We start from the raw sequence: 215,844 nt of genomic DNA, 5'->3' as shown, positions 1-215,844 counted from the left end.
GTCCAGAAATAGGAAACATCAGGCCCATAATTAGAGTCCAAATGAGCACTAGATATGAAGTTGTGGTTCCCCACCTTTCTCGAGTGAGGCCATCCTGCAGAAGAAAGGGCAGGTCAACGGCCCTCCTCTTCCCTCACTATCCCCCAACCCATATCCTCCTCCTTTGCCAGCCTGTTCAGCCATGCTGGCTTCATGCATTTTGTCCTGATGACTGGGTGACAGTTTTTGTCACTGGTGCTTTTGTAGGTGTTTTGGCAGTGTGCCCCATCACTGTGGACCTTCTCTGAAATTCTCTGGGCCTGGGCATATGCATCTCTATCTGCTGGCTGCTTGAAGCTCCTAGGACTCGAGGGCCATCTTCAGTTTCTCTGTGTTGAGCTGAAATGGCTCTTCCAGGTGGTCTGAGACAAGACCTGAGGCAAGCCCATCTGCATCTGCCTCTTGCTTGCACCTGGATCTCATCCAGGAGAAAAGTCAGGACAAACTCTAGAAGGTTGGGCTCCTCTGGAGCCCAGAGTATCTCATTCAACAGCCACCCAGCTGGTCTCTGGGCCATTGGATTTCTCAGGAGAAATCTTTCTTCAGTTGGCTCTGACGCTGTGATTCTAGGAAACACGTATCTAGCTCTCTGGAATGGTATTGTTAAAGTCCCTCCTGCAGGCCTTGAAGAGAGAGCAAGCACCCTCAACCCTCCTCCTTGGCAGGTGCTGGTGGCAAGTCCCCATCCTCTGCTCTTCCGGCACTTTCCACCCTTGGTGTGGGAACAAGGTTTGGAATTCATCATCCAGCTCCAAGGACTACCTCTTCGCAGGTTCTCCAAAGGAGGATACTCTCTCTCCCAACTTCCTTCCATGTTAATCTTCTTATGCTCTCAGACAAAGATTTCAGTTACTGTCCCGTGTCACCAGGTCAAAAGCAAGGAAACTAGACAGGTGTTTGGAGTAATTGGGAAAATACAAGAACAGAAATGACAGAATAAGAGAATCCAAGCAGGATGTGGTCTGGGCAGTGGTGTTTCAAGGAAGAGCATTGCAGGTGTCCGTGCAAAACTGAGTCAATACCTAGGAAATTTTAACTGTAGACACAGGTGGGAGGAGTAGGTGGATTCGAAGGACTAGGATTTCACAACTGGCAGAACAAGAAAATGAATAAATAAAATATAAATAAACCTGGAGCAGAATACTTAGTTTGTGACCATCCCTCTATTATTTCTCAATGAAGGGGTCTGCTCTGGTTTCTGGTTTTATAAATGTTATCTGTTTCACAGGTAAAGTGATCAGTTTAGTTGTGAGCAGTGACCAAAGAGGAGAGTTACTCACTCAGCCAAGCAGGCACAGAGGCTCTGCTGTGCTAGATTCTGAGGAAAGGAAACAATGACATACAGTCTCTGCTCACAGGCAGATCATTTCTTAGTTGGGGGACCCTAGCAGGGAGGGCTAGACAGGAGCTCGTGAGCCTAAGCTGTGATGGGTGATTGCACCACAACGGGGCACTATGACAGAAAGGTCACTCAGCCAGAGGAGCTGCACCAACAGAGACTTCTCAGAAGGTCAACAGTGCCCACAGCAGAAGCTGAGAGGTGGGCAGGGCACAGCTGCCTCATCCTCTGATATGGTGGCTTCAATCCTGCAGGTGCTCCTGTCTCTCCCATAGCACAAAGAACAAGTAAGGATGATCTAGGGCAAGCGTCAGCAGACTACTGTCTGGGGGCCCAAGCAAAATTATACCAAATCATTACCAGCATCATTCCCAACCCTTACAAGAACCCTGTGTCATAAGCTCTGTGACTTCACAACGCAGTTGCAGAATCCAGACTCACAGTCTTGAGGTAGCTGAGGAAATTCTTCAGGTCTCACGTTGTCACCCTAGCCAATAAAATCTTTTCTAGATCCTCCCATAACACCCTCTATATCTCCCTCGCAGCTCTTCTGCAGTTACATTCTAACAATGTGATGCCCAGATTCCATGACGGCAGGGCTCCTGCACAGTCGCCATCAGCTACAGTGTGCGGCAATGCCCAGCATGTGACAGGAACCCAGAAAACAGCAGCCGAGTGACTGGCAAACTCCAGCAGTGTCATGAGGAGCTAAGTCCCAGTTTGAAACCAGGCAGACTGGTCAGACTGCTACTGGCCCAACTAGCTCACCTAGCGGATGGCTGTTGCTTTGCTACCACTATTTCTCCCCCTCTTGTAGCCCCTCATCACTGAGACCCTTTCAAGTTCTTCTGTCCTTTCCTTCACACTTCTTCCTCCACCCCCCCATCATTCTTCTTTGCTTCTGTAGCCTTTTCTTCATATACTGCTTCATCTCCCCTTACAAATAGCCCAAAGTCAGGTATAGGTCCTGGGGAAAGAAAGAAAGCAAGAAGGAAGGAAGGAAGGAAAGAAGGAAGGAAGGAAGAAAAAAGAAAAAGAGAGAGAGGAAGGAAGGAAGGAAGGAGGTGGGGAGAGAAGGAGGGAGGGAGGAAGGAAGAGAGAGAGAGAGAGGGAGAGAAGAAGGGAGGGAGGAAGGAAGGAAGAGAGAAAAGAAGGAAGGAAGGAAGGAGGAAAAAGAGGAAGGAAGGAAGAGAAAGGGAGGGAAAGAAAGAAAGGAAGGAAGGGGGGGGAGCGAGGGAGGACCATCAAAATAGAATAAAACAAAAGACCCAAACCATTTAAAATAGACTATTGCTTAAGTTTGAGAGATGTATTCCCAAAGATTCATATACTTCAAAGCTCACATAATTCCACTTTAGTTTTTCCATAGACATAAATTTAAATTAAGGAGACGTGTTCCCAGAGAGTATACACACACAAGCACTGTAAACTCAGGGCCTCATGATGATGGGAGTCATATTTCAGCCATGTCTCCAACATTTTTCCATTATTCTTTCTAGTTAGTAAGATTTTTTTTGATGCGTTAAAAGTGGACCTATTTTACTATTGCCTCCTATTTTCTAAGCACCAGTGCTAATATTTTGCAGAGAATTTCCTCCTGTGAAGACATTACTTCACAATGTCTTATTATATCTTCTGTTCTGAATTTTGATTAGGAGGTCTATCTTCCAGCACCAGCAGCAGTATGTAATAAACGCTTGCATAACGTTGTTCTAGGATGTTTAAAAAACATGCGAACTTTCCTTACAGGGAAAGTCCTTGGAGAAGTCCTGATGCTCAAAAACAGCAGTGTGGTTCACATGATTGCGATGAGAAGAGTAGCTATTTCTGTTTACGAGATAACTTTTGCCATGAAATGAAAAGAGCACAAATTTAGTCTACAATTTACTCTGCTAGCAGGCTTTTTTGGATGGGGCTAGGGGGTGATTAGAATTGTTCCCTTTTTTGTGTGCAGAAAATGAGACTTAATTTCATGTGGTATTGTTTGAAATGCACACAAAATATAACCATATATATTTGATGAAAATAACAGGGGCCATGCCTTTTAAAACCTTTTAGTGGAGGAAAAAACAATCACTGCTTTATTTCTCCTGGTGTTTCTCTAGCTGCATGCTGAACCTATACACTGATTTGGTATTTTTTAAGTTGATGATAGAGAAACAGAGACGGCAGGAAACCAAGGAAATATGAGATGGTGCAACAACTTGCCATTTTGTAAATTTACTTTTTAAATATTCTCAAAGAAAAAGTAAAAGAACCCAACCTCTCCAGCCCTTTGATTGACTAAACCATTAATAACAAAATGTATCACCAGTGGTTGAGTCCTGATTTAAGAGGTAGAAGATGGGGAAGGTTTTCACTGGACTAGAAATTAGACTATATAACAACCAGAAGGAGGGAAGGGGGGGAATATATATATATATACATACATGTATGTGTGTGTGTGTGTGTATATATATGGCAAATCTCTATGGAAATATATATGTATATACATACATACATATATATATGTAGATATATGTATATACATACATACATATATATATGTAGATACATACATGCATATATATTTAAGGCAAATCTCTATGGAAATATATATATATACACATACATACATAAATCTCTATGAAAATATATATACATACATATATATACGTATGTATGTATATATATGTATTTCCATAGAGATTTGCCTTAAGTTGTCTTCTGGAATCAGGATGGTACTCAATAAGTCAATGATTCAAATGTCTCCTCATAAGATACAATAAATATGAAAAAAAAAGTGAGTTAAAAAATTGAGTCCCAGAGGAGAAATTATTTAATATTGTACAAATTCTCAGAAAATACCCACCCAGACCATTGAAGCAGGTGAGTGTCTGCTGAATGCTCACCCTAGAATCCCGTGCTGCCACCCCCCTCCTCACCCTGAGCTGATTTTCACTGAAGGGAACTGCCTTGCTCAAGCTTATGCATCCTACAGGAGCCTACCTTGTGCTTCATTTAGGCTCCCAAATATTCATTTGAGGTGGGGTTGCTGAAGCCTCTGTTGCCACTGCATTGCTGCTCAGCTCCTCCCAAGGCCCTGTCCTGCCTCCTTCACTCCCTTAGCACTGTTGCTTCTGAGAGCACTCCCCAGCAAACCCCCTAAAAGCTCATCTCCAGCTCAGGGTCAATTTCCAGGGGACTCTCAACAGTAAAGTAAACAAAAGAAGGAAAGTGTTTTTTTTAGTACACCTTCATATAGAAATCAGGAAACTATCATTTTCCTATTTCCCAAAGATTGTAGAGACAATATTTCAGACAGAAGAAGGCAGAGCAACAAGCAGCCACAAGAATAGAAACAGTGCCTCTAACCTCCAGTTTTCAGAAGAGGGGCTGAGCTGAGACTCTGGAAGTTAACAGGTGAGTTGATCTCAGCCATAGTTCTGGAAAATCCTCAATTTCTTAGACCGACTCTGTCCTTTTCTTTTTTTTTTTAAGATTTTATTTATTTATTTGTCAGAGAGAGACGAACACAAGCAGGGGCAGAGGGAAAGGGAGAGGGAGAAGCAGGCTTTCTGCTGAGCAGGGAGCCCAATGCTGGGCTTAATCACAGGACCCTGGGGTCACGTCCTGAGTCAAAGGCACACGCTTAACAACTGAGCCCCCCAGGGGCCCCAGACCAACTCTATTCTGCCTGACGTGCTGTCGACCTGAGAAGCAGGCAGAAGTCTCCAGCGATTAACTCGACACAACATGTAAATATAAAAGAGAAACTTGGTCCAACAGGTTGTCACATGGCAGGAAAAATAGAGCTCTCCACTGAGAATAGCCCAGTTTGGGTGAGGCTTTTCCCCTGACTCTTTAATAGGGAAGAGAAAACCCACATGTGATTCTTATTCCATGATGGTAGATTATCTTTCCTCCGAAAGTACACTAGGTACTATGAAACCCTGTATCTGCTCCAAAAGTTCATAAAAGTCCTGTCAGTTATGCAGATTTCCTTCCTCTTTTGTAATCATCCTCTTTACCTCCCTACATGTCCTACTTCCAAACCCAGTCTCCTCTGGTCACCATGCCTTTCTCACCCAGTCAACACTCACAAACACTCCCTACATCTCACTTTGCCCTCCCTTCCTCCCCCGCCCCCCAAACACAACTTCCTACCAGTTGACTATACTCTAGATGCTAATAAACCTGTAAGAGGCTTCCCAGAGGCTTTGTTTCCCCTCCCCCATTTTCATTTGATTTGACTTCTTCCTCTGTAGTCCCTGCCACAGCTAACTGGGCCCAGGGAGACTAACTTGGTAGAACCCATCAGGAGGCTGGACTGGACCAGAGCAGCTTATACTTCTGTGTCTCTCAGTCTCTCTGCATCACCGCCCCATTTGGGATTTGACCTGAAAAGTTTCACAAATATTAGAGCTGAGATTGCTTTTGGAAGTGACCACTGAAAGAATTAAACCAACCTGGTTCAAGCACAAGACCTACCACTGTGAGCAAGTAAATTATCTGACTTTGGCCTCAGTTTCCTCATCGTTCATATATGGATAATGCCACCAAGCTCATAGTGTTGTGAGAATTCAGACTGAATGGGACTTGTGTCTGTTCTGCAGCCTGGACAGTGCCTGACCCATGCCAGCAGTCATCTGGCAAAGGAGAGCTAGTATCTCTTCCTCTCATACTGATGATAAAGCCGGATGATTTCCCTTGAGTGTGGGTTGAGTCTAGTGACTCATTTCTAACCACAGAGTACAGAAAGAGAACATTGGAAAAAGCACATTGCAACTTTACAGTGCAAAAGACTGGTTCTGTCTTAGATCCTTGCAGAAAATTCACCTGGCTTTTAACTTTGGTTTTGCTCTTAGGTTTGTCCTAAATCCACTGCAGGTACATGTGTTTCAACCTGATGACCCATCTCCCCTGATTTTGACCCAGCACAGGTGCCTAGGAATTGAACTTGGGACCAAGATCTTTTGCTGTAGGAGCACAGTGTTGAGGTTCCAGAATGGAGACAGATTATGGAATCTGCACCATAAAGAGGAAGGATGGGATCCCCTAGGGAAAACATAATTAGGAACAGAAAGCTAGAGGCTGGAGGCAGAACACTGGGGAATACAAAACATTCTAGGGACCAAGGAGGGTGGTAAGAGATGTATAAGGAGAAGCAGAGTAGAGTGTCAGGGAAACCAAAAACATAAGTTTTCAAGCCATTTGTGAGTCATGAAATCAATTTACTTAGTTATAACTAGCACAGAAAAAGAATGGAACTGGAAATATCAGAGTTTCTTGAGCACTCGACTGGGAAACTTTAGTTCACCTGTGTATCTGTATGTGTTTACTGGGTTGCTATGTAAAAAGTTCTTTCTCAAATTGAGTTGCAGTCAAAGAAATTGGAAAAGCACTGAGGTAGGAGTTCCAAGGGGGAGGAGCTGTCCACAGACCCAAATGCAGTAGACAGGTCTAGAAAGGCAAGAGCTGAATCAAAATATCCACGGGATGTGAGCTCATGCTACAGTGGTAATGATTTCACAATATATAAAGTATCAAATCAACACTTTGCACACCTTAAACTTATGCTATGTCAATTATCTCAATAAAGCTCAATAAAGCTAGGGGGAACATGTCCATCAGATATGGTAACCTGGAGGCCAGGTGACCTGGTCATAGTAGTTTCCATGGTGCACTGGAGAAGGAGTGCCCATAGCACTGGGTGGAGATGTGTGTGGGAACTTAGACGGGGTGAGAACAAGAATAGGTCTCCTTGTCAAAAATCTTGACAGAGAAAGGAAGAATCGGGCAGCTGTGGAGGGTGGGTGAAGACCAAGGTGTGTTGCTTACTAAGGACAGAACTTAAAACTTAAATCTATAGAAGTGCCTGAAGACATGGGGCCAAGTGGATCATTGATGAAGTGAGCTCTTGGAGAGAAAGGCTGCAAGAGCTAGTTGTGGTCGGGGGGAAGCAAGCAGTCTAACGTGGATGACATGTGGGTGCACATTAGTGGAGAGTGGAAACTGTGGCAGTTCACATGTGAAAGCCTGAATTTCCTCCATAAAATAAAGCTGACATTCAAACAGTAGCTCAATGTGCTATTTCATGGGGCAGCCAGTGACTCAGTCAATTGAGTGTCTGACTGTCGATTTCAGCTCAGGTTATGATCTCAGGGTCATGAGACCAAGCCTTGCATCAGGCTCCATGCTGGGTGTGAAGCCTGCTTGGGATTCTCCCTCTCCTTCTACCCCTACCCTCCAGCCACTCTCTCTCTCATAAATAATCTTAAAAAAAAAAAAAAAAAAAGCACTGTCTTAACAATTTTTATAATATTGTAGCTCTACCTACAAGATACTAAGGAATTTCAACTTTGGAAGTTACCAGTCACATAATGATGTTGCCCAGCTAAGCCTAGGACGGTAAGGGCCCCAGGATGGGTGCTGAGGATGGGCTCCAGTCCCTGAGCAGCCAAGAAGAGGTGTGCCCAGGCATGTGTTGCACAGCATCTCAATGTTGGCAGAGCACGAGATGGGACAGGTTATGCTGTTGGTGGCAGCGACCAAGGTACAGACTCTCTGAGTTCAGCTCAGGTGGGAAGCCAGGGTGTCCAGGCAGATGCCTGGGTATGATAAACTAGTGGTGCATCTAGCGCCCCCTAGTGGCAAAAGGTACCATGTGGTTCTCATTGACTAGAACCAGAAACTCCTGTTAACATTTTTTGTACACGGGCCAAATACTTAGTATTTTCGGCTTTGAGGGCCATTTGATCGTTGCACATTAAGAAATGAGCATGGTCGTGTGCCAACAAAATTTTGTTTACAAAAACGGACAGTGAGCCATGGTTTAAGGACCTCTGCACTTGACTATTTTAATAGGAATATTATCAAAACAGCCTGATATTGTTCCCAAATGAAATCATGGCTCAGAGAAGGCTATCATTTAGATAGCGATCATACATTAAACAAGGCTTAAAAAATACACAACTTATTTGGAAATTATGTGCTAATGATTGGCACTACCACCCAGATCTTTAGGAAAATAACTTTGCTTTAGTCAATGAAAATCGATGTCATATAAAGTTGAGGCATTGACTTGTATATTACTGCATGTTTCCATACTGGTTACCTATTTTGAGGATCATCCTTGAGATGATAGGGAGGAGGATAATGGATTTGGGGACAGTAATGAAAACCTGGAACAATTGAAATAAAGCATTTTGATTTCCATTTCCTAAGGACACTACAATGACTGTAGCACTGCATGAAGAATACAACTGAGGTCTAGGATCCTGAAATTTTCAGAGATGTCGAGATTGGGAGATTTCTTCTGAGGACCCATGTGTATCAGCAGATTGTGGGTTGGGGATTTTTGGATCTATGTCAGGCACAGACACAAATGAGTAAGGCATGGTTCCTCCATCGGGCAAGTCAGGAAGTGTTAAGTAATTTCTAACCTCATCTAACCATCAGCATTTCCGGGATTCCCCTAGGGCACTCACCCACAGGTAAGCATAGTTTCTACTTCTGTTCCCATTCCCTCTACTCCCAGTAGCTTGTGTATGTTAACAAGAGGATCCCTGACGTCCAGAACTTGGCTCCAGAAGCCAAAGTGCTCTTCTGCTTCCATAGGGAACACGGCATGCATATTTCCAGACAGCAGAAAGAGCTGGTAAGTCTGGAATCATCTGATTCCAGATTCAGAGAATCATCTGATTCTCTAAAACATCTTTGAGTAGTTGTTATTCCCATTGTAGAGATAGATTGACTGAGACTTGAGGAAATGAAAAAAGAAAAAACTTTTCACAAAAAGTAAGCGGCATAGTTAGATTTAAATCCAGCTCTGCTTTACTATAGGCTTTTGCTCCTTCCCATACCCTAGAGCAGTGGTTCTCTGTGTATAGTCCCTGAGCTAGCAACAGCAGCACCTGAGAGCTTATTCGAAAGGAAAATTCTCTCATCTGAACACAGACCTACCAAATCAGAGCTGCGGGGGTTGGGACCAGCCATCCATTTTAGCATGACCCCAAGGGGCTCTGACACATGCTGAAGTTTGAAACCACTGCACACACAGCCTCCAGGAAAGAGGGGGACTGCAGTAGATTATAGGATGGTGAGCAAGACTAGGCTTGGGTACACTGAGCAGCCCTGAACAAAATACTAAGGCGCTAAGGGAGGAGGTCAGGCAGCCGGACTGCTGATTCTTCTGGCCACCTGATGTCCAGCTCTTTAAAGAGCAAAGCACTCCTACCACACATTGCTGTGAATAAAAGGAAAGAAACATACAAGAGCTTTGTCTTACTTTGTTGATATCATCTCTTCTAACAACCTACGTGCTACAAAGCATCACTATACCAGAGATGGGGAACAAGCTAGGTAAAGGACCCAGGGCCAAGCTACCACCAGTGACAAATCCTGGGCTTCCAAAGGGCAGCTCTGACCCAGTCCTGGGGGCATAACACCTCTGCCCGCTGGTGGACAGCAGAAAGAGGGGCCGGGAAGGTGAGGGGAATGAAGATCGGCAGTCACTCATGTGGAGGGAGTCGACATGAAGCAGGTGTCATCGAACTAGTGATGTTTTTGCACGGCACACCTTCCAGGTGTCCAGGTGAGAACACAAGGTGGACGGAGGACACAGCATCTGTCAGGACTGTGCGAAGTGCCGCCCCAGGTGAATCTGCCCTGCTGTGAGAAAGAGGCACAGCCAGAACATAACTCCCAGAGCCATCTATGGCAATGCTCTCTGACCCTCAGACGTTCCAAGATGATTAAAACCAAGAGCAACCCCAACCTAACAACCCAACCCATAGCCTCGTTCTCGAAACTTCCCAAACCAACGCCGAAACCCGCCCCACCCATTATGCCTCCAGGCCAATGGGCAGGATGAAAATTCAGGAAGAACACCCAATGCCCAGACAAGTAAGTGTGTTGTTTTGTTTTTCTAAGCAGCAGTGACGAAGGTTTAAACAAACAAGCACTCATACCTCCAGCCAAGGAAGGGCGGGAAGGGGCAGTCAGGTGTGTGGACCTGATGAACACAGGACGCTCAGGTTCCAGACAGGAACCGACCAAGCCCCTGGAAGACCCATGTCCTTTACGTGCTCAGCCAGTGCTTTCCCACAGGGTTCTTGGGCAACTTTGTACAAGCAATGAGAGAGGTGACTCAGGAAAAGGACCTCAAGAGAAGCATTTGCAGATTCTATTTGCAGGGCATCGGGTATGGGTTGTCACTCATTATCCCCCGGTGCTAGCAGGCCTTCCTGCAGGGTGGAGACTGCAAGGTCTTTCTACAACCAGGGTGGTAGAGCCTGTTTCAAATAAAATGAAAGACTGCTGAGTCACACAAGTTTTCCATTCTTCCTGTTTTCTGCCTCTTTGATTAGATGAGAGTTCCTAACTGGGAGCAATCGTTATTTGTCAAATCTTTCACAACGCTTTTTAAAAGAAGGATCTGAAATAATAAATGAGTCACACCCCTCTTATTTCCCCCAAAGGGCATTAAGGTCAAGTTGCAGCGCTATTGATTTCCAAGTGTTCATTATCTGTCTTTTCTCCAAGGGTAGGCTATTAAAGGTAGTGAGGATAAAAACCATTCCTAACTAATTAGCTCATTCTAGAGCTAACTGCCAATTTTTGGAACATGTTAAAGCTCTCTCAGAGAGCTGGTTACCAAACTGTCACTTCAGTCACTGTTAGAAAACATACCAATTTTTTTTTTTCTGGCCTCCCACTAACCAAATAATTTATCTCCTGTCTCTTGAGATTTGCACACAGTTTGTGACGCTAGAACAAATATCCCCTGAACATTTTCATGGCACTTCCCAAGGAACAACATAATATGGAGTGGGCGGGGGGGGGCAGTGGGGAGGGGACAAGAGCAGGGGGCGGGGGAGGGGGTAGTGGGAGGGCTAGAGATGTAAAGTCACAGCTTTGGCTACCACAAATGAAACAAATGAAGGCTCCAGTCTATATAAATGGTAGCTAAATTTCATTTGGTTCTGTGCCAGGCTTTGACGATAACCTAGGCTTAAATAATCTCAAATTAAAACAGAACCATCAGGGCAATGATAAATACAACTCCAAATATAATTACAGGTTCACTGTAATTTTCACTGAGGGGGACAAAGCAAAATAAAGTAATAAATCGAGACCACAGACTCCAGTCAACAGAGATGTGAATTTTAATTCCAACTCTGTTGTGTGCTATTTGATCATGGAAAAGTTATTAAAACTATCTGAATATTAATTCCCCCCTTTGTGAAATGAGGACGCCATGACTGACTTCAGGGGATTGTTCTGGAAAACTGTGTTCGGTTAGCTTGGTGTGCGGCACACAGTGAGTGCTCAGTGAGCACAGCAACTGTCACTACCATGTCGCTCCCCTAAGGAGACAGCTCATTATTGGTTTTAGAAATTAGATGTTGATGCTTCAAAAGGTCATTGGAAGATCAGCCCAATCAAATTCGTACCCGGTCAGAACTCCAGAGCCCTGTCCTGTCAGACTGACTGCCCACTCTCGCAGTTTAAAGTGACACCGTCCTTCTGGCGGACTGTGAGGCACAAACATCCTTCTCCAACCTTCCACACAACCTGCTGAACAAAAGTAACCCAATCAGGTTCTTCTGGTTGGTTTCCCTTTCCCGCCAGCTGTCAGCTTTTCAAAAGAAAAAGCTCCAGCAAGGTGGAGGTGTCCTCTACACTCCCCAAATCAGGCTGCATTTATTTATCGTATCCTGGGTTTTCTCCATGGATGACCTATTTCTTAATTCCGCCTGCCCCTCCTGATACATAAAAGCCTCATTGGTCTCCCTTTGAGAGGAGACAGAAAAGGAGGAAGTAATGAAAATCAAAGTGAAATAAAGTAGACCTAAGATAGTAAATGAGCACAAGAGACCCGGACCTTAGAAACCCGAGGACCTTAGAGACTCTTTTCTCAGGCAGAGGTTGAATGCTTTCTTGTAGAAACTAGCTTCATTTCGAAGCTAGCTAGCTAGTAAGTCCAGTTACAATGAGGGGGCTGCTGTGAGACCATGGCTAAGCTCACCATTAAGTGAGCTGACAGGACAATTTAAGATTTCCCTCCCCAATTATGTAACTCAGGGGTCTCTATGCAACATCACAGTTGAGAAAGTGTTCTTGGCCAGAGAACCAGCATGGTGTCCTCATTTCTGAGGAACACTGCTTCCTGACCACATACTCTGGCCCCATGGTAGGGACTGCAGAGCAGCTCATAACCTGCTAACAGCAGCAAGACCCGTAATAGTGGCAGCCACAAACTTCCTGAGAGCTGATGTTTCATGTCTCCCACTTAATCCTCACTCTAAGACTGCGAGAGGTCTTGCCGCCCCATTTTAGAGATGAAGGACCTGAGGCCCCCTGACGTTAAGTAGCTCATCCAAATCCACGTGGTAGGGCTGGGATTCAAATCTTTATGATGTAATCTTTACGATGCCAGTACTGGACTACGCTCTCAAAATCTTGAACTCCAAAGTGCGCCGTTAAAGGGCATATCTGTGCCCTGCCTTTTATTTTTAAATTATTTCACTGCGCAGTCTTCTTACAGATGTATTTTTTTATTTTTAAAGATTTGATTTGAGAGTAAGCACAAGGAGGGGGAAGAACAGAGGAGGAGGGAGAAGCAGACTCCTGATGCGGGGCTTGATGCAGGACCCTGAGATCGTGACCTGAGCTGAAGGCAGATGCTTAACTGACGGAGCCACCCAGGCATCCCTCATGGATGTACTTTAAAACATAATTTGGTTCCTTCAAAACAGCTTAGTGTTGGTCTTGGGTTGATAACTGTTGAAGCTGAGTGATAGGTATACGGAGGTTCATTATATAATTCTACTTTTGTTATGTTTTTGACTATCTCTAATAAAAAGTTTGGGTGGTTTTTGTTTTGTTTGTAATTTTTGAATTCACTCTTTGGAAATTTGTGGGAGTCAATACGAATTGCTGGAGTGAGATTTCAACTCTCCTTGATCTCACTGAGCTACAATAACCCTAACCACCTTCTACGAACAAGCAACTCCAGGACTGTCCCTCCTACGTGTTTGCCCGGCCTTGTCACACTGCTGCCGGTGCACCCACGGCGGGGGTGTCGGTCCCCAGGTCCCCAGGCAAGACCTGGCTGTTCAGAGTGACTTTCAGATGAAGGCAGAATTTTTCCCAGCCTCCACCCCACCCATGAAGCATGTGTACTGGGGTGTGGTAGATTTCTCAAGAGGCGGCAGGCTGCTGAGGAAGGCGGCGCCTGGCACCTCCACTGGGCTTCCTTACCTGTGACAGCTACCTAAGAAGTTTTTAGATAGAAAGATCGGGTTGGTCAGGACCACACCTCTGAACTTGCCAGATTAAAAAAAAAACAAAAAAACAAAAAAACCCAAGTAACAACCAAACAAAAAACCCACAACATCCAGGCGAATAGTTCTAGTTTTCTTACCTGTACCTCTTTTCCATCAATGACTTTCATTATTTCAATCCCTCTATTATTATTTTTTTATGATGTTATCCACTTAGGCATAATTCCCTGGCTAAAAACAGGAAATAAGGGGCCACAGGGAAAAAAAAAAAAAGGAGGTGAACAGGTCATAATAATCCTTCCTGCTTTTACCTGTCACTCCCACAAGACAAACAGGCAGGCAGCACGTCGAACTCCTCCCTTTCCTGAAGGAAGGGCCAGACTGCGGGATGGGGGCCACCCCTGCTCCGCTAGGAAAAGATCAGGAAATTTTGGCACTAGCTTCACAATGGACAGGTATCCTTTTGCATAATGAAGTTTTCCTTCTTATGACAAGAGAAGCTTCACTGGAAAAGGCTGGCATGTTCCTGAGTTGGGTCTCCTTGGTTAATGTTTCCGTTGTGAGGTCTAAGCCTGGTCCCGGAACCCTGAAGGTAAAGGGCACAGCAGTGTCACCCAGCACAAACAAGTAAAATGAAAGTAATTTTTCCCTTCACAAGTAAGGGGGAAACAAAATACTAAAAGCTGAAAATAAAGCAACAAACAAAACGGGTGAATGCATAGTAAAGAAAATAAGCCAAAGGAAACAGATAATTACCTACATAACATATCCTAGAAAAATTTAAGCACACCCTCTCTTCTGTCTACCACATTCCCCCAAAGCTAGGATGAATTGAGTGGTAAAGGGTGGGCTTTATATGAAAACGAACAAAAAATACCATTCGAGTTCTATTGTTCTTTAGTATCAAGATTACTCTTCTTAAATAAAGCCAATTTGCTTATCCATCAGTTCATGAGTTTAGTGGTATCATCTTCATAGGCCTAAAGCCTAAAGTATGCCAAAATGTTAAAATGGAAAAAAACTAAACCGGGATTCACAAATTGGGGAGCAAGGTATAAAACTGACTAGCCAAAAACCAATTCCATGCCATGGTACTTCCAACTCAATAAATAGATTTTAAAATATACACATATATACAAATAACTTAAAAAGCAAAGTGAACACAGTAAATTAATGCATAACAGTAATAGAAAGGTGTATTTGGGTGGTTGAAAACAGGTTTCTACAGAGTCCAACTGGCCAGAAAGCCAGGATCCAAAGTTATTAGCAAGAGGAAGGCAGTTCTGGGGTCTGTGCTATGCGGCACAACGGCAAGCAATTAACTCAAAACTCACTAGTAGTTTAGATATTTAATGGGTGGGAGCACATCGTCAAAAAACGCAGCTACATCTGAACACAGAAGGTGATAATTACTTTTAAAAAGTTGTATGGTTAATTCCAGGGTGATTTTATTTCATGGAGAGAAAACAAAAAACCAACAGTATCATGATTTTCCTAGATACCACATAGTGACTAGTACTTTCATTCCTTTTTATGACATTATACCCCCCCCCAAAAAGGGAAAGAAATCAATAGAAACATACCAAAGCATACCCCCATGCCCCTTAAATTAGCAGATTTAAAATTAAAACTGGAAGCAAGTATTTGTTATACTCTATTTACAAATTAAATTGCACTTACAAAGATAGCAACATTTCTAATATGGTTATTTTGCTTTATTGTGGTTTTATATCCAATATAAAACTTTTAAAGCTTTCTTCCATAAAAATCATACTTTCTTTTGCAGTACATAGTTAATTTATCCACTGAATTTCTGAACCAGTTTTCTCCTTTTGTGCTTTTCTGCTCTATTTTATTTTACAAATGGCATATACCTTCCCAACAGGTACAATCAAATGCTGCACTCATTACAAAAGACTCATTCATAAAAAGTTAAAGTGTAAGACATGAAATATTAGCAGTCTAATCCTTTGGTTCCTCTTTTTAAAAAAAATCTACTGATAAAATTTACAAATTGGTGGTAACTCTTCTTTTTGGTTAAAAACAAATCCACCGGGTAGATTACTGATTAAAATCCAACACTGCTTTAAAAGTACCACACTCCTAGTCTCATCTCACTGCTCAACGATGCCCCTGCGTACAATTGGTTTGACATGATTCGGGATACAGTAAGGCACAAGTGGGTGGTACAAATGAAAACAAATACTTTAGGACTGTTTTGTTTTGTTTTGTTTTGTTTTTCCTGCACAAATGCTAAAATATGTACCGTTTCCAAGATAAAATAACAAAGAAGAAATACACATTTTTTGTTACGAAATACCTATACAAAATTTTTAAATTTACACCATCTGAGCTGCCAAAAAGTTTTTTAAAAAAGGATCAATTATGCGCCGTACATAAAACTATCTCTCATCAGTAGGTCCAAGAGAACTTGGGCTCAAAATGTCCCAGCACTTTATGGGAGGGAGGAGGATCAACAAAATTTCCCTTCCTGCGCTCCCTTACCCCAACATAAGACAGAAACAAAGATCAGGTGTTTACAGTAGTGTATTCTACTTATGACAAATGACTGGAAGTCAGGGGAGAGGCGACATACCGGGGGCGCACTGGTGCCCTGGCTGGCTGAGGAGCCGGAGTAAGGCACTTCCATGGGGAGAGCAGCAGCCCAGCGTGCGACCTGGACCGTGATGCGCACGCGCCAACGTTCTGGGGCCGTGATGCGCACGCGCCCACGTTCCGGGGCGGTGACATGCACGCACACACGTTCCAGGGCGGTGATGTGCACGCACACACGTTCCGGGGCGGTGACGTGCACGCACACACGTTCCGGGGCGGTGACGGGCACGCACAACGTTCCGGTGAAGCCCCAGGGCCACGCGCGCGGCTCCTGAGGAGGAGACAGGATCTCAACAGCAGGGGAAGACACGGGAGGTAAAACTCGGAGGTGAAGTTCTATACAGAAGTGGTCACTCGGTCAATGGCGTGATTGACCTCGTTTTTGTTTGAATCCAGTCCTTTAGCAGCATTCATGTCATTCCGTAAATTCTCCACTGTCTTTTTCATGTTCTTTAGCTCCCCTGGGTGTGGAGTGGCTCGCCGCAGAAGTGTTCTCTGAAAGCAAGCAGGGGAGTGAGTGTGTGGGTTTTATGTCATTACTCTTTCAACGGGCAGCTTCAAGGTGGGGGCACTCGGGGACAAAGCCTCCCTTCTCGGGATGCAGGCGCTCGGAGGGGGCAGAAGCGCCTCCTCGGGAGCCCCGCGTGCTGCTTATCAGCTGCTCACTGGCAGTTCAGGGAGATGAAGGTGTCACGGGCACCTTATCTGGTCCACCTAGAAGGGTTACCTTCAGAATACAAGAATACTCTGTAAAATGTAAGATTAGTGTAAGATAAAAATTAAGTTCCATGAAGGGCAAGGAAACAAAGATTTTTAAGATGTTGGTGTGGGGTGTGAAGAAAGAAAAAGATAAAGGGGTAAACAAATTCTAACTTACAATCATTGCCGTGGTCTATCAACTATCTGAAGTGGATCTGGCTTCCTTCAACATGGAGGCATGGGAGTGGAAGGAAAAGGGAAGCCAGAGAGAGAAGAGCTTCTTTTCTTGGCTGCTATGTGTGTTATTTTTATTTACTAAAGAGAGTTCACATTTTTCTAGTAAAGGCCACAGTGCTGGGAGTGAAGTGTTCGGGAAGGGACAATCTTTAAAAAAAAAAAAACTCTTATTTGACCTATCAGGTGCTCTCTGGCTCCTAAGACAGCATTTCTGTCTTATAAATGGCCTGTCCAAGGAGTTTCAGGAGGAGGAGCCTAAAGCGCGGTGACACAACAGTCAAGAGCACTACTGAGACAGTGAAGGAACCGGTGAATTCCTCGTCCTCCAGCAAACCACCAGGTAAGCACTGAGGGCTCCTTTCTGCTGAAGTCACTTTGTTGTGCCTAATTCCCATTCTGTGCTCCATTACTGTAAACATAAAATCCCATTTGGTGACAGCTGGAATAACAGACACCACAGCAGTCATTTAAAAGCCACCTTTGCTTTGGGGGCTGTAGGTACTCCCTCTTAGTTCTGCTTATGAAAATCTCAATTAGCACAAGGCGTTTAAGAAGCCAAAGTCAACCTGTAGTAATATTTCAAGAGTTGTCACAGACTCCTGAAGATGTCAGCTGGCCGATAGACATTTTTAAAGTGTGGATAGAGTAAGGCTAAGTAATACCTTCAAATCTATTCCTGATTTTTTTAATGAAAACTTGTAAATAAACCCAACTAAGATCACAAGCACTTCGCTTGAGGGTGAAGAGAAGAATGATTAATTACATAAAGGACAGAGAGAAGCACAGCTCCATAGAAGGCAAGCCAAGTAGCACTCTGAAGTGTGAATGGAGTCATTGCTGTACACCTCTAAATGGTGGTGGGGAGGAGACTTCATTCACCAAGAACAACAAAAACAGAAAACAAATTCCTGGCACGTGGGTGGCTCAGTTGGTTAAGCATCTGCCTTGGCCTCAGGTCATGATCCCAGGGTCCCAGCACTGAGTCCCGCCTGTGGCTCCTTGCTCAGTGAGGAGTCTGCTCCTCCCTCTGCCCCTCCTAGTGCTTATACACTGTCTCTCTCTCTTGCAAAAATAATTAAAATCTTAAAAAAAAAAAAAACAATAAAAAAGGGGGAAAAAACCCAGAGCAAATTCCCAGTTCACCGGAGGCGAGAAAGGTTGCTATCAAAAATAAGGAACAAGAGTATAAGCTATTCCAAGAAAAAAATCCCAAAAGGTCCATTTGCTTTATATACATTTGGTAAATCAGTACCTAGAAATACCTGATTTTGTCTTCTAAAAAATTCTTACATGCTGAAGACTAAGCAGAGAACAGACAATTTGGAATTAAAAGAAATCGTTATTAGGTGCCACTATTGGTCTTAGAAAGCTTTTAAATTTTGCATTTTCAGGGAGGCCAACAACCTCCATTTCCATACCGTTTCATTGTCTTCTTCATCTCTCTCATCTTCCAAAAATCGGATTGCACTGACTCTGTTCACTGCACGCTCATTCCAGGCATCATCCGGAACATCATTCACCAAGCTCTCCAGTGCCCCACAGCGAGGCAGGTTCTCTGTCATGACAAATACCACATCAGCTGGGAACTTGAGTTTGTGTGACTGGTAACTGCTATGTAGTATTTCAAAAAAATTAAAAAGAAAAGAATCTAGGACAGGGTTACCCTTTTTTTTTCAATGTTGCATAATTCTATTTGAGATCATATAAAATATCTGCCAAACTAATGTTTAGTATATCATCACAGAATGTCATCATAATTTATAGACTCCTTTTCCACAGTTCTTTTCTATATGCTAACTTTAAAAACTTTATTGTGGTGAGGGGGTGCCTGGGTGGCTCAGTCAGTTAAACATCCAACTCATGATCTCAGCTCAGGTTTTGATCTCAGGGTTTTGAGTTCAAGCCCCCCGTTGGGCTCCATGTTGAGTATGGAGCCTACTTAAAAAGAAAAAACAAAAAACCAAAAAACCTTTCTCATGACACTGATGTAGTTGTACTTGTTGGACTACAGTACTTTCCTTAGTAACACTTCTGCTTAAAAGCTCCTCTAACAAGGTTGGGATTGGCAAAATTGCTTTGGGGCTTTTCCACCTAGGGGATTCCTGTTCTCCCAGTGCACTCTAGTTCTCTTTTATCAAACCAATAATGGCAATTTCATGTTAGTGTGAATATTTTTTAAAACCACACATAATTTCTAAAACAAAGATATAATGACTTAAAATAACAGACTGGTTTAAAAACTTTTTGTTTGGAGGCACCTGGGTGGCTCATTCGGTTAAACACTGACTCCTCATTTCAGTTCAGGTCATGATTTCAGGGCAGTAAGATCAAGTGCCAGTCAGGTTCCACACTCAGTGTGAAGTTAGCTTGAGATCCCACTCCTTCTCCCTTTGCCCCTCCCACTCCTGCTCTATCTCTGTAAAATAAATAAATAAATCTTTAAAAAAAAAAAATAAAAAGCCTGTTTGTCAGTGGTGTTCAATACTAATCCTCTAAACCATCAGTTTGGATTTTAAGGGACTCTGTCAACTTTTTTAAGAGTACTTGTGTTTTCAGTCTTAGCGATAATTCAAATACAAAAGGCTATTTAAGAAATTTCAGATATGATAAGCAGGTGTGAGGGGTACTTTTTTTTTGAAGGTACTGAGGAAAGAACCTTCCCAGAGGACATCCACAGTGACCTCACCCAGGCTGGCTCTAGGGGCACATTAGACAAATTACAGACGCACATGGGAGTAAGAGGTCTTATGGGTAGGTATTAGCTGCTACTTATTCTCATAGCCATATGAGTATTGTTCTTAATTTCACCTTGGCAAGTAGGTTCAGAAGGCAGCTGAGGAAGCAAGACACAGGTCAAAATCTTCTCTCCTGTGGTGTGGTCTGTGTCCGTCTGGAATGTGAGTAGGGGCTGCGACTGGTTGTCAGACAACCACAAAGCCTTCAGCTTCAAGGCAGTCAGGGATAAAGGCAGATGTAACAGCCTAATTTAAAGCAAAAGAAGACATCAAGGTCTCAGATTTTATAATTACATCAATTCCTATCAACACAGAAAGAAAATAAAAACATTACAAAGAACCTCCTGGGATTGGATTCAACATGGAACAAGATACTGTGTTTATAATAAAAACCTTCAGTGTACTCTTTGTGAGCACACTCAGTTTGTCACTGTGCTTCTGCTGTCCTCTCTCTCATCAGCACCTCTGGCCACAGGGCAAAACATTAGGAGGTTTCGATTTAAAGAGAAAAAAAGCCAGTGTGACCATGGAAGGACACAGTAGCAGGAGTTCTTACTGAGTCAATGGCAACAGCTTCCCTGACGAAGACCTGTTTTCAGTAGCACCTGGCAAAAATGAGGAAGAGTGGAAGGAGATTCCTGGGGTGCTGAAGAGTTTAAGTGGCATAATAAAGATGAAAACATTTTCTTCCTACGCTGCATTTTCTTTGTCTAAGGAGATTATTTTAGGTATCCATCTTAAGCTTGTATCTTCTAGTTTCTAGAAACTTCCACTTCCCTAGACTCCTATGGGATAGTTAATGTCCACTTCACATTGTTTCAGTTTCAAGTGAGATCATATGTATTAAAGCACTTTAAAAACTGTAATGTGGGGGCGCCTGGGTGGCTCAGTGGGTTGAGCCACTGCCTTCGGCTCAGGTCATGATCTCAGTGTCCTGGGATCGAGTCCCGCATCGGGATCTCTGCTCAGCAGGGAGCCTGCTTCCTCCTCTCTCTCTCTGCCTGCCTCTCTGCCTACTTGTAATCTTTCTCTGTCAAATAAATAAATAAAATCTTAAAAAAAAAAAAACTATAATGTGACATCTAAAGATTAATTCTATATTAATGTTTGCACACATGTCTGACAAAGTGACTGTACCCAGTTAACTCTATTTAGCAAAAACCAGCACCAGGAGTCACATACATTTGTATTCACCAAAAGACTACTTTAGTGCGGTGGTTCTTAACCAGGGACGCTTCTGCCTCAGGGCCATCTGGCAATGTCTGTAGACATTTCTGGGTGGTACTCTTGGCATCTAGTAGGTAGAGGCCAGGGATATTGCTAAATATCCTATAATGCTTAGGAGAGCCGCCACATCAAAGAATTATCTGGCTCAAAATGCTAACAACGGCTGGGGGTGAAAAGACTGCTTTAGTAAAAACCAATGCCTTATACAAGTCTACTAATGCACTATGAAAACAACCAAACCTCTGCAGATACCAGGAATTTATGGTTTAATGAATCTAAGGTTGTATTTGATCAAGTATTTTTACTCTAAAGATGGCTCCATGTGCATTAAATTATAATCTCAGCAGTGACTTTACAAGCTGGACAGGAATGAGCTGACTGCATTCTGTGAGCCACAAGATAAGACACATTTTCTTAAAGAAATCCTTGGCCCATGAACTCCATGAAGAAATCATATGGCAGCAGGTATTGCTGGAGCTGTTTTATGAACTTGGACATCTGTCTCCAGTTTAACACATGTGGGAGGTCTACATATACATCTTACTTACTGAGAGATCAATCAATACTGCATTATCAGACATAGATGCCACCCTGAATGGGCAGGCTTAAGGAAAATTAATTCGAACTCTATGTAGGGATATGAAAAGAAGTTGTACTCCAATATTATTAAACTAATCTAAATAAAATGTAAGCACAGAATGTTGTTACTTTAACAAATGAAGTAAAAATTATATCAAAGAGTACGTGGAGAGTGTTAACAACAAATGCATTATTAACAAACTTCCAAAGAACAAATTAATATCATTTACAACATACTTCCAATATATGTTATAGAGAAGACAAAATATTTTCTTTTTCTAACAATTAGTCCAGCAAAGGTTGGCCCATCCCACGCATATGTATTGGGTGCAGTACTGAGTCAGTGGAATTGTACCTTACATGGGAGTTAGGTTCTAGAGTTAATGCATCCATGAGACCTGCATATGTTAAAGTACCCTTGAGAAGTCTCTGTGTATCGTATACTCTAGTACTTTGCTAATAAGGGTCAAACAGTGAGAAATACATATTTTTAAATCCTAGAATCTACCGAGTTCAGTGACAGGGTCATACCATGAAGGATGCCCAAGGGATGTGAGGAAGCAGGCCTTTACAGCTCCACTTCCTATTTTGAGATGTTGGGTCTTTGAGTGAGATAGAAAGTGAAATCTCATGCTTCTACAACAAATTATTCCTGCCTCTGCCTAAAGGCTGTCACACATTTACTCAAATGCAAGGAAGTTAAAGACAGACGTGTATTTGCCAGATCTGATGACAGGGATTTTTTTAAAACAATATCCTAGCACATTGTGAAAGCTTTAAGTACTTTAAACTCTTTTTCACTTTATTGAATAAAAGGATGATTCTTTTGGAAGTTTCAGGGTCTTACACAAGAAATTTACAGTCAATATCTCTAGATTTCTTAATCATAAAAGCATAAAGAAAAAAAACAGTTGAGATTTGAAAACGCACAAAACACAAATACTCAAATATGGTCACTGTACCTTCTCAGAATAACTGGCTTTGCAGCTAAGTGCTAAAGCAAAGGCATAAATAAAACGCTAAACAGAGCAACAATAATAAGTAACAGCTTCTAAGGATAGCAAATCATATGATAAAAGTTAAAATAAACTACTAGTCTCTACAACAACAGATCTTATAATCATATTCAACCAAGCCATATAATATTAGTGACTTGTCTGGAACACCATTTTCCCCGTCAAGAATCAGAGTGCCAGCTTGAACATGGCTGCTGCCAACTGAGCACATACCTCTGGTACCTTCTGTATACTGCAGACTCAACACAAGACACCACAGCCCTATTTGTACACATCTCATAGCTCCCTGTTTTATTAAGGACCACATTCCCTCAAAATAAAAAGCCTTTGGTTACTATTTACATCATGGTACAAGGACTAAAGCAAACGAGTAATCATACCATGAGCTATGTCTCTCATTTCCAGTTAAATCCCTGACCAACTAACCTGAGGTGACCTTCTCCACCTCCGCACTACTATAGCAATTGTGCTGTCAAATTTACTTAACAACTACACATGGCCTACTGACTTGACCTATAGTTGCATGCTTCTTACAAGTGAATGTTTCATCTTTTACCTCCTACCAGAATTTTTAGGTCTCAGCAAGTTTTCAAAACTGCTTAAAGATATGTAGAGAAAACATATCAGTGGGAAAATTTAACTAGTACCAAAATATCTAAAGGGAAAGCCCCCGTAACCTCAGGCCTCCACTCTGCCACTAGGGGAACTATTATTAATGTTTCGTTATAATACATAGATAGGTTGTTTTAAAAGCAAAAACAAAAATGAGAATGCTGTGTTATGTCCAATAGCTATTCTTCTTACTTGGTACCATGGGCATCCTGTGTTACTACACAGAGAAATTATCTCACTCTTCTAACTACTTACTATTCCACAGTACAAGTACACTGCTATGTTGCATTTTGCCTTTTAATAGTTTTTCTCTATTTTACTGAGCTATAATTGCCATGTAACATTGTGTAATTTTAAGGTGCACCTGAGATGATTTGATACATTTATATATTTCCAACTGACTACCGCAGTGGAGTTAGTTAACATCTCCAACCAGTCACATAATCACCACTTTTCATGCATGTGCGTGCATGTGTGTGTGTGTGCGTATGTATGTGTGTTGAGCCCATTCAAAGACCTATTCTCTCAGCAAATTTCAAGGATATAAGGCAGTATTAAGTATAGTCACCATGCTATTATACATTAGGTCCCCAGAACTTATTCATCTTGTAACTGGCAATTTGTACCCACTGATCAATACCTCCCTACCTCCCCTACTCTTAGTCCATGGTGACCATCATTCTACTCTCTATTTCTAGGAGTTTGGCTTTTTTAGATTTCATATGTAAGATCATACATGATTGTCTTTTTTTGTGTGACTTATTTCACTTAGCATAATGCCCTCAAGGTCTATCTATATTGTCATAAATAATGATTTTCTTCTTTCTTATGGCCAAATAATATTCCATTATATGTATGATACCACATCTTCTTTATCTGTTTATCTGCTGATGTTGTTTAGGTTGTTTCCATATCTTGGCTACTGTGAACAAGGGAGCACAGATCTCTTTTCAATATCCTGTTTTCCTTTCATTTTGCTATATGCCAGAAGTGGGCTTGCTACAGCATATGATAGTTAAATTTTTAATTTTTTGAGGAACCTCCATACTGTTTTCTCTAATGGCTACACCAATTTACATGCCCACCAGCAGCAGGGAACAAAGGTTCCCTTGTCTCCACATCCTTGTTAATGCTGTTATCTTGTGTTTTTTGTTGTTGTTGTTGTTTTGGTTTTTTTTTTTTAATAACATCCACTCTAACAGCTGTGAAGTAATATGTTTTAATATTTTTAAATTTAATTTTTGGGATTATAGAATGCAAAGGTACAAACTATTTCCCCATTGACAGCCACCGTTTCTAGTATTTGGTATTACTCTTCCTCAAAGATTCTCAAATACTAGAGATTGTGTAAGGGGATAGTCCTATGGGAAAGAGTAAGAATTAAGGAAATGGATTCCATGTCCATGGGTAGCTGATGACAAAAGACATCTTCTCTGTTACTGTACCAAAAGATTTGATATTTGGTTTCCAAGTGGCATTTTATAGTTACCCCATCAAATTTGTCAAAGAAAATTTGTGGAAACTAACATATAGTCTGTCTGTTTTCTTTGCTATTTTTATATGCTTGAGAGAAGAGGCAAAACTTCTGCTGTATGTGGTAGGATTTCCCATGGTGTAACATTTCTGTAAGCTAAAAAGCTGACATTGTAGCCTTTTTTTATTAGTTTCTATACTAATACTTTAAGTAAGTAGTAATTAAATATTTTAATAGGTTTAAAATTTGGTTATGAATCTGTATATACATGTGACACATTAAACTGACTCAGATGACAGCTATGTAACTCTACTTTTTAATGGGGTTTTCTCCACCCTAGCCCAAGCATAATAAAAATTTAACTTTCCCTTCTGAGAACTAGAGATTAGAGCCTTCACTCATGTGAAAAACAGTTTTCAGGCATCAGAGCCATCTTCTGCTCAGGAATTAAGGATGCAATTTCATGCTCAGAGGTGTGGCAAGAGTCTGGGAAGTTTGGGAGTTACTGAGTTTCTACTGCTGGAGATTAGGAAAGAACAGTCCTTCCCAAGCTTTATGTTGCATGCGAGACTCCATTCAGCAGAAAATTAACACTCAACTCAAATTAACCCTGAGTTTCTAGTAACCAGTCAGTGGTTTAAGAATCTATCAAGATGTCCTAAAAGCCTTCACTTGAAAATGGTGGGCCCCCCCTAAGGTTCACTGAGTCCTGCTATTTATTAGCACCACAACCTACAATCCATTGGCCAGAATGAGAAATGGTGGCTTGTGTCTGCCTAAGTGACCAGTTAAACAGCACTTAGCACACAATCCCTCAAACACTCTTCCGACTGCTGTTGCTATCTCTCATTTAAAATCATTGATCATTTTCCCCTGGCTGGGCACTTTTTCTCCTAACTAACTATGTAACACTCGAAAGCATTTTTTAAATTCCTTTGGTGATGCAGCCTGTGATACAAGGCATTTCGCAGTGGCCACCTATTCACTCTACAAAACTAACATTTTTAACCTTTTCATTTGGGTGACAAATATTTACCAGGTTCTATCATGTACCAGACACTGTGCAGGGATAAAAGGCACAGTGGCACAGATACCACATCTGACGTCATACAACTTTAGGTTTAGACATTCACACACGCATAGGCTGGCAATTATCATATGGTGCTGTGAGTCCTATGTTAGGGGTAATTCAAAGAAGCAGGCTCCATACAAAGAAGGCTCCCTGGAGAAAATGAAAACAGCAGTGGGAATCAGAGAAGGGGGTCTCAGGCAGAAGGAGTAGCTGGGCTAGGCTCGGGGGAAAGAAAGGGCACATGCAATCTGAGGTGACAAAGTTAGTTCAGACTGGCTGAAACAAATCTATATTCTACACAGGTGAACAGAAGGCATATTCCAAAACCAGGAAGTGGTCTACCATGACCTCTCAAGCAGAATTTGAAAAATGGTACTGCTGTGACCTTGGGGAATACAAGTTGGGTAGCTCTTCACTTTGATTATGACCACTTGGTGATTCTGACATTAGCCAGGGATCCTTTGGCCAGAAATGTGTCCCCAAATACAATTTTGTTTACAATTTCAGGGGGTTCAGAATCACCAGCAGAGTGTATCAAGATCCCTGGTTAAAATACAGTTCAAACTCATTCAAGCTCATTCTTCAGATAAGGAAACCCAGAGGCGCACGATGACTTACAAAAACTATAAAGTTAAGGTAAAACCTAAGTATTCCAGTTCTCAGGCAGCACTGTTTCCCTTACATCACTGTACTGCTGTTCTGGGAAGCATTTCTACAGAAGAGTCTACTTAAATGTCAAAGTGCCTCCCACTCAGGTCATCCCTGAGTCATCACTTCTGCTTTCAGATGAATAATTTTCTGGGTCCTAGGTCATTCAACTAATTGGTACATATTCTATAAGATGGAGCAAAGGCAAGATGGCAAAGACACATGACAAAGGTTGGGGTGAATGAACATTTGGTTCTTTTTCTCAAAAAAAGCAAACCAGAACATGCTTACCTGTTCCCTGCCACATCCAGGACATGAAGCTCTGTGGCCTGCGACACCTCTGAAGGTATCCGAGTTAGTCTGTTGTCACGCACACAGAATACAGTGAGGCTGCAGCACCCTCCAATCTACAATGAGAAAGAAAATATATCTTTTTTCCAGGTTTTTTGTGAAAGATGGTGGTGGGACTGGAGTATCTTGTTTGTCAAATGGCATGAAAAGGACACATAAAATGATACCACATGATTTTAAGCTTCACTGAGACCAACTATGATTAATTTAAATCATACAAAACACTAAGTAGTCCAGTAAGTTCATAAAAATCTTGGCAATGCATTAAATGTATATGTTCTAAATTAAATCAAGAAAATAGTATAGTTCAAAAAAATCTCATTCTGAAAAGCAAGTCATTTTCCGTTGCTATCTAATGCAACTGTATTTTTAAAATATGTTAACTAAGTTACCCAGGTCCAGACAAATATTATTTGGTAATATAGGTAATATTCAGTAAATATTATTTGGTATATTAAGAATTCTAAGTTTCAAAAATAAGGCCAACAATGATACATACACACCCCTTCGAAGACCTGCCCATTATATTAAATCCAGTGTTCCCAGTGTCCCAGTTCATTTCAAAAAACAAAAAAACAAAACAAAACAAAAAAAGAAAAAAGGAGGAAAAAAAGGATACTGGATAGACAATACAGTACATTAATTTTCTATTATACATCTTTTAACTACTTTTGGTCACTCACAGCTTAATTTAGTAAATACGTTATTCCTTTCCCTTTCACAAAATCAACAATATTTTAGCAAGACCTGAATGTGGTAAATACACATATTAATCTGGTAAATTTAATGCTTGTAGAAACATCAATATCTACATCCACAACAAATTTGATTACTATTTTTTTATTTATTTTTAAAGTCAGCGATTCAAAGATAATTGAGCTTTGTATGAGCCTGGTTTTCAAAAAAAGAACATAAGCACAAAAGAACTGAATCAGTCTCTTGAGCAAACTGGCTAGTGTTTCTACGGTCAGGAAAGCTGACCCAAAGGGGTGGAAAAATAACTCAATCTCAGACACAACATTCTGCAGGACTCCATACAGTACTACATTCTTCCTGTACTCACTATCCTGACCCAGAGCGATTGCAAGCAAAGGCTCATGAAGGAACCTATTGATGTCTCTCTGACACATGGAAAAATACTCCACAGCTTCCCACTTGAGGAGAGGCAGAAGACTTGCATCTTCAATTATATCTGAGTACATCTTATACCCTTTTCTATGTATACATATGTTTAATACATGTATATATCTTAAAAAAGCAGAATGCATATTTATAAAATTGCTACATAATTACCTTCATGAACAATCTTACTATGTCTTCCCCTAAGAGTTAATATAAAGACTTGAGATCATGTATTTAAACACAGTATTTAACCATAATGGATGTAAAAGAAAAATAACATGGAAGAAAACATGAACTAACATTTGTCTAAAATGGGTTACACCCAGATATGTAGAAAGGCTTTTAGATTGTCTCCATGATCTCTCAGTGTTCACATTTCCCATCCCATCAACTGGTGCATTCACTACCCTCTAAAACATAACATTTTGATTCCACTGTGTCTCATAGAAATGCTTTTTCTGTCCTTCTAAATCTTATCAACTGTCCAGAAGTAGCTAAACATCCTCTACACCATCGAGTCTTCCCCAAACCCCACAGTCCACACTGATATACTGTTCTGTGTTTCATTTGCAGTTATGGTCTATACAAACCCTCTGACAGATTGTTTCACTGAGTTAACTTGCACATGTCCATATAACCACAGTACTTGGTAAGTACAGTACCCATCCTACCCACCCCTCAACTTTTCTCATTTAGGTATGTTTATATGCTTATGTTTATTTACTTACTAGTAAAAGGCTGCTATTTGAAGTTAATATCTCCTTCTATGTGTAGAAATGAAAACCACAAAACTCTTTTCTTTTAAGAATCATTAGAGAGGGCTCTCTTAGGTTTTATAAATGCAGGGCCCCAATATCGTGCCCTGAAAAAGATCAGTAAGATCTTTAAGGGGCTTGGCATTCTTCCCTCTTGAGGAAGGGAATCATTAGTTTTACTCAGATGCCCAGGAATATTAGGGAAGGAATCTAAGCTCTGAATGAAGATAGAGGATAGATATGATTAGACTTTCTCTGATAAACTGAGATGATCCCAACAAAGATCTATTCATGGGAAGAAATCCCCAAGTTCCTCATGGAGGGAATCCCCTGTGACCCTGCTCCCCATGCACTGGCTCTGGGTTCAGAGGTGGGTCTGTGTGCCATGTGGGAGGTCTTCCAAGTCAGCATGGGGCTGAGGCTGGACCTCACCTTAACCTTATCATCCTGGCCTGGCTTTAACACAATAAGATTTATCTGTACTCCAGGGAGACAAAGCAGTTATGCACATAGACATCCCTCACAATGGCAAAATAAACTACTGGAGCGCGTACAGAACTGAGATTGCATCATAATTGTGGGCACTTTGTCATGAAGCTGTCCACTGCTCCAGCCACCTGTGGGATATCTATTCGGGGCCCTAATACTATAGCATGTGAACATTTTCAATCTGTATCATGTACATATACTACCTATTAAAAAATTAACTCATTAAAATGGGTCAGAGAGGGCTCTAATAGCTGTTGAAGCAATAAAAGTTCTGAACAAGTAAATACCTCTTAAGACTCTGGGAGGGGGATAATGTGAATTCCCAGTGGGGTGTGTGAACTATCTACTGTGTTTACATCTCATTTATTTATTTTTTCTTTTTCTTTTCCCATTGTAATCTCAAATCCATTTGAGACCTCAAGGAGTGGCAAACAATTGTATTCAAGAGCCTGCTAGGCACTCTGGGTTGTCACAGCAGGCAGAGTGACCTCCTGATCTCCATTGTTGAAGGGTTTCAGAAAACAATGAAACAATGCCCACAAAGAGAGAGTGTTATTGCCAGTGTGCCGGGACGCCTTCATCACCCTCAGATGCACGCGCTGTCCCAGGCAAAACAGTACACAAACAGAGACCTTTTCCCAAATCATCCAGGAAGGGATGGCAGAAGCCTTTGGCTTTGAGAAAAGACTATTAAGCAGTAAAAACCATAATTCAAAAGGTACAGTTTTCATAGACATCAGAGGGGAACATGGAGCCCTGGAATGGATACTCTGGGATCACACAGACCTGGGCTGGACCTGAGGCTCAATCCTGTGTTTTGTGTGTTTGACTATGTTACTTTAACCAAAAGTAACAATCAGGATTCAATTAAATGAAACCACAAACACAATTTAGCACCTATCATAGAACCTGGTCTAGTAAATGTGGCTGGCAAACCAATATGATGGTTTTTGTCTTTTCAAGAAATCAAAGTCCTGGATCCAAAGAACGGGGTCAGTCAACACTTGTGTGTCTGCTGTGTTGTTGGAAGTGTGCTGAGGTTGATGAGTTCCTCCCAGAACATCCCTGACCTTCTTAAAAATCTCTCCCTTGCAAGGCATCACAGTGACAAAATGACAAAATGTCACTATGTTAAATACTAGAGATAAATACATTGAGACTTGACTGCTAGTGAAGCACCGGTGTGATCTCAGTACTGTAGGATACATATGGCTCATGTGTGTTTCTGCTTTCTCTCTCAGGTCCAGGAGGTAGTTTACCAGGTCCTTAGTGATCGTCAGAATAAAATGCCTATATCATTTAGAAATTCTGGGAAGCAGAGTCACTATTTAAATAACTTATTACCATCTATGTAGGAAGCTGATATTTTTGTACTTCCTAAAACCACATAATAGTACCTTCCCAGAATACAAGGGGTTGGACTTGGAGAACTACAGAATGTAGCTGAGAATCTTTGTTTTGCTGGTTTGTATATCTTAATTCCAGATGATACCTTCCTTCACTGTTTGGACCTGATGTAACCCATCCGGTCATTGAGCAAACACCTAGTTGGGTCAGCTGCACTACATGTTAATTGCCTGGAGGTGACATTATTCAAGAGGAAATAATCAGTCAGTGATCCAAAGAGAAAGCCTGTACTAGTCATCATAGCCTACCTATATTCCATTTTCTGAACACCTGCCCCAAGTGTGAAGAAACTTTCATTTTTCCTTCAGTATTGGCCTTTTAATATTCTGTATAACAGAATGAAACCCTTATTTCACTGGCAGAAAGAGAAATGAACAATAAGCGAAATCTGGTGAAAATACAATTTGAACTGTAATAATATGGTGAGTAATTTTAGAAACCAAAGACTGTTTTTTTGCTTTTCCCATCATCATCTGTGGCATCTTATTCAAATGTTCCTATTTAATAAATATTTTGGAAACCATGTGGCTTTGGGAATTCCTGAATTGTTGGGCTACTGACATCAAAATATCCACTAATAATTATAGCATTTTTCATTTCTAATTATAAAACAGTAAGTTACGTTGATTGGAAAATAAAAACCATAAATACGCACATGTAAAGGCACAAGGAAAAAACTAAGACCAAATCCTACCCCAAAGGGATAATCGTATTAACATTCTAAAGTACAATCTTTCAGTATTATTGCCACGCATTTGTGATTTCATATATATATATAGTGATTTCATATATATTGTGATTTCATATATATATAGATATAGATATTTTACATATAAATTTTATATATGTGCACACACACACACATACACACACACACACGCTTTGATGAAATTAGGAGCAACACTATGATCTTCAGCACTTCTGTACAGATATAACATCAGGAATGGCCTCCCACATCAGTCTGTTTCTACAAGGACTTTTAATGACCCATAACTATTTCATTCTATAGATGTCTTACAAATCACAAATCTCCCATGTAAGACGCTGCTAGTTAGTTCTGCCATTTTGTGTAATCTTGGGCGAGTTACTGTAGCTGAGTCTGGGTTTCTGGGTCTTTTGGATGTTGATAACGACCTACCTATACCTCACAGGACTGTTGTGAAGATTAGACATGGATATGCAGGAAAGCACAGTGCCGGCCATATGTGAGTTGCCCCTACATCTACTTGAGAAATAGCCTTTTGCCTGGTTTTCCTGTGTACCACAACTGTGTTCCTAGGACAAAGCCCTAGAAGTGGCATTACAGAATCAAAGGGTATGAACACTTTCAAAGATTTCAATATTACTGTGTTCCCTTCCAGAGAAGATGTAATAATTTATACTTCCCTATCATTTATGCATTTTCCCATACCCTCGCCAACATTTGGCATCATTTTTTTTTTTAATCTTGACAAATTCATAGGTCAAAAAGTTTCCATTAACATTTTTGTGAATGCTGATGGTGCTAAAATTTTTTCACATCAATAATCATTTCTACTTGTTCTTCTCTGAATCACTTACTGCTTATTGTGATGGGTTCTTTGCTTCAATTTTTGTCTACTTTTCTCCAGTGGAAACCTCTTTTTCTTCATCATTGGGAAGTATTTCAAGTAGAGTGAGGCGAGACCTCCTTAATCTGTAATGTTCTAAGTGTCCTCTGGCCCTCAGGGTGTCTCTACCTTCTTGAAGATCAGAAATCTAATCAAATCTATCAACTGGGTTTTTTTTATTTTGTTTTTGTTTTTTTTAAGACTTCTTTCCACTTTCAAGTTTGGAAATGCCTTCTCCATTTTGAAATCCAATGGCCAACTATGTTTTATTCTTGTATTTTTACAATACAAAGGGTTTTACCTTACCCCTTTTAGCAATAATCCATTTTAGAATATGATGGAAGTTTACACTAAATTGTAATAAGAAGACAGAAAGCTATCCATAAAACGAATTCTCTCTCTGAAAATCAAAATACTTATGGGTAATTAACATTTACAGAGTGCCTGTTTAAAAACAAAAACAGGATTTGATGAATAATCTGTAAATCCTATCTTTTGACTGCGTTAAGTGTGATGAAGTCAAGATCACTTTCATTTTGACTTAATGGAGATAAAAGACTAGACTCTAAACTTGGACACATGCTCAATTTCTTCCAGCCAGAAACTCTTTAAATGGTGCAGATTGTTCAAAGGTAAGATTTGGCTGGGGAATGTTATGAAGTTGCTGGCTCTCCTTCCTCATACCCACAATCACATATAAACCAACTCCCTGTCTGTCCACGCATCACACAACACGATCTATTTTTAATTCTTCCCTCCACCAAAAACATGCGTTTTTTAGGGAGCCTTCTTTCCCCCAGAAGCATACACACTTACACAATTAGGATGAGAAATAAAAGACACAATTAAGTTGCTTGAAAAATCAGAAGCATGCCACATGTAGCAAATAAAGCAAATCTAGCTTTTCCATTAGAGAGAGAATTATGCTGACAAACTGGAATTCACTGAAGACAGATGAGCTGCCACGTTATGCCTTTTGGAATTTCTGAATAACTTAAAATGTAATTCACAGAAAAGCATTCTTTTGGGAGAGAACAATCTGAACAAATCTGACAACTGACAAACACATAACAAAATAAGGTTCCAGGCCATGCGGTCGTTTAAAAGAAAACAAAAACAAAACTGTGTTTAAAGAAAAATGTCCAATATTTTACAATGAGGAACACACAAAGCAGTCAGTTGATTTGAAATCTTCATGCATTTAAGAAGCAAAATGGAAGTTAGAGATGCAACTATGGTCTGAACAATACTTACAAGATAACAAGTTTACCCGACTTTCCTAAATTTCCAAGCAGCTAACAATTAAGAAAACAAGAGACATTCATTGATTTGCAAATGTTTACTACAAATAACACCACAAAACACAAACAGAATCTATAATTGTGACCCACACAGTACATTTTCCCTCATTTGGGAAAAACAAACAAACAAAAAAAAACAAATAAATGTTGCCAGAGATTAAGGGGCCGTGCTCTAAAACACGATATACACTAGTATCAAATTAAAAAAAGACAAAAAATAGAAAGAACTACATGGCATACAGGACCAATCACAACTAATACAACTGTGGGTTTGGGGCATATATATTGAATCGGTCAGCATTTTGGTTTAGATATGTCATGCATGCAACTTGATTGTTCAAGAGAGAGTAGTAGAGTTTTCCAATTGCAGAATCTAATCATGGAAAGTACAGGATATGATCAAATGGTATCAAGCTTGGAGGCAGAGCAAGTGCACACACACGTAGTCCCTAGGCCCAGCCCCGCTCCCTGATTCCACACACATGCACACACATGCACGCGTGCACGTGGTTACGGGGCCTATCACACTCACACACTGCACAGAGACTCATGGCACAGCTGTGCTCTGCAGACCAACATGACACACTTCACGGTCAGGTGGCCTGCAGTGGTCCAGCTGCTCAGCCCCGATGGTCAACCGCAAGCACTCAGCAGCTGTTTCTACGGGTTCACCAGTGTAACCCACAGCAGAATTAGGGGCATGGGCTCAGTGCATTTTCCTACACCTGGGAGGTGAATGTGCATGAGTAGCAATGAAGGTATGCTAGAAGAGAGCCAGTTCCTAAAAACCTCAACTCTCTCTGCTTCCTCTCCCAGCTACAGGAAAGGGCACAGACTTTATTCACTTATCAGACTCTACGTGCCAGAAAACTAATCACAATTTCAAGGAGAGCAGATAATACGTGACAGCGAACTAAAATGCATTAAAGCTAGAACTACTTTCATACCATGTCCACTTCCCACATCATGAAATGCCATTCTAATAAATTTACACAGACACACAACACATGGTGGGTATATCCCTCCAAAGCCTGAATACAAGTTTCATTCTCTTAAAATGTGAAGAGGACAGATGCTCACATGAGGACAGATGCTAACACGATGGCAGTAATTTTACACAAAATGTTAAAGTTGTGCTTAGGATGTCCTTTGCAAGAGAATCGGAAGAGGGGGATGGGGAACTGGGTGGGGAAACTTCCTGGGAGATGGACATTCAACTCCCAAGTGCTCTCTTCAGCACTAACCTTGAAAATGTTCCTGAAATGTATTAATTTTCTAACATGTCCAAACGAAAGACTGTCTGACCTCTCTTTACCATCTTAAGGTCCTGTCTTACCTCAGGGCCACATGTGGAAAGGCTGAACTGCGTCCGTATGCCCTGAGTGGCCATGCTTTCCTTGGCCTGTGGAACAACAGTGAGCAGGCTGTCGGGGGACACATCTCTGCGGCCCATTCTACCGACTGCTAGCTATGTGAGGCCTGCTAAGGAAGGCTTTCCACCAGCCTTTGCTTCATCTGGAAAATGAGGAACTCTCGCTTACAACCTCAAAAGCTGTTGTGAGGATTCATGGAGTTAACAAACATGACAGCACCGAGTACGGGACGTGGCATCTAGAAAAAAAGTAAGAAATCTTTTCTACTTCTCTGTGCATGTGTCTACCTGTCCAGTCTGCTACCCATTCAACAAGAATAAAATCAATATTCAGAGTATCAGCCCTATGTTTTGGTTTATCACTGTGAGACCAGAACCACAATATTCTGATTCGCAGAATCTCTTACTTGTGTCCCATTTTAGCAGAGGTGTACTGAAGTCTTTCTGTGGGGAACAGTTTTATTTAAGTGCCAGAGCTCAGAGTAAGGGTGGGTCAGAATATGGTCACATTTATGATAAATACCCTCCCTTGCTTCCTTTCGGGAACAGTGGCTGTCTTACCCGGGCAGAAGACTAGAAGACGGTGGGTGTAGTGCCACGATGAGGGGAGAGAAAGAGAAGCCAAGCAAAGCTCAGACACCCTGGGAAGGGCCCTAGGAAAACAAGAACCCGCAAGTTCTGGCTGGTGGGATGGTAGATTTGAAATTATCCCAAGAAAAATAAAACAAAATAATAAAAAAATAAACAAATAAAATTATCCCAAGAGAAACATTGGAAAGGGTCAAAACAGAGAAAGGAAGGACACTGAGCCTGGCCAGAGATCCCATCACACTATATCACACCTTTTCATGTGAGGCCTAACAAAGGGGACGGGGCTCACCAACATTCGATGGGGGTAAGAAAGGCAGCTGAACTGAGTTTCAGGCTAATGGTTAACAAAAAAATCAACTACCTATCTCCCGGTTCCCCTAGTTATAAATAGAAGGTAAGCCTTTTGTTAAATATCACACATGAGTCTTTGTTTCATCTGCTCTGGATCCCCTTGTTCTCAGCAATTCCCTTGCCAGGACTGAAGTGCCTCTACATCTGTACAACTAGTCCCCACAATGCCTGGTGATGGGCTCTTCTCTTAGTTGGATCGTTGACAGGGAAAAAAAAATCCTAAGAATCTGGCTATAGCTTCCCATTCACCTCCCTCCACGTGAATGCCTTGTGAAGAGTTCGTTCGCTCTCTCCCGGAAATGAACACTGCTCGCTATCAATCTCTGTCCAAGAAAAGGGTTGCATCAAGATCCACTTTTATAATTCCAGTGGCTAAGGAAGCAGTTTAATTTCACATTAAACTCAGTTAGACCCAACGTTATCCACTTCGTCTGCTAAACCCCCAAGTTACCTATTTCTTTCGATGGTTCTCTGTATGGCAAAGCCAGAAATGTCAAATATCTCCCATCTCCCACTTCAAATCCTATCAACTCACCTTTCTCAAATGCTCATAGTCATCTGGACTCATCTACCCTTTTTTAAAGTCACTGCTGATGGTTCTTTGATATAATTCCTCCAACCATCTATATGCTCACAAATGAGAGTACATAACATTTAAAAAGCACCACATTAAGTCTTTTAAAACGTGTGACACTTTTGATCCCCTGTTTGCTATTATTTCTTTATAATCATTATTGTTTTTTTAAAGCACATACCTCTTTTGGTAAAGACACTAATTTATTTCTGTCTGCATTCAAGTTGCTCAACTTCTTAAGTTTTCCAATGCTCTTAGGTAAAGTCTGTTAAAACAACATTTTAATTATTAATTTAATACATTTTTTAACATGACTCACAGTAAAACAGATCTTTTCAAGGATTTAAAGAATATAATCTCATCCACTAAGAGACATAATTGTTCTTTCTGAATATCGGATAGGTCAAAGCTCACTTGGCAGATGTAAAATTAAATATTCTATATTTTTGTTAAAACTAGAGTATGTTTCAATGAAATGGAGTCAAAGGCATGGGCCTGGAAAGAGAGAAACACCTAGTAAAGAGGTAATGCTCTTCAACCTAAGTAAGAATTTGCACCTCAAGATTCATTATTCATTGCCTGCATCTTTGAGAACCACACTGGGAGAATGGCTTGGATGACCTGAAAGCCAGAGGCCTGGGGGAACCGGAATCCAAAGCGGGGTGCTGTGAAGCTGGCAGAAGGGTAGGTGGCATGGAGACAGGAGCAAGGCAAGCAGGGCTGAGGGGTCGGGTACGCAAAGCACTCTAGGAATCAGGTCGGACCGTGGTAGAGGGGAGAGTTTCAACACTCTGCTAGAAGCCAGGGGTGAATGTTAGTTTACCTCTGTAGTGATAAATATCTGTAAGCCTAAAACCATAAACTAGCATCAGAAGATTTGGGTACTTCCACAATACCGACCAGAGGAGGATGCCCACGCTGCCCCAGGAGAGATGTGGCTCCTGCACCATCTGTGTCCTACCCACTCGTGCTATTTTTCTGCTCTTTCCACCTAAAGAGCCTTGCTTATTGTTTTTATAAAGAAATAAGAGAAGAGGAAAAGGAGCAGGGAGAGTAAGGTAGGAAACAGAGTGACAAAATGAAAGAGCAAGGTAGGAACGTAAGCTGAAGCAAACATAGCTGCTACAAGACAAGGAAGAGAGGAGGAAGAGAGGATACAGTGACCAGTGAGGGCCTGAGGAAAGCAGAGAAAGCAGCAGGAAGGGAGGAACAACAGAGATCCACTGTCATCCTGCTCATCCGGATCCTCCCAGCACCACGACCAGGTGGCTGACACCAAAGCTTTGCCCTTGGGAGGATGGGGAAGTCCAGCCCAAGTGTGGACACCTGCAGCCACTGCCACCCCCAATTTCCAGGGTGGGGTAAGATCTCAGTTCCATGCTCGGCCCCCAAAGAGTACTCATTCCCCTGCCCCTATTCCCACCAAGGCTTTGGTGGGAAAACACCAAACACCACTTTCTCCCCTTCTCTCTCTTTCCATCTACTCAAAGAACCCTGAGAGAAGGTTGCCCCCGGTGGACCTCAGACACCATGGTGGAGGCATCAACACAACCACTGATGGGCTCATCCCTACCCCTCACTGGACACCTCTGTTAGTGGAGCCTAACTACCATTCTCTTCACTGAAGCAGGTTAAAAGCCAGTTGTCTTTATGCCCTGCATTTGCTTTGAAGTCCCTTTTTAGATGTAAGAAAATTTCCACACAGTCCACCCCAATTATGAGTAAGTAGAACCTACCCTGATAAGTCTTTCTGATACAGAAACCACACAACACATATCCATTTGAATGTGCACCCCACACTCACCAGGAGCCGGTTTTCTGTAAGAACTAATTCAGTGAGGCTTTCACAGTCCCCAACTGCTTCAGGCAGCTGTGTGAGTCTGTTCTGATCCACCTTCAAGATCGACAATTTCTTTAGTTTTCCTGTAAAAGCGTTATTTCAGCTCATTAGTTACAACTGTCTTCCTAATCATTATTTGGTATCTCTTATCTGCTGTTCTTTTTGTTTTAAATAGTTACTTTTTTTCCCCCTCACCCAGCTTTTCACATTATGAAACCACATCTTTCTCATTTAGATCACTAAAGGTGGAGAGTTAGTTTTATCGGAACATCAAAAACAGCTAGCAATCAGAAACAAATCATTTTAAAAGTCACTACATAAAAAATTGTATCAAAGCCAGAAACTTGATAGAAAAACAAATAATTAGCTCTTGACAGATCTTTAAGGACAGGAAATGTTTCATGTACAAAGGAGAGAGACTTTCATCTTACTCCAAGAAGCATCCTCACTAAAAACAAAAAATAAAGTGTGGTTTATTTTATCACCTGGAGTGAAAGTGGCTTGGTGAAGACTTCTGAAATGAATGGCTCTAGAGATACAGAATAAAATCGAAACCTTTGAAATGCCACATGAAGAACTGAGTGTATTTCACTCAGGGCAGAAAGGGTGGATTTTCTGGTGGTGCCCGCAGGCCATGGAAAACAGGAATGGGGTGAGCACAGCTTCCTCAATGTCCCCACTGAGTGAAGAAAATCTCCAGTCTTTTGGATTCTCATTTCCAACCATAATTCAAGGAATAATCCTACAAAACAGATCGCCTTCAATATCTACTGAGAGAGGCTGGCATGGGGACACTGTCCCTAGGAAAAATCAGAAAATGGCCTCTATCTTAAAGGAAATGTAAAGCTGAAGAAAAAATGTTGAAAAAATTAACTTGCCTTGTGTGTTTTCACACAGCAGGGCAGGAGAACTAACAGAGTCATAAGTTCTTTGTTTAGCATAGTCAATAACCTACTAACACTGTCTCCAGAGAGCTTCCACCTGTCCTCACCGGCAGGAGAGGCCTTCTCCACAGGGCAGGGCACACTGAATTGAATCGAAAGATCTCCGTGCAACTGAGGAGTCTCCTTAACAGTATTACTGGAAGGGCACCCGGGTGGCTCAGTGGGTTAAGCCTCTGCCTTCGGCTCAGGTCATGATCTCAGGGTCCTGGCACTGTGCCCCGCATGGGGCTCTCTGCTCAGCAGGGAGCCTGCTTCCCCCTCTCTCTCTCTCTCTGCTGCTCTGCCTACTTGTGATCTCTCTCTGTCAAATGAATAAATAAAATCTTAAAAACAAAACAAAAACAAAATAGTATTACTGGCAAGTGGGTGTTGCCACCTCTCCCTGAACACTTCAAGTTACAGGGAGCTCATCCCTTCACTAAGCAGCCCAGACTAATTTGTAACCAACATTTCATTTATATCCTTCCCCTATAGCTGTCTGAACTAGAAGATGCAGTAACAAATCGACTTCTCTTCTATAGGACGGCCTCTCAAATGCTTGAGGTCAGCCATTTCACACTTCCTACTTCCTATGCCTAGCAACAAAACGTCCCCAGTTGCTACAACTGTTTTTGGATACCAAGTATCATTCTCACCGACCATTTCTACCTGGACTCAAAATCCTCATCAATTTTCCACCCAGGCCAAACCAAAAGATGTCTGTGTTCCTCCCCGGTTGTTATGATCAGATACTGCTTTCATCTTGACCAAACACCAGAAAGGAAGTGGTTCTCTGTCCTAGAGCTTCTTCAGCTACTGAAAATCCTTCAGAAACCTGCTTTGATATTTTGAATAAAAGCTAAACAAAGGTCAAAGACAGCAACACTTTGTTAACTATGTGGTTAAACATAGTTTCTTACAACCTCTAAGTGGCTTCACAATGGTGGAGCTCTCGGTCCACGTCTGTTTATACCTTCGGAGTTTATTTTCTCACACAGGACTGAATGCCTTTAGGATAAAGGAAATGTCTGAACTAACTGATTTTAAAGGAAATGACAGACAATGGTTAAAGGAAAAGACTATTCTCGACGTATGAGAAAAGGATCAACTCAAACACACCATTCTTCCCTAGGTCATGTGGTGAGGTCAGAGTCACTTTCTCATTAACTACTTAGGATGCTCACATAAAAATTTCAGAGTTTTATTTTTGAGACTGCTCCCATGCCTGAAACTTATCTATTATTCAGACTAATCTCTACTGAAAACAATGGAGACAAGATATGGAAGAGACAGAGGAGTCAACACTTAGAAGTAATCATACCTATAACTGCTACCGGAACCAGGATGACAGAAATACTTGCCTATCAAGAAACTTCAAGTGCATTAAATGTTCTCTGCATTCCTTCTTTAAGAACAAATAAATGAGACTAAAGGAGCCACATCGCCAGCCTCTGAGAGTGGTGACCAAAGGATCAGAGTGATCCCCAAAGGCCTGTGACAACAGCCAGCACCTTTAGTAGGGAATTACTTTCCGTACTTACCGATGCCATCTGGAATCACTTCTAGTAAGTTCTGGGAAATGACTAAATCCGTTAATGAAGTCAGGCCACTGATTTCTTCAGGAAGTCTTTCCAACCTATTTTCAGAGACATCTAAGCACAGTAGGTTCTTCAGATTTCCTATTTCCTACATCAGTGACACAAAAAAGAGATTCATGCTTCAACCTGCCACAGTACAGAGGAATTTCTTTTTTTTTTTTTTTTTTAAGATTTTATTTATTTATTTGACAGAGAGAGATCACAAGTTGGCAGAGAAGCAGGCAGAGAGAGAGAGAGGAGGAAGCAGGCTCCCTGCTGAGCAGAGAGCCCGATGTGGGACTCGATCCCAGGATCCCGAGATCATGACTTGAGCTGAAGGCAGCGGCTTAACCCACTGAGCCACCCAGGTGCCCCCAGTACAGAGGAATTTCTTACAGTGATTTTTCACAGTCATATCCCAAAGTTGTCCCGAGGATGTTTCTTTAGCGTTTATCTATATGAGAAGGCTGGAGTAAATTTCCAGACCCCTTTCCAATGAAAACGGGAAGCTGTAAAAATCACAGGCACGGCTCTGGGAGGGATGCCAAGCCCTCCAACTTCAGGCAGGCAAGGAATCATTCTCACGTAACAGAGGAAGAGACTGGCACCAAGGGAGAACAAATGACTCTATGGTTACATAATTTTAAAAAAGGGAGTCTCGAATCCAGTTCCTCAAGTTTTGGAATCAATCACTTCAATAAAGAACTCATACTTCAGGGTGACCCTGAGATTTTCTGTTAAGAAACCATCTGTAGGGCGCCTGGGTGGCTCAGTGGGTTAATCCTCTGCCTTCGGCTCAGATCATGATCTCAGAGTCCTGGGATTGAGTCCTGCATGGGACTCTCTGCTTGGCAGGGAGGCTGCTTCCTCCTCTCTCTCTCTGCCTGCCTCTCTGCCTACTTGTGATCTCTGTCTGTCAAATAAATAAATAAAATCTTAAAAAAAAAAAAAAAAGAAACCATCTGTACGTATACACACACACACACACACACACACACACACTCTCTCTCTCTCTCTCTCTCTCTCTCTTCTCCCATCATGCCACAGAGCTGGTGTATCACTTTCCTGATAACCCCGTGGTATTTTTATTCCCCATCCTGTGACTCCGAAAATAATGAGAATTCTCCCAACCAGGATTTCTCCTAATTTCCCAGAGAAATCTAGGTATTAATCAAACCTTCACCACATCAGTTGCTAATCTGTCTCCCTTCCCCAAATGCAGCCAAGACCTCAGAAAGAGACTGCAATTATCCCCTTCCTTCCCTTGGCTGTGAGTGAGGCCCTCCTACCTTCAGCGCTGTAACTACACCCAGAACATGCTACGAGTGCTTCCTCCTGGAGTTCGACCTCCTGCATCAACACGGCCTTCCTCACCTACAGCACACGGCACCATCACACCGGCTTCAGCCCACTGAGCAGACGCCTGACCATCTGATCTGCTTTAAACTAGGGGCACCTAGGCCATCAGGAAATACACCCAGACTTTAAAGACCGGCTATAAGGTATATCAAAGAATGAAATTCAGGAATAGTTAGACAAAAATTGAGTAAGAGGAAAACGCTTGTTTTTTAATTGTTGGGTTTGTTGGCTTATGTTTCTCTGTCATTTTACCAGAAGGCAAGCCTGCTTACAAAAGGACTCCACGAGATGACTATGTACCTAGAAGTCTGTGCAGACTCTAATTCATTTGGAACACGGTTCTCACATTTGATAGGAGTCGGAAAAACCTTAACACTATGACAAAACAGCTAAAACATAAGCAGTATTTGCAAAAATTGTGAAATAAAAGCTTTTAACATTTCTTTTACATCAACTATTACAGAACAGAATGTGGTCACAACCATCCCAAAGCACTTGGCACATCACAGACTGTCAGAAATGGACACCATCTAAGACTCAGGAGTCCTCGCAATTTACAAAGTTGCTGGGCTTGAAGTAAGCCACATGGGGAGCAAGGATGAAATAAAATACAGACTTCACCAACTAAAGGATGTATTTTCTATCTTTAGAAATGGTGGGTTGAGGCTTTCAATTTTTCTGTGGCAATGTAGCATGATGAATGCTTAATATATGTTACCAAATGTGCTTTTACAACCAATGTTTTTGGTTTCAAGATCCCCGTTATAGAAAATTTTACACAGAAGCAGGGAATTCATGAGTGGTGCCTGTGGTTGTTTTATAATTTGGGGGAAACAATGTAAAATCACCACTTACCTGAGGTAATTCTGATAGCTGATTTCCATCCAACCAGAGATCCTTTAGATGTAAGAGAGCTCCAATTGATTCTGGCTAAAACAACAAAAAACAATGCTATGGTAACAAAGTTCCAATGTTGAGTCTTCCAGTAAGAAAGAATCCCAATTCAACAGTTAATAAATGGGTACTATAGAGGATGTCTGTTGGGACTTTTCCAATACAAGTCCCCCATCCTAAAAGCACTCCCAGTGCTCTCCAAGAATGCTGGTGATTTCCATTTATGCCCGTCATCTCTAGTCCTGACCCCCCCACACCCCTACATCATAATTCTTAACATGTATGAACTGAAGCACATTCTCTCATGTTGCCAAGCTATATCTGTGAAAATACACCCCTATAGATCTCCCCTAAAATACATTTTGATGACACATAGGGACAAAATTAAATCTAAATCTCTTCGGTACAGACTTACCAAATTATATATTTCATTGTTTCCTAAATCAAGTTCTTCTAGTCTCCGCAGCTGAGTAAGAGAACTATTAAAAAAAAGAAGAAGGAACTCTTAGAGAGTACTTAGAAATGCTGAGCAACATGGTATTCCTCAGTTGGATTCATTTCCAAAAACATTCGAACTGCATGGTTCTAAGAATTACCAAGGAAAAACTATTAAGGGAAGGCTGGCATCTCCCAAACTTTCCAAAAGACACAGAATCTCTTTTTGACAAAGTACTGTAGTACTTATTTTTTTTAAAATACTTGAAGAAATTCATGTAGTACAAAATCCCCTCTTGTTTTGCCCAGAGACTCACTCAGGAAGATATGTAAGAAGATTCTCTCTCAGTTCCAGGGAAGCCAGGTTATAAAGACTAGAAATGAACAAGAGGAAAAAAATATAAGGAAAATTCCTGAGATTCTTCTTCCCATTCTCCCCTTCATAATATACTCCAAAAATAGCAATTCTTAATAAAACCTCATCACTTCCTCCCAGGAGAAAAATATGTATAACCACTACCCCTATCCTCATTAAAAACAACATACTATCTACCTCCTCAGTTTTAATATTAAAATAAAAAGAGAAGCATCATCAATGTAAGGCACCCTTATTTAAATTCTTGTACAGTTGATATGTGAAAATAAGTCAGTAGTCCTTAAAGACAAACCACTGCTTGGAACCAAGATAGAAGCCAACTGTATGCTTCCAGACTTTAGAATGTCAAATATGTGCAGGTACCATAAAAAACAGTAATGCCTTTAATCTCACAAAGATCAGAGCTCTTCTTCCAAACACCAGTGAGAGACCAACCATGTTTGAAAGTAGTAGGCATCTCAGTCCAGAGGGCCCACATGCTGTACCTAAGATCACAAATTCTAGGGATGCCTGGGTGGCTCAGTCGTTAAGTGTCTGCCTTCAGCTCAGGTCATGATCCCAGAGTCCTGGGATGGAGTCCTGCATCAGACTCCCTGCTCAGTGGGGCTTCTGCTTCTCCCTCTGCCTCTGTCCCCCTCTGCTCCTTGCTCATGCTCCCTGGCTCTCTCTCGCTCTCTCTCTCTCCCAAAAACACGTAAAATCTTTAAAAAAAGACCACAAATTCGCAGAGTACCTGGAAGCAACAGTATGAAAATAATGGCCATTTAAATGCATCAAGGACACCTCACGTGGTGCCCAGAACACAAGACCGATTCAATAAATGGGAGCGGTAATGTTTGTTTCATTCCTATGGAACACCACAGTAGCATGCTTTTCTGCAGATTCTGTTGCCTCTCGGGTGTAATCCATGCCTACCAGGAGCACAATGAAAGGAGACAGATGTTTTCCCAGGACACTAATGATCTGGGTGGAAGCTTCATATGCAGTGGCGGTTCTGCCTCACCAGAAACCTCACATGCCCAGGGGACGTCAGCACGGGCACGCATTACTGATTCGGAAGGTAACAGATTCATCTATTACTCCACCAGGTGCTGTTCTAAGCTCTGCACCAATCCAAAACTCAAGTTTTTGCTTGTATCACCACAGTAATGTTCAAATTTGGAGGACTTTTACCATGTAAGCACACAGAACACAAGGAGTCAAACATTATCCCAACACTCTAATCTGCCTTAATCTTCCATTCTCCTTCCAACATAAAAGCCAGAACCAAAGCTGGTTTCATAACATTAGAAAATGTAAATCTGATTTGCACAAACAATATATATACATATGTGAAGACTGTTTTCTGGAAAATGTATCTTAACTTGATGAAATGCACAAATTCTGCATCTCCTCCAATTTTAGAAAACAATACTTTTCACAATTAAGGCAGAAGCAAACAAAACTCTTCAGAACATATTTTTTTAAAAAAATCAAAATCCCTGCTAACAATTATGAATTTAATGCTGACATTCTTAAGAAAAAAGGAAGGCCAAAGTTGCAGCAATGTAGCTCTACCTTGGGTGGGTCATGCATTCACACAGAAGACAGAAGAATGGGAAGGAGAGGGAGGTGAGAAGGAATTACCTGGTGTCTATTTCAAAAAGCAACCTGTACACGAGGGTGACAAGTAAACACTGCACTGCTTTGCTTTCAGCTTTGGTGTAAACCCTGGCCAGTTTCACTGGGGAGGTAGTAACCTTTAGCTATTTTCACATTCATATTTTAACAATCACTGATGAAATTGTAATTTTATCTGTTCAACATTCATTGCTTTCACATCAATTTTGACGCATGAAAGGCACACACTAATAAAAGAAGGAAAAAGTCCTTGCTTCACAAACCTTACTGGCAGGCATCACTGAATGCCCTCTTTAAAAGTGGTTTTCCTGGGGTGCCTGGGTGGCTCAGTCATTAAGCGTCTGCCTTTTGCTCAGGTCATGATCCCAGGGTGCTGGAAAGGAGTCCTGCATGGGGTTCCCTGCTTAAAGAGGAGCTTGCTTCTCCCTCTGCCTCTTCCCCTTCCCTGCTCATGCTCTCTCTATCTAACAAATAAACAAAATCTTTAAAAAATAAAATAAAATAGGGGCACCTGGGTGGTTCAGTGGGTTAAGCCTCTGCCTTCGGCTCAGGTCATGATCCCAGGGTCCTGGGATCGAGCCCTGAATCGGGCTCTCTGCTCAGCGGGAAGCCTGCTTCCTCCTCTCTCTGCCTGCCTCTCTGCCTACTTGTGATCTCTCTGTCAAATAAATAAATAAAATCTTAAAAAATAAAATAAAATAACAATAAAAGCAGTTTTCTGCAGGCCTTGATGCGGAGCATCGTCCTGAGGCCTCCCACCTGACCTGGACCACCTGCCCACTCTCTCTGGCACAGCATACAGCTCCTCACACACATCACACTCTCTCATACTCTTGAGTAGTAATGACCCAGCTGGGTGATGACAGGCCAAGAACACAATTAGGAACGGGGTGCTTTGTGTAAATTCCATTAGGAAGGGCCCAAAGCACAATCCAAGTCCGGTAGGAAGCCAAAACTCCTGCCCTCACCCCACACCACCTTGAGGCATCTCAGGGGCCCTCTATTCTCTGGAATCTCTTAATAATTTCAATTTTAAAAGCAGCTATCAATCTGGGGCAAATATGTCAGTCCTACCTTCTTAACCGCACCAAGGACACTAGCACTAGCATAAACACAGGTTTATGTCATTTTAAAAACAGGGTACACATTTTCTCTTGAGGGTAAAAGGCACAGGCCACAGTTACTAAAAGCAATAATGCTTGAGCAAAAATACTGCAAAAATGCCCGCAGACTTCCAACATTCTGCAAGTTAGCAGAACTTGCTAATGACCTGTTATAGTCAATGCATGGTTCCCACCACCACCATGCTAATACCCAAGTAAGCAGAACATCCTGTTAAGCAAAAAAGTTCTGATTCCAAAACTTCTTAGTTTCTACTGTTTGGAGGCGTTGGGGGGAATGAGAATGTATGGGTGTTACAACAACAAAAAAATAGCTGATTTTTGTAACTTTTCAAAATTTAACAATTAATTTAAAACAAAGTATTTAAAATAAGAGCTTTTCTGAGACAATACTTCCCCTAACTTTAAACTATTTAAAATGAAGGAACTCAAGCATTCCATCAGGCTCTGTGGACCCAGTGGCCAAATGTTACTCTGGGAAGAGTACATGGGGTTGGGCAGGGCGCAGGGGGTAGGGCCCGGCCCTGGCTCCACTCCTGGCTTGTCCCTCACTAAGTAGCTACTGGACTGCCCAGCTCAGGGGCTACCCCAACATCCCCTAAAATAAAGATAATCGTATCTACTATGGCAATTAGGGCAAACTACATTTTCCATTTTCCCATCAAGTCAAGAGAGTGTTGCCCCTTATTTCCTTGAGACAGACCCCAGCCCTGTGCAGTCAGGTACCTTCTAAGTGGGCATGTCCTGCTACATGACACTCTACATCACAGGAGTCATCCCCGCTACGGAAGACTCCCTGAAGTGCAGCTCCCAGAGACAGTGAGCTGCTGGCCCTGGCCAACTTGTAGAAAGATACAAGTTGCACAGTCCCAGAGCAAGTACAGAATCCTGCCAGCCCTCTCCAAATATTCTACTAACAGCTTACATAAAAGGAGATCTGCCTGAATGCAGATTTAGACCAGAGAAATTAATATAAAATGGAATGACTAAATGAATGAACAAATGATCTCCCTTAGTCTTTCAGAATACAGCATGCATCTTCAATCCAGATGTCAAGATAGTGCCTTCCCATCAAGGCAACATTCAATGTAGCACAAACACCTCTGCCTCCCTTATAGCACCTAATAAAGAAAAATATGCTCTGGCAAATGAGGCACTGGGGGAGTCAGACTCAGTTCTGTCCGCTTCTGAGACCAGGCTCTTAATCCCTAGGCCCAGAGAAACAAGGAGACTCAGCCTCCACATGTCTTTATCAGCCACTTCAGTTAAAACATGAGAGTATAGAGACCAAAGAAAATGCCAGGTGTTTCTAATATTTTACATGTGAGAAAATGAGACACTGGAGATGCAATATGAGAATTACTGGTTTTTAACACTTCGACTACTAGCAATGATACCAGCAGCTTATTATATGATAGATATTGTTGTATAGATTTTGTTACTTTTTCATGCAAAGACAATCAAGTATCTTCCCAGTCTTCACATGCAATTTACCTCACACACATCTAGTACTTTGCTTTGCTCTGATTTTTTAAAAGATTTTATTTATTTATTTGTCTGAGAGAGAGAGCACACAACCAGGGGGAGTGACAGGCAGACAGAGGGAGAAGCTGAGCAGGGAGCCTGATGCAGGACTCAATCCCGGGATCCTGAGCCAAAGGCAGACGCTTAACTAATGGAGCCTCCCAGGCGTCCCTGCTCACACAGATTTTTGTCTCATTTCTTATTTATAAATATCTGTACTTTTTTTTTAAATAACTGCATAGTATCTCACTTCTATATACACCTTAATTTTTTAAAACTATTCCCTCATTAACAGTTATTTTACTCTTTAATTTTAATATTTGGCAAATTAAACTTCTATGCAATACTGCTGGAGTGATTTCATCCCCATCCTACAAAAACATGATTTTCTCTTCTTCCTCTAACTCCTTTCCACTATTTCTACCAGCAAATGGGGTAAAACAACAATAACCACCACAAACAACTTAATGAGCTCTTACAGAAAAAGAGTACATTAAAGCATTTCTTCTGAACACATTAATGCTTAATGTTTTACACAGTTCATGAGAGTAGGGACAAAAGTTATAACGTAAGTCAGAATGTAGGCCATCTGTATTTTTAGGATTCTATTTCAGGGACTGGATGAATGGTTACTTTAAAGAATTTACATCTGTTCTCCACTATACTTGAAAAATCCCCTTTTAATCCACTTGGATTTTTTTTTTCCATTTTGGTAGCCAAAATCATTAAGAAACTAAAGAATAAAATAAATTGAGGTAGAACAAGAAAACAAATGGTAGTACACTATAAAACCATTAAAATATATAATCTATAAATATTCATGGTAATATTATTTGATGGGAGAAAACACCACAATTATTAGGGACAGGGAGAGTTTACATAAAATTTCTGCCTTTTAAATACCAAATTAGTATTTAAGAAAGCTATGGTAACAAATTTCTTTATGGTGGTTTTGCTCTAGAAACTTCTAAAAAATATTTATTTTTGTTTTTGAAACAAACATTTTATAGAAATTCCTAGGCCTCAAAAAAGAGTAGGGGACGCCTGGGTGGCTCAGTGGGTTAAAGCCTCTGCCTTTGGCTCAGGTCATGATCTCAGGGTCCTGGGATTGAGCACTGCATCGGGCTCTCTGCTCAGCAGGGATCCTGCTTCTCCGTCTCCCTCTGACCTTCTTCCTCTCTTGTTCTCTGTCTCTCTCAAAAACTTTAAAAAAAAGGGGTGGGGGTGGGGGTAGGGGAGTAAGATTTATTCCTTTCAGGCAGCATGCACTAATATAATATAGGTAAGCAGCCCGGCCCTAGACCTTATTAGTAAGGCCCACTAAAATTAAGATCATCATTCCCAAGGATAACAGACACAAAATCAGACCCGCACCCTCTATTTCCATCTGCCAGGGAACCCAGGGCCTATGTACTTGCTCTACTTTTATTAGCAAATGGCATAATTAAATGTTTACTGATAATAACCATTTCATGACTGATAGCTACGTTCTGGGCACCATGCCAGTCTGTTATATATTCCTTCTCCTATAAGAATGCTATTTTTTGAGAAGCAAATCTAAACAGAGTAGAGATATTTGGATATATTTAGACTAACTTATTTTTTGTTCTTTTTTTTTTTTTTTTTGAGGGTATGTTTCTTTAATGGCCAAAGATAAGGAATTTCATGGAGACAGATACATAAAGTAAAGACAAATGCCCCCAGATGGAAACAGAGGCTCCCAAGATTCTCAAAATTCTCTACAAGTTCCCAATGGAGTCTTACAACCTCTCAACCTTGCTCCCGCTCCTTGTGGCCCGAAGGTCTTGGAGGCCCTGGCTATGTGTACCGCCTTGTCACCAGGTGAGTAAATGAGGTGAAATGACTTTAGTGCGTTACTCATGAGGCTACGTTAGAGAGCATTTCCTGCAAGAATAAATAGGTCAGCCTCCCAGGTACAACCTCATCCTTCAGCAACACCAGGCTTAAAGTTGGCCTAAAGATCCATCACCACTACCTAATTCTAGAAAACTGTCATCACCCACAAAGAAACTTCAGGTTTCTGTTGGCCATTTGGGTAAGATACTACCTCACACCAGTCAGAATGGCTAAAATAAAGAAGTAGGGAAATGACAGATGCTGGTGAGGATATGGAGAAAGAGGAACCCTCCTACACTGTTGGTGGGAATGAAAGCTGGTGTAGCCACTCTGGAAAACAGCATGGACATTCCTCATAAAGTTGAAAATAGAGCTAGCCTACCACACAGCAATTGTACTAGTAGGATTTACTCCAAAGATACAAAGGTAGAAATCTGAAGGGGCACGTGCACCTGAATATTTATAGCAGCAATAGCCACAGAAGCCAAACTATGGAAAGAACCTAGATGGCCGTCAACAGATGAATGGATAAAAAAGATGTGGTGTGTGTGTGTGTGTTTTTATATATATATATATATATATATATATATATATATATATAAAATGGAATACTATGCAGCCAAAAAAAATGAAATCTAGTCATTTGCAACGACATGGATGGAACTAGAGGGTATTTTGCTGAGCAAAATAAGTCAGTCAAAGAAAGACAATTATCATGTGATCTCACTGATATGTGGAATTTGAGAAACAAGGCAAAGATCATTGAGGAAGAGAGGAAAAAATGAAATAAGACAAAACCAGAGAGGGAGACAAACCATAAGAGACTCTTAATTTCAGGAAACAAACTGAGAGTTGCTGGAGTGGAGGGGGGTGAGAGGGATGGGGTGGCTGGGGGATGGACATAGGGGAGGGTATGTGCTATGGTGAGCACTACAAATTGTGTAAGACTGATGAATCACAGCCCTGTACCCCTGAAACAAATAATACATTACATGTTAATACAAATAAATTAATTAATTTTAAAAAAGAAACTTCATATCCATCAGAGGTTGTTCCTTATCCTGGCTCTGCCCTCCCAACACTTACCCTCCCTCACTCCCTACCCCAGGCACTGGCAACCACTCATCTAATTTCTGTCTCTATGCATTTGCCTATACTCGATATGTCATTTGAATGGAATCAGACACTATGTGGCCTTTTCTATCGGCTTCTTTTACTTAACGTGTTTTTAAGGTTCATCCTGTTGTAGCATGTATTGGTATCCCAATACTTTTTTGGCTAAATATTTCATTAGATGAATATATCACATTTTGGTTATCAGTTAATCACTGATAGAAATGTGAGTTGTTTCTACCCTTTGGCTATTACGAATAAAAGCAGCTATGAACATCCATGCACAAGTTTTTGTGAGGCATGCTTTAAATTCTCTTTGGTAGTGGAATTGCTGGGTTATATGGTAACTATGTCCGGCTTTTTGAAGTGGGACCTGCTCCTTCAAGAGCGGGGCATGCATCTCTTTACATTCCTACCAGCAGTGGATGAGGGTTTCAGTCTCTACACATCTTCACCAACATTTGGTATTACTGGTTTTTATTAGAATTAGTGGGTCTAAAGTGGTATCTCACTGTGGTTTTGATTTGCTTTTATCTGATAATTTAAATGATGTTGAGCATCTTTTTATGTGACTATTGGTCATTTGTTTATCTTCTTTGGACAAATCTCCATCTTTATTTTTTTAATTGGGTTATTTATCTTTCACTGTTGAGTTTTAAGAATTCTCAATATATTATGGATACAAGGCTCTTATTGGATACATAATTTGCAAATATTTTCTGCCACCTGTACATTTTCTTTTCACTTTCTTCATAGTGGACTTTGACGCATAAAGTCTTCAATTGTGATGAAGTCCAGATTTATCCATTTTTTTCTTTTGTTGTGTGGGCTTTCGGTGTCACATCTAAGAAACCACTGCCTAATCCAAAGTCATGAAGATTTACCCATATTCTTATAAGAGTTTTAGCTCTTACATTTAAGTCTTTGCTCCATTTAGAATTAATTTTTGTATGTGGTGTGAAGTAGGGGTGGGACTTCATTCTTTCGCATATGGATGGATAGTCAGTTGTCCCATCAGCATCTGTTGAAAAAACTATCCTTCCTCACTGAACTGGTTTGGCACTCCTGTCAAAATCAGTTAACTATAAATGGCAAGGGTTTATTTCTGAATTCCCAATTCTATTCCAGTGAACTCTGTGTCTATCTTTTTGTCAGTACCACACATCTTGATCACTGAACCTTGCTAGTTACGTTTTGAAATCTGGAAGTGTCAATCCTCCAATATTGCACATCTTCTTTCAGACTGTTTTGGCTATTCTGGGTCTCTTATATCTCCATTTGAATTTGGGGCTGAACATGTCAATTAGTGCAAAACAAAAAAAAAAAAAGCCAACTAGAATTCTGATGGGGATTGAGTTGAATAAGTAGATTTATTTGGGGAGTACTGCCATCATAACCATATTAAGTCTCCTAATCCATAAACACTGAATGTCTTTCCATTTATTTAGGTCATTTTTACCTTCTTTCAACAATGTTTTGTACTTTGCTATATATGTGTCTTACATTTCTTCTGTTATATTTATTCCTAACTATTTCATTCTTTTTGGTGCTTTATAAAGGGAACTGTTTTCTTAATTTCATTTTTGGTTTGCTCAGTGCTAGCATATAGAAATAAAACGGATTTTTACATTAATCTTGTATCCTGTAATCTTGCTGAATTGATTAACTAACTCCAATAGCTTTTTGTGGATTCCTTAGGATACTTTCTATATAAGATCATGTTCATCTGCAGGCTAACCCATTTTTGAAAAGTAAAAAAAAAAAAATCGGTGTGGGATTTACTTGAGTAGAAATTGATAAAACTAATCTCAAGAAAAATATTTCATTAGCATGTTTTTTGAAAGACAAATTCACTTACACTTTGTACCAACATTTGAAAACTCCTTAAAGCAAAAGTATCCTTCCTGGCTTTACCGGTAGAAGCCTCCAAGACGTTTTAGTGAGAGTAAAGCAAAAAGTCATTTTTCACCAAACAGTGTTTTCAAGGGCCTATCTGAAAAGTCAGTATTATTCAGCCAGTGTCCTTAAAGCCTACCCAAGCCTGGGAACTCTATGAAGACCATAAGGAATGCTTCCCTTCTTGGCTGTTGCCTTCCCATGATAACTGGCAATTTCAGTGATATGTAGTCATTTACTTAATTTTACCCCCAGGGTTTTCTAAAAGGGATATAAAGAGGTCTTTATAAAATGCAAACATGTAAAAAACCTCATGACATAGAAAGTGCAGGTTCTTCATGGAACAAAGTAAGTTCAAAATCCCAGCTCTTCCAGCCACCAACAACACAAATCTGGGCAAACTATCTATCCCCATTTCAGAGGCAAAGCTTACGAAACTCAGGATGGTTAACAGTAACCACGAGTAGTATTGCTGTACTGATGCCGTATATGTGCCTAACAGAGCATCCCCCCTTGTAAATGTCAGCCACACGGCTCCTCCAACTCCTCAGATTCCTGCAACTCATGGATATTAATACAGCTGCTCTCACTGATCATCAAAATTAGCTATGAGCTTTCTCATTTTTGTCTCGTAACAAAAGCAGAAAAGGAAATGTGATACATGTCAGAACTGATATTACGAGGAAGAAGCTTGGGATGCCTGGGTGGCTCGGTCAGTTAAACGTATGACTCTTGATTTCGAACGGGGTCCCGAGATCAAGACCCCCTCTCCCCCTCCGCTCTTTCCCCTACTCTTACTTGCTCTAATAAATACAAAAAATCCTAAAACGAAGAAGCTTACCAGTTCTTCTGGTGAGACTTTTTTCCCCCTGAAAATATATACTAAAATCTGTCCCTAGTGGCTCCTTTCATCAGGAAAACTAAGCAAAATTATTGGACAACAATTATTCTTCATTAGAAGGTTTTAAGAGCAATGGAGATAGGTTTCTTTTTTTCCATAGTTTCTTCTTTAATCAACACTATGGCATTAAGCCAGAAAAGTGACTGCATAGGAACATGTCAATGTGGTCCTCAAAAAGCTTTAAGAACCCAACTGGGTTGCCTCTACCATCAGGTTGGAAGCTAGCAGAGTGAAGGAGGTAACACTGTGCATCTGATCCCGGGTACTCATTCGTTATGTCAGAGCAACACCAGGGTTGGTCCAGACACAAAGAAAGTTTAACAACCAAAGACTCCCCCACTTACAGCGTACAATGTGATCCAGGTGCAAACACTTGAACACTGAACCACTAAACCTCTATGTACAGATAAAAGACTAATGCGCTCACTGTGTGGGCAGTAAAGCATCGGTCAGGGAACCTGTGCGTTGAAGATCTACATCACCTCTTCCCATCATTGGAGAAGGATTGACAAAAGAGGTAGAATTTCAATCATTTAGTGAGGACAAACCTCGGCCAGTTGGTAAAGACAGGAAACAGGGAAACAATTTTAAAGCTCATTGTCATGACAGGCTCTGAAGTTTTGCACTGGCTTTGAGCAAAGCGTGCTGGGTCTACATCACGGTAAAGGCTCCATGGTGCAGTAGACAAGTAGTACTGGGCAGCAGCAACAGTGGTCTCCACACTTCACTTGAAAATTATTTGCTGCAGACTTTTTTCAAGCAAATATTAAATGCAACATCAATATAATCAATAAATTTGTGCCTGCCCTGGCACAAACAAGGATCAGCAAAGCCCACCCACCAGAGCACCTTTTTTACTCTCCACAGTGCCAGAGTTCACTGCGACCCCTAGGGACCTGAAAAAGAACAGAAGAACCGCCATCCAGCTTAACTGACTCCTAGTCTCTTCCAGAATGGGTGTCCTCACACACTTAAGTACACAGATGTACTTTTCACTTAATGTTCTTTAAGTAAAAAAGAAAGCATTTAAAAATATTTTATTAAAAATTTAAATAAAAAATCTTTTGGGCTGTCAGTGTGAGAGCCCTGTATTATATAGCCAATTTTTTTGTTTTATGTCTGGGGATAGAACTATTGGTTCTAAATTATTTTAATGCTTGGTGTGATGGCTATGCTAGGTGAAAAAAATTCTTCACAAGTTACACTGACTCTTTCAAGAAGAACCATATTCTCAGCTTCATTTATTAAATCGTTATACTAATTTTTAAAAGTATCCTCTGCTTATGGTAAGATCTTTATTGAAATTCTGCTGATAAACCGTCCCCGCCCCCCCCCATATCAGTCACTTGTTTAGGAAGACTTATCAGAAGTTGCTGTGTTTTTGTATCTTTAACAAAAAAGAATTTTAAAAACAAAATCTTTTGAAGACAAGTTAGCATCTCCCTCACTGTTAAACATCACCTTTACTTTGAAGGACAAGGTACCACAAAAAAGAGTCAGCAAATCGGGGACAGTACAACTTTTTAGTAAAAGAAAAAATGTGTGGCTTTGCATGAGGGAGCCAGTGTGCTCCAGTGTGGTTCAAAAGATTTTCGTGATTATTCCTCGTCTCACTGAGATGTATTAGAAGGACTCTACTCTTCGAGAGACTTGCTTTATTAAAGTAACCACAGCGCAGGCACCTGGCCATGGAGTGTAGGATGTGAGCTGTAGCGCTCTGCACCCCTGGAAAGCACGACCGCCGTGTGATGCAGTTCCCTCCCACACTCTGATGGCCAGGGCTCTGTGCTCCCCAGTGTTCTTAAAAGGGCACTCCGGGATTCAGTGGAGCAACAATTTCAGCTCTCATGCACTGGGTGCCCAGGGAAACCGCAGCCAGCTCACAGGCACACCACAGAATACTTGACACTTGAGAGGGACACGGCAAGACTCCACATCTTTTAGCCGCTACGTGAACCACGAGCTCAGATTATTCGGTTTCCACACTAGACAGTGTGACATTCCTTCTCAGACATTGTATCTTCGCAAAGCTGGGTTTTCAGTGACAAAAGGCAACTACCGGGTGAAAAATCAGTGTAGAATGGGAAAAGAGGTGGCGGTGTGAGAGGCTGGGCAGTGCCCGGCAGGGACCCACATCCTGCTGAAATATTTGGCAATGTTTAAAAATGAAATAAAAATATTTATTCTTTCCATTTATAGGTATTGCTTTTTCAAATAGCTACCGGGTTGTTAGGGCAGAAGTACTTAAATTGGTTACAGTTACCTATTTAATAACTGCCCCAGTTAGATATCACCAGGGCCACTAAGAAAATGTTGTTGTGCACGAGGAGTAGTGGGAAACACGGGGCAGAGACCATAAGAGTGTGCTCCTGTTCCAAATTTGCCATCAACCCCCAAACACTCCTCCAGTTGCCCGACCATTGGCAAACTGAACACACTATGGGACAGATGCTCACTGGTGGCCCCAGCTTTGAGGCACGGCAGTTGGCTTGCCCTAAAGGCCTTGCACTCTTCTCTAGGCTGGACGCTCCTGCCTCTCGTGAGATGGCCTATGTCCTTGACACATCCATAGCTTTCCCAGTTCATGCCAAGTACTGTGCTAGTTGCTGAAAAGAGAAACTGAGGTCCCATTTTCAGTGATGCGCAAAAGACAAACACTGAGGGGGCTGGGGCATTTGACCCATAAGCCGAGTTAATTTACACAAAAACTCTCACTTCAGAATCTACAAAGATAATAGTGACTCTGATCATTCAGATGTCCACTTCATGTCCTTTCCAAATTTTTTTGGAATATCAAATGTTTGTGCCTGAATTATAAAACCATACTATCTCTGAGTAGTTGTTTGGTTACTAAGTATTTGGTTCAGTGCTCTAGAACCATTTCTTCAAGAAACCATTTGGGAATCCCCTGGGAAACTGAACAATTGTTTTTATGAAGTAAGTCCATAAGTTTCAAATACTGACTTGCTTAAAAATGTAGTATACTTATGCATATACACAATTTCCACAACAATTTGCCATTTCAACTGTTTCAAGGTCCTTTTCAGCACAGTCTAGGACTCCAGAGGTGCCCAATCTTTTCTAAGGAGTCTGTTCTTTTTTCTTTTCTACTAAGTGAAAACTTGCTGTTACTTTAGCATGCATAAATCTTAAATCCAACAGGTAGAAATCACGGAGTCTCCTCTTTGATTAAAAATAATAACAATCAGGAACAGAAAACTCCCCTTTTCTCATGTTCACAAATTGACCTAATAGGAAATAGTTGATTCACTTATCTGCCTCGTATTCTTATTTCCTGGGTGATGATTCACCACAGGGTACAAATTCAAAGTGAGAGTTTGTTTTAGATGCAATCAGTATACATAAGGCCATAATAGTAACACAAGATGATTAAGTCTAAAATCAAAACAAAACACAACAGTACCCTTACTATTGACAGAATATGCAGATAAACAAAAAATCCTAAAAACACTGACAGAGTACATATACTAACAGAAAAGATGGAACAAAGGATATGTAATTTATTCTAAAATGATTATTAAGTAACACTTTCCAATAAAACAATGCAGTGGGGAGTGACATGGGTACTTTTGTCTATAAGAATATATTTTCTCTTAAAGCATTCAGGCTTATTAAAAAGGATATGAATTGGGAGACAGAAGGGGTGAACAAGCAGGCAGTGGTAGGCTGAGAAGGAATAGGAAGGAGGGTATCAAGCGAATTAGATTCCAGAGATTCCTGAGGAGGAAGGGGAGTCAGTTTAGGTATTTAAATGGCTACTACTATATTCATTAGAAATACATGAATCTTGACACAGCAAAAGCGGTAAGTCATGAAATCCACAGTAAGACATTATTGTTTCCTCTGCAACAGATCCCATAAACTCAGATTGTACTGGGGGCTTCCTGTCTCCTTCCCCTCTTGAGACATTAAGGACACAAATCTGCATCAGCAAGTCTACTGACAAATGTTTAAACAGCTTGCATCTCAGAAAAGCATGAACTTGCAGGCTGAAACAGGGGTCAGCCGGCTGTCTTCCGCCTGCATAGGAGGGAGAGGAGGGCAAACTTGTCTGTGAAAAACAGGCTACTTCCACAGACCTCTGGAGAGAGACCCTTTGCAGAACAGACATCTGTCAGACACACTGCAGTTCTCAAAAATGAAATTTCTGTTTTGCCTTAGGACTCAGGCAGGACAGGTGAGCACAAAGGAAATCTTTTATGACCCTGGGGAACACTGGTCCACCAGCTTTGGTCGGCCAGGTTGGGCTTTTAGTTTAAGTGGTAAGGCATGAATCATGAGCCTGACTTAACCCACTGCATGTCCTGGAGGTACGGAAAAGATCTGCTGAGATAATTAATTCATCTGAGGGAATGAGTAAGAGAACATTTTTATTTCTTGACATAGCCGTCCTCCCTGACCTCTAAGCCAGGAACGTGGAAATGTACGCATCCCACCCCATCAGTCTCCCAGTTCCACACCTGCTCTCCAAACACACCGTCCCCCCTCCCCCACTATTCTCTGGTCTGTATGGACAAACACTGGTGGACACAGCCGTTGTTCAGGGGTACCCACTCCAAGTTTTCAATAAAATCGCCAAGAGTGATAGTTCCTAACACTACCACTACCCAATTTATTAGCTGCCTATACGACCAGCGTGACCTTGTTTGCTTAAGTTAACTACTTTGGAATCCAACAGTTTGAAGAGCATGTCCAAACAAATTCAGTTTTTCAGTAGTAACAAGCAGCATTATCGTTTTTGGCCCTTAAAATGTAGGGGCAACTGAAAGCAAAAAACACTGGAGTCCTGTTATGATCCTTCTTTAGGGTGAGATTTGAGACTGGGTAAGAGGCTTTCTGAGTAGAAAAATCAGAGCTGTAAAAGAGGAGGCTGAAGTGGATGCTATAAACACTCTTCCACCCTGACATACCCAAACCTCACAAAAAACTTACTTGCCAATATTTTCAGGCAGGGACTGCAGTGAGATGTCATTTACAGAAAGACACGTCAAATTCTGTAATTCAGGAAAGCTTTCTGGCAATCTGAAACAGCAATGACAACAAAATGTTGTTAACTGAAAAAGAAAAGTGCATGTACAGTGTAAACTAGACATAAATACAATGAGTTCTGCCATATGTTAACTGAAATAACCTCCTATAAACTAAAGTATAAAAGGCATGTTTGCCTTGTCTTTCTAGACAGAAGACACTGATAAGGAAAAAAACCCAAGGCTTGGTTTACCTAGAAGTACAGAGGCATGATAAATGCTTAGTGCGGGGATCCAGAAATAATCAGAAAAGATATGCAAGCTCTCAGAATAAAGGAGAACAAATGCTGTGGCAGAAAGAAACAGGTAAATAGCTGCTGAAGCGGAAAGTGACTACGAGTGAAAACACTTGATTGATTAGCAGAAAATAAAGAGAAAGTTTAGCCCAGAAGATTATAATAAAACATAGCATAGCAGCTTAATAATTTTTGTTCTGTAGATTATAATACCCAAGGCAAAGCTATGAATTACTCAGAAGTGATCAATTGATGGCAATTGCTGCTTTCTTAATATTTTTCTTTTAACTCGATTTAAGATGCCAGTCACTTGAGATTATTATATGTTTCACTATGTTCTACACAAAAGGAAATTTTTTATACTTCCCTTAAATTCTACTGAAGAGTTAGGTTTCAAAATAAAAATATTCAAAAACTTGCAAAGAAAGCTCACTTTTAATATTTCTATGGTTACCTCCAGTTACGGAGGAAAAAAAAAAAACTAAAGTTAAAAAGATCTTGTTGAATCTAAAATGCCAAAGGTCTTTATACATAACTCTGCTGATATAGACAACAGAACACATGACCCATTTTTTTTTTGGAGGGGGAGAAGGAGGGGTAGGAAGAACTTCTTGCTTTAGAGATAGCCTCTGCATTAAAATCTTTCATTTTATTTTTCTTTTTCTAGGTTCCTTTTTTTAAAAAGCAAATTCTAGGTTACTGTTTAACATAAAATATAGGTAATTCTAAGCTTCAAAAGCAAATCCAAGCCCTGCAAGATGAGAGTTCTAGGATTTTCTTATGAGTGAGATACATTCTCAGGAATGGTGTTGAAACCTCTTCCATAGCATAACAGAGGTAAGATTTTTTATTTATACTTAAGAAGATGCAACTACATCTGCTTACCTGAGTTTCTACTTAAAGTACATATTTTATAAAACTAGCTAAAATGATCTTCAATATAAAGAAAATGTCTTTTTAAATGGCTGATTTCCTTTTTTAACTGGCTGTCAGCATTAAGGGCTGAACCGGTAAGTGTGAGGCGGAAGCACAGACATCAGGCTCAAAGAAGGGAATTCTAGTCTGAGCTACCACTCAGAGGCCACATCATCTCAGAAGGTCATTTAGCCTCTCAGCCTCGTTTCTTCAGCCATAAAATAAGTAGGTCAAACTCAATAATGTTTCAGGTCCTTTCCACTCACAGATAAGTCGCCATAATTCTTAAAGGAGTGCACCTGCCAAATCAAAAAGGCTTTAAGAAACCTCCCAAATGTGAAGCCAGGATAAAAACTGAGTAAAGCCTCCTACAATGTGGGTGTGTTCTGGTCCAGGGAGTTTTGAGATAATGCTAAAGTCATGTGTCAGCACGCATTAGAAAAGGAAAACTAAAGAGGGAGAAAAGGGGATTAAGCAATTGAATGGCTTAAAAAAAAAAAAAAAAAAAAAAGGAAAAAAACCTCCAGCGTAGCATAATGAGTATTTCCCAGCTGCCTAAACCTACATGTTACCTTAAGGATAAATAGCTTAGTTCAGTTTACTCCATTCCAGAAATTAAGGGAGAGCTGGAGATAAAATGATAAACAAGAGAGGAATATAAGTTAACTTTCTCAGTTTAATTGGGAAGTCTTGGTCAAGGTAAAAACTTAAATATAAGTTCCAAGTGTTAATGAAAAAAGTACACATTGAACATCTCAGAAGCCCCAGAGGGGATTCTGGGGAATAAGTAAAGGCTTCCCAAAGAAATGTCATGCGGAATATACACCTTAACAGGAGTGCAGAAAGAGCAGAGAGTGAAAACAAATGACCTATGAGCACTTGATAACAGCGAGTATGACGTCTGACACAGGCAACCAAGGGCAATGAACCGGGAAACACAGGCCAAGTTCAGACACAGGAAAGAGGAGGCGGCCTAACACCTGGAGAAACAAGGACTTTACCTCGGGGACAGGGACTACAGAAAGGTCTGAAGAACAGGGACAACTGTCTAGATGATTGTTAAGAAAGAAGACAAGACTTGAGGGCAGTGATGAGTTAGAGCTCACTAAATTTACTGCTTTTCATAAAAATAGATATTATTAGTAACATAGTCACTGAAATCCAAAAGAGGAAAATAAAAAATATTTTTAAAAACATATTTACTTCTTAAAAATACCAGATATGGGGAAAACAACACCAAATAGACATTCCCTGGTAGTCCATACCCAGAAAGACCCAAGCAATGGATGATATGTATCCCAAATTTTAACCTCATTTCAATTTTCCTATTAAAAAAAAAGAACAGAAGGGAAGTGGGAAGAATACATTTATTCTGAGGCTGCTTACAGAATCTAGAAATCATAGACATGGACCCACCCGGCTTAGAGGTACCTCTAGAACTTCTCCTGAGGACTGCCTCTGCATTGCCAGGTGTACAACAATTCAGGTAATCTGGCAACACAGGCACCTGGAAGCCAGTGATCAGTGGCCTCATGACTCAGCCAGCAGCCATGAGGAGGGGCTCATAACAGTGCCACTCAGCTATACCGAGGCAGGGTGCTGTGTCATAACAGAAGAAGCAAGAGCAGAATCAGTAGTAGAACAGCGACAGGTGGCTCTATGTGGAGGAATAATCGCAAAGAAATCCTCACAGTTATTGCTAAAGTAAGGAAACAGTGATGTGAGCAGAGTTTTTGTTTGTCTGTTTTAGAGGGAGAGTTGGAGGAAAGTTGAGACAGTAAATATGCTTCATTACTGGAGTGGAAAAAACATCCCTTATTAGGACTTCTTGGATAAGTAGAGGGTAAGCTCTCTGGGAGTTTAGAACTCAGCCTTACCCCACAAGATAAGCAATAGAGTATTTATTAACTACTTCGGTGCTTCACATGGCTTCAGAAATGTAGTCCTCACTCCTGTTTTGTATACTACTCCATGGTGCCTCGCCTCACCCAATATCTATCTGTTCAGTGTTCCATCAATAGCACATGTGCGTCTTTCACTGCACAGTGTGATTTATAAACAAATATCTGTGAAAGTCAATCATCTTTTTTTTTTTAAGATTTTGTTTATTTATTTGACAGAGAGAGATCACAAATAGGCAAAGAGGCAGGCAGAGAGAGAGAGAGGAGGAAGCAGGCTCCCCACAGAGCAGAGAGCCCAATGCGGGACTCGATCCCAAGACCCTGAGATCATGACCTGAGCCGAAGGCAGAGGCCTAACCCACTGAGCCACCCAGGCTCCCGGAAAGTCAATCATCTTTGATAAAGATAGCCATCCATCTAGGTAACCCCACGATGGGTGACCAGGTTGTGTTCATGGTTTGGTTCTCAAAAAGGGTATCCTCAGTACTACAGATAGCAAAGCAAGCAGAAAGGTTACCTAGTCAGTGGGTTTCCGCTGAAGTCAGCTATCTGCAGTGCTTTACAGAATGAGATGCTTTCTGGAATTTCAGGAATATCTGTAACAGCAAAGAAAACATCTATCATTTACCACCATCATTACTACTTTTCATCATCCTCAAGATGGACAAAAGTCACAAGAGAATATCTAGTAAGTACTACCTCTACCTAAATGAGGCATGGATTTCTAGAGTATTTTTCTATCTTTATTTTATATTTGCTTTCCTAATAGAAGATATATTCTTAGTAGAAGCACATTAAAGAAAAACTATTCAAGAGCCAATGGATGGACCTTATACCAAGTGAAATAAGTCAGAAAAAGACAAATAACATAGACTCAAATTATATGTGAAATCTTACCAAAAACAACCCATGGAGAGATCAGATTTGTGGTTACCAGAGGGGGGAAAATTGGATGAAGGTGGTCAATGGTACAAACTTCCAGTTAGAGGACAGGTAAGTACTAGGGATGTAATGTACAACATGATGACAATAGCTAACACTGCTCTATAGTATATTTGAAAATTGGCAGAGGAGAAGTGCTATGGGTTCTCATCAAAGGGAGAAAATTTCTTTTCCTTTCTTTCTTTTCATTTTTTCTATATAAAATGATGGATGTTAGCTGAGTGGTAATCATTTCACGATATATGTAAATCAGACCGTCATACTCTCTTACCTTCAACTTATATAGTGATGAATGTCAATTAGTTCTTAAGAAAAGCGGATGGGACCACCAAGTCCCGTCACCCTATCAGAAGTCACAGATGGCATTCTGTCGTAATTCCCAGTAAGCTAGTTTTTCTTACATTTTCACATAGTTACATCAGTATACAGTATTCCAGAGTATGCCTCTTTAAATTTTGGGCTTTCTTCTTCTGGGTATAAACATAACAATTTGGAAAATACACAAAAGTCCAAAGAAGAAAATAAAAACCAAAGCATTTCCATCGCCTGGAGATAATGATTTACTTTGATGTATTTTTTTCACTGCCATCACACACATGCACACACACAGTATATATAAAAAGATTATATTTCAAAATACCAGATTCATGCTGATTTGGGATTTTTTCACTGTACATCATTTTACAAACTTTTCCCCATCTTTATTTGTCCAGTTTGCCATTTTTAATGGCAGAAAACCCACTGCATATATTTTCATATTTCATTTAATCAATCCCTCTTGTTAGACATTTAGGTTGTTTCCAAGTTCCTGATGTTATAATTATATTTATATCCATTTCTGATTATTTCCTTAGGCTAGCTCCCAGAATTTTAATTACTGTGTCAAAGGCATTAGCAAGTCTACAGTCTTCAGTAAATACTATTAAACTGCCTTAGAGGAAGGCAAGTTTACTGTTTATACTTCCATCAGCCTGTACAAGGTGCCTAATTCAACACTTCTCTTCCTCCTTTCTTTCTCTTACTTTTAAAAACTGCCAATACTAGGGCACCTGGGTGGCTCAGTCAGTTAAGCGTCTGACTCTTGATTTCAGCTCAGGCCATGATCTCAGGGTGGTGAGATCGAGTCCCGCATTGGGCTCCACACTGGACGTGGAGCCTGCTTAAGATTCTCTCTCATCCTCTCTCTACCCCTCTCCCTACCCCGCTCTCACTCTTAAAACAAACAAACAAGGGGCGTTAGAGAGGAGAAGGGAATTTGGGTAAATTGGAAGGGGAGGTGAACCATGAGAGACTATGGACTCTGAAAATCAATCTGAGGGGTTTGAAGTGGCGGGGGGTGGGAGGTTGGGGTACCAGGTGGTGGGTATTATAGAGGGCACGGCTTGCATGGAGCACTGGGTGTGGTGAAAAAATAATGAATACTGTTTTTCTGAAAATAAATAAATTGGGGGAAAAAAAAAAACCCTGCTAATATTATTGGTAAAAGTAGCCTGGCAACATTTTGTTTTATATTCCTTTTATTACCAATTAGGCTGAATATTTTTCCCTATGTTTACTGATCACTAAATATTTTGATTTTGAAATGACCAAAATTGTTAAATTTCTCTTTCTCTTGGTACAAAACCTGGGGTTACAGCTTTTAGAAATTTAAAGATTTATTTTATAGCATTTAATTTCAAGGATACATTTATTTTGGACATATTAACATTAAGAAGACCTTAAATTGAAAAGGCTCTCCAGGTCCCATTCTGTTTCTTCTACTAATTCTACAAGTGCAAGCCGAGTCAAAACATACCTAATATTTCTCAGGTGGGAGTGGCAGGGAGAAGAGAGAAATAAAGGGGGGAAATGGATGCCCTGGTCCAGCAACCGCAAAGTAATCAGAAGCTACATAAACGCTTTTAGTTCAAACTTCAAAGCCAAAATCATTTAAGTTTGTGGTAACATTCTTGTTACACTCCTCTCTGCCTTACATGGTCATATAAGGTAGTAAAGAACAAACACCATGATCCTAGTTTCATAAACATCACAGCTATACACACACATGCACACACACTTGAGTCTGGAATGGATTTTTTTTTTTAAAGATTTTCTTTATTTAGTTGACAGACAGAGATCACAAGTGGGCAGAGAGGCAGGCGGGGAGGGGGGAAGCAGGCTCCCTGCTGAGCAGAGAGTCCGATGCAGGGCTCGATCCCAGAACCCTGAGATCATGACGGGAGCCAAAGGCAGAGGCTTAACCCACTGAGCCATCCAGGTGCCCCTGGAATGGATTTTTAAAACACCCAAACATTTGGGGGTCCTGAGGTACAAATACACTAGGCGGGTCTATTAGATGTATTACTTTATTTCACCTCAATATAAATTATTTTAACTTCCATTGTACAAAGGGGACAGTAAGGCCCAGAGAGATGAAATGACTTCACAGGCCTATTCCACTGAGTGCCTGAGCCTTCCATGCTGAGATCACAGCATTGTCGTGCTTAAGCATGAATGACCACACACAAATCCATCACAGAACAAGCACAGCTATCTAGGAAGTGAGGCAGTGACATGCTGTGGCCTGCTGTGGTCTGAAAGGTGCTAGCTGGCCTGTGCACTCCATGACAGTCCCTCTTCTGCCACTGCTTCAGGGCCTGGTGAGTGGCCTTTATAAGACTGAGGAAAGAGGTGTATGCATCACACCAGGAATGTCACAAGTGCCAATGAAGATCAAGCAGGACACAGAAGTACACATTTTACATCAACTTGCTGCTCTATTCTAGACAAGGGGAAAAATAAAAGGCAAGGAAACAGAAAGAGGAAAGGTATGTCCATTAGGTATCATCTTTAATATTCTTCAGAGCACTAGAAACATCACTGAGGCTTTGGAAGACGGGCCTGTCGGGAACACATGAAAAGTGGCTGTGAGAAACTCTTGTCAGGGCTGGTCTGGAATCTAGAGATCTGAGGGTAACAAAAGCAAGTGCCAGAGAACAGCACAGCTGGACTCAGTCCACGCAGAGCTGACAGAGAGGTCTGCTTCATAGGAAGGCATTCCCTCCTTAGGGTAACCTGCTCATACACACAGGAGAAGTAGCAGATCAGCAAAGAGAACACAAGTCTCCTGACTCTCAAGACCATTTCCTTCTACTATATGCATATTCTGAACCTGAAGAAAGAGAATGTATTTGCTTGTACAAATAGAAGCTTTAGATAAGGATAGCAAAGGTGTGGTTTGAAGAGTCCTGAGTACTGGTTTGCTTTAGGTTGCTAAAAGTATTGGAATAGAAGAAAACATCTACTCGTCCTTAAATACCCAGCTAAAATGTCATATACTCATAGACACCTTCCATGGGTCCCAAGATGAGACTGGATTCACCCACTCTCAGGCTTCACCTCTGTGAGAACTGTGACAGTTTTAATAATTTTGTTTGCAGTCAATCACCTTTATTAAATTCTGTGTTCATTGGAAAGAAAGACCTTGTGGGTATTGTCTATTGCTGCTTCCCTAAAGCTGACACAGTAGTGAGCTTAAGCAGTACACAAGTGCCAAATGAATAATAGGCTGACATTACTAAGCCCCTATAACAGTTGCTCTCTCATTTGAGTCATGAACTCTCCCCATAAGGTTAGCATTATATTCATTTTACTACTGGTAGGAACACTGCTTAGTCCCAGATCTTTGACAAGATGGAATATAAAGCTTTTAGGTTATTCTCAGCTGAAATCCCCTTTGATCCTTAAATGTTTTGCTCAGGACAAACAGGAGGTTTGAGAGCAAAAATATGAAAAAATTTACATAAATGCCACCTTCTCAATGAAACCTAGGCTGAGCACTAACCTCATTAAAAAACTAATTTGAATCCTTTCCCCATGCAATTCTTACATTCAATTTCCAAATCCTTCTCATATTCTCTAATTATTGTTCCTGGCCATCTTTTTCTGTCCACTCCTACTGTTATCAAGTTAGTTCAGACCTCAATCATCTAGATGACTGGAATATCCTCTTTAACGGTCTCACCCTGTATCCAATTTGTCCTCCATCAAATCCAAAGAGCCACAAGAGCAATCTGCACCAGTTTTCTGCATTTGCTAGTTTTATGCCCAAGCACAAACTACTTAACCTACCTGTGCCTTGGTTTCCTTAACTGTAAAATGAGTCATCAATAGACTTTTTTTTTTTTTTAAATTAATGCCAGCACATCATACCTTTGGTGCTACACAAGTTCAGAGAAAAGAGAAAATTAGACAAAGGAAACTTACACTTTGAACCAAATAAATAAGAGTGGAGGAGAAACCCAGGCATGAATGGGACAGTGAATACAGTGAGAAGAGGGTAAGTAAGTCCTGGGGACAGAAGGTACAGTATAAACTTCAGGATATCAGTAATGGAGTATGTGAAGAGAAGGCTGAAGCAAGCTCTTGATAACAGACTACCAAATGCCAGGTTGAGCTATTTACAATTAATTTGCTAGACAAGGAGTTTCCTCTTCTATAAAAAGGGGAAATCAGCTCTGGCTTAGGGATGTCCCAAGGATAAAGCAGAGTAGCACGAATAAAAGCACATGGCCCTCTGTCTGACCTCTTTCATTAATATTTGAGGGAAACCAGTAGAGAGGACCACTGGTTTCCATTCAAGGCCAAATAATCTGAGGAATAACAGTAGCATTATTAATAGAGATGAGATGATTTAGAGGGCTTTTGCCATTGTTTTAACTATCTGAGAAGCAGTAATGATTAATTTCTGAACACCTATTTACATAAAAATATTAGAAATAATGAGATTTTCATTCATTTCATTAAGGAATGTACCCCCAAAACTTCTATGTCCAAACAACCACCATAGTTCAAGGTTCTGTATAAGGTGAAACAAACAAATTTTAATCATATTTTCATTATTTCAAACTGGCTTTGTCTCATCTAGTCTAAGAATAACAGCATAAAATTTGATATTTACAAAATGTCTATGAATGATTATAAAATTAAATAACCTTTTCCCTACAACTTTCTTAAGATAACCTTTAATTTGGACCCACTCTAAGCCATGATTATTTCTGAATCAGAATTGCCCCAAATTAGTGAGATATAATCGTACTTAAAAAATAAAAATAGTGAATCTGTAGTTTACCAATGTGACCGTTACTACAGTCTGTATACGGGAAATGGAAAATTACCCCTAACCTCTGTCAGTGCAAAATATCTTCACCACCACCAGAAAACAATCTTGGCACCATTAGCCCCAGGGCTTCCGAGACAGACTACAGCTTTCACCACAGATACAATCGGTTAAATAGTAATTTAAAAAGACATACTCTTTCCTGGACATCCATTTGTAACACACCAAGCTGAGATTCTACCTTCCTCACTTTTCTGCCCCCCAAAATAAGAGGCTTAGCCCACATTCTTCAGTGGGGAATGAGGGCTCTCTTCCTACATGCCCAGAATCCTCATGGTAGACCACACCCTTCCTGAAAAGCTATTGCCATTTTGGGACCCCTCTAGTGATGGAGATAGACTGGACTGATGGATGTCTTGGGTTTCTGCTAAGCACACTTGAGTTTACAAACGTCCAGGGCATTTCCTTTCATGGAGGACTGTGCACAGACGGTCTGTTTTGATGGTAGCCCCCATACATTGCACAAGTTCTTTCTGGATAAATCAATTATTCACTGGCATTTCTCGTTTTATATAAATAGCATCTCTTTTCCTCCTGGGTTCAAAACTTATGTGATGTTAGTAAGTGAGAATACTAGGTTTTCTCCATGGAGAACATCATAAAAACGCTACACAAAAGTCTTAGGTATTTTATGGCTACTCTCTAGGGTTATCTAATTCATGTTGACAGCATTTAGACATAGGAAGTTTAAGAAGCCTAGGAATGCTTAAAGAAATCAAATGCTGACCCCCCCCCATTAATTCGTCTTTTTTTTTTAAAGATTTTATTTATTTACTTGACAGACAAAGATCACAAGTAGGCAGAGAGGCAGGCAGAGAGAGAGGAGGAAGTAGGCTCCCCGCTGAGCAAAGAGCTGGACGCTGAGCGCTGGATGCGGGGCTGGATCCCAGGACCCTGGGATCATGACCCGAGCTGAAGGCAGAGACTTTACCTCACTGAGCCACCCAGGCGCTCCTTAATTCTTTTTAAAAAATTGCAAAGAATAACATTTTAAACTTCTGGGCCTATTATGTGGCAAGTTGGTAAGTTGAAAAGTTATTTTTGAAAGTGGGGCAAGAGCTCTGTAAGCAATCATCTCCACTCGTTGCATCAGCAAGGTGGCTGTGTTAGCTTCATTAGTACAAGGTGCTAGCTAGCAAGGTTGGGGGCCTGGATTTGGTCCAAGTGTGGGGCAGCCTCTTTCCCTGGTTCCAATCGTGCTACACTCTGAGGACACTTTGTGAAACTTGTGACTGAAAAAACAGCCACGGCTGGGGAGCCTGTACTGAGCCCTTAAAAAAGTATCATGCATGCTTCTCAGCACTCTGCACAAATTAACTCCCCGAAGTCTTCACCATAACTAGAAAGGCTACAGAGATCGCCTCCATTTTCTGGATGAGGAACAGAGGCACCGCAGGGGTACGGGCCTGGCCAGTAGGCAGGAGGGCCAGGCTTTGAACGTGGGCCTTCTCCCTGCAAGAGCCTGTGCTCCTCACTATAAACTTGTCTTGTCTCTAGAAAGAATGTGTGAGGTCAGGAGAAACCGCAAAATCCAACCCAAGGGCCCTGCTGCCAATAGTGGCCAGCGCGAGGTACTTGTGGAAAGGGTGGGGGAGTGCTGCCTCTGAATCTCCAGAAACTCAACTGAAGGGAGCCTGGGGAGGGGGCGGGGGGGGGGGTGAGGAGGGGATGGGTAGCACCATCCCATCTGACAGTTTAGGACCGCTTCAAACATTTTGCTTCTCCCGAATTAAACAAAACCAAATAATCCATTTTCAAGATAATGTAATAAAAAATATCTAAGTAACAAGGAAGCTTTAAATTTAATCCTGTGGCATGGTTAATCTTAACTTTCGGTTATGACGCAGTATTGAAGCTGAGTCTAGTATTTGATTAATAAGATAATAGTAAAATGTCTCCTCATTATTTCTTGCTTAAGGTAACTCCCACCAGGCAAGAGAAAGAATTTAATCAATACCACTGACAAGAGTGCAATACAGTGTCATGAAATTTCTATTAAACCTTCTTTGAATTCCCTCAGATAGACTGGGCCTCCCACAGTGCCCAATACTTCTCTCTGGAAGCACTCTGTTCAAAGGTAATTAGTGATAAACATTTACTCAATACTGTGCTTCCCCCTAGATGTGTCCTCCACTAACACAGGGATCAGATCTACAATGTCTCTCAGGGGCTGCCCTGTCTTTACCACAGGCGGGCGTCCAACAATACTTCCTCACTCACTGCACCGGGCCTGGATCAGAAGAGAGATCTCAGGGCCAGCACCCTCACTTAGCATAGGTAAACATCCACTGCTTTGAGCCTTGGGTCCCTCACAAAGGGCGTGTTCAGATTATCTGCCTCATCCAACAACCAGGGCTACTGAGAGGTACAATGAGGTAAGATACAGGATAACTTGGTAAAGTACAAAGATGGAAAGGACTAAAAGAGGGGAGAAAAAGGCAATTCTCCTTAAGCAGCACTGACTGGTTTTGAGTGTGGGTCACTTTTTATATCAACTTCTGGGATCTGGGGTGAATGTTTTCTTGCCTTCCTCTTACCCCCAACATAACACTCAGACTAAAGGGAAAAATGTCGTCAAGAACTTCTATCAAAAGACAAAAAATAGGTGTTTAAATAAGTCTTGGTTGTTAGTATCCAATCTTTTTTTAATTTCTTTTTTTTAAGTTTTTTTTTTCTTTTCTTTTTTTTAAAGATTTTATTTACTTATTTGAAAGAGAGAGAACGAACACAAGTGGGGGGCAGAGGCAGAGGGAGAAGGAGCCTGCCCACTGAGCAGAGAGCCAGACACAGGGCTCAATCCCAAGACCCTGGGATTATGATCTGAGCTGAAGGCAGATGCTTAAACCAACTGAGCTACCCAGGTGCCCCTATTAGTAACAGATCTTAGAAAAAGATTGGTGTAACTGCATGAACTGTTACAAATTTGAAGACAGTACCTCATTACCACATCACTGATGTTAAACCAAGTCAGAGACGAAGGAAAAATAATGCAGCATAAACAGACGGAGCCATCACAAAGAAAGTCACCCTGTGAACTGCCCTGCAAAGAAATCCGGGGCAGAGGCAACCCTAACAGGAACACAGCAATTCACAGCATGCGCATGGACACCAGAGACAGCTAACCTTGCCTAAATGCTGCACCGACATTCAATAATCCACTTCAAGACTTGTTCAAGGATGAACAACTGCCCATCAGAGTTTAATTACATTTATATTTCTAGTCTACAAAGGGAAAATATGTAAGACGTGACCTAAAGGTATTAACTGGATTTAAATAAAATAAAATTTTTTAAAAAAGAAAACGAGGGCCATGGCTCACCCTAGTCAGTGCTGAGCGGACAAACCCAGCTGGCCATCATGGTGGTGCCTGTGTGCACACTTATACACATACATGCAGCCCTCCTTCAGTTATACAGACACTTTACAGTTTCTAGCACAATACTGCTGCTTCCGATGAAGATCTGAAATTGCTACCCAACGGCCTGGTACTCAGAGGAGCCTCTTTTGAAGTTAATCACCTAACAGTTATTATCACTACCACCTCAGCCACAAGTGGAAAGTCAGGCACTCAGAGAAAAAGCTGGGGATAGACTCAAGATCAGGACAAGCGACAGTTACAGCTCTGAAAAAGAACTCCTCCCCTCCAATCCCGGCTCTTCCACCGGGCTAGAACGAGGAAGAGCCGCCATCCTCAGGGCCTATGACGTATCAGGTTCTGCAAAAGGCATTTTGCATGAAGCATCTCTAACCCTGACAACTAATTCTGAGATTAAGAGATGCAGAAGCAGGCTTGGGAACATTAACTAGATTGTCCATTGTTGAAGAGCAGAGCTTTGAAATTCTAGTTCATCTGCCTCGGGGCTGAGGAAGCCAGAGAGGTAGCTACTGAGGAGCGGGGCAGTCAGATCAGTCAGATCTGATCAACTCCAAACAGGCCGAACAAGAGATGCCTGGGGAAATGACTATAGAGAGAAAGAGGCGGTAGAAACACAAGCCTGCAACTCTGAGCTATACCATTTGACAGGCATTTCACACGCAGGTAGGGGTGGATGCACAGTCTGAGAAAGCAAGCAAACGTGAACCTCCTGTTATGGGGCAGGGGCCACCCAACAGGCAGAGGGAAGAGAACTATGGGGGCACAGCCAAGAAGTCAGAGAGCAAAGAGTGTCACCAAGCGACAATCAACAGGTAAAGAAGAGGTGGACTTGGCTACTGGGAATTTGCTGTGACCTTCAAGAGGAAACACACATAATGGTTTGAGGGGAAGTCAAAAAACGGAGGCCGAGAGGCCAGTGTTATCCACTGGCTTCTGTGGAAAAAGAGAAAGGGAGTATAAAGCAGTAGGGGCTCAAGTCTAGTAAGAGACACAGGATTCCTAATCAGTAGACAAGGCAATTGGGTGGAAGGTGACAAGATTTTCTGATCATGAAGCCAAATTTATCTAAAAGGACAGCTGTCTTCTGTTTCATCAGAAATTATATCCTGCCTGGAGGGCTGAAATCTCTGTCTTTTACTAAAATGGCATTGATAATTTTCCTTATCAAAAAAAAGAACAACCCTGTGTCATAATCCCATTTAAAAAAATTGTAAGGCCCCATTAAAAATCTGTAAGACTGAGAACCTGGGAAAGTATGCCTTCAAAAAGCCTGGAGAAGAGGAAAGGGTTTTGTAGCTTGAGGGAGATACCAAGGTCAAGGGAAAAGTTCAAGTTAATGTGTTTGGGTTCAATTTTTTTAGTTGTTTGGAAAATTGGTGGAGTGAACAGGGAGGCAGACAGAATGGGAGAAAGCTGTGAAAGCACATTCCCATCTTTGCCCAGAAGGCAACAAGAAGGGCGACACAGGGAGGGAGAGGAGACCTGGAGAGTATGCATTTCAGAGCTCTGGTTATTAGAAAAGGAGAGGAGAGGAGCCTGGGAGAAGGCAGGCCCCAAAATGGAGAGCCGACTCAATGGATGAGAGCCACTTATCCATAGCAGAGGGAAATGACAAAATCCCATGATCCATGGTCTTAAGAAGAAACAAGTCATCACACTATGAAAGATTCTCAGAAAAAAAAAAAAAAACAAAAAAAAAAAACAAGAAAGGGCTGCCTGGGTGGCTCAGTGGGTTAAGCCTCTGCCTTCAGCTCGGGTCACGATCTCAGGGTCCTGGGATCGAGTCCAGCATCGGGCTATTCTACTTAAATATAGGAAGGAGGCAGTTCAAGTAGATTCAAGCAGTTCCCCTTTCCATCCACTCCCCATCTTCAACTGAACAACAAACCACTTTCCCTTGTTACGTGTTGTTTTATGTCCCATTTGAGGCAACCTAACACAGCCTTCAGCACACAGCCTCTCTCTCTCTACTTGTGATCTCTCTCTGTCAAATAAATAAAATCTTAAAAACAAAAAACAAGAAAAATAGGAGGGTCCTATTACCATGGAATCTTTATTATGTATAAAAAACCATCGATGGAGACCTGGCCAGACACAAAATTCAAACACTGCAACTTAGAAACAACTAGTGGAGAACAGAACAAGCATGCAGATAGGGATGCGGACAAGCTGTAGTGAAATACTGAATGTTGTGACTCTGGGCACACTTGGTACATCATATTTCTTCATTGAGAATTATTTACTACTTGGGTAAAACAAGGTCCTTGTGTGCCAAACAGTCTGGCTGATTAAGACACTCTGAATGCTGTAACGCTGCTTGCCTGACTCGATCCTGCCTAAAATATCTGGGATTGTCAAACAAGACTAAATATGAATCCATGATTCAAGTCTGCATTTGCTGCCACAGCTGTTCCTCTGGGTGTGCAGGGGGAGAAGAAAATGCTAAATGGAAATTTTTTTCAAAGGCATCATCCCATTTATCATATTATTCCAACCACCACAGACTCACCCAGGAGGCAGCCAGCCTTGTAAACAAAGGCCTAATTCCTGCCTGAGCAGCCTTCCCCATGCCTGTAAAGGCACAACGCAGAGCAGAAAGGCCGACATGAGTCTCTCTGTGCAGAGAGAGCCATGGAAGGCCCACAGAAGGAAACTTTGTCAAAGTTTTATTTTAGAGTCTTGGTAACTTCTGCTGCCAAAAAACTTTCCCAGCCCAAAAGGTTTTTGCCTAATTCCAGCCACAATTACCGAAATAACCTTTACGCCTCAGCTTTTCCTCCCCAGCAGAGTTCTGGCTAAGCAAACACAAATATGTCTTGAGACACAAGACTGCGATTTGCAAATATAAAAATAAATTAACCAAAAAGCAAAGAAGAATTACAGAATTGTAAATGTTAGGTTTCATATAGAATAATGGAAAGGGGGGGAAAAAAAAAACCACGTGGACAGTTTGGCATTTGGGTGAGTAACCCTGTTCCCAGAACAAAATTCTGAATAGCACCTACTTAAACCTCTTGGTAACAGCAACTAAATACCAAAACCTAAAAAACAGCATTTGTATTCATCTCCTACTTCCACATTCACTCAAAACTGCAGTTTAATTTAATTATTCCCATTTAATAGGGAAAAAATTTAAATGACTGGTATTTATGCATCAAAATTCCCTAGGAAAATTCTAAGTCTTCCAATAGATGAATGCTCTCGATCCAAAAAATTAAGTCTTCAACTTTGCCCCAAGTCTCCTCCATCTTCCCCGGACAGGAGTTCCTCACCTGAAGTGCAAATCAGGGCCTGTGGTTAGACCCTTCCTTTGCATGAATTCTATGAGCTTGTTTCCCTGTCTCATGTTACCTTTTTGAGTATACTTAATCTTTGCATGAGGATCTGTGACTCTTGTCAACCGAAATTAAGCATCCAACTAAATGTGGTGTTCTCTTCTCACACCCCCACACCAAGTACAGTGTTTGTGAACTGACAGACTCAACCACAGGCTAGAATGAGTCATTCAGACCCTAAAATCACTCTGGGTAACAGAATAGATGAGAGGGTGCAGGGCCGGGAGTGAATGCAGTTCTCCAGAAAGACAAGAAGCCATGTGGCCCAAATAAACTAGCCAAAACACAGATTCTCAATGGCTGTCACCAGCTCTTTCCGATGTGCATCCCTAACCTAGGTCTACTGAAACCACTGCGTGCTCCAGAGCCTAGGGATCCTCAATTTCAGAGTACACTGCAATCACTGAGAGCACTTACTTAATGATAGGGCTGGCCCCCCTCCCAGCAACTGTTTCACCAGGTCCAGGGTCCCGGGAAAGAATCTGCCTTTTTAATGCAACACTCCTGGAGATTCAGATAAAGAAAGTCTTAAAGCTGTTCCTGAGAAACACGGACGCATTTAACTTAATTGGTTCTCAGTCCTGACTGCGTATCAGAACCACCTGGGGCCAATCATCACTTGTGATTCCAATAAATCCACCTGGGGTGGGATTAGGGCAGTACTTTAAAAAGGGCTGAATCTAATATGCAGCCATGTTAGGAACCACTACCCATGAGGCCCTGGTCATTTTAGTGTGTATCTGACAATTATTTGTGGCTCCCATCCATAATTTACCTCTGTAATAAAGCTATTTCTGCTCTTAGATTGAACCAGAGCCAACATGTAAAGGCTGTGTGTGCTGAAGGCTGTGTTAGGTTGCCTCAAATGGGACATAAAACAACACGTAACAAGGGAAAGTGGTTTGTTGTTCAGTTGAAGATGGGGAGTGGATGGAAAGGGGAACTGCTTGAATCTACTTGAACTGCCTCCTTCCTATATTTAAGTAGAATAAATTTTTAAGAAATCCCTTTACCTATACTACAAACATACCTTTCCAAAAGTAGCCCTTTAAAAAAAGAGATTAAACTAGAAAACAGAGTGCAAAAGGTATTCTAAAAAGGGCTCAAAAACATGTTTACTTGATTCATAGAAATACTGTAGAAAAAGCTTAATGGCTTAAAAATTACTAATTGTCAACTGACAGAAGAAAACATATGCTATTTATAATGTATTTAACTTCTTAAAAAGAATCAAAATGTATACATTAAAATTAGTATTATCCCCTGAAAGTAGTCATCCCATGAGACATGCATACAAATTCTTCTGGCACCAACATTTGCTAAATGTTCTGGAGCTCTTTCTTAGAGTTACAGTGAGTGGTTTCTCGTAACTCGATGTTTTGAGAAAACCTTGCAGAATCAATGCTGTTTCTATGAATTATAGAAAATTCAGTCCTAGGGCCCAGTATAAAATAACACTCTGTGTTTCAGGGGAACGTCACTCTTCATGAATATGATCTATTATGGCAAGTGTGGTTCTATTCTCATATCCCAAAGCAAGCCTCACAGGCCCCCAGCCGCCAACCAAGTTTAGGATGAAAAGGGTTAGAAAGAAGGGGAAATGTTTGCTTTTTTACTGAAGGGTAATTCGAGTTGTTATAATAGACACTAGATTTTTGGACTAGGCAAAAATCATTTCCTGTACTTAAGCCATTATTCTATGGATTTAATTGAAGGTAAGAAAGGTCAGATTGTGAAGACATTAATTTAACCTAAATGCTGTTTGGGATCTTGACCCTACCAGCAACTGTTTAAGTTCTGTTAGCGTTTTCCTGGGGATTAAAATGCAAACTCCAGGGACCCTGCTCAGAAATTCTGATTGTGCAGTCCTTATGTAGAGTGGAAATATGCCATTTTAACAAGGATTCTAACAGAGGCAGTGTCAAGTCCACCTGGAGAAGCACTGCTCCAAGTGAATGAGGAACATACTCTGAAGTCTACATTTCTAGACAGAAGGAATACTTGTTCTCACCATTCCTATAAGCCCCTTCTTCTATGGTCTGATGATCAGCAGGGCATTCTCATTTTCCCTTTTAAACCTATAAACATGGTTTTGCCCATGTTGTTGGAACATCTCTGGGGGTACACTGTGGCCTGTCATCACTTGGACAGAATTATTCCTCCTACTGCTGTATACGTGATAGTTCCCCACTGCCTGACACAGACGGGAGGCACAGTAAAGGCTTCCAAACTGTTTGAACTCAGTGCAGAAGTTCAGACATACTCCTTTTTAAGAACCTAAAACACATTATAAATATCTCACCTTCTAATTCCATGGAAGTGCTGAGCTTGTCACCCCTGACAGTCATCTACCAGGTTCTGAATAGATTAACTTTATGCACATAATTGAAGAAATCTGCCCCTCCAGGCTGGATGAAGGGACTACAAACCCTGTCCCTTGTTAAACAGGGCCATCCCTATAATAAGCGCTCCTACAAATCAAAAGGTGACAAAAATAGGTGCTTTCCTCTCAGCCAGTGTCTCTCTGAAAATTACAGTAGAAGGCATGGAAGCAATACTACCAACGGCTAAAAACATTGTTCATTTATTCATTCATTTGTTCCTTTACCCATTTATTTAAGGAGCTGCCTATATGGCAGAAAGGATGGTGAATGAGAGAGACACAGTCTTGACCCACTGTGATCCACCATCCAGCGACTGAGAGAGGTATCAGAAACACAGCCCAATATTGTGTGATGCCCACGACCAGCAGTCTCAGCCAGGGCTGGAAGAGACTGGAAGTAGAAATTTCGGGCAGGTTGCTGCTGCCTTTTCCTTCACTTGCCTCCATCGAGTTTTTATAATGGCTGTATACTAGTTTTATAATTTTTTTTTTAATTGCAAGGACAAGTAAACTTGGAAATACCAGGGGTACATGCAATTATTAAAGGGTCTTGGACAGAGAGAACTCTGTCTGTGGTATTTAATACTCAATGGGAAATAACCAGGCTTAAAATGTCCAGAGTCCACTCTGGTCCTAGCTCTAGCTAAGGACCCAACTCCAGAAGAAGAATATCAGTGGCTGGTGACCCCCACCTTTTCCCCTTGGGGCCTGCTTCTCCAGCAGCAGCAAAGCCTGCATAGCTCATTCCCAAACATGTACACATTACAAGTGGAGAATTATGAAATTCCTCCCTTAATTATATCACGGTTCGCTGTCCAAAACATACAGCACCATCATGATGGCTCACATCCCGTCGAACTGGCAGATCCAGCAGGAAACAGTGACTGCTGCTGTTTCCTCCTGGAAATGGTCATTGTTGGTGTTTCTCAAGCCTTCCTCTGATCTCTCAGAGTCTGGGGAAAAGTAGAAAACAACAAACAAAAGGGGCTCTAAACCACTTTTGACATCGCTTTTGTTGTCACAGATGACCTCCCAGATGCCAAAACCAATGGAAACTTTTCAGTCCACGTTTACCGGACTATTCCACCCCATTTTACGCTATAGCCTTTCCGGATGTGCTTCCCTGCCTTTGGTTCCACCTTGAGACTCCTGTGGCTCTCCCATTTCTCCTCAGTCCTTTTATGACGGGGCCTGCGAAGGGGCTGCCTTTCTACAGCCGGTGCTTCAGCTACGACAACAACTGCATCCATTAACCTGCAAGTCTGAGCCCCATCCCACAAGCTCAATGCCCTCTGTGATACTTAATGTGATGACTCAGCTCACCATTCTCCTGCTGGGCCTTTTCTGCAAGAGCAGTCAACAGTGCTGACGAACCCTCCTGCTGTTCCTTCTCCGGATCTTGCAGGGGGCCTCTTCCTCTGCTTTCCCTGTAACAGTAATATTCTGCAGGTCTCCCCCCCAACACTGTATTCTCCTCCTCTCCGTGAGTGACCTCATCTATGCCTATAGCTTCAACCATCACCTACACATGAATGACCCCCAAACCTTTACCTCCTGCTCAAATTTCTCCCCTGAGCGTGAGACCCTTATACTCAGCTGCCTACTGAACCACCTCCATTTAGATATCCCAAAGCATTTCACCTTCCACATGCCCACAGACATGCTCATCTTTCCCCTCCACGCCTGAGCTTTCTTCAATGTTTCCCATTTCTTTTGCACTGGGAAACGAGGATTTAACCTCTCCCTCACCCTACTGCTCCATATCAAGCTATCTTCCCACTTGTCACCCACACGCCTAGCCTGACATCTCTTCTTCTCCTGTTCCTCTCTCCGGTCTTTCCACCCCCAACATGGCCTTCTGCATCCAGGCTGCCCTCCATCAACTTCATGTCCCTGCTAGTACCAGGATGAGATGCGAACCACCCCCCTCCTGGAAACACTTTCACAGCTCCCCACTGCTCTCAAGGAAACATTCCTCAGCCATTCCACAGAATCTTCAAGATCTCACTGCCATGCACAAATGCCGTGCATTTCCCAAATTCATCAGGCTATTTCACACCTTCAGACACACACTCGAGCCATTTCATCTGCCCAGAAATATCCTTCCTGTCCTTTATCTCTACCTGTTACTTGTTCCTCAGAGCCTGAGAGTCATCCGTTCCAGGGAGAAGCCTCCTTAATATCCCCTTCCCCAGGAATGATCAGAATGATCAAGACTCTCCCTCCCTAGACTCCTTCAGGCAGCCTCTGAGATTCTCCACATAGTCCTGGTATCACAGATGGACTTGGTCCCTCCTCCCTTGTGGCCTCAATCCCCTGAGAGCCATCACTAAACTGACTTGCTATCTCTAGCTCCCGGCACATAACTTACATACCTGGTGCTGGTTAAAAATTCAGGAAGTGACTAAAACTTACTCTAAAACTCTGTTCTTGCTCCCACCTACCTTATCTCAGTGAAACACACATTTAGCCAGGACTTCAGGAGTGCTTTGTTGTGCTTTTCATAATGAAATCTGATGCCTTCATTTAGAACATTTCTTTGAGCTTATCTCTTCCCATATGGATCCCTTAGAAAGGTCACAAGAGTTGGTAACACAGAAAAGAGGGATTTTGGAGATAAGATTAAATTCAATTGGCAGCAGGAAAGGGCTGTAGACCAAAGCATCTGCTCAGAAAATGCCACGCAACTATAGGGAGCAGGTCTCTCTGCCATGCTCCAGTCGATCAAAGCTGAAGGCAGACCAGTTCATGACAAAAGCCAAAGGCAGGAAGAGCAACAGCTACTTGTTCTATTTGCCAGTGTGCAAAGCCCTGAATAGAGTGATGCTTTAAAAGGCGTGTGAGGAGGTACAGGGCAAGTCATGACTTCTGGATGCAAAGGTGCTCCCTATAATTGTGCTAAAGCACACGCCCATGGCATTTGACTCAACTTACAGCCAACTTCAAGCTGGCCCAGGCCCTTGCTATGCTGTGGCTCCTCGGTCTTAAACAGAGAGGCCACTATGCAAATAGCCAGCTAAGGAAAGGACAGATGCCAGGGACCTGCTCAGTCCCCTCCAGCGGTGTGCTGCCTCCCCCTCCTCGCTTAGGCCTCCCCTGCGAGGGCTCAGTCTCCTCAGCCCCTCTGGCATCAACTCAGGATTCCCTCCCAGCACTAGGCTCTTTTGCTTTGGACATATCGGTGCTCAGTCCTCCCACTAATTTTCTCAGACCCCCTTGTTCATCCTGACCCCACATTCATCAGCCCCACTGAAAGGAAGAAGGCCTATTCTTTAATACCTCACAACACCATCAAACAAAAGTGAAATGACATAAGTTAAATACTTCAAGATAGCAACTCTTACTGTGTAATGGTACTTTCACCAGAAACCCTAATGAACAAAGCATACGTTAGGTAAATAGAGAACTAATTGCTTCACAATACCTTAAAAGCAGGTGAGCACTGTAGACTTGGTCTGCTTCTGCCCACATTCCTTCCGTCTGTACCTCTGTAACTATATGGCCGTAGGGGCTAACTGTGCCTCCCTGACTTCTTTCAACACAAAAATCCCAAATCAGGTAGAAATTTCTAAACTGCTTATTCACCTCCTCCTTCACTCTGTTTGGCTCTGAACTTACCACATTTGTCTGGAAATTCCCCTGTCCTATCAGTTATTCATCTAACACCAATCCTACCTTTGAAACCTATAGCTTCCTGTTGTGTTAAAGTTATAGATCTGTTCATATTTTTCTCCAGAAATATAAGAAGTAGGAGTTAATTAATCTGCCCTTTCAAACACTTTATCTGCCTTTTACACTTTAACAACAATGAGAATAAGTGAACAAAAGTAAGATACATATGCTGTATAATCTCAATTTTATAAAACCGGTAAAAAAAAAAAAAGGAAAAAGAAGATAAATAAAATACATTAAAAAACATTATTGATGATTATTTCTCAGTAGTAGGATATAAAATTTTTATATTGAGGAGACAGAACTGTGATTTTGGAGTCCAACAAGCCTGGGGTCAAATACCAGCTCCCCTATTCATTAGCCATGTGCCCAAGAAAAAGTGTTTTTATCTAAGACTCACTTTGTTTTGATCGAGGTATAATTGAGGTATAACCTTACCTAAGTTTCAGGTATGGTGTGATGTACATATTGTGAAATGACCACCACAATAAGTCTAGTTAACATCCATCACAAGTCTTTTTTCTCGCAATGAGAACTCTCATGGTGAAAATGTAGTCACAAGTTGTTTTGTTTTTGTCTTGAGAATTTTTAAGATCTACTAAACAACTTTCAAATATGTAATACAAGGTTACTACTTATAGTAATTGTGCCAAATATTACATTCCTATGGCTTACTAATGAGACTCCATTTTCTCATCTGTAAAGAGAAGATACAAGTGTATTTCTTGGAGCTGATCTGAGGATTAAATGAGATACTACATGATGCACAGGAAGTGCTCAGCCTCTTAGCTGGCATAGAACTAGCACCCAGTATATATTCTGATAATAGAGATTCACACCGTTCTCTTGGTTTTCCAATAATGTGTCTTTGTGATTCACTAGTATTAACTCTTAATAATGGAGGGCTGCTTCTAAGGGACATTCCTATTGTCTAATCTCTTTCCTTTCAAAGGTAAAAATCCTATCCAGTCTTAGTTTTTGGCTCTCCTTGTTCTACAGTTCTAGCAAGGCACCAATCTTCTGTGATTGCGAGCTTTTGCCAAAATGGCACAATTACCTTAGAAGTGTGACATTGCATCTTATTGAGAAAAAGCCCCACGTGCTTCAGTAGATGATGTTCCATTTCTGGCCAAAGAAGATTTATAAAGCACCTCTTAAGGTGGGCCACTTCTACAGGTACTGAATTCATTTACTATGTACATTTCTAGGAGTTTAAATGTCTTGGAATTATTTTTCCATTTTAATCTCCAAATCTGGGGAGCACCAAGTCATAATACTGTCGACATCCTTTCTGTAACATCGAATGAAACGAATAGCCCTACCTTGATCATCTTCAATATGCCCCCAAAATAATTAGCAGGGCCGCTCTTCTGGGTTTCTTACTTCAGCCCAACCATAAGCAGGAGTCTGATTTGGCGCACAGCTCATTTTATTCAAGCCTGTTTGCTCATCATTCACCCTGATGTGCCTCTACGCGTCTCACAGGATAGTGTATGCGTGAGACAAAACACAGGTGTGAAGAGGTAGCACAGTGCCTGGCCATGGGAGCCAGCATCTAAAGGGCACCCTGGGCGGGAACCTCCCTCACCTGTACCACTCCAGCCTTCAAACGTGCTGTGTCCTCACCCCTGCCCTGCATTCTTTTTTTTTTTTTTTTTAAAGATTTTATTTATTTATTTGACAGAGAGAGAGATCACAAGTAGGCAGAGAGGCAGGCAGAGAGAGAGAGGAGGAAGCAGGCTCCCTGCTGAGCAGAGAGCCCCATGCAGGGCTCGATCCCAGGACCCTGAGATCATGACCTGAGCTGAAAGCAGAGGCTTTAGCCCACTGAGCCACCCAGGTGCCCTTGCCCTGCATTCTTAATCTCACAGTGCTAGTTCAGATCCCCATGGCCCAACATGAAGGCAATGATGGGATTAATTACAGCATCTAACACTGAGTGCTCCTCGTGCACAAGGCATGGTTCCAAGCACTTTACATACACAGCCTCTTTTAAGCGTGACAGCACCTCTATGAAGTCAGTGCTACTACAGTCTCCATCTCACAGATGAAGAAACTGAGGCATAGAGATGTTAAGTAATTCGCTGGAGATGGTGATTCCTGGCTTGAAAACCTTTAATTTTGCCTAGAGGAAATGCTTCAATCATTCCTCAAATATAAAATTCTAATTTTCAAATTATATTTGTTTCTAAAAATTCAAATTAAAAAACATACTTCCATGCTTGCATAGGTTTTATGCTAATTATTAGGATCAGGGGCTATCAATCATCTTCATCTATGCCTCAGTTTAAAAATTTTGGTGCAGCTATGGGAAGAAAGGCTACCTCGTCCTCTTATGGGCATGTACCTAAACTTCCTATAAATGGATCACTCACTGGGAGGTTGGGATAGTGCAACAGGATCCTGTGTATGTGTGCATGTGTTTACTAGGGCAGCATGTGATCAGTGACATAAAAAATCATACAATTCCAGCATTCAATTATTTGCCAGTTGTGGCAGATGATGCTAGTGCTTACGTGAGGTTTCTCTTCCTATACAGGTATCTAACTTCATTCCCCAGCTCCTTTCAAATTGCCAAGAGAACATGGACAGAAATGAGGTAGAACACTTCTCGACATGACCCATAAAAACTGCCCATGAAGGGGCACCTGGTGGCTCAGTTGGTTAAGAGTCAGATCTTGGTTTCGGCTCAGGTTACGATCTCAAGGTCCTGAGACTGAGCCTGGTATCAGGCTCCACACTGGGCAGGGATTCTGCTGGGGATTCTCCCTCCCTTTCCCTCTGCCCCTCCCACCCTGCACTTGTGCTCTCTCTTTCAAATAAAGGTTTTTACATAAACCCTTAACATAAAATTACCCATGCACAATCCCCCAACTTCTCCCCCTCCCACGAGGACCTTGGAGGCTACTAGTTGAGTGAAGATGTAACATTACAAGCAGCAGCCTAAATCCTTGATTGTATAGAGCTTCTCACTACCGACCTCCCTAAGTCTCTGCCCACCCCTCTCTCCACTGGACTATAAGTTGAGCAGTAATAAAGTTGAGCACTTGAGATTTTGGCTTTTTTTTTTTTTCCCCTTTAAACCAATAGTCAGTCTATCTTGATAACTGCACAGAGCTTGGCATTTCATCTGACAGAACAAATCCTTCACAACACAGTAATAGCTATATAATAAAAAGAGAAAAAATCCCATGACAACTCATATAGTTTCAGTTCTTATGCACTGGGTACACTTCTTTGATTTTTTTTGAAAAATCTTATAATTTTCAGTGAATATCTAAAAGGCAAGCACTGAGATATTTGCATTTTTAATGATACTGGTGACTCTGTAAATTTATAACAAACATTTTAAAGAAGTCTCCAACAATGACACAAGGCTGAGGAATCAATTCATTATTACCTCCCTCCAAATTTACAACTAAAATATAAGAATTTTAAAAGACCATCTGATTTCAACTTGAAACCACAAGAGCCCCATTCTCCCTTCAAGCTTCTTTCAAATCAGTTACAGTTACTGACAAGGCTCTGCCAGCCCCAGCACTTTATTTATGTAACAGTATAATAGCTGTTACATGCAGTTCCTCACATAAGTCTGCTGGGCCTGTAGATTTACCTCCTTAAGGGATGGAAGAGTAAGACAAAGGGCCTTACACAAATATAGTAGGTGCTCAATATTTTACTAAATAAAAAGATGATTATTGTTATTCTGGGTTATAGTTGATAACTGTAAGTATAAAAAAACAAGAAGCCAGCATCCAAGACTTTTTCAAACTGAAAAATAATTCAGAATCATAATTCATTATTAACTTTGAGCAGATATGTTAGGTTAAAGATCTATTCAACACTTATAAGGCTAATTTAAAAAACAAATCATTTCTATATATAATCCTCAAGCTGCAGTTCTCAGTACTGCTCCTCAATCACTTTCTCCTTCTTGGATCCTTCATCCCTTTCTAATTTGTGCCTTTCCCAGCTTAATAAGCTCAGAGCACCATTTGCATTCATGGCAGCATGTCTCTGTCACCATCCTGACAAAGAGATGCCATCCAGCCTTTAGCTGCCTAGAGGCTCAGCATCACTTGGCTCAAGGCAGATTCACATGACAAAGTAGGTGACCTCAAAATCAAAATGAAGCAATATGGCTGATCATTTGCAATCACTTTGAGAGCTGGAAACTGTCAAAGTGATGCCTACATAAATTGTCTAATTAAAAAATGAACAGAAACTGTTATCCTACACGTTGGAGTTTTGTTTTATTTCAGGAGAAACCATTTTTTTTAAACAATTATTTTTGCTTCTCTAACTCTGCCTAATTTAGGCACTATGTAAATCCACCATTGTTTTGGAAATTTTGGCATCTAACACAGAGCACAGCATTTAGAGACCAAGTGAATGAATGAAGTGAGCAGGAACAAAGGAGGGAGGTAGACAAAGAATTTAGAGATCCTCAAACTAACTGAAGAGCTTGTTGACCTAAAAAAATATATTCAGAGGTGTTATTCTCAAATTCAAAGGTTACCATCTCTACTGCAAACCTAATTAAAAAAAAAAAAAAAGCAAGAAAGAAAGTTATATAAACCTACAACTTATTCACAAAAGTCGCAGCTTTTCTGATAATAGGGAATTAAGCCATATTGCCATAATAAATAACCACAGTTTACTCTTCTATACATTCTGACAAAGCAAGTACAAGACAGGCAACCTAGGGAGACCCTTCTAGATGCCAGAAAAAAAGGATTCAGATATTTGGGAGAAAGGCTAAGAAAAAAATGCAAAAAGTGTCAAATATGGCCATCAAAAGGGATCTATAGTATCAAGGGTTCAACTTCTATAGATTATCTGAAAATAAAAATACATAATATTCAGACTTTATTTCACTTGTGGAATCACTGTGCAGCATATCTCCATAATGGTTTATATATAATATATAAAGCAAGCTTAGTTTTGCTTTTGTTTTTTTTAAGGCAGCTAATACTAAAAGAGAAATAATAAAAAATGTGTAGCTATACTGGATTCTTAGAAGATACGTGGTCATGAACTTCTAAACTCTGTCTTTGTATTCTGAAAACAGATATAAGAGAAAACATATTTAAAGGTATACCTGCCCTTTGGTAGTTAATACATGATTTTCAGACCTGTTTCCATTGATCAAAGTTTTATGGAACCCTTTTGAAATTGCTATCTGAAGCAGATGTGGAGTACCATGATAATCAGTGCCCTGCTTTATTGCCTAAGTTGGCACTGATTGCCTAAGTTGGCATTTAAAAATGTTTGGCTGTTTTTAAAAACTAATCCACTCTAAAAAGTAAAACTACTAGTCTGAGGATATGCAAAATCATACATTACAAATTCTGAAAGAGTTCCAAAAACATTTTGAGCAAAGACAATGTTCTAAGAATTTCCCTTCTGATTTAGTAATTTGTAAATTAAATTGGGATGGATTTTCAGTTGTATTTGCTAAAATACCATGGATGTTCCTTTACCATCCAGCAGGGAGGGACCTATATGTAAAGCTTATTTCAACTTTTTCAGTGTTTGAAATGGTTTCTGTACATACTCACATTTCAACAATGCTCCCTGGTTGCGGAGGGTGGGGGGGAACCTATTTGAACCATGGTAAGATGATTAGAAATATCACATAAGCCTAATTTCTTTCTATCTCTACTTTAAAAATAATAGCTATTATTATTATTATCTGAAATTAAAACATGAGGAAAAGGGAATTTTTTTTCTTCCATTAACCCTTCTTAACAAAAGTGAAGGTACAAGCTAAGACAGAGAACGCTCTCATGATAAAAAGTGGCAGGTCTTGCAAAGCTGAGACAGCAGGCTCTGGATTGGAAAGTGTCCTGCTCTCCAGACACAAGGCAGAGTGGCCCATGGGGCTTCCCTTTATGGGATGTCTCCTGCAAGACTTCAACAGTGCTGGTGACAAGAAAACTCGCCTACTGTAATATTAAGCCCAGGCACCAGAGTAGGGTGCTAAACAGAGTGATAAACTTGGGCCAGAATCAGGCTGTGAGAAACGAGAAAACAATGGCTTGACTGTGGCAAGTCTGAAGTCTGCATGGGTACAAGCTGGCTTCTGCCACACTTGGGGTGTGGGTACATGTAGTTACTACAAAAAAAAAAAAAAAAAAAAGGCTAACTGTTCATAATTAAGTAGGAAGACTTTTAGGCACACTGGATTTACTGCTTGTCAGAAAGAGCTTTTTTCAGGACATACTCGGAAGCACTAAGACTTGATGTTATACAAGGTCATTTCAGTAGGCTTCAAAAACTGGCTTTGGATTTCATTAAACAAACCCACAGCCGCAGACAACAGACAATGGTCAGCATCTTGTGGCTGGACAGAGGACAGCTAACCCATGCATTTAATCAATGTCTAACCTCTAGACTTTGGGGGACAATGACCCTGCTGGTAGTGAGTGACCCTCACTCTAAAGTGTCGTCCTGATGCTTGTGATGACTTGAACTAAAACTATCCTTTAGTTTCTTCAAGTCTGCACAGTACTTAGCCAGGGTATGCGGTCTCTGACTGTGTTTTCCTGTATGCAGTACTATCTGCCCCATACATGAAATAAATTCATGGGCTTTCTGGCATAAGATGCTCATAACTAAGCAGTGGGGTTTGTCCACACCAGCCAGCCCTGTCCTTCGCAATGCTGGCCCTAGCGGTATAGCACCTGTGTTCTTCAGCAGTTACCTCATTCTTTAAATGTCCTCTTCAAATCTGAGTAAGATTCATTTTTAAAGAAGCAAATTGCTTTAAGTCACTAACATGAATAAAAATGGCTGCCCCCAAATATAGAAGATAAATGTAACAATAAATATAGTGTCATTAAGTTCCACCAAAGGCAAGCCAAAAGGAATATATATATATATTTTTTAATGGTAACTTTCTCACCATGACTCAATATTAAAAATGGCGGTTTTGTGGCTCCACTTAAAATCAGCTCTAGCAGTACCAGTGGTGTATGCCTCGCACTTTGGGAAAAACTGAACTAAATGGATAATGATATAGTACTGTGATGTAAGTCAAATTACAGCATAGGCTATAAAATTCAAATTACCAGCCCTTCAGGCAGGATGCATGACGCATTAACAAAGTCTGCCTGAGATTCTTGGATAGCAAGATAATACTATGGGGTAATACCTTTTCTTACATATCCAGAGGTCGTTTCCCTCAAACAGCTAAAAATCAGTTAGCAGAGAATATATACATAGAGTCCAGGCATTAAAATGTTTGCATTTTACCACAGAAAACTGCTTCAGACCTTAATTCAGGGCTGTAAGGTTTCTTTAGGCATTTTAACACCATATTCAGATATCAATTTTTTACACTTCAGTCAGCTTTTAATCTGTTTATAGGAAACGTCTCATTTCTTTTATTCCAAGTTTATTTTAGCTATTTGCCTGATTAAAAAAGTAATCCACTGTCAGAACAGGAGAAACCTGTCACTTTCCTCGCCTCCCGCAGGGTTTATGTGAAGTGGTACCTTACCCCAGTCCTTCTCAGGATATGGCCCAACCCTGGCAGGAGAGGCCTGTCCATAGTTGGCCCAGTGCTGAGCAGCAAAGCCAGGGCTCCAACCCAGAGTCCTGCCTGCCAAGCATGTCCAGCCATTTTGGAGGCAAAACCATGCTCATCCCAAGCCTCTCTCCTTTTACCCCAGAACAAGTCTCCACAGCCCAAATATAAGCTCCAAGCACTGCTCTCTTTCTTCCTAAGCTCACTGTTCTCTTTTCTAATACAACACACAATCCCCTTGACTTTGTGCCTGAAATAGCAGAAAACAAAGCCACAAAAGTCAGAGTTTGGCGGTCTTGGCAGTTCTTCTTAGCATAGGACTTGAGCCTATAAAAACTTCTTTCCTCCTCATTTATAGATTTTTCTGGAGACAAACACAAAACTTGTCTTTTCTCCCTCACTTGAGGTAGGGAACACCAGGACAGGTCTAATATTTCTCCTGGAATGAAAGCCAACTGGAGCTTAGGTTGGTAACAGCATTTTACCCATTAACCAGTAATATCCTGATTCCACATGAGAAGGTACAGGGCTGCCGGGAGCTGAGCAAAGTCATGCTCATAACTACACGAAGCAGCTAAAGGAACATTAGTAGTGAGTTTTGGGTAGTGATGGCTCACATCTTGCTGCTTAGCATGTTCAGTGGGATCAACAGGGTTGGCAGCCACTGGGGACTTCTTAGCAATGTAAAATCTCAAGCCCCTCTCCAGATCTACAGCATCAGAATCCATATTTTAACAAAATCCTATGGTAATTCATCACATGCTCAGGTTTGATGAGCATTAATCCAATGACTTGAGTGGTCTGGTATTAATATCCTGCCTCCCACCTCCACGGCCAAGCAATGTTCTCTGGAAAATCAGGAATTGAGGAAGCCAGTGAAGGTCCTACCATGACAGAGACAGCCCTGGCTATAGAACAGCCTCTCGATCGTGGAGGAGCAGCCTCAGCACGAGCAACAGAAAATGAGAGGCTCCCACAGGCCTCCAGACTTAAACCCAAACCCTCACAAATGCCTGTATCCACACAAACGAGGGGTTTTCACAATGCCTCACAGGCTACAGACATTGCAACTCTTATTTACATACTCAGTTGCCCAGGAAATTCACATTAATGTGAATTTATCTGTCAAAAAAAATAGTGAGATTTGTCTGACCTGGAAACAGCTCAAGACCCATGTTCCTGTTGGTTAAGCTAAATGATGACCTTGTTCTGCTCTGTCCACACACACCACACACACACAAAACACACCACACCCACCACGCATACAATAAACACAATACACCACACACACACACCATATACACAACTCACACACCACACACATAAAACACATCACCCACACACCACACATCCATGCTTCTGAGCCAGAGTAAGGCTCTAACCAATAGGGGAAGGGGCAGTTGACGCCCCTCAACATTTCTAAGTGACCCGATAAGAAGGTGACAGGATCTGTAGGATCCTTCACAAAACTCTCAACACCTGCAGAAGGAAAGGAAACAATTTGTGTCCTGACACTGACTTCAGAGAAAATTTAATTTCTTTCATCAACATGCAGGAAGGTATAAAGGGACACATGGGAAGAAGCATGTAGCCCTTCTTTGTAACTAAGAATGTTCGGCAAGAAACAGCTGATAGGAGAACTGGTAAACAGGGCAGCTGCCAATGCCGACTTCCCATGGAGTGGCCCGGTCACGTCAGACTAGGCATCTTCATGTTCTACGTGTCTCCTCTACCAAATAATTAAAGCCAGTACTTCTCCCCCTTCTCAAGGATTTCTGGACCCCTGCTTATTTTCCCTTCTAATGCCAATTTCAAAATCCTCTTCTATTTCTTCAGATCGTATGATTTCAGTGACCATTTTCCTAAATCACTGCTTCCTTGCAAAATTAATAGCCAGCTACTCTTTATGATGGAAATAATTGCTGAGACAAGGGAGAGCAGTTTCAATGATATATACATTAGATAAATGTGATACAGGATAGCTTTAGTGGCAACTCTGGCCTCAGATGCCTGTCCCATGCCACACTCTGGGTGTAAGGGAAGCCACATCTGTGCTGAGGGGTGGGGCCAAGTTTTGCAGGACTCGTCTCCCCTGTCCTGCTGCAGTTGATTCTTAGGCTATCCAGGGACCCGGAGTTTATGGTTTATATTTGGCTTTTTTAAAAAGATGAGCTGGGTCAACCACTTCTCACTTAGAAATATGTCACTGGCAAAGAGATGCCACAGCAGGGGCAGAAGCCAAAAAGTGCATGGAAGAGACCACAACCATTTGGGCCTGGAGAGGCCAGTTTCAAGATAGCAGATCACCCAGGAAGGAAGAACAGAGCACAGACCAGCAGAAGCAGACACACTGCAAAACAGAGAGAGGCCATGAAACTCCAAAGGTGGTCAGATGTCGGCTCCAGGCCAATGCTTCTGGAATGTTAGCTCCACCCTCATCCTTAAAATCAATACCCTCTATCTAAGCAGATCTGGGTCCTCTGCAACCAAATAAGCCACTCCAAAATACACTAAATAAGTGAATTTATTTTTCATTGAAAAAAATTTTTTTTTACTTTTACCATTACCTTCAAACTAAGAAATAACTCTCAAGAAAAATAAAAGTAGACCCTATGCCAAGAACATATAGCCTGGCCTACAGACCGTTTCTAATTCCAATTCCAACGGGATCTGGTAGATGATGGAAATTTCACAGCCATTAAAAGTAGAAGGTGGGGCACCTGGATGGCTCAGTGGGTTAAAGTCTCTGCCTTTGGCTCAGGTCATGATCTCAGGGTCTTGGGATTGAACCCCGCATTGGGCTCTCTGCTCAGCAGGGATCCTGCTTTCTTCTCTCTCTCTCTGCCAACTTGTGATCTCTGTCTGTCAAATAAATAAATAAAATCTTTAAAAAAAAAAGTAGAAGGCAAAATAATTTTTCCTTCAGCACATTTTCTATCAAGTACTGATTATCACTGCTGTCTTAGAACACTGACCCACCAAAAAAAAAAAAAAAAAAAATCCCTATCTGAGCCTTGCAGTTTCTGTGGAAGACATGAGAATGAAAGATCAAGACCTGAGATTCACTGAGAAGAAACTTGTAGATTTTTGTAGGGAAGCAAAAACAAAACATGAAACAGGTATGTAATATGAGAGAGAAAGAAAAGGATCATCATTTCTATAAATAATTCACAGCACAGTGGGGCCTATCCTGAGGAAATTATACTAGTCTTTGTGAGATCTGAACTCTATCACTAAAGACAGGACCACTGGGAACTTCCATTTTAACTTAAAGTAATTAATCGTGTAATTATCATGACAGGCAGGGGTACCACCAGTCTACTTCAGGAGTGCTGTTGGGGCTATAATACATGAGGTTAAACCAGGGTACCTATTCAAAAGTGAAAGGCTAAACAGACTAAAAACCCAGTAGAATGTTCAAGTATAAAAGGAAGCACTTCATTCTCGTGAAATCTGGAAATCAAAATAAACTCACAAATACACCACACAAACTCAAGTGGGCAGAACCACCAGTGGCCCAAATAGAAATAATTAAACTGACAGAGAGGCCCGGACAACAAGCTGCTCTGTTCACTATAGGGAGACAGATTCTCACAGGCAGTACCAGGCCACTGAGCCACAGCCAGAGGAACCAAACTCCCCCATGACGGCTGCCTGTCACAGCAGCAGCCTCTTGAGCACTGGACAAACGACCACACCAACAGCTCTCAATGTCATGTTCAGTAAAACAAGGTGGTTGGGTTGTATTATCTACCAGTCCCCCTCCAACTCTCTGAATCAGACTGAACCTACTTTGAGAAAATCATCACCTAAAAACTGTGTTATGAAATACCTCTGGTAAATACCCACAAGCTGACTAAACCATTCAATAATGCCATTAATTTCATCCCCAAATTTATATATAGCTTTCCCATATCCATCAGAAAAAGCATGTCTAACAGCATTCAACCAGCTATATTTACTCAAAATCATGCCCAGAACCAAGAGAGACAAATGGACAATTCAAGTGAAATCTTTTCCTTACCATTTCGAGACACATCAAGTTCCACCAGCTGCATGAAGTTTGCTATTTCTGGAGGGAGCCGCTGAATTTCATTATCACTAAGTCCAAGCTTTCGTAATTTGACTAGCTGGAAAAATTGCTGAAAGAGAAAATAATTTCACATGGGTCTCATATATATTTGCAATGTAAACTTTCTGCCCAATACGAAATGTAAAAGAATGTCTTTTAAAAACTAGTGAGGATTGTACCAATATCAATTTCCTGATTTTGATATTGTAAGTCATGTAAAGATACTACCACTGGGATAAACTGGGCACAAAGGACATCTCTGTGCTATTTTTGCAACTTCCTATCAATTGACAATTATAAGTTTTAAAAAATGAGTAAGTACCTCAATGAGAATGGTAATTACTCCTTTAAACCATCCAGTGGGTGGTCACATTTTCTACTTCTAGAAACAGATAATAAATCTGCAGTGTTAAATAAACAAATGTAAAAATTAGAAAATATTTTTAGAAGACATTTTAATAGGAATTACTGTGCATCAGAAAATATATAAATATCCCACAAATGTAAAGGGAAAAAATTTGTTTTTGACCAATCTAAAGCAGAGCCTGCACTGTACACTTCCATTAACCGTGGCACACTGAGCACACGCCTTTTTCCCCATACCTTTTAAAAGTGTACTAAAATGACACTAAAAGAATACAGAAATGAATAAAATATAAAAATATGAAATAAATGCATGAAGACAATTAAAAATGAGAGGGACAAGAAGTACACCAGACATGCCTCAAAATCCTCGAAGCCAGAAAACAGATGAACAAATGGGAACAAAAGAATCCAAACAAAGCTGCAATTCAAGCCTGTGGAGTGAGAAGTCAATAGGAAATTAGGTCCAGGTGACCTCCAAGAAGGAAGAACTGGTTGAAAATTTATATAAAGAACAGTTGGGTCCCCATATCTTCTTCTCTACCCTGCATAGCCAAGCAGGAGAGTGGCAATTTCCTCTCTAGGAGACTTGACTCTGAAGGACAGCTGAGGGCAGGGATGAGGCCTCCTACTAAAAATAGGGGGACTGATCAAAGCCTGATCAGTGAGATCCCACCCTCTTCCCACAGCCACGTTCCCAGGCATGAGAACAGACCCTGTAGATGTGAATTATAGTAGAGAGAAGTCCCAGGTTGTAAGCCTCACGCATGCACACAGAGCTTCCAACCATCTCCACGCCCCACCACCCCTTTCAAGTGTCTGGATATTTCATTTAATCAAAGCCAAGGTTCTCTAGACACTTGAGGAAAGCCCCTAACATGCACAAGAGTATCCATATCCCTTCAAATATGAAAGAAATAGGATGTGGGAGGCAAAAAAAAAAAAGCAAACTTCATCAACTAAAAAATGTAAGTAACATTGTCAGAGAAATAGAGAAAATGAAGCAACATGATACCATATAAAGAAAGCTTCAAAGTAATAAGCTTTTGGAAATAAAATTTTAAAAAACTGTAGCATTAAAAGTGTACTAAAAAATCCAATAAAAGAGGTGAAAAACAAAATTAACAAAATACCTCAGAAAGTAGGATAAAAAGACTACAAGACAGAGATATGGGAGAGAAAAAGACATGTGATCGGTCCACAAGGTATGACATCCAACTAACAGGTATTCCAAAAAGAGAGCACAGGGGACTTCAAAACATGCATTTTCTGGTTTGGAAAAGTCCACCACATGGCCAATAAAATTAATGATAGAGACATGTAAGAATACCAAGAAATATAACAATTCAGAATACCAGAAATAAGAAGATTCCAAAAGCCTCCAGAGACCAGGGGGGTCGGGTGGGGGGTCATAATGAAGAACTGGAATCAGAAAGGTGTTGGACTCCACAGCAGTGTTGAAAGTTAGAAGGCCTTGGAGCAATGCCTTCAAAATTCCAAGGAAACATTATTTCCAACCTAAAATTACATACCCAACAAAACCATCAATCAAGAACAACGACAAAATAAAGACATTTTTAGACATGCATGGTTTTAAAACTATGTATCTTCCTTGCACCCTCAGGAATCCATAAAATGTGAGCATAAATCTCAAAGGAGGAGGATCTGATATCCAGCAATCAGAGAATCAACAAAACAGAGACAAAAGAAATTCCCAGGATAGAAACAGTGAAGGGACTTCCAAGATGTTGGCTGAGTAGCAGGCCCTGGGAGGGACCAGTCCACACTGCAAACAGGGAGGCTCCCAGAGAAAAGATTTTTGGGGGCAAAACACACATCTTTGGGATTATCTGATGTGTTTGAAAGCATCAAGATTTGTTTATTGATAAATTAGAAGCAAAGTAAGCAAAAAGGGTAGGAGTTATTAATTTCAGGAAAAATATAAAGTATGAGAAGACATATTCACAATATAAATTTAAGACCTGATTATGAAAAATATTTAGTTGTAATGTTTTAATAGCTACATATTGATAAAAACAAAATTGGTGTTATGTCAATATTGATAGGATGGAGAAGAAATCAAAAGTGTTAAAGTCTCATTTTCTATAGAAAGAAATCGAAAGATAACTATAAAGTGAAAAAAAAATCAAACTAAAATTAGCAAGCTTGGGGCACCTGGGTGGCTCAGTGGGTTAAGCCGCTGCCTTCGGCTCAGGTCATGATCTCAGGGTCCTGGGATCAAGTCCCACATCGGGCTCTCTGCTCGGCGGGGAGCCTGCTTCCCTTCCTCTCTCTCTCTGCCTGCCTCTCTGTCTACTTGTGATTGCTCTCTATCAAATAAATAAATAAAAATCTTTAAATAAAAAAAAAATTAGCAAGCTTAGCAATGTGGGGGCATACAACAGTAGAAACAGCTTAGAGCTGGGGGTTCTCAAGAGCCAGAAACTGGAGTGGGGACAGGGAAGACAAGAGGCTACTCTTCTTCCCTGTCACACTAGGCTTATTGGATTAAAAAAAAAAAAAAGTGATTTGCATATATTACTTCCCTAAAAACAGAAATTGAATTTACAAAGGAAAAAGTCTCTGTAAGATTATAGGCTGCTCCAAATGAATAATTGTGAAAGATGCTAACAATTAATAAATGTCAGTTTTGGAGGTAAAAGAGACTTTTTATTTCTATAATCAAAAAGAATACACTAATACTTGGGAAGCAGTAAGGCAATACATGGAACATAAGTTTTCAAGTTCACTGACACTTTAATGATACTTTAAACATCTGTTCTTGCAATATAATTGAAAATAAGAAAAACAAGCTATAATGCACAAGATGTCTTTGAATTATCAACAAAAATGAAAAACTTGAAAACACACATATCAAAGAAGGGAAATGATTAACATGTTATTAAATAATTCAATACTGACTAAGTGACAAAAAGGATTACTATGAAGACCACATAACTTGAAAAAGACTTAGAATGCAAATATAATTTTAAAAAGACAAAAATGCAGGTACATTATGTAAAAAAGCATGTGCGCACGTTGACAGGAAGGAAACACAAGAAAAAAGTGGTTTCAGGTGATAAGGAAAATGCATAAACAGCTTTAAATTATTTTTTAACAAAAAAGAAAGATATTTTTAAATAAAATGATGAATCTCAGAAAACGAATGCTACCAATTAGCTGTATATGATAATGAAAGTGCTCCATGAAAGGACTAATCCCTTGGATTTCTTTAATCATACAGTTGAGATTTAATTTCTTAAGAAAGGTATTGAAGTTTCTTGATGCTGGTTGTATGAAAGCATTAGCTGACACAAAAGCCATTCAAAAGAGTCACATATTTGAATAATTGAGCTTATGCCAATTGTTCAAAGAGGCTGACAGTTTCATAATGCATCAATGTGTTTACTCAAGCATGAAAACCTCACTTTATTTTCCAGGAAAGATATAATAGCAACAGGACAAAACCATCACCAATTCCATACATTCAAGGACCATTCAGAAATAATCCAAGAAATCAAGTCACTAAGGTTCTTCGATCTGCAGGGAATAATAAGTACGTTTTACAACTGTGGCAACAACATACAAATCCTCATAGCCAGTAGAAATCATAACAGCAGGCAAATTAAAGTTTTGTTCTGCATGTTAAAAGCACCCTCAAAGAGACTGTCACAAACACTACCTTCTTCAACTTGGGAAGCACATACCAGACATAAAACACCCTATCTGACAGGTTCCCAAAATGAAAACAGTAATTCCTAAGTCTTTCCCTCACTGCCCTGATGGGATCTTAATTCATCATCCAAATGTTTTATAACTACTTTCTTACAAGACGGACATAATGCCTCTGAGACTTTATGAAATCCTCAGGTTTTCAATGTCCTCAGATAGGGTGAAAAAAAAATCCAACAAGATCTAAGCCCTTCTGCCTCCTCTTTGACATTAGCCAAGGCACAGGAAGAACAATTCACGTAGCTGTCTTGGCAGGGCGCCAGAGTGCAGAGCGATCATGTGACGCAATACACAGACACCATTCTTCAACTATACCATGTTTGATTACAGCACACTGGCCCACTTTAGAGGACACTGAGTACAATTACATGCAAAGGAACCCAAACGGCCTTGGCTCGTTAGGCCACACCACAGCCTTCTTATAGCCACCCTTGCTTTTAGCAGATGCAGAGTCTTTAATTTGGCTGTACAGCTCGTTTCCTTTTCCCAGTACACATTTCTGACAAGATTCTTTTTCCCTCCCTTTTGGTAGACTGTTGGTGACCTCCTTCTTCTTAGAAAGGGACATAGGAGTATTCCTGGGCTACGGAGGTGGTTCAACATTCACAAATCAATCAATGTCATACGTCACATTAATAAAAGAAAGGATAAGAAACATGTGACCCTCTCAATAGATGCAGAAAAAGTATGTGACAAGGTGCAGCATCCATTCTTGATAAAAACCGTCAACAAAGTAGGTTTAGAGGGAACACAGCTCAACAAACTAAAGGCAATACATGAAAGCTAGTATCATTCTCAATGGTAAAAAACAGAGAGCTTTTTCTAAGTCAGGAACACAAAGGATGTCCACTCTCACCATTGTTGTTCCACACAGTACAAGAAGTTCTAGCCTCAGCAATCAGACAACAGAAAGAAGTAAAAGACACCCAAACTGGCAAAGAAGTCAAAATTTTACTCTTCACAGGTGACATGATAATGTATGTAGAAAACTCAAGACTCACCAAAAAAATTGCTAGAACTGATATAGGAATTCAGCAGTATGGCAGGATATAAAATCAATGCACAGAAGTCAGCTGCATTTCTATACACTAACAATGAAGCTGAAGAAAGAGAAATCTAGGAATCAACTCCATTTACAGCCGCACCAAAAACCACAAGATGCCTAGGAATAAATCTAACCAAAGAGGTTAGTAAAGGATCTGTACTCAGAAAAGTATAGAAACATTCATGAAAGAAATTGAGGAAGACATACAGAAGCAGAAAAACATTCCATGCTCATGACTGGAAGAATAAATACTGTTAAAATGTCTATGCTACCCAAAACAATCTACAATCAATGCAATCCCTATCAAAATACCATCAGCTAGGGGCGCCTGGGTGGCTCAGTGGGTTAAGCCGCTGCCTTCGGCTCGGGTCATGATCTCGGGGTCCTGGGATCGAGTCCCGCATCGGGCTTTCTGCTCAGTGGGGAGCCTGCTTCCTCCTCCTTCTCTCTCTGCCTGCCTCTCTGCCTACTTGTAATCTCTCTCTGTCAAATAAATAAATAAAATCTTTAAAAAAAAATACCATCAGCTATTTTAGAGCTGGAACAAATAATCCTGAAATGTGTATTAAACCAGAAAATATTCTGAATAGCCAAAGAAATGTCATAAAAGAAAACCAAAGCTGGTGGCATTACAATTCCGGACTTTAAGCTCTATTACAAAGCTGTCATCAAGACAGTATGGTGCTGGCACAAAAACAGACACATAGATCAATGGAAACCGAACAGAGAGCCCAGAAATGGACCTTCAACTCTATGGTCAACTAATCTTTGAAAATGCAGGAAAGGATATCCACTAGAAAAAAAGATAGTCTCTTCAACAAATGGTACTGGGAAAACTGGATAGCCACATGAAGAAGAATGAAACTGGATCACTTTCTTACATCATACACAAAAATAGGCTCAAAATGGATGAAAGTTCTAATTGTGAGACATGAATCTAATAAAATCTTCAAGGAGAACACAGGCAGCAACCTCTATGACCTTGATCACAGCAACTTCTTCTTAGACATTGTCTCCAAAGGCAAGGGAAACAAAAGCAAAAATGAACCACTGGGATTCATCAAGATAAAGTTTCTGCACAACAAAGGAAATAATTAATAAAACTAAAATGCAACCTATGGAATGGGAGAAGGATATTTGCAAATGACATACCAGATAAAGGGTTAGTATCCAAAATCCAGAAAGAACTTATCAAACTCAACACAAAGAACAAAAAATCCAGTCAAAAAATGGGCAAAGGCATGAACATACATTTCTCCACAGATTTCCAAATAGCCAACAGACATATGAAAAAATGCTCCATATCCCTTGGCATCAGGGAAATACAAATCAAAACCACAATGAGACACCATCTCACACCAATCAGAATGGCTAAAATTAACAACTCAGAAAAAAACTGATGCTGGCAAAGATGTTGAGAAAGGGGAACCCCCCTACATTGTTGGTGGGAATGCAAGCTGGTGCAGTCACTTTGGAAAACAGTATAGAGGTTCCTCAAAAAGTTAAAAATAGAGTTACCATATGGCCCAGCAATTTCACTACCAGGTATTTACTCAGAGGATACAAACACAGTGATTCGAAGAGACACCTGCATCCCCAATGTTTATAGTAGCAATGTTCACAAGAGCCAAAATATGGAAAGAGGCCCGATCTGTCTGTCAACAGATGAATGGATAAAGATAAATGGATACATATATACATATATATTTCTTTATCCATTCATCTGTTGATGTGTGTGTGTGTGTGTGTGTGTCTGTGTGTGTATGTGTGAGAAACACAGTGGAATATGAGCCATCAAGAATGAAATCTTGCCATTTGCAATGACATGGATGGAACTAGAGGGTATTATGCTAAGCAAAATCAGTCAGGGAAAGACAAATACCATATGATTTCACTAGTATGTGGAATTTAAGAAACAAAACAGAAACAAAACAAAACAGGGAAGGGAAGGAAAAATAAAATAAGATAAAAACAGAGAGGGAAGCAAACCATAAGAGACTCTAACTCTAGGAAACAAATGAGAAGGGAGGTGGGTGGGAGGATAGGGTAACTGGGTGATGGGCACTAAGGAGGGTACTTGATGTACTGAGTACTGGGTTTATATGCAACTGATGAATCACTAAATTCTACCCCTGTAACGTATAATACACTATATGTTAACTATACTGAATTTAAATAGAAATTTAAAAAAGAAAGGGACATAGGAGATCTCAGTCCTAAAAGAGCTATGTCCTTTTTAATTACTATATGGTCAAGGATGAGTCAATTATCCCCCTATTGCCCAAACTTATCCTCAGAGTAAAGAAAACACAAATCATTGTTACAGATTCACCTATAGCATAAAGAATATTATTAAACTCCTAAAAAATTGTTTGACTCCAGCTATAATGACACCAAAATGACTCACAGATTTCCCTTCTGGATGCATTCGAATGCTTCAACTAAATGGTCACCCCTTTCATTCTACGTAACTCTCATCACATTCCTACTCTTGTACCCTTTGACCTGAACTACCTTTTTGGACGACAACTTTGGCAAAGCTATGGTAAACCAAAGGTTCTAATCTTGAGAGATATTAACACCTGTTACAGGACAGAGGTAACCCTTAAACAACACAGCTTTGAACTGCATTTTTCAATAAATATGGTATAGTACTATAAATGTATTTTCTCTTGTGATTTTCCTAACATCTTCTCTAGTTTACGTTATTCTAAGAATACAGTGTGAAATACATAGAACATACAAAATAGGTGGTAATCTATTATTTATATTATAGGTAAGTCTTCCTGTCAACAGTAGGCTATTAGTAGTTAAGTTATGGAGGACCCAAAGTTATATGAAGATTTCTGACTGTCCTCAGGGGTGAGGGGTGGCAGCCCTAATCCATTACCATGTTGTTCAAGGGTCCACTGTATATCATTTGTTCTTTTCTGTGAAATTTATAAAAAAGTGACTATAACTTCATTACCCAGAAATTCTATTCCTAGGTATATACCTTTTTAAAAAAAAAATTCTCGGGCGCCTGGGTGGCTCAGTGGGTTAAGCCGCTGCCTTCGGCTCAGGTCATGATCCCAGGATCCTGGGGTCGAGTCCCGCATCGGGCTCTCTGCTCAGCAGGGAGCCTGCTTCCTCCTCTCTCTCTCTGCCTGCCTCTCTGCCTGCTTGTGATCCCTCTCTGTCAAATAAATCAATAAAAAAAAAAATTTAAAAAACAAAAACTGAAAAAAAAAAAAATTCTCACATACGTTATTTCAGAATACCTCAAAGAATGTGCTTGACAGAATTATTTGTAAGCCCAAAACTATAAATAACTCAAATACTCATCAATACTAGATTTAACAGAAAAGTATATTCTTTTTTCTTTCTTTTTTTTTTTTTTGACAGACAGAGATCACAGAGGCAGAGAGGCAGGCAGAGAGGGGGGGAAGTAGGCTCTCCACAGAGCAGAGAGCCCAACTGGGGCTCGAAGATGCTGGGACCATGACCTGAGCCAAAAGCAGAGGCTTTAACCCACTGAGCCACCCAGGTGCCCCCAGAGAGGTATAGTCTTAAAATGAAATTCTACATAGCAATCAAAATGAAAGCTTTTTTACTGTTAGTCATTATAGGAAAGAGTCTTAGAAATAATATTCAGCAAATGAAGTTTTCACCAAAAAAAAAATCCATGTATGTGTGTGTAGACACACATACACAATATATATAAAGTTGAAAACTAAACTACTTTGTTTGGAAATGCACACAGAGGTGGTAAAAACTATAAAGAAAAGTCAAGAAGTGATTTCTGTGAAATTGGGGTAGTGGTAGTGGCTACCTGTAGGTATAAGGGAGAAGACTATAACCAGGAAGAACACGTAATGGACTTCTGGAGTCCAAGCAATGTTAAATGTCTCAACCTGAGTGATAGTTACAAGAATTCATTCCATAATTTGTTTTAAGTTACATTTACACCTTGTGCACTTTGCTATATATTTGTTTTATTTCATAGTAGGAATAGTTCTGAAAGTTTTAAACTATTTACTAATCAGGAAGGAAAATACTAGACAATTAGCACCAAGGACATCCAATTCTTTAGCTCATCACAGTGAATGATAATGAAAAGGAGTGACATTACACCTGGAGAAGAGGAGAAAGAAAATGACCATAGTGACCAAAAGCACCAGGAGTAATGATCACGCTACAGCCAAAATGATATAGCGACTGGCCTCTGTTAAGGACTCTCTGTGCTTGGCCGTAAGCTAAGGACTTTACAGGGATTACATTCTTTAATCATCTCAATGTTGCCACCAAGCTGGTACCTACATGTACCAGTTAACTTCTGCTGTATAACAAACCATCGCAAATTCTAAAACGACATTTTTTTTTTTTTTAAATTTCTCACATTCTGTGGGTTGGCTGGGCAGTTCCTCTGTTGCTTTCACCTGAGCTCACTCATGCAACCGTTACCATCAGCTGGAAGGTCAGAAAGGCTGGAAGATCCACCCTGGCCTGACTCTTATGGTCTGGCAATTAGTACCAATTGTTAGCCAGAGCACCTCTGTTGTCCACATGGCCTCTGCCCTCTCCCTTATGATACAGTGGCTTCTCTACATGAACATCTCCAAGCAGAACTCAAAAGTGGCAAAAGAAGAGGCTGCAAGGACTCTTGGGGCCTTGAAATATGCATGCTATCATTTCTGCCACATTCAGGGGGCTGGAGAATTAGTCTGTACTGGCAGATGAAAGAAGCAGTAAAAATCACACTGAAAAGAGGCATGATGGGAGAAAACTGGTAGATGAAATGGTCTACCATAAAATGAGTAGGAGCCTCAGCGATGTCACAGAAAAACATAAAAACTGGATAGATTATCCTAGAAACTTCTATGCTGGATCACAGAGTAACGACTGTTTAAAGAAAATTTAAACAGAAAATAGAACAATATATTGTACAAACTTTGGCCAAGATTTTTGAGTCATGAGAAAGTTACAGGTAAAGGAAGAAACCCAAGAAATATTCACAGAATAGTGACAGGATGGGCTGTCTGAAGCAGAGAGTTCAAATAATCATATTTCACATCTTGGATCTGAATTTGAAAAAGCAGACACTCAAAAAGGAGAACTACTGATGAAAGAAGCATTAACAAGACTGTGTATGTGTGTGTGTCTGTGTCTGTGTGTGGGTATGTGTCTGTGTTTTGGTAAAGAGCTATGGAATGGGAATGTCCCCAGGTGAATCACTTTGTTCCCTTGTTTAAAAAATGGGGGGGGGGGGCATAAAATGATTGAAGGGCTTTTTTTAGTTCTAAAAATTATAAGATTGCATTTCAAAATACCTTCAGTGCACCTTAAGAAAAATGAAAATCCTATTAGCATACAATACAACAAGCATGAGGTTAAAAATGCATAAAATTACAAAAAGTAGATTAGTGGTTGCCTACCAAACAAAGAATGACTACTAATGGGTATGGGGTGATGAGGACATTATAAAATTAATTGTGGTAATGGCTGCACAACTCTGCATATAGTAAAAACCACAGTATCATGCACTTTAAATGGGTACACTGTACAGCGTATGAGTCATAGCTCAATAAAGATGTCCAACCATGCACAGGACTGGCAGACATCAATGAAGAAGGAATCCCTTTTGGTGATAAAAGACTAAGCAAGGGGCACCAGGATACCTCATGCAGTTGAATCCCTACAGGGACCAAGGAAGCTAAGTTTTTTATCTCCACTTAACAAATAAGAAAACTGAGGTTTCCACCCCGTTCAGCGGCTTCCCAAGCACTGCTGCTACTGTTAGTCAGTAACATTCTTTAAGGAAAATTCTAAAGCACGATCACATTGGAGGCTCATAGAGCAAATAAAATGCTCACATAGCTTTGCGCAGTGGCAGTATCACAGCCAATGAGGTTTATCTGAGGCCCAATTACTGCTAATTAAAATGTGCAGGTAACTGACAAAAAACATTTGGGGAAACTATATTTTCATTAGCTAAATAAAACAAAGCCAGGGGAAAGGGGCGTTCAGGCTTGGAAAAGGGTAAGGAGTTAAACTGCACCAATGCTGTATTTCATCTTGATGAATGAGTTGAAAGGGAAAGGAAAGAGCACGCTAATGAAAGCAGCATGTAAGAGCACATAAGTGGTGTTGCTGCCCACGAGATCTGGGCCAAAAGAGGAGACATAAAAGGAAAGTAATCTGGACAGATGAGAAAATGAATCCACTTCTTGGATCATGGGCAGGGCAAGTAACTGCAGATAAAGACTGAGACAAGGGGAAGACTGACAAAGACATGGAAAACAGGAGACAGAAATCTGAAACAAGTTTATAATATGATATAGCAAAAGAGCATAGAAAGAAAAAAAGGCTTGGTCCAGTCTGGGGGCACAGGGGAAGGTATCACCCAGCTCCAGGACAGTCCTGGTAAAATTCAAAAAAGACTAACAACACTGTCTATTCAACTGGCAATCCAATTTTTTTTTTTTTAACCATTTTCAGATAAACTTACAAGGGTATTCAAAAGAAAGTCACAAATACTTAAGAATTTGAAACACTGATTCACAAAATTGAAAGCTTCTATCCAAGCACTATTACATGGGCCAGGTCACAGATACTAAATACGAAATGAGATAAAGGTTTAACTCCTCAATAAAACTAACCACTTCCTCTATAATCTAAAGCAGGAAGAAATCTATTTCCCTGCCCACTTTTTTGTCCAAATAAATGAAACATATCACAGGAGAAAAGTCTCCTGTTTTAAAATACAATTTTTTTTAACTGGTTCACAATTCAGCAGCACAGATACCCTTTCTTTGTACAACAAAGAGAAGGATGTGGCCCTTAAAGGTCACAGGTAAATCGAATTTCAGAGAAGGAAATCAGTTTCCCACTGAGTGCTAGGATGTATACTTGAACATTTATAATAAAGATGTTTACATTTACTTTGCTTAAAATATTTCTCTTTCCAATTTTTCTGTCTTCTGGGCTCCACGAATAATTTTGTGTTCTCCCATTTGTTAACATATTTGCATGTTTTTGAGCTGCTCTCATACATCATCAAGCTATAACCATTAATGAACCCTAACAAAGGTTATGAGTGCCCTAAGGATATTCATAATACCGTAATACCCACCCCCAACAATTAAAATAGCTCAGGTGTGAATCACCTTGAAAATCATGAAGCCAGGAATGTTTTATTTATTATGCTATGACCAGAAGAGTAGATAAGGCTGGCAGAGGTATTTGCAAGGGTTTAAAGAGGAAAAACTGGGGGATGAAGATGAATTAGGTGCTTGCTTCAGCAGCACATATACTATAAGTAGCATAAATTAGAGCAGCACTACTTTACTGAGAACCTGAGTGAGGGGACAAGCCAGGGACATGGAAGGACATGCCGATGGCACAGATGGAGACTTGACAAGACTTGGATTGAGCAGGACCAGCACAGCACAGAGAAGGGTCAAATATAACAAAGTGGGGAAAAAGGATCAATGTGAAATGCTACAGGGGAAGGATTAAACATAGGATGGTAGATTCAAGCAATAAATTATTATATGAGCATAAAAAATCTTGTTTCTCTACTGGAACTATACCAAAATAAAAAGCTGCTGCACAGCAAAGGAAATCACCAACAAAACAAAAAGGCAACCTATTGAATGGAAAAAAATGTTTGCAAAAATGTATCTGATAAAGGGTTGATATCCAAAACATATAAAGAACTTACACAACTCAACACTAAAAAATATGATTGAAAAATGGGCAGAGGACCTGCATATAGACAAATTTTCCCAAAAAAGACATCCAGGTGGCCAACAGTCACATGGCAAGATGCTCAACATCAATGATCACCAAACCACAATGAGATATCACCCCACACCAGTCAGGATGGCTAGTATCAAGAAGACAAGAAGCAACAAGTGTTGGCAAGGATGTGGGGGGGCAGGGGGAAGGAACCTTTGTGCACTGCTACTGGATTGTAAATTGCTGCAGCCACTGCACAGAGGTTCCTCCATAAATTAAAAATATAAATACCATATGATGCGGCAATCCTACTACTGGGTATTTACCCAAAGATAATGAGAACATTAATTTGAAAAAATATACATATCCCTATGTTTTTTTATTACAGTATTATTTACAATTGCCAAGGTATGGAAGCAACCTAATCGTCTACTGGTAGATGAATGGATAAAGAAGACATTGTACACACACACACACACACACACACACACACACGGGAATATTTCTCAGCCACAAGGAAGATTCTGTCATTACAAAAACATGGGTGGACCTAAAGGGTATTGTACTAAGTGAAGTAAGTCAGAGAAAGACAAACACCATATGACTTCACTTATATGCGAAATCGAAAAAACCAACCAAACAACAACAAAAAAAAAAAACACCAGACTTTTAAATACAGAGAACAAGCTGGTGGTTGCCAGAGGGGAGGTAGGCAGGGGCAGGGCGAAAGAGATAAAGGGAATTAAGAGGTACAAACTTCCAGTTATAAACTAAATTAAGTCACAGGGATGAAAAGTACAGCAAAGGGAATAGTCAATAATATAGTAATAATGTTGTACAGTTACAGATTGTGACTACACTAACTATGGTGAGCACCAACTAATGCACAGAACTCTCAAATCAGTACATTATACACCTGAAACTATAATACTGTATGTTAATTATACTTCAATAAAAAATGTGTAAGTCATGTGTCTGAGGAATATTGAATAATACAAATACATGTGTTCTAGGGTTATCAAAAAGAATTTAAAATTGTATATATGGTATAGTTCCTATTTTGGTTATATGTAATAGGAATTTCAGGGAAAAACCTTTCTTTCTTTCTTTTAGTTTAAACTCTAGGTACTTAACATACAGTGCAATATTGGTTTCTGGGCAAAAATTACTTTAAAAAGGTATATCTTCTGGGGAAAAAAAGAAGTTAAACTCAATGATTTATGATCATTTTGATGTCTTGATGTTTTGTATCAAAGAAAGCCAAAGATTCTATTTATCTGAAGAAAGAGTTGCTTTTCCTTCAAACTTGAGCCAACTGTATCTACAAGCAAAACTTGAAATCAGTTTACATACCAAAATAGTTCTTCCAAAAGAAGTCAAAGAAATATTAAATTAAGTTTTATTAAAATGGGCCTTATATTCTGGCACAGGATATTCAATAAAGTTGAATTTTTCATATATTGTACTCAGGAAAGCATTATATGACTCAAATGGAATAAAATGTGTTTAGAGGACGTTCTATCTTGGATTCAAGACAATTTATGCACACTAATAGCATTAATAAGCACCACATATATATGTAATGGGCCTAGCTGATACAGAGTTTTGAAGTGCAGAAAAAGATGTTCAAATAAGATGTAGTCCTTACTCTCAACGGACATCAAGGAGCTGACATAAAACCAGTGGCTTAGTTAAACTACAAGGGAGAAAAGGTGAAAATCATAATAAATGAGGCACAAAATGCTACAAAAGGATAAATGCATCTTGTCATAAACTACATGTTATGCTCTTTCAGGTTAAATTTTAAAAAGTCAACTAGGGTGTTTTATGGTCAGTCATGCCACACCAATAAGAAGATCAAAGATGCCTATGAATCAGATTCATTTGAAAGGTTCCTATGAATCCAAATGGATTATTCAGGGGCACCTGGGTGGCTCAGTGGGTTAAGCCTCTGCCTTCGGCTCAGGTCATGATCTCAGGGTCCTGGGATCGAGCCCCACATTGTGCTCTTTGCTTAGCGGGGAGCCTGCTTTCTCCTCTCTCTCTCTGCCTGCCTCTCTGCCTACTTGTGATCTCTGTCAAGTAAATAAATAAAATCTTTGAAAAAAAAAAAAAGAATGGATTACTCAGGAAATGTTGAGAATACTGTTTCTGAATTTTCCCAGGAAATACACCAACGTGCGGATCAACAAGCAGTTCTTCTGAAGTACCAGGCTCAGCTAAGAAAAAAGATGGGCAACACCAATGCGTCCTTACCTTGGAAGCAGAGATGATCTTGAACTGCCCATGAGTTACTGTTTCTTGTCTCCTGAACATTAAATGGAAACCCTCCCCAGTGAACATTTGATCTTTCCAGACAGCAAGAAAGAAATGGATGGATTCAGTCACTGACATGGTATTTCAAAAATTAATCTGAGTTACCAAAGTGCGATCATTCAAGAATGGACTGTAATCTTCTAAGGCAACATTTAACAGCACTTTAGTGTGTACCTATTTATCGAGAGATCTTAAAGGGCTGGGGGAAGGATCTCACTAACCACTTAGCACATACGGCATTTGGGCCTCCTGCAGCCACGCACCCGTCTCCAACCAACTGCAGCATGGCTTACGAGGGAGCCCTGCAGCAGCCATCAGGGTGTTACTATATTTATTTGGGAGAGTAGGTTTCAAGGAATTGCCAGGGTCCTTTTCCAAAAGAGGCGGGAGTGTATCACCAAGCCATAAAATATAGCAAACATTAAAAGAACAAATAACCCAAGCATCCAGATGCAGACCTACTGAAGTCTCACGGGACTCCAAATAATTTAAATGTGTGACTTGATCTCTGCATAGGCTAAGAGGTCACTGTTAGGACCTAACCAGATTCGGGCATTTAGAAACATGATGATCACTGCAGAATTTAATAGTGGAGAAGGGTTTTACTTGCCCTAAAACATTTTCTACATATTCTAGATACATATGAGCTACCACATACATTTTGGCATTGCTAGAATCACATTTTAAGATTAAAATTGTGTAATGAAGTAATTTTAGTAGAAGAGTGTCCCTCTACCTAGACATGTTTGCCTTCCAAAGTGTTTATAGCTCTTCTAAGAGCAGCCTTGCATCGTTAAAATAGTCCTCTCTGATTCAAATTTCTCACACACACTAAACTCACACAGTTTCCTACCGGCTGACCAAAACAGTTGTGAAAAGCAAGATGGAAAAAACTGAGAGTAGACTCCCTAGCAACTCACAAACAGTCATGCAAAAACAAAACAGAGCTCATGCTGATCGCTACATTTTCGCCCCACAAACTGAACTAAATATTAAATTCTAATATTAATCCAGATGAAGAACCACAAACACAAGGCCTAATTTTGAAAACTTTCTGAATCGCCCTACTGTTTAAGGAACAAGAGAAACCATTAGTGTCCAACTGTTTCTGTTCAACTCCCATGGTCTGCAGTTACCCCTCATCAAATGCTAAAGCCTAACGAGTCTGCTTTCTTTGTGGCGAGGAAAGGAAAAGCTCTCTCAGAGCTGCATCTTTAAGCTGCTCTTTCTGACATTCTTTAAATTTTAGTTTTACTGTTTACCAGCAAACTTAGTAAGAGGCCAACCTAACATTCCTGGTGCTCATTTAATGTAAGGATATACACCTCAACACACACACACACACACACACACACACACAAGAATGTACCACAGTGCTACATGGTGGCCTATAGGCCACACAAGGAACCACTCCATTTGCTAACCACAGCATCCATCTAAGGACACGGTTCTTTCATTGTGACGAAGCTCTTTAAAAACTTTCTGTCAGTGAGCTTGTATGGATCACCAGCTGGTTCCCTGGGATGAAGACCACAAACCAAGCACTTATTCATTCAGAACATCACCCTCAGGAGTTCTCAGAGTCAGAAATCTCTTTGTGACATGAGATCAGCAAGAACAGCTTAGAAACATTCAAGAAAAAAGGAAAGGTAGGAATCCTAAAGGAAATGAAGAATCCCAAAATAAAGTATGAGGGACAACAGCTTTCCTTCCATTCCTAGACCTCCAGGTAATAACCAACAGCTCCAAGCATCCAGACAAAATGCCATGAACCCGGCTCCAAACAATGTTGTGAGGAGTTCTGTGTTCCCAGACTTCTGTGCTACTGGCCCCGCCTCCTATTCCCAGCTGAGTCGAGCTTTCTACCCAGATACCTATAACTCATTTTTCTGTGTTGTGGCTCACTATCCCATATCATCAGCACCAATGGGGGTTGGCCCTGACCTGGTACCACTGTCCCCTTTTCTCCCTGGAAAGCACCTTCCACAGTCTGGCAATCCTGAGGGATGACTCATCAAGGACTTCTTTGAAGAAAGAATATCTCCTATGCATGGATTAAAGCAATTTAAAATTAAAATGCTACATTATGAGAGCCACCTTCGACAAGTCTAATTTCAAAAACTTTCCAACACTTTACTTTTTACAAAAGCAGCTCTCAAATAATGAGAAACGCTTCCAAGGTGGCAGGTACTAGTCTGCATACATAATGTCACTTACTCCTTTAACTCTGAGCCAGGCGACCACTTTAATTTCGCAAATAATGAACCTGGAGCACAGAGAGTTTACATCCCTGGACTCAGTTTACAGAGGTGTGTCCACCTGACTACTGTAAACAGTAGGGCCAAGAAGCACGGTGGAATCCAAGGTCTGTAATCCCAATTCCCTGATTTACTGGTTGGTTGTGTGAGTTCAAATGAGTTGCTTTGCCTCTCCATGCCTCGGCTTCCTCATCTGTAAAAGGGGGTAATAAGAGCTATAATCTCTCTCTCACAGAACTGTAGGGATAATTACATGAGTGAATGCAGGTTAAGCGTTTCGAACAGTGCCTGGCATGCAAGAAATGTTTAATAAATGTAAGCTATCACTACTCTTAGGCCACCACATTCACACACCCTCCTCTATATCCAAGTTAGTGAGATTCTTCAAATCTAACACATTCAGATCCAATTATACATCCTGCTGCCTTTGGAGTGTATGGTTAGGATGGAGCTCAATGCTGAACAAGAATCATGCCAATACAAGACTTTTTTTAGACTTCTTTCTTTTTAGACTTCTTTCATTTTCGAAAGGAGAGAAGGACCACAAACAAAAAGTCATTATACAAATAAATCAAGAGATGGCTAGATGGCTGGAGCCCAAAGCTTAAAGCGCCTCAAGAAGAGACTGTAAGTACTAGCCAGCAAGTCCAGTAACCCATATGCAACCAAGTACTCAAGCTACTATGCAAATACAGCAAGTAAATTCAAAACAACTGTTTCATCAAATCATTCATCATAATCAAATCATTAAAAACAAAATAAAGCAGAAAAGTAAACTGAAACAAGAAAGGGCTGTATGGATTTCGGGGAAGCTCAGAGTGCGCAAAGCAAGTCAAGACTCAAGGTGGATCTGACCTGGGCACAAACAGAACACAGGGTGGGAAGGGAGGGCTGGGACGCCCTATCACGAGGAAGATGCTGTGTGCATCGTAGACTTCTGGGCAGCCCACAGCTCAGCTCACCAGCTCTCCTCAGGGGTAGCCTGCCTGGTTCGTCACTGCAGGGGGCTGCGCTGAGGCAGGACTCCTTCAATCCTGGTCCTGCAACTAGATCCCTGGGCTTCCTTTCCAGTGCCAACAGCCTTTGATTTTAACTATGAAAAAGGAAGGAAGGAAAGCAGGTGACACCAATCATCCATGTTGCTTTTCGTTGGCCTTTAAACAGAGAGCTTCCAACTCTCAATTGGGTTATGTTCTAAACACTCACAGAGGGAAGCTAGGAACACACACCCATATGCATAGAAACAACATTACTTGCCATGATTAAGCCTTCAAGTGAGCCTGGAAGTCTACTCGACCCATAGCAGTATAAATGTGTCTTCTCAAAAGTTTCCAAGGGCTGTCCACTAGTCCCAGAACAGAGTACAAACTCCTTCTTAATCTCCTATTCAGAGAACCCTTAACCTGGGCATATTCTATATTATTACCCACCATCAAGGTTTTTGTAGGTTTTGACAGCTCATAAAGTGCCTTCTTCTGTGTCATGCCACCAAAGAACCAGCCAGTAAGCAATCAATCATTACGAACTGAACTTTAGAAAGGCAACATGGCCCCTCAGGCCACACCTGCACGCAGCCTCTCTGGCTGCCAGTCCAGTGTCCTGTCTGGTCTACCTTCCGCCCCACAACTGCCCTCATGGTCGTTCTAAGGTCAGCTGCCACACCCACAGACCCATGCACCCCACTTCTGGCCCCAGTGACTCACCTGCTATGCATCAGCCTTCACTGTTCCAAACACCCTTTTCTGGCTATCAACATCTTACTCAGCCTTAAAATGCTACACCCTCTCGGAAGCCTTTCTACCCTATCACCTGGGCAAAATTCAGACCATTCCTCCAGAACATTTTCTCTGTGCTCCTCCACTAGGTGAATAAGCCTTTGGGGTATTACACACCACCATGCCCCTCGGAACACCTACCACAGCTCGGCTACACAATAAATACTCGACCTGAGGTTGTCCGGTGAAGTGGCCTAACACTATTTTGGCTGTTTTTTATTAAAATACTTACTAGAAAATGAATGCTACATCTTAATTCAGGATACTTAGAGCCTATCTATGCTCTGTAAGCAACACGAGCCCCACACCCACAACCTCGAGTCAGGAAAACAGGGGGGAAGGGAGGAGCGGCTTTTGTGTCAGAAAGGAGAGAACCAAACCGTCCAAATTTTAATAATTACTGGGGCATTTATTAAGCATGGATTCCTAGGTCCCACCTCAGACCTATTCATTCACCATCTTCAGAATAAAGGGCTTGGGGATCCGAGAGTTTAACAAGCACTCCCAGTTAACTCTTTTGATCAAGTAAATTTGGGGAACACTGGCTTTGACTACTGGGTCTCCAACCTGGCTGCATGTTAGAATCACCGAAGTATGCCTTCCCTGAGGTACAGTCAGGGTTAAACCATCCATTCATTACAGGGATGATATAGTCCCCAAGAGGATGACAATTAATGGTGGGGTAATTTTAAAAGTCTTACCTATGACAATGGTCTGGGTTCACAGTACATCTGTGGTATTAAAATTTCATGATGGAAGGTGCAATTAGCCAAAGAAGCTCCTGTGGGGGAGAGGGTGGGGGTTATACCCGAACACGCACACGTGTGCACATGCAGCAGAGTGTCACCAGGCGGCAGTGGCAGCCCCAGATGAAAAAGAATAGTCATACAGATGAGCCAGGAGAAGAAAGGCAACTGTGATCATGCCCTTCCTCTGCCTGAAACATCCTTCAGGATGTTAGCCAGGAAGTTACTCCAAGGGGTAGAAGCCAGCAATAACCAGAGAAGAAGAATGGAAAAACATGGGCAATAAAAAAGTATATACCATAAGAAACGAGAAAGTAGAACAACAAAATATAAAAAGTCCTACTTTTAGAATAGCTTAAAGAAAATTCAGTTTATGGTCCTAAAAGCTGGGCTATCTCCTGTCCCCCACTTGCCCCAGCAAACCAGTTCTTAGCATAAGCCTCAGGTTCCAAGACTCCATCCTCAAAGAGTTTGAGCCTGCACTGGGGCTGATGCACTTTCATTTATAAAGTTCCCCAGGTGATTCTGCTGAGCAGCCAAGTTCTGGAAACACGATTCTAGACCTGCTTTTATAAACAAATGACACAGCTCCCTTCCTCTTCATAAAGGTCTTCCATCTCCCCACCTACTGCTGCTCTATTTCTGAATGGTGACTCAGTACAACTCTTAATGCTATTTGGCCAAAAAATTCTTTGTTTCTAAAGCCACTATGAACTTACCCTGTTTCTATACCTCCAGGGACAGAAAGCAAACCTATAGTGTTTATAAGACTCCCTATTTTCCACACCAAAGACTTGTCTGCCAATTCCCAGTGTTAATTTTTAAAACAGCAGCAGTAGAGAGAGTTCGCTGAATAAGAGAGGTTGAGCCTAACATGGCATCCAGGTTCCACGGACTAAGAGGACCGACCAGCTGCCCAAAGTAGCAGGCTCCAAAAAAGTACATTTTTAAGGCAAGGCAGCCAAATTTTAGAACCTGGTCACTTTTTAAACATTTCTTCCTCTGTGTAGACCCATGAAACTTTACAACCAAAGTGTATTCCTCCCCCATTACATATTTAAGATTTGGAACCTACTACCATCATGAAGTGTTCCTAAAAACCACACAAATCAAAAGTGTAAGGAAAACTTCACACATCTTCTCCATGTATGGTTGCCAGGCAAAAGTGAGTACTTGTCAGGATACCAGACCATGCTCAGTACAGAGTCACCAGAAGAGCAAAGCTAGTGATAAGAGTTGGTCACAACCTGTGAAGAGCTGAAAGTGGGTCAGGAGAGAAGATTTGCAGGGAATGTCAGATGGCCTCTAAATACTCAAAGGCTTGTCACACGATCAAAGGATGAGACTTGTTTGGTATGGCCCAGGGGCAGGAAACTTAAGTCAGAAAAATGTCCCTCTATAAACTGAGCTAAAATGTGACAGGGTCCTCTGAAAATACAGTGAACCCTCAGTGTAGACACAGCCCAGAGGACTACTTTGTATGGTTTTACGAAGCAAACTGATAAATCCGATGAACAGTTGATCTAGAAAGTGTCTTTCTGACCCTAAGATTCTACAATCACTATTTCGCTACCATAGTCTCCTCCTCCCACTCAAAATCTACCAAGGTTCTTAGATAACAGTTTGTGATATGCACTCTGGCCTACAATTACCTAGTACCAAGTCCAGTATTTGCAAGAAGCAGCAAAGCAATCTACAGGTTATCTGGGGTCAGCATCCAAAATTCATGTCAGAACATGATGTCACATCCCTTGGAGAAAAAGAGGAAATACTGACGAAGTCAGGTAGCAAAAAAACAGCACTACTTTCCTTGAATACTGGACGGAGGGAGAAAAGAGTGTGGCAAGACAGCATCATTGACTTGGCTTTTTCATGAGGACAAATGCTGCGATATATTCTTTATGGAAGGATTCGCATCCTTCCTTGTGAGTTATAAAGAATTTTTAAATATGGAATTTTAATTGATTCTTATTAATAATATTTTCTATGCTAATAGAAGCCCCTTGTCCTATTTTTTTTAATTTTTTTTAAAGATTTTTATTTATTTATTTGAGAGACAGAGATCACAAGTAGGCAGAGAGGCAGAGAGAGAGAGAGGAAGGGAAGCAGGCCTCCCTGCTGAGCAGAGAGCCAGATGCAGGGCTAGATCCCAGAACCCTCGGATCATGACCTGAGTCAAAAGGCAGAGGCTTTAACCCACTGAGCCACCCAGGCGCACCCCCCCCATTTTTAAATTTTAAAAATAAGCCTCCTAGATGAGAACATTGAGAGTTGGAGAGACATTTCTGAGTGAAGTGCTGAAATGTCTCAGACAGAGAACAAATGATCATTGCTTTAACTCTGATCGTAATGAGGATCAGGGAAGATGGAGAGTTCAGGAAACCTTAAAAGTCTGAACTTCGAGATGCATTCTAGCATCCAATCTATTTTCGTGTCTTTGTGATGGCTGAGCTGGAAGAGCCAAAGGACACATCATATGATAGGGTTTGCTCAAACACCGCTTCTAGCACCTAAAAGGCTCACCCTTTAACTGGGCTCAGCCTTCCCTACAGATAGGAATGAGTTCATACCTCCCTGGAATATACATGTGGGTTAAATGTCTACAAGAACAAGACACCACAGAGAAATGTATTCCCCATGAAGACATTGTTCCGTTGCATTATGAAGAACCATATGGTACCAGGACACAGAATGGAAAAAATGGAAGGAGAATTCAGTTACAGTCAAGGAGATCTCAATACTTTGCCAGCCACAGGGAGGAGGCCATTTGTCTGGTAATCCTGAGCGAACCACAATCAAAATGTGAACCAAATGATTCACTGTCCATGCATCTAGTAGGACCTGGCTACCAGCCTGGCCACCCTACAAGCACTGAAAACTTGCCCTCCCTGGCAACCTCGAGGAAGACATGCTTTCACTGCTCAAAGTCATTACTTAGGAGGATAATGGAAATACCAACAACATTCCGGACTACAGAAAGACTGATAGAATAAGCCTCACCTGATTTTGCCTTGACCTCTTCCATTCCAAGGGTGTACTTGAATGAGTGAGTTTTCTCTGGCTTTTCATGGGCCTTTATTTTAGTGTTGCCCATCTGTTTGAACACTCAAGAGGCAAGTTTTAACCACATTCTTTGGTCTCTCTCTGGCATCGGAGCCTTTGCTATTGCTGTATCCTCCCCAACTCCTCTGCAATTTTCTTCCCTCGATTGCTATGTTCTTCTTGTCAAGGATCTGTACTCTTTATTGGCCACCTGACATTTTAACAGTGGATGAGCTATTCTTACAGGACCTAGAAATATACAGCTGGGGTAGGAACAAAGAGAAAGTAGTATTTCAATTCATGACAAGTGCGGTAATTATATTTCCTGTAATAAATTTATTTCAAAATAATCACTGACAAAGCCTAAGCACTTTTGATTGGCCCCATTCAAAAGAGGGGGTAAGGAAACAATCATATATACCATATATATTTTAAAATTTTTTAAAAAGCCTAGCATTAGAAAGCAGAGCATTAACCTTGACGTGTTTCCAAAGTCAATCTTGCAATGCAGTGTTAATAACATGGGCCAGAGCAGTTAACTGAAAAAAAACCTCCTTTCCAGCCATCTTTAGTAGGGCACGAATCTGCATAGAATCTGGGAAAGGTTACCAAGGCACAATAACCTGAGAAGGAGTAAAGAGAATATATTAAAAAGGAAAAAGCAAGAGATTATTTCTCAGATAGTTACCAAGACCATCCCATATTCTCAGAGTAGAGGAGATACAAAACAGAACAGTACCACCATCATAAATTGTGTGCCTCTCAAAGAGCAGTGGGGGCTCTCGGTGACAGGTACAATGGAGTCTGCGAGTGACAGGTACAAAGGCAAGTCGGGTGACTCAGCCTTTAGGCATGGAAGGCATAGGGCTGAGAGTCGAGGATACTTGGAGGGGTGCTCAAAAACGCTTTAATGTCTTTGAAGGTGAAAAAGGAAAAAATGAATAAAATAACAATGAATCCAGCCTGACTTTTATTTGTCTATCACAAACACAAAATATGACCAATAATAATTTTATGGGGGAAGGGGCCCACAAAGGCAAAGTGCCCATGCTAGAGCCCAGGAGAGCTGTATCCAGCTCTGCCTGTAGAGAAAAAGCAAATGCTAGAGAGTTTCTTGGGTCTGAGGCAGGCATGTGAGAATCTACAGGGCATTCAAGTGAGGCACAGCATTAACACAAATGATTTTCCATAGTGAAAGCTCAACAGTGAACTCTGACTATTACAAAGTAAAGAAAAAAAATAACTTGCTTTCAATTGTTCAAAGAAAGCGTGGTGCAAGTGACAGATTCTTAAGTGTTCTCTAAATGACAGAAGATAAGCTCTGACACCGGAAGACAGATCAAGTAAGTCAACAGAGCCTGAAGGAGATCCTTCTATGTAATAATAGCATTGACCTTCTAGTGTATTGCCTTGTTCTTTTCTCCCCTACTCACTTCTATTTCACTTTAAAACTGTCTTCTTACCAAACTGTGATTGTACTCTATGTACAATTCAATGTCTTGCTCTTTTTTTTTTTTTTGCATATTATATCAGAATAATTTCCTAAGTCCCTTAACAGAACATCTGGAATGCACCAAGGTCTGCGTATGCACTTCTTACGGTGTCCTAGACAAAATGCCAACGGATAAAATGGAGGGACTCAAGCCTGGTTCAACAATCAAAGTCAACCCAAAGCATGCTGACTAATGGGCTCATTAGCTACCTGTTGGACCGACTACAGGGCTATGACCCAGGTTTTAACTAATGAATTTAAGACAATGATACTCATCAGCAGAGTGCCTACTATGTGCAAAACTGCACTACATGCTTTATACACATGGACTCACCTTACCCTCATAAAAAGCTTGTGAGACAAAGATTTTCCCATTTTATACCAAGGGAAGAGGATAGGGATGGAAGTTCAAGGAAGCTGACGATCTGCTGAAGGTCAAAACTAGCACACAGCAGAAGAGACGTCTCAGTTCCGTCTCCAGCTCCTACCTTCTTTCCATTTGATGGTACTTTTATTCCATTTTCAGGGTTCCTGAAACGAGTCAGTAAGTTGTATAAAAATCAGATGGAAGAGGATCTCTTTAAAGGCAGTTATAGAGCCAATGTGCTAATCTAACAAGATTAAATTGAGCCCTGAGAAAAGCAAAGTCTTACAACTGGATCCAAGGAGACTAAAATTCTGTACAGAATGATGGAGATTTGACCCAAAATCAGCATGCATGAACAAAACTTGGGGATGGCTTTACCTAGAAAGCTCAGTGTTGAGTCTAAGAGTTGTATACCCAAAGGTATACACACTAACTAAACTATAAGCTCACTATGAATCCAATAGCTACATATGCATCTATATGCTTTAGGACTACATTCATAAAAATATTATGCCCAGACTGAAGGAAGTGACAGTTTTTTGCCCTGGGCTGGTGTATCTTCTCTGGGGATCACATTCTACAAAGTTTTGGCAAAAAATAACATCTCTATAAAAGCATAACCAGGTAAATTAAATGGACTGGAAATTTTTTTTTTTTTTTTTTTTTTTAGTATGAGACTAGATGGAAGTGGGGGTAAGGCTGACTCAAGGACAGAGAGGACAGTGGCATACATTCCTTCAAACACACAGAGCCCCCACTGACCTCACCCTTCCATCTGACTTGACATTTCTTTGGCCCACGCAGTGGAGCATTTGCACTCCTTTACAGATACATGAGCAGATAAAGTACCTTCCCAATCCAGGCCTAAAATATTGAGGATTCTGCTAATAGCAATTTAAACTTCTCCCCCAGAGCTTACTTCATATCCACTCCAGTCATCATTCAGGCACTTCCGTGAAGAGAAGGCAGGGACGCCATTTCTTCAAGTACTTTTCAAGGCCTCGCTAAATGACATCCACCTCCCACTCCTTCCTGCCAGAAGCATAAATCCAGGGAAGGATAAGAAGATAAACGTGACTGGCAACAAAGGGGCGTGCTGCGACGTAAACCCGGAAAAGCTATCTGAACATCGGTTCTGCAAACTGCTTTTGCCTTATTAACCCTCATCATCTCGGCACTTCCACCTAACTCATTTTTCCAGCACAACACCCCAGTCACCATCTGACTCTTAACTGCCTCCGTCTTCCACGGCTCTCAGCAATTCTTTCCTTTGATCTTCCAGGGCTTTAACCTGGCCTCTGATCATCCCCCAAGCTGGTCACCGCTGCCTCTTCCCCAGCCTCTCCGCCTGGCAGTGCAGCTGGCTGGCGAGTCCTCCCTGGTGTTGCTCACTGCCCCTGGCGGGGTCTGTGCCCTCCCAGATGGCTTCAGACCCCACATGTGCTGCACAGAGCCTTTAGCTGCCCTAGGTGAGTTCTGATGCTCTGCCTCAGATGACTCAGACCTCAGAACATAAGAACACTGATGAAATAAGATTAAATGAGGACTAAAGTACCCACTGCCACTTCCTAGAAGTGAAAGTAAGTAAATCTGGCAAATCACTTGTATGACCACGATGCTGACTCCACCAGGAAAGATTCAAAGGCATGTTCAAAAAGGAAGAAACAATTTAGGAAGTATTTCTGAATCCTCCCTTCTCTATCTTTCTCCATGCTCATCACATAAACATGCAGACACATGGTCACTTAGAGTTTATCACTGTTCTGTTAAAAAGAGTTACTGTGCAAAGCAACCTACACCTTTCTTTTCTTACAAAACAATGTATCGAGAAAGATCCTCCATGACAACTAACGAATAAAGCTCTACCTCATCTTTGTAAGGATTGTACCAGACTCATGGCACATTTGCATCATGATTTATTCAACCATTTCCCTGACAGCATTCATTTTATTTGCTTTTCCTTCCTCCCCAACCCCCCTGTTCATTTTTTATTTGTTCTTTCGCCACCACAGGAATGCATTAATAAAAATCCTTCCATATATATCTTGACACACTGGTATTTCTATTTTTAAAACAGAATGCCATGGAATTGCTGGGCTTGATTTTTCAATTTTAAAAGATATTGCTGAAATGGCTTCCAAGGGCTATTTCATTCACATATCCCCATTGCCCTACATCCCAGAGGCAGCCTTTTAAAAGATCATTTGTATTAATGCTTGTATATCCCTGACTATCTCTGGAAAGATACAAAGTAATAGAAAAGCAGCTTTCTGGTCTGAAGAGAAGTACAGGTCTAGGGAAAAGAGAAGGGACACCCACTTTCCACTACACACACTTTCTGCATTGGCTTAATATTTTACCATGTGCCTGTATTACAGGTTCAAGATATAAAATGCTTTTTAAAATATTAGTAGACATTTCAAAGAAAATAAGCATTGTCCTTACAGTACTGACTCCATGCAACTAAATGTTGTGAAGTTAAAATAAATGGAATTTGGTTTAAATGATCCTTTTGGAATACCTACGTTACTCTACATTTTAGGGATATAAAAATTACAGCAGCCCCTTCCCTCAAGGAGCTCCGAGTCCAGGAAAGAAAAAGACCCGTGAGCGGCATCTGCAATGCCCAGGTGGCAGCTTAGATGCTCGGGGTGAAAGACGACTTTAGGTTTGCTCGGGAGCCAGGAACTGGCATGCAACTGAGGTGTTAGACAATCACCACCTCTGGTTTACAAGAGACTTTTTTCTTCTGCCTCTTTAAATGTTTCTGTATTTGTCAGTTTCAAAATGGGCATCAATATCACTCCCACAGTCAGGGCCAGAAAAAAAAAAAAGTCACTCCCGCCCAAAATTCAATTGCCAGTATCAAAAATGTTAACCCAGGGGCACCTGCGTGGCTCAGTGGGTTGGGCCGCTGCCTTCGGCTCAGGTCATGGTCTCAGGGGTCCTGGGATCGAGTCCCGCATCGGGCTCTCTGCTCAGCAGGGAGCCTGCTTCCCTCTCTCTCTCTGCCTGCCTCTCCGACTACTTGTGATTTCTCTCTGTCAAATAAATAAATAAAATCTTTAAAAAAAAAAAAATGTTAACCCAAATGAAATTTATTTAGCTTTAAAGTTAAAGCATTAATTAAAATCCTGGCTATCTCTTTTTGTCTTAACTAATATGCTACCATGTTTTTAAAAAGGAAGACAGCTGGATTTTTAGAGGACGCTCAGGCTGTGTCAGATTGCCCGGCACATGAGAAAGCATTCACAAGAAGTAGTGCAGGAATAGGAAAGAAGAGGTGTCATTGTGTCCTTTCTCCTTCCCTCTAGTCTGCATGAGGTTATTTACAAAGAAAAGATTTAGTTTACAAAGTATCCTGGAAAATATTTAAAATCTTGAAAGCATTTAAAAATCTTATCCTTGGGAATAAGGAACTGTAATATGCTATTTATATATCCCACTGTATTAAAGCTATATTCAAAAGCATTAACAAGTTTAGCATTACTTTGATTTTGGTAATTCAAAACGAACATAAAAGGCTTTTCACAGATTTCTATAGTCACAAGGAACTTAGAATTTCCATCTCTGATTTCTCCTTCCCCACATGTTTCCTTTCTTAAGATTCAAGGACCTGCAGGGAGAGATATCATGGGGCTCAATTCCTAAAACAAGCCTATATCTTCGGTTAGGTATCAAACAGAAGCATTACCATATAATAAGAACACAGACCTAACATCTATTTTGTAGTCCAAGGCTAAATTATCCTGAATATAATTACCAACCCAAGAATGAGGAAACATACCAAACAAGAAAAAAAAAGTGCCCTTTGGTACCATGCTCACCATAATTTGCATGCTAAAAATATCTAATAGCCCAGCGTCAAAGGCAATGAAGACTAAAGCCTCTTTTACTTTAAAACTGCTTCGAAACTTGAATTACATTAGACACACCTTCATGCATTTGCCAAAAGAACTCACGTTATAAAAGCAGAACTTTCAATTAAAATTTTAAATGATTAGCAAGAAAAGAATGCAGAGTTGTTCCACTTCAAAAGTTACAAAGGGGAGATGAAAACGAAAAGCAGCAACATGCTTAGGTACTTGTTAAACCTGCTTAGATCGGGATACAGGAAGTGTTTTGTTTTGATAGCACCATGGGCCAAAACCAAGGCATTATTTTTCAGTGCTAGCATTAAAAACAAGTAAAAATAAAACATGTTGTAAAAAGTGGCCTGCCTGTCTTTCCGGAAGATCAAGATCATGTTGGCCAAGAGGAAACGTTTCATGGGGACCACTGACTGTGCACAGGGCACCCCGTCTTCACATTCCTGTGGTAACGGGAGAAAGGGAATTTAACCTAGATTTGTCCACTGAAAACTGACACATTCATTGCCCTGTACGTGGAACAAGCACAGGCCAAATGTATGGTCTGGAGAGTCCCCATGCCTTGGCAGGGCAGGTCTACAGTCAACCGTCACCATGTTTCAGTGACCTGAGGGGAGAGGATGAGACCTGAGCAAGGCCTCAGAAACAGCTCCTGAGGACACTCTCAGCTGTGTGTGTGTGTTGGGGGAGGGGGTGGTATATGTGTGTACACGCAAGTACGTAGGAGGAAGAAGCCCTAAGGTACAGTGTAAAACAAGAGACAGGCAAATCTCAGGTTATAAACTTGGAATTATAGGCTGTGCCATAAACAGCAGCATGAAGCAGAACAAAGTGGCCGCCATCACCCATGTGCCCCACAGAATACTGGACTCTAGAACACAGGAGAAAGCACAGAATGCGATCCTTATCCTCAGGGGTTAGTTATATACTCCCACTGACAAATATGCCAACTTCAGAGTAGGGACAGGATAATTTCCAACAACAGGTAGTTAACATGGTTTATGCCCAACAGAGCTGGGCGCTTTGTGTATTGTAAGTGCACTCCTCATAATGCCCTTCCTTGGTACTATCACCATTCTCATTCTCAAACAATGACAAAACCGAGGCTCACGGATGTTAAGTAACTTTGCCATCTTTCCAAAATCACGTAACACTAAGTCTCTTGAGTCTCAAAGCCCCCTACACCAGCGTTTCTCATTCTGTGGACACAGGATCACCCAACATCATTCACCTGGGTCACCTGCAAACATTACAGATTCCTGGGGTCCCACACTGATGAAATAAATCCAAATCTCTGGAGATAGAGCCCTAGCATCCATGTTTTAAAACAACTCCTGGGGGCACCTGGGTGGCTCAGTGGTTAAGCCTCTGCCTTCGGCTCAGGTCATGATCCCAGGGTGCTGGGATCAAGCCCCAAATGGGGCTTTCTGCTCAGTGGGAAGCCTGCTTCTCCAGCTCCCACCCACCAACAGAAGTTCCTTCTTGTTGTGTCTCTCATTCTCTGTCATATAAATAAATAAAATATTTTTAAAATAAAATAAAAAAACAACTCCTAGCTGCTTCTGATAAAGAACCAAGTCTAAATAAGCCACTGTGGGGCCCCCGCAAGCGATTCGCCAGTGAGAAGCAACCTGGTTCTTTAACAGATAGAGAAGTTTAGCAATAGGCTGTGTGTATGTGTGTGTTTGCATTCTTTAAAATCATCACTTAGGCTGGCTCAGTCAGTAGAGCATGCAACTCCTGACTTCAAGGTTGCAAATTTGAGCCCCACATTGGGTATAAAGATTACTTAAAAATAAAATCTTAAAAATTACTTAAAAATAAAATTTTTTTAAAAAATCATCACTTAGGAAACCCATTCCCCAGTGGTTCTTAACCTAGAGTTTCCAGAGCTCAGCAGGTCCACAGTGACAATAATGCAGGTCCCAAAGGCTATTTTAGTATTTCGAAGGCCAAGAGAAATTGTACATTCATCTCCAAAAGACTAACTAAATGCCTTTGGAAATGGGAAATTTTAACTGTTAAGCCATTTAACAGATACAATGTATCTGGAAGCAAAGTCTTTAAAGCTGGGCTGAAAGGCACATCTGTGCACCTCCCACCCCCACCCCCAGGGACACACAGCTGAGCAGCACAGCCAACACGGTAGCCTTACTTCACGGTCACACTTCCCTTTCACACAGAGCTATGATCTTGCCCAGGCCAATCCATAACCTTATTCTTATTCAAGAACCCAGTTCTTACCCTGTCCCAACACTAACCGCACCATCAAAGGGACAAAGATCCGCAAACACAGGTGATGGCTGAAGCTACATGTAGGTGGTCTGCAGACAAACAGTGCTTTGAAATTTGAGTAAAACCCACGAAGTGATTAATTTGAAGGGCAAAACATGCATTTGGATGTGAAATGCCTAAGTTTCACTGTCTATAGTCACAACTCATTAATTCACAAATTTTAAAAATTAAGAAAATATAAAATTTTACTGAATCAATACCAAAATAAAACAAAACAAAAACCACCCATTACTTTAAACAACTAACTCAGCCTGAACCCTGTAAGAAAATGAAGAGGAGATAGAGAAGTAAATACAGAAAGGAGAAATGAGAGAAAAAAGGGCAGGAAAGAAAATGCCATGAACAAGCAAAAGAGAAGGTATGAATCAAGAAAGAAAGGAGTTCAGGGCACCTGGGTGGCTCAGTGGTTTAAAGCCTCTGCCTATGGCTCTGGTCATGAACTCAGGATGCTGGGATCAAACCCCACCGGCATGGGGCTCTCTGCTCAGCAGGGAGCCGGCTCCCCACCCCCAACCCCGCCACCACCTGCCTCTCTGCCTACTTGTGATCTCTGTCAAATAAATAAATAAAATCTTTAAAAAAAGAAAGAATCTTTAAAAAAAAAAGAAAGAAAGGAGTCCAAGAATAGTGAACAGAATTAAGGATGCAGGAGTTTTGGAAGAAGCTAGCTGATTTTTTATCACAATCTGTAGTTCACTTGAGCCATAGGCTTCAGATTACCATCACCGCCTATTAGCTCCTACTGAAAAACTAATTAGCTAGTTAGTTCTTTATCTTTCAGACCTCCATCCTACAAACGGAATGAAAAATGGAAGGTAAGTTCACAAACACCTCCCACCCACCTCCTTCCTGCCACAGTCCTAGGAATGTCAAGGGGTTTGTACAGCAGAGGGCACAAACAGCCCAAGTCCAGTCTGTACACCTGATAAACAGTGAATGTTTAAAACTGTTGAATAAGATGTCAACACCTAAAAACTGGGAGACCTCACATAAAAAATTCTGATTTTCAGGGCAAAAACAAAAAACAAATAGCAAGCAAGCACTGAGTGAAGCAGCACATGTGCGTGTGTGCACTTGCACACACACACACGCACGCATATACGCAACAGGCCTGCATCCCCATGTGACAAGGCTGGGCTGGGGCTGAGCCTGGGCCACAGTGATAATGGCTGTCCTCCTTATATGCCGCATGTTCTCTCTTCTGCTACAGCTCTGTCTGCAGCTAGACCTCCTGAGACTACACTGTCCAAAGGAGCCTGACACAGGTGTCTGGCCTCATGGCTCCTAATGGAGGTGACTCATCCAACAAGCAAGCTCCCGCTGACTTCCACACCCAATGCCCATTACCATCCTCTCCTGGGTCCCTGCCCTGGAATCCTGACCTCACAAGAGGTGCTTCCTTTCCCCTACATTCAACTCCAATATTTCAGATCTGGCCATGACCTCTCCCACGGCTTCATTTCCACTATTTTCTCCTGACCATCAGCCTCTTGCTTAAAAATTCCCTTCTTTCCCTGCTTACGCAGCATCATAAATATCTTTTCCATCAGAAACATCAGTGGCCTCATTCCCTCCTATCCTGCCACCTACAATCTACCTTTCTGATCCTGGAATGGTATGGTTGAGCACGCTAGAGGGAAAACAAAAAACAAAAAACACACAAATCATGAAGGCTGCTGGCACCACCAGAAATTCTCACCAATCCAGGGAATGCCCATTAGCTCCCTTTCCAGCTCCAGCACCCACAGGCACTCCCTGCTTAATCCCCACCTCTCACCTAGCCACTGCCCTATCTCATCTTTCCCTGAGGAAAAAAACCACCAGACTCACTCTCTCATTTATCAACGTGCTTCCTTTCCCTCATTCCTCAAATCCAGTAAGAGGTACACAGTCACTGAAGCTGAACACTCAACTGTTACCCTATTACACTTGACCCCTGCAACCACCAGACTCTCCACTTCCAATGTGGTCAGTCACCAAATCGCCTATTTGCCTCCAAAGTATTCTCCCAATCTCCAGTCTTGTTCCCCTCAAAGCCATCCACAATCTGCTTCAAGTCTGACAAGACACCCCTGGGCTTAAACTCTGGTGACAACAAAACAACAGTCAAGCTCCCTCACCTGGCATTCGGAGCCAGCCGTGAAGGGGCTGCTGCCTGCCCTCTGACACTCTTCCTCGTGTACCTCCCACAGCACTTGGCTGTGTTGTCTCTCCAGCCCTCCACCACCAGGAACCTTTAGCCACCAGCTCTAAAACTGGGCCTTCATCACCATCTGCTTGGATGCTATCACTAAACCCCAACACCAAACAGAGACTGGAGTTCACTTTTGCCTCCCCGGAGCCTAACAACGCAGTGGGCCTTCAGTGCCACACCGCTGCATGAAGATCTCAAGGCCACTACCTGACCAGATCTGCCAAAGTAACATCTCACAAAAAACATCAGCCTTTGGAGTCTCACGGACCTGGGTTTAACCCCAACCAAGTTGTTTCCCACATGAGTGACATTAGTCCTGGGCATTGACTCGGTTTTCTCACCTGTAAAATGGGCCTTTTAAAAGTCCCCCACATAAGGCTGAACCCAAAGACGGAACAAATTCTGTGTAAGTGCCTGCAAGTACAGCTGGAAAACTGTGGGCAGTCAGCGAAGAGCTGCTCTTCTCACTTTCCCAAAACTGCAGCTGAGGTTTCATTCCACTCTCCCGAGGCGAGGGCAGGTGATCCTGTGTGTGCAGGGTGTGGGCAGCCCGGCCCACAGCTTCAGAAACACTTCCTGCCTCTTGGCCATTTTGCTCCTCATTAACACCTCCACTCAGAGGCAAGGGGGAGAGGACCTTCCTTCTGTCAACATGACTAATGATGTGTTATCTCTCTGTGCTACTGTTGACCTTCTGCCAACAGGACGTGCTGACTCAGCCCACACCACCACCTCGCTCTCAGGTGGACAGCCAGAGGATGGGCTCGCTGGCCCGAGAGGCAGTCTGGGGCTGCCCAGAGATCCTCAGGGGACGGTGGGCTCGGACCAACCCAGACGAGGCTGTGGCGCTGGCACCGTCAGCCCCTCAGAAGAACTCACTACACAGAGGCACTAGAAGGAAACAGTCAGACACATAAGAAATGTCTGAGGATTTATGTACCTAAACTACACCATAAAAAAAAAAAAAAAACAACCCAACAACATTTTTTTTCAATGCAACAGACATTTTTGGAGCATTTCTTTTGAATAAGGCACTGAATTCCCAAATGTCTGGGACAGAGACACATAAAATCAGTCCCTGATGACAAGGTGAGGGGAATACACAGTTGCACAACAAAGCCCAGTCCTGACAGTCTGAGAGAAGTGACTGAGAAAGGGTCAGGGGAGCATGGAGACGCAGATGTGACTGTAGAGCTGGGTAGACTTCATGGAGGTGGTGGCATCGGCACTGCAGAAGAGCATTCCGAGCAGAGCACTGACAAAGGCACAGAGATCGGGAAAACCTGAGACCGTGCAGTCACAGAAATTTAACACTTAAAATGTATAAGAGAAAGTACCAGGAAGTACTTAAAACATACATTAGATTTTAACAATTTTAGAAAATAATTTGGTAATTTAATCTTTATATTTGGTAATTTAACCTTTATAATATCCTATTTACTTCTGTTTTCCTCTCATGAAATTTCACACATAGTGAGAATAAAATCTAGGGAAAAAATGTCTACAAGTATGAGCTTTTTTTTTTCTTTTTTTCAAGAATACTTTGAAACAGAAATCTCTCCTACTAGAGACCTTTCCTGAACAGATGGTCCTTGTGTTTTTGGCAGAAGACATGGGTTAAACCAGAGAGAGACATAACAACGATCCACTACTCACTGGCGGGAAACGAGGGTATCTGCAACAGTCAGCCAGGCTCATACCGTCTGTCTCCCCTGCCTTCCTCCAGCGGCAGGCACTACACCCCACACCCAGCCCCAAACCTCTTATGCCCATCCTTGCCTATCTAAGTCCCACTTAGAGCAGAAAAACAAACAACAACAACAGACAAGGGGAGGCCCCGTAACTCCATGGATGCCCCTCCTGGAGATGCCACTCTATGAGGGGTTGTAGCAAGATAGAGGCTCAGTTGGTCCCACCGAAGGCACACCAGTGCCCCGTGCCATCACCCCGCTAAAGCAACCCCACCAGCACCTTCCTCCGAGCTTGCTTATAGGTGAGGTGGTGACAGGCCTACTGAAGGCATTTTAGGCTGCAAAGCTTCTTATTTGCAGCCAAGAGTATTCCAGATACACTCCTCTATCTCTCCAGGACAGACCCTCTGTCAGGAAAAACCACCACGGAACTGAAACCACAGAAGATCCCTGACGCTCCTCTTGAGCCAGATTTACTTGGGATCTACATCTGAACCTTGCAATAAAACACTAAGATACATACATTTTAAAAAGGCTATAGAAACTACACCTCAGCAGCAATAACCCTCTACTTCATTTACCCTACAAAAAATATACATATAATTTTATACATATATACTATAGATTTCAAATACATATCACAGATTATATATTTATATAGAGACTATAGATTTTACATATATAGGTTATAGATTAGATATATAATTTGATCTATAATCTTTCTATGTAATATAGATTATACAGATTTTCTTTTTCAGTGGTTAGTTACTAAGGAGAGGCAGGGATGGGTTAGGGTGAAGACTTGGTATAGGATTAGCTTCTTTCTTCTCCTGGCCTCAACAGAACTCAGTGAATCACTCAGCAGAGATGCAAGGCATACGTAAAAACCTCTTCTTGCCATTCTAGAATGAAGTTACCAAGAACAAGGTATGTAAATAATTGTGACATGCCATGCACCAAGGCAGGTCTATTTTGTAAAGCACATATTTTCTGTTAACTTCATCTCAATGGCATCCATTTCCAACAGTACTGGAATATATGCAGTTCCAAAAGGCACACCTCTTGATGATAATAACCTTTAGAGTCAAGGCCAAGAACTGCCTCATAAGCGAATCAAATATTTGAGATCATGCTTTGAAAACAGAGACCAGTCTCCGGCCATACCACCCTGAACGCGCCCGATCTCGTCTGAAAACAGAGACCAAGTGCATAACAGCTGAATAATTATGACCAGAATTAGTGAGGGTGCTGCTATGATACAACCAGTGTTCATTATGTTCAGTGAGACCCACAGGTTTTCCAAATGGATGTGCTTTTCCTTCAGGAGTTTGTAAGGCTGCAGCTATAAGTTACTTGCTGAAGGAGAGAAATCCAGCACCAAAGAATGAGGGCCACTGATCTTCTTCTAAAGATTATGCTTGAGTGAGCACATTAATTTTTGGTGACCTGATTCTTAAAATGATATTTCAGCTCAGCACTCTTTTTCTTAACAAGACAAAAATAACTCAGGCATCAGGGGTATCTCTCTGTTCCCTTTCACAGAACAGACACAACTCCTGGCCCATCAGGTGGCTCTTCATGCAGACGACATGGTCACCCATACTTAACCTTAAGGAAGGAAGACACAGTGGTTAGGAATAATGGCTCTTGAACCAGACTGCATCTGCTTGACCCCACGCTCTGCTGCTTACTGGCTGTGTGACCTCAACAAGCTAATTCATCTGTGTCCCAGTGTCCTCAACAGCAAAATAAAGCTATTTATGTAAAATGAAGTAATGTTTGTTATGAGAATTAAATGAGTTAATCAGAGGAAGTTATTTAGAACAATTCAAGGCACACTGCTCAAAAAAAAAAGTGTGCTATCTCTATTATAATTATCATTACCCGGACTTCCTCTCCTAAGATCTAGGTCTCATAAAAACTCCTGACGTGTCCCAACTGAAGTACTTACCAGTTCCTAGTTCCCATGCTGCTATATTCCCATTCCCAGTCCTCTCTAACTCAGTAAATGGCTCTGCCACCCCCCAGGTGACAAAACCAAACCCTGAGTGCAATACAGCAGCAGATCTTCTTGACTTGAACCCCAAGACATAGCTCATTACTCATGCTACCACCCTGATCCAAGTCACCATCAGCTGTCCTCTAGAATCTTTCATTAAAAAGCCTCCTCTCCCAGTGTCCCCACTTCTCTGAACTCTTCCTCCCTGCAGTCTCTAACCAGCAGACAGAAGGATATTTCTAAAGCCTAAGTCAGCTATCCTATGGCTTTATGATCTGCCATAATTCAACTGACAAAAATCATCATCATCATCATCATCATCTGAACTCCTTAACAGGGTCTCAGAGCCCCAACATACATGAACCCCACTAACATGTTCACTTGATTTCCTACTCCTTGTCATACTGTGTTGCAGCCTCACTGGCCCTCTTGCTGCCCATAAAATGGCCAAGCTCCTCTCCACAAGTCTATGCAAGGACCTCTGGCAAATTCACAGCTGCTTCACTGAGCGACACAAACGTCACCTCTTTAGAAAGGCCTCCTCCCTCCTATTGCTCCCTACCTCCAGCTCCCTATTCGGTTTTCTTTACAGTTTTTATCCTTATCTGAAATTCTTATTTACTTTTCCACTTACTGGCTGTCTCCCTTACCGGGAATGGAAGCTTGTAAGAATAAGGCAAGATACCTATCTTTCTAGATAGAACAATGCCCAAAGCACAGCCAACACTCAGTAAATCTGGGCCCTGGATAGGGGAAGGAGGGAGGCTGTGTCAGAATTCAGCAGAGATGCACCCCAGTGCCCATTCCTGAATAGAGCTGCCTAGGAAGCCAAATACCAATATCTAGTAAAAAGCTGCTGCCTTTGATCCTAGCACACTCCCTGAAAGCCACATCCGTCTGATATTAATCCATCCAAAGAACCCATATTCATCATCATCTTCTTCTTCATTTTAACTGGGGAGAGGATTTAGAAGCAGGTTTGGAGCTAACCCACCTTTGGGTGAGGAGCCCAGTAGGGGGCTTAAACTCATAACCCTCAGATCAAAAACTGAGCGGAAAACTAGAGTCAGACACTTAACCAACTGAGCCACCCAGATACCCCCAAAGAACCCATATAGTTAATCATCAGTCCCCAAACTAAGTTTGCCTAAATACAGTGTCAGTACTCAAATCAATGCAAAGTAAGGTTTCAAACAACTACCTCTGAACTGTTTCAGTTAATTTAACAAACTCAATACCCCAAAAATGGGCAGAAGACATGAATAGACACTTCTCCAAAGAAGACAAACAAGTGGCTAACAGACACATGAAAAAATGTTCATCATCATTAGCCATCACGGAAATTCAAATCAAAAGCACATTGAGATACTATCTTACACCAGTTAGAATGGCAAAGATTAATAAGGTAGAAAACAAGTATTGGAGAGGATGCAGAGAAAGGGGAACCCTCTTACACTGTTGATGGAAATGCAAGTTGGTGCAGCCGCTTTGAAAAACAGTGCGGAGATTCCTTAAGAAATTAAAAATAGGGGGCTCCTGGGTGGCTCAATAGGTTAAGCCTCTGCCTTCAGCTCAGGTCATGATCTCAGAGTCCTGGGATCGAGTCCCACATTGGGCTCTCTGTTCAGCAGGGAGCCTGCCTCCCCCCTCTCTCTGCCTGCCGCTCTGCCTACTTGCGATCTCTCTCTCTCTGTGTGTCAAATAAATAAATAAAATCTTAAAAAAAGAAAAAAAAAAGAAAAGAAATAAAAAATACAGCTACCCTACAACCCTGCAATTGCACTGCTGGGTATCTACCCCAAAGATACAGATGTAGTGAAAAGAAGGGCCATCTGTACCCCAGTGTTCATTGCAGCAATGGCCACAATTGCCAAGCTGTGGAAAAGAGCCAAGATGCCCTTCAACAGATGAATGGATAAAGAAGATATAGTCCATATATACAATGGAATATTACACAGCTATCAGAAAGGATGTATAGCCAACTTTTGTATCAACAAGGACGGGACTGGAGGAGATTATGCTGAGTGAAATAAGCAGAGAAAGTCAATTGTCATACGGTTTCACTTACTTGTGGAGCATAAGGAGTAACACGGAGGACATTAGGAGAAGGAAAGGAAAAGTGAATTGGGGTAAATTGGAAGAGGAGATGAAGTGTGAGAGACTGTGGACTCTGAGAAACAAACTGGGGGTTTTGGAGGGGGTGGGGTGGGGGATGGGTGAGCCTGGTGGTGGGTATTAAGGAGGGCATGTATTGCATAGAGCACTGGGTGTGGTGCATAAACAATGAATCTTGGAACACTGAAAAAATAAAATAAAATAAATATTAAGTAAATATCTGATAAATTAAGTATCCAACCACATCAAAAAAATAATTATAATAATAAAAAATAGACAAAAAAGTCCCAGCCTTTTGCCCACTTTACTTCACTTCTAAAAGCTGGAGAAATGCAACTGACATGGAGGAACATCTCAGTGTTCAAAAGTTGTTGGTGTGTGGGGAGAGGGGAAGGTGAGAGCATGTGGGGGAAGTTGGGGGGCGTATGGGTCTATAGGATGGGCATGTACCTATGTGCAGGGGCTGTGGGTCTGTGGGGGCGGGGTACCTGTGAAGGCATGTGGGTATGTGGGAGGGTGTGGGTATGTGGGAGAGCGTGGGTCTGTAGAGAAGGTGTGAGGGGGTGTTAGTCTGTGGGGGGGGGTGAGTCTGTGGAGAGGGTGTGGGTCTGGGGGGGCTGTGAGTATGGGGGAGAGTGTGGGCATGTCAGGGTGGGGTAATGTTGAAGGGGGTATGGCTATCGAAAGCTGTGTTGGTTTTTGTTGTTGTTGTTTTTGTTTTTTAGGACTGTGTTTTAACCAGAGAAAAGTCTGCTGATCTTTTTCCCTTAACTGGTTCTGGATTATCATCAAATCCTTGATTATAATTATTAAGCTTAGACTTGTGGTTCTACTAAACCCCATTAGGCAACCTCACAGAGTATGTGCGCAACTGTGGGATCACTCTCCTCTAAGGTTAGCACTATGGCATGAAGTCATAAAATTTCATAAAATTAGCATCAAGTCATACAATTTCACAAACTTAGAACTCAAAGGGACCCTAAACATCACTGACACCATCCCTTCATCACTCAGATAAGGAAACCCAGGCTCAAAAGATCAGATGATTTGCCCAAGGTCACAATGCTAGGGCCATTGAACAAGGGAAAAAAATCAGGTCTGACTATCAGGACCATGCTGATCTCACTCCATCATGATGCTACCCATCCAGGACAAGACTACAGAAAGCCCAGCTCTTTTTGTAATAATCATTAAGCTCTCACCTATAGGTCTCATCCAAACCCACTTCTAATTCCACTCCCCAACAGGGCTGAAAACTTCCCCAAGAATGCTAATCAAATATGTATTAAATGTCTGCTCTGTGCCAACCACCCAGTTAGGTAGCAGGAGTGCAAAGAAAAAAAAGTGTGTAGCTTTAAGAAACTCATTTTGATGGGAGGCAGAAATAATTACAAAGAGGTATGAATAATGACACAGGTGTCCCCAGAGACCAGAGAGGAGGGAAGGAAAGGCTTCCAGAGGAATGTTACCTCCCTAACTGTATCCCACGGGATGAAGAGCAATGAGCCACACAAAAGAAGTAGAGAAAGAGTAACTCCCGGTACACAGAGTAATAAAAAATGAAGACTCAGAAGCATGAAACGATATGTTGGTAACCAAGGGCAGCTAACTCTTGCTGAAACACAAGCTGGAGAGCTCACGCTGGAAAGAGATGGGAGATAAGAGAACAAAAACATTGCCAGGTTGTATCCCGAAGGTGTGAGAAGCCACTGCAGCAGGAAGTCATTCGTCACATTTTTGTTTTAGAAAGATCACTCACTCAGCTAAGTACTGAGAAAGGATTTGAAGGAGAAATGCTGAAAAAGTTTGAGCCTCTGGGAGAGGCTAATCCACACAGTCAGCACATCAAGTCAGCACCCATGCTTCCTGTCCCCCAACATGCTTTGTATCATCTTGGCCCCTGCTCCAGAAAGAGAACAAAGGCAACCCAGAGCGAGGGTCTCTGCTCCACGGCACAACTTGGTGTCACCTCACAAAAGCTCCCTGTCTGCAATACCTGCCCAGCTTTCCCAGCCTATCTGAACCTACCTTCAGTGAAAACCAGAGTCTTGCTTTCCTGATGCCCCAGTGAGCCTTCTACAAGGGGCCACAGCAACTCTTGGTTTACTGATCCATGTGACTCTGAGCCACATTAGGAATTCCATGACCCCAAACTTTTCTCCCCAACTAAAGAGTGTTGACTACCTGAAGGAAAGACTTAGCTGCCAGTCTTTCAAAGCCCTGGAACACATATCTGATTAACTGACTAAAGCCCATCTGAGAGCTTCTCCAGCCTATACGAAAAGAGTCACAGTGAAAAATAAAGGAAGCAGAGATGACAGAACCAGTCTCCAGGCTCCTAGAAAATCCACTATTAAAGAAACATTTGTACAGCAGTACAAAGTAATATGTACCAGAGTATTTAATCCAGCATGGTTCATCACTGCAAAAAATTAGACACAATTTAAATGTCCAGCAATAGGAGAAAAGTTAAACCAATCAACTGTGGTATATCCAACAGTGATATACTGTGGTATATCCAATATACTATAGCACCAGTATCAATGCTAAAATACATCTAGCATACTGATAGAGAATATGTCCAAGACAGCTTTAAGTAAAAAAGCAGGCAGCAAAGCAACTTAGATAGTAAGAATTCTTCATTATAACAATAATAAACATATGGTGGTATATGAAAAGATCTGTAAGAATACATTCTAAAATTGCTAATGGCTGACATCACTTCAAAGAAAGCAAGGGAAATATCACTTTTCTCTCTTTGAATTCTTTTAAGCATCCAACCCATATTACTCCTTTAATGAGATAAAAACAAAGCCACGTCATGGTCCAAAGTCAGGCCAGTGGCACTAACAGCATGAGCTCTGAGGTCTCAGCATCTGCCAAATCAAGTGAAGCAGTTGGTGCCCACGTCACATACTAAGCAGTTAAAAGCCACTTTCCGGCCTTTGCACATGCTCATCCAATTTGAGCTCCTAGTTTCTACCACAAGTCAGCCGACAGCCCCTCCTGATGCTTTCCCAAGAAGCGGGTGTAGATTGTGGAAAAAAAGGTGACTAGAGGGCGCCTGGGTGGCTCAGTGGGTTAAGCCGCTGCCTTCGGCTCAGGTCATGATCTCAGGGTCCTGGGATCGAGTCCCACATCGGGCTCTCTGCTCAGCAGGGAGCCTGCTTCCTCCTCCTCTCTCTCTGCCTGCCTCTCTGCCTACTTGTGATCTTTCTCTGTCAAATAAATAAATAAAATCTTTAAAAAAAAAAAAAAAAAAAAAGAAAGGTGACTAGAGTGGCCAGGGCAGACAGAGTCCTCTTCATCTGGCCACGCTACCCAGGAATCAGTCTGGAACATGCTGTAATTAGGTGTAACACCTCCTTCCACCCACTACATGACAAATCCATTCGTTGTGGTTCTTGGAAACTGAAATACCAAATTTCTTCCAACTGTGTCAAATTCTCTAGACTCTAGAGTTACAGCCTAGATAAGAAAACTCTTCAAAATAATAATGAGCAAAAAAATATTTTTTCTTTTTTTTAAACATTTCATCTTCTAAGAGTTCAAAGTACTTTACACTAGCCGCATTATACACACCATTAGATCTTCCAAAATACCACATGCAATAGTAAATTACCATTCCTGTCCACTAAATAATACCTAAGAGAAAGTAAATGGACATCCAGAAGTTTCTCCTATGCATTTACAAAGATCTGGCCCATGATCTCATCATCCCTCATAACTATCAGATGAAGTAGAGGACAAACATTTCTAGCCCTATGTTCTGGGTAGAGTCCTAAAATAAGCAAACTTTCCCAAGTCGTCTGTGAACAAAGACAAAAGCCTGTAGCAGTCACTAGATCCTCACCTAAAAGAATCTAATGCCTGTTTGTTCCATGGCACAGCAAGATCATGGTTGAGATTTTTGTCATCATTGCTAAAAAATGTTTACCTTACTATTTCTGACCCTCCTGTATAAATATCAACTATGCTTTATCCCCAGAATGTCAAGTTGGTGGTACAGAGTCCTTTTTAAGAAAATCCCAAGTACCCTATTTATTATGGTATAGAAATTACAAATTCTACACTAGGAAGCTGGGAGGAAGGTTCAAGGTTCCCCCTTTTTCACTGAAAGAGGGAAGGAGGAACTGTGGAAACAAGCTTGTTTTGCTATTTTACCCGTGTGCCTCAACTTTGTCAATTCCAGAAAAGTTTTATTAAATAGTTTTACTTCTCCTCAAAGATTTGAGCCATTAAAAAAAAAAAGACATGTAACTTCCAAGTAACTCAAAAATAATAATAATTCTCCAAGTATTAGTCTTTCAGAGCATCAGAAGATGATGAAACTAACATTCACGGTACAGAACACACATAGTACGCCTTCATATTACTCAGAAAAACGGAACCCACAGGCTTGCCAGCATTACTGCGGGTTCATTTTTATAAACTCGATGACCACATTTATCTGAAACCCAAAAATAACAATCTCTTGCCATTCAGAGCACATCTGGCTGTTCTTCTTTCCCCTGAGCCAATGCCTACATACAATGCTTGCCATGTCTTAGCAAGCAATTTGCAAACTGAATGCAGACACACGCTACAATTGAGAAAAACGTGGAGGTAAATGTTTCTTACTTAGCGTTTCACAAAGTATGAAGTACCCCACTCAGTGCACTATTAGAAGGCAGCACAGTGGGAAGAACATTGGACACAAGAGCAGGAAATGCCCAGTGTAAATATCGTGGACAAAGCCGTCTCCCCTGATCATCCCCACAGATGCCATATCATTTTTCTGGCACAACAGGCTCCTGACTAGTCTCCCTGACTCTGTACTCTGCCCTGGAATTATCTAAACAAAGCTCTAACCGTACAGCATCTCTGCTTACACACTGACCATGGACCTCCTCTACCTAAGGACAGAGTACACCTCCTTCGCAAAACTGTCAAGAGCCTTTCATGATCTGGCCCCAGGCTCCTCTCCAGCCACTCCTTTCCACTCAGGTGTAACCCATTCTAGCCATCTGGAAAGGACAGGGGTTTCTTAACAGCTGACGTGCTTTTTTCTTCCTTCTAGTCTAGCGTGGATGTCACCACCTCTAAAGCCTTCGTTCAGCTCCTAAGAGAGTGAGAGACTCCTCAAGGTTGCCAAGAGCTTTCCGTACAGGCTCGCTCCTAAGCTTCGATACACAGTGCCAGACCTCATTGCTCCCAGGTGGGCTCCCAGGTGGTAAATGCTCACATAGAGTTAGGAGTCCAACATCAGCTCCAGAACTGACCTTGACCAACTTCCCCAAACAAGATTCTTAAATAATTTTCTTTAATAAGACTCAATTCCTGCCTTTGCAAAAAAAAAAAAAAAAAAAAACTGAAAAAAAAAAAAACTTTGCAAAAAAACTGAAATTACAATGGTTAAAGTGTGTTGTTACCCAATTTAAGAGAAATAACTCAAGTAGCTAATGTCTGGAGCTCAGTGAAATCTCAGTGAGTGATGTTATTCTACTTAATTGGTACCAGGTACTCACTCAATGTCTCTTAATCAGACAAAGTCTACCCTCCACTTACCCAAGGCAAATTACAACTTCTCTAGGTCTCAGTGTCCTTACCTACAAAAGGGGGTAGGGTGAATTGAGGGCAGGCAGGCAAGAGGTAGAAGGGGAGCTAAACGAGTTAAACAAACACAGAAGAGAATCACAAACAATTGGGCTCCTGGATGGCTCAGTCTGTTAAGTGCTTAAGGGTCTGCCTTCAGTTCAGGTTATAATCACAGGGTCCTGGGATAGAGAGCCCCCCCACCCAAGGCTTCCTGCTCAGCAGGGAGTCCGCTTCTCCCTCTCCCACTCCCTCTGCCCTACCCCCTGCTTGTGCTCTCCTGCCTGCGTGCTTGTTCTGTCAAATAAATAAAATCTTTTATTTACAAAAAGAGAGAGAGAATCACAAACAATTAAGAGCTAAACTGTATAACAAGGTGTCTGAGAAATGAAAACAGCTTTCTTATCTTGACAAATGTGTGGATCATCACTTTTAGGGGGAAGCCCTCTCTTGGGCTCCCGTCTTCTTAAGCTTTGACTTAAGTTATGTTTATGATAATGTTATTTAAGTATGTCTAAACATAAAACTAGGTATGTCCTCCCTATGCTTTAGCTCTAACAAAACTAGAAGGTAAATCAAGGTAAAAATCTGACAAAAACCAATCAGAAAGAACTCAACATTAATCTAACATGACAGATGACAATGATGCAATTCTGCAGTCCTCGCATGGCTGCGTACAACGGTACAGCAATACCTCGGAGCAGGTTCCTGTCAGCCTGTGCCACCATGAGCTCTGTGACCCCTTCAGCTACCCATCAGTCTTCTCTAACAAACAGCCATGAAACCTTTGTTCATGGAACTTCCAGCGATCACGTGACACAAGCACATGATTTCTACAATAAGCCCATGTCTATTCTTTTCCCCCTGTGGCTAGAAACAATTAAGGGAGTGCTCAATCAAACACAGATTATGACACTACTAAAGACCTTATGGCTCTACTCATTTGTGACTTCATCTAGATATATGGAATCTATGATTTTTTAAAATTATCTTTGAAGAGAACATTAAAGTTTTAATTCTGGTTTAAAAAAAAAATCATTTACAAACTCCCAGGAAAATGTTTTCCAATTCCAGGTTAAGAAACATTGTTTTATTTTTTTAAAAAGGGTCTTGCCATAGTATCTACAAAGACAGACATCTTATATTTGACTGTTAAGTGCTCTGAATGCATTCTCTTTAGTCCCCAGAATAGCCCTAAAAAAGCAGGTACTAAAATGGTAAGTGAGGAAACCTAGTCCTGAAGAAAGAGTCCAAGTGATGGAGCAGCATTTAAGCTATCTTTTTCCAGCACCCTTGGTCTCTGCTCCTTCAAGACAAGCCCAAAGAGCCTTGGTCCACAGACTTGTTGGCTAGGAAGAATGGCTGTCCCACCCACCAGAAACTGAACTGCAGGAGACAGACCCAAATTGAAACATGGTAAATTTAAGACAAAAGGGACTTATTCCAAGTGGGAATGGATATCCTCTTAATAGGTCACAGTTGGAGATGTTGAAGTCATAGTGAGAATTGTGTTTACAATGTATAAAAATTATTTCAAAAACAGAAGACAAATGTGCCTGGCACAGAAGAAATGGAGAAGACTGGTAAGACAAGACTACTGAATTCAGAATGACTTTATGCCATGACTAGTTTCAACAGATTCGTGTACAGGAGCTGTGAGACTATAGGGAAGGGAACACAATGGCTGAGAAACAGGGGCAGACTACCCATGACATCATATGGGAAGACTCATCCATGCAACAAGCATGTGAGTGCCCACTATATACCAGATTCTGTCCTAGGTTCAGCCATGAACAAAAACATCCCTGTCCTCATGGAGCTGACGTTCTAGTTGTTGAGACAAAGAATAACCAAGCAAGCATATAGTCTAGAGTTAGGTAGTAATAGTGCTCTAAGGGCTGGGGAAAAAATTAAGCAGGATATGAGAAAGAATAATGGGAGGGAGTAGATATTTGAGATAATGTCATCTGGCCATCATCAAAAGGCCAACTGAACTCTAATTAAGAGCAGTAACAGGGGCGCCTGGGTGGCTCAGTGGGTTAAGCCTCTGACTTTGGCTCAGGTCATGATCTCAGAGTCCTGAGATCGAGCCCTACAGTGGGCTCTCTGCTCAGCGGGGAGCCTGCTTCCCCCTCTCTCTCTGCCTGCCTCTGCGCCTACTTGTGATCTCTCTCTGTCAAATAAATAAATAAAATCTTAAAAAAAAAAAAAAAGCAGGTAACAAGATGAAGCTCAGTTTTATAAGCTGCCTGGGCTCAACAGCATTCATTCAAAATATTTGCTGCCCATTAGACAAGGCTCTGTACTGGAGCCAGAGAGAGCACAGTAAAACACACATATGCCAAGGTATTCAACAATCCATGCACCTTGAAGGGAAAACTGATGGTGTCAGAAATACTGAGGAGGTACACAGTGGGGCGGAGGATCTTGTAGAAGACAAATCAGCTCCGCCACATCAATGGCCTTTAACTTCTGGAGTGCTTTCCAGCTTAAAGCAGCCAGAGATTGTGTGTCTCTAACCAGCTAGACAGTCCTGAAAAAAAATCACTCCCAACTTGAATGTTCTCAGACTATATTAGAAAAGGATAGATGTCAGAGCAGTGATATGCTCAAGGGAAGAGAAAGAACCAAAGGAGGAAGATTTGTATCTGACTTGTCTAAATTCATTCAACAGATAAAAGCTGTTTACTGAGCAGGACGTACTGGGTGCCAGGCTCTGTGCTCACTCCTAAGGATGAGCAAAAACACACTAGCATCTCAAGGAGTTTAGAGACTGTCTCTGTTAACACACAGGCCACAGATATCTAGCTGGGAGGAAGTGGGAAGGAGATGATGGATGGGACCATCCATCCTGACCATCACCTATCTGGGGTCAGGCTAATCTCCCAAGCCCTCCCTGCAGAAGAGCAGCACTGAGAGGCTATCACAAGGTAGTCAGTCTGTTGAGGATGGGGATGCAGATTCAGCAAAAGGTTAGGTTAGGTAAGTAACCATCAAGCAAACTGCGATGCCCCCTCCACTCCACACTCACCACATCTGTCTCCCCACAAAGCTGTGACTAACTCCTAAGAATCATACCTTCTTTAATCTCTATATTCCCACCAACGACAAATGATGAAAGGTCAATAACTGTTTGGCAGAGGCCAGGCTTAATGATGTGAGTAAAACAGGAGGGGTCAAATAACTGAGGTTTTAATGGATGTGAGAAACTGAATATGCCAGGTTCCTCCTAGGTGTCCAAAGGTGTAAAATGGGGGTGGGGGGTGGTGGGGTGGAGAGGGGAACGACAACTATCCAGCTGGACAGCCTTGAAAAAGTCACTTCAAGTCTGAGTTTCAATTTGCAAAACAAGGAAGTTGGATCAAGTCAGAGGTTACAAACCTTTTCATCATTCTGAAGCCTGGATAGTGTGCGTATCTTTGCTGTTGGAGTAGGGGGTACAGTTTTCCCCCTGTCTGTGCTTCCAAATAAATTACAGAGAAGAGAACAGATAGCCAGCATGACCACCACAAGGACCTTGTGGGTCTGTCAGCAAAAAGAGGCCCCCTGGTGATGGGCCAGGTAAAGAGAAAGGGGTTGGAGGAGAAGGCAGGGACAGCAGCAAGCAGTGCTAATGAGCACTACAGATCTCACAGGTGAAATAACAGCCCAAGGAAAGACTGTACCTTTGAATGAAATATCTGAGCTTTCAAGGTGGTTGTTCCTGTCTGGTTTATACAAATCCAGGCACCCAGACACAATAAGTCATGAAGAAACAGGTTTTCAACAACCTAGAAACCATAAAACTAATTTCAGAGCTCTAAGAGCAGTAATTACCCATAAGCAAGACCACCTTTAGTCTCTGAAAAGCATGTTTATTTGCTGTATCTATAGAGTGCTATAAGACTATTTTGAGCTTCTGAGAAGTTTCCAGTTAGGATCAGTAAGGATACCTAACACTTTCAAAACCCATAATTTCCCCTTACGAAGCTGAATTCCCCAACATTACAGGAAAACCCACAAACTTTGCAGAAGAGAGTGAAAAGCCAACCCAGTCAAAGGAAATCTTCCAATTCTACTAAAACAAACAAACAAACAAAAATACCACAAGGAACACCAAAACATTTCTAGTTAAATAGCTTTTCACTCAATCTTTTAATAACTTCATTCTGACACACTGAAAAGTATTAAATAATATAGTCTGTATCTCTGGCAATAGGAATGCCTAAAACTTATTTACAACTTAAGGCAGCAAGTGAGCTTATGACTTTCAAGTCAAATTTAAGGAAGTTAAAGGCCAGACAAAGCCATGTTTTTGGAAATGCCTGCAAAATAATAAATGCCTGAGGGAACTGGATGGCTTTTTTGCTTCTAAGCTAAATAAAGCTGGGGGGGGGGGGGTGCTTTGCAAAGATCCTAGTGAGGATAATCTGCATGATTACACAGGGCAAACCATCCAATTCCACATGAACCAAGGAAAAGTTAATCCAAAGATAATACTTGAAATATTAAGAAAAAGCACATTGTTCTCCTTTTTAAAACATTCTGGCAGGGCTGAAGAAGGTATCAGGTCATTTTAACAAGCCAGATCATTTGACTAGCGAATGTTTCTGTGACAGTGCCTCAGCCTCATGATCACTAAAGGACAAGAAAGATATCTGTGTTCCAACTCCAGGCCTCGGGTCCTCCCCCTGACTCCCAGCAGTCTAGTCTCCCTACTTCCTGCACACCTTTGGATTACTGCACGCCGACTTCCTGCACACCCTTGGATTTGCGATACCTTCCTCTTCGGAGCTTTACTCAAGTTAAATTCCCAGCGCAAGTTCGAAGGTTAAAAGTTCGCAGTCGCAGACCCTCCATTAAAGCTCAATCAGCATCTGTCCCTTAACAAGTTCGGCCTCAGCCGACTGATTGATTTACGTAAACAACTCCGAAGAGGTAACGCATCACTGCAAGGACGTAAATCAGCAGGCTGAAGGTACCCGCTTCGGGAGAGGCGGCTGCAAGACTGGCCCGTCAGGCACGGCCTCTGCTGACATTCACCCTTCCACGCAACAGGTCCACGCAGGCAGGGGCCCAGCAGCGGGCACCTGCCCACAGCTCCCAAGGCATAGCTCTCCTCCTACCCGATCTCCTCCTACCCACCCCCAATTCTCGACCGGTCCCGGAGCCAAGACCGTCCAGCCAAACTACAGCACTTTCAAGCACTGCCCACCAGCGATAAGGCCCAGGGCACATTCCTCGGAAGATGCCGAGATAGTGCGACTCTCCTGAGGGCTGCCCACCTCCACCGGACCTGTCGGAGCCAACGGGTAAGCGCGCCCTGGCCAGTGATCCAGTGATCGGGGAATGCAGCGCAGGGAAAACTGCCCAGGGAGTGGATGCCACGCTCTGTCCTTTCATCCGGGAACAGCCGGAGCCACCTGGCTCCTCACCTGCCCGGGTATCGGGACCAGCGGTTAGTACCTTGACGTGTATCTAAACTACTTACCAGACCAGAACGTTTCCCTAGTCGCACAAGCTCCACTGACTACTGGGAAAACAGCAAGTCGCTCACTTTGTACAAAACGACAAGGAACTTTTAATGCAGACGGTGGTGGTGGGGAGAAGTAAGGGAGGAAGAAGCAGGTGAATACAGGTAGTGGTGGTTCTGTGGGACCTGCGGCCCGGATCTAGAGGTGGGAGGAGGGTAGAGTGGGGAGGAGAGGGAAAGAGGGGGAGAGGGCTGGCCAGGCTCGTCGGTGTTCTACCGAAGACTGCGCGCAGGTGAGGCCGGACACTCACCTCTGGCAGCTCGCGGAGCTGGTTGGCGTCCAGCAGCAGCTCCTCCAGGCTGCGGGCGTAGCGGTAGATCTCCTCGGGGACATAGACCAGCGAGCAGTGGCGCCTGTCGATGGTCTCCACATGACGGTTGCACCGCCACAGGGGGATGCAGTGGAACATCGCCGCCCCCGCCGCCGGGTCCCGAGCCGAGTCGCGGAGACTCGGGCTCTGAGCCCGCTCCGTCCCGCGGCTCCGCTCCGCCCGCTGTCCACTCCGCACTCGTTGGCTCCCGTGCTAGCTAGCTCCTCGCGCCGGGGTTCGCGGTCCCAAACACTCCCAGGAACCTCGGGCGGGAGCCCCAGCCGCGTCGCAGCGCCCCCGCCCGCCAGCGGGCGCGTCTCCTCCCACCCTCCAGTCGCGCCGCCACCGCCGCTACTGCCTCGCGGAGCTTCCTACTCGCGGCTGCCGCGCGACTGAGCATGCGCGCCAGTGGGCGCGCGCGAGGGCGTTTCCCGGCCCGGGGGATGCTCCGCTCCGGGTTTTCCTGGAGACCCGGAGCCCGAGAGGGTCGAAACCTGTGGGCCGGTTGCACGGTATATACCCCTACTCAGGCTGGGACTCGAGGAGCGCCCAGCCCTCCGAGGAAGGCTGACTCCAATGGAGCTTGAGATAAAGATGAAGCAGAGGAGAGATGGAGTGAGGGGAGCAGAACAACTTTGATTTTTAGTTACTTAACTCGCTCTCGGCTCCTCGCTCCCCTTCCCCAAAACAACTTTCTCTTCCGGGGTCAGGCAGGACCGCCCCCGAAGCGTACCTTGCGCGTCCTGGGCGCCCGAAGCTACGAGATTCCGTGTGGTTTTGAGGTACCCTGGCCACCAGCGGCCTCAGAAGTGAGCCGGCTGCCCTCAGCCCCGCACCGCGTCGGGGCCCCGACCGTGCCCTCTGGTCCGCGGGCACCGCCTGCAGGCTGTGTAACCTGGGCGCACCTCTTCAGGAATCATTGTTTATACACTGAGTCAGAGGAAGTCCCTCTCCCCGTACCACCAAAAGCATAGGAGTTAGAATCTGTAAGATTCTCATTGGCGTGGATGCACCCATCAGGAGTCCAAATGCAAAAACGAGGTCGCAAAGGTGAGTTCCTGAGCCGGTTCTAACCTGGCCAGATGTTGACTGGCCCCTGGCAACTATTTTGGGCTAGTGAGGTGGGAGGAGTGAGGGGAGGTGGGGCAGATTGGCTGGGGGCAGGGAGCATCCTCCAACCAGATCCTGCGTTTCTGCACCAACACCCAGTGTCTTGCAAAGAGAGATGGTAGCCCAAGGAGGAGTAGCTGGGGAGGACTCAGGAGGCTCACTACTGGATAATAAGCGACCATTTATTCCGTCGCCCCTGATTCATTCCCACAGACTAGGACCAGAACCCAGAAAACCAACTGGCTCCTTTACAAAGGACTGTCGACCAGATCAAAGTCAATCACATCGATTTTTAAAGTCTTTTGGGTCCTACTCTGACTCCCCTCCTAGTTGCCCCCAGTCCTCACACTTCCCTTCAAGATCCTGCCTGTGACCTCTGCCAGACGCAACGGGGCTCTCCCGCACTGAAGTTGCCACAGCTAAAAGCTGGGGTCATCCAATTCAGTTTCCTGCAGAAGACTGAAAGCTGAGCATAATCAGTGACCAAGGGAATTTTTGGTCTAGTTTATACAGGGCATACGTGTCTACATAGACTTCCGGTTCCAGCTGCGTGCAGAACAGTTTCCCATGGGGTTAGCAAGGAGGAGGACACTTCATTTCAACTCTAGGAGGAGAACTCCTTTCCCCCCAATCAGTGAGGATGGATCTGAGTACCATTTTGTTTTTGAGCCCAGAATTATCATCTTAACTTTGTAATTCTGGCCAGTACCTAAAGTCCATTGCCAAACCCACTCCACTCTCTTTTTTGGTTGTCCTGGTGTGATTTCTACATTCTCAGGAAGGAAGGCCACCTCAACTTTGGACCTTAGCTGCTTACTCTTCCATCATTCTCACATTCCAGAAGCCCATTTTATGCCACTGTTAGTGGAAAACTGTGGTTCCTGACTAAGAGGCTGAGTCTGGAATGTAAGCAAGTCATAGACTTGTCTTCACAAGTTTTCTAACTTCTTTAAAAAACAACAAAAATAAGAAAGGTGTAGTTCCTTCATTCTAATCTTTGACTTCCAGAGATTACCACACTAGATTATTTTAGTAAACACCAAATATGTTTTAAAGATATGGCTGGTCTCTTAAAAAATTGAAACCTCAATTAGTATTCCCCATGTGTCTCTCTGTGACACGTACACTTGGTTTATGATTATTTTTGTATCACCTTAATCCCAAGGAGATTGTGACCTCTTGGAAAACAAGTACTGTCTCACTCATAGATCTCTATAGCGACCACAGAGACACACGCACATTAAATAATTGGCAAACTTCTGTTAACTGTGTGAAATCAGGGCCAGAATTCTTGACTTCCTTTGTTGTCAAGGATCTACTTAGAATTTGTCTTTTTTTTCCATCTTTTTTTATTTTAAACCCACTGACCATAACACAGCTAATCTGCTTTGAAATTCTCCAGCTTTGGGGCTCTCAGAAGATGCTATTGTTAGGCCTGCCTCTTGGTGTGTTTTTGTTTTTGATTAAGAGAATTTTTTTTTTCATTTCATTTTATTTTTTCTCATCCTGATAAGTGTACTCTGTAATCCTTATCCCCTAATTCTCCCATCCCCACCTTCACCCATCTCCCCTCTGGTAACCATCAGTTTGTCCTCTATAGATAACAGTCTGTTCCTTGATTTTACTCTCCCCACTCATTTGTTTTGTTTGTTAAATTCCATAGATGATTGAAATCATCTGGTGTTTGTCTTTCTCTGGCTTATTTTACATAACATTATACTGTCTACCTCTATCCACTGCAAGATTTCTTCTTTTTTTATGACTGAATAATATTCCATGGTATGTATATATGTATACATGTATATATATACATACATACATGTATATATACATACATGTGCATATATGTGTATGTGCACATACGTGCATACATATGTATGTGCATATATGTATATATCTTCTGTATTCATTCATCTGTCAGTGGACATTTGTGCTGCTTTCATAGTTTGGGTATTGCAAATAATGCTGCAGTAAACATAGGAGTACATGTATCTCTTTGAAGTAATGCTTTTGTATTTTGGGGGTAAATACCCAGTAGCACAATTCCTGGATCATAGGGTAGTTATATTTTTAACTTCTTGAGGAATCGCCCTACTGTTTTTCACAGTGGCTACACCAGTTTGCATTTCCACTAACAGTGCAAGAATCTTCCTTTTTCTCCACATCCTTAACCAACACTTGTTGTTTCTTTTTTTTGTTTTATTTTAGCCACTCTGACAGGTGTGGGGTGATACCTCCTTGTAGTTTTGATTTGCATTTCCCTGATGGTAAGTGATGAACTTCTTTTTATGTTCTGTTGGCCATCTGTATGTCTTCTTTGGAGAAATGTCTGTTCATGTCTTCTGCCCATTTTTTAATTGGATTATTTTTGGGGTGTTGAGTTGTATCAGTTCTTTACGTATTTTGAATACCAACCCTTTACTGGATATTTCATTTGCAAATATCCCATTCCAAAAGTTGCCTCTTAGTGTTATTGATTGTTTCCTTTGCTGTCCAGAAGTTTTCTATTTTGATGAAGTCCCAATAGTTTATTTTTGCTTTTGCTTTCCTTGCCTCAGGAGACATGTTTAGAAAAATGTTTCTGCAGGTGATGTCGGAGAGATTACTGCCTGTTTTCTCTTCAAGGATTTTTATGGTCACCAGTCTCACATTTAGGTCTTTAATCCATATTTATTTTTGTGAATGGTGAAAGTGGTCCAGTTTCATCCTTTCACAACTGGGTGACCAGTTTTCCCAAGACCATTTGTTGAAGAGACTTTTTTTCCCATTGTATATTCATTCCCCCTTTGTTGAAGAGTAACTGATCATGTGATTATGGATTTATTTCTGGGCTCTCTATTCTATTCTGCTGATCTATGTATTTATTTTTTTACTGTTTTAATTACTACTGCTTTGTAATATAACTTGAAATCTGGAATTGTGGTACCTCCAGCCTTGTTTTTCTTTCTCAACATTGCTTTGGCTCTTCAAGGTCTTTTGTGGTTCCATACAAATTTTAGGATGGTTTGCTCTAGTTCTGTAAAAAATGTTGTTGGTATTTTGATAAGGATTGTATTAAATTTGTAGGTTGATTTGGGTAATATAGACATTTTAACAATATTTGTTCTTCCAATCCGTGAGCATAGAATGTTCTTTCATTCCTTGTATTGTCATCAATGTTTTATAGTTTTCAGAGTATAAGTTTTTTTTACCCCTTTCATTAAGTTTATTCCTAGATATTTTATTGTTTTTGGAGCAATTGTAAGTGGTATTGTTTTCTTAACTTCACTTTTTTTTTTTTTCAAGTATGCTCTATGCCCAGAATGGAGCCCAACATAAGGCTTGAACTCACAACCCTGAGATCAAGACCTGAGCTGAGATCAAGAGTTAGATGTGGGGGTGCCTGGGTGGCTGTCAGGTCCTGATCCCGAAGTACAGGGATTGAGCCCTGCATCAAGCCCCACATCAAGCCACACACTGGGCTCTGTGCTTAGTGGGGAATCTGCTCCTCCCCCACTCATGTTCTCTCTTACTCACTCTCTGAAATAAATAAAATCTTTAAAAAAAAAAAAAAGAAGAAGAAGAGTCAGATGCATAACTGACTGAGCCATCCATGCACCCCTTAATTTTACTTTCTGCTGCTTCATTATTATTGTATAGGAATGCGGCAGATTTCTGTACGTTGATTTTATATCTTACGACTTTACTGAATTCATTTATCATTTCTGATAGGTTTTGGTGGAATCTTTAGGGTTTGCTACATACGGTACTGCCTAGAATTTGAAACATCAATCTGGTAAGAGAGGAAAAAAATGAAAATAAGGGAACCCATTCTTTATGCTGAAGAGTTTTAGGCTTTCCTTATTGATATAATTTCTAGCATGTTCCCCATATACAAATGTCTTGATTGTATTGATGGTTGCATGTGTGTATACATTTAGCTCATCAAACTATACTTTTTTTTAAAGAATTTATTTATTTATTTGACAGAGATCACAATTAAGCAGAGAGGCAGGCAGAGAGGAAGGGAAGCAAGCTCTCTGCTCAGCAGAGAGCCTGATGTGGGGCTTAATCCCAGGACCGTGGGACCATGACCTGAGCCAAAGGCAGAGGCTTTAACCCACTGAGCCACCCAGGCGTCCCCAAACTATACTTTTAAAATGGGAACTTTTTATTATATAAAATTATTCATTAATAAAAGTAGTTTTAAAAGTTAATAAATAATATACAGGTAAGTGTATTTAAGAAGCAGTCTTAAATTACTTCTAGGACCTAGGAATCATATTGTGTCATTTATTTAATGCCCATGGTTGTGCCAGTCACTGGCTTAATTTTCTGGGGAAATAAGGAAATAAGAGAGTTTTCAGCCTTACTAAAAGAAAGGCAGTTATCCAGGGAATTATAATAATCATAGTATAATTTTTTTCTTAATCTGGGGAGTCTAATCTTTGTCCTGTAAAAGGTCTCATGGGTGGCCCGCTGAGTTGTTTATTTGCAAGTCATATAGGCAAATTAAATCTTACTGTATGCAATGCTGGACACTAGGAAGAAATTTGCAATAGAATCCCACAGCCCATCTGAGGGGTTTGAAGTGGGGGGGGGTGGGGGGGGGAGGTTGGGGTACCAGGTGATGGGTATTATAGAGGGCACAGCTTGCATGGAGCACTGGGTGTGGTGAAAAATAATGAATACTGTTTTTCTGAAAATAAATAAATTGGAAAAAAGAAAAAAGAAAAAAAAAAAAAAAAAGAATCCCACAGCCCTCTGGGAGAGGAAACACTCAGACCCTAACCTCTGTTTCTTCAAATTTGAATTTAAGGACATTTTCTAGAGATTATATATCCCTGCTAGAAAGGAAGGACACCCAAACCATTCAAAAAACATGAGAACCTACACAGTCTCATGGGTAAATCAATGTAGAATTCAACAATCTATATAATCAGAAGTAAAGTTGCCAGTCTAAGATTTCTCTATTTTCTTCTTGCTACTAAATTAAAATTCCACCCCCCCCACCAATTCCTGACTTTTTACTTTGAATGTTTAGCCCTTTAACATTTAATATAATTACGAGCTGATACTTGAACAATGCAATGGTTAGGGGCACCGACCCCTTCATGGTAAAAAATTTATGCATAACTTCTGATGCCCCAAAACTTAACTACTAATAGCCTTCTATTGACCAGAAGCCTTAATGATAAACATTCAATTAACACAGATTTTGTATATTTATTTTATGCTGAATTCTTACAATAAAGTAAGCTAGAGTAAAGAACATATTATTAAGGAAATCATAAGGAATAGGAAATACATTTATAGTATAGTGCTATAAAAAATCTACATATAAGTGAACTCATATAGTTCAAACCCAAGTTGTTCAAGGGTCAACTGTATTGCTGTGGTTGGATTTAAGTCTGCTGTGTTTTATTTGCTTTCTGTCTGTACCATCCGATTATTCATCCTCTGTTCTTCCTTTTCCACCATGTTTTGAATAAATAAACAATACCATTTCATCTATAGGCTTTCTAGTTGTAGTGGCTGTTCTAGGAATTACAACAGACATCCTTAAATTTTCAGTTTACATGTATATACCAAAAGATGTAAAACATAAGACTCTTGCAATTACCCAGGTCCATTTACCACCTCTCTGCTTTTTTATGTTTTAGCCCTTATGTATATTACATTTACCTATGTTATAAGCTCCATGACAGAATTTTATGATTTTTTAAATAACCATTTGTATTTTAAAGAAATAAGAAAAAAATAGTCTCTTACATTCACTCATATGTTTATTATTTACATTGTTCTTTATTCCTACTTGACCTCATTCCTCTCACCTTTCAGTGAAAGTTGGTTGGCCAAAGATTCTTTTGGTTTTATTATGAAATGTCTTTATTTTATCCTAATTCCTTAACATGTACAGTGCATATAAAATTCTGGGTTGATAATTATTTTTCTCTCAGCATTCTAAAAATGAACCATTTTCTTGATTTTCATTGTTTCTTATGAGAAGTCAGCAGTATTCAAATTGATGCTAAGCTGCTTATAGTGTGTCATTGTTTCTGTTTGTTTTCAAGATTTTATTTGACTATTATATGCCCGTATTTATGCTGATGGGAGTTTACTAAACTTCTTGACTCTATGAACTTAAACTTTCACCAAACTTAGAATATTTTTGGCCATTGAGTCCTTAAATTTTTTGCCCAATTTTTTACTTTTCTTTTTGATATTACAATTACAATTTCACAAATGTTGAACATTTTAGTAGTGGCACAGATGTACTTGAGATTCTGCTTTATCCCCCGTTGTTTTGTTCTGTTTTTCAACCTGGATGATAGATAGATAGATAGATAGATAGATATATCTGTATATATCTTCACATTTACTGGTTCTTCTGTCATCTCAAGCATCATTAAGCCCATATGAAATACAACTTTAGATAGTGTATTTTGTAGTTCTGGAATGTCTGTTTCATTCTTTTCATATGTATAGTTTATATTTCTTTTAGAGATTTCTTATTTGCTTATTAAGAGTATATGTTCCTGGGTACCTGAGTGGCTCAGTGGGTTAAGCCTCTGCCTTCAGCTCAGGTCATAATCCCAGGGTTTTGGGATTGAGTCCTACATTGGGCTTTCTGCTCAGCAGGGAAACTGCTTCCTCCTCTGCCTTCTTCTCTGCCTACTTGTGATCTCTGTCAAATAAATAAATAAAATCTTTATAAAAAAAAGAGTTTATATTCCTTTATATACTGCATATTGCTAATTCCTACTTTAAACTCCTTGTATACTAATATGAACATCTATACTAATATGAAAGCCTAAGATATGAGTACCCTATTTGGGAAAATAGTATGGTGGATTAGTAGAAATGAGACTGTAAAAGTATTTCAGCATCTGTGTTAATCTCCATTGAATGCCTTTTCTTTTAAGTGTGGGTCACATTTTCCTGTCTCTTAAATATGCCTAGTAATTTCCATTTGTATCCCACACATTATGAATGATAGGATCTCTGGATTCTGTTAAATTACTTCAAAGAGTATTGATTTTTTTGTTTTAGGACACAACTTCAAACTCTTATGTCTTAGTCTCTTCAGGCTGCTATAACAAAAATACCATATACTGGGTAACTTATAAACATCAGAAATTTATTTCTTAGACTTCTGGAGGCTGGACATCGACGATCAATGCAGCACTAGATTTATTGTCACATGAGGACCTGCTTCCTGGTTTCTAGATGTTTTTGTTTTCACTCTGTCTCTACACATTACAAAGGGATGAAGGAGCTCTCTGGGCTCACTTTGTAAGGACATTAATCCCTTGAGGTGGGACACATATTTGGCCTATACTGTCTTATTTTCTCTATGGAGGATGGCAGCTGAAATTTTATATTCAGTTACTTCATTCTTAATGGTGCTGCTTCAAACAGAGCTGCACATGTATAGGGGTCATTGGGTAGAGTTTCTATGCAGAATTTGAAGCTTCTCCTCTCCCTCAGTTCCTGCCAAGGTTTCCTTCTCTCACTTCCCAACTGCCATGGTCACTCATGGTTACAGTACCTCAAGGCAATCAGATTGCTATGAACATTGCCTGTTTTAATTTATTCTTTAAATTTTAGTCCTTTTATGTAGTATAATGTCTATGCTTACCAAAGCCATAAAAACAGAAAATTCACGCAGAGTATTTGCTTCTTCCAAGTGTACAGTCCCCTTCAGTTCCTGCTTGCTTTTTGTCACTCTCTAGTACCTTCAAATAGTTCTAAAAAAAAAAATTTTGTCTAGCATTAGTATTGTTATCTATGGGAAAGTTAGTCTGATAGTAACCACTCAGTCATTATTGAAAGAAAAACACTAGTCCTTGATTTTTATTAATTATAATCATTTATTTTTTTTTAAAGATTTTATGTATTTATTTGACAGTGAGAAATCACAAGTAGATGGAGAGGCAGGCAGAGAGAGAGAGAGAGGGAAGCAGGCTCCCTGCCGAGCAGAGAGCCTGATGAGGGACTCGATCCCAGGACGCTGAGATCATGACCTGAGCCAAAGGCAGCGGCTTAACCCACTGAGCCAATTATAATCATTTATTTATTCAGCTTCACAGATTGTAATAGTATGTAGAAAATCCAAAATTTCATATTACATAGATTTTAATCTACTCCTCCATTCAGTGAAGTTACAAACGAGCAGCTTGAGTTTCGTTTGCTTTTCTATTTTTCTCAGTCTCCTAATAAATGTGCTAATGATGAGTCTAATATTGAACAACATTTTGCCTTAACCCACTGAGCCAATTATAATCATTTATTTATTCAGCTTCACAGATTGTAATAGTATGTAGAAAATCCAAAATTTCATATTACATAGATTTTAATCTACTCCTCCATTCAGTGAAGTTACAAACGAGCAGCTTGAGTTTCGTTTGCTTTTCTATTTTTCTCAGTCTCCTAATAAATGTGCTAATGATGAGTCTAATATTGAACAACATTTTGCCTTGGTGGAAATGGGCCAAACACTAATCTGTCACATGGGATGGTAAAAAGAACTCATGATTTTGCATCAAATTCTTGCATCTGCCACTACTAGGGATTAGATCATAAGTGAATCGTATTAACTCCAATATCCATTTCCTTATTTCTACAAAAGACATGAAAACTGCCACCCTCAAAAAGCTGTTGAGGGGACTGAATTAATGTAGTGGAAAGAGCTTTCTGTGCTGCAGAAAACTGCACATTAGGCATTAGGCATTGCCAATACCCTTTTCTCAGTTACCAGCAGAAAGCCTAAGATGTGAGTACCCTATTTGGGAAAATAGTATGGTGGATTAGTAGAAATGAGACTGTAAAAGTATTTCAGCATGAATGAGAGTACACCAAGGGAGTCTAGTCAAAACAACACCTGCCCCTGAACCCATCTCCCCCCTCCACCCCACCTCTGCTTCATAGCCTCTTTCTCCAATAAAACTGAAAACTTGGAGGATGAAGCCTAGAGGCTGCTTACAAGCAGTCTTTCCTCAGGTTGTGGCAATGCTTTACATTTGTATAATGTTTTATAGTTCAAATGAACTAGCAACATCCATTATCTTAATTGATCAAAATACATCCTTTAGTCATTTAAATAAACACAGATGCCTCAGTTCTTTTCCACATTGATTTACAAAGGCTTTTAGGAGATCATTCAGCTCAGTCTTGTTCTAGATCACCTTTATTTTATAGTTACAGTTCTTAAAATATGAATTAAATCAATACAGACATTAAGTTTTCATCTTAGGTCAATAACTATTTTATGAAAGTAAGAAAAAAAGGTATAAACAAAAGGAAATGTGCCCTTTCTACTGAGCAGTGCCATTCAGACAATTCAAATACCACTACTAATAAATGTTGATCATTTAACTAAAATAAACCTAAAGGATGCCATGTCTCTCCAGTTAAAATTTCACCCATAAAATTTGGATTTTAAGAGGGGCAAAGGATATCTCATTGTGGTTTTGATTTGTATTTCCCCGGTGGTTAGTGATGTTGAACCCCTTTTCATGTACTTGATGACCATTTTGATGTATTCTATAGTAAAATGTCTGTTCAGTTCCTCTGCCCATTCTTTTAATCAAATTGTTTGCTTTTTTATTATTGAGTTATACAAGTTCTTTATATATTTTGGATATTGATCCTCTATTGAATATATCATTTATGAGGAGCTTCTCCCATTCAGTAGGTTGCCTTTCATTTTGTTGATGGTTTTCTTTGCTGTGCAAAAGCTTTTTATTTTGGTGTAGTCCTGGTAGTTTATTTCTTCTTTTGTTTCCCTTGCCTCAGGAGACATCTAGAAAAATATTGCTAAGGTCAATGTCAAGGAAATTACCACTTCTGTCTTTCTCTAGGAGTTTTATGGTTTCATGTCTCACATTTAGATCTTTAATCCATTTTGAGTTTATTTTTGTGTATGATATATAATAGTGATCCAGTTTCATTCTTTTGCATATTGTTTCCAGTTTTTTCAGCACCATTTCTTGAAGAGACTGCCCTTTCCCCATTGTCTATTCTAGACTCCTTTGTTGTAATTTAATTGAGCATATATGCATGAGGTTTTTTTCTGGGCCCTCTATTCTGTTCTAATAATCTGTGTGCCTGTTCTTAGCCAATATTGTATTATTTTGATTACTAGAGTTGTATAATACAGTTTGAAGCAGGAACTTTGATTCCTCTAGCATTGTTCTTTCTCAAGATTGCTTTGGCCATTTGGGGTCTTTTGTGGTTCCATACATATTTTAGGATTGTTTGTGCTATTTCTGTGAAAAATGTCATTGGAATTTTGATAGGAATTGCATTGAATCTGTAGATTCCTTTGTTAGTTTAGATATTTTAATAATATTAATTCTTTTAATCCATAAGAAGAGAATATATTTCCATTTATTTATGTCTTCTTAAATTTCATCAGTGTCTTATAGTTTTCAGTGTATGGACCTTTTATCACTTAGTTAAATTTTTTTTTTTCTTTTTGTTGCAATTGTAAGTGCGACTGTTAATTTCTCTTCCTGATAGTTGGTTATTAATGTATAGAAAGACAACTAATTTAGTCTATTGATTTCATATCCTGTAACTTTACTGAATTTGTTAGTAATTCTAACTTTTTTTTTAATGAAATCATTAGTATTTTCTATATGTAGAATTATGTCATCTGCAAACAGAGTTTTCTGTCTTTTCTGATTTTATGTATTCTGATTTTATGCCTTTTATGTATTTTTATTATTATTATTTGTATAGTAGTTCTGGCTAGATCTTTTGATGCTATATAGATTAAAAGTGGCAAGAGTGGCCATTCTGGTCTTGTTTCTGATCATAAAGGAAAAGCTTTCAGTTTTTCACAGTTGAGCATCTGTGGGCTTATCATATATGGACTTTATTATGTTGAAGTATGTGTCCCTGTACCCAGTTTGTTGAGCACTTTTATCATGAATGGATATTGAATTTTGTCAAATGCTTTTTCTGCATCTGTTGAGATGATTATATGGCTTTTTACCCTTCATTTTGTTAATGTGGTATATCATACTGATTTTGAGTATTGAACCATCCTTGCATCCCTAGAATAAACCCTCTTGATCATGGTGTATTGTTGAATTTGGCTAATATTTTGTTGAGGATTTTTGTCTCTCTTTTTATAAGGGATATTGACCTATAATTTCCTTTTCTTACATTGTCAGGGTAATGTTGGCCTCATAAATTAAATTTGGAATTGTTCCCTTTTATATTTTTTGGAAGAGATTGAGAAGTATTGGTATTAATTTTTCATTAATTATTTGGTAGAATCCACCACTGAAGCAGTCTAGTCCTGACTTTTTTGTTATTGGAAGGTTTTTTATTACTGATACAATCTCCTTACTAGTCTTTGGTCTGTCCAGATTTTCTATTTCCTCATGATTCAGTCTTGGGTAGGTTGTATGTTTCTGGGAATGTATCCATTTCTTCTAAGTTGCCCAATTTGTTGACATATAATTGTTCATAATTGTCTCTTGTGATCCTTCTGATTTTTATGATATTAGCTGTAATGTCTCCTCTTTCATTAATAATTTTGCTTATTTAATTCTTCTCTCTTTTTTTCCTAGTAAGTATAGCTATAGATTTGCCTATTTTGTTTTATCTTTTCAAAAAGCCAGCTCAGGGGTACCTGGGTGGCTCAGTCGTTAAGCATCTGCCTTCAGCTCAGGTCATGATCCCAGATCCCAGAGTTGTGAGGCTCCACACTCAGTAGAGAGTCTGCTTCTCTCCTTCTCCCTCTCCCTCTGCTCCTCTTCATGCTCTCACACACACTCTCTCTCTCTAAAATTAATTAATTAATTAATTAATTAATTTTAAAAAGCCAGCTCTTAGTTTCATTCATCTTTTCTATTGTGTTTTTAATCTCTATTTCTTTTATTTCCATTCTGATCTTTATTATTTCCCTCCATCTATTAACTTGAGGGTTTTTTTTGTTCTTCTTTTTCTAGTTCCTTGAGATATAGATTTAGATTATTTGAAATATTTTATTTTTCATACTGCAGGTATTTATTATTATAAACTTCCTTTGTAGAACTGCTTCTGCTGGATCTGTATTTTTGTGTAGTATACTTCCATTTTTATTGTCTTGAGTAATTTTTTATTTTCTTTTGATTTTTCTTCCATTCATTATATGTTGAGTAGCATGTTGTTTAATCTCTACATGTTTGTGAGTTTTTGTTTTCTTTTTTAATTGATTTCTAGTTTCATACCATTGAGTTCAGAAAGGATGCTACTATGATTTCAATCTTCTTAAATGTATTAGTACTTGTTTTATGGTTGAATATATGATCAAAACTGGAGGATATTCCTTATCCTCTTGAAAAGAATGTGTATTCTGCAACTGTTGGATGAAATGTTCTATAAATGACTGTTAAGTCGATCTGATCTAACATGTTTGAGTTTGGTTGTCTCTCTGGATGATCTATCCATTGTTAAATGCATTGAAGTCCTCTATTATTATAGTGCTATCTGTTTCTTTCTTCAGATCTTTATCTAGATCTCTGTTCACATTTGCTTTACATATTTAGGTGTCCATATGCTGGGTTGATAAACACAACTGTTATATCATCATGTTAAATTGACCCATTTATCATGATATAATGACTTTCTTTGTCTCTTATTACTTTGGCTTAAAGTCTGTTTTGTCTGATATAAGTACAGTTATCTCTGCTTTTCTTGGTTTCCATTTGCATGAAATATCTTTTTCCATCCTTCATTTTCAGTTCACATGTGTCTTTGAAGTTGAATTTCTTCAACTTCACACATTTCTTCAACAGCACATGGTTGGGTCTTGGGTTTTGGTTTTTTTTTTTCATACAGCTCCTTTATGTCTTCTGATTAGAGAATTTAGTCCATTTACATTTAAAGTAATTATTGATAGATATGGATTTACTATTGCTATTTTAATTATTTTTGTTAATTATTTTCTATCTGTTTAGTAATTCCTTTACTCCTTTCCTCTTGTTCTTTCTTTATGAATTGATTGTTTTCTGTAGTGATATGCTTAGATGCCTTTATCTTCTGTGTAACTGCTGTAAGTTTTTGCTTTGTGGTTATCACGAGGCTTACATAAAGCACCTAATATTCACAATAGTCTATTTTTAGGTGATAACAACTTAAAACACAATCTAAACCTTCACATTTTTACTCTCCACTGCCCACATTTTTTTGTATTTGGTGTCAAAATACAGGTCTTTTTTTATCTTGTGTATCCCTTAACAAATTACTATAGTTATTTTTAATACTTTTGTCTTTTAACCTTCACATTAGATTTATAAGTGATTAACAACTGTCATTACGATATTAGAGTATTTTAAACTTAACTATATGTTTATTTTTACCAGTAAGGATTATACTTTCACATGTTTTCCTCTTACTGACTAGTACTCTTTCATTTCAGCTTAAAGAAGTCCCTTTAATATTTCTGGTAAGACCGATCTAATGGCGACGTACTCACTCAGCTTTTGTTTGTCTGGAGTACTCTTTATTTCTCCTTCATTTTTGAAAGACAACTTTGCTAGCTAGAGAACACCTGATCGGCAGTTTTCTTCTTTCCATTTCTTTCAGCTTTTTCAAAAAAATATATCGTGCCACTTTCTTTAGGCCTGTAAAGTTTCCACTGAAAATTCTGATGATAGCCTTCTTATAAGGATTCCTTTATACATAACAGGTTGTTTTCCCCTTGCTGCTTTTAAGACTCTTTTCTTGTCTTTAACTTTCGACAGTTGAATTGCAATGTGTCTTGATGTGGGTCTTTTTGGATTCATCTTGTTTGAAATATTCTGGGTTTCCTGGACTGGATGTCTGTTTCTTTTGCAGGTTAGGGAAGTTTTTAGCCATTATTTATTTTCTTTTCTCTTCTTTTTCTTTTTCTTTTTTTTTTTTTTCTCCTTTTCTTTCTTTTTTTTTTTTTTTTTTTAAGACTTTATTTATTTATTTGTCAGAGAGTGAGAGAGCGCAAGCAGCAGGAGTGTCAGGCAGAAGAAGTAGGCTTCCCACTAAGCAGGGAGCATGATCCAGGACTCAAACCCAGGACCTTGGGATCATGACCTGAGCCAAAGGCAGATGATTAACCACTGAACCACCCAGGCATCCCTCAGCCATTATTTCTTGAAATAAGTTTTCTGCCTGCCTCTTTCTCTCTTCTTTTTCTGGAACCCTTATAAAGTGGAAAAGTGGTCCACTGGATGTTTTTCCTTAACTTACTTAAGCTGTTTTCATTCTTTTTTCCTTTTGCTCTTCTGATGGGATAAATTCCACTGCACTGTCTTCAATGGCTCTGATCCTTTTCTCTGCTTCATCTCATCTGTTGGTGAACCCCTCTATTGGATTCGCATACACATATACTATAACTGTAGTTCATTTGACAGACTTACTTCAGATTTCTAAATCTCTTAGGTGATGTAAAAAATAAGAAATGTACAAGTAAAAACTTAAACTAATACTCTTCTAAATCATAAAATATAATTATTAATAAAAGCTGCTGAATTAAGAATTCAGTTAATCTCAGCCCTAGCTCTTCAACCAAATAACACTGGCCATCAAAAGATTAATCTCTTTCATTCCTATTTTTCACCCTAAGTGGAGCAGATGGAGTAAGAAAGTATATAAGGTCTCTGACAACTCTAACAGGGCTAGGATTATACGTCTTCCTCAAAATATTTGAGGATGTAAATGGCACAAAGTCTATCATAAGTAAGTGATACTATCACGTTTTCATTTTTATAAACATTTCCCTTTCATTATTCACAGCCAGTGCACCTGTTTTTCTGTTATCACTTTTTCTCTCCCCTTTCCCAATGTAACTATCATCATCAAATCTTTTTGTCTCAGAATATGTACCTGCTCATGGCTCCTTATATTTCTTTCTTTAACTATTCATCTGGCTCATTTTTGTCTACTTTCCTGAGAAAGAACATTTCAAAAGCAGAAATTATTTAGTTTACTAGACTTATTGGCAGGCATAGACAACACAAATAATTAAATACTATCTCTAATAAAATAGACTCTCAATAATTTATAGAAATGGAAGAGTGCAAATTGTCAAACTGTTATTATTGAATCTACCTTTTTAATATCCAAGCAGATTATATTTATGTAAAGGTTGTGTTTTAATATTTATACAATAAGGTTTTAATATTTGTAATACTTATTTAATATTTTGATATATTTTACTAGTTATTATTCATATTTTTGTATTTATATAATCCTTTTCCTAAGACTGAGAAGACACAAATATCAAATTTGACCCATGTCAATTCCTCTTGGGAGGTTAACACAATTAGGCAATGCTATGACTAAGAGCAGCCACCAGGAGAAATGGAGAAAAGGAGCCAAGATCATCCCAAGGCAGGATACTTCACTCAAGGGAGGTAGCTGGAGCTATGACTTAATTGGGAATAAAAAAACAGGTTGCCCTCCAAATATGGGACTGGGAGTAATGTTTGTATTTCACCATGACTACCAACCTGATCTTTGCTGCTCTCTGAGGAAGGAAGCTAGAAAGTGTGTTTGTGTGTGTGTGCGCGCGCGCACACACACATTTGTGCATGTGTCTATAAACCAAAGAAGGGGGAGTGGGTGGAAAATGTACCAAGGATACAGCCAAAGGGGAAATGGTTTTTAAGAAACAAACCAACTGGGTGCCTGGGTGGTTCCGTTGGTTAAGCAACGGCCTTCAGTTCAGGTCATGATCCCGGCATCCCAGGATCAAGTCCCGCATCAGACTCCCAGCTCCACGGAGAGTCTGATTCTCCCTATAACATTCTCCCCTCTCATGCTGTCTCTCACTGTCTCTCTCTTAAATAAATAAATTTTTTAAAAAATGAAAGAAACAGGGACGCCTGGGTGGCGCAGTTGGTTAAACGACTGCCTCCGGCTCAGGGCGTGATCCTGGAGTCCCGGGATCGAGTCCCACATCAGGCTCCCAGCTCCATGGGGAGTCTGCTTCTCCCTCTGACCTTCTCCTCGCTCATGCTCTCTCTCACTGTCTCTCTCTCTCAAATAAATAAAATAAAATCTTAAAAAAAAAAATGAAAGAAACCAACTTAGAGGAAAAGTATAATTATGCATAGAGTGGGAAATGAAAGGTACTGATAACATGATAACTTGTAGAACTATGAAAAGAAATCATTATTGTTACTATTTTTATGTTGTAGAGTATGTTGAAGTTATTAATGGTATAGCCAGTTACCTACTTAGCAAAGTATATGTTTCCAAAATATGTAAGTTCCTTATGTAAACACAGAACTTTCCGTAAAAACTTTTCCAGAAAATCAGTGAAACAGTTGGGCACATCACAATCCCTAAGCTAGCTCTCTACAATATTTAAACCATGTAGGTAGAGAGACTCTCATATGACCCCAATTATCTCCACATCTTGATATTCATGCTCTATATTACTCCTTCCTATAAAAAGACTCTGAACGGCTTCCATCTTGGGTGCTCTCTCTCATTCTCTTGGATTGCTTCCTCTGGAGAAATCCAGCTGCCATGGCCTGAGAGCCCTGTAGAAAGGTCCACGTGAATAAGCTTGGCAACAAATCTCCTGAAGCATGTAAATAGCCACATGAGTGAAGCTGGAAGCATATACTCTCCCAGTTGAGCTTTGAGATGACTGCAGGTCTAACTGACATCTTGGCTGTCAGTTATCTTGACTACACCTCCTGAGAGACTGAACCAGAACCACCTGCTAAACTGTTCTCAGATCACTGATGTACAGAAACTTTTAAGAGAATAAATACTTATTGTGTTAAGCTGCTAAGTTTGGGGTAATTTGTTGCAAAGTAATAGAAAACTAATGCAAACCAAAACAGGTAACACATAACATAGCTGAAATGCTGTATGAGGTGCAACAGAAGTAGTCAGAATCAAGGTAGGCCCAGTGTTATAGGAACCCACATCAAGAGTGCTCACGAAGCACCTGTGTTGCTCTAGGCACAATGCCAGGCACCTTACAGACACATCTTAGGTTATCCTCATTACATTGTAATACTGGAATCATTATCCCCACATCACATGTGAGTAACCTAACATTCTGAGGGATTAAATACTTTGCCTAACTTTATACTGCTAATAAGTAGCAGATGCTGGGTTTCTAACTTTCTCTCCCCCATCCTCCATATATACATATGGATATGGAATAACTCCAAAGCTCCTGCTTCTATTACAACCTTAATTGCAATGAATAAAGCAAGCAGATACCTCATAACATTGATAATGAGTGCAAATGCACCCAGCTGAGCCTTTCAGACATAGACCTAACATTTTATGTGATCACAGCTGAGGTAGTATGAGTAGAGCGCTGTGGGAACATGAAGAGAACAACTGCCGGTAGCATGGCTGAGGATGTAGTGTGGGAAGAGGATGGAGGGAAAATCCCACAGAGGGGATTACATTAGAAATGAACAGCACAGCTTCTCTGTTGCCCCTGGCAGGGCCTGGGCTCTGGAATCAGACTGACATGGGTTCAGACCAGTTTTTGGCTCTGTGACCCAGACAGGTTACTTCTTGCCACCATAGTTTCTTTATCTATATTGATTAAATGAGGCAATGCATATAAATTGCTTGGCAGAGGGCCAGATATATAGAGACATAGATGTTCACAATTAATAATGCTATTGTTTTCTCTTCAAAACTGACTTTCTTTTCATGAGTGTGTTATTACTAGTATTACCTTTTATGTTCACCAGTCTGAGTGATTTTTTTTTTTTAAAGATTTTATTTATTTATTTGAGAGAGAGAGACAGTGAGAGAGAGCATGAGCGAGGAGAAGGTCAGAGAGCGAAGCAGACTCCCCATGGAGCTGGGAGCCTGATGTGGGACTCGATCCCGGGACTCCAGGATCACGCCCTGAGCCGAAGGCAGTCGTCCAACCAACTGAGCCACCCAGGCGTCCCTGAGTGATTTTTTTAAGGGGGAAAAATAGCTCCCTATGCTAATCGGGCTAGAGTTGAAGGGAGAAAACAAAGAGACACTACGAGAAAAGGAAAAGGTGGGTGAAAACAAACTGTATGTGATTGGGAGGTGATGACTGCATGAGGCCAGTGACTGTCCCTGGGAACAGAGGCAAGGACTCTCTCTGTGGGGAGTAAAGACTGTGCATTTTTCATTTTGTCACAACACCGTCGGGTCTACAGTCCTTCAGAGAGTGTACAATGAACTCATTCATTTTTGCATTCAGCAGATACTATAGAAACCTCTTGTGCACCATCAGGCATATAAGCCAATGAGGCAAGACAGGCAATGAACACATCACATACAAAATAAAACTGTATGCAGAAAGGATGAATACATTTGGAATATGATAACAGCTAGGGAGACATTAAAGCAAGAAAATGGGCTGGAAACACAAAGGAGGGTATTGTGTTGTTTTAGCCAGGGTGATCAGGAAAGTCCTAGATGAAGCAAAAGATGCTACAGCTGACAGCAACACGCCCCCTCAGAGCCCTGCGGCCAGAGCCTGCCACACACTCAGGCAAACGCCGGATCAAGGGACAGGTAGGAATGGGAAGACTAGGTGCTGGTTCATCTCCAAGCGATCATAAAGGTAATTAACTTCTAAAGTCTGAAGGCTATGATTTCTTCTACAATAGTTTTTAAAAACATATTTAATAACCATTTATAAAAAGGGAAAAGTATGCTTTATTCATTGACCCAGAATTCCAAACATGCTGTTCTTTACCTCCATTGATCTGCCAGCCCTCCCTGTGTTGTTGGCAAGGCTGTTCAGGACTGCTGTGGTGAGGCCAGTGAGGAGCTGAGGGGCCACTGTGTGATTCTGATAGGAAATGCCTTCCCAAATTTCATTTCCCGGGCTCCTGGCTGGCCTCACCATAGATACCAGCCCTGATTATATGTTTGATTGATCTGTTAGTGGATTGGGTTTTGCTTTTGCACTGTATTGACTTTTAAAAAAATTGATATGGACGTCTTATTTAAAATGTCACTCAATATAAAAAATGAAAGGGAGAAAGTATTAAAGCATCCCAGGTCCTTCTGCCCAGAAATAACTAACATTAGTCATTAGCATACATTGTTATAATCTCTATATGCATATATAGAGAAAGAAAGCTGGTAGATATATAAACAATATAGTTAGTCAAAGAAATAAACAGGTATAAACATAAATTATTTTATAAAGAGAGAATAACACTATACATGATATTGTTGGGAAAAATATTAAATCTGATTTTTTCTTAATTAAATTTAAATTACAGGAATGACTGAAACTTAGGTGAGTGTTTCTTTACCCTTTTCCCCAAAGGGTCCTTCTAAAATTAAAGAAAATAGTTACTGAAATAATTCAAGTGTGGAGAGTGTTAGCAAGAATGCCAGGGCTGAGGAGAAGAGCTAGATTTTTCCAAATCAGTATTGATTTGCTCCAACTAGAAAAGATGAGATGATTCGCACACTCACTTTCCTCCAGACTTCTGATTTTTTTTTGTTTTCTTTTATATTCTATTCTGAAACCATAATTTACCCAGTTTGTCTAGAGATAAATTCTGTAATTGATTCACATTAGCTTCCCTGTTCCTATCCTTGCCTGCTACAGAATAATCAGCTTTTCAACACCTCAGTTTTAAATATGAACAGACAATCAAAAATCACAGGGCATTTCATTCATTCCTCCTGTATTAAATAGTGGAACCAAGATAACTTTAAAAAATTTAAAGACTCTTAGACGAAGTAAGAAAGGATAATTAGAGCTCTACTTCTGATTTCTGATGTGATGGTGTAAAAGGCTTCATAGACCTACTGCTCAGCAAACTTGTGTTCATAAACAAAAACAAAATTATGTTCAAAAACAACAATTTAAAATATCTGGAGATTATCCTAAGGGCAAAGAGCAGAGGAAGACATATTTATTCAAGAAAATCTGCTAACAGTTCACAAGAACAGGAGTCTGTGGCATTTGAATCGAGACCTATTACTGGCCCCTTTTCCCGGCTCAGAGAGAAAGCAACTCCATTCTAGATAGGTGCCACCGAAAAGACAGGGCTCCCCGTGCCTCCTGGTTAGGGTTAGAGGGCCATATTCTCAGAAGTGGCAGGACATCACTTTCCAACTCATCTCTGAGGTCAGGATTGCTCTGATACCAAAAGCAGCCAAAAACAACAGAAGAAAATTATAAACAAATATCTCATGTAAATACAGATATGAAAGTCCTCAGCAAAACACTAGCAAACTTATGAAAAGGCATATAAAAAGAAACAAAAATTTATATATGTAATTATAGATATATAATGAAATATACATATAAATAAAAATAATTACACACCATGCTCTACTAGTGGAATTTTCCCAGAAATTAATACCCAAAAATCAACTACTGTAATACACAATAACTATACAAAAACAAAAAACAAAAAAACCAAACAAAGAAACCATGATCATCTCAATAAACACAAGAAAAACATTGACAAAATATATCATCCCTTCATGATTAAACAATGGTGGGACACTGGATGCTTTCCCTCTAAGATCAAGAACAAGACAAGGGCATCCGTCCTTGCCACTTCTGTTCATCAGTGTACTAGAGGTTCTAGCCAGGACAATTAAGGAGAAAAAAAAAAAAATACAAAGCATCCAGAAAGGAAAAAAGGACATAAAACTATCTCTATCTGAAGATGACATGATCTTACATAGAGATAATCATGAAGAGTCCACTAAAAAACTATTGGAACTAATAAACAAGTTTAGCAAGTTTACAGAATATAAAACAATTATACAAAAATTGACTGTATTTCTAAACTCTGCAACAAACAATCTGAAAATTAAACAATGCCTAACAATAGAGCACTGCTTTCCAAACATCAAGGGATATGGTTTCTAATCTTCTGGTGTGCATTCAGCAAGGCTATTATTGAAATGTAATATAAAGACTTTTTCTGACATGCAGAGCCTCAGAAATAATTTATTTCTTGTCTTAGGAAGTTTCCAGAAAATATGCTGTACAAAACAAGAGAGTACACCACAAAAGTGAAAAACCAGAATCTAGTAGGTCCTCAAGGGAATAACACCAAGAAGATCTAGGGGTCTACCGGTAGAGGTTGGAGCAGCACAGAAAGCTCTATGAGAGTTTTACTGGAAAAAATTAAAAAATAATAATAATGATGATGATGATGAAATCAGATAAATATGGAGATGCTTTTTTATTTTAAAAGGTTTTATTTATTTATTTATTTATTTATTTAAGAGAGAGCAAGCAGGGGTTGGGGGACAGTGAGAGAGAAGTCTGAAACAGACTCTTTATTGGACATGGAGCCCCATGCAGGGCTCCAGCCTACAAATGGAATGTCATGACCTGAGCCAAAACCAAGAGTCAGACGCTTAACTGACTGAGCCACCCAGGTGCCCCAACATGGTGGTGCTTTTAAAGAACAAGAAGGAACAAACAGGGGCACCTGGGTGGCTCAGTGAGTTAAGCCTCTGCCTTTGGCTCAGGTCATGATCTGAGGGTCCTGGGATCAAGCCCCACATCGGGCTCTCTGTTCAGTGGGGAGCCTGCTTCTCCCTCTCCCTCTCCCTCTGCCTGCTGCTCTGCCTACTTGTGATCTCTCTCTCTGTTAAATAAATAGATAAATCTTTATTTTTTAAAATTTATTTATTTTTAAAAAAAGAAGAAGGAACAAACAAAACGACCAACAAAACAGAAGGATTGTTGTAAGGAATACATTGCAAAAGAAAGGAAAGATGTTTAGGACAAGGACGAAGGCACACAAGAAAAAAGTATACTCATAGGATACTATTTGGTTCTGCAATGACACTTTTATGCAATTGTTTTCCATTAATTTAACAAAAGGCGATGATATAACTATATTGAAAGACAGAGAGATGAGAGTATAAGAACTAAATCTTCATTTGTCACAGCAGAAGGTCTCACACTGATAAACCGAAAAATAGTAATAAGAACACATTATTTAAAGACATGATAACACTTATTTGAAAACATAGCCAAGTAGTTAAAGCTGGCTGTTTCTTGGAGATGGGTAGTGATGAATGCAAAGAATGGCTATCTTTTATTATAAGCTTTTATATTATTTGATACACATTTTTAATAAAGTAATCTATTCTAATAAGGCCTTTCATTATGTAGAAAAAAAAATATTTGCAAAATAATGATCAGCTATTTAAAGACCTATGGTATTTTGGCCAGGAGACTTTTCGCCATGAATGTTGCCATTCACCCATCATGACTGCAGTAATGTTAATAATAATATGTTCTCTAATTTGGGGCAACACAATGGTTAACTTTTTTTTTAAGATTTTGTTTACTTATTTGACAGAGATTCAGTGAGAGAGGGAACACAAGCAGGGGAAGTGGGATAGGGAGCAGCAGGCTTCCCGCTGAGCAAGAAGCCTGATATGAGGCTCAATCCCATGACCCTGGGATCATGACCTGAGCCAAAGGCAGACGCTTAATGACTGAGCCACCCAGGCACCCCAACTTTTTGTTGTTGTTACTTTTTGACAACTTTGTTGGAGACCTACATTTCTGGATCTTTCATCTTGTTGTTGTTTTATTTGTTTCTTTATCTCTTGTATTGCCTATGAAAAGGAAATTAGGCTTAAAGGCTTGAATAAACACAGATGAAGTATTTTTGGTAAGCATACTTCATAGAGCTGTATTTCATTTTGAGAACTCATCAGGAGATTAGTGATGTTAAGTATGGTTAGTTGGTTAAGGTGAGGACTACCAGATTCCTCCATTATGGAGACATTTATTTTTTTAAGATTTTATTTATGTACTTGACAGAGAGCGAGATCACAAGTAGGCAGAGAGGCAGGCAGAGAGAGAGGAAGGGAAAACAGGCTCCCTCCTGAGCAGAGAGAGAGGGCTCAATCCCAGGACTCCGAGATCATGACCTGAGCCAAAGGCAGAGGCTTAACCCACTGAGCCACCCAGGCGCCCCATATGAAGACATATTTTAAACAAAAACCCATAACACTTAACTCTTACTCCTTACTTACATCACAGCCTGAGGATGCCTTCTCTGGCCCCCTTTCTCTGCCCCATTCATTGAAGAGTGGCCCACTTTTGTTTGTTTGGGTAATGCAACAAGTTGTTCTGAAATGAACCAGCAGCTTGACGTGGGAGTCAAAGCTTGGGACAGGGAATGCAGGGGAGATGCTACAGAATGACATAAAACCCAAAGCAAATGGTAAAAATGAGCAACACATGAAAAATGTGGGATGGAAAGAAAAACGTAAAAATCATAACAACATCTGACATGTCCAGAAACGGAGCAAAACAGAGCAAGTAACACATCTGGCTGTCTTCGAGTCAGAAAGATTCATCTTCACTATTCAGTGGTGGTGAAGGAGAGCCTTTTCTGTGATTTCAACTCTTTTTGCATTGTTCTGTGTGCCTTTTATTTCTTTTGCTTTGGCCAGTAATTTCAATCATCAGAGAAATCTCCAGGCACAAAATAATGGATAGACTAAATTGATGCTTTCTGAAGTGTGCCTCAAAGACAATGATTTGGGATGTTGGGAGAAAAATCTGTAATAGCTTAATTGTTTTTAATCTCACTGTTTTAAAGATTTCATTTACTTACTTGTTTTAGAGAGAGTGTGTGTGTACGAGTGAGGGGAGAAGCAGAGTGGGAGGGAGAGAGAGAATCTGAAACAAACTCAGCCCTGAGCGCAAAGCCCCTCGTGGGGCTCCATCTTAGGACTGGGAGATGGCGACCTGAGCTGAAACCAAGAGTCAACGCTTAACCAACTGAGCTACCCAGGCACCCCTATCTCACTCTTTCAGATGTATTTTTGTGTTTATGTTTTAGAAATGCATCAGTACAGTTCTGTATGATTACAGCATATAAATAAGTAAAATATATATTGGGAGAATTGATTGAAGAAAAGGACATGTTTGTTTAAGAAAATCCACAAGTAATTTGTAGGGTGCTACTTAAGCACCACATAAATATTGTTCTCCAGTCATCTTTCACCTACCTAGTAGTTTTAGCATTCATTGGTGATTTTTGCCTGCATCAATTATTTCTTTTTCTTTTTTTTTTTTAAGATTTTATTTATTTGACAGACGGAGATCACAAGTAGGCAGAGAGAGGAGGAAGCAGACTCCTGCTGAGCAGAAAGCCCGATGCGGGGCTCGATACCAGGACTCTGGGATCATGACCTGAGCCAAAAGCAGAGGCCTTAACCCACTGAGCCATCCAGGTGCCCCCATCAACTATTTCTTTAAAAAAAAAAAAAAAAGATTTCACTTATTTATTTGAGAGAGAGAAAGCGAGAGGGACAGCAGAAGCAGGGTAAAGGGCAGAAGGAAAAGCAGACTCCCTGCTGAGCAGGGAGCCTGATGTGGGGCTTGATCCTGGAATTCTGGGATCATGACCTGAGCCGAAGGCAGACGCTTAACCAGCTGAGTTACTCAGGCACCCTGCATCAATTATTTCAATGGGAACTGCAAAAATTATGCTTTTTCTAGGTCTGTTCTTCTAAATTTATTAACTACTTTTGTTCTGAGGGAAGAACTTTCTTCTATTAACTGGGGATTAACTGGGACCATGGAATTTTAAAATTGCAGCCACTGATGACCATTGATATCTCCACCAGAGCTCCTTGTTTATTATAATTTTGCACATTGTGCTTTGCACATCTCAGAGATGGGTGGGGTAGTTGACAGAGTAGTCATTGTAGACTTGAGTAATTATTGTGACAATTTTCTGGAAGATAGAAAAAAGCGTTTAGGAGGGGCCTCTTTTCTAATTTAGATGGAGTTGCATCTGGGCTAGTGGCTGGGACATATGTACCCCATCCCTGGCCACTCACCTTGGAACCCTGGAAAGGGAATCAGCATCTGGAAACCATTCCAGGGCCTGGTCTGTTCCCCAGGTGTGCACCTCTCCCCAAAACTCTATCCTGCCAGACACATTTCCTCCATTCTTAGCTTCCTTATCTACCCTCCTTTATCATCTACTGATTGATAGCATTGAGGCAACACTAAATAATTTGGGGTATTTTCTATTGTGAAGGAAGAAAGGAAAGGCACCTGTCCTTCACTGACCCAAAGGTTTCTGATGTTTCATGTGCTCACCATGTTTCAGGATTTTCTCTCTTCTGGCCTATGCAGAAGTAAACATACCTGCCATTAATTTCTTTATCTCCTTATATTTCTAACAGACTATAATTCTACAAAGCCATACATTTTGCAGTGCATTCACAGGCAGCCAAAAGAAATGGCAAGACATCTTATGCAAAAACATTTGCATACCAAGTCAGTGATTTTTTTTTGTGAAGGCAGTCTCTAGCAGAGCAGAGAAAAGTGTCTTCTTCTGGGCTCATTAAACATCTGCAGGGTCACTCTATTCCTGGCTCACCTAGAGCAACTGTCAGCTTAAAAGCTGTCACATCCACTCCCCTTTGTGCTCTGTGTTAGAGCAATTCACAGAGGACTTTAAATTTTCCTGTTTTTCCTCTTCCCTCTTGCCCAGGGAACCTGTTGGCAATTACAGCCTTTACTTGACAAGGTCCTTCTGACACAGCATGCTGATGTCAGTTGCCTCCATGAGGGTTCTGCTGTTTTTGAAACAAGGTGACAGTTATCTGCTTCGCTATCTGCTGGCTACCACTTTTGTTGTTAAAAGTTTTCCAGGACTTTGGAGGGTGGTTATTTCTTCTTGTACCATCATGACAATTTTCTTATCTCTCCAGGGGTGCTGTCGTATATAATTAAACTCTGTGCTCCAAAATAAAGTCAGCAGTGGTGTTACATTACCATCCGTTGATGCCACTAACACTATCCCTGTGAAATTTAGAGAAACTTCATGTGGTGACTTTTAGTTTTGTTTGCTTTTAACAAGAACTGGTCTAAAAACTACAAGACCGGTTTGAACCATCCTGTCTCTGTCTTGAAATCAGGATTTTTCCACCTTGGCACTATGAACATTTCAGATTAGATAACTCTTTGATGGGGAGAGGGTGTCCTGTGAATTATAAGGTGTTTACCAGCATCCCTGCCTCTACCCACTAGATGCCAATAGGACCATCCTCTAAGCTGTGACAACCAGAAATGTCTTCAGACATTACCAAGTGTCCTGGGGGATGGGGGGACAGCAAAATCATCTCTAGGTAGGAATCACTGCTCTAAATGATAAAGTATGGATATAGATTGTGTTCTGTTTGGTAGCATACATTTCCTTCTTTTATTTTTTATTTTACAAGCCTCACAATACCTCTGCTTTGCCTAAACATATAATAGAAATAAAGTTTTTAATCTTACTTTTCTAAAGAGTTATCCAAAGTGATGCCTAATGAATTTAACCAATGAATGGTTAAATCCTTTTTATTCTGTATAATAGGCTAGGCAATGCCCATTTATTCACAGTGGACAACTTCAGTAAAACTAGAAAATTTATGTGTTTGAGAAACAAATACTGGTCTTCACCAAAATAATGACAGTATTTGTCAAAAGGATGTTGTGAATGCAGTCAAAGATCAATGTAATTGGGGCACCTGGGTGGCTCAATTTAGAGTTTGACTCTTGATTTCAGCTTAGGTCATGATCTCAGGGTTGTGAGATTGAGCCCCATGGTGGGCTCCCAGCTGGGCATGGAGCCTACTTAAGATTCTCGTGGGACACCTGGGTGAGGCAGTTCGTTAAGCATCCAACTCTTAGTTTCAGCTCAGACCTGATCTCAGAGTTGTGGGATCGAGCCCCACCTTGAGCCTTACGTCATGCTCCATGCTCAGTGTGGAGTCTGCTTGAGTTTCTCTTTCTTTCCCCTCATCCCCTTCACCCCCTTATTCCCTCCACCCCCTTCCCCACTCTCTTTCTCATGCTCTCCAAAATAAATAAATATTTAATGTAAGGATAGTCACTGGATGAAAAATAGGGTGACAGGTGATAAAGTATGCATAATTCTAGCCTGCACTCACATAGTTACTCTGTGCCAGATACTGTGCTTACCTGCTGTGACCTCAGAACTGCCCAAGATGGGACACCATTGTCTCCATTCCATCGGTTGGGAAATTGAAACACAGGCAAGGTTAAGTATCAGGCTTGAAGTCACCAGCTAGGAGGTGGCAGAACCAGGTAGGAATCCAGGTAATCTAGCATCAGTGGCAATGCATTTAGCTACTATCCTAAATTCTTCTCAAAGTATAAAAGCTAACTGGTTGATTCACTGATATCTGGCTTTGAATCCCAGCTCTGCTGGGTGAATGTGGGCAAGTTAGATCATTGACCTTAGCTTCCTCATTTATAAAATGGGAGTAAAAAACCTGCCTCATTGAGATATCATTGGCATTAGAGTGAATGACCTACAGTACATAGTAGTTGCCCATTAAAAGTAGCTTTAATTAGGATAACGATTATTCCCTGAGGTTGGGGAGGGCAGGCATGTAGAGAATGATGGCCCAATTGAAGCCCACTCAGGACAGTGGGATTAAAATCTTTTTCTCCAACTGAAAGAGCAGAGTTGGAATTTAGCAGGTTTGTGCTGGAGACAGAGAAGTAGGCCTCCCCATGCTGTGCAGAATATGTGGTCTAAGTCATGGAAGTTTTATTCTCACTTAGGGAGATAGTAAAAGGAAAGAGGAAAGAAGGACAGGCCAGAAGCTAAGACTTGTCTACACACAGACTGTGGGAAGAGGAGCTGAGAAGAAAGCAAACAAGGAGCAGGGGAGGCACAGGGGACTGAGCATCATAGAGGGGAGAGTCTCAGCATGGGGGACGTGGTAAAGGGGTCCACAGGAGCAACCTGAGTCCTAGGAAAGACGCATTTCTTTCCTAGGACTTTTTTTAAAAGTCCTAGGAAAGACGGAAGTCCAGTGGTAAAGGGTTTCATGATAATTGGAGGTGAGGGACTAGAAACTGGGAGAAGGAAAGAGGAAAAGAAGTGACAGCTTAAATAGAGAAGCAGATCAAAAGCAGCCCCTTTAAGAAACAGGAAATCTGGGTAATATAGAGAAGTGGAGGGAGAAGACAGTGAACAGGCAGGTGAGAGAAGGGCCGCTCAGGGAAGCAGGAACAGAGCTGCGAGTGTTAGCTCCCAGAGGGAAGAGGAAGGAGGGAGATAAATGAAAATACTGAGAGATTTGCCAACGTGGAGAGGAAGGAAGTTGATCCTCACAAGGCACAGTCTCCAAATTCATAGTAAAGGCACGATGCGGTTGTATGGAAGGGTGAACCACTGAGGCCTGAAACACGGAGGGTACTGCCATAGAAGTGTGACAGCGAGTCCAGAAGAGCTGATTCAAAGATGGCTGACTTCAGAGAGGCCTCAGCCCAAGCCCTGGAGGGACTTTGTTAGGCTGCACCACTGAGCTTCTGCATGGGGAGATCACAGGCTGCCCTTCAGAAAACAGGCTGAGCATGGATTCCCATTACATCTTGCAGCCTACACTCTGTCCATTCAGATGCATATGGCGTGGCCCCTGGCTGTTCAAGACCTGAGCCCTGCTCCTGTCCCAGCACTAAGTCTCAGGTATTCATTCATGTGATCCCAGGAATGTTCCCTGTGGACTCACTTGGCATCACTCTTGGTCCATGAAACTGGTTCCCACATCCTGGCCTGATCCCTGACAGGTCTGGCTACATCTTCATAGTACCGGGTTCTTCTTTGAGCACTCCCAGCTGGTTTTGCCTAGGACCCACCAACAATACCTCTCTGGGCTTCCCAGCTAATGTTTCAGGGACTGAATAAATCCTCCGGCTTCAAAAGGATTTACTCCCTATTGTAATAAGATGTTAGTTAACAGTACCTGATGTTATTGTACCAGAAATACAGAATCGGGTAAGAGTTAAGCAGGATCAAGGATGGGAAAGTGAGAAAATGTACATGAGGTGGGTGATTTTGAGCTGCTATTTAGAGCAGTAGATAATCGAAGTAAGTGAAGCCAGAATGCAGAGTATACGTTAAAAGAAGAAGGAACATCAGGATGAGATGAGTATTTTCAGTCAGAGTCAGGAAGTGTGCTGGAAATAGCACAGGACTCAGAGTCTGTCAGACCTGGGCTCACATCCTAGCTGTGTGATCGTGGATAATATACTTTACCTCTGTGAACCTTAGACTTCCAATGCAAATAAATGGGGGGGGGACTCTGCATTAACCAACACTTATTAAGATGCCGTTTTTTGAAAAGGAAATCAGTAAAGTCTGCCTTGTATGGTTATTGTGAAAATGAAAAGGTAATGTATGTAAATATCTAGCATATGCCAGCCACACAGCGGGCGCTCGAACATTGGAGGGTACTATAACTGCTAGGGAAAGCTAAGGGAGTTTAATTCAAGACCGGGACTCTGAATGTCTTCGATCTTGGTTAAAGTCAGCTTGGACTTGACTATCTATAACTTCAGTTTGAATGCACTGAGAAGTATAGTTGCAGCCAGATCTCCTGTTCATGTGGCACAGGAAGGAGCCAGAGACTATATTTGAGCCAGACACTATTAAACCACTGACCTTGAAACAAAGGCCAAGGTGACACTTGCCCTGCCCTTCTCAGATCTGCTTGCTCTCCCTTTAGCCTGTTTTTTTTTTTTTCTCCTTTTACCCTGGAGTCATTTGTGGCAGCCCCCCTTTCTTCCCCCCTCCCTGCCAGTGTGACCAGTTAGTTCTCTCTCTGTTGGGTTCTCCACATCCCCTCTTACTGTCCACTGCCCTGACCTTGGTCTTCTCATCTTCTTTTTGGGCTCTGAATAACTCTCATTTCTACCGAGTCCTTCTCCATCAGAATAACCTGAGGCATATTAAACATGTTAAGAGTTTATCTGAATACATATCAATTTGTATCAGGCAGCACCACACCCAAAGGGGTTAGAAGTATCTGCCCCCCCCACACACACACACAGGAGCCAAGGGAGGCTTTTTATAGAGAAAAGGCCGAAGAAGGAAATCATTGACTGGCTATAACCTAAGGCCTATTTGGCTCTTTGTGATTGGTTGTCCTTAGCGTGTTGATTTCATAACCTTGAGACATTTATAGACCTAGATCTTGGTTTGTTATGTAGACCAGCCACCAAGGTATTAGAGCCCACCTCGGTCTAATGGCCTCCTTTGTTTAATAAATTTCACACCTCTAACAACCTTCTATATTGCTTGGTATGTGGCAATTTTCCATGCAAAAACTGTTCTAAAAATAAACTTGTATTTACCTGCATGTACAGAATGAAGTTAAAGTTCCAGCCTACATTTATTACTCTCAAAATCTGGTTCCTACTTACCTCTTCAACTTTTTTTCCCAGCCTCTTCCCAAGTTAAGGCTCAAAGGTCTTTAAACTCACCTATGTGTTCCTACCTTCCTGCCTTGCTCTAATGATTCCAGATCATTCTTTTTCCACCCTGGTTCTGTTCACCTACCTGTTGCCTATTTCTTAGGGCTGTGTACTTTTCCTTTGCCTCCCTGAAATGCTTCCATAGAACCGTAAATCCAGCCCAAAGTGATTCCTTCCTACCCTAAATCCTCAGCATGTACCTTCTACAACAGAAGCTCCTCCCCATTTTCTTGGAATGTTAATAGATGTTACACAAAAACATGTTCCATGTTGAAATAAATGAGGAACTCTGAGCTAACAGATGATGTGCAGATTATATAATGATGGGATCTTTTAATACACTTGTGTGCATGAAGAACCTCCAAGGAAAGGTCTGAATATGAGTGTTTCCCCAACTTAATTGGTCTCAGGACACTTTTCACAGAGCATCTCATAGGACTGGTATTTCTCAGAAGAGTTTTCTGCATTATTCATGTAACACTTAGCACTGCCACCTTCCATTTTTATCTTTGCATTTCATTTTGCCTTCCCTGAAGCATAGAAGAAACTCTAGGGCAAGGATAAAATCCTAGCCATATACCCAGGAAATGCTCTATAAATGTATGGATATAAAAAAGCACAGTCTACCCCTGTATTTCAGGCCAATACAGCTGGTTGTGCAGATTGAGAGTATCACAACGTTGGGGGCAACATTTGTCTATATTACAGTGTGAGTAGCACCTCCCCAAAAGTACACCACCTGGGCGAATACAGCCAGGGGCCCCTGTCTTCCAGCCCCTGCGCTCAAGAGGGCTGTCCAGCTCTTCTCTTCACGTCCCAGAACATGCAGATCTCCACGTGCTCTTAAATTCTCCATTCACACGAAACCATTAGTGAGTACCATATATTTTACGGAAGATTTTAGAGTAGAGATGCCAGAGGGAGTTTGCATCCCACATCTACAGCATACATTTAAAAAAATCACTCATTGGGGTGCCTGGGTGGCTCAGTAGTTAAGGGTCTCAGGTCACAATCCCAGGATCCTGGGATCGAGCCCCGCATTGGGCTCCCTGCTCCACGGAAAGCCTACTTCTCCCTCTCCCCATCTCCCTGCTTGTGTTCCCTTTCTCTTGTGTATCTCTCTCTGTCAAATAAATAAGTAAAATCTTAAAAAAGAAAAAATTGCCCATTAGACATTTGTCATTTTCCAAAGACAGTAGTTAGCTCTGCCACAACTTCAGAGATTTTTCCCCTCTGTCCTTCCCCCTAGAGGCACACTGACTTTCCTCCTTTTTTTTTAAAAGGAAGTGAAGGAAGTAAATACCCTCAAGCCACCATGAAAAGTCTTTATTACGTCAACCGCTGGTGTTTGAGGGTTTTCAGGGATGAAGTGGGAATGTCAGCAAAACAAACCAACATGACTCATATTTAATGACCCAATGATAAATAGCCACACAGACCAGTTGTCTCATCACAATGGGATAAGGTCTATACCATGTGATAGAAATTATTTCTGTGCTGAACTGGTAAATACTGCTGAGTTCTCATCCCTGCCCTAGCTGTCTGAAACTCTCAGCAGCTCATAAAATGCTTCTAGCAGCATATGTGTGCTCTGAGCACCCCCAACAGGGAAAATGGTGTTGTGTTGTCAGAACCTTGTAAAGGGCAGCATTGAAGGCAGACCCTTAGGGTCAGTCTTCAGCCAAGTGCATTTTGTACGTGAGGTCAATTAGGGTTTGGGAGGTGAGGTAGGGGGTCCACTTGAGACAGGATCGGCAGATTTCCCAGTCCCATGAGTCCAGAAAGCAGCTTCTTGCAACTGATCTTAAAAACTAATGACCTTCTAGGAGGGCAAGGCCCCAGGCTAAGGAGAGCCACTTTTCTTGTACTGAAACACAGAAGCCTAGCACAGTGGACCCACCCTTCAGCTCTAAAACCCTGAGAGGCTGGGGTCTTTGGACCATTCTTTCAAGTAGTTCTCAGTTGAACTTGAGCTTGGAAAGAAGGGGAGGACTAGGGGCACCTGGATGGCTCGGTTGGCCTTCAGCTCAGGTCATGATCCCAGAGTCCTGCGATTGAGTCCAGTATCAGGCAGCCCCCTTCTCCCTCTGCCTCTCTCTATCTCTCTGTCCCTCATGAATAAATACATAAAATCTTTTTTTCTTAAAGGGGGGGAGGGCTAAAAGCCGATTTACACCCAACTGTATGATATTCAGCATTTGTTTCTCTAATGTTACTTGGTATAAAATAGAAATGGCTGGTAAAACATACCATGTTGTTCTGGTTAAGCCCTAAGCCAGTAATTAGTTCAAATCTGAAGAAATATTATATTAGCACCTTTAATTACCATCAGGCTGCCTCTAGGTCCTATGCACACTCTCAGATGACCCTCTCTTGCTTCCTCTCACTGTGTCCCCATGCAAGGCAGGCATCAGGGTCATGGCAAGCATAGCTAAAGAAGGTAGCCCTCGTAGAACGACAAAGCTCTCTGACTACCTTCCAAAGTGAGCCCAGATGAACTGTTAAACTTCAAAAATAAAACTCTTTGCCAGCTCTTTTACTGGCGAAAGATGGGTTTATTTGGGAATAGCAGAGAATTGCCATCCAGAGCAAAGAAGCTACAGCAAAACCCTGGGCAGATCCCCAGAATGAAGGAGAAGAGGATTCTTTTCTAGAGCAAAGAGGTTTGTTGGGAAGGCTGTTATAAACAAGAAGTCCATTGGAGTAAACCGAGAGTCTAATGCACAGCGGCTTTTACTGAGTTGTGACAGTCTCTCATGGGCTGAACCATTGCTGCTGGGAGAAGGAAAAACCATTCTTCTTCCTGCAGAGGTAGTAAAGTAGAAAACACATGCAAAGTCCAACTCTTCCTGTTGGACTTGCAACTGATAATGAGTGATAGGGCATGGGAGCTCCTCCTTGCAGCCTCCCAATTCCATTCTAAAGGAGATTTCCCCTTATTAATTCTCCCAAGCTGCAGTGCAGGGTTGGACCCACCCACCGACAGAAAAGAACATGAGAGATCTCAGTTCAGGAGAGGGAGTCTTTTGTGGATTGCATGGGGACCCTGGCATGGGTGGTGACAGAATTCACCCAAGGCAGAGCAAAGGAGATGGAGGGAGCCACAGGAAGGACAGCAAAGGAGAGACTGTGAGCCTTGAGGCAGTGGAGGGTGGGAGGGTCTATAGTCATAGGGCAGAGTATGGGGACACAGGGAATTTTACTTTTTTGGTAATCTTCAGAACTGTGCCTGGTTGTAAGGATCCCATTGGTCATTTAGGGTGTATGGCTTAATAAGACTTTTTGCATCAGGTTGGTGGTCCCTGTGGACCCTATCGCCTTGCTCAAGGTTAAGGTTCAAGCCTGTTCCCTAAAAGTGGCCCCTACATCTTGGTGTTTGGGTGCAGTTTGTTGACCCCTTGGGAATCCTACAGTTCCTTCCAAAGATGCTGGCTCTGTCCTTAGGATGTGTTCTGCTTCTCAAATCTGTATTTTTCTCACCAGCTCTGGGTTTCTGAAAGGCCAGCATTGCCCAGCCAAAGTGATAATGTTGTTAGTAACAAATAACATAAAATAATTTTCATTTCTGATTATGTAAGTAATGCTCTATAGAAGGTACCTTTCAAAGGTACAAAAGAGTATTTTAAAGAGTGCTTAGATTTTCATCACACTGAGGTAATTCAGTCTTTTCCCTTGTGGAGTTTGTGAAAGACACAGGACAGAGAAAAAACAGGGACTTGAGTAACTCTTACACAGAGGAAATTTAGATCCTCTCTCCCCCAAGTGTGGTCTGCAGACCAGCAGCAGCAACATCACTGGGAGCTTGTTGGGAATGCAGAAACTCAGACTTAAATTCCAGACTTAAATCAGAATCTGCATTCTGAGGTTCCCAAGTGATTTGCCTACTGAAGTTTGGGAAACGCTGCCCTAGATGCTTGGACGCCACAGCTGTGTTAGATCCAGAAAGCCTTTGTCCTCCTGCCTTCATGAGTCCCGGTGGTATGTGTCTTCCTGTATTCCCATGAATACAGGGTGGAGGGAGAGAGAAATCTTAAGCAGACTCCATGGTGAACACAAAGCCCAATGAGAGGCTTGATCTCATGACCCTGAGATCATGACCCAAGCTGAAACCAAGAGTCAGATCCTCAACCAACTTCACCACGCAGGGTCCTGGAGAGTTTTCATTAGGAAAAAAAAAAAAAAAAACTCAAAAATAGCATTCAGTGTTTTGCAATGAGACTTCATTTGCACCCTTAGCAGCCTCAGGGAAATGTTTTGACCAACACTTAGGCTTTCTTGCTTCTTTCTTTGCACTAGGAATTTCTTTAGAGGCTTTTGTATTTTAACTTTAAATAGATCAATCATCTACACTGACCATGAACTATAATAAAACAAGAGAGTCATGCTCACAAATGCCTGGACCCAGTCTAAAATAGATTGGGCTATCTGTGTAGGGGGGAAAATGATAAGTCCACTTGCTTGAGCGCCACACTCAGGCAATTAGTTCTATTATGGTGATATGAGGCAGGAAAGGAAAAAAGATGCTGTCAAATGCACTGTGAATATATATTCTGGAGGATTGGAAAAGACTCCTGAATTAGGTTTGCCCCACAAAGGCAAATTAATTGTGACTGATGGGGGAAAAAATTCTACATTTTCCTTGCAACTGCTGATTTGAGTCACAATCCACTTAACATTTAGTATTTGGGGAATACTAGTTTTTTGGGGTTTTTTTTGCTTTTGTTTTATTCCACACAACATATAAAGTGTATTATATAGATCTATATGCCCTGGAAGAAAATAATTGTGAATAAAGAATGAAGGAAAGTGATAAGATGAGGCATAGTCAAATTCTATACATCCAAGGTATGAAAGCTGATAATTACTAAGACAATGGGCTGCTAGTTGTACTCTAAGATTTATTGTAGCAAAACAATGTATTCAAGATTTCCCAAAATAAAAGTCTATTATTCCTGTAATTGAAACTAAAGAAAAAAATACCTCTTGCATTGTCATAAAGAGGACCTTATACAAAACTGAAAAACTTCTTCAACTTCTGTATAGCCAGGAGCTTTATAGGATCATAGCATCAAGTCAGGGAAATATAAATTCCAAGGAGGGGCAGACCGAGTACATGTTTATTTATCTACTACAAATGGCTATCTGAGTGGCCAGAACACTGTCCCTCTGGACTCTGACTCCTTCGGGACAGATTCTGGTGCACTTCAGTGAGAGAGGTCTATTTGCCTATCACGCCGCCAGCCCATGGCTGAGGCATTGGGTATAAGAGCTACAATTTGTTTTTGCAACCTTTACATACCCTTTGTACTATTTTGAATAATTTTCTTGAAATTGACTTTAAATTTTATTCATTCTAAGCAATAATGTTTGTGATACCACACTTGTGAAAGATATTTTTCTAATACACATTAAAGTATAATATTAGTTAATTAATAAGTAAGTAACTAATAAAAATAAACAAAATATTTAAACATTTCTCCACGAACTGCCTTAAGTTGTGTCTCACATCCCATGCTGTAGAAATCACAACTTGCAGAATAGGAAGTATCCTGGATTCAGGGTAGCACAGTGGTTTGAAACTATAGATTCTGGAAACAGACCACCAGGGTTCAAATCCAAGCTCTGTTTCTTAGTAACTTTGGGACATTGAACAAGTCACTTAATCTTTCTGTGCCTCAGTGTCCTCCTCTGCAAAATAGGGTGATATCACTAGTACTTCTTTTTTTCTTTTTTTTTAAGATTTATTTATTTGACAGCAAAAGAGTGTAAGCAGGGAAAGGGACAGAGGGAGAGGGAGAGAATTCTCAAGCAGACTCCCTGCTGATGGCAGAGCCTGATGTGGGGCTCCACGCAGGGCTCGATCCCAGGACCCTGAGATCATGACCTAAGCTGAAATCAAGAGTCAGATCCTCAACCGACTGAGCCACCCAGGTGCCCAGTATCACTAGTACTTCTGATGCAGGACTAGTGTAAAAGCTGAATGAGTTAATCCATACAAAGTACTTCTAACAGGGCTTGGTGCATGGTAAGTACTCTATATCTATGTGTCATTATTATTAGGACACAGTAAATAGCTTTTGCGCTTCCAGACTGGTGACTCTGCAGAACTGGGGAGAGAGCATTTTGGGGATAGTGCCAGGAAGTGATTCTGTCCCATGTCTCACGCAATCCATCCCTCAGATAACTTGTGCTAGTAGTTTACCTTTTTTATCGAATCTGAGGAACAAATTCAGGTCTTCACCTATGGACCTCTTACACCTAAATTTTCTGAGTTAATAAAATATAAGGAGATTTAAAATTATAATTTGGGAGAGCTGTTTGTTACTTAGTGATGAATAGCAGACATAAAGGAAAATGGTGGGGGGAAGTGCCGAAGGAAGAAAAAAAAGGACAGAGGTGGGAGGGAATAGCAGGCCTGAGAACTTTGAGAAAATCTGGTCAGTCAGCTTCAAAAAGATGTGGCCGGGTTAAGATAAAACATGCAAGTGGCCACCAGTGAGTGATAGGATAATGAGTGAACTTTATCTTCTTCTTTCTGCTCTTAAAGTATTTACAAAGTCTTCTACAATGAATGGGCATTGCTTTTATAACAAGGAAAAAATGGAAAATATTTTTAAAATTTATCAAATGTGTCATTGGAAAACTCCAGATTACAAAGTTATTCAGGGAGGCAGGAATTCAAATGATAGTAACTGCATGGACAGTGGGAGAGAGGCTATGCCAGGGTAAAAATTTGATGCTCACTGTAAAAGACAACCAAGGATTTCAAATGCATAATTCAGGAAAAGCATTAGCCTCGAAACAGCTTTCTCATAGCTCTCTGGTTTCAGAGTTAATTTTACTTGGAAAGTAGATTTTCATCACATGGAAAGAGCTAAAGAATGGGGAGGCTTGTGGCAGAGACCACAAATCCTCAGAAGCCCACCTTCTAACAGCTCAGTGTGGGCTTGAGCCAGCAGTGTTTGGTTTCCTGGGGAGATGTTTCATGTGGACTGACCCAGGAGCCTGAGGCCAGGGAGGACCTGCGTGTGTGAACTGAGGTGTCCTAGCCCTGTGCCCTGACTTTGAGAACCAGGTTCTCCCCAACTTACAAAGTTGTCATATCCTAAAATGTGTCATTTTTCTGAACCCCCAAGCCTATATGTCTGCAGAAACCCTGTTATGATTATTGAATAGGATTCCACATTCCAGTTGGTCGTTCATAGACATTTTGTATCCTTTTTCTTATTTAAATCTGGTACAGACTTAATTCCTTTTTTCTTTATCTCTGCTTCAAAGGGAGAAGTATTGAAATCTGTCAGCTTCTGAGAGGGGAATAATAAACTCTCCCAGTATGACTTGGAGTTTGCCAGTCTCTCCCTGTCACGTCAGTTTGTTGTTGTTGTTGTTGTTGTTTTCCTTTACAAATCTATTTCATGGCTCTGTTCTAGGTACATATATGTTTGTTAGAGTTTCTTGGGTTATTTATTTCTTCGTTTGTTTGTTTAAGCTAGCTCCAGGCCCTATGAGGGGCTGGAACTCATGATCCTGAGATCAAGAACAACGTGCTCTACTGACTGAGCCAGCCAGGCGCCCCCTATTGGATTATTTCTGTTACATATCACGCCTCTATTCCTTAAGGGCTGATGTTTTTACTTGGGTGCCCAGGGCAGTGCAGGTGAGGAAGAAAGGTCAAATGCAAGGCCACATGAAGCAATGAGTTGCTCTACTGGCCAGTACTTCCCAGATGACTCAGAAACATAGCTTTCATTGTTCGCTGGTAGGACTTTCTCCACAGGGATTACAAGAACTCCTCCCTCCCACTTGCCTTTGATTGAGTCTTATCCCACTGGGACATAATTCCCCCATACCTAAGTTTTGTCATCTGGCCCTTCAAAAACTCCCAGGAAGCCAACCCCAATATCCGGAAAAGTAACCTCCCATCCAAATCTAGAGCAGAATGGAGTGGAGGTTGATGAGACCTGTACTTGAGAGACTCTGAGAAGGGAGACAAGATTTATGTCTGGTCTATCTCTCATAACAAGTGTTCTCGTGTTATAATAATACCCTGAGGTCAATTCAACAACCTCCCCCACACACACCCCAAAAGACTGACAAACACAATCAATTCAGTAAACACATGTTGAAGACTTAGCTTGTACAAGTCACTGTGCTAGGTTCCCTGAGGGGAAATGATGCACAAGAACTGATTCGGGGCCTCATGGGAGATGAGCCATCTCTGGAACAAAGATTTCAGGTTCAGACAGAACTAGATTTGAATTTTTGCTCTGCTCCTTAGTGCTCTGTGAATTTGAATAAAATATTTAACTTTCTAAGGCTTGGTTTCCTGAGGAGAATAACAGTTGTTGCTTTACAGGATTGTTCTAAGACTGAAATGAAATAACAATGTTCAAGTAGCCAGTACATTTGATTACAATTAAGTGTTATTTCCCTTTCAGGGGCTTAGACTCAGATAACTACAAAAACATCTATTCTAGCAAAGGATGAACAAAGGACTTTGAAGCACAGAGAAAGGAAGGGAGAATTTAAGCCAAGGAAGCTCCGGGAAGGCTTCCAGGGCCATAGTAAAAGAGAAAGAGAAACCCTTCCCCTTTCCTGGTGCATGGTCATCCCTTGGCAAATTTTCTCTTTTGGCAAACTTGGTCTTTGGCCGTCTACTTGCCCTATGTACCCATCTCCTGCCTCATGTTTCCTCTTTCAATCCTTACATGGTGTTAAGCCCGTCCATGTTGCCAGACTTGGAAGTGCAGGCAGAGTAGGCCGTGCTCCCCCCTCCCAACTCCCTTGCCTTTGGAGGTACTACTGTTTGTTCAAAAGCAAACGGATTACCGAATCCCAGTCAAGCTGCATGACTGGTGGTGGCCATTACCCTCCTCATGTTTTGTACTTCTTCCTCACTGAAGCTCATTCCACCAAGACAAGTCTAATCAAGAATCACCCCCATGGACCGCCTGGGTGGCTCAGTGGGTTAAGGCCTCTGCCTTCCGCTCAGGTCAAGATCCCAGAGTCCTGGGATCAAGCCCCACATTGGGCCCTCTGCTTAGCAGGGAGGCTGCTTCCTCCTCTCTCTCTCTCTCTCTGCCTGCCTCTCTGCCTACTTGTGATCTCTGTCTGTCGAATAAATAAATAAAATCTTAAAAAAAAAAAAAAAAAAAAAAGAATCGCCCCCATGAGTGTCTACCCATTGAGATAGCTCCCCTACGCTTTGTTGGCTTTTCAGGATCTTACTTTCACCATCCTTAGATCCACAGGCTCTGTGGAAGCTGCCCGGTTTTCCACAGCAGCTTTCCTCGAAGAATTCCGGCCCACTGAGTGTCGATGCTACCTTGTAGGGAGCGGGTATTTACCAGTCAGGAGCTATTTGTTCACAGACCATGGAGGAGCTAGGTTTCCCTACTACTTCTCTGCATTTTTCAGTCATAAAATTTCCTCTCATAAAAATCCTTTCTCAGCATTTTCCTTTTTTTCCCCTTAGCATATAGTCCATGTATTAAAGACAGCAGCCACATACCAATCTTTTGGTTAAGGAGAGACCTAAAGAGGAACAGTGCTTTTAATTGCCTGTTTGAAAAATCCTAGTATTCATATAAGAAACATGCGAAAACAAACTCCTTATTTAATCAGATAAAGGGGGTGAGGTTTATCAGGAACTATGACACACACTTCACCTTCACATAGTCATTTCTCCTGTGCTCCCACTTAGCCTGAGTCTTTCTCTACAGTGAGCCCAATATGAAATGACTCCTATCTTAATATTTATTCTTCTCATCTGATGTATCAAGAAGTGTGCCTATAGGGAGTGAGAAGGCCAGCTGTGCAAACCTTAGAGGATACTTTGAATTGAATTTAGTGAGGTCTTTCAGAAATGTTCGACCCCATTGGTAAATGATCCTCTTGTCCTGCCTTGTGATGGTGGTGGCAGATCTAGGAGGAAGCAGAGGTGATGGGCCACTGGAAGGGCCTGGATTGACACTGGGACAAGGTATTTACTGAACCACTTCGTAGCTGTACAGCCAAGTTACTCAGTCTTGTGGGGCCTCTTTTTCCTCACATTTAAAATATCAGTGACCCAAAGAAGTAAATAAAAATAAAATGTCAGTGACAATAAAATGTAACCATGAGGTCAACGAGAAAGGAGATGATTTGACTCGTACAACATATGAACACCTGTGTGTGGAACACCGGGCTAAGTGCTGGGGATGAAGATTTGCACATGATGAAATGCCCACCGTCAGTTAGTGCAGAATCTGGTAGGAAAGTCACACATGTAAACACATATATCCGGTGTTGTAGAATTCTATTCTGCAGTGGTTTGCAAGATGGGAGATTATATCAGATACACATAGGGAGCTTTTCAAATTACACACACAGCCACCCCCAGGAGAAAGGCGCAACACTGTCAGTAATTCTCACTTCTTTAAAACTGCTACGACACCTATTTAGCCACGGAAGGAATGTAATTTAAGTCAACTCCCTGGCATTTTCCGTATAACCCTTTCCCGCCCCAGATTTCTAGAACCTCTTCTGTATACCGTATCCTCGGGCAAAACAAGTCACCACCTAGCCTTCAACCTCCACTTGCTTGCTAATGACTGAAATCTGTATCTGCGACTCAGATTGCTCTGCTGAGCTCCCAAACAATGGACTAGTGATGGATATCTCTCTTGTGGATGACCCATGGATTCCTTGTTTACAATAAAAATGATGCTTAACTCTGGGCCCTTCTCCCTTCTTCCAGTGGACCTATTCTCCCGTGTCCCTCACTATCCTGAAGGACATACAGTTTGTCCAAACTAACTAACCTTGGAGTCATCCTAGACTCCTTCCGTCCTTGCATCATTTTTAGTCAGCCACCAAATCCTATTAATGCTGTCTGAAACACATGATATAGATCTTCAGCTCTCTATTCCCACTGCCCTGATCCTAGTTAAGATCTGCAATAATCTGTCATTATTTTTTTCCTGACCTTCTTGTCTACGTTATGACCTTCTTGTCTACTTTAAAATGTTATTCTATCTAAACTATAATGTATCTTTCCTGCCAGTAGATCTGGTGATGTCATCCCCAGCTAAAATTCATCTGATGATTTGTCCTCCTTCCTCTTAACCCCAACACCCACAACTGTGTCTTATTCTTTTTGCTGCTTGATCAGTTCTGGGGCAGGTTGGGGGACTGGTGTGTCCTGGGGAAGGAAGACTTAGAAGAAAAGAATTATAGAAGAATCATTTATTGTTCAATTTGGAAGACACCAGAAGAGTCAAAAATGTACAGGTTATTCAGTGATCACTTACTGAATACCTGTGATGTGTTAGGGCACCAAGCTGGTTCTCAACTGCAGTGATTAAAATGCATGGTTCCTTAGCACGGGAGCTGGGAAAATTGCGACATAGTAAGTTTTGCACCTTTGAATCTGTAGCAAGTACTACCAGAGCATGGAGCTGGCCTTGTGACTTGAAGGTGGGGTAGGAAGCTGGTGGTGGGCCTGGGGAGATAAGGGAACCAGAAGTTACAGCAATAGGAAGGATGGTGTTGGAGAAATAGAAAGCAGTTCATTGCCACAGGAGGGTAGGTGCTCCGGGGAGGATGATTGAGGGGCACGAGAGCAAAGGGTTATTGTGAAGCATTTGTTCATGTATTCACTTTTCTTGTTGTTGTTGTTCATGTGTTCAACCACAAATATTTATTGAACATCCTTTCCAGAGTTTCCTATTAGCCCTGTCAGCCCCAGAGAGCTATGCCTGTGTCCGGACTTAAGTCAAGAACCTGAGGGTCACCTGTGAGGAGATACGAATTCTAAGTGAAATCACCATCAGTCTGTCACTTCCCTCTCCCCAACCTCAACTCCTAGTCCCCATAAGATGCCTTTGAACCCTTAAATATTTCCATCTACTGTGCCAGCCAGATTAGAGATGACATCCTGTAAAGGAATTAGAATGAAAGAAAATAAACCCAACTGAAGAGAAAGGGCTTCCACAGTTGCACAGAAACATCTTTGCTATGATAAATATTTAGCATAGGAAGGCCACACCCTGCCACATTCAGTGTGTAGTTTTCATGTTCTAAACTCCCAGTGTTCAATCATTGCTCTTGTACTGGCAGTCTTTTCTTTGTGGCATGGGAGTTTCTCTCTATTAAATAAGCCTCTCTGTTGGAAGAATGCTTATGGCAATGACTATAATTACAGCCCAAGGCTGAGCTGGAAAATGCAGTGATGTGACAGCTTTTTGTGATAGGAAGGGTAGAGAAAGAATGAAAGCTTATAATTTTCTTTGAGGTATCTTGAAGTCTGACAGTAGCCCTGCCCTTATGATGTAAATGTGCAGTGACCTGGAGACTCAGGACAGAGTAAGCCAGGCAGACAAGCCAAGTCCCTGCTACATGGTCTACCAGTCAGCAAGCCAGAAAGACACGGCACAGTGCGGAACTCTGTACGACTTCTTTCAAGGGAATAGTCTAGAATGGTCCCCCCGCCCCATTTTGGAATAATGTCAAAATGTTTCATTTGTCATATGAAATGTTTTTTATACATGATTTGAGAAAATACATAATGATTCAAGCAATTACACATTTGTTATTACGTTGAGATAAATGTATTTCATCAATCACACCCACATTTATAGATACCTGAAAAACAGAACATACGTTTTTGAAAAAAAGGATTTATTTGGTCTGCCAAGTGAGTTTGGCCCCTTATGTATTTGACGACATTTGCATCAGCCCAAAAGTCTGTGATTTTCTTCTCCCCCTCACTGCCCCTACTTCAAGTTCACAAACTTGGAATAGTGTGTTCCTTTCATTCATTCATTTGTTCATTTGTTTAATTGAATCTTTTCATATAAAAAAGAAAAAAGCATAGTGGCCTACTATATTTTGGCCATCACACTAGGGATCATAGATACAAGATCAAATCCTACCTGATACCTGGCCTTGAGGAATTTAAATCCATTTAGGGAGACAGAGGTTTAAATTTTAGCAGTACAGTGGGCATAGAAGAGGATATGGTCAGTTTTACTCAGGGGAGTTATTAGAAAAACCCTCATGTAAGAGGTATATCCATCAGCTATTGCCACAATAATGCCATGCAACAAATTAAAGACATGATAACTTAATACTTCTGAGCCATTTTTTAAAAGATTTTATTTATTTATTTGACAGAACACAAGCAGGGGCAGCAGCAGGCAGAGAGAGAGGGAGAAGTAAGCTTACTGATCAGGGAGCCCTGAGCCCAAGGCAGATGCCTAACAACTGAGCCACCGAGGCACTCCACTTCTGAACCTGTGGTCTGCAAGCTGATGGCCCATTCCCTGTACTGTGCTTGACTCTAGGCTTTGAGCTCCATTCTCAAACTTGCATGTCACATTCAGATCTGCTCTCCATGGTCCTCATCTTCCTTGGACCAGATGTTCTCATAGTGCATCACTAAGAGGCAAGAGGGTCTGACTGTGCAACCATTGCTCCAGTCCCTGCTCTTGCTGCAGTCACTAAAATTCCATTGGTCAAAGCAAGTAATCTGGCCAAGCCCAAAGTCAAGGAGTAGGGAAGTATACTCAACCTTTCCATAATATGGATATGGGTGCTACTACAGGGAATAAAGAACTGGAACCAAAGGAAGAGAAACCTTTGATCTACATTCTGAGAGATGTTTCCAAGTTTATCAAGTGGACAGAAACATCTGAAATATGAATCAGGAGAAATAGAGGAAACTTAGTGCACAGTATTTGGAGTGAAAGAAATGTTCTGACAGATAGGAGTTGGGGCTTTTCTGGGGGAGCCCTGCTCGGTGTCTGTCATGGAATATCCTGGGGCCATTATTGAGTGGAGATGAGCACAAAGTAGGCATGCCAGAGCTAGAATGATCTGGAGGAGATTTAATGAAAGACCTCATGCTGCTGATTCTGGAACCCAGATTGATCATGAAAGGGCGGTGTCTCTGGTTTTAACCCAATGTCTCTGGTTTGATGACCATAAAATCTAGAAGAAAAGCAAGATTCACATTCTCACTGCCTTCTGTACTAACCCATTCTTCATGCTGTTGTTTTCAGAGTACTGAGGTTGTGGTTTGTTCGTACAGGTTTCCTCTTACCACTGTAAACAAATTATCACAAATATGTAATGGCTTAAAAACAACACAAATGTGTTATTATTTATTAGTTCTGAAACAGGTCTTATGGACTAACATTAGGCTGTTGGCATGGCTTCAATCCTTCTGGAGACTCTAGGAGAGAATCTGTTTCCTTGCCTTTTCCCCATTCTAGAAGCCAACAGCATTTCTTTGGTTTGTGGTTCCTTCTTCCATCTTCAAAGCCAGTAGTGTAGCATCTTCAAAACTTTCTCTGACTCTGAACTTCTGCTTCCCTCATCCACCTTTAAAAGACCCCTGTGATTATGTTGGGCCCACCTAGTTAATTCAAGATGATCTCCTTATTTTAGGACTAGCTGGTTAGCAACCTTCATTCCACCTACAAACTTAATTCTTTCTTGCCGTGCAACATAGGCACGTGGATGGGTTTGAAAGGCCATTATTCTGCCTCCCACATGGTTCAGGGAGAGGGGGTGATGAACAATGCCTCACACTGGTATTATGCTTTATGATATACCAAGACTTTCATTTTTTTTTTATGCTCTCACTTTTGAATCAGCAGAATAGAAAGCCGAGAACCATTTTGTGTTGTGCTGCCGAAGCGAGCACAGCGGAGAACCATTTTGTAAGTGAATAAATTGTAACTCAGATACATGAAGTGGCAACACAGGATAGCATAATAGTTACTTGCCGATTGTTCAATTACCTCAGAGTCCTCTGAATGTATCTAGGTTGGCCCCTGTCTCCCTCTGTTGCAATTATTTGTTACATGTCTGTCTTACCACCGCAAGGCAGACATGGAGTTATTTCACATTCTGTGCCTTAGCAGTTAAGGATGGTGAAAAAAAAGAGCCTTTATTAGACACCTAAACTGTGTCCATCATGTGCCAGGACTCTATGTGTTTCTACTTTATTCTTCCCCATCCTTAGAGAGGAGTAAACATGGGCTCAAGGTCACACAGCTCTCAGCACAGAACAGGGCTGGAATTCACACTGAGATCTGCCTGACTCCAAAGCCAGCATTCTTTCCTTGTTTCTTATGGGCCAGAGATCCCTCAACTGAGTTTTAAAGAAGGGACAGTATGGACTACCTGGATTTAAATGTCTGAAATCAAGGAGCAGTTACAATGCTGCGTTTTTGTTTCTAAATGACTTTGACTTTTCTAATGGAGAAGGGGTCCAACCCTTGTCTTGGTTTCAACCAAGCTAGTTTCTTTTATAATGAGGAGGTTGGAATAGGTGACTTCTAAGTCTTCCTCTGTGATTTGAGACTTCTTAATATTCAGACAGGTTAGTATAGGAAGCGATGGGACTGGGACAGATTTTGTGTCCAGAGCAACGCACCTTTTTTCATTATCCCTACTGAGTCTGTGGACTATTCTAGTTTTAAGAGAGAACTTTGGAATGAAAAGTACATAATTAATACATTTGTCCGAATCCATAGAATATACAACACCAAGAGTGAACTGTGGACTCTGGCTCAGTATAATGTGTTAACGTAGGTTCACCAGCTTTGAAAAATGTGGGGGATGCCAATGATGGGGGAGGTATGCCGTGAGGGGTTAGGGGTATCAGGGACAATCTCTGTACCTTCCCCTCAATTCTGTTGTGAACCTAAAGCTGATTAAGTTTTAGTATGACAAAGTCTGTTTCTCTAAAGCTACATATATTCTGGCCAAATAAACTATGACACTTTAATTAAAACTCCATTTTTCAAAGATGTAGTGAATTTCTTTGAACTGTTTTCATTGCCTTTTTAAATCGAAACTTATGAAATAATTCAAACATTTTTTAAAGGGAAATAACATGACACTATGTACCCAGTACCCAAATTTAACAAATATTTACATTATATAATACCTGTTTCAATTTTTTATGGAAATACAATGTTACAGATAAAATCAAGTGCCCTAATCTCATACTCCTCACACTTCACTACCCTGAAGCCAGTGTGTAATCTCCCATTCCTTAAATTTGATAAATACATTCATATCCATAACACTTTTTTATATGACGTTATTTTGAGTATTTTTGAAACTTATAAATGACATCATGCAAGAAAGATTCTGTTAACAATTGTTTTCACTCAGTGTCTTAGTTTTACAATCCCTCCATGTTAATATGTATAGATCTAGTCACACTATGGAGTATTATGCCTCCATCAGAAAGGATGAATACCCAACTTTTGTAGCAACATGGACAGGACTGGAAGAGATTATGCTGAGTGAAATAAGTCAAGCAGAGAGAGTCAATTATCATATGGTTTCACTTATTTGTGGAGCATAACAAATAGCATGGAGGACATGGAGAGTTAGAAGGGAGAAGGGAGTTGGGGGAAATTGGAAGGGGAGGTGAACCATGAGAGACTATGGACTCTGAAAAACAACCTGAGGGTTTTGAAGGCGCGGGGAGTGGGAGGTTGGGGGAGCCAGGTGGTGGGTATTAAGGAGGGCACGGATTGCATGGAGCACTGGGTGTGGTGCAGAAACAATGAATACTGTTATGCTGAAAAGAAATAAAAAACAAAACAAACAAAAAAAAAAAACAGTGCTGCACTGAACTTTCTCCTCTAAGTGCATCTCCTTGTTGCTGTGGGCTAGAGTTAACTAGCAGGGCTCCTCAAAGCATGGACCAAAGACTGTTACCAGTTAATGACTAGAAAGAGCAGAAATTGAGAGTAAGCATTTAAACTTTAAAGTATGGGGCATCTGGGTGGCTCAGTGGGTTAAGCCTCTGCCTTTGGCTCAGGTCATGAAACTCAGGGTCCTGGGCTTGAGCCCCACATGGGGCTCTCTGCTCAGCAGGGAGCCTGCTTCCCCCTCTCCCTCTGTCTGCCTCTCTGCCTACTTGTGATCTCTCTCTCTGTCAAATAAATAAATAAAATCTTTAAAAAAAAAAGAAGAAGAAGAAGAAGAAGTAAATGAACTGAGTACTTTAACATCTATTGAACTAATAATTTTTTAAAAATTATTCAGGGGTGCCTGGGTGGCTCAGTGGGTTAAAGGCTTGCCTTCGGCTCAAGTCATGATCCCAGGGTCCTGGGATCCAGCCCCACATCAGGCTCTCTGCTCTGAGCCTGCTTCCTTCTCTCTCTCTGCCTGCCTCTCTGCCTACTTGTGATCTCTGTCTGTCAAATAAATAAATAAAATCTTAACAAAATAAAATAAAATAAAAAATTATTCAGGCTTGAATTTTGTCTGTTTTAAAGGTTCACTTGTTTTATGTTTTTACTGTATTCTACAAAAATATTGATCCTCAACAGGTTGAAGTTTTAACACTTGGTTTTCCAGAGAGTTTGAGAATCTTGATACAGTTTCTACCTAGAAGTAAAATGTCTGAGTTGACCAAAAGATGCATCTTTAGTTCTATAAGGTGTTAACAAATTGTGCTCCAGAATGGTCAAACCAATTTCCAATTTCATCTGCTGTAGATGAGTTTCCCTTTTTTCCCAGTTGTGTTGTCAGACTTTAAAATCTTTGCCAATATGATATCCTTGGGAAAATCAGACTTTAAAATCTTTGCCAATATGATATCCTTGGGAAAATATTTCATCTTAATTATAACATTTATCTGATTAATAGTGAGGTTGAAAATCTATATGTTTATTCAGTCTCCATTTGTGTGACTCTAGATTTTCTCAGTTTGCCATGGGGGGAAAATACACCTGTAACAAGCTAACTGTGGGAGGTAAAGTATTATAACAGGTATAACTGGTTTTGACCAGGAAAAGCCTAGAATAGCTCATTTTGACTTGATGAAGGACAGGAAAATCTCATTGTAGCAAATTAATGCATACCAGGTCTTTCCTGCTATTTGGGGTTTGGGACAATGATTCGGTCGTCGCCACTAAAGCCTTTTCTTCCACAGAGAATCCTGTACTTGTCATCCAGTTCTGATAGCCATTGAGTTTTGGGTCTTAATGAGGCTGATGACACCAAGTGAGGCTGAATTCACCTGTGAACTTCTTTATTTTCTGGAACTGCGATCTGACCTCTCACTCACTCTACCTTTGACGTGGGTGAAAGAATCGGGGAAAAGACATGGAGGTGGGCATGGTGAACGAGGCATTCCCTTCCAATCGCCCTGTAGTCAGCCTGGGTTGTTTTGTTGTTTGTTTGTTTTTTTTCTTTTGGTCTGCTCGTTTTTTTTATAATGTTTAGCAAAAGAGGTATGTTAAAACCTTCCATAATGCTTATGAATTTATCTATTTCTCCTTTTTAGTTCTGAGAATGTTATTTCATCTTTTTTGAGGTTATGTGATTAAGTACACACACACACACACACACACACACACACTATGATAATGGTCCAAAGAACCACTCCAACAGGCAGGCCTGAGTTATCCAGGAGAGATGAAAAGACCCCTGACCTTGAGCTCTCACACAGCTCATTTTTGCTCTGCCACTCTTGGATGTTAATGGCCTCCTTGTGTTTTGGCACATGCTTAACAAACTCCTGCCTTGGGGCCTTTGAATTTTCCATTCCCTGCCCCTGGAGCACCCTTCTGGGTGTCCTTAAGGCTTGCTTGGTGAGAGATGCGTGGTTCACAGCAGCTGCTGTAAGAGGAGAGAAGGAATGCTATGAGTTCAAGTGTAAGGAGAGCTCCATGGACAGTCATTAGGATTCGCCTGAAGAAAATTGAACAGGGATGGAGAAAAAACACATTTTAGTAGTAAACCAACACATGGAGCTATGTAGATGAGTGCTTCTCTAGAAACATCGTAATGACTCCAGGGTTCAGGTAGGGAAACGGTAGCTAATAGGTAAAAAGACAGAAAAATAAGTTGAATCACAAAATAAAAGTCCATGAGGACTAGGCAAAGGATTTTGGACTTTGCGTTATAAGTCCTCCTCCCAGACTCTTTATTTCCTTCCTTACTAGAGTATCAGATTCCTGAGGACATACCCAGAAAGATGCCCTGTACTTAACAGGCAAGCAGTGCTCCATGTGCTGGTGATGAAGCACTTAGGCCATGTGGTGAGGTTGTCTGGGTTCAAATCTTGTTTTATCCCTTCCTTACTGCATGGCTTTGGACAAGGTGCCTAAATGCTCTACACCTCTACCTCCTGGTCTGTACAAAGGAGCTGAAGTACCAGGCTCAATGGGTAGTTGCAAGGGTTAGCTATGACATATAAAGCACTTGCTATACCCTTATCATATAGTAAACATTAGCTGTTATTAATACAGAAAATTCCTAATTTCTATCTTATTTTGAATTTCTATGCAATTATGAATCTCTAATGACTCAAAATTTTGCCCTAAGGGAGAAATTGGTAAGTGGGGTTGGAGGAAGAGAACTCACACCAGCCCACCCAACCTAGTAATTATACCCTAGCCCACAGCTCTTTTTAGTTTCCCTGTGACAAGTATTCTCTCTGTTTCCAAATTTTGTTCAGTCAAGTGACAACATAGCAATGACTGCTGGGATTTTGATGTCTCCATGACACCTAAAACTTAAAAAATAAGGAAAGGGTGATTGGGAGGCCTTGTGCTCTGATTATCACTTTGCTTCCAAGAGTGACTTCTCCTTGTTTCTCCCCTCCCAAAGCCTAGCTATTCAAGGGTTGGTTAGAAACCAGCTGTGTGCAATGCCATAACAGTTGATTTTCCCGACTGTTGTGTTATATAGGTGACTAGCACAGAACAGAGTACCTTGCCATCAAGAACAAGAAGAGACTTACCTAGAACAGGTGAAACAAAACCTAAAATGCAGAACAGATGCAACAGAAAAGCTTTTCCGTTCCCGGTTTGTGTTCTAACTTGTCGTTGAAGTGTGTGCCAAAAGAGCTTGGTGGGACATGTGGAAAGTACCAGCACCGAGACAACACTGTTACCAAGAAAAGTCACTTGACAAATCCGTGTCTTGCAAAGAGTCTTGCCAGTCGTGGCTCCAATGCTAAGATTAAATTACAGCCGTGCCCCAGGAAAACAGACCTCTACCAGTAAGATCCTCCCACCGAGTGTCCTTCATGTCTGAGCTAAATGTTCTCAACACTCCTCTCGAGGTCTATTTTCAGTTGCTGTATGAAGGATTAGTGAAAGTAAGCCTTCTAGTGTTGATTAATGTTTCAGAAATATATCCCATTATAGAATTCATTGTAGAAGGCCCCTGACTTCCTAGAGAAAGGTCTTCAGAAAAATAAGATAAAGGAAATAAAATCATATTTGAGTATAAGTAGTGGAATTTTTTCTTTTGATATTCAATAACGAATTTTGGCCAATGAATATTTATTTCAAAAGAAAACACATGCACAGCAGCCTTTCTACTGATGGCAGGAAACTACACAGCTATCTAATTGTTGAATAGTGTGGGGCATCTAGCTAGAGTGGTGGACTGAGCACTGACTCTTGGTTTCGGCTCAGGTCATGAACTCAGGGCTGTGGGATCCAGCCCCAGGATGAGTCCCACACAGAGCCCCTGGGGTCAGGCTCTGCGCTCCGCGTGGAGTCTTCTTGAGGATTCTGTCTCCCTCTCCACCCTTCCACCCCGCTCTCAAGCACACTGTCTCTCTTTCTCAAATAAATAAATAAATCTTTTAAAAAATAAATATTGAATCAATGCAAATTAAGGTGTAAATGTTGGTATTGTTCACTTAGTGCAGAGGTGGACTGCACATTTTACCTTTATTCTCATCTCAGTTATATTTTCTGATGAGCCGTGATGACAAATCAGTCGTCCTTTGGAGGACCCAGTGTCTAAATCGTTTTAAAAGAAGGGGGATAATACTGCTGACCTCACATCATTCTTATGCAAATAGAGAAAAATTAAGTAAACAGTAGTTTTAAAACTATTAAGAGCACAGAGTTATTAATGCATACTAGTATAAGGAAAGGAACACAATGAATTCCAGTCTTCTAATATGATCACAAAAATACCTGCATGCATATATGGCTATGTATTTGTGCTTATTAACTTGAAGCACAGCTTTATAGATCTATACCTAACAAAGGTCTCTGGGAATTTTACAATTAAAGCTAGAGATGTTTCTATCAACATATCAAGCACCTTCTTTGTTTTCTAAAACCATGGCAGCAAATTTTATATTTACTATACCAGAGCATAATTGTGATTATTCTCATGAACACAGACAGAACTGTATAAAAACAACAGGTGCAAGAACTCGTAGAGAGTCATTAATGGCAGAGGCTCTGAGGATTTGGAGCCAGAGCTATAAAATACCGCAGAAGCAGGTGTTCTAGGTATTCCTACAGCTCATATGAGCACTTAGAAATATTTGATGTGGTGGATGGCAGCTTGCTTAACGACCAGGCTGAACAGGACAGCTGGCAAGAGGATTAGTGGCATGTGGGATTGGAGGACAGAAAAAGGTATCGTTAGAGCCCCAGCTGCGGCCAAATCTGGCCGAGTTGGTTTCTGTGTTCCCACGACCGTCTGTCTGCTCTGCTGTCTCATTCGGATTCCATGTGTTCTCCACCAGTGGACTGAAGACTGTCTTTGTACTGGGGAGCCCTTCCCCAGCTCCTCTCATGATTGGCTCCTTCTCATTGTTTAGGGCTCAGCTTGTGCTACTTCCTCAAGGAAACTAACACCTCCCCATCCCTCTAGTTCTCTCTAGCCTTTATCACCATCTGCAACTCTGTTATTCAATCATTTGTTTACTGTTCACAGTGGTGCATTGCTGCCCAACAGAAGGTGAGCTTTGTAAGAGGAAGAACTACATCCCCAGCAGGTTCTGTATCATAGAAAACATCCATCAAACAACTGATGAATGGAGGCCCCAGGTGGCTCAGTCCATTAAGTGGCAGACTCTTGATCTCCACTCAGGTCTTGATCTTGGGGTCTTGAGTTCAAGCCCCACATTGGGTTCCATCCACCCTGGGCGTGGAGCCTGCTTGAAAAACAAAACAAACATAAACCCTGATGAATGAATGGATGCATTGATCTCCAAGGCCCTCTACCCCTTGACCATTTTCTCCTTGATTATCTCTTCCCTTAAAAAACATTAGTTTTGTTGTCCATTCACTGCAGTCCCCCCTTCCCAATTTTTGAGGTAACAGGATGTTATCCATGGCTGATTCTCGTTAGCACGTTAGTCAGCAAATATGACCACACTTTCACCTAACAAAATGATGTCACCTGGTTAAAATTCCTTTGTGATCTAGTTCTTAGAGTATGTAGGGGTGTCCATTTCTAACTATATAGACAATTGTAGAGCCTCCAATTATAAAACACTTAGAAATGCTGAATGAATTATACCATTCTTTTAAATGCTTGGCTGAGGTTACAAGAAACTGTGGGAAAGTATGGGAAAGCTCCTAAAACTAAAAATGAGGATGTTTCAGAGGACATGAATACATGGTTGTTCTGAGGAGCAAGCAGGAGACAGAAGAGAATGTTCACCCAGTAGTCCAAAGTAGTCCTGGAGACAGGAGATGTGGCCCTGGACCCATGCCCGGCATGGAACTCAAAGTACCATGTTTTCAGAACAAATATATAGCTCGCTGAAGAACCATGCCTCTAATCCAGACCTCACAGGATCTTCACAGATGAAGGCTCACTGTATAGAAACTACAATCTAAAATCCTAAAACACAGGCCATGGTGATCAAGACCACAAATAACCTTGACTGGATGCCTTAGAGTTTAAGAAATAAAACAGTAAGAATCAGGAGGAAAATAAAATTGCAAAGATGAAGGGAAAAAACACAAAACTGCATTTGTTGAAATTAAAAACTCTTAACAGGTTCGGAAGAGCTAAGAGAGCATTGTCATAGTGGAAGATAGAGTGAGTATGAATCACAGGAGATGAAGAGATGAAAAATATGAAGAGAGATGAAAAGACATTGAGGGTGAGATGAAATGTTACCTAATAGGAGGTCCAGAAGGAAAATTTGAAAAAAAAAAAAAGGAAGAGGCCATACTGGAAGGTACAATGACTATTTTCCAGGATGTATGAAACATATAGGTCATCTGATTCAGAAAGTTCACAAAATCCTGAACAAGATAAATAAAAGTAAATCCACTCTTAACACACTGTAGTGAAACAGCAGAATACCAAAGACAAAGATGTTAGCAGTGAAAGCCAGAGAAATGTACCCAAAATATACAATAAGTAGAATTAGATACGCAAATTCTCAATAGCAACACTGTAAGTAAGAAGACCAATGTGTGCACTCATATCTCCAAGGTGCTGAGAGAAGATAGTCATCAAGCTAAAATTCTTTGCCAGACTAAATTATCATTCAAGTAATAACACTAATAATTGGGGTGCACCTATAACAAACTCTACTTCAGGAAGAACAAAATTGAGCTCAAATGGAAGAACTGAGATGCAAAAAGACATAATCAGCAAAGAAATGGATAAATATTTATATAATTTTATATAGGTCTTTGACTGTATAAAGCTACATCATCGTGATTGGTTTGAGACTTTAAAAATAGGATGGAATTGAAACAAGGTGGAGGAGATTTTGGCTGGAAGTGTCCTAAAGTCTCTCAATTAGTTGGGAGCTGAGACATTGGTTAACTGTGAAACAGTTGAAAGGCGCATATGCACAATCCAATGCTAACTACCACCACCAATGGAAATACAGATTTTTCAAGATACAGTTTTCAAATCAATAGGTGATATCAAAAAGCTTGTGGTCTAGTACGGCTGACAAAGTGTTTCTCAGCACCAGAGCTGGCTTTCTACCTGCTTTTTTCTAAGTGCTCCAGACTTAGAAGTCCATTCCTCTCTCTTCTTGGGGGCCATGGACAAATCTGTAGAGCACATTGTTGTAATGTCCAGTTTTTAGGTCAATTTCCAGTGCCTTCCTCGCCATTATATCCCAGTGCCTGGCACAGAGCTAGTGTTCTCATGATTCTAGAATGAAAAGATGCAACTTGCTCAAGGTCACACAGCTACTGAGTGGCAGGTAAGAATGAGAACTCAGATCTTTGCTCACCTAGGCATGTTCCTTTTGGGGGAAAAAAAATTTATATCTAAAAAAATCATTGTGTCCTATGAAAATAGTAGCCACTTGATTAAAGTGATAAGAAATTCCTCTGAGATCAAAACACCAAAGAAAACAGAAAAATTCACATCAGTAACTCTTACCAATCTTCTGTTTAAAGAAAACCCACACATTGCAGATTATGCTGGTTAGAGAACAGGAGTCCTAGAACTCTCTCTGATTTTGCCAGGGAGAACTTGACCACATCTGTCCTCAAGGCAGCCTCTCCAGGAACATGGTCCCAGGACATAGAGAGCATCCCTACCCACCAGCTTGTCACTGCTGAGAAGTAAGATGTCTTGTTAAAATGCAGTGTGCCTTGAGAACTTACTGATGGTCAGCTAAAGAGGTGGAAGGGCTGAAAGCTACCTGAGAATTTGCTCTTAGAAGGTTCTTCACTGAATAAGCAGGGAAGGAAGAGGAATTGAGGAGGAGGCGGGCAGGGAGGAAAAAGAAGCTAAAGGTGAAGGAAGATACCAAATACCTATTTCATAATTTTGCTCAGGGCCAACTCTGTTCAGATTTTCAGCCCCAACAACCCACATTTTAAAATGGGAAGTTCCACATTTGATCTCCCTGATCTTGCCACAAAATTAAAGGGTGGGAAGGAAGTGGAAGATATTTTGAGATTCTTCGGAGGGCAGTGGGCACCTGCATTAGAGAGAATCTCAAAGGTCTATCTCTATGCAGCCTTTTCTCCTGCTCTTTCTTATCAGTCAAGAGCCAAAAGGGGCAGGTTATTCCCAAGGCAGCTTTCCTTCAAGAGGAGGATGGTGACAGATGGCAGTAAGGGGAAGTAAGGACTGAAAGTGGGCAACCCTGCACAGGAGGGAAAAGGAAGCCCTGAGGATGAGAGCTTGAGTTTGAGTTCCTGTCTAAACTTAACAGAGGTCAGAGTCCTGCTATGTCTAGGTATATGCCTATGGCAAAAGGATGAATGTTCTTAAATCAGCCTCTTCCAAAGCTGGGGTGGCAATCCTTATATCAGATCAATTAGATTTTAAGGCAAAGGTTATAATAAGAGATGAGGAAGGACACTATATCATATTCAAAGGGTCTGTCCAACAAGAAGATCTAATAATTTTAAATATCTATGCCCCTAACATGGGAGCAGACAACTATATAAACCAATTAATAACAAAATCAAAGAAACACATCGACAAGAATACAATAATAGTACGGGACTTTAACACTTCCCTCACTGAAATGGACAGATCATCCAAGCAAAAGATCAACAAGGAAATAAAGGCCTTAAATGACACATTGGACCAGATGGACATCACAGATATAGTCAGAACATTTCATCCCAAAGCAGCAGAATACACATTCTTCTCTAGTGCACATGGAACATTCTCCAGAATAGATCAAATCTGGGTCATAAATCAGGTCTCAACCGGTATCAAAAGACTGGGATCATTCCCTGCATATTTTCAGACCACAATGCTCTGAAGCTAGAACTCAATCACAAGAAGAAATTTGGAAAGAACCCAAATACATGGAGAATAAAAAGCATGATTCTAAAGAATGAATGGGTCAACAAGGAAATTAAAGAAGAATTGAAAACATTCATGGAAACAAATGATAATGAAAACACAATGGTTCAAAATCTGTGGGACACAGCAAAGGCAGTCCTGAGAGGAAAATATATAGCGGTACAAGCCTTTCTCAAGAAACAAGAAAGGTCTCAAATACACAACCTAACCCTACACCTAAAGGAGCTGGAGAAAGAACAACAAAGAAAGCCTAAACTGAGCTGGAGAAGAGAAATCATAAAGATCAGAGCAGAAATCAATGAAATAGAAACCGAAAAAACAATAGAACAAATCAACAAAACTAGGAGCTGGTTCTTTGAAAGAATTAATAAGATTGATAAACCCCTGGCCAGACTTATCAAAAAGAAAAGAGAAAGGACCCAAATAAATAAAATCATGAATGAAAGAGGAGAGATCACAGCCAACACCAAAGAAACAAACAATTATAAGAACATACTGTGAGCAACTCTACACCAACAAATTTGACAATCTGGAAGAAATGGGTGCATTTCTAGACACATATAAACTACCACAACTGAACTAAGAAGAAATAGAAAGCCTGAACAGACCCATAACCAGTAAGGAGATTGAAACAGTCATCAAAAATCTCCAAACAAAAGTCCAGGGACAAACAGCTTCCCAGGGGAATCCTACCAAACATTTAAAGAAGAACTAATTCCTATTCTCCTGAAACTGTTCCAAAAAATAGAAATGGAAGGAAAACTTCCAAACTCATTTTATGAGGCCAGCATCACCTTGATCCCAAAACCAGACAAGGATCCCATCAAAAAAGAGAATTACAGACCAATATCCTTGGTAACACAGATGTGAAAATTCTCACCAAACTACTAGCCAATAGGATCCAACAGTACATTAAAAGGATTATTCACCATGACCAAGTGGGATTTATTCCAGGGCTGCAAGGTTGGTTCAACAACCTCAAATCAACCAAGGTGATACAATACATTAATAAAAGAAAGAACAAGAACCATATGATACTCTCCATAGATGCTGAAAAAGCATTTGACAAAGTACAGCATCCCTTCCTGATCAAAACTCTTCAAAGTGTAGGGATCCAGGGCACATACCTCAATATTATCAAAGCCATCAATGAAAAACCCACCTCAAATATCATTCTCAATGGAGAAAAACTGAAAGCTTTTCTGCTAAGGTCAGGAACACGGCAGGGATGTCCATTATCACCACTATTTAACATAGTACTAGAAGTCCTAGCCTCAGCAATTGGACAACAAAAAGAAATTAAAGGCATCCAAATCGGCAAAGAGGAAGTCAAACTATCACTCTTTGCAGATGATATGATACTATATGTGGAAAATCCAAAAGACTCCACTCCAAAATTGCTAGGACTTGTACAGGAATTCAGTAAAGTGTCAGGATATAAAATCAGTGCACAGAAATCAGTTGCATTTCTCTACACCAACAACAAGACAGAAGAAAGAGAAATTGAGGAGTCCATCCCATTTACAATTGCACCCAAAACCATAAAGTACCTAGGAATAAACCTAACCAAAGAAGCAAAGAATCTGTACTCAGAAAACTATATAAAGTACTCATGAAAGAAATTGAGGAAGACACAAAGAAATGGGAAAATGTTCCATGCTCCTGGATTGAAAGAACAAATATTGTGAAAATGTCTATGCTACCTAAAGCAATCTACACATTTAATGCAATCCCTATCAAAATCCCACTCATTTTTTTCAAAGAAATGGAACAAATAATCCTAAAATTTATATGGAACCAGAAAAGACCTCGAATAGCCAGAGGAATATTGAAAAAGAAAGCCATAAGATACCTAGGAATAAACCTAAGTGAAGAGGCAAAGAATCTGTACTCAGAAAACTATAAAGTATTCATGAAATAAATTGAGGGAGAAACAAAGAAATGGAAAAATGTTCCATGCTCATGTACTGGAAGAACAAATATGAAAATGTCTATGTTACCTAAAGCAATCTACATGTTTAAGGTAATCCCTATCGAAATACCATCCTTTTTTTTTTTTTCAAAGATATGGAACAAATAATTCACAATTTATATGGAACTAGAAAAGACCTTGAAGAGCCAGAGGAATGTTGAAAAAGAAAACCAAAGTTGGTGGCATCACAATTCCAGACTTCAAGCTCTATTACAAAGCTGTCATCATCAAGACAGTATGATACTGGCACAAAAACAGACACACAGATCCATGGAACAGAATAGAGAGCCCAGAAATAGACCCTCAACTCTATGGTCAACTAATCTGTGACAAAGCAGGAAAGAATGTCCAATGGAAAAAAGACAGCCTCTTCAACAAATGGTGTTTGGAAAATTGGACAGCCACATGCAGAAAAATGAAACTGGACCATTTCCTTACACCACACATGAGAATAGACTCAAAATGGATGAAGGACCTCAATGTGATAAAAGAATCCATCAAAATCCTTGAGGAGAACACAGGCAGCAACCTCTTTGACCTCAGCCACAGCATCTTCTTCCTAGGAACATTGCCAAAGGCAAGGGAAGCAAGGGCAAAAATGAACTATGGGATTTCATCAAGATAAAAAATCTTCTGCACAGCAAAGGAAACAGTTAACAAAACTAAAAGACAACTGACAGAATGGGAGAAGGTATTTGCAAACAACATATCAGATAAAGGGCTAGTATGCAAAATCTATAAAGAGCTTAGCAAACTCAATACCCAAAGAACAAATAATCCAATCAAGAAATGGGCAGAGGGCATGAACAGACATTTCTGCAAAGAAGACATCCAGATGGCCAACAGACACATGAAAAAATGCTCCACATCACTGGGCATCAGGGAAATACAAATCAAAACCACAATGAGATACCACCTCATACCAATCAGAATGGCTAAAATTAACAAGTCAGGAAATGACAGATGCTGGTGAGGATGCAAAGAAAGGGGACCTCTCCTACACTGTTGGTGGGAATGCAAGCTGGTGCAACCACTCTGGGAAACAGCATGGAGGTTCCTCAAAAGGTTGAAAACAGAGCTACCCTATGACCCAGCAATTGCACTACTGGGTATTTACCCTAAGGATACAAACGTAGTGATCCAAAGGGGCACATGCACCTGAATGTTTATAGCAGCAGTGTCCACAAGAACCAAACTATGGAAAGAACCTAGCTGTCCATCAACAGATGAATGGATAAAGAAGAGATGGTATATATATATACAATGGAATACTATGCAGCCATCAAAAGAAATGAAATCTTGCCATTTTTCAACAATGTGGATGGAACTAGAGGGTATCATGCTTAGTGAATAAGTCAATCGGAGAAAGACAACTATCATATGATCTCTGATATGAGGAAGTGGAGAAGCAACGTGGGGCGTTTGGGGGGTAGGAAAAGAATAAATGAAACAAGATGGGATCAGGAGGGAGACAAACCATAAGAGACTCTTAATCTCACAAAACAAACTGAGGGTTGCTGGGGGTCGGGGCAGTTGGGAGAGGGTGGTGGGATTATGGACATTGGGGAGGGTATGTGCTATGGTGAGTGCTGTGAAGTGTGTAGACCTCACGATTCACAGACCTGTACCCCTGGGGCTAATAATACATTATATGTTTATTAAAAAATTTAAAAAAAAATTTTAAGTGCATGTGAGGGGCACCTGGGTGGCCCTGTCAGTTAGGGTCCAACTCCTGATTTCAGCTCAGGGTCCTGAGATTGAGCCCTGCATCAGGCTCAAGCTGAGTGGGAGTCTTCTTGGGATTTTCTCTCTCCCTCCCTCCTCTCTCCCTCCCAAATAAATAAATAAATCTTAAAAAAAAAAAATCAGCCTCTTCCTCCACGTAGACAATCCTTTCTCTCCTTCACCTGCCTCCCATGGGAAGAAACACCAGAAAGCAAATACACTCACCAAAAGTACTGAAAGAGGGTGTGTGTGTGTGTGTGTGTGTGTGTGTGTGTGTGTGTGTGTGTGTAATGTGTTATCAAGAATGGACAGAGGAATTTGGGTGGCAGGAATACTGAAGTGACTAAGGTTAATTTTCTATCCATCCTTCAACTCTGAGGTACCAGATGAATCGCTCTTTTTTCATTAATTAATTTCTTTGACACTTTTCCCAGGATTGTGGAGATTTACTAGAGAGGGATTTCATCGCTATCATCAAGTAGATACAGTGGAACCCTACAGGCTTCCAAGGAGATTCTATAATTAGCATTTCGGTCAAAGCCCTAACCCTGCACTAGGAAAGCATAATGTGGAACAAGGACTGTTCTGCCTCTGGCTCTCTGGGGCTCTGAAGGAGCCGATTGTGATCTAGCACTGAAAACAAAAGCAAGCTTTCTCTCTAGGGCCTTGCTGTTTGTATTTGCTCAGAATGCATGGACTAATGGACTAATACTTTGATCTGTGATCACTTGCTTATTTCCCGGTAACTCCCTTGCACATGTTTGTTGGGAGGGAGGGAATCTCCATTTTCTCACAAGTGGATTTGAGGTGAGAAGAATCCAGTTAGAGGTAAAGTTTTCATCAGGTAAACCTTTCAAGCATCAGGGTATATGCACTGCCATCATCATTTGTCTGAGTGAACAGCTGTTATAAAGAAGTTCCTTGCAAAATGTTACCTGTGGAACTGCTTCCATGCCTTCCTTGACAACAGATGCTTGGTGTTAATGAATCCACCACTGGGTTAATTAGAACTCAGACTTGCAGCCTGTTCTCAGCTCATAGAATAAACACTGTTTTCCTTTGACCTAATTGCAAGATGTTCTTAAACATCATCATTTTGTGAAAGAAACTGACTACAAATTGCTTCATGAACCATATCATCGGGACTCAAAATGTGCCTGCAATTTGGAGAAAGTGTTTGCAATTTGCTGACAAAATACCATCCTAGAAGACAGCACTGTTTGTAGGCCGAGGGTGTATTTTCTCTGCAGAAGATACGCTCTTCCTCCTGTTTTTCCTTATCTTCTACAGAGCCCCTATCTGAGAAGGGTTAGTTGAGCATCAGAAAACCAACCAACACAAAATCACCACACCACTACTATCCACAATAAAATTCAGAAACAAAGTGACTTTCTTTAAGTCAGTGAGACTTGATTGAACACCTGGGGGTACATAATGGGTCAACTGTTCGGACCACATTGGGTTGTTATTTTAGGATTTTGCTTGAGTATTTACCCTAAGGGACTATAATGCCTGGAGCATTACCAGACCTGATCGCACAGGTGCCCTTATGTAGTCCGGGAAAATACCTGGGCAGAGAAGGGAGAAAACATTTGAAGGGGCCTGTGGGATGCTGCTGGGATCCCCAACTTTCAGAATGATAGACTCTGATCTGAAACTCCCTTCCAGAGAGTTTCCTCTTCATCCTCCTGTGCATGACTACCGCCTTTAACCAAAGGACTGTAAGCTTCTTATTAAAAAAAAAAAAAACAGCAAATGAAGGCTGAGGTAACAACTGTGTATGTAATACACACATTATTATACAAACTGGAGTTTCAATACCATTCTGGAGAGCTTTACATGGTAGTAATCCCGTCTTTGAAGGTGTTCTGCAACTTGGCCACCACTAGAGGGCGAAGCAGACCACTTTCACACATTTCCTCCCACAGAAAGTCAAAAGGAAGTTCTCAGCCAAGGAGCTGAATGCTGAAGTCTCTCCGCCCCTTAACTTCACCCAGTCTGGGCATCACTTCTGAAAATTAGGGGTAGAAGGAAGGGAAGGGCAGGGAAGCACAGCATTAAAATCACATGGAAATTAAGTATTTCATTGAAGAAGGGAATCTTGCCTTTGATAATTTTCATCTACTAAAATGTTTCAGCCCTTTCCATAGGTCCAAGACTGGGGAAGTCGAAAAAAAGAAGAAAAAAAAAAAAAAGACTGGGGAAGTCAATCCAAGTAGCTGTTATTTCCTTCTACAGGTTTACAGTTTAGGCAGCAAGGCCAACATAGGTGAATTCATCAAGCACTCATTTTCTAAATGCAGTACAGCCGAGAGGAGGAGAAGTTAAATCAGATTTGGGTGTGGCTCGTGACCAGGCAGCATCTCCTCACAGACTTAAGAAGCAAATGTGCTGGGAGCTCAAAAACCAAATCAGAAGTCACTAAGTAAAGGAGAAAGATAAGGCAGAAAGAAAGGGTTTTTTTGAGAAAACTCTTTCAGTATATACAGAATATATGACAGGAAAAAAAAATACCCAAATGCAAAATAAAAGAGAAAAGTCTAAGTAGCTAGTATGAAGAAACCTTTTTTTTTTCCCCACTATAAACTTTTCTAGATTTCAGAAGCTTCAGGATAAAAGCAACATAGGAAGAAAATAATAACATGACCAGACTACAGTGCTATGAAATAAAGCCATTTGAATATCATTCCTGTTGTGTGTGCAGGGGTACCCCTGGGAACTCTGCAGGCCACCGCAAGAGTCATGGTAGAACATGTCGCCATTTCTCCAAAATGTCTACCTAATCCACCAAATGTGTCGAGTACATTAGCCAAGTGCTAATGGAATGGGCTAGTCCTGGCTTCACCAAGGTCACTCAGGGAGCTTCTCAAACAAATGTCCAGCTCCAGCCCCCCTGCCAGCTGTGATTTAATTTTAGATAATCTCTATAGGTTATTCTGTTGTGAAGTCAGGGTGGAAGTCTACTGAGTTATATGACATTCCAAAGGGAAAACACAAAATTCCATTTAGGATATGGGCATCTTCACCTCCTTCTCTTGAGCACCAGAAATGAATTGCATCTTCTATGTTAACTTTTTGTACCTTACGTGCCTGGAATGCTTTGAAGGGAAAATATGGTATCCCAAAGAAGATAACATTAAAACAAAAATGCATACACAGAGGGTAGAGAACATTGCAAACTATTTCTTTTTACTGTTCTCATGAGTCTTTTTTTTTTTTTTTTTTTTTTTAATTTCTAAAGAGTCCCTTAACTCTGAGGACATCTGGAAATTCCTCCCTTTGGTCTTTCTTCTGTCCTACCTTCAGGATGCTCTGGATACCAACCACACCGCCCTTCCCTGGGGCTTCCAGCCTCATCTTGGAATAGCAGAGTGAGATGCCCCAACCTCCAAAACTCCTTCTTGGCTTCATTCTGGACATTGGGTGGCAGGCAGCCCTTCCTCTGCTTCCTTATGAAGTTGGTGTGGTGATGGTTAGCACTTTTGAATTCTTTATCCCACAGCATCTGTGAAGCTGACGTTGCACCCATGTACCTCCTCTCATTTTTATGCTAGTGCTTCACTTAACTTTGTCAGGCTACATCGTCTTTCAAATCACTTTTTCCCCAGGACGGTGAATTTGCCTGGGCCATGGGACATCCAGAGAAACAGACTAAACTTTATTCCTGTGTATCTTCAAGGGTGTTTCTAGGGAAGAATGAAGCATTTGAATTGGTGAAATGAGTGAGATTGCCCTCCCCAACATGGGCATCATCAACCTGCTGGGAACATGAATAACACCGACAAGCAGAGGGAGGTTGAATTTCTCTCTCTCTGCCTGACTGCTTGAGCAGAGAGGTGAGTCTTCTGCCTTTGGGCAGGCCCTCAGACTCCGACTGGAATTCTACCACCAGCCTTCCTGGGTTTCTAGCTCCTGGACTGTAGATTATGGGACTTCTCAGCTTCTGTAGTTGTGTGAGCCAGCTTCTTTATAGTAAATCTCTAGATAGTGGATGGATGGATGGATGGATGGATGCTTACTGGTTCTGTTCTCTGGAGAACCGGGACTGACCACCCAATTCCCCATCAGGAGGGAGTATGAGAGGACGGAGGAAGATAAAGGTGGTGGTGAAAAAGGGACTCTAGCCCTGCCACTTGTCTCACACTTTGCCAGTCTTCTCCAGTGTGCCGAATTGCAGGTTCATATCAAAGGATCCCAGAGTAGTTACTCCGAAGAAATATATTGAATGCATCAGGATGACCTGCCTTTCTTGCGCACTTTGACTTCAACTAGGGTCCAAGACAGCTGCTCTTAAAGTTGATTCTCTTCTAGCCAGAAAGCTGCATCAAGCGAGAGCTCTATTACTGAGAAATTGCCAGGGCTGAAGGCTGATCTTTGGCCATCTCCAGCAGCCAGAAGGCTGGGGAGCCTCTGCTCTGACCTCCTTGTACCACTAGCGGGCAGGGCAGAGCAGCGGCGCGAGCTGGGAGGCGGGTAGCTCGCATTTCAGCCCCCTTCGCCAAGGAGGGTAGCTCTTAATGAAAAAAGCACGGAATAAAGTGTCTGGCGAGGAAGGCTCCTTTGGAATTTTACTAGAAGAGCAGAAACGAAAAGTAAAGGGTAAGATTTGCTTCAAGCAACTGAGTAATGAGATTTTCTTGCAGTAACCACAACAGCAGGTCTTTTAGAGAGACCGGGAGAAGGGAATTTGGAGGTTCTTTGAAAAAGTGGTTTACCTGGGGAGCGCCTGGGTGGTTCAGTGGATTAAGCCGCTGCCTTAGGCTCAGGCTCAGGTCATGATCTCAGTGTCCTGGGATGGAGCCCCACATCGGGCTCTCTGCTCAGCAGGGAGCCTGCTTCCTCCTTTCTCTCTGCCTAACTCTCTGCCTGCTTTTGTGATCTCTGTCTGTCAAATAAATAAATAAATAAAATCTTAAAAAAAAAAAAAAAAGTTCACCTGAGGAGAGACATGGCATGTGTCTACACAGACAGTGGCGCCAGAAGAGGAGGAGCAGCGCTCAGCGCTCAACCCTCACCGTTTCATCTCAGATGGAAAGAAAGTCCTTTCAGGGAAGGCTCTCCGCCATCACATATTTTCTATTCCTGTTTTGTAATGCCAGTGTTTCTCCCAGTCTTTCCTGAACCTTCCGCCACCTCCCAGCATGGAGCTTTATAAGAGAGAATCACACGCAAGGAAAAGTGGATCCCAGCGCTCAGAGAGTTTCCCAGTGTTCTGGAGAAGCTGGGAAGTGTTTCGGGCAGGGTCCCAACAACACAGGTGGCATGCCCCAGTACCAGGAGAGTTCATTTACTGATATGTGCGAAAGGTGTAGGCGACCCAGGAGAGAGCCCAGAAAGGAACACAGAGTGTTGGCTGCAGGGTGCAGGGAGGGAGGGGACATTGGGCCGAGGCCGCTGATGGACAGGTCACGGAGAGACCCTCTGGAAGAAGGCTGACACAGGATACAGCCAACATCCGGTGATGCTCTGGTGATGTTTCACTTTCACCCTCGCTGTTCCAAATAAGTTTTTCCTCAGTACTGTGGCCCAGCAGGGACTAGAGCTGGGCCCAGGGGTTGGGCTTCTCTGTGACACTGAAGACATCCCAGTGGGTACACAGTGTTTTGCTGAACAAGAGGAAACACTTCCTGTAAAAGAAAGAGAGATAGAAAGAAAGACCAAAAAAGGAGATTCAGATACAAATGAAGAAGATTTAGTCATAACTGAAGCGCACAGGTTAAGAAACTGCTTTATGGTCATCCGGGAAATGATCTTGGACCCTAAATCAGGATGCCAAGCCTGAAGGACTTACTGCTAAAGACCCACATGGCTCTCCTAGGAGGGGAAATTAAGGCTAATGCAGAAAATGGAGGTTTCCTGCCACCTACATTTTTAAAAAATTATAATTTCTGAAAGATTGCTTTGTGATCACAGCACTAATTACATTATATACATGATCTCTCGATGCTCACAACAATCCTGTATTCTAGGTGCTATTTGCTCCATTTTGGTTCAGAGAGGTTAAGCTACTTTTCCAAGAACACGTAACTGCTAAATTCTATAGCTTGAATTCAGATATGGAAAGGTTTTCCTCCAAAATCTATATATGAACTATGACAGAGACCAAGTCCTTTCTCCCCGCCCCCGACAAAAGTAGTCCTAAAACGTATTTGAAAATGCTATTTCCCTCTGAGGTTTTCAGGCTAGGCCAAAATACCATTCTGTGTAAGAGTCCTAAAATTTTTATTCTCTTTTATTGTAAAGCCATGTTTCATACAGTGAGAACTTTCCAGTAGCAAACCATTTCTTATATACTATTAAAATAAAAAAACAAGGTGCAGAACAACATTATGGCTTTTGAACAGAAATGTGTATGTCTGCAGATAGATACCTGTTTTAGGATATATGCTTTTTTGAGGGGTCATTGACACATAGCATTATAGTAGTTTCAGACATACAAAATAATGATCTGATATTTACATATATCGTGAAATGGTCACCATGGTAAGTCTAGTTACCATCTAGCACCACACAGTTATAAAAAAAAAATATGTGTTTCTTGTGATGAGTACTTTTAAGATCTGCTCTTAGCAACTTTCAAATATGCAGTAGAGAATTGTTAATCCAAGTCACTATGCTCTGCTAGGATATCTTCTTTTTTATCATGAGGAGATAAAAAGAGGGTGAGGTGTAGGGGAATCTTTTCACCTTTCATTATGTATATACAGTTCTATACAGATTACAAGTGAGTTAAGTGGATGGAGAGGTTGTGGTACATAGTTTGGTTTGTTTTTACACTGCCTTGGATTGAAAAATGGAATTAATATTCATTGTTTTCACAGTTATCTTTTGGAAGTCACTCCTGAAATGTTTTTCTAACTTAAGAAAAAGTAAAGCAGGTGAAAAAGATTTCATGATGAAGTTTCCCTCTCTCAGGATTCTGATAAAGAGCATAATTTAAACTAATAATTCCGCATATCGCCCTCCACCTGAAAACTCACAGGGAGCCTCCAGACTACCCCAAACAAAGGATTTGTGTACTTGAACCAAGCCCATATGTATTTGGAGCCCAAATCATCTTGCTTTGAAAAGTCAAGAGAATGACTGATGATAGTACTGAGAGACAATAGGACCCTGGGACACTTGGGGAATTTGGCAACTTTCTACCCTTTGTGCGTGCCAAAGGAACAGAGTTTTCCCGATCCTGTGTTCTAAAAAATGGCTTTGCTGCTTTATAAAAGTGTTTCACCTAAATACTTCAACTGAATTTACACTGGAATTTAGAAAATTTCAAGAGAGAGTACTTCACATAAGAAAAATAACACGTTTTCTTGGTTTTTTTTTTAAAAAAAAAAAAAAAAAAGCACAGAACTCTCACTATTCAGTAAGGAGACATTTTCTTAAACCACCCCAGAAAATATGTTTCACTGGTTGGTAGTCCTATTGCATATGATTATGATGAATACTTTTTTTTAATATATTTGTTTGAGAGAAAGAATGCGAGCAAGCAAGTTGAGGCAGGGGCGGAGAGTGAGAGTGTCAAGCTCTCTCCCTGCTGAGCATGGACCCCAACCTGGGGGGCGCAATCCCAGGACCCTGAGATCATGATGGGAGCCAAGGCCAAGAGTCAGATGCTCGGCGGACTGAGCCACCCAGGCTGAATACTTTCTAACAGCTATTCTGAATATGAAGTTGGAAGCCTTAGCAGCCAAAGGATATAATTTATAAGACTCCCTTTGAGGCGGAAGTGGAGCTCAGATGGCGGGCTATCAAACAAACAAAGAACAAACAGGGTTTCAACATATGTGCTTCCGAAGGGTGCCACCTCTGACTGGAGTCCTGCAGGCCGAAAAGCAGTTAACACGGCGGAGGAGGGCGAGAGTGGGAAGTGGTGCAGACAGAGCGTCCTGTCTGAAGGTCTCAGTCAGGAGGGAATATCGCAGTTAGACCAGAAAATGGAAGAAGACCATGGAGTGCAGATTGTTGACGGGACAGTGACTCCGAAAGACCATGGCAGTGTAGACCAGGCAGAATATTTTGGCCTCTGTCCACAGGCTGATGGGAAATTATTGAAAGGTTGTCAATGTGTGGGGGAAGATTCTAAACGAATCGTCAAAAAGTCAGTGGCCTGATCTTGTTCCTTTGGAAGTAATCCTCTTTTCATCATGGCTGCTTTGCCATTTTTGTTACGACATATGTAGTGTGGATTAGTGTCCTTCACCAACTGTGGAAAATTCTCAGCTGTCATCTCCTTAAGTGTTTCCTCTTTCTCATTTCCCATTTCTCTTCTTCACTGAGAATTCTAATTCAACCTGTTAGCTCTACCTACCCTGTGCTACTCGTTTCTTAACCTCTTGGTCAGGTTTTCCTAGCTCTTTTTCTCTCTGTACTGCATTCTGCAAGATTTCCTTAGAACATTCTTCTAGTTTATCCTTCCTTCCTTTTCAATTCTAGAGGTTCTACTTACCCTTTAAAAATTTACTTGTTCATCCTTTTAATTATCCTAGTCCCTGCTCATATCATCTAGTTTTTCCTCAAATTTTATTTATTTTGTTTTACTTATTTTCTGATCATTGTAGATTCTCATGTAATTGTGAGGAATAATACAGGGAAACCCCATGTATTGTTTACCCTGGTTCCTCCAATAGTAACATCTTGCAAAACTGGAGTGGAGGGTTACACCAGGACCTTAATTTTAAAAATATTTATATTATATTGCCTTTTAGTATTCTGTGTCTGATAAGGCCAACAATAGAAAAGCCTTTATAGGTTTTTTTATATCTGATTTTTAAATTTTATTTCATTTTATACATTTATTTTAGAGCAATTGAGAGAGAGAGAGAGCGTGCACACATGAATGGTGGGAGGGGCAGAGAGAGAGAATCTCAAGCAGACTCCCCATTGAACTGGAGCCTCTCATGGGTCTTGATCTCAAAGCTTGAAATCGTGACCTGAGCTGAAACCAAGAGTCAGAGGCTTAACTGACTGAGCCACCCAGGTCCCCATGGTCTTTTTTTTTTTTTTTTTTAACAATTTTCTTATTTCTTTTGGTTCCTGTTCACAGTGGCTTACTTCCTTTGTGACAATGAACTGTTTTTATTTGGTTCTGTAAATAGGGGGATTGATTTCAGCCTTTGGATTAAAGTGGAATTCCATCAACCAGGACTTGTCTTGGATTCTGGCCAGCTCATTGTTGCACTACCAACCCAAGTCTCCTTTACATTAAATTCCTGGCTGGAGGTATTTTGGAATGACCCAGACAGTTTGAATTTCAGTTGCAAACCCCCATACAGGCTGTGTGGTGGCTGTTTAGAAAGGTGAGGTCTGAGCCTTCTGGGTGGCTCAGGTGGTTGGGCACCTGCCTTCAGCTTGGGTCATGATCTCCGGGTCCTGGATTGGGGCCCGCGTGGAGCTTCCTGCTCGGTGGGGAGTTTGCTTCTCCCTCTCCCTCCACCTCTCCCCTTGCTGGGCTCTCTCTGTCTCTCTCTCTCAAATAAATAAAATCTTAAAAAAAAAAAAAGAAAGAAAGAAAGAAAGGTGAGGTCTGCTGGAGATGGTGGGAGTCGGGCTCCCATGTAGTTCATGCCGCAGGGACAGGGACAGTGAGCTCAGAAGAGCCCTTTACTGGATTTAATGCTCTGCTGTTACTACCTTAAAATTCTTGATAATTTTGAATGAGGTGTCCTGCATTTTCATTTTGCATTGAGCCCCATAAATTATGAAGCTGGTCATGGAAGGGGTATGGCTCTTTACCGAACCCAGCTTTATAGGCTGATATCTCCAATTTTGTGGGACTTTTTTTTTTCTTTCTTTCTTGTACTCTGTAACTGGTAAGTCCTTTAAACTTCAAAACTCATATTTGAGTAGTTTGGGAAAAGCACCTTCTGTATTCTTCTCACTCCATGTTCCTATTTTAGCTTTTGTCCTGAATATACTTTACTGTTTTTCCAGGTCATCAATGCTTTTGAGATGATTATTTAAAATATATATTTTTTTCACTTCAGTGAGAGAGTCAAACCAGGTGCTTAGACTCAAATGCTGCTGGGACCAGAAGCCTAGCCAGTGCCCCAGTGCTAACCCCATTTCCCTTGAAAACTACCCCCCAGGTGCACTCTTCCACTCATAGGATCACCAGCCTCCTTCCAGATCATGCTTCATCCCCTCCGGTTTCAAGCTCCACATCTGTGCAATCCTAATTTGGTCTGCAGGGCCAGCACCAACTATTTCCTCTCCTATATGTTGGTTAAGGCACAGACCCCATCCCCTGATTCCTTTGGGGTTTAGCTCTTTTGATTCTCAATAAGCCTTTGTTCTATCAAAAGTCTCTGGTTTTGCAAATCCAAAGCTCTTTCAAAAATCTGTGTTGTGGGCACCTGGGTGGTTCAGTCCTTAAGCAGCTGCCTTTGGCTCAGGTCATGATCCCTGGGTCCTGGGGTCGAGCCCCCTCATCAGGCTCCATGCTCAGCGGGGAGCCTGCTTCTCTGTCTCCCACTTCCCCTGCTTGTGTTCCCTCTCTCACTGTGTCTCTCTCTGTCAAATAAATAAAATCTTAAAAAAAAAATCTGTGGTGTAAAAATTTTAAATATATTTAGAACTTTGAAAAACAAATACTGATTTTTTTTTTCCTTTTTGCTTTCCTACTGTAACAGTCCTGATCCTTCCTTAGGGAAAGGCCACCTCTGAGTTAATGGGGGTGCTGAGGGTGAACACAAAGGAACAACAAAGCAAACCTTGCTCTATGGCTCCCGATCGTGTCCTACACACACCGTGGCTTAGGTGCTGGCTGTCTCTGAGACCAGCTCCACAGCTGGACTTCCTAGTTATAGGGGAAAATAAATTCTGGTTTTGGGATGTAAAAATTTGAATTCTTACCTTCCAGATGAAAGACTCTCAGCTAATGCAATGGTTAACCAGATGTTGGAGATCTCTGAACCCCTTTCTCAAGAAGTTAAGAGTGGGGTCCCAGCGAGCTCCAATGCCTATTTATTTGGTGGAAAATAGCAACAGGCAAAGCTGGTTTGGGACACTTGAAGTTTGATTTTAGATTTAGCTTTCATTTCAGGGGAGAGGAAATGTCCAAATGTTAAGCACTGGAAATACCAATCAGTGGTACTTCCTGGAAAGCAGAGCCGGAACAAACATGGTCTACCAGTTGGTGGCAGCCTAAGTCTACATCAGGTATTTCAGGCTCTTCATGGGCTATCCCTAGTGGTGACTGAGATCTCCTGGAACCAGTAAGAGTTCATTAAGATGGGATGGGCTGTACTTCTCACTTCTGCTTTAAATTTGGATACACTATGTTGATCCATTTTAATAGAAGCATCATCTTAAGTAAAAGTTGAAGGAAAAAGCCTCAGCAAAGCATTGCCTTTATTTTTTTGTCTTTAAAAATCCTGGGGCGCCTGGGTGGCTCAGTGGGTTAAGCCACTGCCTTCGGCTCAGGTCATGATCCCAGCCAGGGTCCTGGGATCGAGGGCTCGGGCTCTCTGCTTAGCCGGGAGCCTGCTTCCTTCTCTCTCTCTCTGCCTGCCTCTCTGCCTGCTTGTGATCTCTCTCTCTGCCAAATAAATAAATAAAATCTTTAAAAACCCATGTAAGTGCTCTGAATATATTTTTCTAAATGCTCGGAGTCTTGTTCCACCAGAATTCATTCTTTCTTCTTTTTTCTTTAACAGACTTGGGACAAAAATTCATTTTAAAAGTTCTCCTTTTTCCTGACTTTCTGGATAGCCAATATAAGTCCTTCCATTTTTTTCAAGATTTGCTTTCCTTTCATTTCTATTATCTGCTCTGAATGAGATCTCCCAGATTTTGAAAGGTCCCTCTCATCCTTTGAGTGTTCTGGTGGTTGCTTTGCACCCCTCAAGATAATCTCCTCCTTGGAAACAAAAGTTCCGTGGCTCCACCTTGTTTCCTTCAGAGGCTGGTTTCCTTTTAGTGTTGAATATAAACTCAGTGTGAGAAACAAGCATCCTAAAAGATGCTGTAATAGAGAAACATTGGCCATTGTAATCTACCACCAAGATGATTATCTGGCTGATGGCAGCCTCAGGCCAGATACCTTGAGGTCATGCTTGGTCCAGGGTGGCAGGAGAAAGCCTCCATGGCTCACAAACCAACCTCTATGGGACCTGCCCCAAGGCCACACACAGGGAGGGGGAATGCACTTTTACAATCAGAAACATTATATTCGAGGCTAAAAAAATTGGTACAATAGTCCTCCCTTAACCAAGACCCCCAAGTGACTGAAACTGCAAAAGTACTGAACCCTATAGAGACTGTTTTTCCCTATATATACATACAAATGATAAAGCCTAATTTATAAATTAGGCACGGTGAGAGATTAATAATAATTAATAGCAAAACAGGATAAATATAACAACATACTGTAATAAAAGTCAGGTGAATGTGG

At 41.1% G+C, this 215,844-nt stretch overlaps 1 protein-coding gene and 1 pseudogene across 2 annotated transcripts; one reads left to right on the top strand and one right to left on the bottom strand.

Annotated features, from left to right (window-relative positions):
• Positions 1-14,981: 14,981 nt before the first annotated feature.
• Positions 14,982-143,254, bottom strand: LRRC1 (leucine rich repeat containing 1). 2 transcript variants are annotated; one of them, XM_044252998.1, is made up of 14 exons: positions 142,825-143,254; positions 92,422-92,539; positions 62,518-62,596; positions 58,854-58,943; positions 43,810-43,866; positions 43,473-43,536; positions 43,019-43,093; positions 40,769-40,913; positions 38,269-38,387; positions 36,646-36,729; positions 26,854-26,969; positions 20,008-20,180; positions 18,618-18,754; positions 14,982-16,758 (listed from the first exon to the last, which is right to left on the bottom strand). In XM_044252998.1, exons 1-14 carry the CDS (start codon positions 142,981-142,983, stop codon positions 16,600-16,602), a joined length of 1,575 nt encoding a protein of 524 aa, XP_044108933.1. In that variant the 5' UTR covers positions 142,984-143,254; the 3' UTR covers positions 14,982-16,599. The 2 variants fall into 2 exon arrangements, with proteins under 2 accessions (XP_044108933.1, XP_044108944.1); XM_044253009.1 differs by lacking the exon at positions 142,825-143,254 and adding an exon at positions 115,424-115,556.
• On the top strand, positions 103,464-103,572 carry LOC122897491 (annotated as a pseudogene).
• Positions 143,255-215,844: the final 72,590 nt, after the last annotated feature.

This window comes from Neovison vison, chromosome 1 (assembly GCF_020171115.1).
Source record: "Neovison vison isolate M4711 chromosome 1, ASM_NN_V1, whole genome shotgun sequence".
Taxonomy (NCBI): domain Eukaryota; kingdom Metazoa; phylum Chordata; class Mammalia; order Carnivora; family Mustelidae; genus Neogale; species Neogale vison.
Note: the sequence above shows the minus strand (reverse complement) of the source record. Positions and strands in the feature narration are given on the sequence as shown.

Coding starts and splice junctions, on each gene's coding strand:
- LRRC1 (XM_044252998.1), bottom strand. CDS start 142,983: ATGTTCCACTGCATCCCCCTGTGGCGGTGCAACCGTCATGTGGAGACC. Junction 43,537..43,809: donor CTTCTTACATATCTTCCTGA/GTGAGTCTCTGG, acceptor TTTTTTTAATAG/TTCTCTTACTCAGCTGCGGA. Junction 36,730..38,268: donor TTACAGAAAACCGGCTCCTG/GTGAGTGTGGGG, acceptor TTGTTTTAACAG/ACTTTACCTAAGAGCATTGG.